Raw genomic sequence first — 228,940 nt, forward strand, 5'->3', positions numbered from 1 at the left:
CTACAACGGAGGCTTAAACATAGATGACACTTTTCAAAACGGAAGAGAAAATCTATGCTCGATTGCGCTTTAAGCACGTCAACGAGAATACGTTCGGCAAAGGAGCCGTACAAGGGAGGGGATTAGGAAGACAGACGGTACTACAAGGTGTGAAACCTCACGGGCGGGTTTGAATATTCCCACAGAGAGAGAGAGAACGAGACGTAAAATCGATCATCTCATTTCTTTTCCTCGTATGAAAATTACAAATAGGGTTAAGCCTCAAATCTCAAATGTCATTTCTCCTTCAGACACCTTGAAAATAATCCCATCTCTGATCTGTAAGTCCTCGACACAGAAACGCCGCCTTCTGGGAGGGACCGCTAAAGGAGTGAGAATGCAAGGCGCAACAAACAGAATGCACGAGAGTCTTGGGGAAAATAATGATCACTTTCCCTCGCAATGGAACGAAAGGGATTACAAATTGAATATTCTAGCTCATATTGAAGAAAAATCAAGTATGGACCTTATTGATGTCGACAGCGTTTTAACATTGCGCCTAACCATGACCACCCCATCCATTCAATTCTGTCCATCTGTTCGGGACAGCGGTTGAATCAAGGATGCCCAGACTTGAGCTTCCGTCCTGTGATTGGGAGAGGCGACCTCGGCCTCCTCTGAAATAGATGCCCGAGCCACCTCAGTTTGCTAACGTTCAACCTGACAACCAAGTTTGGTAACTCCAGACAGGGCCCGCTGCCCACCTTCCTGCAGGTGATGTGTCATTTGTGAGCCCCTGCCCTTCGAAAGCTGAAGCTCTGGTGTCCCACATACAAAAAGGATCTATTTTCTTTCCGTCCTGATTTCAATGGGAGTCTCACTCACTCTACTTTGCCTACACACATCCAGTAAATTATACTAAAAATTAAAAGATATGAGCAGGAAAAAATGGCAAAATGGACTCCTACCAGTTGTGTTTATTGAAAACGAAAAAATGAGTTACCTGCCCTCACAAATGTGTCACACTTTTATATTTATTATTACAAGGTGAAAAGTTGCTGAATGTTGATACTTTTATTTTGGTGAAGCCCTGGCCGAATGTTGATACCTTTATTTTGGTGAAGCCCCAAAAATGATGCGCTATCTGAGAGTCCTGACTTCGGGCTTTGGAGCCATAAAAAAAAAATAGTATGATGTCACTTGAGCTATATTCTGGAGTTACTGAACAAAATAAGCCTCGCAGCTCAAGAATAGCAAGCACGTTCAACCCAAAACACAAAGCAGACATACAGCAACCTTACGAGTCGACCTTTAAGAGCTTTACAACACTCGAGGCTACCGAGCAATCCGGGCTTCTTACCTCACGCGCCTCGTGATGTCGAAGGAAGAAGATGTGGCAGCAGACGTTGTTCTCCCATCTTTCGACAAGTTTTGTGTCTTGGCAGCAGTGCAGTGCAGTGCAGTTCTTGGCGGTCATTCATGCGTGGTTGCGTCCGCTCACTCGGCTGCGTCCTCACCGATAATACATCCAAATAAGGGGTGTGAGTTCATCGTAGTTTTTTTTTTTTTAATTGTGCGTTTAAGCATTGGCCGGGTAACTGCGGTCCTTGAGAGTCGCTTTCCTTCCAATTTTAGAGGTTTTTTTTTACTCCAAGACATTTGACCGAACTTGTCAGCTCATAACAAGTTCCGTCGAAGCCAGACACCCATACTGCTCATTTGCATCAGGTGTGTTGGAGGAGGGACCCCCCCACCCCCCAAAAAAAAAAAAAAAACAGGCAGGACCAGCAGCACCTGAGAATTGGGGCGTCGTTTCCCGAAAATGCTTAGAATATGTTTTAAATTCGTTCCCACGACTGAAATTTAGAGTATGCATGAGCACACCAAAAACAAAAATCCGTATTTTATGATATTTTATAATCGCACCTGTTCGAAACGACCACGCCTGCGCACGTCTGGCCTCATTTACCTGGGGAAATACCACTTGTTGACCACAAAGAGGGCGGAGGGAATCTCCGAAACCGACAATGACGTATTTGGTTTACGCTGCATTTGAAAACAACAACAAACACTGTTATGTAACAATTAAGGCACGTATGCAAATAAAAGAATGGGGGGAAAGACATGCCACCCCCCCCCCCCCCACACACACACACACACACACACATACAAACATTCCCCAGAATAGGACGAGCAAGTTATTTGTATCCAGGTATTGCAAACTGGGCACACGTGACACACTACTTTAAATACGCAGCAAGCACGTCTCGTGTTATTAATCTGAAGCGACGAGCGCATATCCACAGAGCTTTTCTGTAGAACGAATGAATCGTGATTGGATTCCCTCAGGTCATGTAGATTGCAGATTATTTGTGCCTTCATTGAATTGAACCATTTCCTGTTCATGTAGTGGAATTCGTTGTGCGATGATGCTTTCAACAAATGTGAATGTGTCACGGTCAGAGTTGTGTGTAAATTGACACGCGTCCTCACTCACAAGTCCAAGGCTCTGTCCAAATGTGCACACCATTCCCCATATAGCACACTGTTAAGGGGTTCCTGTACTCCCTTTCTAAAGTCCGGGCATTCAAAATTACGTACAATGCACTTGAAAAAAGTGCGTGCATCAAAGTTCACGCAAGTGGTTAATATAGGCCACAATGCATTTACGAGCAGGAAATTGACATGGTGCGTCATGCAAGCACGAATATCAGAGATACAGTGACGAGACACAACGCAAACAATTCAAATGTATTTAATTTTATTTCATTGAAAATGTGTAAAACAACGGAAATAAATTAGTTTTAAAAGAAATAGTTCTCATTCACAAGAAACAGAGGTCTCAACCTGCTGGTGCGTCACGTAATATGCGACGAGGAGTCGCTCCATTTCACGAAGACGTCAACTGAAGATGACGTCACACCATTGACGCGCGTCACAAAAGTAATTTATAATCGTCGGAATAATTACGATCAACACAAATGTCTATTCTATGCTTTGTGTTTCAACTAAGATTAAAATAAAGACAAATATCCACACAGTTACAATTCACAACTTTGTAGATGCAAAGATGACCCTATTTCCCACTCCGTCCACCCTCATCTTTGGATCAGTGTAAACATATTCCACATTGTCACTCCCTGTATTGAGAATAAGTATGTAAGGTACAATAATTGCCCAAACATTCCTCAGTGTGCGTGTCTGTCGCTATTTTGGATGTGAATCAAACCTTCTAGTTCTTACCAGCCTTGCATTTTCCCACAGCCTTGTGGATAACTGTGTTCAGAGGGAGGTTGTAAAGCCCTGCTGATCAAGCTTGCCATTAGATTGTAATCAGTCCACGTCAACCAGCCTATTATTCGTTCAAGCTCCGTCGCCAGGAGGGTTTTATTGTACTGTTCTCTCAAACTATGCCGGTTTACGGGGGGGGGGGGGGGGGGGGGGGGCGGGGGGGGGGGGTGTTGCAGTTGCGCTTGGAGCACCTCGAGCGCACAGTTTAACATACACACACTGCAAGCTTACTGATTTACAGCAGCGATAGCAGCATATTTCCCTCCTTCCCTCCCCAATGTGTGTCTGAGTATAAATGAATTGATGAGGGCATATACGGACCCTCATTCATCTGGCTCATCTAGCCAACGTGAAAAAAAAAACACCTCAAAGTTCTCCAACAGCAGCGACTCTGATCAATGACCTTCAATTTCTTGAAATAATTGCACAAAAACACACAGCCCGCGTTATTAAACTCGAAAACGATTTTGACAACAAACATAATCATGACTCACAAAGGAAACAAAGCATGGCCTCTGTAAATTGAATGATTCCACAAATATTGTGATTTTTAACATGCATAATAAAAAGTGCGACATGGAATTTTATGAGACACAATACGGTAGCGTCTGTAATACAACGACGTGGTCACAAATGTTCAGAATGTGCCAGAATAAACTTTTTTTTAACTACACTTGCAGCCAACCACCACCAGTCATTATTTTGCTGACATATTAAAAATAATGGTTGATTTTTCCATATCACCCCAGCTCCACTAATGGACACGGTTGTTTTCAACGTTAGCTTTTTTTGTGTTTGGTTTGAGGCCATGTGACAGCTCATTTTATATGAACCGGTAAATATCCATACGGTTTTTATTCACACTAATGAGCAGCAGCTCATCAGATCTCGACCATGTTCTGTCTTCACATTTCAGGTAATTAGCCCTCTCTTTCCCATAACTATGAGACAGAGCTGCTTGCAGCAGAGAGGGACCCTCGGATGTTATTAATCCATGAAAAAATGAATAGAGTAAATAATTACTGAAATGGAAGAAGGTACAATTTGGCAGGAGTTTTCTTCACCATTTATCAACGGTCAGGTTTTGTTTTTCAAAGCACATGGGAAAAAAATGTAGAGATGTTTTCTTAATTAAAAGCAAAATCCTAAACATAGAAATGGGGTGTACATTTATTGAAGGGAGTTTTGGGAATAAATCATCCTCTAGCCTCTCACAAAATCTGCTCTAGTTTTTAAATTCAGTGCATCCAACGCATCATTTACAACAAATGTGACTACTAATATTAATGGGCTGTTTTGGGCCCATCTCGGTACTTTTCCAATGCAAAGATGATGAATGGGAAGAAACTCGCGCTTGTGAGGAAGAACGTTGTCTGTAGTAATTCCATCGGTAGCGTTGGTACTGCGTGTGGATGGGCGGGTGGTTTAGTGTGTGTGCACATACCCACGCGTGTGCATAGACGTGCACGCGTCCCGGTAGGGAGATGTAGATGAGTTTTCTCCGTGCTGAAGTTGGGGGAATGGGCTGCGGTTGGCTGACCCGCCTGCAGACCAGTCTGTGGGAAAGAACAACTTTTTAAATTACCCATACATCACTGTCAACGGCAGCACAGACGAGGGTGACAGTTCTGTGATCACAAGCGCGCTCACACATAGCTCGACTCGCTTAACGAACTCAATCGCGGCTTTGTGTGTGCGCGCGGGCGCGCTTCTCCGGGTGACACAAATCTAAACAATTAGAATTTGAAGACTCCTTTTGAAGCTGTGGTGTTGACTGCAAAGCCTTCACCAGCTGGCAAGACTGTTTTTTTTTTCCTCTTGCTCTTTTTCCTGTCATTTTCCTCCACGTCTTCTCCCCCACCCCCACCCCCTCCCCTGTTTCTGCTCATCTAACAAGATGAATCTTGATTGCGGGTAATTAAACTGCTCATGGATTACAAAGTGGGGAGAAGTACTAGTAGCATATGTTTCGGTTTGTGTTAAAACCCCGAGCCGTTGGAGGGCTCGACGCGATCAAGGGTGAAGATTCTCGGCATGTCACTTCATTACTTCTCTGGTTTGTCTTCTCACTCAAATTAGAATCTGTGGAATTTTTTTGGGGGGTGAGGGCATGTCAAACACACGTCGCATATACAGTACGCGCTCTCTGTAACAAGCAGCATATGCATCTTATCAGAGCAGATTGTCCGCTTCGGTGTTTGAGAGGTTATTACAATAGATGTGCAGCAAAGGATGCATGATGTAATGAGGCAGACTCACACATTCAGCCGGGATAGGCTCCACCAAACCCTAATGAGGACCAGCGCGATGGAAAATGGATGGGTGGAAGGACGCACAATCTCATGAAATCCAATTCAAGATCTTGACACATAATGATCTTTTAATTTCTTGAGATACCTTTGAGCAGGTGATCCATAATGAGTGTTGTTCCGAATATTTTATTTGGAGCTAAATTAGGGAAGCAACCTATCAGAAACCGCTCTCAGTGTAATGCTGCATAGTAACAAGCGACTAGCCATCCATCCATTTTGTACCGATTATCTTCAGTGTCACAGGTGAGCTGGAGCCTTTCCCAGCTGAGGCTTCAATATGTAACTTACCTCGCATGTTTTTTGGAATCAAATCCAGAACGAACCACATGTCACACTGAAAACTTCAACGACATTATTAAGCATTGTTAAATGAATACATTTCTAGTCCTGACACGGAAATGAAGCTTCATGAAGCACTTGTGATATTTTTTACTCCTCTTGATGGTTTTCTTGCTGGAGCCTATCCCAGCTGTCTTTGGGCAGTAGGAGGGGTTGGGGGGGGCACCCTGAACCGCTTGTCTGCCAATCACAGGGCACACAGAGACGAACAACCATCCGCGTTCACACTCACACCTATGGACAATTTAGAGTGTCCAATCAGCCTGTCATGTATGTTTTTGGAATGTGGGAGGTAACCAGAGTACCTGGAGAAAACCCACGCAGGCACGGGGACAACATGCAAACTCCACATAGGAAGGCCAGAGCCCGATTCAAACCCACGACCTCTGCACTGTGAAGTCAACGCGCTAACCACTTGACCACCGGACCGCCCACCACACATCAAAAAGACCTAAAAAAAAATACAGTAAATCAAAATGCTGCATGGAACAAGGATATACTGTATGTGTTTTTTCTTTTACGAAAATGACTCTAAACTGGCAATCATTTGCCGTTATCATGTTATTGTACTGAAATAGAAAGTAAATCCATAATCACTGAGGCCAAATCTGAGGTTAGCCTCAGTGGAGTATTGGTGCTACCTGCTGGTAATGCATAGTAGTGTCATTCCAATTTGCTTCAGTTCTTTCATTTTCATTCGTTTTCATCTGTCCGTGTTGTTCAATTATTCATATTGAAGATTTTGCTTTGGGCAAAGAGAGAATTTGATCATGCCAGCGTGAACCCTTGATTCATTGCTTTCACTCCTCTGCCAGGAACTGAAATCCTGGACCTTCAACACATGGGGTCATATGTATAACTCTCTTTATGAGTTGATAAGATAAGATGGTTCATCTTCGAGGTGTCATAAAAGCAGATTCAGAAAGATGGTAATCTGCCTCTTCTTTTAACATACTTGTGTGAGCATTACTTTTGTGGAAGGTGTCATACAATTAATTTGTACACTTAAAGCCAAAGGCCGGATGAGTGATCGGCCACTCTGAGCCTTCCACTTTTGAAGGTTTCATCATACGCTTGTGCAGGTCAGGCATCATCATGCATTTGTTCTGCGTGGTTATCTCGGGACTGATTGTCAGCACTCCTTCTGCTGCAGCCCCGTTAGGAGTTTTTGTTTCTGGGCTGCAGTATGTCCTCGGTGGAGGAACTAGGAACAAGTTACTACTCATCTCTTTTGATGGTTTTCGCTGGGATTACGACCGAGATGTGGACACCCCTAATCTGGATCAAATGGCCCAAAATGGCATAAAAGCGGAATATGTCACGCCACCTTTCCTCACCATCACCAGCCCCACACACTTTACCTTGCTTACAGGTATGTAGAAAACGCATTTTCATAAACCATTTATGAAGAAAAGTCAGACTGCTGGACAATCAAAAATACAAATCGAATGATCATAAAGAATAATTTTAATTGATTAAATTATTCTGAGGACCAACCTATAAAGACAAAACATATTTTGCAGTAAATATAACTTTGCAAATCCAGTTAAATATGATTTTAAAATTAGGTTCCTGCATTTTATTTTGAAATTAGTTGGTAGTTTGTATTACATGAAAACGCAAGTGTATAGAAGGGTTCTGATAGTTGGGGATTTTTTTTTATTAGCTAGTTTTAATTTCATTTTGGCTTGTGTTTTGTTCAATTTAGTAAGTTTGAATTTGGGGGTTTTTTTGGGCAGGTTCGTGAGGATTTAGTTGTTTCTAAAAGCCTCATTTTAGATTACGGTAGGTTGAATTAGTTTTAGCTTGAGATTTAGTTTCTTGTAATATTTGGTTAAAAAAAAACGGGACAGTGAGTATTCTATACTACAATTCTCAAATGACCGTTTGACTCAAAACGTATGTACGATATTCATTGAAAAGATGAAAACGAAGAACACCATCAGGATCATTTTAGTTAGCTTTGTAAACATAAGATGTAGTTCGGTTAATTTTTATTGGTTGGATGTCTGTAATGAAAACATTTTTTTCCAGTTGTAATTGACGTTATTGTGTTAGTTTTCCGTAACTGTATTAACTTTGGTGCATCGTGCGGTATAAATATAAAAAGTATCAAATGAACAACTATCTATAATGCACCACTGTGGGGCAAATTTGAAGCAGCAGCAGTGCATGCAGACCCTCTGGGCTCCAATTTACTGTACAGTATGGCAGCCGCAGTCAATATTGACAAGCAGGGAAGCTACATTTGTATGCAAGTACTGTCTGAGTTGACACAATGTGGATGTATTTTCTCTTGCCAGGGCGCTATATAGAAAACCATGGAGTCATCCACAACATGTGGTTCAACACGACGACTCAGGAGAAGAAGCAGTACTACATGACACAGTTTGTTGATTCCTATTGGGACAACGGCAGCTTGCCCATCTGGATAACAGCACAGAGACAGGTGCGTTGGCGAACTGAATCGGATCCCACAAACGTAGACGCAAATAAAATCCGTACCAAAATATGAATTTAATAGGAAAACGCACCGACAAAGTACTGTATAAACAGAAATCACTGGTTAAAAGAACCAGGAGAATGATACTTTTGACAAAATGCGCTTGCAAAAGGTAAGGTAACACCGAGAATACAAATGACGAATGCCCAATTTCACGAAAACAAAAACATGAGCAAGATCAAAGATGAAAAAAATCAATATTTACAAAGCGGGAGACTACAGCGCAAAAACAATGACGTTGAGATCGAGAAGTCTTGAAAACAACACTTGAGCAACAGCAGCAACAAGGTCAATAAACCGACAAGAGACGTGGGATATTGGCAGTCCTTAAATACATTGGCAGCAGGTGTGCACGCTGGAGGAAAGGCCCTCCACTACCTAATTTTCATACTTTGATCCTCATTTAGGGACTAAAAGCTGGCTCACTCCATTTTCCTGGGACCGCTGCAACCTACAAAGGAGAAACTGTCAGGGTGAGAGAAGTGGAACCTCGTTTCTATGACTATTCAAACGAGACCGAATGGAGACATAAAATCGACAAGGTGATTGGAGAATGGTTCCACCAGCAGGACCTGGACTTTGTCTCCTTGTACTTTGGGGAACCAGACAAAGTTGGCCACAAATATGGACCCGATTCTCCAGAACGGCGAGAGATGGTCCAGCAAGTGGATCGAACTGTAGGGTACATCCGGGACAAGATCCACTACCACGGTCTAACTGACCGACTCAACATCATCATCACTGCTGACCACGGAATGACAAATGTCTTTCGGGGTGAACACGTTCAAGAGATCATCCTGTCTAAGATCCCAGGCTTTAGCTTTCGAGACGTCAAATTTCATCTTGTGGATTACGGCCCGGCTGGAATGTTGCTTCCTAAAGAAGGAAAGCTGGAGAAGGTCTACCAGGCTCTAAAGAGAGGTCACCCTCGTCTTCACGTGTATAAGAAGGAGGAGATGCCAGAAAGGCTTCATTACGGAAATCACCCTCGACTACTTCCCATCATCCTCTTTGCCGATCCTGGATATGTAATCAATGGGGTGAGATTATATTGCTGATGATAATACCATGCACATATTCGTGTTAATAGTTATGTATTTTTTTCCTTCCCACCCAAATATAGCTATTTCCTGTGCAGTTTCACAAAGGAGAGCACGGCTTTGACAATCAAGTGTTGGACATGAAACCTTTCTTTCGGGCAGTGGGGCCTGACTTCAAGCAAAACCTGGTGGTCGGACCCTTTGAAACAGTCAACGTGTACCCACTGATGTGTCATCTGCTTGGGATAGATCCAGAGGTCAATGACGGGCACCTAACTAATACCAAGCACATGCTGAAAAAAACAAGAGAGCACAATTACGGTAAGTGATCTGACAAACAGAATCCATTGCATTCTGCCTGCCGTTTTCAAAGTGTGAGGTGTGCTTCCCCTGCCGTCCACTCTCCAAGTGACCCCTTGGCAGATCTGTTATCTCCCTAGCAAACTTGGCATCATTCACCGTGTCAAAGACTGTGCCTCTTTTAACGGGAAAGAGAGAAGCATCTTCAATTGACAGTGACTCAAGCCGACTGTGTTCACGCCCACAGCAGCGCCGCATAACCGTTTTTAACTGTTATAAAATGCACGTATCTGCAAATATAGCAAAACCTGGTCTAGCCTGCTTCTGCGCAGATTAAAACCATGCTGGACATAAAAATACTGCGCTCCTGCTTTTTATGCGATTGCATGGTTAAAACAAATGGAAGCAAAATAAATTGAGAAATATTTGAGGCGTAGAATATTGCGAATGCTTCAATCTGCACAGCGACACAATTACGGTGACACGAAAGCTGAAATGTTGCCAGCTTGACTCTTATCAAGAATCCTGTGTGCCGAGATAAAAGGGTTACCGTGTGCTAATCTGGATCTTTCAAGTGATTCATAAGATCCTCCATTTTTTTTTTTGTTGTTTTGTTTTCTGCCCGCAGGTCAAAAACGCAGTATTTGGTCACAAATTGTCACTGGCTTATCAGCAGTGACAGGGTTTCTGGCATTGGTGTTTGTCGCAGTTATCTCGCACACCCTGAATAAAAGGAACTCAGCAAGCAAGAGGTGAGTGCAATTGGAATAATCTGAAATCCAACATTTTTTAAAAATGTGCATAGGGCATTCTTGAAATCCATGTTTCCAATGTTATTTTTCTGGTTCATGAAACACCATTTTGTAGGCCTCAGCATGCCCCAAAAACTCATCCTATTTTGCAAGTCAGTGGAAACTGTTAAATATATATTTTTTCATTTGTAGGGCTCACAAGCACCCCAATTCCTTTAATAGCAGCCCCCAGAAAGTTTGAAAAGTTACACTGATCGGCACAAAATTTGGCATTTGCAATTCCCACACTCATGCTCCCGACTGTGTTTGCGCTTCTTTCAGGTCAAAACAGAGGAAAACTGCCGATGCAGAGGAAACCAAGAAGCAAACCAGTTTTTGAGCAATCACATGGACATTTGTGTTTAATTTTACTTTTTTGCATTGCATGAATTAACTTTTGCGCAGTTTCATATCATAGGAGTAAAGTGCATCATAATCAATTCTAACCATAGAATCAATTACTTTTTCAAGGAGTGACTTATTAATTACAAGTGGACGATAAAGTACGTCGTTCATGTTTTTGCTTTGTTTTTTTTGCATGCATAGCAGATGTAGAGTATTTGCTGACATTCCAGAACATCACAGCAAAATGATAGTTGTTTAGTGACTCCAATGACTTCTTGGCAGGACTTATTGACCACTTATCTCGTTATGTCTTACCTCGATAAAGCTTATCAAGAACATAAAAACTGGCCTCTCCTATAGCTTCATCGAGATTGCAAAGTCCAGGTCTTCATTGAATCCACGTGTGAAAGGTCTTAATTTATTTTACATTTTCATAACACGATGACATCGCAGACACGCCCACCGCATGCACTTACCGACAACTCTCCCTTGCTCCCGTGTGTATGTGTGGATTGGATCTGTATGTTTCTGCAGACCTCCCCCAAGGCCAAACTGTATCATGCCGATAGATAGATAGATAGACAGACAGACAGACAGACAGACAGACAGACAGACAGACAGACAGACAGACAGACAGGCAGGCAGGCAGGCAGGCAGGCAGGCAGGCAGGCAGGCAGACAGACAGACAGACAGACAGACAGACAGACAGACAGACAGACAGATAGACAGATAGATAGATAGATAGATAGATAGATAGATAGATAGATAGATAGATAGATAGATAGATAGATAGATAGATAGATAGATAAGCAGATGCACTGGTTTGCGCACGCCTGCGAAATTACCAGCACTCGGTCTAACCTGCCTCTGAGCACAGTTAGACAGTTTACCGCATTAGAATGGCACTGGGCACGATAATAGAGCCCCGACAGTTTCAGTAGTGTGACATCAGTGAGTATTATGCCAACACCTCAAATGGATAGACCAAGCCAGCCTGAAGAAGAAAGGCCTAAGAACGCACAGCGTGTGCAAAACCCTGACGAAACACGTCAGTTATTGTGTGATAACCCGATACCAGATCATTTTGACATTTTCTGAAAACTTTCTCTAAGTAGGGCACACCTTGGTGAATTTGCCATCTGGCCACTCACCAATTCCTTGAGTGAACGTGTAAGAGTGTCAGATCCTGAAAGAAGATGATCTGCTAAACCAGAGAGAGACCTACTTTTTGCAAGGCCAATACCATTGCTCTTTAGTACAGCCATAATTTCATCTCTCTCTCTCACACACACACACACACACTTCTCACGGGTTGAAGGTCTATCATTATCTCCAATTATCCGTCACCTAGCCCGTAAAGTAATATAAACCCGTTTGGTTTTTCTGCAGACCAATATTCTCAAACAAAGTCATCCAGCAATAAGGAGTGTGCCTTTTATGGTGCACTTCTAGGGAGAGACGAAATATTGAGCAACCAGAGGATTTCTGGTGTTAAAATGTCAAACTTACTGTCGCTCTGTGTTGTATTATGCGGCCTTTTTTTCCCCCTTTGCACTCCTGCCCCAGCGTGGGACTCGGGGGAGACTTCAGGGCAACATTCTGTCTTCAGCGGGTCTCCCAGGAAGAAACTGCTGCTCATCTCCTTCGATGGTTTCCGCTGGGATTATGACCGGGATATTGAAACTCCCAACCTGGATCAAATGGCGAGGGATGGCGTTAAGGCGCTGTATGTCACGCCGCCTTTCCTCACTATAACGAGCCCTGCTCATTTCTCGCTTCTTACAGGTAATTGTTTTGAACTACACAGAGGTATGAATACAATGCATCTTTATATCAACGATTTGCCTTGTGCAGTTGTTCTTTCTTTACGTTCGGAAATAGAATAAGAAAATATTGCAGATCATTTGCTGTGCGGGTTGAATACTTTTTACTGCAGCAAAAGAAAATAAAAAGACTGATGGCTCAAAGGATTATGATGCTTGTTGTGTATTTTTCCTCCCCTTTCCTACTCAGGAAATTACGTGGAGAATCACGGAGTGATTCACAACATTTGGTTCAACACAACCACTCAGGAGAAGAAGCAATACCATGCAGCTCAGTTTGTTGATTCTTACTGGGACAATGGCAGCTTGCCCATCTGGATAACAGCACAGAGACAGGTTTATTCCGATCGTTTTCTCTTTGTTTGCATGGCGGAAGATTTGCATGTTTCTCTTATTAATCTCACTCTTTGTTTTCTTGGGACACAATGGAAATACTTTTGGGGCAAATTTCAGCCTTGTAAGGCTTCCTACTGTTCTTGCAAATGAGCAGTTTGCATATTATGGTGCAGCCTCTGTATTTTCTTTTTCTTTTTTTTTTTTGGGTTGTCATGTTGATGACACTGTAAAATTTAGATTGTGCAGGTAAAACCCAATTCTAAAACATAGTGCAGACCTTGGGAGCTATTTCTCCATCCATACTGCGTATCTTCATGAAGTGCTTGAGCGGAAGAAAACGGGAGAAAATCCACAACTTCTGACTTGTGAGGCGGATATGCTAAGGATTCTGATACCGACACATCAAGGCAACATTACACACGTCTTCTTTCACAACAAATAAAGATTGTCTCTCATTCTCTTACTTAATCTCCAAAAAATGGGGGTGTTAGGTTCCTCCATGCCTTGGTTGTTCCAACATCCATGCATGTAGGATCCTGTATATATTTTTTTCCTGCGTCCATGTGTTTTATTTTCTTTTAGGGACTAAAAACAGGCTCCCTGCATTTCCCTGGCACAGCTGCAACGTACAAAGGAGAAACAGTGAACGTGAGGCAGGTGGAGCCTGCTATCTATAACCACGGAAATGAGACAGAGTGGCGACTGAACATCGACAAAGTGATTGGAGAGTGGTTCCACCAACAGGATCTGGACTTTGTCTCCTTGTATTTTGGGGAACCAGATTTGGTCGGACACAAATTTGGACCGGATTCGCGAGAACTCCGGGAGATGGTGCAGCAAGTGGATCGTACCGTGGGCTACATTCGGGACAAGATCCATGACCACGCTCTAACTGACCGACTCAACATCATCATCACCGCTGACCACGGGATGGCTAAAATACTACCAGATAAACAAATTCAGAGGATCATCTTGTCAAAGATCCCAGGCTTTAGCTTCAAGGATATTCAGTTTCAACTTCTGGATTACGGCCCCGGTGGCATGTTACTTCCCAAAAAAGGAAAATTAGAATCAGTCTATCAGGCTCTAAAGGGAGGCCACCCTCACCTTCATGTGTATAAAAAAGAGGACGTGCCGGCTCGACTGCATTACAGCTCACATCCACGACTCCTTCCCATCATCCTCATGGCCGACCCTGGATATGTAATAAGTGGGGTAAGAAACAACACAGTGCACATGCTTTGGAATTTATAAGCCTCGTGCATTTGACCGAGCAACTGTCTCAATGTGTTGGATGTGAGGATCCTCTCCTCTGAGCCAATCATAACTTGCTAATTTGTACCACAAGCTAAATATCAAGCAATCACCACAGACATCCTGCATAATGTCAGAGAATGTAATCATTACTGGCTCGAAAACAAAAAGAAATTGACACAATAGCATTAGAGGGGATGATTGCTTCTCAACATCCTCGCAATGACCACAGATTTTTTTTTTTCTCGAATCAGCTTTACTGAATCAAGTCAAGGTGCGACGTGATCATGTTTCTCACCAGACATCTCATTTCCCTCTAGTTTTTTCCGTTGCAGTTCAACAAAGGCGATCACGGCTTTGACAATGAAGCCATGGATATGAAAGCCTTCTTCAGGGCCGTGGGGCCTGATTTTCAGAAAAACCTCATGGTTGATCCCTTTGACCTGGTTAACGTGTACCCACTCATGTGTCATCTGCTTGGAATCAAACCAGAGCGCAACGACGGACACTTGGACAAAACCAAACACATGTTGGTCCACGAAGGGAACGCAGGAAGTGATCATGATGGTAGGTACTGCTGCTTTTCGAACACCAGTTCGTTTGAAACTTGCAAATTGATATACGATAAAACTATTAGGACACTGTAAGACTAAACTAAAATGCATCAGATATACTTTTTCAAGAAGTGCGATGTTAAAACGTTATGTTCAATCACATCAGAATTTTTATTTTTGTCTGTGGAATTGGTTCAATTGTTGCAGGAATCCAACTAAATACTTTTCCCCCATTGCAACTGCAGCAGTATAAATTAAACGGCACTCTAACTTTCATTACAAACGTGAGTTTACATGACCGATGTCATAATGAGTGATCTAGTATGATTTGGCATCATGCTTGGAAAATGAGATGACACCGTGTGGTGTTTCTAAACAGAACAGTCGTCATCAGTCTCATATCATATGACTTCAAAGAGCAGCTGTAAAGCCACATCTTAGCACCGTGGCGAAAGGTTGTGTTCTCTCTACATTTCTGCCATTGCACTTACGTCACTATTTGCTGTCCTTCCAGCTGACAAGAACAACACTCAAATGGAGGTCCTGATCGGCTTGGCGACGGTGATTGGGCTGCTCGCCCTTGCGTTCATCGTCATGGTTTCCTACAACAAGTGCAAAAGGTCAAAAGCCTGAAGTGGTCTGCAAGTTTCCACATCCCATTTTTTTGACAGAGGAACTCATGCGGTTGCCTGAACACTCGCGGGCACGGTGTAGTCTCCCAAGCTTCAACAAAAGGATCACGTCAGGATTCCGTGTGAAAGAAGTTTCTCTTCTCTTCTTTCCACATCAATGAAAAAAAACACTGCAGTATTTACTATTTACTGACTTACTGCATATCGACTTGAACCAAATAAAAACATAATAATTCTGCTACATGTATTGAACACTGGGAGGTTGTTGTTGTTGTTTTTTTTAAATGTTAACTGAAGCTAAAGCTTTGTATTTAGCTGCTGTATATTGGTGACAGAAATGTCCCCAACACATTATTTGCATCCAAGTCAGTGTTCTAGTCCATGTACTTGAGTCACCTAATTTTGAGTAACTTCCAGGATAAAAAAATTGATACCTCAGAAATGCATTAAAAAAAAGAGCCCATCCATGGCTCAGTTGTCTCCATTTTTGTTGACTTGAATAAAATACCAACATTATTGTATTGCCTTTTCTTTTTCCACAACGCAATAATGGGGGAAGAGATTGATCAGTGGCTTATTTAACAGATGCGAGAACTTACTTTTGAAACTTGCTGTCATTGGAATGTACACTGAAAATGATTTTTAGATATCGATAGATGACAATGTTGGCTAGTGATGACCTACTGGGGGGGGTCCAGTTCGGGTATGTGATTCAAAACACCTGTAAGTATCGTTTTGACCACTAGGGGGCATGGATATGTTAGGAAAATGCGCCCCCTTGACAACTTAGCTCTTAGGATCATTGGAACACAGTCTCCTCCACCATGGTAAGTTGAAAGCTCGGGGGAGGTGGTCATATTGTTCAAGGAAATTAGAAATGACTGCGCAACACTTGCATTACAAGAAGGCCTGTTTTGCATCACAGCATCAGTCGGTCCTCTTTCCAGGAGAGTTCACAATCTGAAAGGATCATTGTTCTTTTGTTCTTCCTTTGTTGAACAGGATCTCACAAATATGAAAATAACTGAAAAAAACCTCTCCAGTTGATGATGCTAAATATATATGGGTATCAGCTGCCAGCAAACCAGATGGGTGTAAAAACATATACCAACCCGTGCTCGTTTTGGAAGGCGCCTCGTCTCCACAGTGACTGAAGACAAAAAAAGAGGCCCTCACACAGCTGGTCTCTGGCAACCAAGAGGGAGGTGTGTGTGTGTGTGTGTGTGTGTGTGTGTGTGTGTGTGTGTGTGTGTGTGTGTGTGTGTGTGTGTGTGACTGAGCACTCAGATGTACACAGAGGACAGAGGGTGAGGGGGAGTGAGAGCAGCAGTGAAAGAGTCACTTTGGGATGAAGTGTGGGAGCAAAAGGGGGGAGAGGCTTGAGGGAAAAAAGGAGGAGAGAAGAGACGGAAAAAAAGTGCAAGGAAGCACACACAACACACACACAGAACGAAAAGTTCATGCAATCCTACAGCAAAAGACTGGTGACCTTTTAAAAGGCTCAAATAACTTGCAGACACCCGGCAATAGTCTTGAGCTAAATTCAGGAAAGCTAATTTGATCAACGGCTGGAAAGACGAAGACGAGGGGGAGGTGAAGAAGAGGTCTGCAAAACATTGAGGGTCAAATTTATGTGCCACATTTAGGAGGACTGGAACAAGCTACTGAGGTAAACATGTGCTTCTTAATTTGCCATTTAGCAACATAGAAAAGTGCAATGTAAGTGACAGCCCATTTACCATGTACAATAACTGTCTTCGCTTCGATCAGCATAAGTGACAACTGACTTTGTTTACATGTCAAGATGCATGGAAAAATACGTTTTTTTCTTAATGAACCCTAAATGGCACACATATCATATGCAGCACCTTAACCCTTTCAGGTTACTACAGTGGACAGCTTATCATGTCATCAGGTTACAGTGTGCATGAAAGGGTTATGAAGAACAGTCTTGTCAATAAATATATATTTATAATTTATATTTATTCTAAATTATGATACATTTATAAATTTTACATATACATATATATATATATATATATATATATACACACACACACACACATACACACACACATATATTCATTTCTGTAATATAATTTTAATGTCGAAAATAGACGAGTATGTCCGAGTCTGTGCCGGAGACAGTATATTACGTTTGATTGACACTTTGAGCAGCCAATGGAATTCCGTTTATGTACGCACGGCGATTTTTTTTTAAACCCATTTCTCATTGGTTGTTTGAACTTGTTGTGCTCATTATGTGTCCGACTTTAAAATGACGTCAGTGCACGTAAATAGTCGGTTGGTGGACGAGAAGCATTTGTAACACGTACTACACTAGCGCACAGTTTTTGGCCCACGTCACAGACATCACTCAAGCAAGTACCGTTCTACGTGAAGTTAACGTTAACGTTAGCAAGTTAACTAACTAAGTACAGTATACTACATGCTAAATGTCTGTTTTAGACATGCCCGTGTTTTGGTCCAAAATACAGAGTGCAAAGCGTGGGGGTTGTCCATGAAGTACTTCCGAGGGTGCCAGGATAGCACAGTGAGTTTGTTTAATGTAATTACTGCTGCTATTTGATTTCATCTTACAGCCTGTTGAGTTAAGAAGTGACACAGAAGTCTTCATTTCTTTCGCTCATTAGGGTATGATCAACTTTGGCTCATATTTTTAAATGTATTATTATTATTGTTGCGGTTTTTGCTTATCGCCTCCTTGTAACTTCCTCAAGGGAAAATTTAATTCACACCACATGCAAGTTTACATGTCAGCATGAAAAGGGCATGCAAACAGTGTGGCATCTCTTGAGCCAGGTGCGTGGGACTGGTGCCTTGCTCTAGGGCACCTCTACAGCAGTCAGGAAGCACATAAAAATCTTCCCAATATCTCGGTGCAGACGACGGTGCATGCATTCTCCAGATATTTTTGGAGTCTGTTGGGTTACTCGGTTCTTGCACTGTTTTCTTTGGTGCAGCTGGACACATATCAATCTATGGGCACACACACATACGCACGCACACACCCACGCACAGAGCTGCTCCATAGATAATGGCAGACGTTCATCTCTAAATACCAGGCTTGAAATAGGCTGCCCTGTTTATAGCTGGTCAACGATCACCCAGACTGAGGACTTTTCTCTGTGGTGTGAATAAGTGAGCAGTAAAACATGTCTCTATATCAGAAGGGTAAAAAGCAGAAGTTCTCGGGCTTTGAGGATAATTTCAGGGATGGAGAATGAAATTATAGAGTCGACAGTGAGTGGTTCAGGGTGGAGCCTTCGATGAAAATAATGTTTTACATTTCGAGCCAGTTACTCTTACCGCTGTCTTTTTTTTTTACTTTAGCCACGAAGGTGAAATCTACCCCATTTCCAAAAGGACATTTTGAAAAGATCCCCTTTGCCAAGGATCAAGATGGACTTAAAAGACCTCAAGGAGTTCGGTCTCATGAAGGTTATGCAAAAGCTGCAGGGGCTGCCACAAGCCAATCCACTAGAAATTGGGGCCTTTTGCGTGATCGTCCTCTTTGTCAGTAAGTCCTTTTTTTTTTTTTTAAAGCGTGACTGCATGAATTCTATGACTTCTCCATCTTCTTAAAAATTGCCTTTCTCTCTTTCTTTTTTTTTTTTTGCAGCCACATTCTTTACCATGATGATCGTTTCTTGCCTCCACTGCTACTGTTGTGTGGACACAAAGTATCAGGCCTCCAGAGTGGAACCGCTGCAGCCCATTTAACGATGTAAAAAAAAAAAAAAGAGGAGCTTTAAATGAAGCATTATGCTCCATATTAACATGGGGAGGGGGGATATTGAAGATTGTTTTTTTTTTATAGGATTACCATCAGAGTGTGTTTCAGTCACTTAGGGGAGTGAATCTGAATCAAAAAATTGGAAGTGTGTCACAACTCCTTGGTCAAAAATAAGGAAGCAGACGAGCCCTCCCCAAATTCTTACTGTTATTGTTCATCAAGAAAGGAGACCACACCATAGAATTATTGCTTGCTTCACGTATGTTGTACGTTCATATTTTCATGTAAAGTTCAATTTACACTTTTCCGGTAATTGTGTACAAAACTTATGTTGTTGAACAATGTCTTTTGGATAATGCCACAGTTTATGTTCGTAGATACGGCTTGAGGGAATTGATTTAAATTTTTATGGGAGTTTTAATAATTGGCTGAATTGGGGAGATGTGTAAGCTGCAGTAGGATCCATACAATATTTAAGTACTCCTACTCAGGTACATTTTTTGAACTACAATTAGCCTTTTTGTTATTCTGTGTTATGCAGCATATTGCACATGACATCCCGATGCGAGAAATGTCACCAACGCGAAACTTATTCTTGTATTTCACAAGAGCATATCAGTATATAAAGATGAATGAGTGTGAGTGAATTATTTTCTATAATTAAAGGATGTTGAAAATCATACGAGTATTGCACTACTGCATGCATAATTCTCCTAATCTTGACCGTGGCTGGCCTCTAGAATGTGAAAACAATACAGACACAAACATATATACAGTACACAGAAGATTACATTTTCCATATCACCTGAAAGCGAAATATCCCAAACTCTTTATGAGCAGTGTATTTGTCTACATTTTGTAAGAGTGCTAAATGCGGAATGCTTAACTGTAAGGCGTTCCTGGTAGCAAAATCTATTAAAACACGTTTTGTTTTAAAAGTGTAAAGCGAGGAAAAGTGGTGCGTAGCATATAGCAACAGTGCCCTCTCGTGGTCAAGTACTGAGACTGCGCGAGGTTGCTCGTTGTGTACTCAATTGAATTGTCCAGCCAGGTTTTAGGGTTACATTTAAATGTGCAATTTTCAATATTAAAAAACATTTTAATTGACTGAATATAGTCAACGTGGATTCAGTAAGACATGGCCATGGCATAGGCGGAGTTTATCAGCTTCCTCTTTAAAGAGTTCACCGGTCAATATTTTGTGTAAACATTAACCCGTGTTGCTTTTGCGTCACACAAGAGCGTACGTTGGAAAGGCTTGAGGCCTAGATTTGCTCTCTGCGTAGGCTACACGCTTATTTAGGAAACCGTCACATTTTGTCGACATTCAGATAGTTTTAGGGCTTCTGCTGCTGCTGCTGTTGGATGAAGAGGCATCCCTGTCTAAACTCCCCATTGACATAAGCTATGGTCACACTTTGTTCAAACTCACTGAGCTGTGAGAGAACCATTTAGTAGGACATGGCTGTGGAGAGGTGAGTTTTTGAAGTGGAATGTTTTTGCTGACAATAGTTTTTGGCATCAGCAGCTTTAAAAGTATTTCAATGTCTAATTCCTAGGGTAGAAGGTTACCATTTATAAGTGGCAACTCACGTTCAGTATATACAGTACAGTATGCGCTTATCTCAACCGACACAGACTCTTGTTCAACTGATGCTTTATCACTTTGTGCAGCGTACCAGGACAGCAGCAACCCGACGACTGGATAGGATGGTTCCTCTTTCGTTTGCATCAAGAGCCATGGGTGCTGGGGGGTTTCGTGGTCATGGTGGTGTTTGTACTGGGAGTACTATCGCTGATTGTCTTTGCTCTGCTGTACGGATGCTGCTGTAACCCAGCGGCAGGAGAGGGGACTCTGAAGAAGAAGAAGCACCTGCAGAAGCAGAGAAAGCTGAAGTATGGCGTTATCTAGACATCAAAGAGCTATTTGGAGGAATGCAGTGAAATTTGGACTAAGGCATTTTTAATGGCAATTCTGCAAGACATTTGTAATTTGAAAAATTCTACAGAATAAATTTGAATTCTGTTCATTGTAGTATTAATTTTAAAGTAAATATGCATCATATGGCATGGTCCAACCCTGCCCTCTTTCCAAAGTCAGCAGATACGCTGCAGCCCAACAATGATCTTATAAGTGATATAGAAAAAGGATGGATGGATGTGCATTTTATTTAGCATCTAAAATTGCATTGATGCGCAGACAGCGCACAAAGCAAGTTTGGGGTTTTTTTTCTTCTCATGGAAATGTAATCTGCTGGATCAGGTGGTTCACTGGCCAACTCGGCTCTGTTGCAATTGATTGTACTGATTCTCTTTGGGCTGTAAAACAGATGACTCATGACCATTTATTTTGTTGTTCTGGTTATTGGTTGGCAAAATGCAGATGCACTGTTTAACTTGCAATAAAATGTATACCTAAATCAATTGTCATAACACTAAAACTGTAAAATGGCAATTAATTCAGTAGGCTACAGAATAAACATGCAGTTTGCTGAGTTTTCATCAATTTATAATGATAAAATGGGCACTCGGCGTTGAAATGAAATTTAGTCACTGTTTAACTACATTTCCCAGAGTTCACCGATCCTTATGCTGCAGCATCGTAATGACGTATTTTGTCTGCGCCCAACGGCGAGGCGACATTCACGAAACGATGGCGAGTGGTAAAAAGAGTGCTCTTCTTTCTTCTCTGGCGGATTATGGAGACGATTCGGAGCCCGACGACTCTGACCCCGAACCAGAAGAGATGGGTAGATCGAGATATATTGTTGTGTTTGTTTATGATAATGGGCTACAACATTGTCTCCTGTTAGCAGATCGTACGCTTGAGCTTCATGTGATCGCTAAATTAGCACCCAGCTAGCCGCCAATGCATTTCAGAATATGCGGCGGTGCATGTGTGTGTTCACCAATCACTTGGTCCTTGCTGCATTATTATAACGTTGAGGGGGGTTTCCCCCTTTTTGCAATGTGGACAGTATCGATCACTGATTAAATGAATGAAAATATGAACAAACCCCATTCAGGCGCGCCGCTGATTACGTCATTCCTGTTGCATGAGTACAGTGTGTCGTATCAACGCCAAGCCCTGGACCTTCTGCAATAAATATTGAACAAATAATAATAATAATAATAATAGATTTTATTTATAAGCGCCTTTCAAGACACCCAAGGACACTTTACAATAACAAAAAACACAAAATAATACGGGTTGAGCAGCGGCAGCCAAAACGCGCCAGCGTTCACTCAACCCAAAAGTCAGAAACAAGGGAGGGACAGGGGGAGAAAAAAAACCCCACGCTCGAACAATAAGAACAACAACACAGCACAGTAGTGGTTGAAAGTTACTATTGGACTCATAACAATCAAATTTAAACTCGAGGTGCATCGTAGTAGAATGCAGTTTTCAAATTGCAAAAGCTGCAATTGGGAAAGTTGGGAGGTTTTATTTTGATATATAACTAGGTTTGCGGGTTAGCAATTATTTTTCGTCATCGTTCAGCCCTAAACTATATCCTCCACTATATTTAGAAATATCCCTACTGTATAGTGATTAGGGAGTGCGGCTCAAGTAAATTATTCTGAACACAGCCCATGTTTTTATAGCCATAGTACATTAGTGCTGTTTTAAAGGCTAAATACATATTTATATAGCAATAGTTATTCATTTTTACATCCAGTGCAGACTTAAAGTCTAGTTTACTGTCTGTTAACCTCAAGTACTGGAGCGTGACTTTGTTGCTGCTTATATTTGCGTTGGACAGCTCTGCTTTATGTCAGCTTCCCTCCTTTGACCGATTGTTGTTGTTCTTATGTTGTCCGTTCCTGTCCAGCAGAAGAGGAGCATGATGCCGCAGGAACAGGCGGGCTTGTGTTCGGCTACGGCGAGGAGGACCTCAATCGAACGGAGGATGTTGTTGAGAAGGAATCTGAAAATGAAGACAGCAGAGAGAGTAACTCGGTAAATATATGAATTCTGAATTCACTGTCTGGCTTGTCTGTTATGTCGAGCACCAGTGCTTGCAGCATGCTGACGAAATGAGAGCAAAAATCTCAGATTACGAGCAGTGAACTAGGATTCTTTAGGGTTAAACCTCATGTCGTCGATTATCTCCACGGGTTTGCTGTGCCTGCACGTTTCTATTTGCCACCCCTCCTGTCAGGCCGTGCGAGTTGGCCACGGTCAGGACAATGCTTTGATGTGCCGGTGCAGTTGCTAAGTGATAACGCGATGCCTGTGAATAACAGCGCTGTTCCTTTTGTGCTCAACATGTTATGCAGTCAATGCTGGCACAACAAGCAGCATACTTTAGAGGTTGGGAAAGACTCCACCTTTTGCCAAACCAAGGATTTCATTTACAGAATAAAAGCATGGATGCTTCTATTCTGTGTTAAATTAGCAGAGCTGTTTGGTTTATCTCAACTAGGGCTGTCGCTACTGAATAGTGTTTGGATCAATTGTTGTATCGATTATTCTATCTAATAACTGGATACAAATGTACTTTGTATTAAAGTGGCTTACAAAACAAATTTCCCCGATTACTTTTGACACCTCTAATCTCAAGGCAACCTTGGTAGTTTTCTCGGGTGTTGTCCTTCCGTCCATCTGCCATTTTATCGCCAGTGCAGAGGAGAGCGAATAAAGTAAAACGTTTCTTATTTTGCTCGTTCCACAGGTATCAGAAGTCGAAACCAAGGATCCAAATGAACTCGTCGGTAAGTGTAAAACACACACCGCAACGTTTCAGTGGGAAATGGAAATTTGGTTTCTGTGTACAACAAAATGAAAAGGAAAAAAAACACATGTGCATGAATGTCCAAACTGTTTTCAAAACTCTACCCTTAGACTTAATAATTTGCTTTATTTTGTTTAGTAACGGAAAATTTAAAAATAAATAAATAAATACACACAAGTTGTATTTTTCGGGGGGGGGGGGGGGGGGTAGGCAGAATAGCCAGTTCATCGTTTCAGTGACATTCGGGTGCAGTCAATGTGTGAAACACTTAACTGGACTCGCATTGAGTTCTAAAAGGCTCTTTGTCTGCCGTTTGAAAGACGGGGCATGAAGGTCGAACACAGGAGTTGGCTACGCTTGTTGAGTAATCACTGACCCGTGCAGGTGTATGTGTGTGTGTGTGTGTGTGTCTATGATATCAGGCAGGAAATGAGTGATGCAGGGAGTGGTGTTTTATTCGCCCCTGCGTTGAGCACACGGCGTTCCCACCCAGCTATTTGTTGATTCTGGCCTAGAGCTTGAGGCTATCATTAACTGCACCTCTCATTTAACTGCAGACCAAAAGACTCGAGAGCTGACTAATCTAATCCGAGAAGAAAAAAAAAAAAGGATAAGCAGTTCAATGTTTCCGCTTGTGCAATGAATCAAAAAGCCCATCCACTTAACTGATTTATCAGCCTCATCGGGTTGATCAACAAGGGGGGGGGGGGGGGGGGGGCACGTTTTTGTTTTCAAGATGACTCCACTGGCAGGGGTCTGAGCGTGACTCATAACTGGACACTTGGCATTCCCGCAGCAGCGCTTGGCTCCTTCTGTGCTGTCTGACAGTAAATGTCACAGTGCGCCTCCTGTCAGCGGGCTGAAGACAGCTCTTTGTCCCTCTCGGTGAAGGGACACGCATTGTGCCGCCCTCCAAAGAGACCCAGCGGGGGCACAGATTTTGACTTTTGTCTGTTTCCAAGCCGAACAGATGGCGGTTGAGAAACGGATGATGATTTCCCGTCGGTATGCTTCTCTATGCGGTCGTAAACTCGTCCCGATTGTGCGACTATTCTCTGCGGGTGTGTGATCGGTGGTTGACTCTCACGTCCTCAAGTTTTATCTTTTCAATTTTGCCTCATAGATTTGAAAAATTTGACTCCCGCAATTCCACAGCCAAGCTGTGAAATTGTCTGTTCCTGTCATGGAATGCGTGCACGCTTGTGCATACCTTGCATTGCATTAGTTCTGCATCCAGAAAACGCAGGCGATGCCCTGCCCCACCTCTTTTTGTCAACGTGGGCAAGCTTTTACAGCAGCGACGGTGCACCGTTGAGGGGAGGTGTTGCGCCGCCTCGAACGCGCGCCGAGGCCTTAGTGGCAAGTACTGATACGTGGAAGACTGAAGTCACGCTTGAGCAGTCGACCGCGCTAAACCGCGTGGGGGCTCGGGGGCCGTCATCAGTATGCGAAAGCCATCCCTCCTGTGTGAAGTTCGACTTTGGCACTGGGTTAAAAGAAAAAAAGAAAATAACGGTTTACGATATTGTGGTCAGTCTTTGAATGCCACTCGATTGTTTCATCGATGGTATTTTGTCATTGCAAATTAGAGACACCGCAGAACCTGTTCTCTCCGCAAAGGCGAATCCTTCGGTCCATTCGTCCTGAAGTGTACCATACTCGTCATCTTTTCGCCCTCTTATTCGTCAAAGGATTAGCTTTGAGCTAATGACGTTGCTGGGTAAACTCCAATCAGCCCGCTCGCTGTTTGGAGTTTACCGAGCAACGGCCAACGTAATCCGGTATCATCCAATTAAAATTGCCCCTGTTGCCAACTGCAACCCTGAACAGGACACCAGCAGTGAAAAATCAATGGACAAGAATATTTTGCGAGCCATAGGCCCGACCCGTTTTGGCCAATGCCATCTCAGAAATACTCTGTTCACAAATGCCATATTTAGGCCTGAGCTAGTAACATTTCCTAATAGAAGCGTCATAAGCAAAAAAAAAGTTTCAAAATAAATCGCATCACAGTCGTCGTCGCGCTAGGTTGGTGAAGAACATTCCCCAAGTGTGCTTGGAAAAATAAAATGTGTTCAGCTCGCTGAGCTAAAAGTCTGGTACTTGTGTCAATGATTCTCCAATGTTCAGTCGAGTTCGAACTTGTCTCGCGTGTGGGGGAACCACCTCCCGCTTTTGCACTCATCCACCAAACACCGTTCGCAACACTCATTCGGATTGTGACAGACGCCTGAATAAGCGTTAAAAAGCCACGCGTCTGGTTTTGAGACGATGTGACAGTGGAACGTCTGGCATCAACTCAGGGAAGCCCCCACGCAAAAGGCAAAACACATCATGGTTCCAAAGGGCACCACGGAGCTCGAAAAGGAGTCTCCCTCGTCTCGAAGCTCTAACAGCCGCCACTCCCTAACAGGGAGTGCACTTTAAACTCCCGTCGTGTTTTCTCCAATAAAACTGGCCTGTTCTACAGGGCTAAAGGGCTACAGGGTTTGAATGAGTCATTAACTCATTCAATCCCAAAGACGTTTTTAAACGTCTTTTCAGACTTGGTACGGAATTGGCTGGTACTGAATGAGTTAAATTCAAAATGTCACACACATTCTGACCCTTCATGATTAAAACCGATCAACTTAAACTATGAGTGGCATTCTTTCTTAGTTCATCCTTATTTTAAGTGGAATGTGTGCAGCACGACTGCTGAAGTGGAGAAATGGGCTCATTTTATTTTTTTCTCCACAGCTCTCTTCTCAGAGAAGGTGAGAAACATGTCACCTGATGAGATCAGAATCCCACCCGAGCCCCCGGGACGCTGCTCCAGCCAACTACAGGTAGCCACTCCTGCGGAATGAATTCATCACAGAATTTATAAGCTCTTATTATTTTCCTGCTCTTTTTATTCAAACATGAGCCGGCTATTGTTTAGACCTAAATATGACGATGTCAAGGACATAATATAGTCTTCGGTCAGAGCAGAGCAGACGCTGTTGTTGATACCATGCATTGTGTAATTCTGAGATCATCATCGGGCTGAAATCGGTTTTATATGCGCACACCTCACAGGTTGCAGGTCATAAAACTGTCCTGCTCAAAGCTGAATACTTGGCGCTTGGCTGCTTTGGCAGCAGTCAACACATGCCTTTTACGCAAGGTAGCCTTTGGAGTTCAAAATCAAAACAAAGGTCTTACGAATCGACAAATGAAGAATAATAACTTTCCACGCGCTGGCCAAATTTGACTTTTGCTTTGGTTTGACCTGATCACATCCAGCCTGACATCTGCGTCGACATCTCTGAAGTTGGAAAGGGCAAGAGTGCTAATTCGAGCGGCCGCGACAATCGAGATGTAAAGAATTCCAAATTGGCGCATGTCATGAAAGGTTAGTCGCTAAATGACGAACATTCGTGCAAATTGACCACCACTTGAAAAATGTCGATGAACCTCAAAGAGGGTTTTTTTGCATTCTACAGCCTTGATTTATAGCTCTGTGCCTCTTCCACTGCTACTCTGCAGCAGGGTTTTGCCCATCTGTTTCTTCTTCGGTCATTGCTTCAGATCTTTCCTGTGCGCTGCTGTTGATAGAGCGCCTCCATAGTGGCGCAACGCTGCAACTGCAGTTAAAATACTGTACGTCGCTGCAGCAGAGGGACCATGAATTGCGCAATTGGCAAAGCTGGAGCTTTACGCTGTGTTGAGCGATATCGATCGGTCTGGTTGGGGGGGGGGGGGGGGGGAACGTAATTTTGAACGCAGGAAAAACCCTGTGTAGGATCAATCATAGCAATACAAACGTTCGCGTAAGCAACTTACTGAACAGTGCCGTCGCCCAGGAAGCGTTGTTACAGCCTAATTGTTGCCTTTTAAATTGCAGCCCTAAATGAAGTATTATTCAAGCTTGCAGTTTAGCTCGTCATTAGTAGAATTAGCACCAGCGGCTTCCAAGTCAGGTAAATTAACTTTGCATCTTCATTTGCCCCCGGGGTGAAAATCTGGTGTCTGCATAAATTCAGAGACCGAGCTAAGATTTGTTCTGGAAGGCGCAGAGGCAGGTCGGGACACAAGGCGGATTTTGTAAATGAACAGCTCAACTTTATCCCTGCAAGGCTTCCACTCCCACACCGAACCGGTAAACGAATGATTCACTTTCACCAGTATTGCCCGGGTATCCGTGGCCTTGGCGAAACACATACGCAAAAAAAAAAATGCTTCAGTGTTACTAGCATGTTCTCTCAGTGCTATTGTTTTCATTTTTTGGGCATTTCGCAATTGCAAGAATGTATCTGTTCTGAACACTACAAACCAGATATCTTTTCCAATCGTGCCGTGAACTTGCAAGGAAAACAATTCTGGGTTGTTGGCGAGCTTGATTTTTCGCTGGATAGCAGATGTTCACTGTATGAGATGAGAAAAACGAACAGACTCATCCAGTTTTGACATGTGAAAGAATTATCATCATCACCCTTCAAAATTGTTTTGTCTGACAGTTCTCAAATTTAACGCTGAGCTTCTTATCTGTGAGGACATTATTTCCTGGCTTCTTCATAGATAATTCCGTCAATGTTACTGCAAGGTTTTTTTTTTTTCTTCTTTCTGTCTTCGCCACCAGTGAAGATGGTTGGAGAAGCTTTGGTCTTCTTTTTACTTGCCACACCTTCTTTCCCAAAAGAATGACAGAAGACCTCAAATGAGAAAGCTTGATTTCTGAACTCATAATTGCGTTCTTTATTGAATTCCATATTTCAAGTTTTCTACCACGTGCCCTGTTTAGGGTCATGTGTGTTCTGGGGCCTATCCCAGCTGATTCTGGGCAAGAGGCTTGGTGCACCCTGGATTGGTGTCCAGGAATCCATTTTTAATTTTAAAATTGGTCAGTTGCCGACCTATCGTGTCAAGTGATGTCATCTCGATGTTCTCGTCGCGACAGGAGAAGATCCACAAGCTGTATGAAAGGAAGCTCCACGGAGATTTTGACACCAACAGCCACATTCAGAAGAACAAAGAATTCAGAAATCCAAGGTAGACATACACCAGTGCAGTTTATTATCAATGCCTATCTTGACTCATCGGGTTCATTTTTCATCATTTTGTCTTTCTAGCATTTATGAGAAGCTCATTCAGTTCTGTGGTATCGATGAACTCGGCACTAACTACCCCAAAGATATGTTTGATCCTCACGGCTGGTCAGAGGAGTCCTACTACGAAGCTCTCGGTAGGTTTGCTCTCACTCGGCTTCTCAAATTGTGACGACCACTCGCTCATTCACACCTCATTCTTAGCGAAAGCACAGAAAGTGGAAATGGACAAGCTGGAAAAAGCCAAAAAGGAGCGGACCAAGGTGAGGCTTCAAAGCAGGCTAACATAGACTTAGAAACCAGCGGCGCGCCAAGGTATGCACTCGTAACTGTTGTGTTTGTGTGAAATTGTTGCATTGCGTCAAGTATGCGCAGGGAGAGCCATCATTGACACATGTAGCTGTCATCAGTCCCAACATCATCATTCCAGCAGCCGCATATTAGTCAGGAAGGGGACTAGAAAGAACATGTAGCGCATGAGCTACTCTGTTCTTCTGTCTGTCATGTACTCAGTGGTATGCGGGTTCAATTAAGAGTGTGTGAAGAATGGAAACTTTGTTATATGCTGCTCGTACCTTTAAGCGAGATCCCTTTAAATTGCATATAGTCAGCGGCTCCAGATTCTCATCAAATATCACCAACGGAATTCAAATGTATTAATACTGGATGTGCTTTTGTCCAGATCGAGTTTGTCACAGGTACAAAGAAAGGCACCAATCCATCCAACACATCAGCATCAACCACAAATAGCAGCAGCACAACCAGTACATCCACAGGTAAACATACACAGGGGAGGGGGGGCATCGCTCATCAATCTAGTGAACCTGTGGTTGTGTTGTTACTTTTTCGACAGATGCTCAGAAGAGGAAGAGCAAGTGGGACTCCGCCATCCCCGTGACCCTGGCCCAATCCACGCTCATCACCACCACCACGGCCACCTTGCCGGCCGTCGTGTCCGTGACGACCACAGCCAGCGGCACCAAAACCACCGTCATATCGGCGGTGGGCACCATCGGAAAGAAAACCAAACAGTGAGCCGGTGATGGGAAGCCGGCGTGGCCGAGTGGTCCCGCGCTCGTTACACACATCATGGCAAATCGTAAACGAGGGTAGGGGGGACACGTGGACTGTTTAATAGACTTGACTACCTTCTTTCTCTGGGATTGTGAGTTGCAGTTTATCGTGAGGACGGACGAAACGACTCAGCGCAACTCGTCATTGTTTTGCTGCAAGTTATTTTGGTTTTCGCTTGTTGGCAGCAGTGAGATTTAAAAAAAAAAAGTGGAATAAGTGGCTTAACTTTAAATGAGAAATGAGGCATCGTGCCTCTCGTTGCAAAAAAGCATTTTTGCTGACATGACTATTTTTTTTATAATATTATATGTAAATATGTTTCTGGTAAATAAATGGATCAGATCTTGCCTTTTCAACTGATTTCCTGTTGTGATGTCATTCAAGCCAACTGGATAACCACTCTTGCTCCGTCCAATCAGAAACTATCGTTAAGAATTAGAGATAATGTAGATAGCTATATTCAAGTACATGTACAACATTATGACCGTACATGATAATGAATACAAGATCTGAGTAATAAGAATGTGCTTCTGCAGAGATGATTGATCTCATTGATAACCTGAACAAGGTGCAAAATATTGTGGTAGTTTGCTCGTGTTGTAGGGTAGTACTTCAGAAGGGGCCGCTCGGGTGTGAGTTACCTTAAATATCATTCTATACTTTATGAGCAGCAAATAATTTCCTAACGTTTCTTTTCTTCCAGTCGGATGCAATTTTTTTATGGTGGCATTAAATGTGACTAAAGCTTACCCCGATAGTTACGGTAATGTTCTTTGTGAACATGCGCGGTTATATAACTATGAAATTGTTAAACTGATAAGATTCAGACTTCACGCGAGTGGTTCCTGGTTAGCAGACAAGACACGTGCAGGTGGAGGTTTAGTCACGTGGGCACACCAAGGCCAGCATATGGTGGGAAGTCAATCCAATTCAACACTTGTGGTAATTAGGTGCGTTTACCTCAATGTCCAATTGGCTGTTGCCGATGAGTAGGTCCATGAGGGCCGGCCTGAAATACTGACGGACTGACGATGCCCACCTCTGGAAATAAGCAACATACTTGTGTAAGATTTTGATGTTTGTGTCATTTTGTTGAATGTATGAAAAAAAAAAAAAGTTTCATGCTTTTTGTTGGCCTCAAGCAGCATATTCTTTGTTTTTTGCACACACGAAAAAAAAAGCTGACAATGTCACCGACAAGGCCCTCCGCAGCTAATTTAATCATTTGGGGGTGGACGCGTTGATGGATGTATTCATTTCTGAATGAGCTCAGTGATCCAAGAGCAGGCACAGTTTTTTTGTCATGTAAATTGGTGAGGAGCTCTCAGAGCAGGCTCACACTGAGTTTGCAAGCGAAGAGATAACTGGCTCCTGTAAAACTAAAGGCAATTTTTAGTTGAGTAATTTTCCAGTAGCTTGTTTGAAGGGAGCAGCCCATGGACCTTAATGCCTCCACTTCATCAGGATAACATCTTGTTAATTGTGAGTATTAAAGGCACATTCAACATACTTTCAGATTATGCATAATTGCAACTGTGGCTGGTAGTGCATTTGAATAGTTTGCAGTTCAATCTACTTTTTGTTTGTTTAGGACAATGACTCATGGTTAAGTCTACCTTGTCGTTTCATTGTCACCTGCTATATGATATGTGAGACTTTTTCGTGAATTTAACGAAAGAGTCAACCAAACTATCATCACATTTTTGTAAAAATCTGGAAAGTGGTTAGCATGTCTGCCTCATGGTCAAGAGGTTCTGGGTTTGAATCTTGCCTCAGTTTATGATGCTCAAATTGGCTTTATTCAGGGGCTTCCGGTTACCTGTATGATTGATTACTATAAATTGCTCCAGAGTCCAACCATTCAAAAAGATGCATCATGAAGAAGAAAAAAATGGCTTACCCTCACTTGAATCTCGCATCACTTTGAGGCCAAAGGTTATATCGTGGTTGTTCGTTGCACCCTTTGGTGCTATAACTTCTTGTTGTGATGTAACGAATCAGCATGCTAAACTAGCGTCACGCCTTCGTTGGCATCACAACAACTACTTCTACGACTTTTTTTTGTGACAGTCGGCAAATACCTTTGCTGCATTACTGCCATCTTTTCCCCATGCTAACGGTGGCCACCCGTAGTAATACACGACTGTCGTCTATTTATTTTTTTATTATTATTATTGTTGGATTTCTTTTCGCCTTTTTATTTTATTTTTATTATTTCTTGTTTCTTTGCTACTCCCTATTCTTTCTTGTTTCTTTTCCTGTTCGTGTTATTTTCTTCCATATTCCCTCCTTTGGTCCATTTCTTCTTCTACTGTGTTTTAGCAGTTGCCAAATACTTTTGCGCTTTACTGCCCCCTTTTGCCCACCAGCAGTAATGCAACAAAAGCCACCAACAAAATAAACACAATTAGGGAAATAGAATTTCGGGTGCTAATACGAGCTCTAATACTGTATACACTATACAAGTTGCACCTGAGTGGAGTAAATTGCAGATGGGAGCAAATTGTTGTCTTTTTATATCAGCCTTGCTATTGACTGGTAACCAGTCGAGGGTGTACCATGTCACACATACTTTTATTTACACTATAACATTTTATTTCGTCCTGAACGACCACCACCAAGGACAAAGTGTCAGCTGTAAGAAAACAAAGAAGGGGAGGTAGTGTAGCTCCCTTCCTGCAGAATGTTACTCCCCCTGAAGAAGAAATTCACTTATGTAGTAAACCCGATTTGGTTGCTAGGGGCAGGACTTTGTATGCCACTGTTCACACTGGCCATTGTGTTATGTACAGTGTGAGAAGAAAAGGCCACTCTCCCACCACGGCTGGGTTAAGCCACTGCTTCCCACACGTGTGTCAGAAAACCGTACTTTCTTTTGAATGTCAGTTCATCATGCGTCGCATTGCAGAAACTCAAAAAGTTCAGGGGCAGCATATATTCAATATTTGTTGTTGATATTGGAATGCACCACCCGTTGCTGGTTTGCAGCTCAACGGGCACAAAGGCTTATTCAAACTTGTTGGATGTACAGTATATATTATGACAAATTAGCGATTTAATGAAAAAAAATATTGGGATTAGTGCATGTTTTTTTCTTACCAAACCTCATTTGCATTGAACAGATAATTGGACATGACCGGACATGGTTTCGCAATCGTAGTTGTTTATTGCCAGAGGGAGACGGAAAATGATTCACATCATATCGCTACATTCTCCAGATAACTCTAAAGCTTTGTTTCAACAAATATGATGAAGAGGACACATTGCTCTAAAAGTGAATTACTGCATGCTGTGTCATTTCTGGGTGTTTGTTCAAACATATACTGCCCCGGTGCGTCACACTGCCTGATATGCCTGTCATGGCAATAAAGAGATGCAAGAACCCACTTTTATTGTTTTTTGGTTTTTTTTTGGTCTGACGGCTTCTGATGACAATCGGATCAAAAATCATTTTCTTCATGGAACTGTTGGTATACTGTTGATGCAAAGGGTCTGTGACAGCCTGACGCAAAACGCCTGCTGATATTGCTAAAATGAATTAAAATGAACTCATTTTGTCTGTTATTATAAAATGTTTAAACTCCTACTTCTGGTTGCCACAGTCTTATCCGGATTGTTCTCCCCATTACAAAACAAGTCCACAGAGCTTTGTTAAGCGTCTTTGTAAATGTGGAGCGCTTGAGGGTTGAGTATCACGTTCTGCGCCACGCGGGCACCTTTTATTTTTTTGTTGCGCACGTGCAGCAAGTCCAGTTATGAAACTGTGTTTATATCAAAATATGTGGAGGAACGGCCATCAAGATGAGGGCACGTTTGTGTGGACACAACATTCGCACACACAATGTTTCCCGTAGCCTGAAGGCAGAGTTTTAGCTTCATGCGCCACTCCCAAGAGTTTGGGAAAAGGCCACGGAAGGAGGGGCCTGGCCCCCACGCTCAAGCCCACACAGGTAACGGCTGTCGGAGTGGAATGTGGCAGAGGTGTGGAGCGTTTTTAACTTTTAACAGGGTGTGGAAGAGATAGAGGTTCGGGAAGGGAGTTAACCCTCCATGTGTTTGCTACTCACCTGGATAGGGTGTGTGAGTGTGTGCGTGCGCGCGCTCAACTTAAAGGAGGGATCAAGTCACTGCAGACATAGTCGCATTCCGTCAGTCGCTCTGAATCTCTCGATCTCACACACACATACACATTTGCCTCTCCATTTTATGGGCAATTCAGTCAATATTTGACCGGACCCGACTGCACAAGAGGAACGAAGTAAAGTCAGAAACAGGACTCAGTTTTTACTTTTTGGGGTTGCAGTTTTTTGTTCTCTTTTGTGCGTGTGTACTCGGATTTGTAGATTTTACTTCTCACTGCAGGTGGATACGCACTTTCCCCAAACTGTTGGATCACACATGCCAAAGAGGATTTAGTGGGGATTTTTTTTTTCTCTCCATTTTATTATTGTTGGACTTTTTTTTTTTTTAAACTCGAACTGGTGTGTGATCATCAGGAACAGGTTTGTTTGTTTTGACTTTATTTTTAATTCATGGTCACAAATGATCCTGCAGTTTCCATTGTTTTCACTGCAATTCGCCTGCTGACTCCTTGTTCATATTCGCTTGTGGCCAAAGGGCCAAGTGACTTGCGGTTGAGTGTGTGTTATGCAACTCTATGTCATACGCGGTATCGCTGATATATGATCCTCACACCTCCGAGTATCGAATATCTTTTGTCATTTCTGTCATCTCCAGCTCAGCGGTTCTGAAACTTTTCACATCAAGTATCAGTGACATCGAGTTAAACATAATTCAACTGTATTTAGCACATGTCCTGTACTGGTTTCGAAACAAAACAAAAGTTGCAAGTGTGACATTATGCATATTTTAAACATTTAATTCAGTGATTCTTTCGCACACCACTAGAGGGCGTTCTCATGCCACTGTGGGTATTTCAACATGCATACTCTTAAATGAAAGAATGCCAACTGCTTATATTGTGGGTCACATATATCTGCGTGCAGTGTCAAAATGTATTTTTTTTTCAGGTCACCCACAGCAATAGCTTCAGGCTCTTCTTTTGTTTTTAAGTGCTTCTAGATTATTTGACTCAGCGTTGAATGTGGTATGTCCAACCAAACTTGACCCAAAACGCTAGTGACGTGTCACCGTTGGGGTGAGACCACTCCCAAAGTTTACCGCCAGTGGGCTGATCACCTGCATACTTGAACAAAAAGGCTTTTTTCAGCACACATCTCTGTGATTGATGGTTATGTTTTGGAAGAAAGAAGCTGGTTTGTCTGCCCAGACCTAGCGTGCTCAGTGATTTATGCGATAGATACTCACTCAGGCACACATCGGTGTGGTCAGCTCACACTCACAAGGAGGTGTTAAGGTGTCTTTCCCATGTGTTTTCAGGCTGTATTTATTTTTTTTTAACTTGGATTGGTCATCCTCGCACCCTCAGGAGAAATTCTTTCTTGAAATTGTAAATCATCCCTGAACAAACAGGCTTTCTTTTATGTATTAGTTTATTTTCAATGTTGTTATTTGTGACGTGGACTGTCTGCCCACCAAAGTTGTTATAGGTGGCCAAAACTATTAAAATAACAACAACAAAACAATTCCAAAAAAAAATTGTTAGCAAAGTAAAATAAAGAGTGTTTAAAAAAAACATGAGACATTTATGTCACAAATCACAAAAAAAAAAATTTAATTAGTGCAAAAATGTCCTTTGTTTTCAGTTCATTTCATGCATGACTTTTGGGGTTTATTTTACATGTTTTAATTTCAGTAGGCCAATTTCAGAGTTGAACAGTTGTCTTGGAAATTGTAGCTTGCTTTATCACAAAATATTTATTGAAACCTTTTTTTTTTTTTAATCACTAAAACCTTTTTATCACTAAAACTAATACTCACTAAAGGAAAATGAAGCTAATTAACTATTTTTTAAGTAAAAAGTAAATATCAATAAATTATCATGAAAAACCCTAAACTATTGTATCTCTGCTGTCGACACACAGTAGATGACTATGGCGCTATTTCCATTTTCAGGCCACACTCTGTCCTTTGTTCATTTTTCCAAGCATGATTCCCGCATAAGTTTAAACCATGTTGACGAAATAAGGACTCAACAAGGCATGCGGCGGGTACTTCCACACCCCGCCCTGCATTTTCCCCTACCCGTCGCATATATCACACTAACTGGAACTGCGCGAAACATATCATTACTTAACTGCCTCCATTCAGGTATGAAGAGCAATGTTGCAAAAGTTACCCGCATTGCTTCTGAAGATTAGTGAGAAATACGCTTGACGTCTTGACAACTGCATATTTTTAATGGGATCCTGTGTAAATGTCACTCTTCATATCTTGCTCTATTTACTTTTGCTCAGCCTTGACCAAGGGAAAGTGCAGGTGGTGAGAGTGATATCTTTCTCGTTTTTCTTGCTCAGTTTTTTTTTTTTAGCCTTTTAGCTATTTGTTTGTTTTTCAGGTGCAGGAAGGCGATGGGGAGATGGACGCTACATCTCTCTGTGGGCCTTGGGCTTTTGCTCATTCTCATGAGCTGCTCTTACACTGAAGGTACAGATGGCCACCTCCATTATGTCTGTTCGGGTTGTATTTTTTTTTTTGTAACTTTTACTCGTCTTAACAGACTCTGCGTGATTTAAGAAATTCCATGAGCCTGTGCATATTTTCTCATTTTCATTGTGTGCAAGCGTCTGTCGTGTTCAGGCTGTAAGTGCTCTTTGTTGTATGATGAATGATAAGAAACGCTTTCAGAAGAAGCCAGATTTTGTGCGCTGCGTGTGTGTGGGTGTAACCATTCAATGTTTGGTCTGTTCTTACTTTCTTTGATATGTGGTCCATCACCCGCCTCCTAAATTCCCCTCTGTCCTCCACAGCCAACTACTGCTTTGCCACCAGGTCCAAAACATGCTCAGATTGCCTGCAAGTGGGAAAAGGCTGCGCCTACTGTCCTGATGAGGTCAGAGCTTAACTCATTCAGTACCAGCCAATTGTGGACCAAGTCTGAAAAGACGTTTAAAAACGTCTTTGGGAGTGAATGAGTTAAAATGGGAACAGGCTTCACATCCAGCCAACATTTTAGTGCTTTGGCATTCCAACAAATATATTTTTTTTCCTTGTGGGTGATCATGATTCTGAGTCATCGTGACTTAAATGAGTTGTCTTTCTTTCCAAGACCTTTAATGGACCACGCTGCGACCTGTATGAAAACATTCTGGCTCATGGCTGCAGCGCCGCGGCCGTGATCACAGCCCAAAGTAGCATGAAGATCGAACGGGTTCGTCTTAACGTCGCTTCAAAATCATTTCATCAGTGATGGTACGCAAAAACGAATAGTGGAAACTTCAAATTTTTTCCTCCCACTTGGTTGTTCGTCGCCGTGCAGAAACAACTGATCGACGTCCGAATGGCGCAGTCGCAGGTGTCCCCGCAGCAGATGAGTATGTCTTTTCTGCCGGGGGAGGAGAAGATGGTCGACGTGGAAGTCTTTGCTCCGACCAAAGGCCCTCTTGATCTGTACATCCTTATGGACTTCTCCAACTCCATGGAAGACGATTTGGACAACTTGAAGAAGATGGGTCAGGAGCTGGGTGAGCGGCTCAAATCTATCGCTTTGCTATTTTATTTTATTTTCTCTCATTCCGTGATGTGCTCTTTGTCTCTTACAGCGTCACTTGTGAAGAAACTATCCGATGACTACACCATCGGATTTGGAAAGTTTGTGGACAAAGTCATTGAGCCCCAAACCGACATGAGGCCTGCAAAGTAAGCAATACTGCGCTCTTAACACATTCAGCAGTGCCTAGCGTACTCTTTCTCAATGTCATTGTTATCCCTCCCTTGTCATTTCCTTCAGACTAGCAAAACCATGGCCCAACAGTGACCCTCCCTTCTCTTTCGAAAACGTCATCAAGCTGACCAAAGACTTGAACTTCTTTACCAGCGAGCTTCAAAAAGAAAGAATCTCCGGCAATCTGGACGCCCCCGAGGGAGGTTTTGATGCCATACTGCAGGCCGCAGTTTGCGGGGTCAGAGAACACACATCCGGATGGACAATTTCGTCCGCGATCCAAAAGCACCAAACCGAAATCAACTTCTTCACGGTTTGCCTTTTCATTTCCCCAGGATAAGATCGGTTGGCGCGAACACAGCACGCATCTGCTGGTTTTCTCCACCGAGTCCGCCTTCCACTACGAGGCCGACGGCGCCAACGTGCTGTCGGGCATCCTGCGCCGCAACGACGAGCTCTGTCACCTGGACGGCGAAGGGAAATACACGGAGGCTACCAAGCAGGATTACCCCTCTATACCCACGCTGGTCCGTCTGCTTGGTAAACACAACATTATTCCCGTATTCGCCGTCACCAACCACTCCTACTCATACTACAAGGTAGGGTTTTTTTTTTTTTACTTGACATATTTCTTATCTTATCTTAGACACGATCACTCAATAGCGTGCACTTGTTTGTTCAGAAACTCCAAAGGTATTTCCCCATTGCTGAGGTGGGCTTGCTGCAGGAAGACTCTTCCAACATCCTGCAAGTCATGGAAATGGCTTTTAAGGTAAAAAAAAAAAAAAATAATAATAATAATAAATCCTCCAGGTGCTCCCATGAGACCTCAAAACAGACAACCGCGGACAAAACGAGTCACTTGTGCCGCTGCGTATTCTTTCAGAGTATCCGTTCGAAGATGGATATTCGTGCGGAGGACAGACCCAAAGCATTTGAGGCTCAGTTCCTATCCGCCAGTGGGAAGATTGCAGAAGAAGGAGCCTTTGATTTCAAGCCCGGTGCAATTGTAAGTGACTAAACAACCTGTTAGTAACCTATAAACCTTTTTTTTTTAAACACCCTGTATCTTGTCTTAGTATGGAGATGTCACTTTCCATTACTTGTCTGTCAGTAAATCACATTCGGAACAAAGTACACAATCGCTTTAACACTTGGATCGGTGTTGTTCAAGGGCAAATTCAAGATGCGACTCAAAGCCCAAAGGATGATCGACGACTATCCGGTCTGTAAAATGCCTTTGGATGAAAAAGAGGGCATTATGAGAGTCAAACCGACGACCTTTAACTCTGCTGTGAACGTTAACGCCAGAGTGCTGTGTCCAACTTGTGACTGCGAGAAGGTAGATGCACGTTTAACCTCTGGGAATTCTCAAAATGGCTGGGGGGGGGTTGGCCCTTTTATCCTAATTCTTACTCCGCTTTTGTCCTCCAGACTGCCATCCCGAATGCACCCAGATGCCATGGCAACGGAGACCTTGTGTGTGGGAAGTGCCAGTGCCACGATGGCTGGTGAGATTGACTTAAAAAAAGAAAAAAGAAAAAAAAGAAAAGGAATAATCACATATTTGGGGTCGATTAAGAACAATTTCTTACTCAATGTTTCTTTGTTCTTTCTTGGTGTTTGGTTCAGGCTGAGTACGTTCTGTAACTGTTCAGCTAGCGCTTCGGCACTCGATACCCGCCTGTGTATCGGCCCGGGATCAGCGGAACCTTGTTCAGGTCGTGGCGATTGCTTGGAGTGTGGAACCTGTGTGTGCTACAACCCTGACCAGTTCGAAGGGCCTTACTGCCAGTACGATAGAACCCAGTGTCCGCGATTCGGAGGCTTCCTGTGTAACGGTACGGCAATCGTTGACACACGTGTTTTCGGGTTTGGTGCTCATTAGCACGTTTGATTATTTTTCCCTTAAATCAAATCAGATCGTGGCTCCTGCATTATGGGCCGTTGTGTATGTTCCGACGGCTGGGAGGGAAATGCCTGTCAGTGTCCCAGGAGCAACCAGACCTGTCTGGACAGCAGGGGGGTCAGTAGACCAGTTTTTTTGATTTTTGGTCTGTTCATTTCATTCATCAACGTCAGTGTTTTCATTGGATGTCTTACTGTTGTTACCCGTTTCAGGGTGTGTGCAATGGACGTGGGAAATGCGTTTGCGGTCTGTGTGAGTGTGCAACAACCGGTCTTGAAATGACGTCAACCTGTGAGCCAAATTTCCAGGTACCTCGACGTCATGTGTCGGTTTCGTTCATCTACCGTATGTGTGTGGTTTTAATGCAAAGCAAATTCAATGACGTATTACGGATTCATGTGATTATGAATGTGTATTTGTGATGCTCACTTCACATCCCAAAAAATTGTGAATGAGCAATCATTTTGGTGAACTTTATCCTCACAAGCGTCGCCGGGCATTGCGGAGCCTATCCCAGCCGGTGGTTCTCAAAAATATTCACGCCTCAAAAAATACTTAGCTATCCAAATACCACCATCATGAACAACATTAAAATACTGTAGTTGTATAGTAGCGTTTACATAAATAATGAGACATATTTTAAAACTGAAGAGTGTATTTAATATTATTGTAACCCACTGGAACATCGGCTGTCTACTACAGTAAACGCTGTCCCTGAAAAGGTTTCAACATAGGAAAAAAAAAACCCTCAAAACTTACTCCTTAAAACCAATTCATTCACTGGAAATAACATTAAATCCATAACTTTACCTAAATAATGATCTCAAAACAAAGAGTCCATCAAGATTAAATGCAACTGTATTGAAGTCCAAAGTTAAATACAACTGAACTGTACCTGGGTGGTTCCTCTTCTTCTGTTGCCTACAACTCGTCTGACCCAATGTACTGCAAGCTACAACCACTAAAATAAACATTGTTCATATCTTACAGTATATCTCTAATACTCTAAACAAAGCATGTTTATTGTTGTGGGTCGTAATTTATGGTCATATATTGGTTTGGCATTTGTGAGATGATGTAATCATAGTCTTTTTTTGAGGTTAAAGGAAGAACGCACAAGAAATTTGTCTCCGGTGCATAAGTATCATCATAAACAAGGACATGACAAATTCCAATCTGTTATTCAACATTCGTTTTGTCCCAATGACGGATTTATAGATTCGTAATTTTTGTTTTTCCAGTTTTTAAACTCATATTTTGCTCTGCGCAGGCTCAGTTGGGTGTGTGTGAGGCCACAAGGAGTTGTGCTCAGTGTCAGGCTTGGAAGACGGGAGAGAAGAAGGACAAGAAGGAATGTGACAAGTGTCCTTTCAGAATCATCATGGTGGACGAACTCAAAGAAGGTGCTGGAAATGATTGTTTTGCAACCATAGGGTCACCTTTCATAAACTCATCGTTACTCCTACTTAGTTTGAAGTGATCCGTATGTGATTTCAGCGGACAAGGTCCTTGAAAAGTGCAGTTTCCGCGACGAGGATGACGACTGCACATACCACTACACGGTGGAAAACCCCAAAGACCAGACATCGAAAGACTTGGAGGTCCAAATGCTCAAGAAGAAAGGTCATCTCAAATTTTATTCCCCCCGCCCCCCAAAAAAAAAGTGAAACGGCCTTTGCTGAAGTGATGATTCTTTCGCTGACGTGAAAAATTCCTGCTCCCTTATTATTCTGTTTTTTAGATGTATGTGTATAATTGTCATTTTAACAGATTTTTTTTTTCTGATTTTCTCCAGATTGTCCGGCTGCCAGCCTCCTATGGCTCCTCCCACTCCTCTTGTTCCTCTTGTTACTGCTGGCACTTTTGTTGCTCTGCTGCTGGAAATACTGTGCCTGCTGTAAAACGTGCTGCCAGGTAAGAAAATAGGAAAGACGGGTTTGCCTGTATATTGTTAAAAAAATAAATAAAAATCTGACAACAGGGGAAAAAAATATTTCTAAGTCAGAACAGATCAGAAAGCCTTTATGGTCACTTTGCGGTGACGCTGAAACAGTTTTTTTTTTTCATTGTGTCTCTCCAAAGAGCTGCCTTGCCCTGCTGCCTTGCTGTCGGAAAGGTAGGGCGTCAATTTTGTAAATCCTCTTTATTTCCAACGTAGATGACTATTCATGCGGCTTTTTCATGTTGCCGTTAGGTCGCATGGTTGGATTCAAGGAGGATGAGTATCTTCTCCGACAGTCTCTGCTCACCTCAGACCACCTGGACACACCTATGGTGAGAACAGGACCTCCCAAAGGGACCGATGTGGTCCGCTGGAAGGTGACAGATAATGTGCACCGAAGTCCCAACCATCCCCAGGTTCTAGTCAAGCCTAACCCTAAAGAAACCAGTAAGTGCACATTGCATCTTTACAGATGTTCGAATCCTGAAGAGGATTTCAAATTTTGGTTCTTCTTCCTTTTTTATAGTTCAGTATCCAATCTCCCTGCGTCTTAACCGGCGCTTTTCGGAGAATTTGTCTCGTCCCGATTCGAGGGATTCAGAACAACTTCGTAAAGAAGTCTCAGAGAACGTGAGTTGAAATCTTGAGTGCGTTTGTAACCACGCGAATGATTGTACGTACATCTCACTGGAGGTCTGTATATCCTTTAATTCAGCTTTATGAGGTCTACAAGCAAATTCCCGGGGCCCAGAAAATGCAGAAGACCTCATTTAGGTAAGGTCTGACTTCTCACAGTGTACACGAGTATATCTGCACCCTCGTGTAATCACCTGTCCTTTTTGTTGCAGAACGCAGAGAAATGCAGGGAAAAGGTAAACATCCTTCCGTGTACAGTGTATATTTCTGGGATCGCCGAAAACCCAATGTTGAAATCTTTCTCCCCTTGTGATCTCCAGGCAAGACTACACCATCGTGGACACCATCCTGTCCGCCCCTCGCAGCAGCTACCCTGAAATCGTCAAGCTGACTGAGAGAAATGTCCAGTCCGGACATTTCAGCGACCTTAAAGTGTTGCCCGGCTACTACACCGTTGCCACAGACAGAGGTATGTTGGAAATGTATATACTGTATTTCAAGCTACAATTTTGACGACTCCTGCATTAAAATATCAACTCTAAAAATAGCCTGCTGGTTTGTAATATGGACGTTTGCATGTACAGCTTTTTGCAAATGCGCTTCAGGAAATTACACAGTACTTAACATGGCGATTTTTTTTTCTTTTATCTCCACAGAGGCTGCAGGAGCGATCGAGTTCCAAGAAGGTGTCGAATCGATAGATGTTCACGTGCCGCTCTTTGCCAAGGAGGAAGATGACGACAAGAAGCAGCTACTGGTGGAGGCCATGGACGTGCCGCTTGGAATTGCCAAGATTGGAAAACGCTTGGTGAACATCACCATCATCAAAGAACATGGTCAGAAAAAAAAAACCCCAGCGAAAATAACGACGATGATGTCATGATACAGCGTGATCTCCTGATTGCAATAACGGAGTCTCTTATTTCCTCTCCCAAGCCTCCAGCGTGTTTTCATTCCTCCAGCCGGCCTACACATACAGTCGACAGGACGGCGTGGCCAATATTCCGATTAGTCGAGAGATCATTGAGGACGGACGCTCACAAGTCTCCTACCGTACGCGAGATCTCACAGCTAAGGATAAAAAGGTCACCAAAGTGGATTGATGCAGTATCTATTTGCACTGGTCTCATACACATTCTACCGACGAGACTAACATAAAACTCCCCGTCTGTATTTCAGGACTACGTGACTGTGGATGGAGATCTCACTTACGGTCCTGGTGAGACCCAGAAAACGGTTCCGGTTCGTTTGCTTGAACTGGGTGAGAAAGATGCCCTCCTGGATGAGAAACAAGTCAAACAGTTCGTCATGGACCTCAGTAACCCGCGACAGGGCGCTAAACTCGGACGCTACCCGAGAACTACTGTCACGATCGCCGATCCACCAGGTGGGAAGATTTCGATTTTCCAGTTTCACTTGATTGTTCTAAAAATTTTGTTCTTCTGTATGTGCCAGCAACGTATCGTGATATTTTTGTCATGTTAAATATGTGCCTTGGCTCAGTCAAAGTTGGAGAAACATTGTCCGGACACATTGATTCGCTCCAACCTTGTTTGATTTATAATCAGAGCCCAGTGTGATAATGTTCAAGAGGGCCACCCAGAACTTCACTACATCTGATCCAAATTACACCATCCCTGTGGTACGCACTCGCAACCAGGACAGCGCCGCTCTGGTGAAATGGCGCACAAAGAAGGGCCAACGCTTGGACCTCTCCGGCCTTCTGAAGTTTAAGCCTGGAGAGACAGAGAAGAATATAGTGTTTGACCCAAGAACCCACTCTGCCCTGGGTCAGCCCGACTCCTTCCAGTTGGAGCTGTTGGAGCCTAGTAGCAATGTCACAATTGGAGAAAGGAAGAATACCGTTGTCAATGTTGTAGAAGGAGGTAGAGTGTAGTCCAGGAGGAGTTGGAGTTTTTGCAGTCATTTGTTGAAATCACTTCTTTTACTTCCCGTAGGCCCAAGATCTCCCGAATTGGCCCAGACGCAGCAGAAAGGTTTTGTATCTCCCAAAAATACCTCGTTTGGTGGTCGCCTTCATGCTCCCGGAAACCCGAGGGCCAAAGCAACCGGACCCCGAAGCATCCGCCTCAACTGGGACCCACCACCCGGTAACCCCATGGGGTACAAGGTACACCAATTGAACAGGAATTGAATTCTTACCCTCTTTGTCTCTGTAACACCACAGTTCTCGTCAACTATACCTTTTTGTTTGTCTTTTAGGTGAAGTATTGGATCTACGGCGACCCAGAGAAAGATGCTCAGGTCTTGGATGTCAAGACTCCTCAAGCTGAGCTGACCAATCTGTATCCCTACTGTGACTACGAGATGCGAGTGTCGGCCTACAATTCGTTCGGAGATGGCAACGAGACAGACGTCGTTTCCTGTCAGACTCTGGAGGATGGTAATCGTTTCTTTGGCGTTCGGAGTTATTGGCTAACAACGCTCATTGGAAGCAGCTGAGCGCTAACGCTATATATCCGTTTTCCTGCAGTACCTGGCGAACCGGGCCGGCTTGCGTTTAATGTCATCAGCCCAACAGTCACTCAGCTGAGTTGGGCCGAGCCCGCAGAGACGAATGGCAACATCACGGCTTACGAGGTCATCTACACACCCATCGACGACGATCTGAGTAAGAGAACTACCGTATCTTTCGAAGGACGTACTTTTGGTACACGACATCGATGAAAGCTCAAGTGGACCGAAACACTCTTGAATCCCAATCCTTGAATCCAAAACGTTTCTTCGCAAACTGTACTCTGGCATCTTCGTATTTGGTGTTTGTCATCATATTGTTTCTATGTGATCACATCCGCAGAGCAAATTGGTGCCGCAAAGAAGGTGAAAATCGACAACCCAAAGAAGCGAATGCTCTTGATTGAGAATCTTGTGAGTGCCCAGACCTATCAGTACAAGGTGCGCGCCAAGAACGGAGTCGGTTGGGGCCCCTACAGAGACGCTACCATAAACTTGGCGTCACAGCCTGCGAGGCCTCTGTCCAGTAAGTCACCGTTCCATCCCGCTCCTACTGAGCCTTTATTTTTTCCGCTCCCCGAACATACACTCCTTATCTGTCTTTTCTTTAGTTCCCATCATTCCGGATGTTCCCATTGTGGATGCCGAAGCGGGAGACGAGTATGACAGCTATCTGATGTACAGTAACGAGGTGCTGAAGTCTCCCGCAGGGTCCAAGACACCCAGCGTTTCTGGTGACGGTGCGTATGGTGGAAGAATGCAAACGGTTGACGTTCCGTGAATCAGTCTGCTGACAATTCCGACTCCTGTCTCGGCTGTTTCACAGATTACATGATGAATGGAAAATGGGACCAGAACTTCCTCTTCCCGGGCGGTTCCGCCACACGCAACTTGTCGTCATCCTCCTCCCCGATGTCCTCTTCCAATTCGAACTACAGGGGCGGCTCCTTCACCACGGAAACAACCACCAACTACATTCCGGGTAAGACACCTGTGATTAAAGCACGCAAGATCTCGTGGGTATTCATCCATTCGTAACGTTCCTCCGTTCCAACAGGGAGCCCCCGCAGACCTGATATGATGGGTGGGATCGGCGGACTAGGAATGCTCACACCGGACGTCATCATGAGGAAGCGCTCAGAGAGGGGTTACACGGAAGAAAATATCCGGGACTCGATCGTCATGGGATACATGTCGAGCAACTTTCCAGAGCTCGGTAAGATTAGCAGCGGTTGAATTGACAGGTGTGATGATACTGTAAGTCCTTAAATGCATCGTCTGATGAAAGAAAAAGCAAGTGGTCCGTGTAAGTGCATGAGCCAATGCGTTGGAAGAGGATGCATGTGAACAGGCTTGGTGCTGTTGGTTGCCTAGCAGGGTTATAAACGGTCTTTGCAGGAGCTATGCTGACTATCGCTCTGCTTTTTTCTGTCCCCCTGGCCTTAACGCGCCACTCTTGACGTGTACACTCCAACCCTTTCTCTGAACCTCTCTTGTCCACCCTTTGCATCCTCCTCTTTTCCGGCTCCTCCGCTCAATGTGCCATCAGGTGTGTACGGCTTCACTGGGTCGCAGAGCGCCTCTCAGAGCCAATTCGGCTACAGCCTGTCTCAGAATCCGAGGGCCAGGACTCAGTCCGCCGAGGTCAACGAAGCTCTGTATAATTTGGACAGGGTGCTCCAGGGTAAGTGCGGTGCATGGAAAGCATGAAGGCTGCCGTTTATTCCCGACGCTCTTCTTCAAAGCTCAACACAAAACTCTTGTTGTACGTGCTGGCAACTAAAAGAGTATTATTTTCTTATTTGTACTTTTTATTATATACAGTATATATATATATATATATATATATAAAGGTTTTCTTATCTTATATTATCTTAATATTTTATTTTTATTTATATTTATTACTATAGTTCCCCTTTCCTGAATGAAATAATTTTTTAAAAAAATGCTTTTCAAAAGAAAAGAAAATTGCAACTACATCTTAAGTTGATAAAGCGAATTATAATTATGCTTCTGCGTTTTCGCCCTTGTCAATGAATATCATACATGATTTCCGAGTTGAATTTAGATGTATTTTTTTTTCTATATTGCTGTACATCGGTACGGAAGAAAAAAAGTTGTTTGAGAATCGTAGTTTAATTATTATACAAAACTGTGAGTTTTTTTTTAAAAATCTGGCTTTTAACAAATAAATCATATCTTAAAATAAATAAAATTAAAACCAATGAACATATTTAGTCACTGCTCTGTGTTAAACATAAAATACAGGACATAAAGGAAGATTAAAATGCTGGTAGTGGGTCACCGTACTTCTATCTCGGGTGCAAACTGAACCAACAACCGACCAAATTCTTAGAACCACCACAATAATGAGAGTAGACAAATTTTTTTGCCTAATGAAATGTCCTGTTAGTGTACCATATTTTCCGCACTATCAGGCGCTTCGGAGTATAAGGTGCACCTTCAATGAATGGCCTATTTCAAAACTGTTTTCATATTTAGGGTGCACCGCATTATAAGGCGCACAGAATAGAAGCTACGATAGTAGGCTGCGGTTGCATTCTGCAACCACTTGATGGAGCTGCGCTAAAAGGAATACAATACAACACAGCTTTCTTTATCGAAGGCTTTCACAACCGGCTACAGCTACAACAAAGCGCTTCATAGAACATGTAAAATACTACGTCCAAGAAATCAGAATATTGATCCATACATAAGGCGCATCAAATTATAAGGCATGCTGTCGGCTTTTGAGATAATGTGAATGCTTTTAGGTGCGGAAAATACGGTACTTATGCTTACAAATGCTACCTATCTCAGTGTCCCACGCGACTGTCTCTCATCAGATGCAAGACTCACCCCGGGGGTCCCTGACACCCCGAGTCGACTGGTGTTTTCAGCGCTGGGTCCAACTGCCCTGAAAGTCAGCTGGCAGGAGCCACATTGCGAGAAGGACATCCTGGGTTACTGTGTGCTCTACCAGCCGCTCAATGGAGGTGAGGGTGGGCTTCCGTTGTTGGCTTTCCGGAAGCCATTTTGGAAACTCTGTTATGTATTATTTTCACTCCAGTAAATGATTCCGTTTTTTTTTCGCTTAACTGTGTCGTCTCTCTCTCAGGTGAAGTGAAACGCATCAATGTGACCAACCCGGCGGACAACTCTGTGATCATCCAGGATCTTCTGCCCAACCATTCGTACCTGTTTAAGGTGAAGGCTCAAAGCCAAGAAGGCTGGGGCCAGGAAAGAGAAGGCGTCATCACCATCGAGTCCGCCGTCGACCCCAAGAGTCCTCTCAATCCCATGCCAGGTTCCTGTCATCACCTTTTGGGAATGACCATTGATTTGAACTCACCATTCACAGTCTGCTTTGTATTCTCTATTCTTCCCTGGCAGGCTCCCCGTTCACTCTGAGTACCCCGAGTGCGCCGGGTCCCCTCGTCTTTACGGCTCTCAGCCCTGATTCCTTGCAGCTCAGTTGGGAGAAACCCAGGAAGCCAAACGGAGACATTCTAGGCTACGTGGTTACCTGCGAGCAGCTTCACGGAGGAGGTGACGCTATCTCCGCTCTCCCCACAGTGTTGATTTTTTTTCTTAAAGCTGCAGCCATGTTTTTTTTTTTGTTGTTGTTGTTGTTGGCTCCCTCTTCACTTGTTATTGGAGACTTCTGGATATTGTTCTTCCAGTAGACTCTTTTTGTTCATGTCCAGATTTAGAATGAACGTTGTGTGTGCAAAGCTATCACTGGTACATTCAACTAAAAAATGCACGGGGGTGGGGGGGGTTAACTTTTTTTTTTCTTCATTTAATTTCACGCAGACGTTGTCCTGTCCACCCAATTCTAAAGGCACAAAAGACATTTAAAAAAACAAAAAAAAACCCATGAGCCCCAGTTCAACCCTACACGAGAGCCGAACAGCCAGTGTTGATATTTTATGATCATTATCCTTTCTCTCACTCTTCTGTCGTGCAGGTGACACACGTTCCTTCCAGGTCAGCGGGAACATCGCAGAGACCCGGTTGACAGTCCCGAACCTGACTGAGAACATCCCCTACAAGTTCAAAGTTCAGGCTCAGACCACACAGGGCTTCGGCCCCGAGAGGGAGGGCATCATCACCATCGAGTCTCAGGATGGAGGTAAACTTTTTTTTTTTTTGTGCCAGCCTTTCACTGTCGCATTTTCCAGTGGATAACACCGCATCCCGCTTTTCTTTTCTCACAGGCGCTTTGTCTCAGTTCAATAATCAATCCATGACAAGGAGGGACATTTTCAACATGCCAACCGACGTCAGCGCCCTGAGCAACATCTCGCGCACCATGGTCAACGACTTCTCAGGTAGAAATCCAATCCAGATTTGAGCATTTTTAACCCTTTCGTGCACCTACAGTATAATGACAACCTGTTGCCTGAAAACATGAAAAGCTGTCCACTTGTAGTCACCGCTGGCTGTCCCTGAAAGGGTCAATTGATGACTAAACATCCTCTTAAAAATCAGAATATCACATCGAAATGTATTCTAATTTGAGATCTGTGCTCTTCCCTCGACCAGATGGAATGATGATGACCACCCAACACACAGAAAGCAGCGGCATGATGACCCGCCAAATCACCAAGGAAGTGGTCCAGAGGAGCGTCATGGGAGGGACCACCGTCACAAAGAAAATGTTTTACGACTCCTAAAATAAGGTGTTTCATTTCCTTTTTGTTTTTCTTTCTCGTTCGTTTGTTTTTGCCTCAATTTGCATTCTCATTGTCCAAACGTTTGAGATTCTCTTTTAAAAAGAGTCACAGAGCTCATCCAGGCTTGATGTACAGTATATATTCATAATTATGCAAGTGTGAGATTGTGATAAAAGAAAATTCTAGCCTGTTGTATGGTTAAAAAAAAAACACAAAAGATGGCGAGGATGCCATTTCGTTGCGTCTGTTACAAATTTTAACCACTCGTCTCTTCCGATTCATCTTTCGCTCTGTCATGAATTTCGTTTCTCTCTAGTAAACAACTTCACTGCCGGTAACTAACACACACGCAGTGTATCTAAACCGGGTAGGTTAATCTAACCGTGGTTAATCCCGAACGACACCACGCCCTTGCAAACCTAGTCCGGTAAATCTGTTTTGTCGGGATTAACATTACGTGACAGTGTCACATTAACATATTTCGAAAACCACAATATTATAATACACATTCAGTTCTTTGCGGATGCTTTTATTCCCGGAGGTTCATTATTTGCTTCGCCCGGTTGAATTTTTGAGTGACATGTTGATTGATGCGCGTGAAGGGAGTGCTGTGCAAAGAACACAATGGCATCAAATTATGTCGAACAGTCACATATAAACCGATTGCTGTATTTACACTTCTCATTTCGACAAATGATTTGATACAATGTATGTGGTTTCTCGTTTTATATGATGTTTTTATACTCAATGTGTGATATATAGGCCTTTAACTTGATACTACTTTTGCCTTTTTGGTCGTTGGAACGCATTAAGAGCGGTTCATTTGGAAATTACGGATAAAGACAAGGATTGTATTTGCTTTAGTGCACAGAGTCAAATTGGGCTGCATCTTCATTTGAGATTTTTTCTGCTTTTACAAAAACATTTGATATGTTGGGCCTCATGTGGGAAATGGATGAATTTGAAAAAAAAAATTCTAGATATCACTTTTACACAGATGCGCTTGCCTATGTATTTTCTCTCTGTCGGATTTGTAGCACTTAATAAAGATCAAAAATAATCTTGGATTTGGGGTTATTTATTGATGTAGAAGGAGGGAGGGGAAAAAAAAGCTTTGGCAGAGTTGCAAACAACTCGGCTAAGAAGCAAGCAATGCAGAATTCAAGTTATGACATGAATTTCTGCGTACATGCAAGTCAGCAGCTCTAGCTCGCGCTTGTTCTTCCAAAGCAGCTTTGGGAAATGTACAATTCATCTTTTGTGTTGTGCCTTTAGTCAGCATGTTTATCAAGCTCCGTGTACAAAAAAAACCCAAACAAACATTAATCCACGCTGCAAATACCCAGCATTAAAAGATTTCAACACAAGACAGTAGAATATAAATATTAAATAAATATTTTACGGAAAATCCATCAAGTTGCAGAAACCTTGTTGAGCGACCCCCTGTTCCTGCCCCCCTAAATGCTCAAATCTGTTCCATGAAATGGTATATTTCCAAATGTTGGATGTTTTTCGTCATAACTATTGATCCTCAATTACTCCAGATGATGCCCATGGCACGTTCGTCTCAACTCATCTTTATTTATATTGCGCGTGCACAGTAAAGTCACCTAGTAGCTAAATTTTTTCCCCCCTTGGTATTTATCCTCTGCTATTTGCTGACAAACTCAACTATTTACAAAATTTAAAAAATATATATATATACTGTATATATATATATACACTTTGGCACATCTCGTGGCAACTCGGTGCCAAGGAACTATGTTGAAGTGAATTATTTAGACCAAAGTCGTGATTTGCCACCATCTTGTAGCATTTGTAGGTAATTACAAATCTGTTTGAGAAGGAGGAGGGGGGGATTCACCAATTTATTTAAGTGGTCTTTTAACCGAGCCACTGTTATTGGTGTAAAAACTCACCGATTTGCCGTTTTGTGCTCAGGCAGAGGAAACAAAAGTATTACTTTGGTGCCATACTGAGGCATCTTGGTGCCAAGGAAATACGATATGATAGAGTGAGTCAATGCGCTTCATTTGGAAAAAATAGTGCTTTGCCTCCATCTCATAACATCTTACTGCTCAGGAACTACATTGAAGTCAGTTGGGGAGTTTCTTTTACACAAAATAAGTAGTTTGCCGCCATCTTTTGGCATCTCTACGGCAAATTTAATTCTCTTAATTGGGCGTCAATTACTCGTGGATTATTGCTATTCTTGGCAGAGCTCTGTCTTTCGACTCGATTGCGCTTTTGATAGTTTCTATAATTGGAATAGGAGTTGTATTAAGTAGATTAGGGTTGACGAAGTCCCTATTCAAGGCCCAGGTAGCAAATCGACAGCCAGCCACATTCTCATACTTTAAACAAAAGCGCTGTTTGATGTGGTATAGTTTAGTTCCAGAGGCAAGGTCCGGGACAGAGGCATCGCTGTTTGACCCCGGGTGACCTGATCAGCAGGTCCTGAAGCACCTCCACCGTCCCGAATATGGGGACAAGCTCCTCTGTGAACTTGTCATTGAAAGTGTACACGTGAGACCGCTTGTCGACGTTATAGAAGGACAACTGGCCCTGCTCGTAGTCCAGATACACGCCCACTTTCCTGGGCGCCAACGTCAGAGGCAGCGATGTGGCGGGCACCGTCAAGGCCTTCAGATCCTTGCCCCTCTCCAGACGGAGGGTCAGGTACCCCGTGTCTGTGTTGAGAGAGCGGAAACCCCGCCTCACGGCGGACGCCTTGGCCACACCCAAGCGCCAGTCCCGATGGCCCACCTCCACCTCCCAGTAGTGGCGTCCTGAGGCGTAGCCCTCCTGAGCCGCAGCGCACCACCAACCGTCGAAGCGACCGTTGCAACGTGGGACGTCACGGCGCTCCAGGCCGCACCGCATGCTCTTTTCATTCGTGGAGATCAGCAGCTCTGGGTTGGCCGAGTCTGGATCCAGAATCACGTCATCTGCGGTGTCACAGGACCACAACTCGATATTGGAGAACTTCAGCTCTGATATGATCCTTTTTTTTATTCAACAAGATTTACACACCTGAGGCTTCACAGATCCAATTCCACACTGTAAAAAACAAAGACAAATATTGCGTTATGATCTCTGAAAAATATTTATTTTATTTTATTCACTTTGTATATAAGGCAGCTTAAGACCTTTGACACGCCCTGAAATTATTTTCAAGACAATTAACTCATTCGGTACCAGCCAATTCTAGACTAAGTCTGAAAAGACGTTTAAAAACGTCTTTGGGAGTGAATTAGTTAATTATTCAAATATAGATTTATTTTAATTCTTTTTTTTTTTAATTACTAAATATTTTATTTGCTAATTGGCTGGGACGAATCACATTACACCACAGTTAGATATGGAATATTGAAAAGAAATTGTCTTTTATCCTTTCAAAGACAGCGTTCACTACAATGGACAGCTCCTCAAAGGTTTCTTCTATTTGAATGAATCGGTTTTAAAAAAGAATCCTTCATAATCCTCATGTAAGGTATGATAATTCATGCATGAAAGGGTAACTCTTTATGTCCAAAATTTAGTTTCAGTTTGTTTTTCAAGTTAATCGATCACTTCCGCTTACCACCATGGGGAATGTATTGGACAGCATCTGAAAAATGGAAGGAAAAAACAATTGTTTCATCAATCTTCCTAAAAGGCAAGTTAAGTCAAATGTATTAATACTGTACAGCTCGTAATCACAAAAAAATCAAATAAATTCCCACAGTTGACAAATATTAACAACATCCCCGGATCTTAACAGTAAACAATTTTTCCCTGTTAATCTGGCTCCTTCACTGACTATTGTGCTCACGCATGCACCAATGGTAAATATAATCACGTTTATACTTTCTTAGATAAGAAGACATCTCACCCATGTTCTGATTCCTCTGCCTTCTGACCAGCCATTCCTTTGTCACATCCTCCTAAACACACGCAATCGGAAAGGACAATCATCAAAGCGAAACATTTGAACACAATGCGGAGCGCACAACAAAGTCGTCTATTCCGTATTGGAGTACATTAAATGATTTTAAAATTTCCTCGCAATTAAAAAAAAAGCTATTAGTTGTTTTCATTTAAAAAATGTCATTGTTATACTTGATTGACTGACGAGAACTTTATCATTTTAAAACTTTCATGCACAAAAAAATGACGAACGCGATAAGCTGTCCACTGAAGTAGACACATTGAACCTGCTTATGCATCCAGTCTGCACCAAATTATCAGGTTCTCCGCCCTCCTCCCCAAAAAAGGGCACAAACCTTAACAGGCCTGTCTGCGTTCAGCACGACCAGCATGACAAGCTCCAGAGCTGGGAGCAAGTTGGACAGACGGCCTTTCTTCCACTGGAACTCCAAGTCGTCCAGCATCATGAGCACCGGCTCGCCGGGCCACACGCTGGGCTGCAAGAGGAGATTAGAAAATGAATATTTACGACAGGCTCTCTGGGGACGGGCCTAAGTATGACGAAGACGACCGTCAAGGTCAGACTTTACCGTAATCACCTTGCTCGGACCGGCGGGGCATTTGAAACACCACTCTCACCTGTGGCCTACTTTTAATTTCCCGTGTCCACTCCATGATGACCCTCTTATGAGGCCCCATATCACATTCCCCTCCAGCTTCCAGGATGCAAAGGAGGTGACCCCTCCAGTCCTTCTTTTCCGGTCTGTGGTAGTGGCAGTCTGACAAGCTGACTCTTGACTAGCGCAAGACATAAAATGCAGTTTATTCGACCACCAACCGATTCAAATTTATGACATCATATTTTCTTTCCGTCCATAATGTGTGGGGTTTGAAAACCAACGAGATGTTTTAAAATCATTTTGCGTGTATTGTACAGTATATATTGTTGCTCAACTCATTCAATCCCAGCCAATTCTGGGCCAAGTCTGAAAAGACGTTTAAAAACGTCTTTGGGAGTGAATGAGTTAAGAAACACATTAAATTGAATGTATAAAGTCAGAAAAGACATATAAAGATGCCGGAAAGTCGTTTTTCCACTTTTTGTTGTTTTGTCGTTTGAGTCATACTCCTTTCAAATTCAATTTTAACACTGACTATAGCTTGGTAGTAGTTTAGTGTCGTTGTACCTGCACTTTCCTCTCCAGCACAGCGGCCCATTCCACAATAAAGTCCCGACACCGGCAGGCTGGCCAGACATCATCACCGGACCATATATGTTGAAGAACATTGGATCTCTAAATGAGCAGCACAAATCAGAGACTCATGATGAAGAAAAGAATTTAGCGATACTGTTAGTGCAAATTTGGAAGTCTGGGAAAGGCACGAGGGGGTTACCTGGCAAATTTTGCTGAGTTCTCGGGCCAGCTCCATGATAAATAATTGACTTTCGACCAGCTGCTCTTTTTTTTCCAGCTTCACTCGTTTGCTGGATTCCTGGAGCCAATAAAAAGCAGATTAAAGCGCATTTTAGAGAGGACTGTCGCTCCATTTCAGCACAAATGTCATACCTTTAGTCGGCTCTTGAGTTTTTTAGCTGGTTCAATGAGGAACCGCAGGCATTCTTTCATCATGCTGGCGGCTTTTGATTGGAGAACCAAATCCTGTGGAGTGATCATAAAAAGCTTGGGGGGACTGGCACTCAACCTGCAAGGAGGCTGACTCGGCTCACATCGCCCTCACAAATCAATGCAATGGAATTTCGAAGAGGAAAGAGAGTGCAAATGGAGGACTGCAGGACTTTTAGCACATCTCTGCATCCACTCGACAGTGAGCACATCATCAGGTATATGAGGCGAGGAGGAGGAGAGGACACAAGATGACTCCCGCTATCCTACGCATGTTCAGCCCAAAGCACAAAATACGCATGGTTTTATAACACGTGGGTGGCGCTAAAGAAAAAAATAAAATAAAAATACCAGGAGGCTGCCAATAGTATCACTACCGTTGCAGGAGCTGTCAAATCAGCAGTCTCCGCTCAGACGGTTTCATTTTCTTCCAATACTGTATATAGATCTAAAAGTGGAGCCCGATAGTATTGATTCGTCAAGATTATGAGTTTGAATATGTAGATTTAAAAGAAAATATTATAAAGGAGTAGATGGATAGCTATCTAGCTAGATGGATGGATGGATGGATGGATAGATAATTTATCACAATCTATCATAAAATATGGATTAAATTATAAACAAAAGCAAATTTGACTCTGAGCACGTTGCGAATCCATTGAAAATGAATACAAATTGCGTAAATAAATCCCAGCAACCCCCTCAAAAAAAAACAGCCACAAAAAAATGTGAAAAAGTGTTTGGGATAAGACAATAATAAAAGGAAAATTTTAGATGTGGTATTTGTGGTGCTTTCACACCTCGCACTGAAGCCCCATCTTTGTTTATTTGTGCTGAGCAAGTGTTAGGGGAAACATGTGCAGGCAAAGATCTGAAAGATTAGAGGAAATCCGGGATTACCACTCGTGGGTTGTTGCTGGACAACCCCAGGTGCTGTACAAATTACTCAAACCACCTCTGCAAATCAGTGATAGCGACGTCATAACATACAGAATTGATAATATATGCAAAAAGATTCATGTGCGCCATTAACGTTGCGGCGTCAATATGTAAACGTGCATATTGAGGACAAGGTAAATAACAACAAAACGTGTACGCACACGTGCAGAGCCAGCAGCTGTACTTTCAACAATTAACGACGATGGAAATGGTTGCAGAATATCTACATTGATGAGATACCAACCTTTGAGAGAGAAATGTCCGTTAGTAGTCACTTGTCAATGTGCCTGCGGTGTTTTCTCCGAAAAATTAGCGCATCCTACCGAGACCCGATGTGCACTTAGACTGCGAGGACTGCTGAGCGCTTTCACGTCATCCGTTTTGGCCCACACTAAACTGCAGGTTGATGTTATAGCCGCTAGAGGGCGCCATATATGTACAAATCGCTGACTGTGTGTTTTTAGGGTCTTCGTATTTTTTGCCTCTTCCTTTCTGTTTTCTTAGCATGTGTAATAAAAGAATAAACGGGGTGCCGCGTTTAGTATCGCATTTCATGGGAAGCTCTGAAATGCATACAACTGAAAATAGTCTTTGAACGCACCATGCTATGGTTGTCGCCACTGAAAATAGTCTTTGAACGCACCATGCTATGGTTGTCACCACTGAAAATAGTCTTTGAACGCACCATGCCGTCGTTGTCACCTTCGACGTGTGCAAGATACCACCACATTGCACAAAACGTTTCGAATTCAAACTGCGAGAATTTTGAGGTCCTTCGCGATTCTTAAATAGTCATCGAACATCAAACGGCGTTGGAGCGCGCGTCAATGAAGTCTGAGGAAGGTTCGTTGGACGCACGACGCGGAAGTGGAGCTTCGATCCCAGCTGATCCGAATATGGCACCCAGAGATCCACTTCTCAGCGCCCTCAAAGGTAACGACCACTTTTCACAACACGGGATCATCCTAAAGGTGGTGCTATCATTGTTATTTTTTCTACTCGCTCCCAGTGTGCTTGTTAAACCTGCAATCTGATGATGGGCAGACGGTGACGGACAGCAGCCCTCACCTCACCTCTTGCTGCCAGCTTCTCGAGCTGGTCCTCAGGAAAGGACTACAACGTTAGTGCCTCTATTTTCGTACTGCTAAAATGTTCCTCCGGTATCTTAATGGGGTCGTTTATGCACTTATATTGGTCCGAATTGTGTTTTGTTTTTGTTTTTTTTTTAATTGCAGCCTTTGTGCGTGCATGCGTGTGTCTGAGTATGAGACGAAAGTTCAGAATTCCAGGTTTCATTTCACTACTAAACTACTGACGTTCTGTTCTAAATTCCAATACTTTTTGCTCACTTGAAAAGTGGGCGGCTTCAAACAAAAGGTGCAACACGACCTGAAATTCTGAACTTTTGTCTCATGTTGGTCTTTTCGTCTTATTTATAACGGCAGAATTTCCATAATGTATGTGCACTTTTTCGCCCCCCAGAGCCAGTCCTCAGTCTGGTTCATAGAGACTACTGGCAATGTTTTGAGCAGCTCCCCCGCAAAGATACATGTGGCAGGTATAAACATTCTTATCGAAGAGGTGGAATGTGAAGGCACTTCCAAAAAAAAAAAAAAAAAAAAAATCCTTGATGATTTGGTTTTGTTGTTGTAGGCTGTGTAGTGTGGCGTGGGCTGTGGAACAAACTAAAACTTGCAGGAAGCTTATCTCAGCTCAGGGCCGAGGCCGTTACCTGCTCAGATTGGCTCTCAGCCGCAAGACCCTGCCACAGTTGGTCACTCACCTCCTGCACACCCCCAGAATCTTGGAGGTCAGATGCAATTTTTTGTTTGAAGAGTCGCCCGAGAAATCCCATTCGGAAAAAAAATCTCATTGTTTCTGTTGTCCATCAAATCGTGATAGCTGTGGTCTCCATTTCTCAAAAAACACATGTTAGGTTAAATGCAGACTCTGAACGCGGTGAGATGAGTTTGCTCGAATAGTCATGGACTACAAAAATATTTTCTCAGAACGCCTGCAAAATAATCTATTCACAAACAAAACAAATATTAGTTTAACTTGATCGTCAGCCATGTTTGTTTGGTTTTTTTTGTTTTGTTTTTTTACTCTTGACTTGAATGCTGCAAGGTCTGACCTTTTTAATTTCTCGTGAGAAGTCCCATCGGTCTCAAATTTAGCATTTGAACTTGTGATTATCATACAATGTGGTTATCGAATATTGTTGTCCACAATTTTTGTTGGTCGGTCAAACAACTGGTAAAATTAACATCATTTTGTCTCCCTTCAGTGGTACAGCGAAACCTTCTCGATCCTCAGGAATGAAGAATTTTTAGGTAAGTGTTTGTACTTCCTCATACAGATGCCTAATCAAAGCTGTAGAAAATAAATTGGGTTATACCGTCGTCAAATGTGAATGACACGTCACGCGTTCACCTCTTGCAGAACCTTTCATGTCCCTGCTCTTGGTTCTCTCGCAAATGGAGTTCAAACTGGACATGGAGGTCAGCTGTTTTCTTTCTTGACCAGTTCGATTGTACAGCAAAGCGGCGGAATGAATACGATTCCTTACATAAATGTCTCTTTGTACAGAATTGTAGTTTCTTGGATGAAAGCTGGCTTTTACCGGTAACCTTCCAGTCACTTTATTATTTTTGAAACCGTATGCACAAAACAGTCTTATGTTCTTTTTTTTTTTTTTTTTTGCCAGGTGTGTGAGATATATGAAGTGGTGCCGTGTCGACAGGTGGGAATGGTCTTGAGGTTTGTATTGTCTATTTTGAATTCCATCTGTCTATTTTTCCTCTTTGATTGCATTATTTTTTTTTTTTTAATAGGTGCGAGAAACATAAATTTGTCATCTCACGATCTGTTTGTTAAGCTACCTCAACGGGCGCGTCTTCCTCCTGGACATGATATCTGGCGGCCAGGCGCATGTTGACCAGTTTATCAGCCGCGGCGACGTCATTGACGAGATCAATGGCATCTGTTTGAGGAATTCCAGAAACGGACAGGTTGGAAAAGTCCTCACTCATGCTTCTTGTGCATTTCTAGATTTCGAAGGGCACTTTATTGCCACCTTTCGGCACCACATGACAGTGTGAGCCGCACACTAATACATTTAATAATCACCATCTCTGGGGGGTTTTAATCCCCACTGAAGGCCCGTGGATATTTCAAAAACCCCAAACCAGTTCTTGTCACTCGTCTCGCTGGAAGGCAAAGAAGCAAGGTTCCATTCATTAACCCCGACGTGGCTCCAAACAGTCTCATGAACAATAATTGCAAACCACCAGAACTTGTTCCTTTTTTGTGGTAGGCAGGTGTGGTTCTGTCACGTCTGAAATGCTGCTTCCTGTCCATCCGTGTTGTGCGTTGGCGAGCCCGGGACGGAACGGTGTACCGTCCTCTGGTCAAACTGCTGCGCGCTTTGAGGATAGAGAATCCGTGGCTGCAACTTGGTCCTGCTCCCTGTCAACAGCCTGCTGCTAATGACCAGAGAACCCCACCTCCAACACAATGTCTCGTGGAGGGAAGGCAAGTCAGTGCAGCAACTAGATTTTATACAAAAGAAAAAAAATGTACATGAGATAAAACTGCCGTATTGATCGTCCTTGTCTCTCCTTGGCAGGATTGTGTACATTGTCCAGTTCTTGGGGGACAAAAACATTGGAGTGGTAAATCATTGTTGTTTTTTTTTTCATGAGTGAGGCGTTTTGAGTGTGACAAATATTTTTATATGTTCTATTTTTAGTTTGGAACCAAAAAGGTGTTGCCGCATGCAATTTCACACGTGTTGCAGCAAAACCAGCCAAGCAAGGTGAAGACGCCGCTCCTTTGCCCGGGGCCCTTAAAGGCCATACGTCACATCCACTGAAATATAAACACAGTGTCCTTTGTTTTCCAGGAAGTGCTTTTAGATTTGCAGGAAACGCACGTAACGTGTACAGAGAGCAGCAGTAATCTGGTGGGTCTCCACACTGCATTTATTGCAAAGATTCAGCTTTTTTTTTTCTCAAAATGAATCATGAACATCTGTAGATGGTGTGTCAACATCACTATCCAGATATATCGTGTGTTGGGAGGTACCCTCAGCCAGATTACACGATATTGGGCTTCTGTGTTGTGTAAGTATGACATGGTTTATAAATGTTTGAATGCCGGTGTGAAAGTTTCCCAAACTGAGTTGATTTATGCCACATAGGTCTGCTGAGCAGCAACAGGTGGATAGATTTAGTGCTGAAAGATGTACCGAGACTAATTTGACAATCGCTTGCACTGATATCAAACAGAGGGGAAAAAAAAAAAACATGCTTGATATCATTCTCAGAAACAGACCAGCAGAAATTCCATCCAGGTCCCCGACCAACTACAACTGTGTGGTGCTCAAAGCTGCCAGCAGTAAGGAATGCGACGACATCATTTGCCGCATAGGTAAGACAATAGGTGCCTACTTCACAGAAATCAGAATTAAACTTAAGATGCGTTACGTTTCTCTTGCAGCCACCGGTTTCAGACATACAGAGTGGTTTGTATGATGTGTAAATAAACAGTCAAAAGTCGAAAAGTGCATCATCAATATATTACACGCACACGAATGTCTACTCATAAAGAACTTTAATAGAAAGACGTGACAATTCTCAATTATTAAAATGTAGCTGCCAGGGTTTTGTTCAATGTTGGAAAACATGTAAAAAGCAGTCCAGAAAAATAAGGGCTGCTCCTTGCACCAAGAGTTGTGTAACAGTAGTCAAAGACAGATGATCTGCTGGGCAAGCTGCATTTTGTGCCAGAAACGGTCAACGGTGCCAACATGGTTTTTTGTGACACTATCATGGATGGAGGACATGATCCACAAAAACTAAAGGGAGGGGCAGTGATGTATTACATGTAGTAACAATCCACATAACAGGTAAATATTCCTACACAACTACCCATTAGGTTGTGGAATGGTTGATGGCTAAAATACGATACAAAAGTCGTAAACTCAATACCCAAGAAATAATACAAAATAAAAGTCCACAAAAATTGTTAGGTATGATAAATATGATTATTTGTCTTGACACGCCACTGTCAAGAGGTTTAGGCCCTTTCTCCCCTTATCCTACGGGCCAGCTGGATGTCTTTGGGCATGATGGTGACACGCTTGGCGTGGATGGCGCACAGATTGGTGTCCTCAAACAAACCCACCAGGTAAGCTTCACTGGCCTCCTATTGGGAATCAACAGCATAATATTAGCTCCAAATAAATAAACCGCATACAATCCAGGTCGAGTTTTGTTTATATTTACCTGAAGAGCACCGATGGCAGCACTTTGGAAGCGGAGATCAGTCTTGAAGTCCTGGGCAATCTCTCTCACCAGGCGCTGGAACGGCAGCTTGCGGATGAGCAACTCTGTGGACTTCTGGTAGCGACGAATTTCCCTCAGAGCCACAGTGCCCGGCCTGAGGAGAAGCAAGCATGTGGTTTTTTTCCCCTCCCATCACTTTTATAGCAAGTGTCGTGGTGACGTCATGCGTCAACGTTGAAACCCACCTGTAGCGATGGGGCTTCTTCACTCCTCCTGTAGAGGGCGCACTCTTCCTGGCTGCCTTGGTGGCGAGCTGCTTCCTTGGCGCCTTTCCTCCGGTGGATTTACGGGCAGTTTGCTTGGTACGAGCCATCGCGTATTACCTAGAAGAAAATATTGCAGGCGAATTAAGGAGGACTCCAATGTACACGCACCCGGGAACTAAAATAAAACACGCGAAGCGGTTAGCGAGCCGCGTCAACATGTTAGCTTAGCTTAGCCGACAACAACGCGCCCATCCCCCTACCGCCGAACAACTAGGAGGTGTCTCCTTTAGCGTCCGCACACTAAACAGCAGACACAACTAAAATAAAACTTAGCATGTTAGCAGAGCCTTCTCAAGTCGACGAAACTCATTCTACAGTCGCCAAAAGTCATCACGTAACAGATCATTTCAGACATAGGCACGTTACTAAAGAAAGAGCCGGCTGTAGTCTGGCTCACAAGAGGCCGCCCGCCATCAGCCTCGGTTTGTCGTCTTCGCCATTTTCGCTCTCATTTCACCCCCACTCGACATTGGGAATACATTTTATAGCACGTTAGTTCACCGGTAATTAACGGCACACAAATTGTATTTTCATAACAGATGAATGGTTAGTAACTACATCCATCTTACCAACGAGACAGAACGGACGATCGATAGGTAACAGTTTTAGTTTCGAAACGGAATATAAACGAGCCCATTGTCCTTGTCGGGGATAACAAGACACCCCCTACGTCAATCTAACAACACTGTGATACCAATCGTCTACATCACGTGAAAGAAATGAAATCATTTTCGCAGAATAAACGAATAAAAACCAAGTACAAATTATTTACCTTTGTGACGTTGCTGTTGTTGTGAGGCGAGTGAACTGCGGAGACAGCAGGTCTCGGTCACCTGAAAACGATCAATGCTGGTTGGAAGCTTGAGGCCAAGTATTAATAGTGTGACATGACGTCATATTGCACAGACACTTTCATGTCCGTTGGTACGTGTGGATCACGGCCACACGATCGACCCAATGAGATGCGCCAAACAAAATCGATACGGTGCGCTACCGCACGATATTATTTCTTGTATTCATAAGTTCCTCGTTTTCTCAAAATGGTGTGTGATATTAATCACGGGCTTGTACATAAATAATTGCATTACCCACTGCCCTGCTTCCCGACATCAAAGACATGAGAAATACAATTCCTTCACTCAAGACATATCACCGTGTCATTTGATGCAAGTAAATTACCACTAGCGTTACTTTTCTCATCTAAAATATCATCTTGCTTAATTTTCAATATGATTTAGGGATGAGTCTCAGAATTCCAACAATTCCAATATGTATTGAATGCAGCATTTGTACTACTTCCTCCATTCTCGCGCAAACTCACATCGTAGTAGAATGCGGATTTCTATGCTAACCTAATGAGCTAGCTCCTTTTGCTAAAAACAAGCTCATTGTTGGGACTTTTCCGAGCGTTAAAATGTCTAAAACGCACCCGCTGTCCCCGTTATCTTCAGCGGGGACGACTACCGGGGGTCATTCGTCGTCCTCGTCGTCTTCATCCGCCGGGGGCTCGACATCTCCCGCAACCGTGTTAAACGTTCAGCCCGAAAAACCTCAACACTACACGTACGTAATGGTAGTCTATTAGCCGATAAGCTAGCTAAATGTACACAAACTCACGTGCAATCGGGTTCGCAGACTGAACAATCGATAAAGTCAATTTGGAAGAGGCTTCGTAAGTACGGGATTCTTTTGACTATAAACCAGATCTTTCAGTCATGATAAAATTGTAATTAATTCAATTTGTTGGTAAATGAGTGATGAGTCTTTTATGCAACATGAAATTGTAAAGATGTAGTCTCCAGAAAACACAGGTAGGGAATAGAGAATAAATCTGTATTGTTAGTCTCCAGAGAAAACAGAAAACACAGGTAGGGAATAGAGAATACATCTGTATTGTTGGATAATGATTGATCGCTTTATAAACATGAATTTCTGTCGTGTTTAATTCTGCTTTTTGCAGCTACCTAAAAGAGTTCAGAACGGAGCAGTGTCCCCTGTTTGTCCAGCATAAATGTACACAACACCGGCCTTTTTCCTGTTTCCACTGGCACTTCTTGAACCAGCGGCGCCGCAGGCCCATGCGCAAACGGGACGGGACATTCAACTACAGCCCAGATGTTTATTGTACCAAATATGATGAGGGAACTGGAACCTGTCCTGATGGAGATGAGTAAGAGAAAAACAAGAACACGTTGTAACAGTTTGGAGTTCCGTTTTTAAGAGTGGAACTTGATTATTTTGTTCATTTACTATTATGCAACATCGAACACGATGCAAAATGCCAGGCAGGTTGGTTACTGGAGGTTGCGACATAGGACGTTTCGAGGTTATTAACCCCCCCCCCCCCCCCGCCACCCTCCCAAAAAAAAAAGCATTGTTGCATGCTTGCGTACAGCGGTGTAGTAATGCCTTCGTCCAGTGGCACAAGATTGCATGCCCTGAAACTGCCATACTTAATGGTTTTCATTTGATTATTTGACATTGATGTCTTAGAAGTGTTTTTAATCCTAGTATTCACAGTACTGTCATTATAATTTGTGCATTTATGTACGTTAGTGATAGACTCCAGTGCATCCTGACTTACGGGCTGAGAGGCACCTGAACAGTTTGGGCATGTGCTTTTTAGATGCAAAATGCCAGCTCTCATCAAAATAACAAGGCTTCTGTTTTTCTTGTTTCACTCCTAACTCTGAAAAGAACCTTTTTGTCTCGCACAACGACCTAAGCTATCTGCTAATGCATCCGTGAGCTATTCAGGATAGGAAATGCTGTTGTAAATGAGGACAATTGTGAAAGAAATAGCAGCTGACGAGTCGTCATCTGGGCATTACCATCTGAACATCGCCCGTCACTCTCGTGTATTTATTTTTTTTTTTTTTACAAAGCAATCAACAGGTGGTGATTACGGGACAAAAAGAATGTAAATGCCTTTGAAAGCACATTATACTGCCGTGCTAATTGCCCTCATGTTTTTAGACCTCGTGTGGGATCAACTTTTCGATTCATCCCCCATCTCACCCTAAAAATATAAAAATTTGAAACTTTTCTTTTTTGCGCCCACCAGATGTGCATTTCTACATCGGACAGCTGGCGACACGGAACGGAGGTATCACCTACGCTACTATAAGACGGGGTCTTGCATTCACGAAACGGATACGAGAGGCCACTGCAGCAAGAACGGCTGTCATTGTGCCTTTGCGCATGGGTCACATGACCTGCGCAGCCCTGTGTATGATGTGAGGTGTGGAACATTAACGTTTAAATGATCGTCTTAAATGCGATACTGGAGTTCACACGGTATACTTTTCACAGGGAAGTGCAGGTCATCGAGTGTCAAGGTGGCGCCGGGCCGTCAGAAGGAGCTGGAGGAGACGGACAGTCGGGCCAGGCGGCGAGCACGGCCCTCATAGAGAAGATTCTGAGTGAGGAACCACGCTGGCAAGGTATATCGAACAGAAATATCGGTATCAATTCATATCGCCTCATTTGACCAATTTCTTGTGTCCTCAGATAACAACTATGTGTTGTCCCACTACAAGACCGAGCTGTGCAAGAAGCCGCCTCGCCTGTGTCGTCAGGGTTACGCCTGCCCGTATTATCATAACAGCAAAGACAGGCGGCGCAGCCCGCATAAGCACAAATACAGGTGCGCTTCAGTCCCGATACCACAAGATGACTTTTCTCAGCCGCTTGAAAATGACGGCACCCGCCGGTTACGCCCGCAGAGCTTTGCCTTGTCCGGCGGTGAAACTGAGCGAGGAGTGGGGTGATCCGAGCAAATGTGAGTGCGCGGAGGGATGCCAGTATTGCCACACGAGAACGGAACAGCAGTTCCATCCCGAGGTCTGTCTCCAAATCAAAGCTTACCTCGAGCGAAAACCGCAAACTCAATAACAGTGGCGTCGAACGTATCCGCAGATCTACAAGTCCACAAAGTGCAATGACATGCAGCAGTGCGGCAGCTGTCCCAGAGGACCCTTTTGTGCTTTTGCTCACGTTGAAAGTAAGTCGCCGCCACACATCACCCAGGGGTTTCTTAAAAATATACTAATCTACTTTCAAATTTTAAATGCATTCCAGAAGCATTTGTCTTCGAGGAGTCCTTCTCCTCACCCAGATCCCCCCCAGCTCTCCGTCCGCCAGATCCCGGCTCCGCAGAGGAGTTTGAGTCAAGAAGACACAATAAGGGGCTCGGTCAGGTGGCTGACCCCTTCTCGCCCTCTGCCGGGTCACATGTTGCGGAGCAAGGCCTCCTGGGTAATGTGCTGAGTCTTTGCGAGGACATGAGGGGAGCAGCTGAGCCGTTGTCCTCTTGGGTGGGAGAGGGAGGCTATGGCAGGGCGCCTGGATTTGAGAGGGAGGATCAGGTGAGATGAATGAAAAGGGGGCGGGGCAAAGTGGGTGTTTTGTGTGTGCAATGGTGGCATATTTTTTGTTGTGCTTTCAGGCGAAACAGAGGAGTTTTGCCCTCGAGCAGCGCAGCAGAGAAGCGGCATCGGCGCAAAGCAGTAAACAGGTAGAATTTCCGGCACGTGTTTTTGCAATAGCACACACACAGTTGAACCTCAAAGGCTGACCACAATCCATTGTGTGACGTTATTTGACCTACAATGTTTGTATTTGAAAGACAACGAAAAGTAAATTGTCTCCAGGTTCCATTTAAGGTTCCAACACATTTTGTAAAGACACGATTGATATTCTTTTTCTTCCAAAATATGACATTATATCTCCTTCAGGATCTGCTGGTGTTTCTGCCAGTAGGCAGTCCTTTAAGTCTGTCATCCAGCATCCCCTCCAGTCTGGCCGCGACCCCACCCAGCCCTGCGCCCCTCGGACCCCCGGGGGCCGGCATCGCATCAGGCATGAATGCCAACGCCTTGCCCTTCTACCCCACCAGTGAGACAGTGGAGTCTGTTGTTGGTAAGTCAACATGTGCAGATTTTTTTTTTGGGGGGGGGGGGGTCTGTGTGTGGTTGACAGTTGTTGTGCTGCTCTGGTGCCGTCTTTGTCGCAGAGTCGGCGCTGGATGATCTCGACCTGAATGATTTTGGTACTTCAGCGTTGGAAAGGGGCTTGGAGAGTAGTTCAAGTCTGCCGCGGGTGGGAGTGAGGCTCGGTAATTGCGTGACATCTGCGACAAGAAATGATTGTTGCCAAGCAGCAGCACGTGGCTCAGCGCAATATGCTCAACCCTCTTTTTTTTTTGGTTTTTATAGGAGGTAACCGACTTCAGAGCTCAGCCCCAGTCAACATCCCGGGATCCTTCAGCACACCTGCTCCTTTTAGCTCTCCCTCGCCGTCCCCCCCAATCAGACCACGCGCTTCCCCATTCTTCTCCACTCAGCTGTCCCAACCTGGACAGCAAGAGAGCCCCTTCCTGGGCCCATCCCATAGCTCCTTAGGTGTGTGTGGAACTTCACCCGACTGCTCACGTGATCTCCACTCCCTGCATTTCATCTGTGCTTTGTAGGTCTTAATGGTATGAGCAGTCACATCTGGGAGCACTTCCCGTCAGGCCAGGGCTCCCCTGGCACACCCCCAGCCCTGATGCCCTCCGGCCCATGTGCGGAGACGTCCAGGCTCAAACAGGAGCTCGAGGAGGCTCACAGGGCGCTGAAGCAGTGGGGACACAGCTGGAGACACACAGCTCAGGTAGGTAACGGGGCTTCTAAAGCTGGATTTGTTTTGGAAAAATATACAGTATATTGTCAATATATGTACCTTTGATCGACACTCTCCTGCAGTCGTGGGCCACGCTGAAAGCAGACGCTGAGGACTCACGCGCCCACGCGGGGCGGTTGGCTATGGAGGCCGAGAGAATCAGGCAGGCTGAGGAGGAGGCACAGAGACAATCTTCTCTCCTGGAGGAGGCGCTGGAGACCCTGAGGAGCGGAGACAATCCCCATCTATCGTTGCACCAGCTGCAGATGCTACACAGACTTCCCTTGGAATCCATCCTCAGTCTGCAAGCGCAACTCTGCAGCTGTTTACACACTGTGGAGCAGGTAATAAATACCTCACCTATGACACACCCAACAGCCATACTGAAGCTTTTTTGTGCGGCTTGCGAAATGTATCAATCATCATTCACAGGTCATTATTTGTTTTCGAAATAAGGTTCGGCATCATGCGATGTGTTTTTGTTTTGAGTGGATGTCATATTCCTTGACTTAAGAGTCTCTTTGTGTTGTCCCAAGGTGGTGTACAAGAAGCAGAGGCAGTGCTGTGTGTCGTGTGGAGAGCAGGGCGCCGTCTCGCTGCCATGCGGCCATGGACTACGTTGCGAGAGCTGCTCCACCTCTACAGAGTGCCCTCGCTGTCCTGAACAAACACTGGAGCAGAAGCAGCAGCAGCTCTCCTGACACTTCGGACCAGTCAGAACACCGCACACATCGGCGATTCCACATTAGTCAGTCTTGATTCCACGACCACCAGCCATGGATCTTTGACACCATTCCAGACTTTGTCGGGGTTCTTTTTAACTCTTTATTGCAACGCGAATACACGACGATTCCCGACAGACGATCATTTCATGGGGTACAGTGAACAGGCGCTGCCTCAAATAGCAAAAATCCATGCGTGTTGACATCCACCCAAAAAGATTTGTAGTTGCCTCGAGCAACTTTTTTTCTATTGGACAAGGCTATGGCCTGATTAAATGAAGCTTGTCCCCTCATGTCAACAGTTAGTTCCTTGGCCCCAAAGCAATATTTCTGCATTAGACATGGCTATGGCCTGAGCACAATATTTTTCAATGAATAACGGATGACCAGTTCCCAAATTTCAAATACAAGGCTTCATTGTGCTTGTGGTTAATCAGCCATTCGTGTGAGTAATTCAGAGAATAATTTTCAGTTTTACCAATGGGAACAACAGCATATTTTCATCCGATCGCTCATGACCAGCACGGCTGTTTTTTACACCTACTGTAATCTTGATGTGATAATTAACATCAATTAGCATATTTGACTTCTTTTTTTAAGACTCTGCTTCAGAACGAAATGTGGCCGCTTCAGGTACACGACACGTGCTTGTAATGAGAAATAACCGGCACTGCCCAAATCGAAAACAATCCTTACTCGGTTGTGACTGACAAAAGGAATTGATTGTGAAAGTTGAAGTCGCCAGAAGTGCAGAATTGCTCGGCCCCATGCAAATAATGTAATATATAAAGTAACACTGCCGGATTGCACTGTATGATACAAGTGTACCTAATCAAGTGACTATTTTTGCAGCGCCGTCAATCATCAGAGTTGCCGGCGGGGATTTCAAAATGCATTGCCGTGGCATGTCACAAAAAAAAAAAAAGCATTTAGCATTAAAAATTTTTTTTGTAATGGCTAACAAATTTCATAAATGCTAACTTATGAATCATGTGCAGATTTTTATACGTTTTTGACATCATTTCTGTCCACATCAATGTGAGACTGTCTCAATGTATGGATGACAAGGCAAAACGGCAACATTTTGAGATGTTAACCAAATCATGAGTCTTAGTAAGGTGATGTGATATAAACCCTAAAGGGCATATTTCGTCTCATCCATATAAATTGTACAATATATCTAGCTATAGCCAAAGGAGGCCGACAGGAATTAGTGCAGGTGTTGTTTATATACTGAATTTGTTGTTTTCATTATTTTTAGCAAAATAAATAATAAATAATTCAAACATGCAAATAGGAACAAAGTATTTAGTGAATACATTTAGAATGAACTATACAACAGGCAGCCTCTGTTAAAGCACTCAGGTTTCTCAAAGAGAAATGCATATGAACACAATCAAGCGAAATATACTCAGTCAACTTGTGTAGTCTTTTAAATTACTTTTTTTTTTTTAATTTCATAACTTTTCACATCGTCTCAATTACTCACGTTTATTCATACCTGCCGTATTTTCCCAAAGGCAGATTCTCATTGTTGACATTTCATTGTAGTCTTAACATGTTCTGTGTATTGACGAACTTTACTGCACTGATTAGAAAATGCATCAGGAAGTGGACTGTCTTATATCAGTGTTTCATTATGAATGGATTTAGTTCATTAAAACAAATTGTATATTTTTGGATGGAAAAAAAAAACGTGCATGTGTCATTGTTGACTTCGCTCCTTGGATTGTTTCTCTCTTTGTCTTCTTTTCTTCACAAAGGCTTGTATTTCTCGCTCACCTTTTCTGGACTCCAGCAATTTAAGGATGTTGTTTTCTGGGAATACAGAGAGAGAGAGTGAGGAAAAGTTGCATTTAAGTCAGGAAAGATGAACCCTGTGCAAAAATAGGAAGCTAAGGGTAAACGCGACTGGCTGTGATTGCTGTGGGTGGTCAGCGTGATTTTTTTTGCAGCGACTGTCACATTGATGACAATAAAAGTGAGGCGTACACACGAAAACTACCGTGTTCAACACTTGAGATTCATGAATGAACATGTAATTTTGCTATTAGATTTTTATTCAAATAGTGACACCAACCAAAAAGAGCAAAATCATACCATTAGGTTTTGGATGCATCAGCGGGAGACGAATTTGAGCAGGAAATGGATCGGGATGAAAGCCCGGTCCGTGTTTTTCTGCCTCTGTATTTGCTACTCCGGGTATGTCTTTGAGACACAGGAAGGCTTCACCTTCAAAGTCGTCAGTTCTCAAGGTGTCATGGTCCAGAACCGTCACAACCAGGCAAGCACCTGGAGCATGGCACTGATCCAACCCAACCAGGCTGTCATGTGATGGAGACAATTTGTTAATTCAAGATCGTGTTTGAGAGCAGCAAAGCAGACTTACAACTCAAAGCCCTCATCGAAGAGAGGATTTAGATCGCAGCTTTTTATCTGAGTGCGGCAAGGTTCTACAAGAGGGAAGGTGTGGAAAGGCTCCAGACACAACTGCACGTAGGGATCACTTAAACCTGTGGAACGCAGGAGATACAGTATAAGACAAATGTCATTGGGATGCACGACAGAAAAGTAAATAAAAGGACATACTCTGGCAATTACGAAAAATGTTATTCATTTTTATGAACTTATGAAGTATTAAAGGTCAGTGACCAAAGTTTGAAAAGTTGTTCCTGAGACCTCTAAAACCCTTTACAATGCATAAAAGTCATTAGAAAGTGATTAAATCGTAGGTAGATAACAGTTTAATCACTTAATATAATAATGAGTCGTCTGCGGTTTGTATCTCGGGTATTTCCGGATCTGTGACGTCACCAGGCAAACAATGAAGTGGGAGACTGTGGCGTCCTGTTGCTTTTGCACTTAAACAATGGTTCATTCATTGTATGGCAGTTAGTTGCACTAATGGTGAGGGGAATGGCACGTTTCCTCGGGTTTCCGAAGGATAACAAAAAGAGAAGTGGATCGGAAAGTCAATCGGCAGCGTGATCAGCTTGCAAGCAGGAAGAATCCCGGTCGTCGTGCATTCGAAAAGCGGCGCAGGCAAGAGGTGAGGAGTTATTTGCATGCATCTACGACACCTCAGAAATGGTGATGATACATTTCTATGCATTGAAAAAATGCAGCTCAAGATTGTCCACCACGTTGTAACGTTTCATGTACGGCCGACGCAATGTTATCGATACTATATTATTTCCAATCCACTCTGCGCGGTATTGTGTCGACTCTCAACCAGGCCCCTCGGTGGCGTCGTCAGGGTCATCACTTTCACTTTGACTTTCACTTTCCCTTCCACTGATCGGCTCAACAACGTCAGATTTGACAGCGCCCGCTTCTGTGTGTAAAAATCCTCAAAAATGTATGGAATCTGAGCTTTAATATCAATAATATTGGCAGTAATTATAGAAAGCTGCCTTTTATATCTCGACTTTGCTTTTAAATACCTTTCAGTCTTCTGTTTGTAAATGCGTCCGATTGCTGTCGATGTCCCTTCTTTTATTTTTTACAAAGCTATTTTTGTTCCCTATACTTTTTAAAATGTTTTTTAGGTGTTGTGATTTGGTTGTGTGAAGCCCCTTGAATTGCCTTGTGTTATGAAATGTAAGATTTTTGCATGTGTGTTCTGACTTTTCTGTTAAGTTTCACCGTTGGAGTCCATTGGTAGAAGGTTAGCTGCGTTCAACACTTCAACTCTGAGTCTTTGGTCCGATCTCCTGTAGTTGGTGCGAAGTGTAACCGCGCCGTATTTCTCACCGGCAGTCACTCTCTGTGACAAAGATGTGTCATAGTTTGAAAGAAAACACATGCACAATATCCGCTTAACCCTGGAGAACCCAAGAACCATTTTCTTCTTTGGAAAATGATGAATTTTACATTAAATGACTGCTATATGTTCACTGAACACCAAAATATACAGTATGTTTTTTGAAATATTTCATGCTTTAATCCTAATTTAGGATTAGGGCCAAATTTGACCCTTTGGGATTCAAGGGTAGCGTTTGAGTAGCAGAATTTATAGGGGCCAAATTTGATCCCGTGGGTTCTCCGGGGTTAAAAGAGAAATAGGAAAGCATCACACCTGCTCCAATATTTTCCCTTCGAGGTACTTGTCCACAAGATGGCGACTGCTCAGAGAGTGATGAGTCAGGTAGGCCTTGAGAGTCTACGACCGTAAACGGCGAGATTTTAGTCAGAACTTTTTTCATCATACGGTCTACAGTTCCATCCGCTCACCTTGTAATCATCAGAGTGGAGTGTTTCCAATGGAAGACCGTTACCCTCGCCGTGGAAGCACTGTTCCAGGCACTGAAATGAATATCACAGCGAGCTAAATCATCAGTCATGTTTTTTTTTTTTTAAACCCTTTCAAGGACATTTGTGAATTGGTGGTGAATTTACTCCCAGTTTTGGGAGGGTCTGAATCAAAGTATGCGATCATTGCAATTGAGTCCACGATGTGCTTCTACGCACTTTACCTGCAGTGTGTACAGCAGCCTGTGACAGAACACCATGAGCCCCCCGTGGTGCGAATGCGCAGCAGCCATCTGATAGAGGATTTTCACCGAGTTATTCCACAAGGGAGTCAGCAGACTGAGCGTGAGAGAGGAATTTGCGTCATGTTGGATTCACAAACAACGTTCTCACGGAGGGCGGGGGTGGGGCTCTCCCGTCACCTGTTGAAGTTCTCTTGAACCAAATTTTCATTCATGTAATGCAGCTCTTTTTCCAGATAGCGCATGAGAGGGGTTGCGGCCTAAATTCGATGAGGTTAAGGTCACAAGACAAATGATATTATTTCATTGCGCTAAGCAAAGTACTGTACTTACATCTTCTGTGGATTTGGAGGGATTTTGCGTTGTGGTTGACATTCCTCTGACGTACGTCTCAATGTCTGCATTCAACTGAAAAGACAGAAGAAAAGACGTTGGCCCCCCCCCCGCGCTCCCCCTCAGAATACGACTAAGGTCTTGTTGCACATCCCACGCACCTTTTTGCTCAACGTGTCCAAAGCGGAGCGGATCTCTCGTCCGAGGGCGCCCTGAGTTTGCTGCACTTGCGCCGGCAGCGTGTTGTGGAACTGACTTTCCCCGATGGCGTGTCGGGTACGCTCCCAAAGCGCCGCCCATTTTAGCTTCGCGGGAAGCTGCGACACGACGGACCGCAGGTATTCCAGGTCGTTCACCACAACGCACAGCTATGGAAGAAGAAAGAACTAGAGCTGACATTTCTTTTCGATGTGGAGCACCTGTTTTTATTTTTTTTTTTTTTTTTTCTTGAAGCAAGACAACCCTCCACCATTTTAATTGCGCTTCCATGGTCTGACTTCTCAGAGAGCATCCTGACTCTGGCTTTGAGACGATGACAGTAGGTCACCACAATCTTACAAACATCCTGCACACACACACAGAAAAAACCCCACACACTAGTCAACATTAGCATGTAGCATGTAGCATGAATTATAGCCATAACCATATCACCGTGTTAAAATAACTCAATAAATCAGTACTCGCTATTAGCCCAGCAGTGTATGAGGTGAGGCCTGAAGGTTCACTAAAAACGGGCTAATTTCAACAAAACAAGCAACTGGTTGCTTAGAGTATACTATAATTATACTATACTATAATTTTTTTTAAATTTTCATGAGATTTCCTTTTAAAAATATATATGTTAACATACCTGTCAACTCATACGGTTTAGCCATAGTTCATACGGATTTTGTGGTGAATCTTACGTATATGGCCGTATCGCACTAATCATACGGATTCTGAAAATTTCCGTTTTTTTTGTTTTTTTCCCCCCCCCTAACAGGTAGTTCCGTTTGCTTTTGCCCAGAATGGTGCTAGTCGACTCGAATGCTTTCATTTACATTTCCAAAGTAAATATGAATGGATGCTGTAACTTCGAGCCGATGGGTCAGCATTTGGAGTTGGTGAAAAAAGTAACGCAGGAATACAACTCTGAACACAGTAATGCCACTAAGTGGAATGATGATTAGACATTAACCAGACATTGTATTATGGAGATCTACAATAAATATCATTGAAAATTTTGTGGGGGGGTTTTCTGCCGTTAATTTGACATTTGACAATGCTTTGGTATGTTATAAGGATTTTTTGCTCTTTTATAAGGATTTTTTTGGTAGTTTATACAGGTTGGCGCTCCGAAAAGTTGACAGGTATGTGTTAATGGTGTGGTGTGTTTCAATTTTTTGTAAAAAAAAAAGGCCAAACAAGGACTCAAGTTCAAATTTTTTTTAAATCTTTAAACCGCAGCATGTTCATAACTTTTATTACATGGTCGCAATGTCAAATCAGAACTATGTGGAAAAAGTATACAACACCTCAGTGATTTTGACCATGAGCATGAATGACTCCTCGGGGTCCGGCCAGGACATCTGCTCCCACATGTCGCACACAGGCTGGATGCAAGCAACCAGGTCCACGGCCGAGGAGCTGTGTTTTATGGGCGCTGCACTGGAGTGCATGGGCTGTAGCTGAGAGCCATATTCAAAACGTATCTTCACGACGCGTAAACACAAACGCAATGCGGCGCACGGAAACACCAAGCGGTATACCTTGTCGACCTTCACGGCCCTCTTCACTCTGTCCATCGTGGTGTTGAATATCTGATGGAGCCAGAAAGGTTGAGCCTCTCTGAAGCTCACATGAAAGTTTGTCAGCTTCAGTAAACCCCTGAAATGAAACAATAGCTCGTATGCTAATTACACGCCACGTTATCTATTTGCGCATTTTAAATCAACTAATCAGGAAAAGTTATTTTGACAGACACTAAATGCGACTTTTGTCCAATTTGTGACTTCCGCTGATGTGGGTGTGTGTGGAAAGTCATCCTGCTAAATTGATGCATGATAAAAAAAATTGCATTTATTTATTTATTTTTTTAACCAAAATGACCTAAACGAGAGCAATTCTGCAGTCCGACTGACCTTTTCTGTAAGAAGGCCTTGTCCTTGCGGATGGCTTGCAGGTTCAGGTAAACGGGAAACAGACTGTTGGCTAGACTCTGATCAATGTGACCCTCCATTTGAGATAAGGTTTCTCTCACTTCTGTAGCAAGCTGCGCACATTAAAAAAAATCAAATAAAAAGTCGGTGAGGTGATAAAAATGACATCAAGTACAAACTACCAGTCTCACTTACCAGAGAATCGAACTTCTCGTAGACTGCGGTGAACACGTCCAGTTGTACCGCACTGCACGATGACCAAAGAACCACGTTTTATTCCAAAAGTCATCGACGAGTAACTACATTACAATGTCCGTATTTATACAATTGTTTTATTTTTTTGGATTTACCTGACAAATGTTCTGTTCCAGACATCCCTGTTGAGTTTTATGTCATCCCGTACTTCGACAATCAACCTGGACAAGGCGCTAATGATCTCTGATAGCTCCTGATTGAAGGGCAAGTGCACCCAAAAGAAAACATTTCAATAGACACCGCGACACAATCTATGAATTTCCACAAAAACTGGATGAAAGTATGTCTTTGAAAATAATGATATTGGTATGAAAAATCATACCAAATTATGATGATTTTAGTATGATTTTTTTTTTTACAATATAATAAGAATGGCGACTGTACTTTTGCTCACTTTTGCGTTTTACTGAATGACTCATTTCGAAATTGAAGGTGACGGTGGCAAACGACAACCACAATTAGCCCACTTTGAAAAAGTGACGGCTTAGGGACGGGGAAACTAAATTCGATTCAATCGGTTTGAGCTTTTATTCGATGCCATGTTTGAATAAACCATTTCATGCACCCTGTAACCTGATAACGTGATAAGCTGTCCACTCGACATATTAATTTAAATACCGTACTCGGTAAAGGCAACGTGATGTGTTTTACCTTGGTCATTGGCTGGTGCAAACCTTTTTTGTTGCTAAACCACGCCTGCGTACCCGTCTGTCAGCGAGAAGAAAATTCTCATCGTGATCAATGATTTTCAACATATGACTGACATCACCGTGACTGCTACAGGACCTGGACCGCGTCGGCCACCTCGTCGTGCAGTTCAAAATCAGCCGGGTTCATTTTCTGGAATGCTTTTGTCTTGCAGATTTGGACTAAGATCCTGGAAGGACAAATGTTCATTTATTGAACGGATAGCATCTGTGGTTCATGGAAAGAGCTCGTAGCGATTTTGTACCTGAGCAGTGTGTGTAATTTTGGAGTGGCACTCGGCGTCGGGGGGAAGATGTCTCGGTATTTTGACACGAGATGGAGACCGTAATGCAGGAAACCATGAAGAGAGTCGCCCAGTTCTTGCTTCTGATTGACATGATGCAACAATTGTGTTCAAGTTTAATTTTGTGTTTATTTAAAAAAAAAAAGAGCGAAATTAATTGTACCGACTTAGCGGTTTTCCCACCTGTTGGTATGGCAGCTCCTGTTGATGCCAGTGGTACTCCACACACGTGAGTTGTTGTAACAGCAAAGAGGAATCCACCTCGATGCTTTGGTACAGTTTACTGTAAGCCACCCATTTCCTGTCATGGGAACACAAAACTATCAACTAAATGGTCCAAATAATGAAATCTTGCTCCAGAAACCCCTTCTTGAAATTCATGTTTCATCATTTTAGTGCAGTGGTGCTTCAACCGAGACTTTTTTATTTTTATTTTTAATTTCAAGCCCAAAACAACAATAAATTGCTTCTGTGATACAATGAGTGAAAACATTCCTGTTTTAATGTTACAGTGCGGCTTACGCCAAGTCTTGAAGAAAAGGTGAAAGGTCATTCTGTGTGGCGTAATGCTCCAGGAGAGTCTGCGCCTCGCCGCACAATTCCCCTTTCCATGGAGCGGAACTCTAGAAGCGATGAAAGAAAATGTAGCTGGACGTCTACATCAATGCTTGGCATGTTTATTTATTATTATTATTATTATTTTTTTTTTAATGAGATCTGAGAGACCCCCCCCTTACCTTTTGCTTGGAAATGTAAGACAGGACAAACTGTTGCAGGATTCCACAGTAGTTGGTGTAAGCGTTTCGACCTGGGCTTAGTGTGTCATCTCTCTGCCAGTAACACGACACAGCACGTTTTGTCTCTTGAAACAGTTCATCACAGGACACGGATAGATACATAGACAAATAACCATTTTGGCTAAGTAGGAATTATGCCAAGTGAACCACTACGGGCCAATTACTGGACTAACGAGAACTCCAAAGGGAGTGATTTCCAGTATCCGAAAAGCTACACAAATGTTCCCGGGTTGTAAAATGCAAGAGCGAATGGGTACGAAGGCAGTACGCTGGATACCAAGATGCATTGTTACCGCTTTATGGATAAACTTGAGGTCCAGGTGACATTGGCCTCGGTCCGGGTACGTCTCTGTTCTCGGCTGCAGAACGTACCAGTTGTCCTCAGTGCAGTGGAGATCCTGAAATGATATTACGGGACGTTGATTTTAAAGTCAGAAGATGGTGTTTAAAAAATTTTTTAAAAAACGGGTAAGAAAATATTCACAACCTGTAGCTTGATAACAACTTTCCCCAAAAAGTCATCGGTCCCTTTCTCCTTTGTGACCTCCTTAAGAATTCTGAAAAAGTAAAAAAAAAAAAATATAGCGTCACTTTTCCCGCTTCATTCAAATGCTCGAGTGTGATGAGTAAACCTAGCATGCCACCTGCTTAAACTCGAAAAACTGGTGGTGATCTCCTCCAGTTTTTGAGCGAGCGACACCTCCTCATCTTTATCCCTGCAACAGCGACCAGGTGAGGATTTAAGCTTTGTGAGCTGAAAAATGACCACCGAGAGATGTTTTTTTTTTTTTCTTTCTCTCATACCACATTTCAAGGTGGAAGCTGGCACCCGCAATGTCTTCAAACTCCCTGAGGAAGAAAAACACAATGACACAAAAGCAAGCCGATCATCTGAAAAAAATGCACGTCAATCTCACAGTGTAAATGTTTCGTTCCAAATTGGGTTGAGAGTCTGCTTCTTGATGTCGGTCTGATAGATCTTATCGTCAGACACGGCGTCCTTGACCACGTATTTAATGGCCTTGGCTCTGGAACGACGTGTGCGCCTCTCTTCTTCGTCTTCCAGTATGGTCAGCAAGCAGTAGGGGTCACTTAAACCTGGCCAACAAAGACATTGGAAATTCTGGAAGAAATTTCTTAACTCGAAAATTTTGTAAGTGGAGACGCGTTTTCCATGTAAATGCCCTAATCCGTTCCAAGCCGCCCCAAAATTCAGACGTAAATGTTTTCTAAAGTATAAAAATTCATCAAAATATGTAAGAAATACACATTATAATTATAACCTCTTCGTCCACAAAAGAAAATGAGACGTGTCAACTCACCGCTCACATCTTTTCCCAGAATTCCCCTGGCTTCCTTTACAGTGGCCATCAGGCAGTACACAGGTGGCTGTAAGTTTCAAATCGTTTCAAGAAATGACTCGTGGATAGAAAAGTTGAAATGAATAAGTTGTATTTCAGGGTAACGAAAAATGACATAATGGGAGGAAAACTCCGCCGATTTATTTTGACGGATAAAGGATTTTGAAATTTGTCACCTCGGAGTTTTGTACTACTTCCATCAGAGAGTTGTGCTCAGCTTCTGTCATTGTGAGAGCCTAGTAAAAACAAACCAAAAAAAAAAATTGGGATTGTCTAAATCTTTTTTAACTCCCCTTGCAACATAACATCACTCGCAATTCGGGATAAAACTACAACACGCTTCAGCTGAAAGACGGGTTGTACGTAAGAGACTGGGAGTAGGGTGATAAATAACGAGAAGGCGATCACCTCTTTGATATACCGGTGAAGTTGACTGTCGGCGAAGACCTCCGTTGATGCCGATTTTCCCATCTTATGTGCAATGGTGTACAACAACTCCTTGTACAGCGGGTTGAGCTTGAAATAGAAGCAAAGTAAGATGTTCTTGTCAGTATCGACCGTTATGATGTGCATTTACGTGACGGGTGACGTACGGTACCTGTAGCTCTTTGAGGTGACGGGCTTTCTCTTCTGGGTTTTCCTCATCTTTAAAATCCTAAAATTAAAACAAATGAAAATGAAAATATTTTCTCACGTTCCATTTAGGGGTTTTGAGCCTGCTCACCCTCCTGTATCGGAACTTTCTTGTCTGACCCAGTTTACGCCCATGGCCGGGAGAATACTAGCAAGGAAGAGATAATAAAACATGGCCGAATGAATATTGCGCAGCGCCAGTACGACAAATCTGCAGTATTTTGTAACCCGGATTACCTGCTTCATTCTTGACATGCCAAGGTTCTGGAAAATAGAATATAAAGAGGACTATTCATAGATAGGAAGCAAAAATGTTGGTTTTAACATATTCTGATGGCTACGTTGAAATATGATGTTCAACAAGGATGCCTTTTGATCATTTAATTACGGCGTCTGTTACAAACTTCCTCTTTTTCCAGATTATGAAATTTAAACTGAGGCAACAATGAGGTAACGATATTCACCGCCGGGAAAGAAAGTCATGTCAAATTTATGAACAAGCAGTTGTCTATACAAGAAAGTAAAACAACTGAAAATAAACTCGTTAGATTTTATCCCATCTCGGAAAATAAAAATGAATCAAACTACAACCACAAAAAAAACCCCATTAAAATATATGAGTTAAAACTTAATATTTATGATTATTATTTTGTTTTAAATTATTTTCAATTATTTTGTATATGGCTGTCATAGGTGTGTGAGAGGCCCGCCCCATATGAAACATTTGCATGTGGAAATATACTCAATGTAACAGCAATTAACTGAAGCTTGTGGATTATTTTTGTGCAGCGCGGTGAGCTAGTGGTTAGCATGTCTGCCTCACAATTCTGAGCTTCGAGGTTTCACTCCGAGGCTTCTCTTGTGGACTTTTTATGTTGCTGCCGCGCTTGTGTGGGTGCTGTCCAGCTTCCTGCCACATTCTGAAGAAAATGGGAGTCTAATTTGTCAATGGATGTGAATGGGCGGGCGATGGTTGTTTGTTTTGTATGTGTGCAGTCTAAGGCCTTTTCCCCAAAAGCCTTGATGACGACTAGCAGAAAATTAATTCCCTTTTTTTGGGGCTGAAATAGACTGTTTAGGTTCATTCTGCATCACCTGATCCAAACTCACATCCTAAAATAATCGTGATTCATGGCACCAGCGTTTAAAATAACCATTTGGCCTTTGTCACTCCATCGCGAGCTTCTGCATTTGACTTTTGAAATTGTTCTAACAACGAGATCGATTGCACATGCTGGACTATGACAAATATGACAGGGTGTTCCAAACAATCATAGATCCTAACAAGATGTATAAAAACTAAGCGTGATGTTAAAATCAAGTTTTATGTTGTATTTGTTCTTTGGGTGAAAAAAGCAGCGAAGAGACATTTTGTATGTTCAAAACAACTTTCGAAAAAAGTTCAAACACGGCCGTTTTCAAGGAAATTTAATAAAAATACACCAACTGGATAATCGACTTGGAGATGGCACAACATTTGTTTTTAAAAATCCAAAAGCAAGGCCAAAAAGGAAAATATTATGTCACAGACTTTTGTTGAGTGTTTCGAGATTGGTTCTAAAATGTGTGTTTTGCAGAAATGCTGACTAATTTTTTAATAATTTTTTTTTCATTAGTAACTCGGATTTTCATATTTTAAATGATGTCCACTTTTTAGGAACGTCATCCATTTTTAAACTTTTTTTATTTTTTATTTTACATTGATACATTTTCTTTTACACTAGACATATGGTAGATGTCTTTGTAGATATTTTCTACCATGGTGCATTCAAGTACAGTATCAAAATAGCGTCTCCTGGTTAGTGAATGCTAATGGGTGTAAGCGCCTTGCAAAACCTTAACCATAATCTTTAGAAGAAAATGAGAAGTGATCATCACTATGCCTTTGTAACGCATTTGTGACCAACCACAGTGTAGAATTATAGCCCTTACTTGTTCAGGTGTTTTGAGTAGTTCCACTGCGCTGGTGGTCTCCCTTTGAGCCGACATAATGTTGCTCTCTGATGAGCCGCCAGCGTGTCCCGCATGTATGAGTGACAATGCATGAGCGGAGTTTTTTTTGACAAAACTGTCACACAGGAAGTCATCACTTCCGGTAAGAAATGAGGTAGCGCGGATGACTGTGGCTACACATACACTTCCCTACATTGTACCTGTTTTTAAAAAAAAAAAAAACTCTCCAGGGCACATTTGAAATCACTTGTGTCACACACCAGAAACAAAATCATCAAGCAGTGATCGAAATGTCTTTGAGATTGTCTTGAGGTTGTCTGCAAGACTAACTCACAATGATGGGACGAGCCATCAATCCAGCAAATAGTCTACGATAGTTTTATTGAAGTAAAGACATGTATCACACTTTCCATCCTTTAGTTTTATATCGCGCTTGTTCCAAACATAGGACCTCATCACACTGCTTTTCTGTCAGCTGGCCCAGGTGCTCCATCAGGGCCTTGACCTCCTGGTGAACATCTGTAAGGTCACGCAACAGAGCAGAGATGGGATCATTCGTAAACACCGAATATAGGTCAAATTTAAAAACAAAGAATGAAAATGAAAGACATTTCTTAAAATAAACGTCAAAAATATATGTCGATGTCTTTATTCATTATTAAAATGTGCAGTTGGCGAGTTCAATTTACTCAAGAAGTTTATGTTTTTATCTATTTTAAGGGCGCTTTTGAAACAAGTGATGGCGGTGACGTCATTGCGACGTAGCATGTGGGCGTTTTCCTCGACTGTGACGCGCAGGTGCGGTACTGAAGTTAGCGGCGTAAACATCTTTCACAAATCGTGATTTTTCTGTCATTTTTAAGCGAACCGGTGTTGTAGACAGGCTTGTAGTTGCGGATAAATTGTGAGAGAGGACGCACGCGATCATCGCTTTGCTGTGTGGGAGTTGCGGAGGCCCGTCGACATGACTCTTAACCAGAACCATTCGGAGTCCGGTGGAGTCATTATCAACAACAGTGAAAGGTAGCGACGGCGCTTCACGGGCTAGCAAGCTGACGCCGCTAACAAAATCCAGTCGACTCCATAAACGTGTTAGATAATGATATATTCGTGTCGTTTTACGCACGCAGATCGCATTCAAAGGCACCACTTGGAATGACGCATTTCAGCGGCTAGCTTGTTTTTCCAGTTTCCTCACTAGTTCCAAGCGACATAATTGAGGTCTTGGTGTCAACGGCGTGTTGTCACATATCAATCGAAATGAAGTATTGAGTGATACAGGTTGCAACGAAAACGGACGGAGTCAGAATGTGATAGCAGGCTTCACTAACATAAAATAAAGTCAATGTAGATTGTTCTCGAATCCACCAGAATAACCCCCGAACAGATGACTAAACATCAGATTAGTATGATCTGTCGGGAGATCGCATGTACAGTCAGCCTAATCCTTTTACAGAACTCAAAAGTAATTGACGCGCAGTGTTTGGTCACCTGACAATCCTTATGACATAATACTGGTACCATTTCAGTCTGAGCGACTTGTGTCTGTCAGAATGATACAATAATAATGATATTGTTGTGTCCACGGGTGTTAATGTTAGCGTTTTGATGAACCATGACAATGTGGAGCTGGTCTTCGGCGACACGGACAGCCTACCCGAGGCCTTCAGAAAGAGCAAGAAGGGCAGCATCTACCTGACTCCCTACAGGGTGAGATGAAATGCACACGTTCAGTGTTTCTCCTCATTATATTTACAAAGTATGATGAAGCCTGAAAATTATATTTTGGTCCGTATTGACGATTGATTGTGGAAAGCTGCAATTTATAGGGATTGTTGTTTTTATGGGGTGTTACTGCATCCTCACTTGCTGTTATGCCCTCACATGTGGCAAAGGAGAGCCATAGCGGTTGACGCACTTTTTAGACACGCTGTGAAAAATGTAAACACAATCAGCATACCGGCGCAGTAGTTGCTGTTGTCCACAGCTCACGCCAAACATTCACACGCAGACTTACTGAGGTCACGCGCCATCCCTACCTTGCCCCTGCTTTTAAAGGCTCTCGAACACAGTACAATATGTGATCGATTTTATGCGTACAAAACTTATTTACTATATGTTTGTGTATTTTGGACTGATATTCCGATGATTACAATCATCACTCAGCAACCATACAAACTAAAGCAAATGCACAAATTCAGCATCCGAAATGTTTTCTCTCATCCATTTCAGGTGATCTTTGTGGCCAAAGGTCGAGATGCACTCAGGTCCTTTATGATGCCTTTCTATTTGATGAAAGGCTGTGGGGTCAAGCAACCTGTACTGGGAGCAAATTACATCAAGGGGACCATCGGTGCAGAGCCCGGAGGTTCGTTTTGTAGCCAATTGCAAAATGTTGAGATTTAATTTTCTTCATTCTGTGTGGTGGTCTTTTGTATTTCAGGTGGTTGGGAGGGCAGCACAAGCTTCAAGCTCATCTTTGCTGCAGGTGGCGCCATTGAGTTTGGACAATACATGCTGCAGGTTGCCACTTACGGTGAGGCCACTATTTTGAGCAAATGCAGACTTTATGACGCCACCCTGACGAAATGAAAAACACGAACCATCGCATGGACGTTTTTATTTCTGTACGCAAACCAGACTAAAAGACATGATATAGGCTCTGCCCTCCCATCATGCTTTGTGTCCTTCAGCTTCTCGAGGTCAGCCGGTCACTCCAGCGTTTGGTGGATGTCCTTTTATGGCTAACGGGGCCTATGCTTATCCGCCTCCTCCTTCTAACGGGGCGTATCCCGCCGGACCCCCGCCAGGCTACGCCTACACCGACGTACCTCCTCCAGGTATCATCGAGAAAAAAAAAAAATTCCAAAAACCCTGAGCGAGTCGCTCTAATCTGCTATTTCTGCACCACACAGATGGTTTCTACCCCAACCCTCCGGCATTTGATAGCGCCGCAGCCTACATGTCGCCGCCTCCTTATTCATCCGCTCCGGTTCAGCAGCCCCCGCGTGACCCTGAAGTCCCCTCTACGGCTGCCGGTAAGCAAAACCGCGCTCTTGTCAAGCGCCATTCACTTTTTCGCCAATGCCGTCTTTGCTTTCCAGCTGAGGCGAAAGCAGCCGAAGCCGCAGCCAGCGCCGCTTGTTGTTCCACGCTGCCGGCCACGCACGTGTACCTGCCAGAGGTAAGTCTTGACTCATCGCGGATGTTTGTGACACTCACTAGCTCTCGGAATAGATAAGCAACTCTCCCGCCATTTGAGCAACTGTAGTATAACTGTGGTGAATTATGTTTTTATTTTGTGTGTGTGTGTGTGTGTAGGATAAGCCTCCCCCTTACTCTCCTCCCGAAGACAAAAAGAACCAGTAGACCTGCTTGACTTACATCCACTCGCCACGCCGACTCCATCGACCGCCATAATATCCGGTTCGCTTTAATTTATTAGGATCATTCCCCTCTTGACTTCCGTCCTTCCTGTCTTCCGAGCCACATTCTCAACCACTCATTCCAACCCTTTGGATGACATTTGAAGTGATCAAATACTGGATAGAAACCGCAATTGACGAGAGAGGGTTGTTATTTCTTATTTGTGTCTTGAGAGTGTTGCAAGATTCCCCCCTACACTTTGTTTAGCTTTGCTATGATTTATGTAAGGTCGTACTGGACTAACAATCGGGTATGACTGAATCTTACGGTACACTTTGCTCCGCGAATGTCTCCAGTGAGCTAGCTAAATGTAGGAATTTATTTTTTTACCATTTAACTGTATATATTTCAAAGGTAATATATAGCGTGTCACAATTATCAGGACGTACAAGGCGTCGGCACGTGGCGGTGGGTGAGAGGACTGCGTAAGAGTCCAGCAAAGAGTCTGTGATCCAGGATTAAGATCAGACGGTGGAAGGTGGGTCAGGGCGATGTACAGACAGGATGGATTATGCTTTATGTTGTCCAAAAGCAAATGTTTAGTTTTTTTTTTGACGGTTAACGAAACGCGGGACTGCAGACCAGCTGCATTTTTTAAAAAAAATCGGTATGATAGAAAATAGTCTCAATTCCGATTTGAAGTCTTTTGTTGGAGATTGCCTGTACTTCCTACTACAGTAGATTAAATTATCTGTATACTGTATGTTAAACATTTGCTGAGACCGCGTGTTTGGGGCTCTTGTTTGCTCAGGCATGGCTGAAAGTATGATGAAGCTTTAAAATTATTAAATGACAGCTAATGTAACCAATAGGTATTTATTAAATGGATCCTGTTTCACATGAACGTGGTTTAGTGTGTGTGTGTGTGTGTGTGTGTGTGTGTGTGTGTGTGTGTGCTGTTTCCTTCTATCACACACTTGAGCATGTTCCCGAAATACTGATTGAAAGTCAAAGATGCGAGTCTCAAAGAACACTACAAGTCACATTACACTTTAAAAAAAAAAAAAAAGTAATCCACATACAAAATAACCAACATACGGAATGAGTCGTAAAATGGGTTCGTATAACTCTCAACATCGGATGGCTTAAAGGTTTTTTTTTTTAAATACATAAATAATTTTTAAAAAAAAATATCAAATGAGCATGTGCAATAGGTTTACTGTCCATATTTGAAAAAGGCTAAAAGGCGAGGCTTAAATGAAAAAATAATTTAAAAAGGGAGTTGAGGCTAAAATTGAAGTGGGCAACACAACCGTGGGAAATTTCATGCAGCAATGTCACAGACAATACGGCGTGTCACTTTGTAACGTAATATAAGCAAAAATCTCCATGTGTAAACAAAACACTCCGTAGTGGACGGGATCAGACGACTATTTGACATAATGGGGGAATTTGGTAGCGTAGTGGTTCGCAGAGCTGACAATTCCCACTGAATGCCAAAACTGGGATACGCTTCAGCTTCCGCCAACCTTAAATGGATGGACATAAAATGAGGGAAATCATGATTTGATTTAACGCTCACTAACAGTGTATTTATGCATTTTTGACTGATGCCGCAGAGCTCAAATTACCCCCCCCCCCCCATTGTTTTTCCATTTAACTCATTCACTCCCAAAGACGTTTTTAAACTTCTTTTCAGACTTGATCTAGAATTGGCTGGTACTGAATGAGTTAATTGAGACAAATTTCTCATTTTTAAATAAAAAGCAAAACAAGTTTGGAACACTCATGTTGAGCACAGCGTAATGCTGACGCCTTCTCCTATCCAGCAAGCAGGGAAGAGCTCCTGGGTGAAGGCACAATGGAAGGCGTGCAGCTTGACGTGTCCATCCCCGTAAAAGCTGAGCGTCCCCGCATCGTAGTCCAACAGCATGCCGATACGGCCGTGTCGAGAAGAACCAGCCAGGGTCTCCTTCCGGTTGTTGTGCCAAGCGTTGAGCTGCTTCTCGTCCAGCTGCAGGCTCCACGACATTTCGTTCATACCCAGCATGCACCTCCGACCTTTCTCTTTTCTGGGGATGGTGCTATACGTGACCTGCGAACGGGAGTGAGAATGTTGTTGTACTTCTCATCACCGCGCTTGCCCACATTCCAAATCATAGGCGAAAATGTATGTCTCATGTCAGCATGTACCCCCAGGTAGGCCCACGGTTTGGACACCTCCAGCTCCCAGTAGTGCTGGCCTTGTTTGAGGCCCTGGCTGCAGAGCACCTGCCAGGTGGAATCAAAACGAGATGCGTGCTCCGCCACGTGACGCAGACCTGAAGTCAGGTGCTCGGCTCTCCGGTTCTCTTGTGACAAGACCAGATGGCCGTTGGCTGTGCTGGGGTCAAACGTCAGAGCGCATCTGTCTGGTGTGAGGGAAGACGGGAAATTCGTGCACGGTTTTTAACTCATTCAGTACCAGCCAATTCTAGACCAAGTCTGAAAAGACGTTTAAAAACGTCTTTGGGAGTGAATTCCTCTACAAAACCAAGGAAGTGCTAAATAAGAGATCTTTGTACACATTATACACTTCATTATTATTACCATATATGACCTACTGTGTGGAAATATGGGGTAATGCCTGCAAAACAAACACACTCCCTATTCTCAACCTACAAAAAAAAGCAATTCGAATTATTAATAGATCAAAATATACGGAACCCACAAATCCACTATTTATCAAATTAAATACGATGAAATTTTATGACCTGGTTGACTTTAAAATCACCCAATTAATGTACAAAGCACACAATAACCTGCTCTGCCAAAACATTCAGAGGTTTTTCGAAATTCGAGAAAGCAGCTATGATTTAAGAGGTACCAACTTATTCAAAAAACTCAAAACAAGAACAAACATCAAGCAAAGAAGTGTATCTATCAAAGGTGTTAATCTGTGGAATAATCTCGAAACGGACCTGAAAATGAGTAAATCGCTTTCTGAGTTCAAAAACAAATTCAAAAAAATAGTACAAACAACCTACATCAATCAGAGTTAAAATGATAAATTCAAAACATTAAATATAATGATAAATCAGAACTAAGTTGATAAATAGAGAAAGGTATATAAATATCCGTTATGAATACAAGAGAAAATTGACACAAGAGTGTCAGGGTGTGGAAGTATATAATCCCGATACAAACCAAAAGTTGTAAAAATATCACGGTTAAGGGTAAAGTATGAGCCTTAATGGAGACTTCTTTCTTTCTTACTTTTTTCTTTTCTGATTGATATAAAAATGATTTATTAGATACAATCACATAACGGGGTAGGACTAGATACGTTTTTTACTTCTTCCTACTCCCTTGAACATAATAACTGTGTTGTATGAAGATTGATTTCTTTCTTTTTACTTTTTTTATCTACCTTATTTTCTGTCAAATTATTACTGTATATGTTTTATGTTCAATAAACAAACAAACAAACAAACAAACAAAATGAGTGAATTGTATACAAATAGAATCTGGAATGCCTCCCCGCCCAAGTGAAATTCCGACATGCACGTGCTCTATGACAGTCATCGCAAAAGTGTGATTGGGCTTTGTGAAGAAGTGCTGCGTCCCTCAGTGAAAATACAATCACATTTCTATCGCCGTTCATAATTTTCACCGCACTTGAGAAATTTATTATTTCATTCATTCCAAGTTCAAATTCAAAAGAAGGAACTTACAAGCACTCAGGTCCTCCTTGCCACCAGGGTGGCTCGGGACAGCCGGATTGGGAACCACAGCCAGAATGCGCCTCTTCTCCTGCGGGGAACCTGGTGGAGAGCCGTGAGAATGCAAAGACGAGGAGAGAAGAAGGGCGGTTGAATGTTTAGGTTTTACCTTCTATGTCATGACCCACAACGGTGCAGACAGCTCTTTCGAGGTCCTCAACAACCAGCTTGGAGATTCGGGTCAGGATCTCCGTGATGCCACTTAATCGATCCTGCAGCTGGGGCGTTAAGTCGGAGGGGATATTCTTGAGGTGTGGAACTTCTATGAGCATTGATTCCTATTGGAAGAGATCAGAAATTTCCAGTTGTCATTATAGCGAATTTAGCAGGTGCCAGTGTGGTGACACATTTTACTCATAGCTACGAGAGACAACCGATAATGCTTTCTGACAGGTCCGGTAAATGGGAGCAAAGAGTAAAAATCATTCCAAACCTTGATGAGCTCTGTATCGGAGAGGTTGTGGAGAGCTGCGATTTTCACCTGGCTCGCGCTCAGCTTCTGGACGCTCTCCTCCAGGTCAGAGAGACGCGCCGTTGCCTCAGAGACGGCCGCCTCTTTCTGCTGCTCCATGAAGCGCTCGGTGACCTCCTGCCGCTCGGCCAGTATTTTTATCATGGTGGAAAACTTGGCTGTGACCCGATTGGATGTCTGCTCCATCGTCTCCTGAATATTGATCAAATAACACAAGCTTAGGGAGACCACTTTGACGTAAAGGATGATGAAAGCATTACCTTAGCTTGGTTGATATTTTCAGTTAGGTTTTTAATACTTTGCTTGGTTTCTTCAATGAGTTTTGCCACCTCCGCATTTTTCTCCTCCAATAATAGCTAAATTAAAAAAAAAAAGGCAACAAACGAAGATACCAAAGTAAGTTACGGAAGCCAGAGTAAGCGCAAACTACAACCACACATAGGTGGAAAATGTCAAGTGTATACCTTTTGTTTTTTCTTTTCCGTCTCCAACAAATCCATATCATGGTTCTTGCACTCTCTGATGGCACACTCGCAGCACACAGACATTTGATCACGCTTGCAGTAATAAACTAGAGGCTTCAGATGGAGTTCACAAAGCTCGGGTCCTTCCTCCTTCCCAGGGTCTTTGCGGGATTGCCCGGTGTTGCTGTTCGCAGCTTCAGTCAGGAAAGACAAGGACACATTACGGTTGACAGGGGGCCTGGTGGCAAACTTCTCATTGCAGATGGGGCAGTCCGGTTTAAGACCAGACATGGTTTTCGTGTCCCAATGGGTAGTGATGCACTTCTCACAGAACGAGTGCCCACACCGGATGGTAACAGGGACGCGAAAAATGTCGAGACATATGGCACAGGTCAGGTTTTGGCTCTGAGAATCCATCTCTGGAAAAACAACATCAATCGTATGTGTGTGTGCGTGACAATGTAACAAACGAGGTTGGTCAGGAAGTCATTGCTGTTACCTTACCTGTAGTGCATGTGGTAGGAAATGATCACAACGGTTCACAGCAGCAGGAATACCCGATAGCACTTTCTAAATTGCTCATGCAAGTTATCTGGTGGTCTCGACAACAAAGCAGTTCATAACGAGACAAGCGCAGGTGGCAAAGAGAAGCTAACCTTAGCCGGGGCGCTAGGGAACAAAATACCCAGACTGAAATATAGCAAAAAGATATTATAATTTGTTGCTCATGGGTTTAACAAAAACGACCGATAATAATTCTGATCACCTCTCGGCGAAATTCACAGCGCATCAAGACAGATGACAACGTCAACTGACTATTTCCTCGTGACGACATCATGATACCTTAAAGTGCTATCAGGAAAATTGACAATTATATCTATAAACATGAGAGATGATTAAATACTGTTCACTATTTACACAGCATTTATGTGATGTAAATTGCATGCGTCCATGTAGATGTGTATGTATATTGTTATTATTAGTTAGAGTATTTGAAGTATTAGGAATACGGCGGAATGCGTTGTCCATCCAATGTCCATCCAGTGAATTTGACATTTTATGCTCTCGGCCACCGTAGATTCATTCTCTGTCAAGATGGCGCTGCGCACAACAGTATCTGCTGGTGTGTTCAGAAATTGGTTTGAGTTCAGAGTCAACAATGCGATGACTTTTGTCACAACAGGTACAGATAATGGCATTTAGCTAATACTGTATGGGTTTTGTTTGGATGCCTTTTGGTGTTTGTGCTTTATTTTACATGCTTCGTGGGGTCAAACCCTGCGGACACATTGGCTCATCCTGTGTTTTCAAGGGACCTTAGTCAAATGAAATCAAAACAATTGCATATACAGTATATGTATAATCGATGACTACTTGTTAAAGCTAAAGTGACGAATCATCCAAACAAGAATGAGCTTTGTTTTAGTCTCAACATTTGGCTTGATTAAATGGTGCTATGATGTCATTGTAGTGTAGAAATGTGCAAGGCAAATTGATTTACATGACATGGAGCGCACTCAAAGAGTCGAAGGAACAATTTAATTAATTTTACCCAACAAAATCTTACAGCGCAGCACTAACAGTATTCGTGTGTTTCCACATAACAGCGTTCCTCTGTCGACGGCGTCCTCCTCTGGGTCCGATGCCGAATGAAGACATTGATGTTCAAAACATTGACACCATAGAGAAATACCGTAGCTACAACCGTTACTTCACTCGGGCTGAAGAGGCGAAGAACAAGCCGGCCTGGTGGAAGACCTACCAAGGATGGATGGAGAAAGAGGATCCTGAACACGGTGAGAAATAATGAAGTATCCTTCCATAAGATGGGGCACGGTACACACATATCCATTTTAAGAGGTAAAGTTACTCTTTCCTCGCACAGCATCGCATGGTAATTAGTCAGAAGAAGGATGTAGAGAGATCTGACAATCACTTTTGCTGATTTTGGTTGCAAGGAGAGAAAATGCTCAAATATAGCCCAGTTATCGATATGGGTATACCCTGCCCAAGATGTTAAAAATCACACATACCGATTTGTGTACCCTGCTTTCATCCTCATGATTGTGTGATCCGTGTTTTTTGTCAGGTGCCGCGCGAGTGAACATCGGACTACCTCGTTCTCGACCTTCTAGAACCAATGAGCTGAGGGCGAGGAGGCAGACGATGAAGGAGAACAAGCTCAATGTCGAACTGGAGAGGGACTGTCGTTTACGCACGTGTAGGTTCAGTCAAGATGATTTCCATTTGTGTCAGTGGGGATGGATGTTCATCTGAATGCGCCCTGCGATTAGCTGGCAATCAACCTGACTTCGATATTCTGGGGAATATAAAAGATGAATCGATGGGCTGCTCTGAAACCTTGGTTGTAATTCCATTGTCTCTTTTTCTGCCCCAGTCAAGATATCTTTGGATCGAGTGCAGGAAACGTGGGAGAAGAGCAGTGGTCCTTTTCATATAAGAAGACTGGCAGACCACTATGGGGTCTTCAGGGATCTTTTCCCGAAGGCGTATTTCCAGCCTCAAATCCCTCTGCGGATCTGCTATAGCCAAGGAACGAGTGGTGACGTCCATTATGGGAATCAACTAACGCCGACAGAAGTATGACCAGTAGAAAAGTTTATTTTTGCAATTTTTTTTTTCTTTATGTCTACTTTATTCTCTCATCCAGACAGCATCTGCCCCAATGGTCAGCTTTAACGCAGATGAGGGCTCCCTTTGGACCCTCCTGCTCACCTCACCAGGTCAGGCTGCCCGTTTTCAATTCAATACAGCTACTGTCGTCCTAATCAATACACGTACTCCACTATTAGTGAATATCAAATATATCGTTGTGTATTTCAGATGAACATCTTCTCGATAATGAAGCCGAATACCTGCACTGGCTTGTGTAAGGAAGGATTTGATCACAGTTTAAAACATGACTTTTAATAACATAACGGGGGTCTTTGATAGGCTGAAAGCCAAAATACTGCAACGATCAATAATTCAGTTGGACTGGGGAAAAAAAACAACCAACACGTTTTTGACTTGACAGTTACATAAATGCATTTCAACTTTTTTAGAATGCTGCAACTATAGCGCAGCTTTCCAAAGAGTGGTGAAAGTGTGCTGGCGCCTACTGTCAAGACCCATTAAAAAAAATAAAAAAAAGAACGCTTAAAAATCTATATATCGTGCCATAACCTTGTACGTTCTGGTGGCTGACGTTGACTGACGCCTTTTTCACCAGTGGGAACATCCCTGGCGAGGCGGTGCAGGCTGGAGAAGAACTATGTCACTATCTAGCTCCTTTCCCCGCAAAAGGAACTGGCTGCCACCGCTACATTTACATCCTTTTCAAGCAGGAGGGGCGCATCAACTTCCAGGAAGACTTGAGGCCGCCGCCGTGGTGAGCGACACGCACGACCTTTTGCCCCGCATCGCCCGCAGGCCGGACGATGACGTCACACGGTTGTTGCTGTACATGCCAAATACAGTCGAGCTTTTTTGCCTCCCATTATTTTTTTTGTAGTCATTCGCTGGCAGACCGTACGTTCAAAACAGTGGATTTCTACAGAAAGCACCAGGAGAGCATAACACCTGCAGGTCTGGCGTTTTTCCAGTGCGAATGGGATGAATCTGTCACCGGCACCTTTCACAACACCCTCAGTGAGTAACACTCGACCCCAGTATGCAAAACACGTCTTGGCAGTTCGTTTGATTTCATAATAAAATATCTCTGATGTCTTTATTTACAGACATGAGGGAGCCAGTGTTTGAATTCATCCGTCCTCCGGTGTACCATCCACCACAAGTGAAATACCCCCACGGACAACCGCTACGTTACCTGGACAGATATAGAGATGGAAAGGAGCACACCTATGGCATCTACTGATGTTGCTGCGATATGAATAAAACAAAGCACATATGTTCAAATGTCTGTTCGTCTCACCACCTTTTTCTGTGACTTTGGGGAAGTGAGGAATACATGAATAAAAGTGCTTGATCATGATTAATATGATATAGCCCTAAGTTTCTGAGGTACAACTCCTAATTTTGTGTCACAGTTGAAAAGAGTGTGTTTCTGTGGGCTGGTGGCAAATTTTTTTTCGCCCCATTATATTTTGTTTAAAAAAAAAAAAAGATACTTTTTGATGTATTCATCCCGTGAAAGGAATTAGAAGAATATTAATTTGTCTCCATGCGGAGTGAATACATAAATATGGTTTATATTAACCTCAAAATAAATGAATACAGATTTGCGAGGGGCTTCTTTTCAGCGCCATACTGTATCAAATAGTCCCACTTGGTGGTCTAGATTACAAAATAGATATTTTAATGTACAAACACACACTCACTTGTGTGGAATTGATCATCCATCTATTTTCTGCAGAGCTTGTCCTCATTAGTTGTACGGGAAAGCTGTAGCCTGTCTCAGGGTGGCGTTGGGCGAGAGGTGAGTTTCACCCAGGACTGGTCGCCAGCTAATCGCAGGCTACATACAGAAGAGACAAACAACCATTCACTCCGACAATCACAGAGATGGACAAACTGGCAACCAGCGAATCCAATTCCATGTTATCGGAATGTGGGAAAATTAGCAGTACCAAATGTATTCGTGGTCTGTACTTAAATCTGCAGATACACAGATAAAGTTGGTGCAAAAATACAGATGAATTTACGCAATACCCATTTGGATCACAATTCTCAGAAATAAAGCAAAAGATGGGGAATATCCGGTGTCTCCAAATTGGTTGCGTCATCGTTCCTCGATGGTTCTTGATTATGTTTGTGTTGATTACGTTGTGTCTCTTATATGTCCTATTGTCATCCATAGAGGTTGAAAAAAACTAATGACCCTATTTTGATAAAGAAAGGAGTGTAATATATAGTTTTCTAGTGGACACTGAAAAAATGTGCTGCATTTATTCAAATGTATTTCATCAAGTGGTTGCATGAAATAAAATTTGAATCCAGATACGGATTTTGAAGTCGAATATTTATTTTTTAAAAAATGATCTGGATACAGATGATGTTATTTTGCGCAACCACTTGACGAAATAAAATGGAGTCAATTCAACCACCATTTTTATTTTCAATGTAGGGAGTAAAACTACAAAGATGTAAAACAAAAATGCTCAGGAAAAGAATACCTGAACAATTTTGACATTTTCTTCAATTGAAAGGCTTCTAAATGAAATGTTATATCAATCAAATGTACAAAAAAACCAAAATGCTTAACATGGATTTGAATCTATAAAAATGGAGGTTGACATGCTTTGTTTATTTAATTTTTTTAATTTATTTTTTATTTTTCTATTTTTTTTTTGTAGAACTCTGCTGCACAGGTGGTACCGGCAATGCAAAATGAGCACCAGCTGTGGACACTAATTTCACATCCTATAAAAGCTCATATGGCTTGTCTTCCTTTAGCTATCACTGAAGCGATGGATCCAGTGTGGTTCTTTGTTCTTCTGGCACAAGCTGTCCTCATGGACACAGGTAAGCAACATTTTTTTTGTTTTGAGTTGATTCTTTTGAACAGAGTTTGTGTTTGTGTCCTGAAATGAGTTGCTTTCATTTCTGCAGGCCTATGTTTTCCAGCTGGACAGACTGAATCTAATGCGGACCTTAAAAAAGGTGCTGAGTGAGTACATTATGAATGGAATAAGTCTGATGTTAAAACTTGTTTTGTTACAAACAGGTGTGTCTCCCACTGACGTTAGTCTTAGGAGTGTTTTTGAGCTCCTCAAGTCTTTGGATTCTGCGCTGGCCCAAGAAGGTGACTTCTCTAGTTTTTTTTTTTTTTACACCATATTTGAGCCACAGCATGTTTTAGGATGGGGGGGGAAATATTCTGACTGCTTTGTACTAAACCAGTTACCGGTACTTTGGAAGTGCCATTGGAAAAAAAAACTTGCCTTGTTTCCTTAAAGATAATTTTAATGCTTGCCATGTAGATGTACTGGAAAACGAAGTGGAACTTGATGCTGCGCTTAGCTTGGGAAAAGCTTTGCACCTGGACATGGCCAGAGGGCTCAAAACGAAGGCAGACGGTCACGACCGGATGAGTGAGGGCCGCAATAAGAGTCAACAGGAAACTATGAGCTACAATCAAAAGGGTGACTCAAGCTATGAGATGGATGACTCGTCCAGCCCCAACATGAGCAAGGAACGCCAGAATGATGCCTTCAGCCATGACCACCACAAGATGAGCAAGGACCACACCATGAGCCAGAAGAACCAGAACCACACCATGAGCAAGGACAACCCCCAGAACCACACCTACGCCATGAGCCAGGACCACCCCCACAATCACACAATGAGCCAGAACCACACCATGAGCCAGGACCACCCCCAGAACCACACCGTGAGCCAGAAGAACCAGAACCACACCATGATCCACACCCACACCTACACCATGAGCCAGGACTACCCCCAGAACCACACCATGAGCCAGGAGAATCTCACCATGATCCAGGACCACCCCCAGAACCACACCGTGAGCCAGAAGAACCAGAACCACACCATGATCCAGACCCACACCTACACCATGAGCCAGGACTACCCCCAGAACCACACCATGAGCCAGGAGAATCACACCATGATCCAGGACCACCCCCAGAACCACACCGTGAGCCAGAAGAACCAGAACCACACCATGATCCAGACCCACACCTACACCATGAGCCAGGACTACCCCCAGAACCACACCATGAGCCAGGAGAATCACACCATGATCCAGAACCACACCTACACCATGAGCCAGGACCACCCCCAGAACCACACCTACGTCATGAGCCAGACGAACCACACCATGAGCCAGGACCACCCCCAGAACCACACCTACGTCATGAGCCAGACGAACCACACCATGAGCCAGGATCACCCCCAGAACCACAACATGAGCCAGGAAAACCACGCCATCATCCAGAACAACAGCATGAGCCAGGACCACCCCCAGAACGACACCATGAGCCAGTACTACCCCCAGAACCACACCATGAGCCAGAAGAACCACACCATGAGCCAGGACTACCCCCAGAACCACACCTATGCCATGAGCCAGGACTACCCCCAGAACCACAACATGAGCCAGAAGAACCACACCTACACTCTGAGCCAGGACCACCCCCAAAACCAGACCATGAGACAGGACCACCCCCAGAACCACACCATGAGCCAGTACTACCCCCAGAACCACACCATGAGCCAGAACTACCCGAAGAACCACACCATGAGCCAGAACCACATCATGAACCGGAACCACACCATGAGCCAGGAGAACCACACCATGATCCAGGTTCACCCCCAGAACCACACCATGAGCCAGGATCATCCCCAGAACCGGAACCACACCATGAGCCAGGACTACCCCCAGAACCACACCTATGCCATGAGCCAGGACTACCCGAAGAACCACACCATGAGCCAGGACCACACCTACACTCTGAGCCTGAACCACACCATGAGCCAGAAGAACCACACCATGAGCCAGAACCACACCTACACTCTGAGCCAGAAGAACCACGCCATGAGCCAGGACTACCCCCAGTACCAGGAACAAACAGATGTTTGAAGTATGGAAGAGCTCAAATATTTATGAAACTACTTTTGTCACAATAAATTCTTTCCCGTGATACTTGTACTGTTTATTTATTTTGGGATAAACTACAGTGCTGTCCAGGCTAAACTTAAATTTTAACTTTTTAAACTTTATTTGTCCCACACTGGGGAACCTAAGGTTATCTAAAAAAAAAAAATCAGACGGGTGCATCAGAATTTCTGCGTGGAAGGAAAAAAAAGCCCTGCAGTATGGGAAGAAGCTGTATCTCAGGGATTCACTTTGCATTCCTGGTGCCAAAGTCTTTGTATCCAATTACATTTGAGGTTGTTCCTTCGTGGTAACTATTTTACTGCTAATGAAGTGAATTTTGTTTGTTCCAAGCATATCTGGGCTTCCTTTGTCCCGTGGTGGTGTTTGCAGACCAGGAGAGGTGGTCAACAACCATGCCCAGGAATGTGGGTACTGGTTTTGGGGACCACTGGTTAAGATGGTTATGGAGCCTATGCACAGTGACGGAACACTGAATTATTGCAATCGTGACTTCAGTTGGACTAAAAATGCCCAAATTATCACACACTAAACTGCAGATTCTCAATGGGTAAATTTGGCATTAAAAATGAGTCATTCAGCAAATTATTCTTGCATTCTGAGGGGAGAAAAAAGGTTCTCGAGTCTCAACCATCCAGTATGTCTGATCCTGTATACATATTGAAATAAGAGGAAAAAAAATGGTGGGTGTGTAAAATTGATGCAAAGACGATCATCCTCAAACGTAATGGGGTAACCATGGAAAAAGACACATTCACCTTATGGACACCTGATGGACACTCTGGTCTGTCATGAACTGATTTGAATTCAAGTAGTCAAAATTAAATGATTAAAAAAAAAAATACTCCAGTATAGATAGCTGAAAAATACACTGAAGTACAGTAATAGTGTTTGTTACTTGCAGAAGTTCAAATTAGAGGGATCGCAACATGGACTTAAATCCAAACCATTGATGGTTAAATGTTTTTTGCTAGCTTTTTTTATTTTTTGTGTGTTTTACTGAATAGCGAGGTTGCAGTGGCACACCTGGTGCTAAGTAGAGCCAATCGGGCCCAGCTTGTGATCGCTTGCGAACTGCTATAAGAACTCGCGTGGTGCGCTGTCCTCACACCTGATCACTGAAGTCATGGCTGCCGTTTTGCTCTTGGTTGTGTTAGCGCAAGCGTCAATGCTGGATACGGGTAATTGTTAATGCATCTTTAAATCAAACTTGTGTTAATGTCAGAATGTTTGCGTCCCTGGAATGCTGAAATGAGTTTGTCTGCAGGCCTTTGTGTCCCCAGACTAGAGGAAGCCAATTCCAGACTGAAAAACGTCGGACAAGGTGAACACGGTACTGATGAGTTCAACTTATGTGATAATAAATTCTTATTTCATTTGCTACAGAGCCTCCCAATGATGTTTCAGCTTTTGGGGTTTTTGAACTTCTTCAGGTTGTGAGTTTGGTGGTGAAGCTACAAACTGAGGAAGGTGAGTTTGTTGTCAAGCTTTTTAGCCTCGTTGCCCCTAACTTTGTGTATATTCACATATAACTGACACCAGGGTAAAAATTCCTCAATCACAACATGGTTTATAAAAAAAAAAAAACTATACTGTTAACTTTTTTTGTGTGTGTCAAATTTGTTAATTTTAAATGGCTTACGTTTCTGTGCAATGTTAATGCTTGAACAATCATGCTGTTTTTGGGAAACAGTTGGATGGTTTTTGCCCAACACGACAATGTAATGCATATATTGAATGCAAAACTAAAATAATTGAATCTTAAATTAACAATTTACGGAATTCAACCCAATTTTAATGAAAAAAAAGTGCTGTTCTTGAAGGATAAAATGTGTTTTGTTTTTTTTTAATTAAATAAAAAGGCCAACAAGCAACCAAAGACATGAAAATGGCCAACGCCAGCGCGGACTGGAGTCACGACCAGCCGGGGGCCAACGCCAGTGCGGACTGGAGTCACGACCAGCCAGGGACCAACGCGAGCGTGGACTGGAGACTCGATGACATGAGTGATGACAGAATGGATGATGGTGACATGGCAGACGACGTGTCTGTCATGGTTCCAAGTCTGTAGCTGCAATATGAACTGTATAGTTTAATCACTCCTGTCTGGGGGGGGATAATAAATGATGGAATTCACCACTTTTGGTTTTTAACTCTATTGACAGATTTGTAATACAGGTGCAACATAATTGAATAGTGTGAGCGGGACATCATAATCGGGAGGGTCCCCCATCTGACTTCAGCGCAATGCTTTTTAATTTGAATTTTACTTTCAATAATTTAGTCGAGCAGTAGGACTGACAATGTATTAAAGAAATATTGCAATGCGTGAGCATTGTGCAGCATATGCAATGTAGAAACTATGTACCGCACAAAAACTACAAGTATTGCTTCTTTGAGAATTCAAATTACTGCAAACATGGTTACATCAAATCTTTGAAAAAAAATATGTACATGCCATACAAGAATGTGAACAGTCAAAAGAATTGTAACGTCAGTGTTATGCACGGCCAATCTCTGCTTAAGTATGGAGAAAGATCTTATGATCCAGAACTTATGAGAAGCATTGTGGATCAACTTGTTTTGGATCAAAAGATCCTCCATATTTGAGATTGGTCCATAAAATTAGTATCCAATTCTTTACCTTTGTATGGCTTATATATACATTTTTTTCAAAAGATTTGATATAACCACATTTGTAATATTCAAGTCTAAACCAACCAATAACTGCAGTTGGGTACAACTCCTTTTCTACAATACACATCCCCCCCCCCCCTTTTATTTGGTGTACGCTGCATAATGCAGTATTGTCAATATTTGAGTAAAACCTCAACTGGCTATTCTGGCCAACTACACTACCAAAAACAAAATTGTAATTAATGACCGATACTTTGAAGGCTAGGTATTTATGGAGGTGTCGATACTTTGTCAAGTCCGCGATCTATAGTTTCACTTTTGACCAACTACCTGTACAGAAAGGATGGAGAAAAAAAAAAAAGGGATTGCTTCCATGCTTTTAATAATTCCGCAGCCATCCGACAGCTCACGTCATACATTGACAAGAAGCACATCTGTTGAGTCACCCAGATTGGAGCCCTGAGCAGCACCTCTCAGGTTGGAATCGATGGTCTTCTGGTTCTGTCGGGGGCCGTTCATGTAGCTCGGCTGTCGGGTGCCGCTCATGTTGTGGCTCTGCTGGTGGGGGTTGAAGACTTTCTGCTGCTGGCCACCGCTCATGTTGTAGCTCACATTGCGACTTGCTTGTTCATAATGTTGACCTCCACACGAGATCTCACGTTAGTTACCATTCAAATTAAAAAGTAATACAATACTACAAAGGCGTACTCACGCAGCCATTGTAAAGTCTTATAAACCAAATGGATTTCATTTGCTCACCATTCTCCCCCTGACCACGTACCTTTTTTAGCCCCAGCCTTGAACGAATCTTGTTTAACACCAGCAGGAGCACAAAAGCCTGCAAGCACACAAATTGATTTCCGCTTTTGGGGACCCAAACGTTACATTCGGAAAATATAATTTGGTTTTCAAAACACTTCTCAAAGAAAAAAAAAAAAATCCCATCTACCTCCATCCATCAAGACAGCGTACGCCATAACAAACAAGAGCCAAAGAGCAGCCATTGCTTCATGAAACAGTTGTGACGGGGAAAAAAAACAGACAATGCAAGCTTTTATAAGCAATGACCACAGCTGCCGCGAATTGGCTCCAATGACCACAGTTGTACTACTGCAACATACATGAAATCAGTCATCCTCAATTGATATGAATTCAAATCAAATTTGGTGGATAGCGAGGTTGCGGTGGCACACCTGCTGCTAACTAGAGCCAATCGGGCCCAGCTTGCGACCGTTTGCGACCTGCTATAATAACTCACGTGGGGTGGTGGCCTCACGCCTGATCAAGGAAGTCATGGCTACTGTTTTGCTCTTGGTTGTGTTAGCGCAAGCGTCAATGCTGGATACGGGTAATTGTTAATGCATCTTTAAACCAAACTTGTGTTAATGTCAGAATGTTTGCATCCCTCGAATGCTGAAATGAGTTTGTCTGCAGGCCTTTGTGGTCCTCCTGGCCCCAGACTACAAGAAGCCAATTCTGGGCTGAAAAATGTTGGACTAGGTGAGCGCATTATAGATGAGTTAAACCTATTTGATGATAACGCTTGTTTCATTTGCAACAGATCCTCGCAAAGATGTTTCATTGGAGGGGGTTTTGGAACTTCTCAAGACTTTGGATTTGGTGGTGAAGCTCCACACTAAAGAAGGTGAGGAAGTTGAGGTGACATCTTAAGCATTTAGGTTCTATTTCCCAACTTTTTACTTGAGTTATGATCGTGTGCATAGGAGTGTGATGCTACTTTTAAGTTGAATGCCAAGTAACATGTGATCTTGTAATCAAGCAAGCTACAATAGAAGCGACACCCAGCAGCAGGAAAATGTGACCAGTCACCAGCCGGGCCGCAACATGAGCAAGGGCCACCGGAACGATGCCTTCAGCCACGACCAGCCGAGCCACAACATGAGCAAGGGCCACCAGAACTACACCCCGAACTACAACATGAGCAAGGACTACCAGAATGACGCCTTCAGCCACGACCAGCCAAGCTACAACATGAGCAAGGGCCACCAGAATGACTCCTTCAGTCCTGACGAGCTGAGCCTCAATATGAACGAGGACCTCTACGACTACATGAGTGATGATAATCTTGTCCTGAGCAGCCGCTTCCAGAATGATGGCGACTTGGCAGATGATGCATTTCATGTCATGGTTTGAAGTGTGCAGTTTGTCCCTGAAACATTATGGAAGAACGGTCGTTTATCTGTCTGCAAAATAAATAATGAAATTCATTACCTTGTGGGGGGGTTTTTTTTCATTACAATTTAATACTGTGGAAAACTTGAGTTAAAAAAAATCTAGAACAAAATACTTTTCCTACAACCTCTTAATGAATTTCTTCAAAGGTGTTTTAGTTACATCAGTAGGACATATTAACAAAAAGCTACATTATGTCATAAGGGTGGAACAAAAAAACTCGTGCGAATTAAAATCATTAATTAAAATCTTAAAAGTGGAAACCTAAGTGTCAATAGCTTAAAATGAACAGTGACCTGATCAGAATGGGATCCTGTAGCTCCGTCTGTTGCTGATGTTGTTTTGGACATCACTTAAAAAGCTTGCGCTTTTACATATCAAAAAGCTACAAATCCATCTTGGATGTATCAAATTTTGTTTTATTAGACAGATACAGTATGTCTCCTGTATGCTATACTTGTTTCAAATTGCATCATGCCATTCAATCCATCCAACCAAACACATGAAACTATTGGACACTGATCAAACCATCAAATTAGGAAGGTGATTTTCATGTTCATTTATTGATTAGTGTATACTTAATTTTAACCGTTTAATTTTCCAATTAAGCAGGAAAAAAACTTTACATGAAAAATTGCTCATCTACGTTCTATCACGCTTGTCATTCGGTTTGTGGGTGAGCTTGAGCCCGTCCAAGATCACTTTGGGGAGGAACACTCCTGACTGGTCGCCAGCCAATCGCAAAATATTTACAAAAAATAATGGCGACACGGTGCAAAAGGTGATGGGTTCGATTCCCGTGTGGAGTTTGCATGTTCTCCAGTTTCCTCGCCACATTGCAAAAATAGGCATGGCATGTTGATGGCACACTCTAAATTGTCCCAGTTTCATGAGCCATTTGATAATTCTCTCAAATATAAAATAAAGTACATACAATAACCAAAAGGGTCTATCTTGGGTTTGAATTGATACCAAGCAAGGATGATGTCATAGATGTTGCGGTGGTGCAGCTGTGGTGATTCGAGCTAATGAGCGGCAGTTGTCGTGACAGCTATAAAAGCTTGCGATGTCCATTCTTTCCACAACTGTTACTTGAAGCAATGGCTGCTGGTTGGCCCTTGGTTGTTGTGGCGTATGCTGTCTTGATGGATGGAGGTAGCTGGCATTTTTTTTTTGATGTCTTATTTTATTTTTTTTAATAGGAAAGCAAATTTCTTTTCAAAGATAAACTATTTGAGTCCCAAGAAGCTGAAATGAATGTGTGTGCTTGCAGGCCTTTGTGCTCCTCCTGGTGTTAAGCAAGATGAATTCAAGGCTGGGCTTAAAAAAGGTATGTCAGGTGAGAAGAGTGAGAAATTAAATCGCTTTGTGATTTACAAGATTTGATTCATTTGCTTTAGCCGTCTACCCTGATGATGATTCACTGAGGAAGGCTTTTGAAGTGCTCCAGTCTTTGAATTCTCTGTTGAAGCTGCAAAATAAAGGTGAGTAGATGAAGAGTAATTGTTGCCAACGTGATGCCTGCAAAGGAGAGAAAATCCAGCCACTAGTCTTTTAAACTGCATTTTTTTTTTTTACCCAAAATGGCAAAAAGTAGATATATTGAGCGAAGGATGCCTATGTTTGGGGCGGTGATGGGTATCTTTGAATTTTTTTTTTAATCCATAGTTGAGCAAATATGACATAAGCTATATCACTGTGAATTGGGGGGGGGGGGGGTATGCCAAACTTTAACATTTTACCATTAACTCATTCAGTACCAGCCAATTCTGGACCAAGTCTGAAAAGACGTTTAAAAACGTCTTTGGGAGTGAATGAGTTAAGTGGAAATGCTTAAAACCAGAAGATTTATTTTTATTGTCGCCTTGTTTTGTCTTGCTAGCACAGAGTTAACAAAGATGCCTTCACTGGTACCCTTTAGTAATTTTCAGTGTTACTTTTCAATTTGAACGTTAACTAATGTGAGATCTTGTGTGAAGGTCAACGTTATCACCAAGCAAACTACAATGCGAGCAATACCCAGCAGCAGGAAAATGCGACCGCCCAACAGCAAAGCTACAACATGAGCGGCATCCAACTGCATAGTGACATGAGCAGCGGCCATGAGCACCATGTCTTCGGTCCCAAACACCATCGCTACAACATGAGCAGCCACCAACAGGTTGTCTTCAGGCCCCACCAGCAGAGCCATAACATGAGCAATGACCAGCAGAGCTACAACATGAGCACAGGACAACACGTCTTCAGCCCCCAACAGCAGAGTTACAACATGAGCACTGGCCACCAGCATGTCTTCAGCCACCAAAAGCAGAACTACAACGTGAGCAGCCACCAACAAAATGTCTTGAGTCCCCACCAGCAGAGCTACAACATGAGCACAGGACAACAAGTCTTCAGCCCCCAACAGCAGAGCTACAACATGAGCAGCGACATGAGCAGTGGCCACCAGCATGTCTTCAGCCACCAAAAGCAGAGCTACAACATGAGCAGCCACCAACAGCAGAGCTACAACATGAGCAATGACCAGCAGAGCAACTACATGAGCACAGGACAACACGTCTTCAGCCCCCAACAGCAGAGCTACAACATGAGCAGTGGCCAGCAGCATGTCTTCAAGCACCAAAAGCAGAGCCACAACATTAGCGACGTCCAACTGCAGAGTAACATGAGCAGTGGCCAGGAGCACAATGTCTCCAGTCCCAAACAGCAGAGCTACAACATGAGCAGAGGACAACAGAAGGTCACCAGCGCCCAAAAGCCAAGCCACAACATGAGTAGCAGCAGCAGCCAACGGACCACTACCTTCAGCACCCAACAGCCGAGCTACATGAGCAGCAACCAACGGAACGAGAACACAATCAGTCACAACCCGAGTGGTGACGTGAGCGGCACCTATTTGGGTGACTCCACAGATGTTCTTCTTGTGAATGTATGATGTGAGCTGTCAGATGGCTGGGGAATGATTAAAAGCACGGAAACAAACAGATTTGTGGGGGGTTTTTTTTCCTTTTCTGTAGTTTGTCAAAAATGAAACTGCTATAGTTCGCCGACTTGACAAAGTCTCAACGCCTGGCTGTCAAAGGATCAGTCATTGTGGAAACTATTTTTCCTTCAGTGTTTGGAGAGAAATTATTTTACTTGTCATGAATTTTATATCTTTGCATATCAAAAACCCCATAAACCAATAGGGCTCTGCAGGTTTAGGTCAATGGAGTCTAGGCTACACAGCAAACATGGTGAAGGGGCATTTAGGTGTAATGCTGCACGCAAATAAAATAAGCTGCCATCGGAAAAGAAGTCGGTCCCAAGTATAAATGCTTCAAAATCCAGATTTAAAACTATGCCCCCCACCACCCCATCCCTTTGATTCGGATCTTTTAGGCATTTTTAAACTCAATTTCACTGTACAGTCTTTGAGTAATTTCTGAAAGCTATTTATATTTGATTTAAAATGTTTTTAGATGTTTTGGTTGCAAATTTGCTGAAACCATCAATATGTATTTTAAGGAGCTACTTTTGTTCTCTTTGCTCTGCAAATGTCTTTGGTTGTTCTGTGGCTTTTGGTTATAGGAGCTATGGGAAAGTAGACAATTTTTGAGCAATAGTTCGTTTTTCTATGCAGCAGGGGAGTTTTAATTTGCCACTGCTATTTATTGGAAAAATCATCCCTCTGTGTGATTATGAGCGCGGATGGTTGTTTGTCTCTGTGTGCCCTGCGATTGGCTGGCAACCAGTTCAGGGTATTCCCCGCCTCCTGCCCAAAGACTGCTGGGATAGACTCCAGCAGCTGTGGTTGTTGCTATAAAAGCTTGCAGCATCGCGGGCCGCAACCGGCCCACGTGCCATAGTTTGGGCACCACTGGAAAGAGCCTGTGTACGGCAAAAACTGAACTCTTGCATTAAAGTGATTAAATTATTTGAATGTCAACCAAATAAAAACATATCAGATGAAATATGAAATTAAGTTCATGAATTAATCGGGCGGCGCGGTGATAGAGTGGTTGGCACGTTGGCCTCAAAGTGCAGAGGTGCAGGGTTCAAATCCAACTCCGGCCTTCCTGTGTGGAGTTTGCATGGTCTCCCCGTGCCTGCATGGGTTTTCTCCGGGTACTCCGGTTTCCTCCCACATTCCAAAAACATGCACGGCAGTTTAATGGAACACTCGAAATTGTCCTGAGGTGTGATTGTGAGCGTGAACGGTTATTCGTCTATGTGTGTGCCCTGTGATTGGCTGGCAACCAGTTCAGGGTGTTGCCCTTTGTTATTTTTTATTTTTTTTGGGGGGGTTCATGAATAGCGAGGGTTGCAGAGGTACACCTGGTGCTAATTAGAGCCAATCAGGCCCAGCTTGTGATCGCTTGCGTCCTGCTATAATAACTCACGTGGTGTGCTGTCATCACACCTGATCAAGGAAGTCATGGCTGCTGTTTTGCTCTTGGTTGTGTTAGCGCAAGCGTCAATGCTGGATACGGGTAATTGTTCATGCTTCTTTCAAACAATCTTGTGTTTATGTCAGAATGTTTGCATCCCTCGAATGCTGAAATGAGTTTGTCTGCAGGCCTTTGTGGTCCTCTTGGCTCCAGACTTGAGGAAGGCAATTCCGGTCTGAAAAAAGTTGGACATGGTGAGCACATTATTAATGAGTTAAACCTATTTGTGATAATGCTTGTTTCATTTATTGCTACAGCTCCTCACAAAAATGTTTCATTAGAGGGGGTTTTGGAACTTCTCCAAGCTTTGGATTTAGTGGTAAAGCTCCACACGAAAGAAGGTGAGAAAGTTGAGATGACAGCCAAAGTATTTAGGTTCTATTTCCCAACTTTTTACTTGAGTTATGATCGTGTGCATAGGAGTGTGATGCTACTTTTAAGTTGAATGCCAAGTAACATGTGATCTTGTAATCAATAAAGCAAGCTACAATGGAAGCAACACCCAGCAGCAGGAAAATGTGACCAGCCACCAGTCGGGCCGCAACATGAGCAAGGGCCACCAGAATGATGCCGTCCACCTCGACCAGGCGGGGCGCAGCATGAGCCTCGACCAGGCGGGGCGCAGCATGAGCCTCGACCAGGCGGGGCGCAGCATGAGCCTCGACCAGGCGGGGCGCAGCATGAGCAAGGGCTACCAGAATGATGCCTTCCACCCCGACCAGCCGGACCGCAGCATGAGCCTTGACCTGAATGACCGTGACGATGATGCATTTAATGTCATGGTTTGAAGTGTACAATTTGTCCCTGAAACATGATTGAAGAGCAGAAACTTGTCTGAAAAATAAATGGTGAAATTCATTACCTTGTGTTTTTTTGGTGCGGGGGGGGGGGGGGGGGGTTGCATTACAATTAATCGAGCAAAACTAAATATAAAATGAACAAAGATTGACTTCCCCTTCCAACTCCTTTGAATAGTTCTGGTGTTTGTCCTCCATCAGTCAAACTCCTATCACTGAAGTGCATATTAAAAAGCATGTCACACTGTGAGGGATGGAACAAAGACACTGGAATGGGGAAGTTTCATTGAAGTGCAAAGTGTGATCCAAAAATGGGTAAATGGCTTAAAATGAACAGAGTGCATCTGTCTTGTGCAGGTTGTCTGACTGGTAGTGACGTGTTAACCCCCTCGATCACTACATCTTAAGTCTCAAATAGTTCTGTCTTTAAATGTATGCTGCATGTGCAGAGTCATTTTCTCAGGCTCAAAAATCATTTCTTCCCCTCTTCCCTACTGTTTTTCATTTCACAGCTAAGATCTTGTAGCACTTAACAGCCAGGGTTCCCATTCCGTCTCCCAATGTTGGTTGTCTTATGTTCATCTGAATGGGTTCTAAGTGGGACAATAAATTCCTTGTGTTGTATACTTGGCCAATAAATCAGATTCATATTCTGATCGAGAAACTGTTGGCATCATAGCCGTACCATATGACGTATTGCATCAGGAAACAACCACGTTACGAATGAATTTTGACGTTCAAAACAGAATAATTCCAATTCAAAGCAACTTTGAGGCTGGCGCGCTAACTTAGTCACCCACCGTGCCGCCGCACCTATGTGCTGTTTATATAAAAATAGATACACATTGAACACACATCACGTATATTTGAATTTTTTTATTTTATTTTAGTATCGATATTTTTCTTTTTTTTAAGGAAAGTCATGTCGTGGCCTATGCTTGATCAGCATCCACGGACCCTCTATTGACCAGCTGCCACGATAAAGTAAAGTGTAGACACCTGAAAAATCAGTTCCAAAGATTTGTATGTTGCTACTTTTCACCCCCCCCCCCCCCCCCCCCCGCCCCTTCAGATGCAGCTGTGTGCACCTGGTGCTAATAAGAGCCAATTAGCACCAGCTGTCAGCTGCTATAAGAGCTCTTGCGTCCTGTCCTTGTCACAACTGTCACTGCAGAGATGGCTGCTCTTTGGCTCCTGCTTCTTCTGGTGCATGCGGTCTGGATCGACAGAGGTAATTTTTTTTTTCTTCTTTAAGTGGTCAACATTTAAGAAAAAAAAAATGCACACAAGTTTGTATTTAAAATGTTAATGTTTGAGTCTCCAAATGTGAAAGTGAGTGCTTTGTTTTCCAGCTACACAAGATGTATACGATGTTGGGCTTGGACAGAGACGTGTGTCGGGTAAGAACATTGATTATGTCATCAATTATTTTATTTTTGTGAGAATAAGACTTGTTTTGTTTGCTCCAGATGTGTCTTCCAATGATGTTTCGCTGGATGAGGCTTTTGAACTTCTCCAGGCTTGGAATTCTGTGCTGAAGCTAAAAAGTAAAGGTGAGGAAAAATGGGAGTCTTTTTGTGAAAGCTGGACCAAATTACTTCAATCTTTATGCGGGGGCACTTGTCTTGCGTCTTTGAGACTCTTAATCCGAAAAGGGATCATGGTGTAAAATAACCACTGATAAGCGGAGTGTTTAGTGAAAACCAATTGGAAGTTGTCATTGACAAAGCAAGATGGCTGTCCTATGACTTCATCCATGAGGGGCCACTGTGAGTCCACCGCAGATTTTTAGACATCTGTAAGGTAATATGGATGTGCATCCAGGAGCCTCTGCTCTGTTTTTAAGAGATAACTTGCGATCTAGCTAAATTTCTGCCGCGGAAGGAGTCAGTGGTGGAAGATAATCTGTGTTGAGGATATTGGAAGTCAATATTCGCAACATGACAAATTACGATAGGTTTGGCTTTTGTGTGGGGCTTGAGCAATATTTGGACTGACTGGGACCTTATGATTGAGGTGAAATGTCCTGAAACGCACGTGAATGCCTCAGGCAAAAGTCTGAATCAAAAGATTTGTACAAGTAATAATGACAAAACTTTGAAGGGAGCATTTTCTCAACTGCATTAAAATTGGTTCATAACTTGAATAAATTAACAGCCTAAATACCAGTCTTCATTTGCCAACGTGGATGGACACAGATTTTTGTTCCTTTTGCCATCTAGTGGAAGCATATTTTAATAGTTCTAAATGTGGTTGGAGATCCATATAGTCCCTTAATTTGGCTGAATGGCCATCGTTTTGTAAATTTGAAGTGGCAGCCAGAGATGACTCGATGAGCGCAGACCACCCAAGCCACAGCATGAGCGCCGACCACCACAGCATGAGCGCTGACCGCCACAACATGACCAGCCACATGAGTGCCGACCACCAGCCCAGCCACATGAGTGCCGACCACCACCCCAGCCACAGCATGAGCGCCGACCACCACCCCAGCCACAACATGAGCGCCGACCACCCCAGCCACAGCATGAGCGCCGACCACCCCAGCCACAGCATGAGCGCCGACCGCCACAACAATAGTGCCAACCACAGCATGAGCGCCGACGACCCCAGCCACAACATGAGTGCCGACCGCCACAGCATGAGTGCCGACCACCCCAGCCACAGCATGAGTGCCGACCACCCCAGCCACAGCATGAGTGCCGACCACAACAATAGTGCCGACTACCCCAGCCACAACATGAGCGCCGACCGCCACAGCATGAGTGCCGACCACAACAATGGTGCCAACCATAGCATGAGTGCCGACTACCCCAGCCACAGCATGAGCGCCGACCACGGCATGAGCGCTGACTACCCCAGCCACAGCATGAGTGCCGACCACCACCCCAGCCACAACAATAGTGCCAACCACAGCATGAGCGCCGACTACTCCAGCCACAACATGAGCGCCGACCGCCACAGCATGAGCGCCGACCGCCACAGCATGAGCGCTGACTACCCCAGCCACAACAATAGTGCCAACCACAGCATGAGTGGCGACTACCCCAGTCACGGCATGAGCGCCGACCGCCACAGCATGAGCGCAGACTACCCCAGCCACAGCATGAGCGCCGACCACCACCCCAGCCACAACAATAGTGTCAACCACAGCATGAGCGCCGACCACCACCCCAGCCACAACAATAGTGCCAACCACAGCATGAGTGCCGACTACCCCAGTCACGGCATGAGCACCGACCGCCACAGCATGAGCGCAGACTACCCCAGCCACAGCATGAGCGCCGACCACCACCCCAGCCACAATAATAGTGCCAACCACAGCATGAGCGCAGACTACCCCAGCCACAGCATGAGCGCCGACCACCACCCCAGCCACAACAATAGTGCCAACCACAGCATGAGTGCCGACTACCCCAGTCACGGCATGAGCGCAGACCACCACCCCAGCCACAACAATAGTGCCAACCACAGCATGAGCGCCGACTACCCCAGTCACGGCATGAGCGCAGACTACCCCAGCCACAGCATGAGCGCCGACCACAACAATAGTGCCAACCACAGCATGAGCGCAGACTACTCCAGCCACAGCATGAGCGCCGACCACAACAATAGTGTCAGCCACAGCATGAGCGCCGACCACCACCCCAGCCACAACAATAGTGTCAACCACAGCATGAGTGCCGACTACCCCAGTCACGGCATGAGCGCCGACCACCACAGCATGAGCGCAGACTACCCCAGCCACAGCATGAGCGCCGACCACAACAATAGTGCCAACCACAGCATGAGCGCAGACTACCCCAGCCACAGCATGAGCGCCGACCACCACCCCAGCCACAACAATAGTGTCAACCACAGCATGAGTGCCGACTACCCCAGTCACGGCATGAGCGCCGACCGCCACAGCATGAGCGCAGACTACCCCAGCCACAGCATGAGCGCCGACCACCACCCCAGCCACAATAGTGTCAACCACAGCATGAGCGCAGACTACCCCAGCCACAGCATGAGTGCCGACCACATGACCAGCCACAGCATGAGCGCCAACCACCCCAACCACAGCATGAGCACAGACTACCCCAGCCACAGCATGAGTGCCGACCACCACCCCAGCCACAATATGAGCGCCGACTACCCCAGCCACAGCATGAGTGCCGACCACAACATGACCAGCCACAACAATAGTGCCAACCACAGCATGAGTGCCGACCACCACCCCAACCACAACATGAGTGCTGACCACAACATGAGTGCCGACCACCCCAACCACAGCATGAGCGCCCTGAGCCAGCAGTTGAACCACTTGAGTGATAGTCTCAACCTGGGCTACCAGAATGACGGCATGGACGATGACTTTGTGGTAGTCGACATCTGAAGTGCACAGTTGTTTCAATGGCCGCAGCATGATTTGAAAAAGGCATGCAAGTGCCCAAATGTAATGACTGTCTGAGGGAATAAAGAATTTAACTTGGAATTATCTGCATTAATTTTTTTTTAAATAGCAATGTGTACACTAAAAATATACAGGTGTGTGGAAAACATTTCCGAAAATCTGTTAGTCGTTTCAAAGCGGAGTGCTGTGCGCATCACCCACTAAAAATATTCTAATCTGCTGGGTACACAACCTTAAATTGTATCTGATAAAATTGGGCATTTAAGAGTTTGTTTTATTCTGCATGGGGTGCTCGGATAACACTGCCCCCACCCCCACAAGATTGTATTCCACCACTGGTCAAGAATCCAGTCCTCCAAGGGACTCGCTTGACTTGACAAATGCAGAGAAGTGTTCAAGATACAGTACGTATTCCAATATTTATTTGGATTGTGGTTTCAACGTCGATATACCAAAGGAATTTTACTATGATGGACTCTTGTTTTATTAAAACGCTAATTCTGGGCTCCCTATTTTGATTTGAGAGTAGTACTACTATATTTGGCAACCTGTGGGGGGGAAAAAAATATCCATTTGGACCTGATCTCTTCAGCGCTCCCAATTGAACATATTTTCTTGGGCCACTGTGAATCATGGGCCTTGAAAATCATTACTCACGCCACCTCTCGGTGTGCCTGGACACAATTATTCTTACTGTGTCTTAAAAACGATTCTGCTGTGACGATATTCAGTGTGTAAAATGGTCGGATGAATTTCCTTTGCTCATTTTGGCATGTTGTCCAAATAGAGATCATGTAAAAGCCATCATGATTTTGTGCTGGCTTTATGGTTCATACAATTTATTGCATGGCAGAAGGTAAAGTAAAATAAATCCAGCTGTGCAGCTTTTTTAAACACTGCACAAAACGTCACGGCTTTCTGCAAATGTATCAAATTTATGTTCAACTAAAATACAGCCGGAGTTCACAAATTTGTGATTAAATTAATCTGTGATCATTATTTCAATACTCATATTTTATATTTTTATTTGCTGTGATATAATGTAAGACAGGTGCTTTGGCTCAACAAAAGTTGGGGAAAAAAAACTGAATTCAACTAAACAAAAGACGGATTTATTCTTTTTAAATTGCAATAGCTGTTTTTGATGAATTATGATTTTGTGTATTACCTACAGATGACAATCACATGAATGAGCTCAGCTCACGATATAAACCTGTTAGCGTCCACAACCAGATCTTCCCAATATGTCTCAAACTAGCTAGCTAAGGAGTGGTGTACTGTCTAAAAGAACCACAGTCATTATTGTTAGTTTTTATTTCATCTATGCAAAGAACCAGCAATGTCCTCGTACAAAAAAAAAAAAAAAAAATCTACAAACAATACTGAAGCAAGAAAGAAAATTTCTAACTAATCCAATTTCAAGATTCCACAAAAAATATTCAATTGATTTCCCCAAAAAGTTCTGGATGTGGAGTCCCTCGTTCCTCAAACGATGCGGCGGGAGAGATCAATCTGTGGTGGTGCGCCGGTACCAGAAACGGGCCCTGAAGTCATCGCTGCAAGTCATGAAACCGGGATTGGTGGGCGAGTGGACAATGCAGCGGACGATGTTGTTGTGACCCAGAGACAGCAGGTTTTTCCTTTCCGCTGTACGCGAATCCCAGCAGCACAGGCTGATGGTTCGCTCATCAGGTAGGAGAACATAGTCCTCTGTGTGGTTGAACACACCCTGCGTACGATGCATTTGACGGCCGCTCAGACCCGCGCCTGCAACGGCAAGCACATTAGAGATGTTTCGCCTCCCCAAAATGCAATAGAAAAAAAGGGGTGGGGGGGGGGATGTGATTAATGCACCTTCTCCCCTGAGGCAGGATTTTTGCATTTCCAAAATTTGAATTGCGATCAACACATGCAAGGAAAGAAAGGAAGACCAAGTGTCAACTTCACCTGTGTATTTCACCAGCATTCGGCCTGTTGATATTTCCCACAATTTTACCACTGAATCTTTCCCGCTGGAAAGGATGTACTTGGAATTTTTGGTAAAGATGGCTGAGCAGACCTCCGCTCCATCGTGAGCTTTGTCAAAGGTAGTCACGCAGCGATTGGAGACACCATCCCACAGTTTAATGCTGCCGTCCTTGCTGCAGCTGACGTAGCTGTTGGCCGTCGGGTTGTAACTCACGCCGCTGATCGTGTCTGTGTGCTGGTCCACAGGGTTGCAGGACACAAAACACTGAAAGGTGTTGACGTCATAAAGACGCAGGGTTGGGTGCTGTGTCCCAACTATAAGGAAATCTCCAGATGGATGAAAAGAGATGGAACGCAGCATTTCTGCCTCCTAAAGGGGAGAATGATTTCGATTCACCAAATTGGAGGCATGCAAAAATAACAAAAGAAATCCTTGTGTGCAATATCTGACCTGTACATATTTAAATGCTCGTTTTGCAGATGGCTTTGAGTAGTCAAAAAGTTTGAGGGTGTAATCCCTTGAGCCGGACGCAAGGATCTGTTCAGTTGGGTGGAAGGCCAGACAGGTGACTTCATCGACGTGGTCGTACAGTGTTCGAATCACTGGGTGATTTTCCATGTTTTGCTGAGCTGTCTCGTTCATCATAATCTGTCCAAAATATACATATGAATAATAATTGTTTAGACTTTCTTAACACAGACCAACTTGTGCGACCTGTCTTACCTCAATTGGCATCGCACTCTTGGCCAGCATACGCTCAGTGTCCAGGATCTTAATCGAAGCATCAGCGGAGCCTGTGGCGATGAGCTGGCCATCCCGACTATATGTCGCAACGCGACAGGGTCCCTTATGAGAGGTAACATAGCACGTCTCATACTCGGATGCCTCTGGAGACATTGTCTGGACATCAGCGTCAAATTCTAGATCAATTCCCACACCAGGCGCTACTGTATCAGAGCGCCCAATAGCATACTGCACAGCACTGTCATCGTTCTCCATACCTGTGACACAAACGGGATAGTTGGTAATTAGCTCACATGCATACAAATGATTTATTACTTCCTACAAAAAACACATATCTCAAGCTTACCAATTTTTACCAGCTGGACAAGCTGTTCAGATGGTGACACCACATTTGGAGGTTTGACTTCATTGACTAAACTGTTGGCAATGTTGGTGTATCCATCGTAGAGCAGCTGGCTTATGATGAGTTTATACAGATGCTGCCGATCTTTCAATGTTGGTTTGGGACGATACATCTTCTGCCACAGACGAATTCAGGGGCCGAAAACGGACGTGACGAAAAGCGGACTTAAAACAAACACTGTTTAGAAAACGATCAACTGTTTAGTGGAATTAGTGCGTTTTTTTTCATGCACAAAAACAATTCTAAAATGAACGAATACCTGAACGTTGTGTTAACTGTGCAGCTTGGTGAATTCAGACAGTGCGAAACACTTTCTATTTGCGACCGATACTTGTAAAATGAAATCGCCAAAGTCACTGAATGCGTGGTAACCTCTAATTACTTTTTACTTCGAAGCGGAAATAATTTTTTGTCACTAAAACATAAAAATGCATCACACCTTTGCATTACTCTTTATAGCACACTAGCGTAGTTGGCGACACTGTAATTTCTTCTTCTTTGGTTATTTCCGGCATCTTGATGTATTACTGCCATCTACTGGTGTACGACGTTACAGAATTCTATTTTTGACTATATTCCTGACTTGAAACCACAACAATCGGGTGTATGTTGAAAATACGTTGTTTGTAGAACATCATAATCAGTAGTTGACATTTTAAAAAGTATACTGAGACAGTAATAAAATGAAAATATTTTATTGTGGTGCCATGTGCATTAAACTTTGATTATTTTCATGTAGTTTTTTTAAAGATCAAATTGTTTACAGATATACACTAGCCACAATGAAGACAATGTAATTGTAATATTTTATATAGATAAACACTGTAGCTCGTGGGATCATATTCAAATTCATTTAATGCATGATATTGTCAAAATACACATTTCCTGTATCTGATGTGGTTGGCTTCTTCAAAATGTACCCCCCCCCCCACACCCACATTTTTATTGAGAAATTGTCCATGATGATCAAGCCCATGCCACCTGAAGCATATTCTCCACAGTCAGCAGTTTTTCTCTGGGTTTTCCAGTTGATTCACCCCTCTTCACCTCCACACTGTCAATCTTTTCCCAATCCGAGAAGGTCACAGGCTTCACTCCTTGGAGACGATAAAACAATGCACTTTGAGCAATTAATTAGTAGGGAAAGGCAGATTTAAAAAAAATCTGTTTTCATCTTGTATCACAACTATGAAATCAATGCAGGTACCTCTTTGCTCAAGTAGAGTTCTAATACTTTGTGCCCCAGACTTAGCAGCAGACATGTCCAAGTTCCCCGAGTCCAAGTCTTCCATTAGGGATCGTGCAGTGTCAAAGCTATTATTCATAGTGGTGGCGATCACACCTGTTGGGCCTGTCTTAAGCCACCCGCTACAATAAAGACCTAGAATGAAGGAACAGTGCAGATAAATATTTCCTTATATTGGATTCTGGTTTGATTGGTGCTGCTTTTTTTTTTTTCTTTTGTAGGTACCTGGAGCTTGTTGAACACGGCCCATTTGGTTCGGGACTATCGCTTTACCAGAGTCAAACGGCACCGATGCGTCAATGAGGAGGCTCTTGTAGCCAATGCTGCTAATGACAAGGCCACAGGTCACATCCTCTACCTCGTCAGTGAGCACCGCACGAGCAGCCTCACCTGAACCCTGTTGACATGCAGGCAGACAAAATCAAATTCAACATGTTCATTTAGCACCTAATGTGTCAAAATCGACCTCCAGTTTGTTGACTGCCAATCGGATGGCGGCTGCCTTGGTGCCGTCGGGATTGGGAAGAACCATGGCAGGGCTTCGGAAGAATCGAAGTCCCCAACTACGCGAGGCTTTGCTTCTTCTTTCCTGTTCGTCCTTTGCTGGAGGCTCGACGGCTGCCTTGAACATCAACTCCGTGAGACGTTTTCTCGGTCTGGGTAAGTCTGAAACAGCAAAGGCACATGTGCTGACACTTCTTTTGGACATCATCACTTTGTCGTACAAAATATCAGAAAATGGCCTTTGAAATGTAAATGTTTATGTGGGGATACATCCCAGAAGCACGCATGACAGGTGATATATAGAGACTAAATTGAAAAAAGAAAAAGTAAATAGCAGACTAAGGGGTACAAAATGAGTGGTTCATGTCATTTGCACATTTGGATTGTGCATTAAATAAAAAACAATGTTGCACATCCTTAATACAAGCCATAGCAGGAAAACAAATGCAACGTATTTACACGTGTTAAAGTTGAGACAGGGAGGGGTGCGAATCACACCAACAGATCTTCATTTCCTGCCGTGGTGTGTGCAAGTTGCGCAAATGATCAGACCAACCCACACGCCATCCTTCAGCCCTGTTGTTATTTCTCTGGCAAGGTCAGTGGAACGAGGACACCGGTGGTAAACGACTTCTCTTTCTTATATAAACAAGAAAGAAACGCAGAATACGAGACTGGTTGCCTTTATTGCTGAAGGTTTAGAGGAAAGTCTTTAAACAATGTGTAAACAAATATACCCACCGGGAGAAAAAACATGGTGAAATTAATATGGCATTGACATCGCCAATCAAATTTATTGACTTAGCAAGTATCAAAAAAAAAAGCCTGAAATAGAGCATAATGAAAGGAACGAGCGAAACTGTATAATAAAAATAAGTAAAAATTAAGCAGAAATTGAGCCCATGAAATTATTTCAATGTCTTCTCACCTGGAAGAGCCTGAGCGACGCCCTCAAAATCGGCTTGCACCAGCTCGGGTCTGGTGCCTGGTAGCTTCACCATTTCTCGAAGCTCCTGTATTCATGATCATAAAATACGCAGGATGATTTGAATCGAGCTTCTTATATTTCTTTGACTATGATGATTTTTTTTTCTTCTTATTTCTATTTTCTGGCAGTCAAGATGTCTTCTGGCGACATGCTGCCCCTCACAGGTCAAAGTTGGCACTGCGACAGACTATGAGCATGAATCAGGTATTTATTTTTCTTCCCCAGCTGCCGGGGCTCTCATATTCTAAAAAAAATAATAAATCGGTTAAGATGTTGAAAATCGGTATGTGTTTAACCTATTTTCCTATAAGTATGACTTGTGACGGACATTTAAAGAGACCTGAACCTTGGTTAATTGTTAAAAAGAAACAAAGTGCCATGTATGGTGATACTGGAGTTCATTTTTCGCAACGGTGCTTTCGCCCAAAAAAAAAAAAAAAAAAAAACATCGGAAGCCTTTTTACCAACAGCTTGTGAAGTATGCTGAAATCTTGCATGATATCATAGAGGGAAATTATGACAGTTCCAACTCCTGACATTTAAGGTTACATCTTTCTCGATGGTGACCTTACAGCATACACGGGTAGTGACTTGATTCATATTATTTCAGTACCAGCCAATTCTGGACCAAGTCTGAAAAGACGTTTAAAAACGTCTTTGGGAGTGAATGAGTTAAAAAAAAAAAAGTCATCCTCTGTTGTTGCCATCGTGATATGATCCTCACACACCTTGATAGTGCACGCAACCTGCATGGGTCCTCTCCTGCCGACGATAAGCACCCTGCGGACCTTGCTCTCCGTCAAAGCTTCGAGGGCAGGCTGAGTGATGTCGGTCTTCTGCAAATGAACAGTTTTGAGATTTTTGTCAACAACAAGAAAACTGGGGGACAAACTATTGTTGGTAACTTAATCGGGTGCTTATCATGGAGCAGTACAATTTGTGGCCAAATAAGTGCCTTCACATCTCATCATACGGTCAACACGAATGCAATCCGAGCCATCCACGTACCTTTAAAATGTCAGTAGGTGACAATAATATTCGCGCTATGTCCAAAGCCACGTTTCCCTGTCCCAAAATGACTGCTGTGTCACAATTCAGGTCGGGGCTGAGCTGCATGGGAGAAGAAAATGGCTTACGAATTGATACCTGAGGATACAGAAGGAGAGGAAAGGAGCTTCATGAAGAGACGTACCTCTCGACAGCTTGGGACGCCATTGTACCAGCCCACAAAATCTTTGGCGGAGTACACACCGGCCAAATCTTCTCCAGGTATCCCCATCCTCCTGTTTCCCTCTGCGCCGTAACTCTTATGATAACATACACGAGACGTTGAGGAAAAGCACACTTGCTCAAAGCTAGTTTGGAACGTAAGCTCCTTACTAGTATTACTGCATGGTACGCTTCTTGAAGCTCTTGAACGCTCACATCCTTCCCGACGTTCACGTTTCCGTAGAAATTACAGCGTGCATGTTTGGCTGTCTGTGTGAATGTTTTGATGACGTTCTGAAGAAAAATAGAAAGCGATAAATCAGCGTTCATGTTTCCCGTACACATAACTTGCTTCATTGTAACTAATGTAGCAGACTTTTGGGATAGCCATTTTAAACTCAACGAGCCCTGCTATCGTGTCAAAGCCAAAAGTTAAGCGGAGCTGCAATGATTTTGTCGGACGCACAGATTAGCATCAGCTAACATTTTAGCTTCTGATAACTGTCGAAGCTGCCCCGGGTCGTCACGGCAACAAAATCCAGACTTGCCATTGGCCCGGCCCAGAAATATGTCGGGCTATCCTTGAGGTGCGTTTTGACCAAATCGTGTCACAGACAATAATCTGCAATGTATCATTTTCTTTACCTTCACTTCTGGATGATCAGGAGCAACACCGAATCTGACAAGGCCAAAAGGAACGGGTAGTTGCTCGTAAATGTCCACCTCAACATCTTGACGGCCCTGGCAGGAAAATGAAATATCTAATCATACAATAACTTTAAAAAAAAAGTATTGGGCCATACTTGCCATCAGATTTTTTTCTTGACATATTTGTGATGCTTAAATGTTTCATTTGATCAACTGAAAACAGTCACAAAAAGTGTGCCCCACCGACTGACACTTAACACATTCATACTGGGTGGTAGACATGGGCTAAAATCACAAGTCAAGACATTTACCTTGCTGCTTTCTCAAATGACATGTCTGGTAAATTTATTCTGAGAGCGTTTGAGATTTTGCACGTCTGACGTCAAGTGCACTACTGTATTTACTTTGATCAAGTGCTGTGCTGTGTAGAATCCTGCTGGGCCACTGCCAACAACACACACCTTTGGCCTGCATGAGGAAAATGTTGCATCTCCTATCGGCAATAAAAAATAAATGCCTTGTCACACTTTATAGTTCACAAAAATGCTCAGAAATGGACAGCAGTCGAGCTTGAAAGCTAATAATCAACTTTGACGTTTCATGCGCTTACTTTACAGAGCGAAATATTTTTGATCATATGCAGTTCTAGAATAAAAGTGACTCACCGCGTCGATTTATCCATCTACTTCTTCTCCACGTCCACAATGTGACACCGCTAAACAGCTTTCTAAAGGCAGGCATCTTGGATGTTCTTATCGAGAGCTAAATGATGTGACTGTAGAACAAGTGTTCCAAGTCGGCAGCTCCTCATAGCAGTCCCAAAATGATTGGGACCGAGAGCAAAAGCCAAGGGCCCCCCCCAAAAAGAAAAAATATTGCTCGGTTTCCTCAACTAGACCTGGTTACCGATGAAGACACAGTGCAGTGACACGTTTTAATGAAACATTTATTAACTTGGTCGCATTATGGAAGCAGCATCTTATTTCATCGGTCTTCACGGTGTACCACCAAAAGCAGTCCGACAGAAAAACAAATACAAGGGCAAATGTTCCCCCAGGATGATTTTAATGAAATATTATAATGAAAATTACAAATTACAATGAAAACAAAAACATTTGAGGAAAAAGATTTTAAACTCTTCTGGAGTTAGCGGTCCCGCGTGTACGTTGATTGTACAACGTAATAAATACGATGTAATACATTTTTAAAAAACTCTCAATTAAAATTGTAAATATTCATTTAAATGCAAAATATTTATATTTACGGTAGAATGTTGATTAATTAAATTACGATTTTTTAAATCGTACTTATCAGTTTTCTTTTGAATGATCATACTGCTCATTTTAAGCGTGAAATAAAATTTTAGATTAATGCACACATAAAATTAATTTCGGAAATTGTATATTTTTGTTATATATATCTATATATATGTGTGTGTGTGTGTGTGTGTACTGTCAGATACACAACCTTTTAACATTGATAACACACTTTCATGATTAAATAATCATTGTGATATGTATGTCAGGATGCTTCTTTCTTTTCTAGTTTAATTTATAAATATCTTCCAATAAATTTGGGGTTCACCAGCAAGATCTCAACATTTTTCATTAAACGTGGTCTGCTGTTACACTTGTTTGAGTAGAATAAGAAAAGAATACTTGCCCTGGTAAATCACATGTTAAAATATCACATGTATCACACGTATCAGTCAGGATGTGGTAGCTTAAACATATTCAGGACTGCAAAACAGAAGGAAGACAAAGAAATGTGTTGACACATTTGCAGAGCATGCTTCTTTGTGCAAGATGCAGAACGACCTACTGGTAACCTCAAGTGCCTGTTCCCCTAAGGCTTCCAAAATAATTTATGTATCTGATGTCTACAGCATTTTCAATGTATGGATAATTTTGCTGCCTGTGTTGCGGTTGATGATGTATCCTGTTAGTTGCGGTTACTCTTGAACTTCTCCTCAGTCTCAAGTGCTTTTTAAACTGCAGGAACATAAAGAAAACGCATCCAGTTGAAACTGCATTATCATAATGCAAACAACCAAAACATACGATCATAATTCTACTTACTTTGTATCTGCGTCTCATCATCACTGCTCCTGCTCCCACTGTGACAGTTAATACTGCTACAGTTAAAACAATCAAGGTGGTATCCAAGTCATTGCTGCATTGTTTGACGTCTGTAAAGGGAAAAGTGTTGGATTTGTTCACTTCAATCAACGAACTAATGATTGTTTTTCAAACTGGTCGTACCTCTGAAAATGAGAAGGGTCTCATTGCTGACAAGGTTTTGCTCTGTGAAATCATCCAATCTGAAGAAGACCCATTTGCAGTAATACAAGCCAGTGTCTTCTAGCTGCAGTGGAGAAATCTTGATTGTGAAGCCAAGGCCTTTTATCATGTGGCGGAAAGGGGTTATATGAATTCGACCCTCGAATTCTGCAGCTGTGGTGTTCTTGGTTAAAGAACCTTTGTGCAAGGACAGGTACAGCACATTTTTTTGGCCGTGGAAAGGTCTGTTGAGATACACTCCCACTGGATCGGATAACGTGGTGGAACATGTTATCTCAGAGGAGTCGAGACTTGCGACTGACGTGTGTGAAGGATCCTGTAAAACTGCTAGAGAGAGATTCATTTTTAAATGTATTTATTGATTTTTCAACTTCAAGTTTAGGCAACAATGAGACAATTCCCAGCATCCCTGTTATGAGGCCACCGTGGGCAAAATCGGATGGGAGGGGCCAACGTGACAGGCCGTGGTTGCCATGGAATGACGGGGTATGATTTTCTGTCCAAATATTTGCCACAGCCGTGACATCAAGGAAAACCTAAAACTAACAGAACATAACAGGGTGCGTCAAAACTTGGCAGGTGGTCTATAGTGAGACGGGGAAGCATTCCATGGCACCTCACACTCGTGGCCTACATCTCTTCTTACGGCTAAACCAAAGTGTTTAATTTACCTACAGCGCCAATCGTGGCGTGCTCATTTATAAATGTTGAATGTCGCGTGAGAACGAGACTAAAAGTTCATTTCAAGAACTGTTTTCCCAAAATGAGATAAAAGCCAAATTTCATCATGATCAATGTTGCCCCTGCTTTTATCGAACCTGTTTCGAGACTCTGCCAATGAATTTCTAAAACTGGTTGAATGATATTTTCCCTCAGAGAATCACAATGTATTTACTGCATTTTGGAAAAGAGGTCATCATTTATTCAAGCATCCGGTGTAGACATCAATTCATCTTATTTGTGCTTGACTAAGAAAAGAATGACCCAAAACCACAATACAACACAACCCATCTGAAGTCAAATACAGTCCGCAATGAATGAAGAAAAATTTAAGAGATAATGTTATTTAAATTCATGCTCTATGAAAATAAATCTATAACTTGCTGGAAAATTAATATCAATTTTTTGGGCTAAACATATTTGCTTTTCCTCACCTGACCAGGTGTTCACCTCAGAGGCAAGACAGAGCAATCCAAGCACAAAGCTCCACCAGTGAGCTTTCATCTTTGCGACGACGGCTGCGTGTCGACTTGGACCAAGCAACCAGAAAGACAAACCGACTCGACTTTCACACCAACGCTTAAATGGAGGTATGAGGTTTACAAAGGAAATGCGTATCGCACACATCTCCTATCTTTCAACTCCTCGGCGCATATGCTGCAATTTTTTTCATTTTCTTGAATGATTTCCAGATCAAATATACACATTCATCGCATTTAAAAAAAACAACACTAACAAATAATTTGGCAAAGGTATGACTAACTCGGGGTTTAACCAAACTGCATTTAGGGAATGCCAGTGTAGAGTTGATAATTAATTGAAAATGACAAAAACGCTCACCTATGTGACTTTTTTTTTTTAAGTGCTCAAAAAAAAAAGATACTTGTCATAGTACTGGCATAATGGGGTCATGAAACTGTTGCATAGTTCTCCTTCTAACACTGCTGCTGTATGTTTTCTGCAAAGACAACAAATATACATGTAAGCGTCATTTTGGACTGACTGAGTTGGTTAAAAAGTTTTGGTGTGCCATCAGTATCCACAACATCAGCTCATTGGTTTCCATCGTGCTTAATGTTGTTTTAGTCGTCTTATTGTTTGGCAACAATTAGACCACATTCGCTACCTCACTTTCCAGATCCTTATGTGGACTAAAGTCTTTTTGTTTTGAACTTGTCCCTTGTTTCCAAAGCCTATACATTCGCCCTCCAGCGGACAATGGGGAAGAACTGCATCTGCTGAGTCCGGCTTTTGACTTGCTCAAAGGTATTGGATGGTCCCTAACTCATTCACTCCCAAAGACGTTTTTAAACGTCTTTTCAGACTTGGTCTAGAATTGGCTGGTACTGAATGAGTTAATTTATCCAAACAAGAACTGGGTCCCAAACATGTTTTCATGTTCCCTCATTCTCACCACTGCATGTGTGGTGTCTGTAAAGGGCTCTGACTCTGATTCTTGTACTGGGTGTGTAGTAACTTGCAGGTCGGCTGGGAATCCTGGCCCTGAAGCCAGTCTTGATAAAGCGTCTGCAGAGTCGGGTTGACCTCCGGGAGAGCGACAGGCAGGCTGCTGTAGACCTCCTCCATCTGCTGGAGCAGTTGTTTATCGACGCGGCCCGCTGTCTCATTCTCGGCTTGACCGCGGCCACTCAAGCACCCTGAAGGAGAAACATTAAGGGAGTGTTTCCTGATCTTTGTTTCCTTCCGTTTTCCAGTGGCAAGAAAGAAAAAAAAAAAAGGTGATTGATTATTTTGTGGTTTATTTTTTTAATCCAATACAAAAATGATGACAAGGAAAAAGAGAGCTGGGTTTAAATTTAGTTTATTACTTCGACATGCCGCGTCTCAGTGTTTCTTTTGTGTGTATTTGTGTTAATTTTGTATTTTGTCAGCCAAATTTAAGTATACCTCACACATTCATTGAAGCATGTTAACATTTGCTTTTTTTATTGAGTGTGACTGCTCAAGAAGCCACCGTTGGTAGTTAGTCCCTTTCAAAAAATTTTGGGGTGTTTGGGAAAGATTATTTGGATTGACATTATTTCCAAGGGGAAATAATGCTTTGGTTTTTGAACGAAAATGGAGTTTGAGGATAATTGGCATTCTATCCCAGTTGCATTGTTACCTCCTGGACAGGACAGCACCTCCACCAGTTGGTAAGGCACTCTTCCCTTCCTCATGCGGTGCACCAAAGTCTGGATGTTCCTGAAACCGTAAACGGCCGCAAACTGCAGCAACGTTTCGCCGTCTCGCTCTAGTGTCACCTCCTGAAAGTCACGGTTCCTACAAAACAAACGGAATAACCTTTTTTTGTGTTTTTTTGCGTGGAATGATAGCGGAGACCTCACTTGTGGCGTCGCAGCTCACCTGAGGGTCTTGTACGTGATCTCGTGGACGTCCAGGCCAAATAGCTCCTTGGCAGCATACTTGAACACATGTTCGAGAAAACCGTCGGAACCGCGCCCTTCGTGGCGAACCAGGGCCGTGTCTCCAGCTTCTCCAAGGCTGCAAAAGCAATTTTAAAAGTGACATTTTCTTTCTTCCTCCATTCATTTTCTATAACGCTTATTGTCATTCGGGTGGCGGATGAGGACTCTTCAATGGGACACTTTCTGTTTGTGTTGCAGGATAACAGACTCAACTTGACTTCTTGACCTGATGAATACACGGCACGTCCCTGCTGCTGGTCTCCAACAAGTTCATATTTCTTTTCAAAAATCAACACGATTGATCAGTTCCCACGTGAGTAATGTGGTATATCTTGCAAATTATTGACCTACCATAAAGTGTTGAAAACGGCTCGCTCTCTTTGACGATGCAATGTTAATGGCACAACAATCATGCTGTTTTCTTTGGTTTGCAGGAAACTGATTGTTTTGGAGATGAAAGGATTCTGCCACCCCCCACACACCAAAAACAAAACTAAAAAAGGAGCGGCCAATGACTCACACATGGTCCAACGGAAAAGAGTCCATATCCTCCGCGGACACCTTCTTCTGTTGCATCAGGTAGTAAATTTCCCCTGGAACATGACGCAAAATATCCTATGACTGAATTTGAATGCACGGACGAATCTCTCAAAATTAGATATAATAGTAGATTTACAAAAATGTTCCCAACTCTACTATCTTTGACAAAAATAAAATGATGAAACATCCCACTGAGTATCAAGGGATGGAAAGGACGGTAGGGGGTGATTTGTGGTATTTGCGGGACAATAAACAACAGTCCATGTGTCTTGGTTGTTGTGTGACTACCCAAACGCAATGGTCAACGTGACCTCTGGAACAAAAAGAATACTGTAACAGCAACTGGTGTTTTATTTGGCTCGCGCCGGCCCGCGTAACAGATAAGGAGGTATTGAAACCTGAGGTGAGGACACAGTCCACATCCCTGCTCTCCAGCAGACTGTTGTAAAACTCTTCTCGGACAGCCTCCAGTTTTTTGTCAAAGCAGGGAGCCACCACCATATGGTACACTTTATCCGCATTTAGCTTCTGTTGGCACATAGGGAGCGATTCGGCAGATTCAATTATTTTGTCCTCATTATATTATTATCATTGCACTCATTCACCTGCTGTTTAGAGAAGTAGTCTTTGACGAGACAGCCCATAATTTGCTGCGGAGACCTTGCTGTGCAGATGTGAGGTGTGACCAAACTCCCGAGGATACGCTCCGAATAGCGAATCCAGCCTGTAGTTCAGTGCAAAAGGGCACAACGCCAAAGTCATGAAGATTTTATTTGTTATTTTTTAAGGTGTTTTCAGTACAAGCGCAGCTCCATTCCAAATGCTCTGACTTAACCTGTCTAAAGTTAAACAAGGGAATGAATGCTCAAAAGCTCTTCTTCTCCCTGATGCTGAAGAAGGGAGTGGTGAAAGACAGGCTCTCTATCTATCCCCACCAGCACTGCACTCTTATCTGTCTCACTAAAAAAAGAGTTACATCGCAATTAATTTGAATCCCGTAGTAATGTTGGCGTCAATAGTTGAATTGGAGAAGTGACATTTGTATATTACACAGATTCATTTTAAACACAGGAACATACTTTTTTTTGTTAAATTAAAATCATTTTGATAGTTTCTTGTATAATATCAAATTGTTTTTGACCGGGTATTTCATTTTTCCCCCAACTTGTTGTAAGCCATAAATATGAAACATTTTTAAAAAAGCAATATTTTCGCCTGTATCACCGTTTTAATTGAATCGCCATAGCAGTAAAAAATAAGAAATAATTTTCCCCATGACGTTCAAGTTAGTTTTGGTGCGGCTGTCTATTGCAGATGCATAAGAACTCGCAGCCGGAGAGAGAAAAAGCAAATAAAAATCAAATTATTTTAATAGTCAGGGTTCACCGTAGATCATGAATGGAGGTGGAGAAGAGTTTTACCAGGGCAGGAAGAGGTGAACATGGGCAGTGCGTGGGAGTCGTGGTGCTTCCTCCGATACCTCTGAATAAACTCCTTTTGACTCTCTATGATGCTAAAGCCTGCTGCCAGAGTGGTATCAAACACAAACTGCACTCCTGCATGGAGAAGAGAATAATTGAGGAAGAAGGGGATACAAGGGAGAGACGAGTTAGCTAAAATGAACGACCTTTTTAAAAACTGTGTTCATAGATAGAGCGCACCGCATTATAAGGCGCATAGAATAGAAGCTTCAATAGTGGCTGCGGTTGCCTTATGCATCCACTAGATGGAGCTATGCTAAAGGGAATACTATACAAAAACAAGGTTAAGTGACATCTATTTCTCCATAAAATGTGAATATATTCATCATGTACGTGCCCTTGCAAATGTCTAGTTGGTAGTTAGCTCACCCAGGCTTTTGAGAAAACCGCAAAGTTTACCGGCGGCCTCAACGATATCCACGCCAAACTTGACGGCGAAAAACGGCAGCGATTGTGGACAAACTGATGCCACCAGAACCCTGTGCTTTGTCACATCACACTTCTGACAAGGAAAGAGAAATTTATTTCAAAAAGTGCACAAAAAATGCAAACGCTGATATAGGTACGAATATTTGGAGTGTACCTTGTTAAGAGCCAAAACCCGCTCCATCTCCTCCAAGTTCTGTTGAGATATTTTCAGGCTCTCCTCCTCAGACAGACAGCCATCGCAGGATAGACAAGCACTCAGCAACAACTGTGATCCCTCATTCTCCTGATGGAACAAAGGAAAAAAATATTTGAAGTCATCATCAGCAACCCAGGGTGGTTTCCAATTGAACTACTTAGAAATAAGACTTTACCTGTCCGTTGACTTGCTCTCCCTCTTGGTGTGAGCTAATTTCACCATCACTCTGTTTCTTGCTACACTGTGTGTCAAGCAATCAATCAAGATTTAGAATTGCATGATAAAAACTTGTAAACGTAGAAGAAAAAATCCGAGAGAAATCACCTGCTTGGTGCAGTTTTCACACTTTTCCTTGCGCCTCCCGATGCTGACCTCAGACATTTTGTTAATCAGTTATCTGTCAGTAGAGAGTGATGAATTCAGACGGCAGCATTTTCTAATCATTCCCACGTGGAATACTCCGTGAAAAAAAATGCATGTTTATTATGAGGAATGACCACAGTGTCTGTTTTTGTTTAACTTGACTCCACCCTCCTCAGACCGGGCCAACGTTCTATCACAAGCAGCCTGCTTATCACACGCACTGCAGAAGTATGCCGAAATTAATTTGTTAAATGAATTAGAGTTGCATACGCGCTACAAAGAAAGCCCTCAAAACCAAATACTGCACGGTAGTTTCAGTCTCGCATAACCTTCAAATACAACGCAGACTTATCACTGTGTGTGTAATTTAAGAGAACGACTGGAGGAGAGTAAAGTGAGATTTAAGAAACTCACCTGGGAGTGTATATATGGCAAAGCTCGGGTTCAGACTCTGTTAAAAGCAAAAGCGCCAGAAAAAAAACGAAGAGACGCATAGCACCATTGCACAAGGTCCAGCTGCAGCAATAGCAAAGGAGGGGAGCTCAACAAATCCTCAAGCACTGTGACTGAATGCTGCTACTACTAGAATTTGAGGGGAAAAGTCCGTATATGAGCGATCGCCGAGACTCCCCACGTAGTTCGAGGACGTTATTTCATAACTGTTTTAAAGGAATCGGCGTTTGTCAATCCCAATCCATTCATATCTATGTACAGTACACAACAGTAGCGCATGCGCACAACGCATAGCCCGGCCCGGAAGTGTGAAAACGAGATACAGTACAACATAAAAATATATATACTTTGTTCATAAAATATTATCCTTCCACCATTACAATATTGAAATAATGATCCCAAGAAACCATGATGTTTTTTTTAAGTGACAAAACACAAGTACAACGAACAACAAAATGTGCAGTCAAAAAGTAGGCATTTTATTTCACATATTACATATATACAGTACAATTTTCTATTTTTTTCTTTTTCTCTATTTATGAAGTTGTGTGCAATTTACTTCGGATTTGCTTTTATTTTTAATTCCAGCGGAAGCGAATCCATCCAATCAACCCACACCCCCATCCAGGAAGAAAGTGTCGGCCACAAAAACACGAGTCGAACTTCCTTATATGTTCAAAATCACACAACTTCTCTTTCCAAAATATTTGTAGAAAGGCCACCGATATCAATTTATATAAGGTAAGCTATCCGGCATTTTTGAGGCCGCAGCATCTTGTTGACTTACTAAAAACCTGTCTGCATGGATGTGATAATACTGTAGTCTGCTTTTTTTTGCACTATGCTTACTGCATTTATGTACACGTATTGTCAAAATTACTAGTATGTATATTGTACAATAATGTAAAATCGGTCTTATGAATTTTAGCAACAATATACTGTATCATTTATGTACACGTATTGTCAGAATAACAAAGTATGTATATTGTAAAATAATGTATAAATCTGTCTTATGAATTTTAGCAACAATATACTGTATCGTGGTGAAACTCTCGTGCTCTATGTTTAGATGGGATACATGGTAGTAGAGGAGCACAGCTCTACAATGCTGCACCTGAAGAGAAGCCCTGGCATCCGTTCCTGGTCTCTTTGTATCGGTACATATTTTTCATATTTGTATAGTGAAGTGAAATAAATGTTTTGTCAGTAAAAAAATTGCATAATTCTAATCATGCCTCCTTTTTCTTCAGGTATGGCATCCATTGGGTTGGCGGCTGCCTACTACAGCTCTGGTTTGCAATCTCAGTTTTACAGCATTGCCTGACAGATACAGTATATAAATATTTGACTTATGCTTTATTTTACATGTTTTCTACACAGATAGCATCTTGTGGAAGCTTTTCTATGTCACCGGCTGTCTATTTGTGGCCATTCAGAACATGGAAGAATGGGAGGAGGCGATGTTTGACAAAACTAACAATGTGATTCAACTCAAGACCATTAGCTTGTACGCTTTAATTCTGACGCTATGCAAAAGGGGGCAAGAGAAAGGTTAGTAACAGCAGAGAGGTTTAGCTATCCACTTGGGAGTGCACAAATCCAAAGTAAATATTCTTCCTTTCTCTATTCTCAAGTTGTTTTGGACTTGAGGCACCTGCATGATGTCTGCGTCCAAGAAGAAAAGGTCCGATATTTGGGAAAAGGCTACCTCGTGATGTTGCGTCTGGCTACGGGTTTCTCCTACCCACTGACTCAGAGTGCCACAATTGGGGGGCGAAGGTAGGTCCTTACTTGAAACACTCTCATACATTATACCTCTTACATTGAACACCCGTCAGGTCATACATATTGGGTAAGAGGCGGAGTACACCCAAGAGCGGCTACTCGTCAATGACAAACAATAGACAAGTAACCTCTAAGATCAAGGTTGAGGATCTTGAATTAACACAATCAACGCAAGTATGTTGTCGTTATGATAAACAATTGTGTAAAGTTGCATCAAAGCACGAGGAGATCTAATTTAATGCTCTACTCTTTTCCCTATGTGATACTCGTCAGCGACGTGGAGGCTATCGCTGCATTGCTCAAGCGCTTTTTGGGATTGGAGGAGCGGCGAGAGCAGAGAGAAATGACCGCACACGCAGAAGAGGTATCTGATTTTTTAGATGACAGCAGTGATTCCGAGGGTGAAGAAGAAAAACGTTGATTTCTACATGACATCATTTTTTTTTTAGATTACATTTTGGGATGGGGCCACTGCTAAAGCGCAATAGTGGCTGGGATTAGTATGATTCTTTCATTGCATGGTATGCCCAGTTACAAATTTTACGGACATGCATGTTTTTTTTTAATAGGCAGAATTTCAGTAGGGGGCTTTTCGGAAAAAAATATTTTACCGTATTGTAGTTTGGAAATATGCTGACTTTTTTCCCCTTTTCATTCAGAAACGGTGTAATGATCCAATTACGATAAGAAAGTACCCCAGATTACCGATTTACTGTGCCTTCCTACTGAACACTGGTATGCATCATGAAACTGAAAGGGCTCTTTGCAGTTGATTGGACCACACACATTTTGGTTGTTCGCACACACAGACACACACCTCTCAATCAGGATGACTTCTTATACGAGCAGTAGTCGCCAAAAGTAATTTGTTTGAATTTTGCCTGACTGCGGCTGGTCTTTAGTGAACCAAAGATGTTGTGTATTTTTGTCCATCAGTTTATTCTGAATCAGGATGGGATTGAAATCCAAACAAGTTACTTACGACCACTTGAAAATCTTTTTTATTTTTTTTCTACTGTTGGATTAGATTTGTGTTACCATTTTTTATATTTACGCTTTGTGGACTTGCGTTTTGTATTTAAAAAAAAAAACAAAAAAAACAACTGTGCTTGTATATTGTCTTTATTAAAATGTACATCATGTCCAAAAAAAAAACAGCCCTTGGACAGAAAATGATTTTATGGAACTATCTCCGTTGCACATGCGGCGATTTCATCTAAAATCCTCCAAAGCGGGGCCGTCACTGGGCTGACGTGTTCATCTATCCATTCTTGAGCTGTTGAATCTGGATAAAGATGACACATCTCCTCTCTTACAACATCCGCCTTCTGTTGCAACAGAGCCAAATACCTTTAGGAGTCAAAATCAAACACGATTAGTGATCGGAACACATTTCAAAAGTGTCTTTGGTGTAACGTGACACGTTTGCTCACATGGATGCTTGACTCTGAATCTGCCCGGTGATGAAAGGGTTTGCCATCCTTCTTGATCTGTGGTAGGGACTGAACCAGCCGCGTACGTATCTGGGGTTACATACAGACTTCAGTTGTCTCTTGATTCAAGTAAAGATTTGTTAAATTACGACATTGATGGTTTCTAGAAAAGCACACAGGAAAAGAAAATGTTAAGTTGATAAGAGTCCTTGTGCATGGCGGCTTCCTTTTGACTGGGAAGACTTTTAAACCGGATTTGGTGGCGACGTACCTACGATTCAAAAAGTTAAACCGTGTAAAGAGAAAAATATTTCACAAAGAATCGGGTGGGAGATTGAATACCGCCTTGCAGTCTTTTTGACGTTAACACTTTGAAGGCACAGAAAGTCTCGGACTTCAGAACTGCGAGGCAGACGTGTCAATCGCTCGGCTACTGCGCCGCCCACGTCCCTTCCCAATCAACTCACATGTTTTTTTCGAAAGACCTTATATCCTCATTGCATAGAATCGAATCCAGTTCCACAATCGACTCCGCTAGTCTCCTTCCCGGGAACAGGGTGGCATTATCCAATGCACTAAAAACACAACATGAGACCAAAAGTGAAATCGCAATCAACATAAATGCATTTGATTAAAACAAAAGTTTAAGGCCTCACCTTCCCATGGACTCTACCTCCACGGAGGAGACACCCAACATTTCAGACACTTTGTTTTTAGCCTCGGGACTAAACTGGCCATGGATGAGTGTTTGGAGACATGCCGCGAGTGACGGAAGACCCACAGGCAAGAGCTCACACAACACCGAGAAGTGGTCATACCTAAATTTCAGAAAACATGAGTGCATTTTTGTGCTGTGAGGTCCTATTGCCATAAATGTCATGTGTGTCTCACCTTTGCCAGCCTGTGATGGCAATACCCCTAATGTTTAAGCCGGGGGACACAGATCCAACCACTTTTAACCATTGCAAATGGTTATCGACATGTCTCTGTGTGCTGGGTACGTTGGTGTAAACACTGGTGGAACCTTTGAAGGAACTGGCTGCCCACATGTCTTGCATACCGGCACTGTAGTACTTCTCCAGTAACGATACTACTCAAGAAAATTGTAAATCCGTCATTGAGAAAGAAACATCATGTTCTGAAGGACTAAAAAATAGTCACAATAGCAATATTGTTGGGATCTAAAATAGCAAGATTACAATTCATACCCGTTTTGTCCACATCCAGATTTGGGGTGTAATCCCACAGCATTGGTTGGACTAGTCCGACAATACCACTAGCTGTGTCGAGGATAGCAAAAAAAAAAACAGATTGAGATGTGTGAAACATTCATTTTTTTTCTACTTTAAGATTTGATACAATAAATATATACTGGAGGTGATTTTTTTTTCTTCTCTCAAGTAGTGAGATGGAAAAATCATGCACTGTAAACATATTTAATAATATTCCGGCATTACGATTTTTTTTTTTTAAGTAAAAGAATGTCAACATGCAGGTGCACATTCCTACTAACCTTTCAACGTGTCCTGACTGATACCCCTCATCATATCATCCCACATGATGATGCTCATATGAGGCCATTCTTTCTTGATGTATTTTACAACGGATGCAACGTGATTTAAGAAAAGTTGTTCCACGGTGCGTCCAGATGAAGCCAACCACAGTTTTGACAGCTCCCCCTCACCCAACATGTATACCTTAAATTAAAGGTATGACCATGAGATCATTGCCAAAAACGAAGAACAAATGATGTGTTGTTTACATTACCTCGTCCGCACCGATATGTAGTGCGTTTAGACCTGGATGCAGCTCCACCACCTGCCTCAGCATCTCCATCACAAGCTTAAATCCTTCTTCCTTATGGGGATTGAGGGTGCCCACGCAATTTGATACTTCTCTCAGGCTCCACATGGGCCGATGCTTCAACACAAACTACCGCATGGAGAAAAACATGGACTCTGAAGCAAATGATGTACAATCCGTATTACAACAATACAATGTCAGCCATACCTCCAAATGGCCAAAGGTCTGCACAAGTGGTATGACCTCCATGCCCTTAGATTTTGCAACTTTCTGTATGGCTAATATCTGATCACGGCTAAAAAGACAGCGAGTCACCCACAGTAATACTAAGGAAAAATTCAAGTAAAATACATTCAGATCAAAACATTTGCTTCATCCGGTCGAACCTGTATGCGGGTTGTGATGTGGCCTGCAGTAGCTTCAGCTCTCCCTCATATGGAAACATATCCTCATATTCCACGAGCAGGCCATCGGCACCCACCCGAGAGAAGCATTCTATCAACTGCAGGATGTGATGAAAGGGCAAATCTAATAACGGTGTTACACAGAGCACATTATCGCATGGGGTATATTAAGGAACCTTACCTGGTAAATGTATTCTACTTTTGGAGGGGCACCTTTCAAATCCAAGTGAATAACTTTCTTCCCGTTCGGCCATGGTGGATTATTCATGCTGATTCGTGCAGCGATGTTGGTACTCCTGTATCTATTTGAAAACAACAACAACAACTGAAGGTTTGGTGTTTTTTCGCGTTTGTGAATGATCACTTACCAGAGCGATTACTAAAGTATGCTAGTCTGGACAAATCACCTTGAAGATCCGTAGTACTCACGTAAGCAGGGATAAGTATGTCAAGTTTTACTGTTAGACACAGCATATCTGATAAAGAACTATAAACTGTATTGAGTTGCAACATATCCGCATGAATCTGTGACGTCCATTTCATCCGGGCCACGCGTTGTCCAATGAAACAGTCGCTTTCTCTTTATTCTGGCCAATCATGATGTCGAACACGTGCTAACCCGGAAATAAATTTAAAATAAAGATTTGGTTGCTCGTGGCGCGGTCTGTTGTGTGTAATATAGTTTAGCAGACAACGACTATAAGCGTGCATGACTGCGTTTTGAGAAAGCTGCACGGCAGGCGAGGGTTTTAATGGCGCCGGTACGACAGCGAAATGCGAAAGGCTTGAATTCAACAGAGATCGGGAGGAAAATCAAAAGGTGAGCCAGTCAACTGATTTCGGCTTGAGTAAACGTTGAAAGAGACTTCTTTCCAGACGAAGTCTCAAACATAAACACATAGTTGAATGATGACCTCGTAATGCCCAGTGTAACATTTTCTTTTATTTAAAAAAAAGTCAATTACGCACAAGAGACGTTTTAACACACCTTGTCATGCTGACCGATGAACGATACACGGCTCTGATATTTTAAAACTTATTCTTGTTGCTTTTTTTAGGTAGCAAATACAGTATTAAAATCTAAAATGTTGTTTTCCCCCCCTCATAAAATGCCTCGTTCGACTACTTAAAAGAGTACAATGTAACCATTTTACAATAAATACAAAATATGACGGTATTTTGTATCAACATTGATACAAAATATCACACACAAAAGGTGAATTCCGAATTGGACATTAAATGTTTAAAGTTTAAAAACCGTTACTTCAATGGCTTTTATGTCTGATTTCTGATTCCCCCCTTCATCAGGGGTAATGCACTGCGGCAGGGCACAGCCTGGTGGACTTCCAGAGGGTTAACCACTTTGTTGCTGGTTATCCTATGTATGTGTGGGTCAGCTACTTGGCTATATGTCACTTTGGATCGTGACATAACAGAAACATTGGTCAGCCAGCGTGAAAACGTGTCTCCCGAGCCCAGAGTCTACTTCATTCAGTGCTCAGAAGATTATGAGAACTACAAACGCTACCCAGGTGAGGCTTTCGCTTTGACACCACTGGAGCACTGTGAGCCAGGACTGGAATGGAATGAAGTTAAACTGATTACGACTCTGAAATTTGGATTGCCATTTGTAAAAATATGTGGTTGTCCAATGCCTTACCCATCCACACACAAACCAAATAACACAACAGACAGTGACGTGTCGCTGCAAACACGAATCGAATAGCCATTTGCCAAGATGATATGTGCCAAAATGGCCTGTGTTTTCTGACAACAGCCTAAGAATAAAATAAAACAAGATTATTTTGCGAATGCTGTTGAATCATTTGTCCGCTAGAGGGCAGCAGCTTTCTTAAAGTGACAACCATTGACTTTCCACGCAGTACTGATGTCGCCCGACCTTGGTTCGATGGTCTATGCCCGAAGTGTGATTAACAAGTGTTAAAAAAAAAAAAAAAAAGCCACCAACTGTCTTTCACACTCTGTCTAATTTTGCAGCTGTTTCACTTGGACACCTGCTCTGGTGTTGTCATTGACTTACCAGGAGATGTCTTCTCACCTTGGCTTCGCCCCGTTCCAAAATCAACCTTGAATAACTGGAACACAAAACTCCCACTTGTCCCTCCTCCGCCTCCCTCATGTTCAGCATTGGTATTATAATTTTATGAATGACATGTTTTCCTGCACCTCATGCGTCTGCTGGCCATTCTAAGAGGAGTCAACACTCAGTGATATCAACTATGGAACTTAAGATGCCTTTTGGTGCAATATGCAGAAATATTGCGCCAATACAGTAATGTATTGCCATTTTGGCTGACGCAAACAAAAAGATAGATTTTCCCCAAAATTATCTCCCCATCACCCCCCAAAAAATATCTTGAAGGTCATCTTCACTCTACGACTCAAGAGCGTTTCAACACAAAATATTTGACTTTCTGAAGTATTTGTTGGTGCCTGCTGCACTTTTGTATCCATAGCAAGCCAAGGTTTTCTTTTCTGTCCATCAGTTTTTGTGGGAGATTTATAGCACGTCATTAAACTCCAATTATTTTCCACTTCCTCTTTGTGTTTTTCTCCTCGATCAGGATGCACCCCTCAGAAGTGCGGGCGTGCTGTCGCGGACGGCGTGGTGACCCGGGAGGAAGCTCAGGTCCTCAAGAGGTGAATACCGTCAGAGAAAACAATCTGTCTGACTTCTTTTTCTCAAGTTGTTTTAATTTTTCTTTCTATTTACTTTCACTTCCTTGATGGGGCAAGTGAATCACTTTTATGACTGTCTTTGACTCAGGCTGGCTGAGAGGGGTCTTCAGCTGGCTGGATCCGAGGGCGGCGTGAGTATATTGCCCAATAAAGCTCGGACAAACTTTAATTATTGCGCAGTCAACACTCTATTAATTTTTTTTTTTATGTTTCTCTCATCCCCTTGAATGATTTTCTTGGAAGAGATTTTGAAATTGCACATAACCCGCTTGCACAATACGATTTGACCCAATTATGTCCATAGAAGTTTTTCTTCGCCGTTTTCTCGACATTCAGCATTTCTGGATTATTTCCAAAGTCCACCAAAGTCCTAATGGAGTTGACATGAAGTGGTAAAGGGCAGAGGAGACCATTTTTGACTGTGCCATGCATCTGCTGAAAATTTCCAGTGCTCACTGTTGTTTGGTTTTGACTTTTCAGGCGTCTATCTTGGACCTGCACTCGGGAGCGTTGTCAATGGGGCCACAGTTTGTCAACATTTACAGGTGGGACACTCTTGCTGTCGTAAGATTCTGCTCCGAGTGGTTTTTTTTTTTTTTCCCCCTTGTATTACACTGCTGGAACGTCTTGCGTAATATGTAACATTTACCAAGGGTGCGTTTTTTTTTTCTCCATGTATTTATCAATTTTGCTCATATGCTGTTTCCTACGAGCTTTTGTCTCCAGGTCTTCAGCCATACGGTTGACACGAACCGCATGTTTCGATGTTACGTTAACAGATCCCATTAATGTGATCTCTTCCTGGACTTGTGTGTGTGTGTGTGTGTGTGTGTGTGATTCCAGATATTTTGGGGAACAGATCCAAGACGTGTTCACACAAGAGGATTTCCAACTTTACAGGTTGAAACATTTAGCCGCCATTTGAAAGAAAGCGGGCTTTTATTTGACAGCGACACTGGCTAATTTCTTCTAGTTTAATCAGTTCATCAAGTCGACATGAATAATTCCTTTGACAAAGGCGAGCACAACGAATGTCGGCAAGCAGAAAGAAACAAACTCATTGATCGTCTTACAGGTTGAATTTCCAGTGTTCACGCTGTGAGCAACATTAGAACACAGCCTCACTTCACCACTCCCCCCCCCACCTCCCACCCCCCTTTCATCCCCTTATTCACGCTGGAAAGTTGCAAACACTAATTGTAACGAGTTTGATGTATTTTTGGGGAATGTATAATCCCAGTTTAAATTACAGGAGAGGTGATAAACATATCAGACGAAGCGTTATTACTTCTCATGAAGCCTTACATGCTAAACTGTAGACACCAAGCTTTGCCCGCGCCGCCTTAACATCTGTCATCTTTATTTTCATCCTCAGAGATGTTCGCAAGCGAATCCAAACAGTTATTGCAGAGACGTTTGGGTTAGACCAAACCCTGATGTACCTCACCAAGCCCACCTTCTTCTCCAGGATCAACTCGACAATAGCCAAGACCCAACATGACGAGTACTGGCACCCGCACATTGATAAGGTATTTCGCGATCGATCATTTAGACATTCCTTATGACCCGCAAGCACACTTGCTGGAGGAGTTGCCCCCCCCCCCCACCCCCTCTGCTATCATAAAACGGACTGTGCCCTGCTATTTTTAGATTTTATGCTCTGTACCTGAATCTAATTTGTCAAATTTATTTCCCAGAACCAATACCTTTGCAATTACTTCTCAAAGCTGCGCAGGTTCACTTATTTTATGTCTAAAAAACAAAACAAAACAATAAAGCCATTGTTAATGTTGACAGTGTACCATACTGTAGAGAACATTTTTGAACCAGACAGTTCTGAATCATGTTTTAAAACGATACATTTGGAAGCAAATTGTATGTCCTGGCATCACACCTCATAATAATACTGCACGTCCGAGAAAACTGAAACACGGCGAGATGAGCGTGAATTGTGTCGCTGCTACATCTGCTGTCATGCTTTTTCTAAAAAAAAAAAAAATGGAGGCATTTCATTTTGCATTGTCCTTTAGCGTATTATCGGTGTCATATTGGTTTTGTGCAGCCAGATAAATATTTGCCATCTCATTAACTCCCGCTGGATGTCAGCGGCTGAAAGAATTGAACAGGGAATGATTTGTCTCCCTGCGCTGTGTCTCTCTGCAGGCGTTTTGTGGTAGGCTGGGGGGGAGTAGTATTGGCGCCCCCCACCCTCGTGAAAATGTTAATGGCCTTTGACATTTTCGATAGCAAATTTCCTTCCCGTCGATCCTGCGGCAATTACTGTGTCACCGCACAAATTGTATTTTGACAGAATTCAAATCTGCAATTGGTACATAGCAAGCAAAAGATAAACAGTAACACGAAACTCGATTAATCGTGCCTGTCCAGGGCTCCAGACTGTCCCTATGGTGGTATTTTGCTCCTAATCATTCAGATTGTGTAACTAATTTGTTTCCACCCCCTTTCCAGGTCACCTATGGCTCATTTGACTACACATCCCTCCTGTACCTTTCTGACTACGGCTCAGACTTCACTGGAGGACGATTTGTCTTCATGGACCAAAATGGCAATAAGACGGTGGAACCAAAGGCGGGTAAATACCACGTCTGCACGACATTATTTACTTATACAGAATTAACGGGGGGGGGGGGGGGAAGAATCCATTGCGCACCCAAACCCTAACCACTTCTTTTGAGTTTCTGGAGTCCACTTCGACCCCCTTGAAATATATCCGGTTTACTTTCATCATGAATGAATTAGTGATAAATGACTGTTTTTCACACAGTTTGGGTAACGTCGGAGTCCATTTCCAAACGAGAGCCTGCCTAGCGCCCCCTTTGAAAAAGTTTTCCAAAAACGCCACCTTGCCACGGGTATGGCCCCATCAATTGTACCAATAGCTATGAGTTAATTTCAACCCGGTCTATTTATTTCTTCTCCCCTCCTTTGTCATTTGAAAGCTTTACTGCTCATTCCCTCGGGAAGGATAATGTGTCTGAAGGTAGCTTTTTGTATCAAGCAACACTTGAGACATCAGCGCTACCCGGAGGAATAGTCTCTTTCCCGGTCCATCATTTGATCCCCTTGAAGCGGTCTTCATTGGCTATAAAACCAAACTGCGGTTCACCAGGTTTTACGTTTGAATCGCTTGATTGAGTGCATAAAGTTGAAAAGGTACCCTTCATGCTTCGAAGATTAGAAACGGGAGCCGTGTGCATCTTTGGGCAGCAGGTCAAGAGTGAAAAGCATCTATGAGTAAGGATGAATGGCGCACGCAAGTGGTGCTTGACAAACGTACATGAAAGTTTTACTCGCTCAAATTGTTATTTAAGACGGTTGCCTCTGTGGTGGAAAGTGTTACAAATTCCTCATTTTGAGTCTTACAAATGTTTCATGGTACCTCTACGTCATGAATTCTTTTCTTTTTTTTTTTTTTCTTTGCCAAAATATTTCCCGGACCTCCTCGGTTTCAGAATATGTGGCCCGAAAGTGTTCCCCCAAAAAAACCCCCCAAAAGGGATTATTTGGAGAGAACGAGACATTTTTTGAGCATGCTAAAGGAGACATTTTGTTGCTCGTTTCCAAAAATTGAAGAATGATGATGACATGACACTGTCATAGCTTTCATCAATGAGGTGAGAATACTAAAAAAGAACTAGGACACGCCGATCCCAAACCTTGCGACGCATGCTTGATGTAGAACAGAAGAGATGGTTCGTACAAACAAACAAAAAAAGACACCTGTCTCTTTAAAAATCCTCTTGCCTGCTTTTGATTTCTACGCAGAATTAAACAAACCCATTTGGAATCACACCAAAGAAGCTGTCAAATAATCCAGTGCCTTTTGTCTGACGCTTTTATTTTGAGACATCACAAAACGCCTCGCGCACATTATGCATCGGTAGCCTAGCTATTTATTTATCACCCCAACCCCCCTACCCCCCCGCCCCTAAATCACAACTTCACCTCATTGATGATGCGTCGCGGTCGACTGTCATGTTGCTTTGACTTTGCAGGAGGTTGATTCGAACGGGTGATTAGTTTCCCCCGGGATAATCATGTCTCTTTGCTATGACTAAGATTTAATCAAAACTCCAAGGCAACAATCAGGCTTGCGGGAGAAGGCAAAAGAAAAAAAAAAAAAAAAGTAAGATTAAGACTAATAATGACATGTCAGCCCCATGGGGGAAAGAAGTGCTTCGTGTTCAAGCTATCGAGTGTTGGGGGGGGCATGAGTTGGGTTTTTTTCAAGAAAGTTTCCCAAATGGAGAGGAAATTATCCGAATGACTCAGCGTCCAACTTTGGTATGTGGGAAAATTACAGAGCCCCTGATGGGACATAGAAGGAAAAAAAACAACAACTTTGCATTCCCTCGCAAAGATTACGAGATAATGATTTCAATGCCACATTTATTGGAATTACTTTGGTTCTTGGGTTCTCCAGGGTGAAACAGACCATTACTTTTGGTTGTGTGTCAAATAATGACATTCAGGCAAATTTCTGACGAAGCATGATTCCAAAACCTTGCAAACATCTACATGCTTCCAGAAATGGCATCTTAACTCATTCAGTACCAGCCAATTCTGGACCAAGTCTGAAAAGACGTTTAAAAACGTCTTTGGGAGTGAATGAGTTAATAGGCATGCGAGGGGATTGCGATGGGTCCATACATTGATTTGAAAATACTGAACAGCCACTCAGTCGCTCCTGATGCTACATCATCAGATGATCAATAAAGAATCGGAGTGAAAAGCGCTCAGAGGACCTTGAAAGTAGAAAAGCCCATTTCCCCACTTTGCTTCAATCAAATGTACACACACGGCGGCTGCTGTGTTGCGGCACGCCAGATAACAACTATAAAGATTCCAGTGTGAAAGACCCCCCGAGAAAAATATCTCTCCATAGAACATCTGGGCCACCCTCACGCTGGGCCATTTCTGTCTCAAACTGCTGGGAGGAGCGATTGCATTGATTGCTTCATGTTTGTACATCGTCTCCCGTCTGCCGAGAGACGTCAACCAAAAGGCACCAATCACGGCAAAATAGCTTATCGATTGTTTCAATCGCCCACCATGTCAATTGGACTGCTCAGAGGCCAAACGCAAAGTACGGGTCAAGTGGAATAGCTTGAAGTCACTTTTTTTTTTTTTTCTTCCTGGCAAGTGCTTAGCTCTGTAGTATTGAGGTTTTTTTTGTTTTTTTTATGAAGAAGTTAATTTTCGCATATCATTAAGTGTGAATATGCTTGCAAATGTCTCTGGTCATATATCCTGTCCTGCATCTCCCGTTAGGGATAATACCAGAGGCTGGAAACTATTCTGGCTGATTCAAGGTGAAAGGTACACCACATCCTCCATCAAAATGACTGTGAATGGGATGCCGAGGCTAAATTGATCCCACGTGAACTGATTGAAGGTCATCTTTGTGAACCACTACACTTCCAATGGCCCCGAACTAATATCCTTACCCAAATATTGTGGGACACTGAAGCAGCAAAGCCATTGAAGCCAAGCTAAGCCATTAAAAATTAAAAACCTCCGTGAATTAATTTCTTCTTGCTGAGTCAACTCTCAACGCTTAAGTGCAGGCACACCTGATATCTGGGATGGGAACGTGTGATTTGAATGGATAGATTGTTATCTCTAAAACACTGTATGGGGTCCTAATTTCATTCTGGGCGCCAAAAAAAAAAAGAATTGTTTCTTTCGTTTGAATTCAAGGCACATCCGACCGAGAGAGCTGTGCGTTGGATTTGGGCTTCGCGTGCAGATCACGCAATTATTCCGGATTTTCTATAGAGTGTGCTGAAAGACTTTGGAACGTGACATTCCAATAAATGAAGTTTGGACAGAGTGTTGATATGTCCCCCCCCCCCCCCTTGGCAATTGCTCGCCATTGTCAGCACTAATCTTCGGAGCGGAATACGCTGTATCTGCCAATTGTTTGAGCGAGCAGCGTGACAGCGGAAGTCGCACATATTTTTTTTCCCACAGAGATTATTCTATTGTGGTGCTCTTTGCAGCTAATTGAGCCTCCTTTTCATCAGCATTAAACTAATTGGCTCTCAGCGCACATTAGGCAAAATCGATATTTTTGTCACTGATTTTACACGACGCTTTCATTCATTTCGGAGAAAGTTATCTTCACTACGAATAGAATTAGGAAAATATTAATAAGCCCGTACCTCGGAGTGTGTGTGCAAACAAGACAAGGACTCCAATAACTGCAATTGCCACAAACGGGTTTATTAGTTCAGATTCACCCAAAAAAGTTGCAATTCAAATCAAGCGGATGTTGTTTTAAATCTCCAAGTCATTCGTCGCTGCACACAGCAGACAACTGCAACACTGGAGGATTTTCCTTGTCGGGGGGGGGGGGGGGAATTAGATTCACAGATAAATGGCAATAGGTCATTGACACGTTCGCTCAAGCAAAGACGTCTCCCATAAAGGATGCAAACCTGACCATTCTCACCAAAATAAAATAAAAAAACAGGTAGCCACAGCAAATGAATAGCCAGCCAAGTTTACTTTTTTTTTTTTTTTTTTTTAGCTGTTTGTTGCTGCCTTTTGTGTAGCTCCAGTGAAAATATGCATGGCCTTCTTTGGAACAATAGTTACAAGGGTTGCACAGGAAATTCAGGCATATTCCTGGATTTTTTATTTTTTTTTCCCCCCCGCCGAAGTCAAGTTCAAGGATTTTTACAAATATATATTTTTAATGATAAATAATAATGAATTGGATGAAAAAGTCAAAATGAAGTCATGCCAGATTTGTGCAGACTGACGAGTCGACTTCAGAATCATTCAAATGTGTTTTATCCAATCTACCTTTGTCATACATTGTGATTCATGACTGATTTTTTTTTTTTTTTTTTTTTTTTTTTTTTTTTGGTGTGTGTTAAAAGCGTCAATCTCATCTGTTTCCATCCACTTTTGATATCACTCGCCATTGTAGTTGTGAACCCGAGATTGGTCATAATTCAAACGGCGGCGTAAAAACCAACACATTTTTACACTGCCATCCACACCCATGGGCAGTTTGAAAGTCTTCAAAAAGGCTCACATTCATATTTCAGGGATTCATTACAGATGGGATTCATGTTTCCCTTGTGAAACTTGCGGAGGAAACTGTCACTTTAACCGAATGGCCTAAGGCATCTCGAAAGCCCTCAAGGCCCGTTTCCTACAGCACACTCATGATCAAGCTGCACAGATGGTGGAGATTGTAGCCTCTGTTTCGATTTTGAATATGGTTACGAATATCCCCGCTGCATCCATTAAAAAAAAAAATAATAATAATAAAGCTATTAACTTTCCATCCTAAACTGTCAAATTTAAAAATATTTTTACCCCATTGTATTTTTTTTCTTTCTCTCTCCCCTCCCACCCGCCCATCATTCTCCTTGCCCCAGGTCGAGTGTCTTATTTTTCCTCCGGCTCTGAGAACCTCCACCGTGTGGAGAAGGTGACTTGGGGTACCCGATATGCCATCACGGTGTCCTTTACGTGCGACCCGACACAAGCCATCGCCGACCCTGCTTTCCCTTGAGGCAGCCATGGGCGATGGGGTGGGGGTTGGGGGGTGGGGGGGCATCACGGTCATCCGTCTCAGTCAAGCCCTGGAGAATGCAAGCGGTGTGGAGGTAAAAGGGTGAAGAAGGATGAGAGGAAAGAAGGATGAATTTGTTGCAGGGTTCCTTTGATCTTATTGTACAGTCTGTCTTGTTAACAGGCTTTTTGAGTGTGCCACTGCAAAAAAAAAAAAAAAAATCCATTTCCACCATTTCTACGGAGGTATTTAAATTGCTTTCATTGGACATTTTTTTGTTTTTTAAAAAAAAATCCAATTCAGATTCGTTCAGGGTGTTTTGATTCTGCACACGTTTCCATATCAGTCCTTGATCAGTCGAGGTAGACTTCATCAAGATGCCAATCAATTGCCTCGCTATCAACAGTGTGTGTGTGAGAGACAATGTGTGATTTTAATATTTAATGAAGAGCTGACAAGCAGCTACAACAAGCAACATGGGAAAACAGTACTCAGGAGAGGAGCTCCTCTTGGCCAGGAGCGCTTACGCTTTCTAGCCACGTTCCTGTCTATCATAGGTCCCTTATTGGCTCAGCTCCTGCATTAAAGCTCATTGAACTGCATCCGCACCTCGCCCTGGGATCAGTCGACGGATTTACGGGCCGAATCACGATTCGCGCTACTATGTATATTAAAATTGTAACTGTCGGATAAGCACTTGCCGCGGCATATTTAAAAATGTGACGGACGAAGTGTTTTCCGATGCAGATTGTATCCAACGCCGGAAAAGTGAAGATGCCACTGAGCAAAGTCAAGTGTTTTTGTTCAAGCCAAACTTAACTGTTTATTTTTTTTTAAATTACTTTTTTTTTTAATTCCATGTAATTGTTTGGATTGTAATGTTTTCCTTTTGTTTTTGCTGCAAGACATCAATGGGTTTTAAAATATTTTTACATTTTTTTTGTGGGGGGGGTTGTCTTTGTTAATCAACCATGATAGTTGGCATTCATTCATTTTTGCACACTATGAAATAAAGGTGATTAAATTTTGAGTTATGGAAATAAGGACTGCACATTTTCTTTCTCATGTCTATTCCTTTGGAATAGTGAATGGCTCTCTTGTCCCTGTGATTTATTCCTTTTAACTCATTCAGTACCAGCCAATTCTAGACCAAGTCTGAAAAGACGTTTAAAAACGTCTTTGGGAGTGAATGAGTTAAAAAGTGTTCCCTGTACGGCATCTCCTCCCTAAAGAATTCCACGACGTTGCTTTAATTGGTATGCCGTGAGTGCTTATCTGTGCACTTGAAGATCCTTGAAGATTCACATTTTTAAGCGGCACATCTTTTAAGATTCAGTGTGTGTCTCTCACCCCAAGATGTTTTATTTTGTGAACCGATTCTGACTGGCAAAACAGCTTTTGCTGTGATATGAAATTGCAACGTGATACTCCTTCCAAAGTGTGAAGCGACACAATAGTCGCGAAGAAAAGGATGTTTTTTTTTTGTTTCCACCTCTATGCTCCTTCATTGTACACAAAGCACTCAAGGATAGGTTGCAATGAATTAATTCATGAGTTTGTGGCACTTGACGTGCGCGCACTCGAAAAAAGTTCAAGTGTAACCGGGACGTTGGCTTTTGAAAATGTCATTTATCTAATATTCGTATACAAGACATGAAAGGGTCAAGCAGATACATTGTTGCCTTGGTAACTTCCAACATCCAATTGTGTGCAAATAATCAGCAAATGCCGCTCGAACTTTTTTTTTTTCCCCATCAACAGACCCTCGCAGAAAAGCCCAAAGCCATATTACCGAGTTCATTAGGTGCGACCGTCCATTTTGCGATCAAATTTGATGGGAAAATTAGTCGAGTACACACCTCTCTGCCCAGGCATTTCCTCTATTTCAATCTTATTCAAATTGAAATAGTGGCCTCATGTGCTCCTGTTTTTTCATTTAGATTCATTTCATGAGAAATTAAGGAACACGTTTTTTAAATTAAATAGCCGCAATAATAGCTACTTCCTGTTTCTATGCATGACCAGCAAATATGCTGGCGTGCAACATTCACAGGTCTAAAGTGAAGTGATAAGATTCCTCTTGAATTTATGGAAATAACGAACCCACAAAATACTTCACCGTACCTCGCATGATGCGCTGCCCCCCCCCCCCAAAAAACGGTTCAAATTCTGGCTTTTTTCCCCGAGGTGTAAAATTTGAAGTTCGATGACTCCCGCGCGAAAACTGTCTGTTTTGTGTCCTAGCATTGTGGCGCCCGAAAGAACAGATGTATTTTTGAGCCGATAACACGTTAATGAAGTCAACAAGGTTCTTTCATTAAAAATCAGATCAGCCCTCCATAAAACATGAGGCGCGTTGGAGCATTAGTTGATCTTTCAAAAAGAACATCTCAAATAGGTACGGGTTATTCGCTGCCGAAATAGGATGTTACATCAGCATAGCGCAGGGGTGGGCAAACTTTTTGGCTCGGGGGCCGCATTGACTTTTAAAATTTGACAGAAGGGCCAGGTCAGCACGAGCTATGGTACATTAAAAAAAAAATGCATTTGTTGACAGTCCATATCAAACATCAACAGAACAAAAGCATGAAAGTACGGTATTAATATACTTTTTTTAAATGACAAAAGTGTTGTTGATGACCTATTTTAGCCTGTGCATCGCTGCAGATGGGTTGTGATCAGACCAGTAGAAGTAGAGCGATACAGAGGTACTAGGTGGTCGAAAAGATTGCCCCGCCCCCCCGTGTTCTGCAACTTCAAGTCAATGCGCCCCCTGGCGGTGAAATACCTGTCATTACAAGTCCAATTGAAATGAATGCAATCATTCACATCGAACCTTAATTGTGGACCAACCTTTGGCGGGCCGGATTAAAAAGACCAACGGGCCGGATTCGGCCCACGGGCCGTAGTTTGCCCACCCCTGGCATAGTGCCATGAAAGAACAAAAAAAGGGCTCAGAAAGGACAACAAAGCATTTTTGAACCCTAACAAAGTGTTGTTCTTGTTTGTTGATCACTGAGGTATAAATAGAATAGTTGCGGAAAAAAAAGTGTGTACGTTTCTTGAGCATATTTCCCCACAGACCAATGACGATTCGATTGTTTTAGTGTTGTCGGCCTCAATATTTGGTAATATGATCATAATTGAACGTCACATTGAAACTCTGTCTTCTGACCTACTAAATCTTTAGGTTGCTTATTCAAAAATGGATGCTGCCATCTTGCTTGCCTGTAGGTGTGGGCTGCTAAAATATTCCACAGCAATATTGTGTGTGTGGACCCGAATTTAGGGGGTTGTCACCTACCTCTTTGCGCTTCCTGAAAAGCCTCCACTTCATTTCCAAGCGGCCCCCGCCCCCCTCCACATCACTTGAACGTTCCCATGACGAGCGTCTCAGACGTGAACTCGAACTGGTTGCTGGAGGACGCGGCCTTGCCGCACGAATACAAGCTGGGTGGCCGCCGCTTAAACGATGACGTGTACCTGTAGAAGCTCCTGTTTTTGTTGTTGATGATGTTAATCGTGAAACAACAACAACAGGGTGAGACGGGGAAAAAAACAACAACTTTGTGAATGAAGGTGTCCGGGAATGACGTGCACACAAAACCACAGATCATTTCAGAATGTATTCGTTGCTTCTTGAACAACAATACAGAATACGGACTGCGGGCACCCGCAGCGGCTCCTCTTGTTGTGTGTCGTCTGTTTAAGAGGGAGGACATTTCATCTGTGCTGTATGTTACACATGCAGCACATTTGACAATAAAAGTCGTACTTGACTTGATATATAATGAATCATCAATATTTCAGAGAAAAAAATAATTCACTGGTACTTTTTCAAATTTGACACAAACTGTGGAAAAGGACGACATTTTAAAAATATATATTTTCAGGAGAAAGTTATTCTTTTCCAATTTATTTCTAATTTACCAATTTCATTAACGGTAACAAAGTTGGTCTGACAACCGTAACTGCACGTGGGGGGGGGGGGGGGGGGGTCGGGGGGGCTGGAATGGATTCATGGAATGTCATTTCAATGACTAGTAAACACGTCCGCCTCACAGTGCAGAGGGTCCGGGGTTCAACTCCAGGCTTACTGTGTGGAGTTAGCATGTTCTCCCCATGCCTGCGTGGGTTTTCTCCGGGTACTCCGGTTTCCTCTCACATTCCAAAAACATGCACGGTAGGTTAATTGGATACTCTTATATTGTCTCAAGGTGTTTTGAGTGTAAAAGGCTGGTTGTCTGCGATTGCCCTGCAATTGGCCGGCAACAACGACAGCCTGCATAAGCTCCAGCGCACCCGCAATCCGGGTAAGGATAAGCGCTTTGGATAATGGATGGATGAACGGATCGGCCGATATGGAATTCGAATGAATGAGTCTTGCCGTACGTACTTGTGTCTGTTCTTCAGGTACTCCCTGTAGTTCTTGGTGAGGAGCGTGTAGAGGAACGGGTTAATGCAGCTGTTGCTGTAGGTGAGACTGGCCACCAGGTAGTTGATGCAGGTGTGCGTCCTGGAGGCCAGGCTCAGCGGCTTGCTGTGGTACAACGGCAGCAGCTGCCAGATCCAAAAGGGCAGGAAACACGCCCAGAACACCAAGACGATCGTGAAGATCATGAGGAGAACCTTTTGTTTCGGCGAGCGCTTCCCGCTTTTGCTGATGACCGAGTTGCGCTGGGACTCTAAGTAGGTGCGCGCGAGCTTGACATACAGGTAACCGATAATGAGACCCGGTGCCATGATGCTGGTACCGAACAGAACCGTCACGTAGATTTTGTAGGCGAGGGGCGCCCATGTGGGCGCGCACATCCTCTTCACGCTCCCGTCCGGTGATTTGACGCTGGTCTGGGCCACCATGACCATCATGGGTACGGTGAGGAGCGAGGAGAGGAGCCACACGCCCCACGCCAAAGCCTTGCGATAACTCTTGGAGCGGCGCGCCGTGTCCAGCGGTTTAGTGACGGCCAGGTAGCGCTCGGAGCACATGACGGTGAGGGTGAAGATGCTGGCGTGCATGGTGAGGAGGTCGAGGCTGAGCAGGACGCGGCAGCCCACGTCGCCGAAGTACCAGTCCTTCAAAAAGTAGGTGGACACCACGAACGGGATCGTGGACAGGTAGAGCAAGTCCGCCAGAGCCAGGTTGATGATGGAGATGTACATGGACGTTGCGAAGCGGATGGAGTGACACATCACCACTAACGTGTAGACGTTGCCGGACACCCCGACAACGTACACGACGGACAGGAGGGTCCCAAAAGTAGAGGTGATGACGAGTTCCTCGTCGGCTGTCGGCGGAGCTGAATTGAAAATAGACTTATTAGTCATCCTCTCGTTTTTCTCCACCCACCCTACTTTGAATTTCCTTTTCATAAATAAACGCTCCCTTCCCGCGCGCCTCGCTCTCGATCGCAGAAGTTTTGGGAAGGGGGGGGGGGGGGTGCTCCCGTTGATACAGACTGTGTCGGCGATCAGCCCTGCGAGATCGCGAGCAGCTTTGGCACACTGCAGTTTTGCTCTCGACGTCATCGCCGTAACAATCTCCACTCGTCGGCCACAACATTAGGTACACGTGCACAATCAAATGGGATCCTGGATCAAACCATTTAACCTTGAGAGGTTCGACTCAAAATAAAAGTGAATTTCAAAATCATTTAAATTTTTGTACATATCATCGATATCATTCTATATTTTTCCACAACAAATGTAATTTGAAATCCATGTTCACAGAAAAATAATATTTCATCGTAGGTGCAACTAGTGTTCAATTCAGAATAAGAAGGTTAAAAATACACTTGTAATTGGGGATGAGTACCTTTCTTTTCCTGCAGTGCATGTTGCGTGAAAAAAAAAATCTGACATACAAGCTAAATGTAGCAGGTAAGAACAAATGCCGTTCATTTTTGTCTTTCTTTGTCCATACGCAATCTGTAGTTATTATCTAGTTCAGGCAAAAAATAAAATCTTGATGAGTAAACATTTTATAGCGTGGTAAGGTTAAAGCGCACCGTGACGGTGCATTCAAGTATGTGTCGGAATTTAGAATCTTAACACTAAAATGTCAAAGTTGCGTGCTCGCAGTGTTTGTCGTCCCTTTAAATGCAAAGCAAAATATGCATCTATGGTGTTTACATGATTAAAAGATCATCAATTCTATGTTTGGCTTGTGAGAAATGGTAAGGTAAAATAACGACTTTTTTTGTGGGACGTAAACGCATCATCATTTGGAGCACCACAAGGCATGACCCCGGGCGGCGTACATGTCTGTCCCAATGGAAGACAAACATTTCTCCTCTGTTTTATCAGAGGTTTATGTCGCCTTACGTGACGAAAGTCGAGAGAACGAATCGTGGTCTTGATGAAACTGAGGGGGACGCACCCCCACCACCCCACCCCTGTGCAACTGGTGAGTTTGAAATCCAACCCCCCTGAAATTGTTTGTTTTGTGCTATTTGTTGCAATTGCAGCTTGACGAACTCATAAGAGGGAAAAACAGCACCACTACTATAACATTACATAGGAGTCACACTCATCTATGCAAAGGAAAGGCTCAGTCTTTGAGGAACAATTAAGACAATACTGAAGACGACAGGACAGGGTTAATGAGCCAGGCACGGTTTGTGGTCAAACCCCTGTTAAAAATAAGTCAGTAAACAACATTGAAAGTGCATCTTTTTTTTTTTTTTAAATCCCCAAATAAAGTTTAGATGTTTGAAGTTGCTCATGGTATTTCTAGCTTGCCAGCAGACACCGTCTTGCCCCAAGTTCCAGCTGAAGATAAACTGCACTAAACAACAACATCATGCTTCACTGTAGTTTTGGTGTTTGCGCCCTCCAAAAATATGACCAAAAAGTTTAGCCGTGGTTTCATCGGTCCTGTTTTCCCTCACGTGCATTCTGGACATTTCAAGTGTTGTTTTTGCAAAATGCAGCCGTTCTCGGTTGTCTTTGGTGTTAAGATCATTTTCATCTTCATTTGGATGATTTTGAGCCACATAACACATCTTCCCACTGGTCTGCTGTAAATTTAGGACACTATGGTTGTAAAAATGCAACATTTGCAAACACATGCCGCAGCTCAGCAACATTTTTTTTTTTTATCCATTCATCATTGTTAATCATTTTCTGCCAGGCATCAATAATTAATTTTCCTGCATTGTACACGAGTGCATAAACAACTCATTTCAAGTTGATCATGTATTGCTTTAACTGTTTTTAAAAAAAAATCATGTTTTTTGTGTATTTAAAGATTTAGGGTGATACCAAAAGAAAGCTAAGGAGATATTTTTACAGATTTCGGCTACATGCAATCTTCTGATAATGCCGACCTGCATCCGCTTCATCTTTCTTATATGGCCAGCATACTGAGTTTTCAGCATTCTATGCTCAATAATATGCGTAAATATTTGCGATCTCTTCGTCCTAGAGGCAGATATTTATATTTATACTTTTTTTTTTTTTTTTGCTCTGAAAATAATTTATTAGGCTCTTTAATCAATTTCTAAAGTGAAAGCAGAAAAAAAAAAGCTCATCTTGGGAGTGTGTTTCATTTTAAGCACTTCTGCCCCCCCCCCCCCCCCCTCCCGGGATAATGGTAACTTTGACATTGTATTTAAATCATACTGCACGGTCTTTTAATAATTTGGTGCTATTCAAGTGCGAAACGTTGTCACTTGGAAATGTGACATTAATACAGAAATATTGCATACCTCCTGCCTTCTATACAATAGGGAGTAGAGTTCAAATGATGGTGTTATATTATTTTTATGGAGATGGCCGGATACATGGACCAGTCGATCTTTTATCCAGAAAGCCTGCCAAAGTCTCCGATAAATTTAAGCAAGTGGTGCACAGAGCGTGCAGGTCTAGACAATGTCAATAAAATATCACACGCATAAACGTTTGCTTTAAAAATCACGATTGTGTCTAATTCCTGGACGTCTGTCTTTTAATGTCTGTAATCTTTAGTCACAGTGTTGAAAAACTAAAATTGTATCCACCAACTTAACAAGCATAGGCATGCGCCTTTCTGGAACATTTTCAAACATCAGACCTCTAAGTTGGTGTTTTGAACTTAAATTTGATGACATTGATGGCGGAAAAGGCTGACTCACACGGATATTTTATGGTCCTGGAATAATGATTCCGCCACTGCGGTCAGAGCTCTTTAATGATCTGTGAAGGGCGTGATGTGCTGTACGGAGACACGTACTTGTTCCCGCTGAAGTTCTGGGAGACTTTGCTATGAATTTTTGGTGAAATGGTGCGAGAGAGCCGCACGGTCTACATGGTTGTGGTCAACGCAGGAGATCGGCATGCGCAAAATGACCTTGTGGTTTATGCAAAGTTGCTCAGGGTGATCTCAGATCAGCGCTATGAAGTGGGCACTTGGAGACCACCTTCCTCCTCGTTCGTAGGTGTCCGTGTATCCAGAATTTGAATTAACAATGAGGTGCACTTTTTTTTTTTTTTTTTTTTTAAATATACATGATTTTAAAATATACATTTGCAACCAAGCTCAATTGTGACAACTGACTCATTTAATTTAAAGCTTATCATAAATTGCACTGGCAATTCCGATACTGTACAGCGTTTCCGACTGCATGATGGTCCTCACTTGGGGGAATTACTTTGACAGTGACTTTTTTATATTTTAAGACTTGTCGCCTTTCATTTGACGAGACAATTAGTTTTCCCCCCGTAGTGATGACAGGAAAAAAAAAATCTCAGATAATACTCCCTCTGTAATTTTCCCTGCTTTTGAAAATTATAATGAGTTCAACAAAATCTTGATCTGTCTGCAGTTCATACTTGCACATATGAATATGACGAATAGTAAATGGAGAGTTTAATAAAGCAGGGGACCACTTTTTGCCGATACATTCATTCCAACTATATTTAGTGAAATAGCTTTAACAAATAACTATGTATGTAGAGCAGGGGTGTCAAACTCATTTGTGGGCCACATACGGCCTCGGTAGATATCAAGTGGGCCGGACCATTAAAATGATCCCATACTCTGCTATAAATAACCAAAATATCATGTATTTCCTTTGTTGGCAAAAGCTTGTCACTTGTCAGGACATACAAGTTCAGCCGCCTTCATCATGCATCGTTTAACAAAGTCACCGTCGGAATACGGCTTTGATGCTAATGCTATTTCGCTAGCAATTAAGTAGCTGGCTTTTACTGCTGTGTTGGGACAGACTGAGACTGCTGTTGTCTTCTTTGATCAAAACAATGTTGTCTTCTACTCTGACTCAAAACAGTGTTCCCCTAGAGGCTGATCCATGAATTGCAGCTTATTAAAAATATTCATTCCATGTCTTTTAAGTATTTTTTCACTTTTAAATTATCCTGTGGGCCTGATCGAACCTCCTTGGGGGCCGGTTCCGGCCCGCTGGCTTTATGTTTGACACTGCTGATGTAGCGTACCCTGAATTTCATATCAACACAACCTCGGGCTGAACACGCTCAAGACTGTAGAGATGATCGTGGACTTCAGGAAACATTCTTCTCCACAGTTGCCCCTCACACTATCCAACTGCCCTGTGTCAACCGTCGAGACCTTCAAGTTCCTGGGAATCACAGTCTCCCAGGACATGAAGTGGGAAGTCAACACCATCTCCATCCTGAAAAGGGCCCGGCAGAGGATGTACTTCCTGAGGCTGCTGAGGAAGCATGGCCTGCCACAGGAGGTGCTACGACAGTTCTACACGGCAGTCATCGAATCAATCCTGTGTTCTTCCATCACGGTTTGGTTTGGGGCCGCCACAAAAAAGGACAAAATCCGACTTCAACGGACAGTTAGGACGGCGGAAAAAATCGTTGGCACCGCCCTACCCACTCTTGAGGACTTGCACACTGCAAGAATCAAGACAAGGGCACGGAAAATCCTCCTGGATCCCCCGCACCCTGCCCACCACCTTTTCCAGCTACTCCCCTCAGGCAGACGCTACAGATCCATGCGCACCAAATCCAGTAGACACTTAAACAGCTTCTTCCCTCTAGCCATTAACTCCTTAAACAGTCACTGACGTAGTCACTCTTCTTGTACTACAAATACTGCTACTGGTTACTCTAAAATGGTTCAATGATTTGTTGTTTACGATGATACTAATGCAGCGTGTTATACCGGAGACAAATTCCTTGTGTGTTCTACATACTTGGCCAATAAAGATGATTCTGATTCTGATTCTGATTGTTTTAGTTACAATACTTGACTAAGCAATAAAACCTCTACAATACATGAATCACATCGCTTGGGAGTAAAGCCTGTAAGACCGTAATTCACTTCAACATTACATCTGAAATCTCCTTTTGATAATTCTGCCTATATTTGTAAAAAGTTCATACGATTTGCAGTCTGAATATTTTTTTTTTTTTAAAAACAGTAGACAGACTTGGACCTGTGCGAAGATCAACTAGAACTGCAGGCAGTAAACCGAACAAAACATTGTGACCGTGAAAATTTTAACAGAGAAAAATGTGTTTTATTCGGGTCGAATGCATTGAATAAAAACGAAATGCTCCCAAAGGGAGGAAAAACAAACATTTTGTTTGGAAAGATGAGAAAATGCAAACTCCAGACCTCATTAGCTGAGATATCAACATGGGACTTCTCGACGACGAGGCAGACATGATACGACTCGCAGACATAGATTTAGACCGATTTGAGAGCAAAGTGTCGCGTCAATCAAAACATGACAGCACCAGTGTTAGAAAGCACTGCGATTGGCTGGCAAACCAGTTCAGGGTGTAACCCCGCTTACTGCCTGAAGACAGCCGGGATAGGCCCCAGCACACCCCGCGACCCTAATGAGGACAAATGATATAGTCAGGAATGGACGGACGGACGGATGGATGGATGGATAGAAATAACCCAAATTCCCAACGGCGGCCGTGATGCAACAACACAATTAATTGCAGTGCCGACTTAGAGGCGCGCAGCGCGGCCGTCACATCGACGGGCTTGACCGACTTGTGTAATTATGGGGAAGGGTAGCAAAAATATTTTTGACGAATGACAGCAGCCAATTATGGAAATATATTTCGCTGTCGTTGGTTAGAGGGCACAAATGACCTTGCTGCAGCCTCATGTTGAAAGTACTGGTTCGCGACTTCGAGTGATATTGATCTTTTCAAACAATAGTGGCCTTCCACTATCATATACAGTATATTCTTATCGAAGACTGTTTTCTCGCTGTCATTCTTCTGGAAGGTGAAGACAAAAACGATTGTGTTCTTTCCTGCAATTCTATCGGAACCTTTTAAATATTGCATTTGTATTGTATGAGTTTACAAGGCAAAGGCTCTCGCTCACAAGTGGGTCTTCATGAGAGCGAGCGATACAGAAAATGGATGGCTGAAACGTTGAGGTCTCACTTGTGCAGTTTAGAGTCCCAAGTCTCGGTTGAAAGGAGCCGGCGATTCATTTTGACACAAATAGTATAAATGTTATTGTCACGGTAACTTGAGAAGTTATTACCACTGAGGGCGATGGGAATACATGGATCAATAGAGCAATAACTCTGTGTCAGCCCGCTTTATATCGCAGGAAAGAACCTCTGCGTTTTTTTTTTTATGAGTTTTCTCATTTACAGGAAAGTAATAGTTTGCCTTGGTGTGCTATTTCAATCTCTGTTATTTTAGGGACTGAACGCCAAGCTTTCCTCGCAGCAGATTGCGCCCATATCAACAGTTGGAAAACGGTCGGAGATATTTCTTGTGTGTTCAACAGTAAAGGAATGATGAATGGGTGTTGTTGTTTTTTTAACCAACAGATCGCAATGAAAACATGATGTCATCGCTATCATAGTGTCCAGGAACCAAAAATCGGTGGAGTAAAAATGACTCATCCAAGTTACATTATCCTTTAACAGAAGCATTAGTAAGGCTAAAAATATTCAACCATTAGCATCATCATTAGCATCATCATTCTGTCTGACGTGATTGGTCTTAATTGATGTGTTTACCTATGGTGGACTCCGCGCGTACCAATTTGACAAGTGCAGAGGTGGGCATTTCGTATGCCCGTTTTATTGACGAATGACAAATGGCGACGAGCCCCACAAAAAAAAATAAAAAAAAATAGACTGACTTTTTGGCGTTAAAAATAGCGGCAAGCAGCCACCAGTGTGCTCCCGCTGTAATTAACCGTTCAATAGATTGGCAAAATCGCGTGTGTGTCTGTTTGTGTCTGTCTGTGTATATATAAAGTTCTTTGATTAGCCAACGTATGATGTTGGTGCAAATTCGTCAAAATTTTCAGGGCCGCTGTTCTGCATGTTTTATATGTCACCCTACCGATCATTTTCATCAGATTTGTTGAAGCAGGGATACATAAAAAGCACCCAGGACAGCGGCGGTCATGTTAATGAAGGAACTCAGGCAGCTTGCAGGTGTGGAATAATTCATGCACTCTCTGGATACATTTTTTTTTTAGCTACACCAGCTCAATCTAATCTTTCATCTTGTATGTTCTAGCGGGGCACTGTTCATACTTTTCTGATTAAGAATTCTGCAAAGAGATCTTAAATACGCAGAACTAGGACTGTCGATACAGTGTTGATCCCTAAAGCATGTTTGGGATGACATTTTATTTACTTTTTATTTGTCTTCTTTATCTATCTTCCTTTGGGTTCATTCGGAAGCTGTTACCTACATGGGTTTTTTTTAGAAAACTGACAGAGAAATGGTTTCTTTTGTAATCGGAATCCAGGCTTGCAACTGCTAGAGTATCTCAGGTTTGACCCTCACGCACACACACACACACTTTACATCCACACATGGACACACACGTGCATCCGTGCACGAAGCCCATGAAATTGAACTGAAATGAAACGAAGCGCTATCTACTGGAGAGAAAACTCTTTTTTTTTTTCAACAGACACAAACCCCAGCAGTCATCTGTTGCTAAAGACACGATTTGGATTTATCTTTGCATTTAACCTTCAGTTTATTCAGTAAAATACCAAACGGCATCACTTTGAGATGATGTGGTGTCTACATCCTGTCCTGTCCTGTCCTGTCTACGTCCTGTCTTGTCCTGTCCTGTCCTGTCCTGTCCTGTCCCGTCCTGTCCTGTCTACATCCTGTCCTGTCCTGTCCTGTCCTGTCTACATCCTGTCCTGTCTTGTCCTGTCCTGTCCATTGTGTTTAAGTGAGGAAGTAGAAGTGCTCGTAATGCATCCAATCAGTCATTGAAGAAGGCGTGCAGGCAGTAACTTAATGTAATGGTGGCGCTGAAGGATTGGAGGGAGGGGAGGGGAGGGGTTGTTCTAAAATCTGACACCGAAAAACCTGCTGCGACAGGATCGAATATTGATCATCCCGACGGGATGATGAAATAACCTGTGAACTGGAAAAAAAAAAAAGCGAGACATTGAACTGACCTTGACACATTCCGTTGTTGCTTCGGAGAACTGAGAAGAAGTCAGGTTCTTTCATACTGCCCATGGCCACGCGAGACCACGACGATATAAATTATTGATCGGCGTTAGCTTTGAGTATGTTTTCCCAGCACAGATGAAAGGGATCTTATAAAAGTTGTATGGTTTGGGATTCAGTTGTTACTTTTTTTTTTAAATGTGTGCGGTTTAAATCAGCATGCTGCTTGGATTTCCAAGATAATCTGAGGAAACACTGGAAAGTTTTACCCTGGTTGATGTGGTTTTATCTATTTTTTTTTTCTTCCATTGATTTTTTTTGGGGGGGGGGAGTTCATATCTGTACAGCACTTTTTGTTGCATTTTTAAAGTTTGCAAAGTGCTGTACGAATATGATTTGTGTGTGTGTGTGTGTTACATTCAATTCCATTCAGCCTCAAGGTATTGAGGCCTATCCCAGCTGACTTTGGGCGAAAGGCAGAATGCACCCTGGACTGGTCACAAGCCAATCAGGGTGTATCAGTACCTCAAGGGAACCTTTTTTTTTTTTTTTGCCTACCACATGCACAGGAGAAGGTTGATTGAATGCCTTGTCGATTGAAAATTGAAATGAGTTGAAATCTGCCAAATGGAAATTCAAATAATTTATTTATTTTTTTTAATGACAGTGGGTGTGTTTTGGGGATTTATCATAATATTTGTGTGGCCGAGTCTCAAATCTGCTTGCACCATGGCGGTGTTTACTTTAAACCCATTCAGCGACTTGCGTGTGTGCGCGCGCGCGCGCGCACACACAAAACAAGCGTAATGCACAGCATGACAGTGACAAAGTAGCGGCTTCGACATACAGTGCTCACAACAATATTTTTTCTTTCTTCCTGGAATTTGCACTTTTACCTTTTTAGAGCAAATAACACGGATGGTAAAATATTTGAGCGTTGTCTTTCTTATCAGCTATTTATTGTAAGTGTTGAGCGCTGTCAAATCAAAAACACTGTTTGTCGACAGGGCTCGTCTGTTTGAAGCATTTTCCCCGCGTGTGCATGTGTATGTCTTTGCCTTCTGGCAGCACTGCTGTACAAGAGAATGCCATCTGGCTGTTGAGCAAGTAAACAAAGCAGACAGGAACAGTTTAACCTCACAACAAAAAAACAAAACAAAAACAAACAAAAAAAAACACCATCATACTTTTCTTTTGTATTGTCTGGAGAAATTGCAAACGGACAACTGCTCGGTGTGCTCGGTCCTCTCCTGGAGCAAAATCGTCAGCATCGGAAGAAAAGAGGTACAGATGCAGGGTTAGCTGGTGGATATATGGCACGCGTCAAGTGGAACTAAAGTGATTATTGCAGTGTCCAAACCCTGCTCATCCGCTTTTATTTGTTCAAAGGAAGAGTAAAGAAGGCGATAAAGCCACCGAAAACAGCCTCACACCACTAAGCCTCCTTTTCCATAATTTATGATGTATATAATGACGGAGATTAAAAAACAAAAAAAATCCTTTTAGCTGAGCTCCTCTCGCATTTGCACCCATAAGGAGGAAAGAAGACGGTACACCGTAATTATCGTGCATTCACCTCGCCCCACAAAGCTTTTCATTTTCAGTGACTTTCATTTGAAACTTGAGCAGAACTTTTATAAATGTTCTCCTTACGCGACTCAAAGTTTTATCGCCTTTTTTTATATCGATTTGCTGGAGGCGAAATATTGATTGCCCGTAAGGTATTTTCCCAAAAGTTCAGACCGCCTTGAAGCCATTTTTGATTAGGCCCTGGAACCAACTCGTGGCGAAAATATTCAATAGAACATTTACTGCACATGGAGACGTTAGCAAACTTTCGTTAGCAAACTGCTAAAAAGTTGGCCCGGTGATCGACTGCTGAGCACGTCGGCGTCACAGCGCAGAGGTCCAGGGTTCGATTCCGGCTCCGGCCTTCCTGTGTGGAATTTGCATGTTCTCCCCGTGCCTGCGTGGGTTTTCTCCGGGTACTCCAGTTTCTTCCCACATTCCAAAGGCATGCGTGGCAGGTTAATTGAACACTCAAAATTGTCCCGAGGTGTGATTGTGATGGTTGTTCATCTCTGTGTGCCCTGCGATTGTCTGGCAACCGGTTCAGGGTGTCCCCCGCCTACTGCCCAAAGACAGCTGGGATAGGCTCCAGCATACCCCGTGAGGATAAAGCGGGGTACGATCAGAAAATGAATGGATGGATTGATGGAACTCCAAAAAAAAAAAAAAGCTAAATCTTTGCTTAATTCGAACATGTACATTTAACTGTTATGTTTTTGGAATGTGGCAGGAAGCTGGAGTACCCGCAGAAAATCCATAGCTGAGAGTCAAACCTCAGAAACCCTCATGTGTGAGGCCAACGTGACCACATAAAAAAAATCACAAACTCTCATATATTTTGATGGACAATGGACCAATCTTATTTTCCAAAATATGAGCCATGCCGATATCATTTTGAATGCAATTGACTGTGCGTTACTCACATAAGAGACTCAATTCTCATGATTTCTCATCATCGGGCCCCACCGGTCGCGCATTGAAAAAGCGTGTATTTCATTGACTCGGCTTGGTTGACTCATTGGCTTTTTAATCCTCCTTGATTGCAGATTAGTCCTTGTCAAAGAAGATGTCAACAGTCATTTCTTGAAGCCCAAATCAGGCTTCAACCAATTACTGACCCAATCCCATTGCCCTGACTGAACCAATAAGGACAATTAAGATGAAGTGGCAGGGGAACGCGGCGGCTGTGTTGGCTCGCAACAGTCTTATTTCCAGTTTTGGTCTTTGAGCAAATTAACCTGTCAGATTTTAAACTGCTAAACAGCTTTCTTGGCGGGGGGGGGGGGGGGGGGGTGCATTTACAAAAGGAGGGACAGAATAAAAGAAGTCTAATAAAAATAATTTAAACAGAATCAAAAGTTATGATCTTTTGGCATGTCGATACTATGTTCTCGAGTGTTGAGTGAGTTAGTTTGGTGGTCCCCGAATCTTTTTGGGGCCATGGAAGGGTTTCAAATAGTGATGACAGACTAGCATAGAAATGAAACCAAATGATGAAATAAATTCACCAGGTGGCGTGTCCAATCTTCCTCCATCACTGCGGAGTCTTCATGTCTTGAACCCGCCACTTCTTTTTCCACTTTTTCTTTGCGAACGCGGAATGTCATTATCGTGCAGGACCATCATTTGCACTTTATGCCCACGTACGCGAAGTAGCTACGTGTTCATTACGATTAGATTGATTCAGTCAGTTTTGAGTAAATGTCATGATGGTGATCGATGGCTGGAAGGAGCCAATAAGAGGACAATTAGCATGTGACATCCATCTTCTGTCCTGAAGCAAATTAACCTGTCAAATTGAAAACTGTTATAGGGATGTATCGCGACCAAGTCAAGCTACGTCCGACTTGAATTACGCAAAAAAAAATATATACAGTATATATATGTGAAAATATATGGACCAAAAAAATACTATATGTATATATATATATATATATATATATATATATATATATATATACATATAGTATTTTGTATATATATATATATATATATATATATATATACTGGGCGGCCCGGTAGTCCAGTGGTTAGCACGTCGGCTTCACAGTGCGGAGGTGCCGGTTCAATTCCAGCTCCGGCCTCCCTGTGTGGAGTTTGCATGTTCTCCCCGGGCCTGCGCGGGTTTTCTCCGGGTGCTCCGGTTTCCTCCCACATTCCAAAAACATGCATGGCAGGCTGATTGGACGCTCTAAATTGTCCCTAGGTGTGAGTGTGGGTGTGAATGGTTGTTCGTCTCTGTGTGCCCTGCGATTGGCTGGCAACTGATTCAGGGTGTCCCCGCCTACTACCCGAAGACGGCTGGGATAGGCTCCAGCACCCCCCGCGACCCTAGTGAGGATCAAGCGGTTCGGAAAATGGATGGATGGATATATACTGTATATATAATATATTTTTTGTGGAAAATGTGCAAGTGTTAACTTTTTTTTTTTGGGTGCACACATCAGAATGCTAATTACAGCGAGTCCATTGAAGAATGATTTGTGCCTTGTGATCCGTGACCGTGGCTAACATGAGAAAAATGTACATCACTGCTCAGGGATCATGTCGGAGAGATGCGCTCACAATGTTTGAGCTCAGTAATTCCCTCCACGGTCACACTGATCAAAAGCGGCGACCGTGTGAGCTCTGGTGCCCTCACGCCATTTACTTTTTAATGAGTTTCACAGTTACATCGGCATCATTACCACTGGTCTGTTTCGTAAACAGCATGTTGTTTGGTGTAATAAATACTTCAAAGGGCTGACTCATGGAGAAAATTAAAGGCCTTTTATATCTGGAAGAGGCCAATTGGTTCCACCTGTTCTTTTTTTGTTTTTTTTCTTCTGGGAGGCTTTTTTTCGGACCAAATAAAAAACCGAAACAAACCCAATCTTCCCTCGAACAGTAATACGTGGAGCTGTTGAAAAGCATTCCTGGAACATTTCTTCAAGGGCCAACATGTTAAAGTCAGGATTTTAAATGAGCTTTTTTGAACAGCAGCCAATGGAGTAACTCAAAATGTCCACTTTTTTTTTTTTTTTTTAACCTTCGCTAAAAATCATAAAACGTTTGGGTCTCGCACTGGTTACATTCTGAACCAAGGGTCTAATTTTTGTCACGGGCCACAATATAGTTACTGTTGACTGAAACCATATAAAGAAGTCAAGAATAGCTGTTGATTCAAATATTGTTTAAGTTACTTTCACGAGGGGTTTGGTAACAAGAAAATGCTTCCAACATATAGGAATTAAATTTTTTGGTCGATTTTAGAACACATCATGGAAGTTGTCATGTTTGATCTGCTTTTGCGGGCCAAATAAAATGACGTGGCGGGCCAGATCTGGCCCCCGGGCCTTGAGTTTGACACCTGTACTCCAGACTGCAGTGTGAAATAGTCTATTGTTCTCTGTCTCGGTTTTTGTAAAAGAAATTTCCTTCAAAAATATGATTTATACTCCGGAGCGACTTTCTTCAGTATTCCAACAAAAATGTGCTTTTTAATTTTTAACAGATATAAAATCCTTTGAGTTTAAGTGTGTTTAAATAAAATTGCTAAACAAAAAAAATTAATTCTGACACAATGTGACGGCAGCACAGATGCCTGCTTCACAGTTCTGCAGTTGTGTGTTTGAACCTTGGCGCCGCCCTTCCTGAATGCAGTTTCCATGTCCCCCTCTTGCTAAATAATCCATTGATGTGAAAATGAGTGTGAATAGTCTTGTTTGTACACTATGTGCCCCGTAGTTGGCCGGCGACCAAAAGAAATGTGAACTCCTAACTGCGCGGCAAAGATTCTTACCTCTTTCGCAATGTGCCGCCCCCCCCCCCCCCCCGCCCACTCGCAAAGTTGCTCTGAATAATTGATTTGTGGTCAACCGAAGTACAATTTGCCACTTAGTAAACCCCCTTAATCTGCTATTCTTCTCAACTTGTGTCGTCTCGCTTACCCTGCCTGCGTCGCAGCGATCGATCGCGAGCTCTCGACAATCGGCAGGATCAAGCAGCCGTTGCCAGGAAGATCGAGGGGGTTTTACGGGTCCTCTGTGTTAAAGCCAATTGCCTCTTGTTCATCACTTTGTCAACAGGGAGACTTAACCAGTTTATGGACTGTGCAAGGATTTTACTGCTTCAGATCCAATTATTGGTCGACTCGAGCAATATTGTAATCTTGGGACGGCAATGAAATCTGCGAGACCGGAAAGAGGAACAAGAGAAGCTTGCCCCCCCCCCCCCCCTCCCCACCCCCCAAAATAAAATACTACCATCTCTGCCTTTAAGTTGCACAGTTTTGAAATGCGTCGTGACGGTACAATTTGGATATCATCCGATGTGGATGAAAATCCGATCATGCGTCGGATGATCAACATGATCCAAAAATATTTGGAGGCCTTTGTATTTTACCCCCAAGGTTTTCGAGAATTACGACGTGTTGCTTCCAGATACCCTCAGAGGAATGTTCTGCATGTCTTGTGGTAAATTCCAGAAAGCAGCGATGCTGGTCGAGTGTTACAGTCTATCAATTTCAACATGAAATGTAACAACTCAAAGAGCAATTCCGCGTTTTTGGACGTGCCAGTGGATGTCTGCGGTTGTAATACATCACCATTCCAACAGCGCTGTGGATTGGAGACATACGGTGCAAATCCATTAATCTACTGCCCATATGGCAGCGGTTATCGTATCAAGCAGTGAGTTGTTCACCCCTTGACACGTTTCCAAAGTCATGAGCCGGCCAGTTTCATCTCCTTGAAAATACAATTCAACTTTTTCATGTTTTAATGGCCCCGAAGTGAAATCGGAACGATTACTATAATATCACCCATCAATATTTCATAGCCTAGTCTGATAGATTAATCAAAGTGACTTGGATAGGGAAAAAAAAAAAACATTTGATCAATGGGGATATTATGGTTGCATGTAGAGTTGCAAAATGTTCTCAGCATTTTCTTCATCAATGTCTGGCCACACTGGAAAGTGAAGGTAGAGGTCTCAGTTTGTCACACAGAGGACGTGTTGTAAATGGGCTGCTTTTCTAGAACAGTCTTCCTTCAAAGTATTCAACGTACTTGGACAACAATTCACACAATAGGGGACTTGGATATACGGTGAAGGCTTCACAGACTCGTATATCATTCTGACTGTCTGTATTGATTGTAATTTTTCATCGTACATACGGCCTCAGTTTGCCTTGTCGTGCCTGCATTCGTTTGTTTTTTTTTTTTTTTAAGTCATGTTGGTTCAGGGTTGAAAGTCAAGTAGGAGACATTTGAGATTTGTTTTCAGCCATCCCGAAAAAAAAAGTGAGGTGGACAAAAGGAGTTATGTAAGACGTAGAACAAATGTAGAAAACAAAAATCCACATTCCACACACGTCATCATCACATACATCCTCTCCTGGACTACCCTGTACATACACAGCGTAATTATGACCCGGGCTGACATTTATAGGAGATCAGTGAGAAGTTGTGAGGACGCATGCAAGAGCCCAGAGCTTATAGCCATAATTGAACTGACCGTATTTATATTGCAGTTCTTGTTAGGAAGAGAGATAATTACCTCATGTGTGCCGGGAATCGCCGATCTGACATTTCACGGTCATGCGAAGGGTGGGGGAGGGGCGGAGGGCTAACCTGGGGTTTTAATTTCAGGTCTATACTTGTCCATTGTGACTTTCACGGAGTCCAATTTTGAATGACTAATGCATGATTTTTAAATTTGGCAGGAGATTGATTCCGCTGATGAAACGATTGCACTCACCATTGCAAGTGCAAGGGTATTAAAAACGGAATTGATATACAGCTCTGAAAAATAAATAAAATAAATAGAGACCCCCCCCCCCCCCCCCCCCCCCCAAAAAGTAACTTTTTGGGTAGCAGGACCATTTTTTCAACAAATACATCATGGAAATGTAAAATATTAAATATTGTATAGAAGGGAGAAGTGGAAGTTGACATAACGAGGTGACTTGTACAATGGGAGCCTGCATGTTTGGCTTGACTGCAGTCGATCTGTGTATGTATAAATGATACACATATACATTTTCTTTTAGGGCCATCAAATTCCATGCTTCCAACCATGTGATTCCCCAGTGAAGGCGCACATACAGTCGCCGCTCAAGTTAAATGAAGTCTCTGGATTCCCGTGGGATGGATTCAGGAGCTACAGTGAGTATTGTCGTAGTATTTTATCAGTAATATTCCACAAAATGTTGGATGCAACATTTATATTGTCACTTCCTTTTGTTAAATAAGAGTGATGTAAATGTATGAAATCGCAATTTCCCCCAATATGGACGCTGAATCGAAAAATGTTTTTTTATGAGCTGGGATCAATGGTACAGTGGTCCATCTACTTAGGAAATTAATTGGTTCTTAACTAGAAAATTTTGGAGGTTGAGACGCGTTTTTCATGTAAATGCTCTAATCCGTTCCAAGCCCCTCCAATATTCAGACATAAATGTTTTCTAAAGCATAAAAATGCATCATAGTACGTAACAAATACACGTTACAATTAGATTATTGCGCAATAAATGAGAGTTGTGCATCATGTAAAAAGAAATTGTGCCTGCATGCTTTGGCTAATACTTTGAATAATGAAGAAACACCGAGCAAATGCTTAGTCAACAGCATTTTATTCAACACAATTTGACATCATTTATTTTTTTGTATGTTTTTCCAACAAAATACAAATGCATGGAACTGAATGTAATTTCATATAATAGTTTTCAGGCAATTTTAGTTTCTTTTTATGATAGCTCCACATACAAAAAAAAACCCATGTAATGCTTGATTAGCTCAATATTTAAGCAAGAAATCTGTGGAACCTCTTCACATGAAATTATTACATTGTGCTATTTTATAAGAACACGTGTGCTGATTGTGGTTTATTAGTTTTTATGCACGTTTTTTTTTTCTTTGGTACAGAGGGCTTCATTGAAAAGAAAACAATCCAAATAAATTATTAACTTACTCATTGTCATCATATTTCAAGCAAAGAATTATTTTGTGTGATGGTATTAATAGTAAAAAAAAAAAATCTGAATTTTTCTGATTACCATTATTCTTCGAATATTATACCTTACTTTTTTCTCGTGAATACTTCTGCTAAGTTTTTTTTTTGTTTGTGTCTTTTTATTGTGACCAAATCTTTTGTTTTTTGAACACCCAATTCACGAGGAGCCCAAGCCAACTATACTCGACAACATATAGCATCTAAAATTGGAGGATACACGACAGCATTTGTTTCCCAGATGGGCGTTGATCATTTTTTAGCAGCTTTAACATCAGCAGGGCTTAACGCAGCTTGTTACGGATTTCGAAACTGAATTTTCCCAAGTCGCAATCTCGTTGAAATGAAGTATATACAGCACCGTCTAGATAGTGTCTTTTTTTTTTTCAACACTTCAGCATTAACGAAGGCATACTATGGACATTTTTACTTTTCGTTACACAAATATCACTGCAGTGCCTGCACACCCGACAAGTGTTAAAAGCAAACAATCAAGTAAATCTATTTATTTATTTAAATCTTGATCCTTTGGGTATTTTGATGAATGCAGTCCACAAAGATATATATATATATATATATATATATATATATATATTATTTTTTTTTAAGACGCTAGTGGGAACTCATTTCAACTTTAATAAATGCATAATATGTCTCCTTTAAGTCAGTGATGCTCAAGTGATGTTGGCATGATGTCATGGTGACTTATGCCATTTTTTTTTTTGGATACACCGTATACGAGAGCCACAATGCAGTTGGAATTTTACAAGAAAGAAAAAAAAATATCAACTAAAGAATAATAACAAAAACAATAATACAGTATGCTCCCCAAAATTTGACATCATTTCATAATTAATAACTAAGGAGAGATGTCAGAATTAACCTTTACTTCTGATATTCACTAGTAATGAAAATTGTTGTTGTTTTTGTTGTTGTTTTTTTTAAACAACATTCACTTGCATTTTCTTTTAGGGAATAAAATTAAGAACTGGAATGCCATGTTTAGACACCGAGAAGAAATTTCAAAGGGAACCGCAAAAAGCAAATGTGCCTCGTGACATTTGTGAATGCGTGCAAAATTGATTGTAAAATCTGTATTCATTAGAATGTTTTTTAAAGTTTTGGGAAATAAATAATTCACTTTACAAGAGTTACTTTGATATTCAAATTTCAAATGATGCCAATTTTGGGGGGAACACACTGCATTACAGATGCATTCTCTGACAGTTTTCTTGGAATTGTATCACTTTTTCCATTTCACTGTGGCTCAAAAGCACTTTCGTTTTGATCAGAGCATGTTTTTTTTTTTTCAACGCCGCCGGTGGACCCGCAAAGCATGCGCTCCCGTTAATCACTAGAAATGAAGTGCACGTGTTTTATTGTCCAGTAAAGATGAATTCAAATGAAGATAAATCAAACCAGGTCGGAATACTCAATTATGCATGACGTTTAGGGGGCTGCTTCCTGAACCCGACTGCACTTGTATAGTAAGTAATCATGCTTTATTATTATTTTTTTAAATCCAGAAAATCCACACAAGCGTGGCTTGCTTCTGTTGCAATTTTTTTTTTGCACATATTCATGCAGACTCACATACAGTATTGCATAACAAAGAGCACAGATGGTAGACTTATTCATCATGAAGGTCATTCCTATGTTCATTCATGGAAAAAAAAAAATGAGCACACGTGTGAATTTTACAACATCTAAGTGGCACGCACATTTGTCATGTTTTCACTTCTTTTGCCAGTTTCGTAGAGATGCCCACTTCATTCGAATACCATTTCCGCGTGGTTCTTTGGTCCCTTTTCTTCACTCGGCACAATTCAGTCACATCTGTCAAGGACAGGGAACAGGATTGTATGTTCAGGTAGAACTCGTACAACATTTCAAGGGGCATTGTCATTCGTTTTATTTCCAAAGAGAAATAGATGTCATTCTAAGCAACATATGTCACGATTCATTTTCTTGACTTATGTTTTGTTTTCAAGATCATTTTTTATTATTATTTTTTTTTTTAACTGACGCATATGTCTTAATTCAGGAACGTGGGTAATGTTCTAATTTCTAATTGCAAATGTACCGCACGCTTGACATTGGGTGTAAATTTCAGATCCTAGGCTCGCTCCTCGACGAGACGGATTGTAAATTTGGAAAAATATTATCCTGTAATGCAGTACTAAAAATAGATTACACCGGAGCTGGTTCAGAATGACGAATTAGAGCTCGGAACATTAAGGCTGACACTGCTCCAGGTGCATTAATATAACCCCTAAAATAGTTTCGTCGTGTCTTGTGCTTCACTCGTCACTTTATTCTGTTTCGTTTGTGTCATATCATTGAAATCCAAAATCTGGGTAAGCAAACAAGCACACTTGAATGCCAGTCCTACTTTGTACGCCGTCGGGAGATGTTGTTTTTGTCCATGAAGTTTGAATCATCCATGGTAACCAAACACGCTGTGCATAACTTTGCCCATGTGACCCCCCCAAAAAAAACCAATTTACCGTTCCAACCACCCATTCTGTAATTGTTTGGTTCATAATAATAGCTTAGTGCTGGGAGACGTCTGCACTTACAAGTGTGTTGGCTTTTACTCAGCGGGGTTTGGTAATTGGCCGGCTTATGATTTGCTATTTGACAATCAATTTGAGTTGATCATAGTTTTTTTTGTTGTTGTTGTTTGAACAGAAACGTAGCAATCCGTAGGTTAGGGCTTGTCCTCCTTGCCCCCCCCCCCCCTTCGTCCTGCACTCAAAATGATCGAGTTGGACTTAAATAGCAGAGGGGCAGAAAATAGAAAGAGCGACTCGCAACCACTGGCTGTGTTCTTGTTCATTGGACACCTGTTAACTTGAGATTGCAATGCCGTTGGCCGCGTGCCCTTTCCGCCGATGTCCCCCCCCCCTCCCCCTTTCATTACCACGCAACCGCCGCCACTCCCACTTCTCATTTGCGCCGCTCTCCTGTCTCAACGGCGACAACAGAGTGTCCTAGTTATCAGCCACATGGCAGCATTAGCCAACGAGGTGCATATTTTTCTCCGCCCCCCCCCCAGGTTGCAAATGCATCATAATCAAGGACTCAAGGGAGGTTCGGAACAGTTCTCGGTGTGCCGACGAAGGGAGGGTTGTTTATGTCTCCACGATGAACAGTTGAGGTCATGTGTTGACATACTCTCAAAGGCAGACGTGAAAGTCATGAAGACGTTGGGCCTTACGAGAGAAAAAAAAAGTTCCAAGTCTGGCGCGAGTCATATAACCGCTGTTATTGGCTTTCGATTGCATGATTTCTCTAAACTCCCATTTTTAACTGGAGGAAGATTGGCAAGACTATTCTCCCCCAAATGTAAACATTTAATTGTTTGTGTCAAGGTGGTCGTGTCTCTGGCCTGTCTGCCTTTCCATGAAGTGTAAAATAAAAATTTTAAAAAGTCCATATTTTGACATCTACTCGTCTCTGAAAATATTCCTGTAAGCGAGTCTGTCTGTATTTCGGCTCCATTGTTCCATAAGGTGGCGCTAACTTCCATAACTGGCCCGGCACCAAATGACACTGGTCAACAAATTTGACTAAATCACTCCCCGCATGGTCAAATCCAGATTGCGCAATCTTTTATAGGTCAAACTATGAAAAAAAAAGAAAATATCTCAACAATCCGATCTGCCAAAATAAAGACACATTTTATTTTTCAAGCGCCATTTCTTTACCGTCCCGTCGTCATGGTGGCAAATGCCGTCAACGATATTTGCACGAGACACAATGCCACGCCCAAGGGCACCTCAACAGACATCTCTCTGACAACCAGTCGCCTTTATTTTCTTTGTTTATTGATTGATTTTACTGTGACGGCACTTTAGCCCGTGTCTCTCGACTCCCAACGCTCACGTCCTTGCGGCCTATGCGACCGCCGCCCCGTTGTGTTCCATTTGGACCGACTTCTAACAGTATTGATATTGTGAGACTCTTAACCATGCACTACAAAAGGCAGCCGAGATCAGACGGAGGTCTCTCTCCTCGTGCGGTACGATGTGGCTCGGGGCTTTTTTCAGAAAGAGAACAAAAAGAAGAGGGATGCGGTGCTCATCCAAAAAAAAAAAAAAAAAAAAAAAAAATTTTTTTAATGCTCTCGTGCGTCACAGGGAAGAGTCGCGTGACCTCAGAGGTACGTCAAAGTGGAGGGTGGGGGGATGGGGTCGTCCTTGATGCGTCGAGCGTTCGCATTTCTTATTCATACTTTGGTTCATCCATCATATATGTGAACACACTGCATATGCGCAGATACATATTTGTATTTTGGTTCTTCTCATGTTCTTATTTCTTATGTATCACTTTTCCTACAGTATCTTAGGGAAAACATACAGTCTTATATAATTGGATTTTTTTTTCTTTTCACAGGAGGGGGGGGGGGTAGGTGAAATCGTTCTAGCAGTTGAATTTTTGGTTTAATTACAAACTGTGGCTCTTAATTAACCCTTTGAGGGGCAGCGGCGGTCACTACAGTGGACAGCTCATCATGTTGCAGGTTGTCATTGTTGGTGCATGAAAGGGTTAAAAACTTTTTGTTTGAGTGAGTGAAGGAAAAAAAAAAAGCTAAAATTATTTATTATTTAAAAAGGTTCAATGGACACCAAAGTGTCATTTTTGCAGTCCTTGTCTTACAGGGCATCAATGTATTGACGTTTTCATATTTCCATCAATCTATCCATCGATCCATTTTCTATACTGTGTGATCCTCTTCAGGATCACAGGGAGCCAAAGTCTCCTCCAATTGACTTTTGGCCAAAGTCAGACTATAACGTCGACCTTTCACTCACATTCCCAGCGTCACCGAGTGGAAACTGAATCCACTCTGCCGGCATGGAGGTCATGCGGGTCAACCACTACACAAGGGTTTGGAAAATAGAAACCCGTATGCCCCTCTCCTGTTCTCTCAGAACAAATTGTTGGCAGGCAATATAAAAATAAAATTCAACATTTCCCCACCCCCCCCAAATGCTGAAAAGCGTGGCCTCCAACCTCCGGTCATGGCCTATTGTGGATTTCTTTTCGGCCGTGAAAGGGTTAAAAAGAGAGATGACCTCCATCGCATGTCTGAAATCGAATATCCAACAGCAGCGCTCGACCTTTTCAAAACCTTCTTTGAACATGCTAAGAGATTGCTAGCTTACGAGTCGGCGCGCCATGACCGACCTTTTCCAACAAACGACAGGAAACGCGCGACATTTTCTGTAAGCTAATGCTTGTATTTTTGTCAAAAGCTAAGCATGTTGCAGCGCCCCCTAGCGTTTTCGATCTTCGCTTTCCATCTTTTATCTTTCGACCACTTTTTAGTCCTCTGCAGGCAATGCGCGACGATGGCTTTTACCCCCCTCGGCTATTTTGTGTCGAGGTGGAGGCCGACGGCGCGGGCATGTCAAATTTCACTTTGACTAAAAGCAATCAAGAGCGGATGCGATTTGCGAGATGGCTGCGATTGACTCGAGGGAACGTATCGATCGTCAAACAAAAGAGCCCTAATTTCTCGGATTAAGTGTGATAAAACCGCAGACTCAATTCAACGCTGCACCATTCATGCTTTGTAAAGCTTATTGATCCTCCGCGGCTGAAGGTTAGTGGTTTTTACCCGCTCTCTTTTCACACTCGATGAAGTATGCAATCGGCGACGTCAGATGCAGGAGATAAGCGGCGCAAGGAAGTGTTTGGGTTTCTTGAAACACCGATCCCATAAATTTTATCAGCCGTGGTTGTCCCGCGCAAGGGAAACGTTCCAATTTCCTTATAAACTGATTGTATTCCTCATTTGTTTTTCTACATTCTGTTGGAGCAATTTCAGTTCTTGCTCGTAATAGATTGTGAGATATGAGAATAAAGTCCGTAAAAGGATAACACGTAAAAAAAAAAGCAGAACTTTTTATTTTGTTAGTCTATAGTGAATGCCTCGCCCTTATCGGCGATGCAATAGCCGCTGTAACATCTCGCGGTGAACCGCTATGTTGCTTCGGCTACTTCCACGCAGGCAGCGTTGGTTCAAATTACCGCTCGGTAGAGATTTTTTTGTCTTGTCTCTTTATGTCCACTACGATTGACTGGAAACCAGCCCGGATTATCGTCTGCTTTTTGGATAAAGTCGGTCCTGTTTTGACGGCAATGTTTTATTGGAGGGAGGGAGAGAGAGAATTTAATGCAAGGGTCCATGCCAAAATATTCTATCATCCAGAGTATTATATCAGGGTGCTAATAAAACTACCAAAGTAACAGTAAAGCGTATCAACCCTATATTCACTTTGCGGCTCAGAAAAGTCACTGTAATTAACCGTCATGTCCATTTGTGACACGGATTGAGTTTATTTAATTGAACATTTTCATCTGCCAAGACACCATGAGTTGCTTTTTTTTCCCTTTTCTATTCAGCCAGATGTTGAGGCACAGCATGACTGGAAGAGACGGACGGCGGCTTTCTTTTTCTGAGCGATGAGTTCTGAGAGTGTGTGAATTGTCTCGCAAAAGGGTACAGCGTTGGCAGGTCTTGAAAGATATTTGCAGGCGAAGCGTGCGCGTTCAGGGGATGCGTCCTATCTTGGTGACGGCCGCTCAGCCATGTGATTCTGATTCATAGCGGTCCGGCGTAATTTCAAATTTCCTGTCTTGCCTCATCTCGTGCGTCGGAATCAGAAGTCGCAAGGAAGAAGATGAGCACCTTGCCGCTCTTTGATGATACGCTTTTTCTTGTTTCAGGTGACTGACCCTGTGCCTTTCTTTCGTCTCTCGCAGATTAATCGAAATAGATTAATAACTTTTGCCAATTTGAAACCCGAAGAAGTGACTTGTTATTTTTTTTTGTTCATGTGCAGTTTGCTGCCAATGCAACTCATTGTCTGGAAATTCTGCCAACGTGCCTCCGGTGCACTCTCGCTTCACTTATATTCAAAGCAAAACACTTCTAACTCCCTGCCATCGATAAAATGAGCCACAACACCAAAATATGGCATCTTTACAGATGTTTGGATGTGCAATATTGACAGTTCACAGAAATTTGCAGAATTATTCTCTTCAGGGTCACGGATGAGATGGAACCTATCCCAGCCAACATAAGTAAAACATTTCCAATTAAAGGCTCGGCTCAATGTTATGTAAGACGTGTTATTGACTTCATAAAGTTACTTCATGAAGTTTTAAAGTAGTCCAAGGCTGAAGATCTTTTTTTTTTTCTTCCGTCTGTTCTATTAAACTTATTAAGGTCACCATTTTGAAAGCAGAAGCAACCAAGCGGGCAGAATTTGTGAATATGAACAGCCCAAATTCTCTCCATTCGTGAAAAAAAGAACAAATTAATAATTTAGTATGATAAATGTTATTCATGCCATGATTCATTTTGAGTTTTTTAGTCTTAAGCTTCAAGATTTTTCAAAAAAAATCAACTACATGTACTGCGTCATTAATTAACCCTTTCATGCACCCTGTCATCTGATAACATGATAAACTGTCCACTGTAGTGACCGCTGTCGCTGAAAGGGTTAAATGTTTCCTGTAAAATACAAACCACCTAACTGTGGATGCATTAGCTTGATTCCTCATTGACCAACGAAGATCATAAAGACATGCGACACGCTGCCCGTCCGGAAGCCCAAGAACCAGCCAGAAAGTGAGCTAACTCACGACCTTGCCCTTCCCTTCCGCTAGTGAGCGGCGTGGCCGTGGTTTATTTTTTCCAGAATTTGGCAGACCGTGCTCTGCCTCATTTGGCGTTCTGGCGAACTGAGGGCATTTTCTATCACACGCACCATTTACACCTGACAGTTTGGTGACAGAAAGTAGACGAGAACTTAGACCAATTAAAGGTCGGTCTAAGTTGTGGCGCAATGCCATTTAAGTGCATATGACCAAAGGGCAGGTCGGCAAATTCTGTGCTTCGCTGGTATGTGTGAAGGATGTCATCAAATTTCATTCCGAAATATAAAAGCAGCGTACATTGAACCCTCTGAATCATTGTCGAAATCATTGGATTGAATACATTACTATCATCTTTAATATATTTTGGAACGCACCCGGCTGACCGCGGCACAACTCGGGCATGCGTGTCAGACCATGAGATCCTCTAAGAGTGCTAACCTGGATTCGGATTACAAAATAAATCTTTTTTTTTTTTCTGTAGGACCACCCTTTGCACATGTTCCCATCATGCCTTGCTTCTTTCTAACTTGATTTACCTGAGCAAAGATGAAAACTGTCAACATGTTTATGGAATGTCACGACGCCTGGGGGGGTTACAAGAACGACACATTCCATGTGGTATTTGCATGCTCAATAAATGATTGCCGGAGGTCTTAACGGATTCATCCGGCGGTGAAACGCGGGTGTTGATATCAGGATTTACATGAATCGACATTGGGTCTGGGCATTGAAAAGGCTGTGCAGCCACAGCAGGTCCAGAGACCCGCTGTGCTTTCAATTACGAATTAAGAAAAGAAAATTGCTTCTTTAAAGGTAAAAGCATTTTGGGAGCCGCTTTGTGTTCTGACACATGGCTGGCTGCCCTTTGGAATGGTTTTTTTTTCCATTATCTTTGCCAAAAACAACAACTTACGCTTGTCTTCATTGAGCTAGCTTTATTTTTATTAGTTATCACATGACATATTATATTAATTACACGTTGGTTTAATTTTGGCTCATGTATGTTAAAAATAAATACATTAAAAAAAATCATAGTTTATAATGGGGAGCCAGTGGGATTTTATATTAGCCTAAATACATTTGGGATTTTTGATTCACGTGAGGGTGGATGAGTTGGAATGGATACAAATGAATAACTTGTCCCGTGAGGGCTTTCTGTTTGTATTAGTAGATTTCGCACGCTAATTAATTATGTGGTCAGACTGGTCACCCAATACAAAATGATCTGTGAGAACCGTAGTAAAGGATTTGTTTCAAGAATGCCAAATTGGCCGCTCTTCTTGTTTTACAGTCCTCACCACTTCAATGTCAAATGTCTTCGCTTTCAGACTCCATGCCTTATGTCGCGGTCGGTTGGAGTAAGTGTTTTGCGAGGTCGAAAAGTTCTACACTCTGTGCCGTACGGCCTCGAGTTGCGCTCAGGCTCCATCGATCACTCGTGGCCTTTTGAAATCACTTCATGTCAAAGAGGGGAAAGACAGAATGAGAGTGGCTCATTGTTCACATCGGCTTTTCGCATCCATCCAGCGTCAAACATATCCCCGGAGGTGGAAAAAAAATAAAGCACTTTCTCTATTTTTTTTAACTAAGAGATGCAATAATTTACTTCACCTGATTTTGTCAACATGACGACAATGCCGTGATCATGATTGCCAACCGAAGCCGATTTAAACTCAACCTTTCAAGTGGCTCGAAAGTACTCGTAACTTTTTAATGCATATTTTAATATGTTCCACTCCACAGGCTGTATCTGCTATTGTGATTGTAGTTTGCAGTGGTGATGAATAACTCGACGCCCATACGGCACAGTATGTTACACACGGCGACAAGTTCATTTGCAAATAGATTCACGTGAGGGAAAACACATTTCTTGGCAGTATTTTGATTTCCTTCTCTTTTTCATGCGTGACCCTATTTACCCATTTTCGAAACAACTTGTCCTCATTCGGAAAAAAATATAATTTATTGACATTTCTGGTTGTTACATTGTGAGCATGTTTGAGAAAAGACTCAGAGGGTAGGTGGGCTCTATTGTTGAGAGAAGCTTTTTATTGATGGCGCTGGTAGTTGACTTTGATTTACCGGCTCGGAGATTAGGTCAGAGAGTCAGCATCTCTCCGCAAACAGACGCAAACACAAATGTGTCTTTTGTGGTTGGTTTCCTGTGAAGGTATCGCACGTGGTAGTTAGTTAAAAACGGCTTCAGAATATTGGGGGCGATCATTATGATATTTTCGGAATATGAAATGGGCAAAAATAAGATAATAATCACTGTACTTTATATTGTTGGCTGTATGTATCCATATTTTAAAAGTGTGAATATATGTCGCGCTGTCAAGCAATTCGATTTTTTAAAAACCAAGTTAATTGCACAATTTTGCACAATTAATCGCAATTTTCTCCTGGGCGATCATTATGATATTTTCGGAATATAAAATGGGCAAAAAATAAGATAAAAATCACTGTACTGTATATTGTTGTCTGTATGTATCCATATTTTAAAATGTGAATATACTGTATGTGGCGCTGTCAAGCAATTCGATTTTTTAAAAACCAAGTTAATCGCACAATTTTGCACAATTAATCGCAATTTTTTTCCTTCTATTGTCTTCACATCCTGTCACATAATATTTACTTACGTATAAAATATTGCAAATAATGTAAAAAAAAAATCAAATAGAAGATTACATTTAGTTTCAAAGACTATTCGAATAGCTTTCCATGATCCTTGAGTACGAGTCTGTCAAATGGAGTGAGGAAGAGTGAGAATGGAAAATGCTGCCTCTCATGGGGGAAACGTTTCTTTAAAAGCGATATTATTCATTTTTAAAGGTCACTATTCATCCCCGGTAACCTCAATGCGAGGAAAATATCTAATAAAATGATGCCTCTGCAATTGCACATATCAATCAGCATGAGTGACAGACAGCACCGCTCGGACAATCTTCACAGCTCATCTCACATGTTCCGCCGGCAGGTGATGACTCGTGATGGAGGAGGTCAGAAATTCAGTTAAAGGGTTCGCTGACGACTATTCACACCGAAACATTCCAGAATACCCTTCCATTGAAATGTGTTGTCCTCCAGAAAGCATTTCCACGATTAAACTATTATGTATGCTGGATTCTGCCGATCAAGGATGCCGCCATCGTCATTCAAGTGCAGCATAAAAATGACTCCTTTTTTTTTTTTTGACACTGATATCTAATGGCACCACCACCATTTTTTGCAACCCCCGTTCTTTTTACATCATTCTCTTTCCCGGCATTGCTACCAAGCAGTTTTGCACCATTTTCTTAGTCCCCCCGTGGGAGTTTCAAAATCTGTCCGAGGCACCCAGAAACACCAGCTACTTTGCCTTAAGCCATTTATATTCTCGGCAGAATAGTTAAAAAAAAGTTCTGAAGAGATTTGCACCGTCATTTTATCTTGTAAAGCCAAGAGTTCAAAACCCTTTTTCCCCCCCATTGGATGTATTATGAGATATTTACGAGATACTTGGTCCATGCTGGAAATCGAATTTAATATTCCACGTTAGATTTGTGGTGATACCATTTTGTGAATTTGAAAAAGTGGAGCAATATATCGCCTTTTGTGCAACCGGTTTTCATGTCTAATTGCTCACTGTGTGGAGGTCGTTCCCCCCAGCCCCACACCCCCCGACACTGCCCCTCATTAAATATGGATGGAGTTGCTATTGTTGCTGAGACAGCATTTTCGATCGTGTTCTAAACCATTGTCTCAATTATTGTAGTCCCGTTCATATTAACATTGCCTCTTCATGCTAATCTTGCTCATTTCAGAGGGACCGTTCATCCTTTGTACGTATACGGAGCATGAAATAATTGAGCGAGTGCAAAAAGAAAAAGGGGCATTACTCTTAAGCTGCAGTGAATATTAAACAGTCAATGTGAAGTCCAAACTATCAAGCAGGCTGCCCGCACAAGCTTTATTTCCTGCCATTTCCTGCGTCCACTGGCCCTTTTCCTGCCTTTTGTTTCTGTAATCATGATCCTATCAAGCGCCATTATGAGTTAGGGCCACTTCGCAATTGGCAGCCAGGGATCTGTCACCATGTGGATTCATGTGTTTAACCCGCGCTACTTTATCGAGGAGCTTTTATGGCCCGCCTGCGAATTGAGCATAAAAAATTGCCGCACTCTTGATACCCGCAATAAAACCATGAAAGGAAACCCATGCAGAGTCACAAAATGCCTGAGGTCCTAATCATTTTGACAAAAAGGGACCGATGACTAATTATAATTTACCGACTCTCGAACAAGCAATTGATTGCCCAATGTATTTTTTTTTTTCAAAAGGGTGCCGGTGTTACCCGAGAGACCGTTTCTTCTTGTTGATAAGAACATGAATGATGAATAATGAATAAAACGTCAGTGCGACACTCTGCTTTTATAGGAGATAGTTTATGAGTCAGCTATGAATTTATGGATCATGCATTGATAATGAGTCAATGTTTTCATTGCGGGGCTTGAAATTTCACACAAGGAAATCCATTTCTGCCTTTGACGCATTTTCCCTTTATCATTGTATCATTTCACAGTGTCTACTTTCCTTTGAAAGAAGAACTGATGCCATCCCCAAATCTTTGTTCGCAGTATGCATTCCACGATAGTTTCTCGATCCGTAATTGCTCCTCCATCTTTTCGCGTTCCCGCTTGTCGCTCAGTCCGCGTGCTTAGCTACTCGTCCGCCTTTAGTGGACGACACCGCTCGTCAGGTGTCGATCTTATTTACCGCCACGAGCTGCTCGGGATGGGCGGATTGACTCGTAGCTGCTGCCCGTCATGTTCAAGCGCAAGTTAGCTTAGCAGCGGAAACTCTGACATGGCTGCCACGCTTTGTTTTCTAACCGACTCTTAGTTGACTGATTAGTGTGACCCGTCCACATGTAACATGGCACTTCGGATTGGTGAGCTGCAGATAAACGCGCTCTAGAAAAACCATTCACTTACAACCAGACCGTTCACTTACAACATAGAATGATGGATATATATTCTAGAACCAGAACCAAATGGTTTTATTTAGCAAACAATATACATTTCAAACCTCACCCCCGGCATATCCCTTGCGTGTATTTTTCTCCAGGTATTCTCCAGCTTTCATGTTATGTTGAGTGCAGATTCTAAATCGTCCATCGGCGTAAATGTGAGCTCGAAAGTACGTATGTTTGCGCGTCCTGCTTTTGGCTGCTGACCACTTCCAGGATGTAACCGTGCCACTCGCTCAAAGCGAGCTGGGATAAACTCAAAGTCTCCCCTTGAAGTTAATGAGCACAATCGCTGTAGGAAATGGATGCCTACGTCCGTGCGCATTCCCCTCCGTTAAAAACTACAATACCTTTCTCCGGTTTCCTCTGCAGGAAACATTGGCGACGGACATCTAAAATTAGCATGAAAGTGTCTCAGTTGTTTACGTGAGTGGTAATCCTGAATTATGCCTCTGACGGGCCCTCATAAAATACCCACAGTGATGCATGCATAAATTCAGGCAAATCAAAAAAACAACCCCCCCGCCCCAAAATAAAGTCTTTGAATAAATGGAGACACATTCACTCGATTACCAAAACGTTAGACTCTTATAATAAGTTAAATTACTGTCACAGTGATTTAGAAATTATACATTCCAATCGCTGAAGGAGCAAACGATTTGTATGTCATGGGGGGGGGGGGGGGGGAAACAGCACATGCCTACCTCACAAGCTGCTGTTGTGGGTACGCAAGGACGCTGTGTGCGTGAGCATGAAACTCTCGGTACACTGCTGACTGCTCGCGGAGGGCGACCTGCGTGGCGAGCGCTGCACACGGCCCCTCCTGTCAAAAAAACTTCCAGCTGACCAGGAGCGGTTGTGCTTCCTCAAATACTCTTTGTAGTTCTTGGTGAGCAGTGTGTATAGGAATGGGTTAATGCAGCTGTTGGAGTACGTCAGACATGTCGTCAGGTAATTGATGTTGCGCTTGGCTGTGGAGGACAGGGGCAGTGTCGGATGGTACTGACCCAGGAGTTGCCATATCCAAAAAGGCAAGAAACATGCCCAAAAGAGGAGCACAATGGTGAAAATCAGGTAGAGAACCTTAAGGGAGATAAGAAGAGAAAAAAAGGAATACATCACTGATAGCAAGGGAAGGACAGCAGCTTGTTTTTTTTTCCCCTATGGGAAGCAACACAAATATGAATTATTCACGTATTATAATAACGCACGCTCAAATATTCTCGATTGAACGTCACCCTCTTTGTCACTGCACTGGTCAATCTCCTCCACCTGCATGCTTTCCCGTTTTGACGAGAGAGTGCCAGATGGGCACCGTAACATTTTGGCAGAATAAAGCGTGAGCCAGGGCCATTGCCTGGCCATTTGGATCACGCGTTGAAAGAATAATTTTATTGATTTTTAATTTGAGCGGCTGCATCATGGCTGAAAGGATTTTTGGAGGCATCGCTAATCGTCTAAATTACATTTGTCAATGAGTCAAGTCAGAAGTTTTCTTGACAATATGTTCCATGCGCCCCCATTTGTCAAAACAGTGCTGCATTCTGATGAATATTGCGCTGGTGGAAAAATTACTTAACTCATTCAGTACCAGCCAATTCTAGACCAAGTCTGAAAAGACGTTTAAAAACGTCTTTGGGCGTGAATGAGTGAAGCAGAAAAATCCATCCATTTTTATACATCTCTAGAAGTGAGCGTTTTGCTTTGTACGACCACTTGTTGTCGACTGAAAATGACATCACAGTTCCTAAGGGCTCAGGTCATGCCCATCGTGGATCACCTGTTTTGTGGGCGTGGTCATGGGAGGCAGGCAATGCCCCACGCCGCCCACAGCCCCCAAAATTTAGTTGTGCGGTGCAGTCAAGCTCCCCTGACGAATAGAATATTTTAAGATGATAATGTTAATAGGACTTATGAAGAACCACTTACGGGAGGTGAGCCTTGCCACAAGCACCGGCGGCGTCTAACCAAATACGCCAGTTAGGTTATTGCAGCGTAGTGCAGCCTACCAAATTCGCAAACATGCCAAGCTAGACTTGCCCCGACACAAAACTAAAAATGCAACACTTCTTAAACCGAGCACAGTCTACTTTTTGTCACCGAATTGTCAGACGCACGACAGGTCCGTGCACCAGAACGCCCGGTGTGGTGCAAGGCGATCTGCCAAATTACCGAACGTAAAACTAGACTCGCCTCGGCCTGAAAATGGGGCTCCTGTCTAGGAAATTAGGGCCCACGTGTGTCTTTCTTTTCATTCTGAGGTAACGACAACCTGCGCAAGATGAAATATGAACATATGTCCGGTGAACCATTACAATAATAAGGTTATACAATGCTATCTACGCATTCCTTTTTTGTAGTTACAGTGCCTTGGAAATCCAGTTGTTTGTTTTTATAGGCCAAAGTAGTGATGGGTGTGCCATCTTAATTATTCTAGCGTGGATGTTTACAGCAGCTCCGCAATTTGTCCAATGCCGTGACTGTTTTCCTATTTCTGGATTGTGATTATGAAGCCGAATGCCTCGTCATGGCCACTCAGATGGCTTCCTGCTACGTGCCATATGGGCTCTTTTTGTGTGCTCTTTATCACGCGTGCGCTTGATAGCAGTCCATTGACGGTGACGCCTGTTGCCAGTGTGTTTGTGAGAAAGAGCAAAGGTGGGGAGCAAACGGATCATTTCACGTTCAATCTTCAGTCATGTGATGAAGAATGGAAATGGGGAAAACGGGCGCTTCTTGTACCTGTGAATGAATCACTGCTCGTATAACAGGTGGGAAATATTTTGAAAAGTGACCTAGTTGTACATTAGACGAATTTGACAATAGTCCTTTGTGTTATCGTAACCGTAGCCAACGTCGACTTGTTTTGCAGTGCACGAGACGTACACGTTGGCGAGGGGTGTAGCTTTGGTCAGAGATTCTAGCTGGCACTATTGAGGTGAGCTACGTTCAAATCATTTTTGTAGTTTTAACACTGCAAACTCTTGCCTTTTATACAAAGCAAACCTAATAAAACGTTGATTTGCCCAAGAGCCTTTACCAAAAAATTGGTAAAAGGATGCCGTGAATTTCGATCTCTGTTTTATTTTAAATGCCTGAGTCGCTGTGGCCTAAATTCTGATTCATAAAACCAAACCAAACAGTGTGTAAGATTTAAAAATAACTAAAAACTGTAAGAAAGAGAGAGAGAGATCCACTGACCTTCAGATTCGGAAGCTTATTGGTCGTTTTGAAGGTCACCGTCTGTGAAACCCAGTAAGTCCGAGCAAGCTGGATGTAGAGGTAGCCAATGATCAATCCCGGGGCTACGATGCTCGTGCAAAAAAGGAAGGTGATGTAAATCTTATAGGACAGCGATGACAAGGTGGGAAGACACATAGCCTTGTTGCCCACCTTCATGAGCTGAATGCTCACGATCATCGGTAACGTGAGGATCAGAGAAGCGGCCCAAACCAGCATCGCGATGGCTTTTCGATACTTTTTGGAGCGTTTCACCGTATCCAATGGCTTGAGCACCGCAAAGTAGCGCTCTGTGCTCATGATGGTCAGCGTGAAGATACTGGCGTGCATGGTCAGAAAGTCCATGCTAATAAGAATCCGACAGCCGACGTCCCCGAAGTACCACCGCTTGAGGAAGTGAGTGCACACCACGAACGGGATGGTGAGCAGATAAAGAAGATCTGCCAACGCCAGGTTGATGATATAAATGTACATTGAGGCCGCGTTGCGCATGGAATGGCACATCACCACGAGGGTGTAGATGTTTCCCAAGACTCCCACAAGAAACATGATGGAGAGAATCGTGCCAATGGTGAAAGTGGCGGCCGGGTCCTCGTGAGAGCTCTGGGGCGGCTCGGTGGCATTGGTGCTCCTTTCCACCAGGACTCCGACGGGCTCCATGGACGCGGTGGTCATCTCCGTCGAAACTAGAACCGAAAGCAAAGGAGTCGATGAGAAGATTCAAGGTCCTATTTCTCACGAAATGTGTTTGGGCCTCAGTAGTAGATGGAGAATTGAAAAGCATCCTCGATTGGGTTGAAATCAGGCCACTGAATATTCGCTATTTCTTTAGCTTAAAACGTCTCGAGCAACTTTTCGCAACACATTGAAGCACTGCATGCACTTCCATCGTTGCCTTTCAGCCATTTAGTCATTCTTTTGAATAAATAGCCATGATGGGGGGAAAAAAAGCATACACTCATGAGGCTTCCAAAACCAGCTCTGAAAATAGCTTCGAGCTTGCGCCAGGGCTGCTTTTAAACGGTACTCTGACACCACGAGTTGTTGCGTTCAATTGGAGATTAAGGATTCAGCGATTGATTCACATTGCAAGAATAATGACCTGATAGTCCCAATTAAAGCGGCCAATTAAGATATTTGTTCTGATATCCTGACTGACAGTGATTGATTAGAGTCGTCGAGGGTCATATGAAAATGTTTCCTTATCTCTCAGACAGTGCTGACTGCACCGTCAATATATTTTATCTGTGCTAATTGCTCCAAAGTCTTCAAGACGTCACTTACAATGTGTAATCCTATTAAAAAAGCCCCACGGACTAATTTTACAAGTCACCCCCCGTCTGCCCTTCGCAGCTGTAATTAAATGGCCATGCAAGTCGGTACCTGTGTTATCTTTTTTGGAAAGAAGCCTTCAGCACGTCGCGGCGGTTCCATCAGCCATGCTGTCGTCTGACTTTTTCCGTCCGAACTTGGCACGTGCGTCCGAAATTTCACACTCCATAAAACAGCTTCTACAGGATGTCCGTCAGGCAAAACAAAAGGTGAATGGGAAAAAAAAAAATTAAAAATCCAGTTGTCTAGAGGACCATAAAGCAAACAAAACAAAATCCCAAATCCCTTAATGGTCAGCCTAAGATGTCTCGGAGTGAAAGGTGCTGATTTTTATGTCAGTCTCACAAGTTCTCTTCCTTTACGTCCACAAAGTTGCAACTGTCAAAAGGGCGGGGGGTTCAATTTTATATATCGGAAAAAAAAAAAGACAGATCTTCAATGCACCAAAAGTGACGGAAAAATGACGATCACATTGAAGCTTCCACCCGTCTCGGAGAATCCCCCTCAGCGAGTGTGCGTGTGTGTATGTGACTGCGTGTGTGTGAGTGAGCGAGACTGAAGTCGAGAAGCAGTGAGGGAGGGGAGATGAGGGGAGAGGGCGAGCAAGTGAGGCTCTCTTACAATAAAAAAAAAAAAAAAATGGGAGGGAGAAGACAGAGGTCTGGCAACGATGAGGTATGCAGGAAATGCGCTCTCTCGTCTAAGTATTGTGACCCGAGACCCACACTGGCAGGGATAAAAACAAATGCAACCACGATGAAGGCAGTTTGAGACTCTTTTATTCAACAAGGACATCCAGTCACACTTTCTATGAATGGAGAATATTGGGCTGTTACCGAGCACTGCGGCAATGCACTTCTGCATTGTCTCTGTTGCATGGAGGTGACCAAACCTTTTACTTTTTTTTTTTTTGTCCTGAGCACATCAGGTTTTTCCAGATATATATTTTTTATGAGCAAATCAGGTTTTTCCAGATATTTTCTTTTTTTTTTTCCGATTTAAGTTTGAGCTATAAAAACTTGCTCCATACGGATCGGATTTTACCATGCATATGGAGTTAAGACGTTTCAGAATGATATTCCACCTGTTGCTGAATTTAACCCTTAATTCATGAAATGATGATGATTATTATTACTATTATTATTAAAAATGGATGTATATAAGGAAAAAAAACGGGAGCAGATAAATAATGAGCTTTAAAAAAGTTACCTAGAAAAGTTTACTTGCATGTCAGATTTTTAAAAATTGGTCAATAAAAAAAAAAAAAGAAAAGTTGGCCGGTGTTATTATCCGTATATTTATCCATTCCATCCATCCATTTTCCGATACGCTTTATCCTCACAAGGGTTCTGGAGTCCATCCAAGCCCAATTGGTTGACTGGTTGTCAACCAATTGCAGGGCACACATAGACAAACAACCATCCACGCTCACACTCATACCTAGGGACAAATTAGAGTGTTCAATCAGCCTGCTAGGCATGTTTTTGGAATGTGGGAGGAAACCGGAGTACCCCGAGAAAACCCACGCAGGCCCGTGGAGAACATGCAAAGTGATCACAATTTTAAAGTGACCCTTAGCAATTAAAGGGGAAAAATCCGTATTTTGAAAACATGTAGTTGTAATTTTTTGATTTGATTTTTTTTGCCTCTCACGTCAGGAACATTTTGCGTCGCTCGCGAGGGTCTGAGCGGCGCGTGCTTGGCGACGCCATTTGTTGTCCTAAAGAGCGCGCGACATGTAAAATGCATCCTCGCTTCAAAGCAGGGAACATTGGCAAGGCAGAGCGGTCGTCTGCCGTTTCATTTGTTCTGCTGGAGAGAGGAGGACGTTTGTCAGCTCGGTCGTGTAGAGGGACCGAGTTCCATTGTTAAAAATGAATAGGCATCACATCAAATCGGAAACGTAGCAAGAGAGAGTGGAGGCGACATATCAAAGATATAAAAGGTCAGACGAAAACAAAAGTTCGGAGTAAACACTTAATCACTTGTTTATGCAGCTAGTGACGGAGATGTATCACAGACTTACATAAAAAAAAAAAAAAAAAAAAAAGAAGGGAACTCAATGTTCAAACACTGCAGTGGTGAAGGTGGAAGGGAGCCAAAACATGTCAGTCTGTGCGTGCAATAATTAATGTGTGGCATCTGTCTGTCGGAGTAAATACCCGATGCAAATGTCACCCAAGTCTGCCGTTTTGACAAGCAGTTAATTTTGCGCATTCGTGTGAGGAGTACAACTATTCCATTTTCTTTTTTTTCTTTTTTTTATTGAAAGTCGAGCAGTTCAAGTCAAATGAATAACTTGAAATGGTATGTACCAAGTTAAATGATCAACTGACAGACGGGTTAGAAAAAAAAACGAAACCAGGTCAAGTTACCCAAGAGTGAAAAAAAATACATGTAGGATTATACGAAATAACAGTCTCCAGACTAAAATCCCATCCAAGTAATTTGATATAAAGTAGACAGAAGAGTAAAAGCCAAGCAACCTTCAAGTGCCATATTTCCTGAAGAATATTTCCATTTCAGAAAGCGTGTGTTCAGCTCTGCCTAAGGTGGCCACTTTAATGATTTAAAGGTACATTATGTTTTTGGGGGTGTGGCTTCAATTGTTTATTTGTTGTTTTCATTTTCATGCGATCAGACATTGAACTGCATGAATTTTAGTTTTAAAAAAACAACTTATGCTTCATGAGTTATCATTTTATTCTGCCGAATCAAAATGTTTTCCCAGACCATGACATCATACCCGTGTTTTTAAATCAGTATGTTAGCAAGCTGCATTATCTATCTTTGTTTTTGCTTGATCCCAAGTGACAAACTGTTGAATCAAAGGCGAATCGATATAATACGCTTGGATTAAGATCTTTAGAGAAGTAATTTTGACACCGCTCATTCTCATTGTGATAGCGGGTGCGCTGGAGCCAGCTGACTGAAGACGTGAGGCGCGATAAATCCTAGACTGATCATCGGTCAATCCTAGGACAGGTATTAATGACACAATATAATTGCTCTGGTTGTTTGCAGAGAGGTGAAAATGCACTTGATCCCTTCTGACAAGTGTTTGTATTTTTTTTTTTAACTCCTCTCACATATGTCTGCATGGTAACCAAAAGCATGATGCGCCAAAGGGGGAAAGTGGGGAGGGGGGAAGAAAAAAGCTGCTTACAGTCCACTATAGGAAATACATTCTTTTAAAATTAAGAAATAAATCGAGACAGAGATCATTCAAGGCATAGCAACGAGTGAACCAAAGACTGTTCGGCAGTCAGTCGTCGAGCTGAGGCGGAATAGGCGAGGGGATGATGAGGATGACGACATTGAGACCAGACCAAAAAGACCTGGACTGCACAGTATGTTTATGGTAAGTCCAGCCAAACCACAGCAAGCAATGAACATTTGGTTGATTTTTTTTCATGGGGGTGAAAAATAAAAAATAAAAATGAGGTGCTGTCTGGGAACACGGTGTCCCCTGGTACATTTGTGGTTTTAATGGAATATATCCCACAGGAGCCCTGACAACATGTGCGGTAAATATGAGTCTGCAGTACATTTGGCTGGCAAAGACGAGACAAACGTCATCCTCTCAGGTAATTAGTTGGTCCTCTAAAGAAAGACTCTTACAATACTATATAATAGATATAGTATATAATACCATCCATCCATTTTCCGAACCGCTTGATCCTCACTAGGGTGGCGGGGGGTGCTGGAGCCTATCCCAGCCATCTCCGGGCAGTAGGCGGGGGACACCCTGAATCAGTTGCCAGCCAATCGCAAGGCACACAGAGACGAACAACCATCCACGCCCACACCCACACCTAGGGACAATTTAGAGCGTCCAATCAACCTGCTATGCATGTTTTTGGAATGTGGAAGGAAACCGGAGCACCCGGAGAAAACCCACGCAGGCCCGGGGAGAACATGCAAACTCCACACAGGGAGGCCGGAGCTGGAATCGAACCCGGTACCTCTGCACTGTGAAGCCAACGTGCTAACCACTGGACTACCGGGCCGCCCAGTATATAATACGATCATGGTAAAAAAATAAATGTTTGCATTATGCCATATCTCAGTGTTGTTAAAAGTGAAAACAATTTGCAAGAAATAGGAAGTCCACACCCATGATTTACTTTCGCGCGGCACATAAAATGATGTCGCAAGGCCCCATCTGGCCCTTCGGCCTCGAGTTTGACGGCGGTGGTTTACAGTGTAATGTGTGGCTCCGGGCTAATGCGCAAGACGGTTACACTTGCTGTTCTCAATAAAATATGTTCTGTGACCACTCGGTAGACCTCTGGACCATCCAGCATCCAACACTAATTTACTTTACAGCGTGGATACAATTAATGGTGGCATTTAAAAGCAAACTAAAGCACAACGAATGAGTTTGCTTTATGTTTACCGCAGTGGGCTTATAACACAACTTTATAACAACCCTGAAGAAAAAGAGATAAACCAAATTAATAGCCAGTAAGAATTTACAGCAGCCCAGTGCGATCGAGCATTTGTCCTTGATTTGAAATATGTCACCCTTATCTGCTTTTCATTGCGTTGTAATTAGCTATTGATGATATGAGCAAATCTGGTGTGGGATGCAACCATATTTGGATGCGGGGGAGGGAGGAGAGGAATCATTTTTATCATTTTGACAACCTTATTGAAACATCAGAGAATCCCAATGCACAAACAGTTCTTCTTATTGAGTTTATTCCTCAGAGCGGGCATGTTGCCGATACCTTCATCAAGCATTTGTGCGCGTGTGTGTTTTAGAGATGGTCTAATACTAGCTCTCGCTGCACCACCGCATAGAGGCTTGGAGTAAACAAAAGTAAAACCCACATATAGAGCATGTTTGGCCTCCCTGTGCTGACAAATTCCAATGTTACTTTTAACCGTCAGTTGAAACAGAAGTTCAATTTAGTGCGAGTGTAAAAATGATTCTGCATGAGTCATGACATTATTCATTATGACACGCTCTTAAACGGTATACCCGGTATCTGATGATACCAGGTATTGGTATCAAGACGATACCGGCCTTCTTTTAAAATATGTTTGTGAAAGAGGCCGATACCAGCCACTGATACTTAAATCAAATCAAATCTAAATTTAGCATTTCCTAAAATAGACGGCATATTCCACTGGACTTCCTGACCTTGATTCGCCATGGCCGTGATCCGTGCGTGGTCAATGATTTTATTGTGCTGAGAGGGCACAAGCACGCACCCAATTGGAAGCTTGATATCGCAATTCGAGGCTCTCACTGCACACCATGTTCAGCTTCTATTGCCTCAAACTCAAAGCCGCTCATGGTCCCTAACGTGTGAGGCGATATGCAAGGCACCCAAATGGATGGAATGAATCAAGGAGTTCTGTTTCGACAAGGCAATTTCATCCACATTAATAGTCAAGAGAATTGAAGTCCTCAGCCAAGTCTTTCAATCTTCAGTTTAGAACCATCGCCCTCTTCAGAACGTGCAGCAAGTTAATAGAATATAAGATTGCGATGCAGATGGTTTTGGAACACCCTTTCCGTCAGGTTATAATTTACTCCGTGAATGGGGAGGGAAATTACGTGAAGTCAGACTCACTGCTCAACCGTATTCTCTGACTTAGAGTACAATGAATTGCTTCCGGGGATCAGACATTTGCCATTGTATGACTTTGAAACCTTAACAATGCCGAATGAGTCTGCAAATGTACTTGAACATACTACCTCTACTTCTACTACCATGGTTTTAAACAGAGATTACAAGCAAAGTACTCAGAAGCCCCTTTTAATAAGAAGATGGTGACAGTTCTTATTTTTCCCCCCATAATTTTGTACCGATAGCAGTTCCATTTTTTTCATGGAGATGACAATAAGCCTCCTACTTTGAATCTATTACAGATGTCCTCTAAATTTAGCTGTCCCGGCACCATTACGGCTTATTAAAATGTTGCCTAAGTGATTGCGCACAGTAAATATAGCAGAGGAACATTGTGTTGAGTGCTTTTTATGCCAGGGAGATTATTATATAAAATTTAATAAGACACCAGCAGCAAGTTAAGTATATCATCAATTGTAATTTGTTCAGCATTTTCTACACTCGTCTAAGTAGGGGACATCTGCGTTAATATGTGACATTGCAGAGTGCATTCTTTTCACCATCTGTTTAGTTTTGGTGGAACATAAACATGACATTGTGACATTCATTTTTTGTTTTTAGATGTTGGCAAAATCTACTGTGGTTTTAAGTGAGTCGGTGTGTTTTCACTTGACGTACGTGCTAGAATTTTGGATTTAGTCACCTCTTAGTGAGTGTAAAAGGTTCTCTATCTTTGCGTACGCCCAACTGGGATAGGCTTCAGCTCCCCAAACCCCGGAAACAGAATAAGCGACATAGACAATGGCATCATGCTTGGTTTTCAGATAGCTGCAAATGTCATTGGGTAAGGTTTGACGGTAAGCGAATTAGCTAGCAAGCTAGCTAGCTAGCTAGGTCCGTAGAGAGCTTGTCACATCAGTTGTTGAATTGTATGCCCCTATGCTAGGATAGATTTATTATTCAGTCCAACAGCTGAGAAGCTCCTTGACAAGTCAGTGCCAAGAGACAGAGAGACTATAATTAGTTGGATGTCAAGTGTCACAGCCGTTGAAATGCACTGCGAATACACTTATGAAAGTTTACTTTGAAAGGTGGAAGGTTTCCATCCATCCATCCATTTTGTACCGCTTTTCCGGGGAGGAGTAAGGTTTTATCCAACAAAATAAAAAAAGGAATGCATAACTCTGTAAAGTGGAGAACAGGTATATATATATTTTTTACCTGCATATGTTTATTGGTCGCTACTTTGCGGATTTTCGTTTATCGCGGGTGGTTTTGGTCCCCATTAACCGCGATAAACGAGGTATTACTGTATACTATAGCTGAACAAGGAGGAATGAATGTCCCTAGTCTAAAAAACGGTTTTATCATTTCTAGAGCAAGTTTTTTTATTTAATCCAGGCATCATCAGATGGCTCATCGCAATACTCAATTTCAGAAGGGAAGATTGATTACATAAAAGCCCATAATGGTGAAGATGGCGCCCGACAGAAAGCTGAGCTGCGTGTTTTATTTTTTCAGCAATTGTGGAGAAGAGGATTTTAAAAAAAGTTATAGGTTGTTCAATTTTTTGCAGTTAGACAGCTTTTGCCATAGTAAGGCCTCAAGCACATCGACAAACTGTTCACGCTCATATCCACACCTACAGCCAATTAGAATTCAATTCACTGCATCGAAAAAGCATAGTTTAAATTGCTGAGCGATATTGGTTTGTTTTCAAGCTTACTTTGGTGTCCACTTTTCAGCAAATCTTAATCTTATTTTTTTTCATTCCGAACTTGCTTGTGTATGAAGTCTGACAAGCTTCCAACCTGCTGTAGTGAATTTCAAATAGGCAGCCTGTAGCAACAACACAGTGAGATGGTGGAATTATCCAGAAGGCAAGGTGCCTCCGATCTCCCTTCTTTAATCATCAAGAGGACATGATTCACTGAAGCAAAATATGAAGAGAAAGCTGATAATGCTTACAAATGATTCTCTGCAGCTGGCGGAGTTGCACGGCGCATATACACTTGCAACATTTTCGCTATAACTTCACAATCCAGTGAGATCTCCTTCCAAAGCCGATTTTTATTTTGTTTTTAAACGGATAATAATCATACATAGTACCTGTAGTGCAGTTCTACCAAGGTTTGGAGAATATACTGGATATGAAGCCTTTTTATTTAGCTAATTAAAGCAATCTCCCAGGTATATTAATAGAATTCTATAATCCATTAAAAATATATATGTTGTTTTGCTGCCCTTTGAAAGGGTGGCTCTGTCTCATTCAAGAGAGCCAGCCTTATGTACTGGCTGGCTCAGAAAAAAAAGGGCAAATGTATGGTATGTTTCGCTTCTCCTCCCGGTTTATGACGGTACGTAAAATTCTTCCAAAAGTGCTGATTTTCCAACAGTGAAGTGCTAAGAAAGAAAAGCCAACAGCATCATAAACCGATCATTACGGCGAAACACGCAGCACTCAAATCGTCATTGGAATGTTCCAATATTTGTACATTTAAAGCAAACTATAAATTCAAATACTGTCGTAAAAAAACACCCGCTCACAATGTGCCATGGTTATACCAAAGTATCAAAAAGTCGTTTCAAAAATGATTGTGTGAGAGTGTGACGGAAGAAGAAAGCAAACAGTTTTATCATTTTACGTCTTACTGTGTAGAGTCATTAGTTACTTCAAGTCATGTCCTCCTCCTGGTTTTTGTTACTTTGAATCCTGCTTTTTGGACTGCAGTCAATTTAGTGTTCTTGGTATTTCCATGCTCCTTGTTTTCCTTCTTGGGGTTTTGGGAAAATACTTCGGGAACTCGGATCCTCAACCACTCAAAACCGTGACAACGATGAAGCCGATGTGCTCAATACTACACCGCCATGCAGCTGTTTATTACTTTTTTTGGCGGGGCCGGGACATGATATTATTTGTAACTTTGCGAACTGTGATCAGTCTAATTCAGGGGTGTCAAACTCATTTTTGTCGTGCACCACATTTTATTTACCGTTTCCCTTGGAGGGCCGTTATGACTGAAACCAAATTGAAAAAGTCGAGAATAATAGTTTATTCAACTATTGCTTAAGTTACTGTAATGAGGGGTTTGGTTACAAGAAAATGTCTCTTATTTATTACATATGAGAATTTTAAATTATGGTAGAGATTTTAGCAAGCATCATGGAAGTTGACATGTTTGATTTGCTTTCGGGGCCACATAAAATGATGCGGCGGGCCAGATCTGGCCCCCGGGCCTTGACTTTGACACCTGTGGTCTAATTGGAAAACATCCACTGTTGGTCTCTTGTTTGTGTCCGTCTGTGGGAGCAAAAGTGCTTTTCAAAGTTTTAATTGTTTTGATCCTTCACTGCTTTGGCAGACTTCGAAACAAACAAACAAAACCCCCCAAGAAAAACCCAAATGCTTTGCCGGCCGTTTTGGGATCTCCTGCTGTGCTTCAAAGTAGCTGCAGATGGAACCGCAGCTGCGAGGGACAGCGGAGAAGTTGACAAGGTTCGATTTGAAACATCGGCGTCAACAGACAGGCGAGACATTGGGATGCACTTTGTTGGCCACAACGTTTATCGGCTAATTAACCAAACAGGCTGTTGCTTCTCAAAGTGAACTGAAACTTTCAGTGGCATTTCAAACATGTTGCCTCTCTTGAAATTCAAGAAATCAAGTCGAAACCAAATGAGCAATTTGTGCCGTCGAAAGCGGTTTGCTGTCTTTGCCAACCGGTTGCCGTGATCTTATTTCACTCATCACTTTGATCCGTAATCCTTTTGCGCAACAGCCCGCGGCTCTTTAAAATCGCCAACCCACACTGTCACCGTTTGTCAGAGTGGTCCTTGAGAAATCAGACGGGTACAGTGAATCCTCAAAAGCCTCGTAAGCACTCACCCCCTTAGTAAATAAGCCTCACAATAAGGAATTCATTTGTCATCATATGAGACTTTCGCATAGATCCTGATACTTTAAACCGGGCAGTATCTTAGGGAGGATTTTCTCCACGAGTGTGTTTTGTTTTTCATTTAGCTTAAAAAAAAAATGCTATTATGTAATGCCGCTGTAGAAGAGGGAAAGGATGATGATAACCATAGATCCGGAACTTGAACCCGTGATGCAGAGGCAGCATCCCGGTGTCAAAGTCATCTTCCCTCTGCACATTTATCATTCGTCATTCAAAAGTTTTGATGTAAAATGGTGCAGCAGGGTGTTTTATTTTGTATTCATGTCATTTCAGAAGACAAAAAAGGATGCGAAACCTGTCCTGACTTGTGCGTTTTTTGAAGCAACCCAATGCTGCATCAGTGAGTGACATTTGAATGAAGACTACACAGCACCTAGACAATGAGACGCCATCATCCATAAGAGGAAAATTGGTATGTTCATAATTGGCCTCCTGTTTTGACAGCAATTTCTCAACATTGCTGCAGGAGAAATGCTCTTTTGCTAAAAAAAAAAAAAAAAAAAAAAAAATCCCCCAAAACAAACAAACAAAAAACCCAAACCGCTGTTCTCTTCTGGAAAATTATGTTCCGTTGCGCTCCCGGGGATGATTCTTGTTAAGTCCAAAATGCAACTCATGGTGGGAACTGTCAAGAAAGATGATTAGGATCCCTGTCTGAGTTATTCCATAAGGGACAAAAGAAAAACATGTCGGCTCTTTGCAGTATGTTTGCATGAGAGATTAGTCAGAAATGAAAAGTATGAGAAACGAGACTGCATTCCAGTAATAAGTGCACAAACAACAAAAAAAAAAAACCTCTTTGGTAATTTCTGCTAAAACCAGACGCACTTTTCCATCCAAATGACTTGTGTTACTAAAGTCCAGTGGCTCATTTCGGTTTTGCATTCCCACTGCATGAAAAAAAAAAAAAAAGTCACGCTAATGACACAGCAACGTCGACCACAAACAAAAAAAAAATTAACACGCTCAGTCCGGCAACTTTTCACTTCCTGGCCATAAAAATCAAATCTCTGCTCGCGGATCTTTACTGGTGCATTCTGCTCATGGAGCGGCCATTTTTATTGACTGAAACGAGCATGTGTAACAATCGATCAAACAAATATGTCACTTGACAATGATCATCTGACATGTAAATTCCCGCGTTAATGGAAAATTGCATCAAACTTAAAGCCCAAGTGTGGGCTGTAGCATAAATGGCGCATACTTTTTGACTTAACCACGTAAACAAACTAGCACACTGGTGAACAAACCACAATACCCTTACTGGAAAGTGGGAGGAAACCGGAGTACCCAAAGAAAACCCATGCAGACACAGTAAGAATTTATTGTTTAAGAGACGTCAAATACTTTGTAGGCTGAATTAAAATTACCCGGACTATCGCCGGCATTAGTAGGTAGGTCCTAGCAAATCGCTCAAGGGCTGAAAGTGACCAATTAGAAACACAAAATTCATTCGAGTTTCAGTAGCGAGACAAATAGATCGGTTTGATTGAGAGCGAAGGTACAGACATCAAATGAAAAGTAGAATTTGCGTGATTTGCAATCTGTTGCTTTGACGTCTCGATGAAAGGCGGACAAATTAGAATTCACTAAACCTCCCCCATAGCTCGAAAGCTTGATGCATCTCCAACGGGTCTTAGGGAGCTTTTAATCAATACACGTCAGCCACGCTTTCCTTTTAAGAGGAAATTGGATTGAAATTCAAAGCAGAATATTTGTCGCCAGATGGACTTTTTCCTCACTTTCAAAATGAACGTGTGCCGAAACTTAGCGTGCAGTCGCCAATCTGGGACTTTCTGATCCTCTCAAGTGCCCCAAAGGTCAGCTTCGGTGGCTTAGCCACTGGCGAGCTTTCTCTGCAGGAATTGTTAACGTTTCCTTGCGCTCCCGCTGGTGTCTTGCCCTTTTGATTTCCCTTCTGGTATGCCCGAGTCACTTCCCTCCGACCTCCCTGCAGCACGTTTTAGCGCAATTTCTATGGATATCCAATGTTTTCATTGCAACTGACTCGAAAGGGCCCATTGAGAACTCGGCGATGCCACCAAACACCCCAATGAAGAATTGGAACGTGGCTATAATCGAAAATGGAGAGTGCCTTCATGTCAGATGTGAAAACTACTCGCATCTCGTTCTCAACTGACTTTTCGTGTTGTCAGAGCCTTAGCGTGTGTGTACCTTTAAATCACAATGTTGTAAAAACCTGATCGGTTCTCTTTTGGAAAGGTTCATCCGGTGCCAAAATACCGCTCCTCTATAAAGGACTAAAAACATTGCTTGCCAGATTACTTGTGGGTATCTCGTTTAAAAAAAAAAAAAAAAAAAAAAAAACATTGGAAGTGGCGAAACAATTTATTGACTAGCCTTTGTCTTCTTCCATTTTCCTCAGTACTTGTCCTCGTTACGATGGCGGTAAAGCTGGAGCTTCTCCCAGCTGACTTTAGAGAGAGTGAGTATCCAACCTTGAATGGCCGCCAGGCGACGGCATGTCTCACATTGCCTTTTTATTTCTTTCTTTGCAAAGTACAGGTAAAAGTTGCGGCGTTGGAGAAGCCCAGATGCAACATTCTATTTGTTCGAGGCTACGACCACACTTGGAGATGCCAAGTCTGAAAACTTGAAAACACAGGCGCGTTTTCCATTTTCATCATTGACCTTTTTTTTTTTTTTTTAAAGTGTTTTTCAGCATGTGCCCTCTCCTAGCTGGTGAAGTTGCTTTGTTGCAGAAAAAAACGGTTTAAAGTGATTCCATTTAAAAAAAAATAGATTAAGTAGGAATAGGAAAAGTAAACCAGTAGAAGGAATGATTCATTTTAGACTACACAGTAAAGTACATTTGCGGGAGAGGGGATGAAAGGGGCGCTCAGACGCATGTGAGGACCATCGAAGTGAACCGTAAAGGAAAAATGGAGGGGAACTATGTTGATAAGCCAGTTAACAAAAAAAAAAAGTTAATGGAAACACGAGTGAGCTTAGTTGAGCCTTCAAAATCCTTCTTGCGCTCAGTGGAAGCAAACCTCAGCACTGCGACTATTTCTATGGTTTCGCCTCACAGAGATCACTATGTGAGTGTGTGTGTGTGTGTGTGTGTGCGCGTTCTTATGCTGAAAACTATCCATCATTTTGATGTCTTGTCCTCAATGTAACCTTGTAAAATACAACCGGATCCTAAATCTTGTTTTGTATCTTACATGGAAAACATCACCCAAAAAAAAAAAAAAAATCTTGGAGTGTTTTCAGATTTATTGATGAGACGGCCCTCCATCCTTAGAGAGAACTCTTTAAGAGACTGGCAGCTGATCCCAGGTCACTCATTAACTTACAGCTTCAAGAGGACTCACTTGTATCCGGCAACTCAGGGCGCTGAGGTCAAGTCAGAAATGGAAAAAATGTCGAGGGAGGCAAGTTTCATTTTTTGCCATTTCCCCGAACCGAACTCACTCGTCCCCTTTTAAAGCTTTTCTTATCTTATTTTCCCGCAGACCTCCTCCGAAATACATCCTGTAATTTGTGACATTGCAGAGTGCATTCAAACAATTAAATGTAGCCACGAAAACAAAATTTTTACATACATTGGCCACGTTGAATTAATAGCTGTGGGATTTTCTGTCGAGCTTCACCACTCAGCAGTGCAACCATTGGAAACCAGTTTATTACATCTTGAGGGGGGGACGCAAGGGAAGCACAGATTTATATATAGGGCCCTTTCGTAATTTTTTTTTTATTCTGACGCCCGTGCACAGCTCTGAGAGTGGGCGGGTTCGTAGAGGGAAATTGCACTTTGCTCCCGATATTTTCTGAACGTAGCCAGTACTGCCTCCCCAATTGGAGCACCGAGTGGGTGCACTGGCACTCCATGTTTGGTGCACTCTGAATAACCGAACGCGTGCACGAGTCAATGATGTCACTCCATTGCTGTCCTGTCGTCAGTTGCGAGAGATGGTGAGAGTCAGTCATCAAATAATTAACAGAGAGACGGAGGACGCACTGTAGAGATGGCTGTATTTATGGCTCTCGCTCCCAAAGCTCATTAAACTCAACTCCAAATTCTTCTTTTCGATTCGCTTTTTAAACAGCTGCTGACTTTTCACACAGGCCGCTGGGGAAAAAGAAAGTTTGGCCCACCCCCCTCCGCACTTGGACTGCTGCCCGTGTGACTCGACCTGAGATAACTGAAAGGACTGTTTTGGCGGTGAGTATATTTGTGCAAAAACATTGCCAGTCTGATCAAAATGAAAGCACGCATTGTGATGTTAGATGCGAAACGGCTACTCATAAGTCACGCTCAGTCGAAAGAGAATGTTTTGTTTTTTGTTTGTTTGTTTTTTTGCGGCGAGGCAGACGCAGGCAAATAATAAAAAATAAAAAAATCCTAAAATATTTGTGCTCCTACTGCCCGGCCAGAGGCATTTGTGTTCCTGTTGCTTCATTCATTTATTCATTCTCTTCCCGGACTATGTCGTTAATTGGCATGCCGAGGGCATCATCGAGCAAAGACTGCATCGTTCCTTGTGAAATTATTAATAATGAACTGACATTTGGCCGACAGCTGAGAATTGTGGCCAGCAAAAAAAAAAAAAAAAAAAATTATAAGTCAAAACAAACAAATCCAGAGAATTTGAATATTTAATAACAATTGATGACTTGGACAGGACCTTGTTTTCCGGACAAGTTTTACAGTAGAGCCTTGAATGTGAAAAGACAATTACTCATACTCAAAGTATTTAATTAGGGTCCACAATGCGATTATAACTCTCATTCTATCATTTTGTATGCACAAAGATACGTCACCTTGTACATCTCGAGCACTGTGTTCTCATTTTTGAGATTGTCTCAAGGACTGCATGGCCTTTGACCCTGTTCTCAATTGTTTCAGGGCAGTTCGTCTTCTCTTGTACTCGATGAGACGACACCCGTTTTATAGAGGGCAGTAGACCGAATAACATTTAATGCCAATGTGGCCTTTTTGTGTCTTCACAGAGAAAGTCACATAGAAGGAAAGGATTTGCAGAAAATAGGACTTCAGTCTCTTTGTTTTCACCTTGAGCATCGCCCTCAGTCATTCTACCTCCGAAAAAATGATCAAGGCTGCAGAGAAGGAGCAGCCTTCATTCTGTTCATCAGTCAGGATGTGAATTCCTCAAGGAAGGAAAAGCGACATGCAACGCCATCATTGTGTAACTACGCAGTTTAAATTCACTGCTCATCATGTGAAAGTGATTCGAAGAACACATGTGCTGTTGGCATTATTTTAACCCTTTACGGGACAGCGGTTACGACAGTGGAAAGCTTGTCATGTTATCGGGTTACGCCTTAGTATACATGGTCGTCTTTAAAAAAAAAAAATCATAATAAAATAAACGCCTTACTATACATGGTCTTTTTTTTTTCCAGCAAAAAACGCCTTACTGTACTATTCTTTCAAAACACAGAACTGTAAATGGTTGTTGAAAAAAAAGGCCTTACCATCCATGGTCATTAGAAAAATATAAATAAGCAAACTCTTCAGACGAAGGCCAAAACTTAGATTCGAACCCTACATTTCCCTGCCTTTAAGCCGACGCCCTACCCAGTGCACCACAGTGGCGCCGCTATCCCAAGCACACAAGTAACAACCCAAAAAGACCTTTACATACCTGGTTGTTAAAAAAAAAGCTTGACATGCAAACTCTCCAGACGAGGGGCCAAGACCTGGATTTGAACCCTGCAGCTCTGCGCTGGCACACCAACACACTAACCAGTGGACTACAGTGGCACTGCTCTAGTGACCTTCTAAGTAACAACCCAAAAAGGTCTTCAGATACATGGTCGCTCAAAAAAAAAAGCTTTACATGCAAACTTCACAGAGAAAGGCCAAAACCTGGATTTGAACCCTGCACCTCTGCACTGGTAAGCCAGCACACAAACCAGTGCACTAGAGTGGCGCTGCTGTACTGATCTTGTATGTAACAACCCACAAAGGTCTTCATATAAATGGTCGTTCAAAAAAGGCTTTAAGTGAAAACTTCAGAGAGGAAGGGCAAGACCTGGTTTCAAAGCCTGCACCCCTGCACTGGTAAGCCAGCGCACTAACCCGTGGACCACGGTGGCGCTACAATACCAAGCTCACAAGTAACCACCCAAAAAGACCTTTATATACCTGGTCGCTAAAAAGCTTGCCATGCAATGGCCAAGACCTGGCTTTGAACCGTGCACCTCTGCGCTGCTAAGCTGACACGCAAACGAGTCGATCACGGGAGTGCTGCTCAAACTGTGCAGCGGAAAACCAAGGCCTGGATTTGAACCTCGACCCGCCAGTATTTCCGACCGCTGCCTGCCTTCAGAATGCCATCCTGAGATCAGGAGAGAGAGTTTGCAAAGCCAACTTCGTTTCAGATTGAAGACGAGTAGCAAAGATTGTGTCGTTTTGCTTTGTTAGCAATCGTGAATAAAGTGCAAATAAAACATCCAAACGTGCAAGCAAATTTTAGTCAGTTTCAAGATGCTTTGTTGATAAGGGCAACTCCGTTGGAATAGTTGAGATGCAAGTCTCGTCTGAATGGTTGTGGGGTGGTCTCTGAACAACCCAAAGGATCACGGTGACGACCAAGATGCATTGTATAAAATTACAGCGTTCTATTTTTTTCTGTATATGCTCAAAATTTATTTGTGGTGTTGAGCTGCGCGAGGGGTGGTAGCGTGAAGTCAGAGAACCAGGCCGCCTTGTTCCGAGTCCACGTGCATGAATTCCAGCAGAATGTGGTCTCTTTCCAGCCTCTTCGCCACCAAGAGCAGCCCGTCACAGCTGAATAAGCTCAGAAACATTTCGGTCTCAAACTCCAGCAGAGGGCCCGCAAATGGCATGGGGAAACAATAAACCTGATTTCGCTTTCCAATGTCAGAGAACAGCAGTAAGAATCATTGTAAAATTCGACCGCAAGGCTCGCGCCTGTCATCGACGGTGCTGATGCTTCAAAGCAGGGGTCCCCAACCGCCAGTCCGCGGACCGGTACCGGTCCGCACAGAAAGAATTTAATTCCGTTTTATTTTGAAAAATTACCGGATTCTCCGTTACATCCGTCTGTGTCACGCTTGACTCACGCCTAACCACGCTTCTCCGTCACGTGTGCGATTACGCTGAAAACAAAACGTTGGAGGTCGCAAAATGAGTTTAAAAAACTGCTGGAGATCGCAAATGACTGCGGCTTTAAGAGTACGTTCGAGACAACTGGATTAAAGTTATGTCTGAATACTCTGAGATCGCCACAAAAGCACTGTTGCTATTTCCGACACCCTACCTGTATGAGGTGGGGGGTTTCTGCAGCAACGGCGACTAAAACAAAATTACTAAATAGACTGGACATAAACCACACACTTGAGGTGTCATTGTCTCCTATTACCCCGAGATGGGACCATCTAGTTGCAGAAAATCAAGCTCAGAGCTGTGGTGAGTCGTCATTTTCATGCACTTTGAATTTGCGTTGTATCGTATTTTGAAGGCATTAAACGTTACCATAGCGATCAGTGTTGCGGCCAGATTAGACGCTCCTTGTGTTTATTATTATATTTCGAAAACACCACAGTTTTCATGGAGCTCATGCCATATTATTTAGTTGTATTAATCCGCCACATCTTAAATGCCGATCCCTGGAAATATTGTCTGACATAAACCCGTCCGTGGGGCAAAAAAGGTTGGGGACCCCCGCTTCAAAACAATCAACCCAACACAACAAAAGGTCTGAACGAAACGTAAGGGCGCCGTCTACTGGTGCCCAATAGGAATGACAAACCTTCGACTGAAGTGGCTCTCAACTGAACAAGTACTGGACAGTCCCGCCGAAAAAATACAACTCTCTGGGTATCTTCATCAGGTGCTGTCTCACCATGTTGGTCTTGGTTATTGTGTTTCTGATTCTGTGGACGAGTTGCAACTGGGAAAGTCAATTCCTTTTGTATTTTTGCACACTTGGCTAATACTGTCAATTAGATTCAGATTGCTTGCCAACGCCTTTGTGGTTTCCCAGACAGTAGGGGGCGATATGAACTCAGGAGATCCAAGCCAGCAAGAAGAAGAACAAGAACACTCACAAGAACGGTACCACATCCGGTTCAATGTGCAAGTTTTTCCGCTGTCTACAATACCTGTTCTCGGTGAGTAATTTTAATATTATAAACTGACTTCGTCATTTAACTGTGAGTGTGTTGATGTAGACGTTTGGGGAGCGTTATTACGACACGTTGCTCCACTAATTTGGTTGTTGTGACTCACTAAGTCACTGGAAGTTATCGTAAAAAAAAAAAAACAACGTCAGCAAAGGGGGCAGTGAGCGAGCACGCCGCCGACAAGTAGACATCATATGTCAATCAATCAAAAGGCAATCGAGAAGAGTGTTTGACTTGAAAGCTATTGTGTATGTTTTCCAGACCACAGCTGCTGTCGAACAGTGGAAGTGTGATGGCTTCACATCAGGGGACAGATTTGTTTCAAAACTATTACTATAAACTATATACTAATTTTCACACGTGTTTTCGGGTCCTCAAATCCATTCAAGATTTTCAAGTGGGTTTTTTTCGATGTGCCGTGTTCATTTCTCATGATTTTGAGATCTCATCTTCGTCCGCTAGGCGGCAGTGTTGCTGTCTCCAATTCACGGGAACGACCTCGACCTCCGATTTCGAAAACGAACTTTTAATAATTTGTTGATTTAATACAACTCTGGAAACGAAAAACGACCGTAAGTTGTTTCCCTCAAGCTTGTTTTGCTTTGACACGAAGATGTACTTTTTCTCTCATTGGTCCGCTGCTGCGACGCCGTCGAAGATGATGAGGTAGCAGCACAATGCGGAGGTTCTCCGTGTCAAGGCTAAACAAGCTCGAGGGAAACAAACTACAGCCGAATTGTGTTGCCCGACTTTGATGCAACAAATTTGTCGATAGTTTTTCTTTTGTGGATGGTTGAACGATATTGAGTATTTTCAAGAGATTAGCAGTTCATTGAAAAGAGGTTGCTCCTTGTACATGAGGTGTGGAGAGAGAGCCGCGAGCGGATCGCTCAGGCAGATGCATTGCGAGTGTGGGCACGTTTGGAAATGGACGGGTTGAAAGTAAAAGTCTGCCACTTTCCAAAGAATGACTCAAAAAGAAACCACTTTTTTTTATAGGCGAAAGAGTGTGCATTACAACTTTTGTTTGTTTTTTTTTTTCCCTGACCAGATTGAAGAGGCGACTGGGCCAAAGGTGCAGCCGCCAGACTATGAGGACATGCGGAAGGGATGCCAACCTGCATTTGGACACGTGTGAGTACTGAGCTGTGTGGTGTGCTCGAAGAGCTGATGCCTGATGTCACGTTGCACCACAAGGTGGAGGTGAGTGCGCCCGCCTGTCTGTCTGTCTCTCACTCAACTTAAACTTGTGCTTCATGTACTGCACAACAGTGTTAACTCCACATCGACAACCCAAGCATCATCAAGCACTTCTGGAATATGTTTTTAACATTGAGGTGGACCAAGTTAGTTTCAAAATGTGTCTATGTATGCATATATATAATATCTTCATACATATGCCTAACTTGGCCCACTTCAATGTCATTTAAAAACTTGACCAGAAGAGTGCGATCATGTTGTTGTGGAGTACACGGCACTTAGTTTTTGTCTGAGTGAGAGAAGTCGGATGTGCTCATGTCCCCCTTGGTGTGTCATGAGATGTCGGTGACCTCAGGCATGAGCTGGTCAAGCACATGCTCCCATCTCGGGCCTGTCGTCAGTGTTTGTGTGCGTGCAACTTGAACTGGCCAACACAAACATTGACTGGCGAAATGCTTTCACATTGTCATGTTTGCTTTTCTATCCAATAAATTGTTCATTTGAATCTGAGTCTTTGCCTTTCATGACCAAATCCAACCTCAACTCACTCGAAGCCTTTTCAAAGACTGAAGTCTTGAGCTCGGACTTGCGCTTCAGTCACATCAGACAGTCTTTTCACTGTTCCCGTTGGTCTCCACATGACTCGAAACTCCAGGAATCGAGCTTTTGGGTCCTGTGAAACCCACGGGAACAGTGAAGAGACTGTCTGGTGTGACCCAAGTGGAACTCTCACCTCAAAACTCAAGTGGGACTTACAAAATTTTCTGCAAAGCTTGCCCAAACCACGCCCAAACCACACCCAAATTGGCATCCACCAATCACGGGGAGGTCCTCATTTGCATAAATTTGCATAGCCAATTGGAATGCATAGATTTGCATAACCACGCCCACTTTTCAGGTCCCGACCAATCAGATTGCTCCAAATTTGCATATCCACACTCCAAAAATAACCCGCCAATCAGAGAATGCCTGATTTGCATACCCACGCCCCACTTTCCACCAATCACAGCATGTTATTGTCATGCTCCACCCACTTCCACAGCCATCAGCCAATCATGAGCCGCCATTCCAGCTCTGCCACACCCACTTTCCTGGATTTTTCGGCCTGGAAAAAAAATCCAGGAAAAAATTTTGAAAAAAAATTTTTTTGAAAAATAAAATTTGAAAAAAATTTTAGAAAAGAAATTTGTTTTTAAAATGTTTTTTTTTTTTAGTTAGATTGGGGAGTTGTTTAAAAATGAAATTGAGAGTGTAAGTGTTCTTTGTAATCAAGCTTTATTTATTTTGCAGAGGACACAATCACAAAGCAGAGGAAAAAGTTGCAAGTTGGATGGCAGTCTGCTTGTTGCTTGGCGGCGAAGTGGTCGGCTCTTGAGGAACATGGGACAGGCGTGTTGACCTGAGAGGAAAGGCAACCGTGAGTCACCCGCAAGTCAATTTGTTGTGCAGACAAAGATGTGTTGGGCATGAAAGTTACCAGAAAGAGAGTCAGTGTTGGGTCTTTGGAGAGCAGGAAGCTGATCATGTTTACTGCTGCCTAGAGAAAGGAAGGGGGGGGTCAAAAAAGGAGTCATGATGGTGCATTGAACGAGTGTAAATATCTTACTTTTCAGGCTGGTCCAAAGTTTGACTTCAGCACCTTGCGAATAACAGGAAGAAGAGCAAAGAGTGTTGCTCGTAGGTGGACTCTGGCGGTGAGCAGGTTACTCCCTCTTGTGGCACGGAGGACCCAAGAACAATCTTCCTTCAACTCTGAAAAATGAAAATAGGCTTGTTGAAATGAGACTTCTTACCAGCAGATGGCTCAGAGTCACGTTTCACCTCATCACACTCCAACAGCTCCATCTTAGCTGTTGCTTAAAGACAAAGCACAGGTCAGTAGACACCAATTACAAACAAGAAACGCAGTTCCGTTGTACTCTGCTCCTCATTTTTCAACTTTCCTCCCAAGTGTTGATTCACTGGAGACTGGAACCTTTTACTGCGACCAACACCAACAGGCCAAGCTGCAACTGGTCCAGTGACTCATCCAAGGTGGTCAAACGAGAGACCCGTCACTCTTATTTCGTACCTTTCAACGGCAACGTTGCAAATGGAGGCAGCAGTGAGGACCTTCTGCAACCTTATCGCATTTGTCTCTTTGCCCAGCAGGTGGAGGGTCACCGACTCTGCATGCAGTGCAGCTTCCAAAGAAAAAGCAGGTGAGTGTGCTTAACAAAATATGCAGTGCTTTTTGGGTGGAGCTTCAGTCACCAGTCTGCGTGCGTGTGTGACGGCAGGTGGATCGTGACGCCACGTATCCTGAGGGCCTGCCGACAAGGAACAGGTCCAAACGTTGAGGGACGGCTCCGCCTCACAACGTCTATCTGGTCCTTGAGCACTATCTGGTGGACAAAAACGCACATGTTGAGCAGGTGCCACTCCGCTGACGGTTTCCTCCCTCGTGCAACGAACCTGATTGGATAAGTGTGAGGACCAGAATTAAGAGCCCCGCCACAGGTGCACCGACTCAACCAGGTCAACGAGCTTCCCGGGAGTTGGTTGAGGCCAAACTTTTACACTTCTGATTTTGACACCTGTGCCCAATCTTTAGTCAATCACGAGTCGTCACGTGTATAAAAAGGGTTTGCTTCACTTGTGAGGAGAGCAGAGCTGGACGCCTCTTCGACAGCGCGGTGGCCTGAAAGACAAGGTAACGTAAGCTCTTGACTTTTAAATATTTTAATCTTCCAAGTGCCTGGCTCAGCACCCAGATAGTTGGTTGACATGTCAAAAACCTGGGCCCAAAACTCCACAGGATGGCAGCCATTTTATGGGTCAGTCTGTCGATGTGAGCCTGTGGAGACAGAAATGACAATCGACACATTTGGGATTTGGTCTGGCGTACAGCGGTATTTTAAAATGTGGCGGTTGTACCGTGTTGCAGTCAATTCGGCCATTCTGTAGCAGATGCAAAGCCTGTGGATAGAAAAAGACAAATTAGATGGGCTTGCTGCAAACGGTTCAGGACTTAAATGCCACATTAAAACGCACAGCGAGTGGCCCGTGTGAGAGTCCATTTGAAGATTTGTACCTGTGAACAGAAATGACACAATTAACATGCATGCACATTAGTTCGGTTTAATTGTGAATTTAGAAATGAGTTTTGTCTACTTACCCTCTCGGCGAACGTCGCTTTTGTCCTAGAACAAAAAAAAGGTCTGTTGCAAAGTAAGGTCGCAGGAGACGTTGATTGCCAACGCTCGAGCAAACATTTTTGCTTAAGCATGTTAGCCAGGTGCAAGCATGTCTAAGGTGCTGCTTTCCATGCAAAGGGAGCGAAAGCGGTGTGTTTTAAGAGGCTATTAAAGAGTTAAAACTAACCTTGTTGGACTTCTTTTTGGTCGGCCATGCAGAGCGGGAGGACGTGCGGAGTCTGTCGAAGGTGAGAAAGAATGGGTGCCTCGTTGGCCCGGCTTAAATAGGGTTGTCGTTGTGACGTCACTTCCGGAAATAAAAATAAAAATTTTAATTTGAAACAGGAAGTAAATGTGAAGATGTTTGGAAAAGAAATCCGAGCGAAATTATAAGGCTTTGTCAAAGGGCGGCACCGGGGCTCGAACTTGGGTTCACCAGTGGAGAATCACTGTCATATACCACTGGACTGTTCTACCACGGTGACGTCGACCACTATTATACACATCTATTGTCATCAGTTCCGTTAAATGTATAGGTCTATAAATATAACTACTCGAAAAAATTTTTCAGTGACCGAGCGTGGTCGAATGGATAACGACAATACTTGGTACCCGGGATAACCGGGTTCGATTCTTGCTTGATTTATAAAGGGAGCACAAGGTGGGTCTCGAACTCGTTTCGCCTGACTACCACGCGATGTCTTTTACCATTCGGCCATTTTGGTCCGAAAATTTCGAAATTTTTATATGTAATCATAGGGCATCAGTCTTATGATTTCAGGTTCAAAAAGTATATGTTTGGAGAGACGCTTGTGATGTCTCGTGGAGTGTTCGCTTCTGGCTCAAAGTTCTAACTTTGCACCTGGTCGAGGTGACGAAAAATCCGGGTCTGACTCTTGCTGAATTTTTAAATAGAAAGTACATGGGGGTTCGAACTGGTTGCGCCTGTCTAGCCAGCGATGTCTGTTACCATCAGGCCATTCCGGCACGGAAATTTCCCACATTTTATATGTAGTCGAAAGCGGCCCACCACACGAGTCCGATGAAAAAAGAACATAATTGGTGAGACGGTTGGCGTCTCTCGTGGGCGACGTGACGGCATTCCAACCTCACCCATAACCCCTCGACCACGCCAGTATTTCCTACCGCGGCCTGTCCTCAGAATGCCATCCTGAGATCAGGAGAGAGTGCAAAGCCAACTTCGTTTTCGATTGAAAACGAGTTGCACAATGAGATCGTGTCGTTTGTCATTTTTCTTTATTGGCGATCGTGAATAAAGTGCAAATAAAACACCCATAAAGCACACTTCCAAAACGTGCAAGCGAACTTTATTCATTGTTTCAAGATGCTTTGTTGATCAGGGCAACTCCGCTGGAATAGTTGAGACGCAAGTCTCGTCTGGATGCTTGCCGGGTGCTCTCTGCTGGTCCCAACGGACCGGGGGCTGAAAAACCTGCAAAACCCAAAGGATCGCGGTGAAATCAAACTCCGTTTCAGATTGGGGAGGAAACATCGGATGACTTTCTGAGGGCCCCGATAACTTCCCCCTCAAAGTATTCACCGTACCTCGGTCAACATACACCCCCCCCCCCCCCACACACACACTTCCAAAATAAAGTATACCCAACTACGACAATGCGTCAATGGGAGGCTTGTGTGTTGGCGGTTGGGGGGGCGATGTCCCGACCGACCGGCACAGGATAATTTGCCAAAATTCTGGTAAGCGCTTTATGACAGCTGTCGTGTAAACGCTGGAGAAATCAAGATGAATTATATAAAATTACCGCATGCTATTTTTTTGAAGATGGTCAAAATGTCTTTGTGGTGTTGAGCTGCGTGGGGTGCTGAGTTGTTCAAGGGGTGGTAGCATGAAATCGTAGAACCAGGCCGCCTTGCTCCGAGTCCACCCGCATGAACTCCAGCAGAATGCGGTCTCTTCCCAGCCCCTCCGCCACCAAGAGCAACCCGTCACAACTGGACGGGGTCAGAAACATTTCCGTCTCAAACTCCAGCAGATGGCCCGCTTTTGGAAAGGGGAAACAATAAACTCGCTTTCCAGTCTCAGCTAACAGCAGTAAGAATCATTGTCAAATTCGACCGCAAACTCGCAAGAGGCTGGCACCCGTCGCCGACGGTGTTCACGCTTAAAAACAAACAAAACAGCACAACCGAAGGGCCGAACGAAGGGCGCTCTCTACTGGTGCCCAATAGGAATGACAAACCTTCGACTGAAGTGGCTCTCAATTTACAAGTACATTCCCAACAAAAAAAATTCAACTCTCTTGATCAGGTGCTGTCTCACCACGTTGGTCTTTGTCGTTGTGTTTATGATCCTCTGGACGAGTTGAGTTGGAACTGGGAAAGTCAATTCCTTTTGTGTTTTTGCACGCTTGGCTAATACTGTCAATTATTTGCAGAATGCTTGCCAACGCCTTTGTGGTTTCCCGGACAGTAGGGGACGGTATGAACGACGGAGATCCAATCCAGCAAGAAGAAGAAGAACACGCAAAAGAACGGTAGCACATCCGGTTCAATGTGCAAGTTTTTCCGCTGTCCACAAGCCCCGTTCTCGGTAAGTAATTTTAATATTATAAACTGACTTCGTCATTTAACTGTGAGTGTATTGATGCAGACGTTTGGGGAGCGTTATTACGACACGTTGCTCCTCTAATTTGGTTGTTGTGACTCACTAAGTCACTGGAAGTTATCGTAAAAAACAACGTCAGCAAAGGGGGCAGTGGGCTAGCCGACAGGTACTCCTCGGCTGTCAATCAATCAAGAAGAGCGTTTGACTTGAATTCTATTTTGTATGTTTTCCAGACCACAGCTGCTGTCGAACAGTGGAAGTGTGATGGCTTCACATCACTACAGCCGAATTGTGTTTCCCGACTTCGATGCAACAAAGTCGGCATATCTCAATCGTTTTTGTTTTGTGGACGGTTGAACGATTTTGACTATTTTCAAGAGTTGAGCAGTTGATTGAAAGGAGGTTTCTCATTGTACATGAGGTGTGGAGAGAGAGCCGCGAGCGGATCGCTCAGACAGATGCATTGCGAGTGTGCGCACGTTTGGAAATGGACGGGTTGAAAGTAAAAGTCTGCCACTTTCCAAAGAATGACTCAAAAAGAAACCACTTTTTTTTATAGGCGAAAGAGTGTGCATTACAACTTTTGTTTTTTTTTCCTCCCTGACCAGATTGAAGAGGCGACTGGGCCAAAGGTGCAGCCGCCAGACTATGAGGACATGCGGAAGGGATGCCAACCTGCATTTGGACACGTGTGAGTACTGAGCTGTGTGGTGTGCTTGAAGAGCTGATGCCTGATGTCACGTTGCACCACAAGGTGGAGGTGAGTGCGCCCGCCTGTCTCTCGGTCTCTCACTCAACTTAAACTCGTGCTTCGTGTACTGCACAACAGTGTTAACTCCACATCGACAACCCAAGCATCATCAAGCACTTTTGGAATATGTTTTTAAACCTTGAGGTGGACCAAGTTAGTTTCAAAACGTGTCTGTGTGAATATATATAATATCTACATACATATGCCTAACTTGGCCCACTTCAATGTCATTTAAAAACTTGACCAGAAGAGTGCGATCATGTTGTTGTGGAGTCCACGGCACTTAGTTTTTGTCTGAGTGAGAGAAGTCGGACGTGCTCATGTCCCCCTTGGTGTGTCATGAGATGTCGGTGACCTCAGGCATGAGCTGGTCAAGCACATGCTCCCATCTCGGGCCTGTCGTCAGTGTTTGTGTGCGTGCAACTTGAACTGGCCCACACAAACATTGACTGGCGAAATGCTTTCACATTGTCATGTTTGCTTTTCTATCCAATAAATTGTTCATTTGAATCTGAGTCTTTGCCTTTCATGACCAAATCCAACCTCAACTCACTCGAAGCCTTTTCAAAGACTGAAGTCTTGAGCTCGGACTTGCGCTTCAGTCACATCAGACAGTCTTTTCACTGTTCCCGTTGGTCTCCACATGACTCGAAACTCCAGGAATCGAGCTTTTGGGTCCTGTGAAACCCACGGGAACAGTGAAGAGACTGTCTGGTGTGACCCAAGTGGAACTCTCACCTCAAAACTCAAGTGGGACTTAGAAAATTTTCTGCAAAGCTTGCCCAAACCACGCCCAAACCACACCCAATTTGGCATCCACCAATCACGGGGAGGTCCTCATTTGCATAAATTTGCATAGCCAATTAGAATGCAGGGATTTGCATAGCCTCGCCCACTTTTCAGGTCCCGACCAATCGGATTGCTCCATATTTGCATATCCACACCCCAAAAATAACCTGCCAATCGGAGAATGCCTGATTTGCATACCCACGCCCCACTTTCCACCAATCACAGCATGTTATCATCATGCTCCACCCACTTCCACAGCCATCAGCCAATCATGAGCCGCCATTCCAGCTCTGCCACACCCACTTTCCTGGATTTTTCGGCCTGGAAAAAAAATCCAGGAAAAAATTTTGAAAAAAAATTTTTTGAAAAAAAATTTAGAAAAGAAATTTGTTTTTAAAATGATTTTTTATTTTTTTTAGTTAGATTGGGGAGTTGTTTAAAAATGAAATTGAGAGTGTAAGTGTTCTTTGTAATCAAGCTTTATTTATTTTGCAGAGGACACAATCACAAAGCAGAGGAAAAAGTTGCAAGTTGGATGGCAGTCTGCTTGTTGCTTGGCGGCGAAGTGGTCGGCTCTTGAGGAACATGGGACAGGCGTGTTGACCTGAGAGGAAAGGCGACCGTGAGTTACTCGCAAGTCAATTTGTTGTGCAGACAAAGATGTGTTGGGCATGAAAGTTACCAGAAAGAGAGAGTCAGTGTTGGGTCTTTGGAGAGCAGGAAGCTGATCATGTTTACTGCTGCCTAGAGAAAGGAAGGGGGGGTCAAAAAAGGAGTCATGATGGTGCATTGAACGAGTGTAAATATCTCTTGTGGCACGGTGGACCCAAGAACAATCTTCCTTCAACTCTGAAAAATGAAATCCAGCTTATTGAAATGAGACCTCTGACCAGCAGATTGCTCTGGCGGTGAGCAGGTTACTCCCTCTTGTGGCACGGAGGACCCAAGAACAATCTTCCTTCAACTCTGAAAAATGAAAACAGGCTTGTTGAAATGAGACTTCTTACCAGCAGATGGCTCAGAGTCACGTTTCACCTCATCACACTCCAACAGCTCCATCTTAAAGACAAAGCACAGGTCAGTAGACACCAATTACAAACAAGAAACGCAGTTCCGTTGTACTCTGCTCCTCATTTTCAACTTTCCTCCCAAGTGTTGATTCACTGGAGACTGGAACCTTTTACTGCGACCAACACCAACAGGCCAAGCTGCAACTGGTCCAGTGACTCATCCAAGGTGGTCAAACCTGCCAACACCCCAAACGAGAGACCCGTCACTCTTATTTCGTACCTTTCAACGGCAACGTTGCAAATGGAGGCAGCAGTGAGGACCTTCTGCAACCTTGTCGCATTTGTCTCTTTGCCCAGCAGGTGGAGGGTCACCGACTCTGCATGCAGTGCAGCTTCCAAAGAAAAAGCAGGTGAGTGTGCTTGATAACAAAATATGCAGTGCTTTTTGGGTGGAGCTTCAGTCACCAGTCTGCGTGCGTGTGTGACGGCAGGTGGATCGTGACACCACGTATCCTGAGGGCCTGCCGACAAGAAACAGGTCCAAACGTTGAGGAGGGACGGCTCCGCTTCACAACGTCTATCTGGTGGACAAAAACGCACATGTTGAGCAGGTGCCACTCCGCTGACAATTTCCTCCCTCGTGCAACGAACCTGATTGGATAAGTGTGAGGACCAGAATTAAGAGCCCCGCCACAGGTGCACCGACTCAACCAGGTCAACGAGCTTCCCGGATTTGGTTGAGGCCAAACATTTTTTACACTTCCGATTTTGACACCTGTGCCCAATCTTTAGTCAATCACGAGTCGTCACACGTGCATAAAAACGGTTTGCTTCACTTGTGAGGAGAGCAGAACTGGACGCCTCTTCGACAGCGCGGTGGCCTGAAAGACAAGGTAACGTAAGCTCTTGACTTAAATATTTTAATCTTCCAAGTGCCTGGCTCAGCACCCAGATAGTTGGTTGACATGTCAAAAACCTGGGCCCAAAACTCCACAGGATGGCAGCCATTTTATGGGTCATTCTGTCGATGTGAGCCTGTGGAGACAGAAATGACAATCGACACATTTGGGATTTGGTCTGGCGTACAGCGGTATTTTAAAATGTGGCGGTTGTACCGTGTTGCAGTCAATTCGGCCATTCTGTAGCAGATGCAAAGCCTGTGGATAGAAAAAGACAAATTAGATGGGCTTGCTCCAAACGGTTCAGGACTTAAATGCCACATTAAAACGCACAGCGAGTGGCCCGTGTGAGAGTCCATTTGAAGATTTGTACCTGTGAACAGAAATGACACAATTAACATGCATGCACATTAGTTCGGTTTAATTGTGAATTTAGAAATGAGTTTTGTCTACTTACCCTCTCGGCGAACGTCGCTTTTGTCCTAGAACAAAAAAAAGGTCTGTTGCAAAGTAAGGTCGCAGGAGACGTTGATTGCCAACGCTCAAGCAAACATTTTTGCTTAAGCATGTTAGCCAGGTGCAAGCATGTCTAAGGTGCTGCTTTCCATGCAAAGGGAGCGAAAGCGGTGTGTTTTAAGAGGCTATTAAAGAGTTAAAACTAACCTTGTTGGACTTCTTTTTGGTCGGCCATGCAGAGCGGGAGGACGTGCGGAGTCTGTCGAAGGTGAGAAAGAATGGGTGCCTCGTTGGCCCGGCTTAAATAGGGTTGTCGTTGTGACGTCACTTCCGGAAATAAAAATAAAAATTTTAATTTGAAACAGGAAGTAAATGTGAAGATGTTTGGAAAAGAAATCCGAGCGAAATGATGAAGGCTTTGTCAAAGGACGGCACCGGGGCTCGAACTTGGGTTCACCAGTGGAGAATCACTGTCATATACCACTGGACTGTTCTACCACGGTGACGTCGACCACTATTATACACATCTATTGTCATCAGTTCCGTTAAATGTATAGGTCTATAAATATAACTACTCGAAAAAATTTTTCAGTGACCGAGCGTGGTCGAATGGATAACGACAATACTTGGTACCCGGGATAACCGGGTTCGATTCTTGCTTGATTTATAAAGGGAGCACAAGGTGGGTCTCGAACTCGTTTCGCCTGACTACCACGCGATGTCTTTTACCATTCGGCCATTTTGGTCCGAAAATTTCGAAATGTTTATATGTAATCATAGGGCATCAGTCTTATGATTTCAGGTTCAAAAAGAATATATTTGGAGAGACGCTTGTGATGTCTCGTGGAGTGTTCGCTTCTGGCTCAAAGTTCTAACTTTGCACCTGGTCGAGGTGACGAAAAATCCGGGTCTGACTCTTGCTGAGTTTTTAAATAGAAAGTACATGGGGGTTCGAACTCGTTGCGCCTGCCTACTCAGCGATGTCTGTTACCATCAGGCCATCCCGGCAAGAAAATTTCCCACATTTTATATGTAGTCAAAAGCGGCCCACCACACGAGTCCGCTGCTGAAGGTAAAAGAAGAACATCATTGATGAGACGCTTGGGATCTCTCGTGGAGTGTTCGCTTCTGGTTCAAACTTCTAACTGGTCATGGTCACTACGACTCTAAATATATATATGTATATAATTTGAGAGCAGACGGAGATTTGAACTCATTCCACCTGCCTATCCAGCGATGTCTTTTACAACCAGGCCATCCCAGCACTGAAAAATCGAACTTTTTTGTGTGTTCCACACGAGTACGGTTTTGAAGGTGAACATGGTGAGACGGTTGGCGTCTCTCGTGGGCGATGTGACAGCACTCCAACCTCACCCATAACCCATCGACCACGCCAGTATTTCCTACTGCCTGCCTTCAGAATGCCATCCTGAGATCCGGAGATAGTTTGCAAAGCCAACTTCGTTTTCGATTAAAGACGAGTTGCACAAAGAGATCGTGTCATTTTTCTTTATTGGCGATCGTGAATAAAGTGCAAATAAAACACCCATAAAGCACACTTCCAAAACGTGCAAGCGAACTTTATTCATTGTTTCAAGATGCTTTGTTGATCAGGGCAACTCCGCTGGAATAGTTGAGACGCAAGTCTCGTCTGGAGGCCTGTGGGGTGCTCTCTGCTGGTCCCAACGGGGCCGGGGGCTGAAGAACCTGCAAAACCCAAAGGATCGCGGTGAAATCAAACTTCGTTTTATATTGTGCAAAAGTTAAAATGCAGATCGTCTTTTTAATTATGTACTGTTGTGATAACCTTTGTAAATAAATTTTCGATTGAAAGACCAACCAGGTATGTAAAGGCCTTTTGGCTTATAACTTGTGAATTTAGGCATAGCTGGTCCGCTGGTTCGGGCATCAGCTTGACAGCAAAAGATGCAAGGTCGAATCCAGATCTCGGCCTTTGTCTGGTGTTTGCATCGATAGTATGAATTTTTCTAACGACCATGTGTGGTATGGTTTTTTTGGACGACCATGTACAGTCGGGCGTTTTGAAAGATAATAATGCAAATGAGGACTTTAATAGACCATGTATAGTAAGGCGTTTTTAGCCACCCAAAAAACGACCATGTATAGTAAGGCGTTTTAGCCCGAAAAAAACGACCATGTATAGTAAGGCGTTTTTAGCAGAAAAAAACGACCATGTATAGTAAGGCGTTTTTAGCAGAAAAAAACGAGCATGTATACTAAGGCGTTTTTAGCCCGAAAAAAACGACCATGTATATAGGAAGGCATTTTTAGACGAAAAAAACGACCATGTATAGTAAGGCGTTTTTAGCCTGAAAAAAACGACCATGTATAGTAAGGTGTTTTTAGCCCGAAAAACCCCCCACCATGTATAGTAAGGCCTTTTTAGCAGAAAACAACGTCCATGTATAGAAAGGCGATTTAGCCCGAAAAAAAACGACCATGTATAGTAAGGCGTTTTTAGCCCCCAAAAACGACCATGTATAGTAAGGTGTTTTTAGCCTGAAAAAAACCACCATGTAAAGTAAGGCGTTTTTAGCCCGAAAAAAATCGACCAATTATTTGTAAGGCATTTTTAGCCCCAAAAAACCCGACCATGTATAGTAAGGCGTTTTTAGATGAAAAAAACCCGACCGTGTATAGAAAGGTGTTTTTAGCCCCCCAAAACGACCATGTATAGTAAGGTGTTTTTAACCTGAAAAAAAAACGACCATGTATAGTAAGGCGTTTTTAGCCCCCAAAAAATGACCATGTACTGTATTGTAAGGCGTTTTTAGCCCCCCCCCCCCCCAAAAAAAAACGGCCCTGGATTCATCATACTTTTGCCGGTCTTTTATGGGTCTACCAAATATCGGGTTGCTCAGCTATGAGCTTGGAAGGCTGAAGATTTAAAAGTCAAGAGCTTACAAAGAAGCTTCCATCTCTGCTCACCTCATGAGTGAAAAAACTCTTTCATACATGGGCACATTTGTGACTACTCATACTTATTTCAGCATGTGATTGAATCAAGAACAGGTAGAGGTTTCAAAACCCGGTCCAGAAATAAAAAAAAAAAACCGTTTGGCTTCAACCACAGGAGCTTCTACTCAACCAGCAGGTCAAGGAGCCCCCCAGGAGCTGGTCGAGTCGACGCCCCTGCACACGCGCGTGTTTGTCCTCCTCTTGTCCACCAGGTGGTGCTAAAGAACTTGATTCATGTTGCATGGATCAACTTGTGGAGTCAAGCCGTCCCCCTCAAGGTTTGGACCTGTTGCACAATTCAAAACCAAGTACTTGACTGTTGGTTGTAGGCCTGCTGGGCAAAGAGACAAATGTGGCAAGCTTGTAGCAGGTCCTCACTGCCGCCTCCATTTTCAACGTTACCGTTCAAAGACACGAAATAAGAGCTTGATGGCTCCCTCGTTTGCGGTGTTGGCAGGTTTGATCACCTCGTGTTTGTCACTGGACCAGTCACAGTTTGGCCTGTTGGCGTTGATCACGCTCGACCAACTGTTGCAGCAAAAGGTTCCAGTCTCCAGTTAGCACTTTTTATTTATTTTTTTAAGAAAGTTGAAAAATGAGGCGCTGCAGCAGCAGCGTACTGTAAAATGGAACTACGCTTTTGGTGCATCATAAATTGGCGTCTCCTCACCTGTGCTTTGTCATCCAGATGGAACCACCGGAGTGCCATGAGGTGACGAGATGAGCCATCTGCTGGTAACAAGTCACATTTCATTTCAGGTGCTGAAGCCAAACTTTGGGCCAGTCTGAAAAGTGGAAGACATTTACACTCTTTCAATACACCATTAAGACAACTTTTTTTTTTTTTTTTATACACGAAAAACCCAGCAACGACTTGTCTCTCTCACTGGGAGGTTCCATGCCAAAAACATCTTTGTCTGCACAATAAATTGACTCGACGTGTAACTCGCGGACGTCTCTTTGCTCTCAGCTCAACATGCGTGTCCACGTTTTTCTTTGCTATGTGATTGTGTACTCTGCAAAAGAAATAAAGCTTGATTACAAAGAACACTTGAACTCTCAACTTCATTCTTAAATACATCACAAAATTCTAACTTATTACTAATCAAAAAAAACCTAAAGTACTGAAGAAAAAAAATTGTAAATTATTACCCTCCCAATTTTTTTTCCAGATCCCCCCACACCCCGGATTTTTTTCACCCTGGAACCCCCCCACCAAAAATATTGGGGGGTGGGGCTATGGAAATCACTATATTTTCATTGGGTATGTAAATCTGGGCTGTGTCGTGATTGGTAGATGTGAAATTGGGTGGAGCTGGGGGCGGGCATAGCAGCAGGTTTCCAAAGGCTCCAGTCAGGTCAGACTCGCACTTCAGTCAACTCAGACAGTCTTTTCATTGCTCACGTCAGTTTCACATGACCCAAAATCTCGATTCCTGTCCTTACGACTCATGAGGAGACCATCGGGACCAGCAATGTTCCACTTGCGTCCATACGAATGACTGTTGCGCAACTCTCTCCTCAAGACTTCAGTCTTCCAAAAGTCTTCCGCTGCAGTGATCATGACGCATGAAAGGCTTCAGAGTGAGTTGAGGTTGGATTTAGTCATAAAAGGCAAAGACTCGAACTCAAGTTGAGCAATTTATTGGACAGAAAAGCCAACATGACAATGTGAAAGCATTTGACCAGTCAATGTTTGTGTGGGCTAGTTCAAGTTGCACACACTGGCGACAGGCTCTAAGATGTGAGCAGCTTCAGTCTTGTGTGTGCTTGACCAGCTCATGTGTGATGTCACATCAAGGGGCAAATAAGCACATCCGACTTCTCTCACTGGGACAAAAACTAAATGCCGTCCGTGTACTCCACAACATCAATGGCATTGAAAAACTTGACCAGAAGAGTGTGATAATGAAGTGTGTCAAGTTAGTTATACACGTACACACTTTTTTTTTTTTAAGCTAACTTGGCCCACCTCAATGTTAAAAATATTCCAGAAGTGCTTGATGATGCTCGGGTTGTCTATGTGTAATTCACAGTGTCGTGCAGTGCACGAAGCAGACGTTTAAGTTGAGTGAGAGGCAGGCGGGCCGCACTCACCTCCACCTTGTGGTGCAACGTGACATCACATCAGCTTTTCAAGCACACCGCAGCGCTCAATATGTGTCCAAATGCAGGTTGGCGTCCCTTTCGCATGTCCTAAGAGTTTGTCGGCTGCGCCTTTGGCCCAGCAGCCTCTTCAATCTGGTCAGGCAGAAGAAAAAAAAAGTTGTGATGACTCAAATAACTTCTTTCATTTAAATTATATTAACTTTCATTTTTCATCCAATGTATTCTGATTTTTAGATGATTTGAAAAACTTTTTGGGGAGAGCTATTCTCTTACGGGACCTTCACAATCCTCTTAACGTGTGTGTGTGTGTGTTAACTAAGACCACATGCTTTATTCTTCACAAAAACAAAACAAAAAAAACAAAACTGCAAGATGATCATGACAACTTTTCTTCATAAAAGTTAAGGCTTCTGATTGAACTCAAAACGAAATAGGTAATGGTGACGTTCCAAAGGGTGAAAAAAGTCCACGTTCACGCTACCACCACCATCATCATCATCATCATCATCGTCGTCGTCGTCACAAAAATTGCTCCACCTTTCCCTTTTTCCTCCCTCTTTTGTGGTCTTCCTTTTTTTTTTTTTTTTTTTTTCCTCCTCATCCCTGCACACTCCCTTTGTGGATGTGGCAGGCCTGGGAAACGCAACGCTAATGAGAGGCAGAGCACCTCCTCTTGTACTTGCAGACGTGGACACGGGAGGAGCAAAAAAAAAAAAAAAAAAAAAAAAAGACAATAATTTAGGGTGGGGGGGGCGTGGAGGAGGGAAGAAGGCATTCAGTCTTTCACAGTGCAAATTCTCGGTGTTTAGTTCATGTTCAGAGAATCAGAAGAAGCTCCATGCAATCACAAGTATGGATTGTGGAGCTAATAGCTGCTTTATAAGAAGGTTCATGACTTTTTTTGTTTTTTAAACTTTTTTTTTTTTTGTTCAAGTGTTCATTTGTGAGCCGGCGAACAAACATTCACTGGCTGGCTAACGCAGCCAGTAGACATCCTTCAAGCGCCACGTGACAGTTGTCTATCTTTGGGCAACGGGCTGCAGCCAATGAGAAGCTGGTATCACCAAGCCCAAGCCCCTCCCCTCCTTTCTCCTAAAAAACAATGTGACGTGGACGCCTTCGAGCCGCTTTAATGCTCGGCAGCCGCCAGGAGACGTTCGGCTCCTCGTGTCACTTCTCTCCCTCTGAATGTGGCGTTTCCTTAGTGTGATCCAGATAAAACCCTGAGGAACACCTTCATATCTGCACACACTTCCTGACGCATGCATGACGGGCCTCTCCGTGAAGCATTCCAAAAGAAAAAGATTTTCTGCGACTTATCTTGTGGTTTTTTTCAGATTATTTCTTCCTGACTTCTGAACTGCTTCATTGTGGCCACATCCAGAAGTGAAGTTATGCTAGCAGGCCTTCAAACGGTTTCTATCCCTTTCGTTTTCTCAAGCTGCTGCAAGTCATCTGACCCCCACCGGGGAAGCCCGACCTTTGATCACCTACTTCCATTGGCTTATAAAATCATCGCGAGTTGCGATGCGATAATACACGCTGATGATTTTTTTGTGCAAACTACGCAGTTCCAATTCCCTAGCAGTGCCCCAACACCCTGCCACTGGGGCGTTATAATGCCAAACTTGGATTCATGGGAGTGTCAGGAACTTTTGAAATAAAAATATTAAATCTAAACGATTTTCAGTGGCTTACACTGAATGTTAGCACTTTCATTGCCGCATTCAGAATCTAATTTAGATCCAAGCCTAATTTAACTCATTCACTCCCAAAGACGTTTTTAAACGTCCTTTCAGACTTGGTCTAGATTGGCTGGTACTGAATGAGTTAAGCGTTAAAACCGAATGGTAAAGTTGTCATGGTGCCAAAAGGGGAAATTGACTCGAAAACCAACATGATGAAATGCATCATTTTACTCAAACAACAAGGTCATTTTTCTTTTTCATACGATACGTTTCATCAATTCTGAAAACTGTAAACAGACTTGTCAAAACACCAAATCAGTTCAAAGCAAGTCTAGCGCAGTTCAGGTCTGGTGACAATCCGATCCCTTCACGGCAGAAATACGGAAAGCCCAAAAGCTGATGAGACTGAATAAATACACTTGGCGTGCTGTCTGAAGACTCAATCGATCATGATTTCCTCAAAAAGTGACCAAATCTATGGACTATGTTTACAAAACCAGGTTTTCGACCACACAAAGGACTCATAAGTCTCCTTAAGGGGATCTGGCTATAATTCTGCCTTTGCATCACCAACTTGCGATCTGTACGTCTTCTACACCGTCGAGTACGCTCGTTAGCAGGAAGTCATGTCAGCATCCAATAAAGACAAGTAATGTGTTTCTACATGCAATGCTCGCCCAAACGGCAGCCCACAGACCGGCAGGGGGGTCAAGGTTTACGTGGCTACGTCTTTTTCTGTGTCAATCCGTGGGAAAAAAAACATACAATTTTGGCTCCCGGGCAGCTTACCCATGAGCAAGTGGGCCTCTTTATGAAGCGCCGTTGCATATCCCCCAGGGGGAAAGTGATCTTAGCTCAGTTTGAATCAGAAGCTATGACACAAGAAACGACCAAAGAGTCAATTTTTTTGCAATTAAGACCATGATGCTAATAAAAGCTGCAATGCCAGTCAGAAGACATTGTCCTAGTCTGGTACAGTGCGGGAGGCATGTGGACCAAATGTCGACACGGAAAACCAAGAACAGAACAACGACAAGAATCACCACTGAGGATAAAGAATCCCAGCATGGATGGTAGGTACTCCCTGATAAATACGGAATGAGGGAGGCTTGAATGAGGAGACATAAGGTTAGGGACTGATTGACTGGATACCTGAGGAAGTAGACGTGGGGGGGAGGGGGGGAATCATCCGACCGGGTGAAATCAAACAAACAAACAAAAAAAAAAGCCCAGTCACCAAAGATGACATCACGACCATAAAAATTGCTGAACAATGTTGCCGAAAGGCGGCCACACTTTTCCATATTAAACTTGTGCGACCATAAAATGCTATCTTGCAATTCAATTTAGTTATCGGGCCTGCCTGCCTGCCTCCACTCCCACCTCCATGTACAATTTGTCAAGGGCCCCAAGCAAGACCCAGGGATGCAGAAACCACCCAAAATACAAAAAAAAAATTTTTTTTTTTTAATCTCTTGATCTTAACGGCAGAAAAAAAATGAATGCAGCCCACTGACAAGAACTCACAACACTGACAACCTGCACAAATCGTTTAAGCTACAACATCCAATAATGCAACTGAGGAACATGTCCAGCCGGTTAAGAGAGTATCGATCTCAGGCTGTAGGCCGCAGCCGGGATCATGTTTTGCTGGGTTCGTAGCATCCACCAAACATCTGGTTTTGTCACCACTGGACACTTTTTCATGGCTTTGTCTTTGCAGACCACTGATGGGACTGGAATAGTTGTTAGGCAGAGGACAGTTGTTAGCTCAGTGAACAGTGTTTGGAAGACATTTCTGCGCTCGGGGATCCAAACGGTGACAGTTTCTCACAGAGAGGGGGAGGGTTCTGATTTTGTATCCTGAATTAAGTATTACAGCACAGGTGTCAAAAGTCAAGGCCCGGGGGCCAGATCTGGGCCGCCACATCATTTTATGTGGCTCGCGATCATTTTATGTGCTACTGAATGGAAACCAGGACCAGATGACTTGGTAATTGTTGCTTAGGTGGCAGCCTGATTGAATTTTTTTTTGGGAGAACCCATTTGTAACCTTTTAGTCCAGATCAAATAGTTACCGTGAAGAAACTCAAGTACCTTCAGTGACAGAAATTGGCCTTGACAATTAATGTCGGACTATGGCCGAGATGGAAATTTGTACTTGATGACTTGTCGCTGGGGGGGTATTTGGTTTTGTGGGAACATACCAGTATCTTTTTTTTTTTTTTTGTCCAGAAAAGATATCTTCAAAATGTTATTGAAAACTCGAGCGATCGTTGACATCGAGAGAGACTTTGGAGAAATTTAAGTGTCTTCAGGTACAGAAATGGGCCAATTCCAGTCCTAAAAGGATTGGCTTTTGTCCTGTATTGGCTAGATGGGGATAGGGAGGGGTAGGGGGGTGTAGTCAGACAGATCCCAACCAAACGTTAACTTGTTGGATATGATCCCAACCTATTTTAAAATTGAAACTCAAAGGAGAAGCCTTCACCATCTTGTCTGCAGACGTTTTCGTTCTTCGCTGCTCTTGTAGGAAACTCATCCCAGCACAGGAGGAGGAACACAAGAGCATTGCAGCGGTTCTGTGTGTGAAGCCAAGAGCCAAACCCAGTGGCCTTTTTTTTTTCTTCTCCCCCTCCAGTGAACGCTGCAACCCTCTAATTTGACTTTTATTTTTGGAGTGAGTTTGTTGAACTCTCCCTTTTGGTGCAAAATGGACAGAACTCAGACATACACATTCGCTGGCACACTGCTGTGACCATTCACGAATAAGAATGTGGACATTTTAGCAGCATTATTCAAAGCTTCTCTCTTTTTTTTTAGCTACTTATGACACTGTGACATAAAATCATTCCTAATATTTCATAATCTAACAGTGCTCAGGGGGGGAAAAAAAGTGTGCTTATTTTTGGGCTATTTTCAGAATAATTTAACAGATGCGTGATTTCGCCCACCTCAGTTAAAATTTCTGCAGCTCCAACAGATCCAGGTGCACAGATGCCGTCCACACCCTGAAAGAGGAATACATTTCAGCTTTTTTGTTTTAATGACAGCATGCACGTGCTAAAGGTGGCTCATGGTAGCAAGTCAGGCCAGTGACAAGAACTTCTGATGACTGGCTATTATTTAAGGGAAGGGTTCTTTCAATCAGCAATTCTATGTAACATTACAAAGCCACCATCAATGTTAGCTGACACTCTGCTGCTAGCTTTTGCTAGTAGGAATTAAATTGCAGTTGCATTTTTTGCAAAATGCAATAGATTTGTCAATGCATTTACATCATTCAACAATTGGTTAATTGATTCAAAATATTTATGATAACAGTGAATTAAAACCAATTTACAGTCATACCTCGTTTTTCGACCATAATCCGTTCCAGAAGGCTGTTCGAAAGGCGATTCGTTCGAAATGCAAAACTATTTTATTAGCCCATGATTAGGGGCTAATGCACAATGCAGAAATAACTCTAAAAAACAGTCAGAGCTGCGTAAATCACAACAAACAGGTCTGCTGACAATTAACGCTACGTCACTTCTAAGTGTAAGGAAGCCGAGAAGAGTCAAGTAGCGTATTCAGTTTGCTCAGTATGGTCGAAAACCTGGTTTTCGGTCGCAATCTGAGGCGCAAAAGTTCTCAAATTTACGGTCGAATACCAATTTGGTCGAGAGCAGAGACGTTGTGGATTTTGCAACTACTCCTATTGTATTTTTGGAAAGAAATCAATTATTATTTGATGAGATGAATGGAAAAAAATAGAAATGATTAGCCATGAAAATATTTAGTAAAATGCTTTAAAATGGAGTATATATAGTATGTAATTTTAATTATTAAAATAAAATAAATTATTCTTAAAATATATATATACTGTATATACATTTTTTTAACCTCATCTATGGATGGCCCACCCCTAAATACAGAGTGCATTATACTGTCAAATTAAAAGGTGATTGACACTGTATTGTTTGTTGCCCGTCCGCCAATGATGGGTGACACACTTCCTGATGGTGCTGGGGTTGGGCTTGACCCTGGGAAGGGAAGTAAACACGGGCCTACAGATCGGGAAGAGAGATGGCGAAACGTCGTCAGCGGCCCAGCCCGCACCGCCAGCAACATGTGAAACGCGTTAAGCGCTGCTTATGCAGGGTGACCCAGGAGGAGAGCATAAATTTCAGCTCCTCCTCCTCCTCCTCGAGTTGCTTTTCCAACATGTGGCGGGCACCGGGATTCTTCATCATGCGTGGAAAAGGAAAAAAGTAGAGAGATTTGTGCAAATGCATGGCAATTAAAGCCAAACTACCAACCCCCCCCCCCCCAAAAAAAAAAGGAAAAAAGAAAAGGGAGCAATAGGAAGTGCTATCGCCATGTTGATCTCTTGAGTGTTTACTTGGAGAGAAGTGACATTCTCTACAGGAACTCCCAACAAAAAGTGAAAGACTTTGATGGTCTGCGCTTACAGAAAAAGGGGAAAAGTCATTTTTGTTGCTTGGATGTTTCGGGGAGGGAGAGAAGACCACATTGCATTCTTCTTCATTGAGGTCACCTTTTTTTTTTCTCTTCTCCTCCTCCTCCTCCTCCTCGACTGCTCAACAAAGTGGAGCTGCAGCAGCTCAGCTTTCTTCTCCGTCGTCGTCTTCTATGTCTTCTACTGCACATGCTCACAAGTTGTTGCTGCTCACTGGGAAGAGGGGGAAAAAAAAATGAAGAATTCACCCAATACGGTCATCTCACCATTTGACAGAGTACACTGAGAAGGAGCGATTCATGTTTCACTTCACGTTCATTCGTAATAACGACACAGGCAATGTTTTGGTGAACATTTTTAACTGCCGTTCAAGTGTAAAAAGAAGTCAACCGCTGGGGGGAATTGAAAAACGCTACATTTTATTTTATTTCATTCCATTCTATTATATTCTATTAGATCATGAATATGTATCCATATTATAAATGATTCCAAAATATGTCAAATTCCTCTCGCTTGCATACAATATATATGACCAATATGGATATTTTGAGGCTGACTCTGATATTTGTCAAAAAAAATATTCTGATGATAACCAGCTGATTTGATGTTCAGGCCCTAGAATACATTTCTTTTTTAAAAAATGGATGGATGAATAAATAAATGTTTTTGATTTAAAAATTTTTTGGGAGATGTCTATTTTAACGAGTGGTTGAAAAAAAAAACACTCATATTTTGCATACCTGACCTCAGTGATCAACTATAAAACCAGACGGTGCACACACGTCGCTCAAGATTCCCTGTCTTGCCCTGGAGGGAGTCTCCTAGGTCCAAAAAACATGGCGGCATTGGATTGTCATGTGACCCCTCCCGCCCCCTCTGCAAAAAACAACCACACTTGCAAACAGGTTAAGATGGCGAAAAGTGAACGATAACGTCGCGCCGAGGCTGCCGTGCAGAGCATTTCGCATCACATGTGGCGCGCAGATGATCAGCTCTCACTCTGGACTCGGACCCACAAAATAGTTTCAAGTCAAGGGAACACAAAGCTTTTATTTCGTGGCAACTTCCATTGACAATGTTTCTAATATTTAAAGTGTACGTATGAGGAAATGTCCAATCGGGGTGAAACTCCTCAACATTCACATTTTTGAAGGCTCAAAAGCTCATGAAAATGTGACACGAATCAGACAAAAAAAAAAAACGTGGATTCCTTCACTCAAAATTGCAGTGAATGCATCAGTAAAACCTTTTTTTGTTGTTGTTGTTGTCGTTTTTAAAACTGAAAATATGAATGACGCCCGCTGAGAGAGACTTAAGGTTTCATCCTCTGGAAAGTTCCTGGGAATGCACCACGCATTTTTGTTAAAAAAAAAAAATAATTGACAGTTCTTGAAGTTGCAATATCAGGGCCAATTTGAAGGGAAACGCCACAAGTTTACCATTTCCCTTTTTAAGGTTCTAAAAATCATGCTAAGATGAGGCGAATTTGAAGGACACCAAGGATTCCTCCTTGAGCAACCACCCGTAACCTCCCCATAAGATGACATTTCACGTTTCCTCTAAATATGAGGCCATTTTGGTGGAAAAATGAACGGATTGGACCCCAAGGAAGCGCAAGTGAATGCCACGCATGCAGGTGTGTTGTACTTATAATGCCCTGAATGTTTCAGACATTGTCTCTTGTTTTATTTCTTTTTTCTTGCTCTAGTTAAAGCTTAACATGTTATCAGGTGACAGTTTTGCATGAAAGGGTTAATAATAGTCACGAAAAACAAACAAACTTTCTGCCAGATGAAACGCAACGCCGTCACGTCAATTCTCCCTTTTCACGTCGCATTCCTTGAATCTCTCGAGATATTTGAGACGAAAGAACTTTTTTTTTTTTTTAACTGTTCCACGACATCAACCTCATCCACGAATGCCTCGCGAAGCAAAAGGGAAGAAGGCAGACATGATTGTCGCCCCATTACAATCGATAGGGAAGTTATTGACAAAGGGCTATGTCCCAATACTTTTGTCCACGCAAAAGTCGCAGCATTTTTGTCCCTGAAGCTGGACGGAGGGGATGACTCATCGACTTTTTTTTTCCATTTTCTGTCTCTCTCTCTCTCTCTTTTACTTCACAGAAACAAAACTATTTTTGCTTTTGCTTTTTTTTTTTTAACTTCTAGCTGCTCCATAAGACAGACACACACACACACTTTCTTCATTTCAGTTGTCTTTCTCTGCCACCTCCTACTTCCAGCCTCACATTCGAAGACAGTAACGACAATTCCAGCAGGGATCTCAAAGCTTCCACCCCCTTTCATCACCACTTTTAGCAGCTAAACTCTTGGACTTGTATTATTATTCTTTTTTTGGGGGGGGGGGGGGGTGTTGACAGATCCCAACTAATGCTCAAAACACAAATGCTTGGATATTTGCAAGACAAGTACACGAACACAATGTACAAGTACGTTTTAAGTAAGAGAACTGTAAAGGGTTAAAAACATGAGGCACAAGGCAGCAGCTCGGTTGAGCGCAGCTCACAAACTTTACCAGATGTTGGGAATGATGAACCATCCCGAAAGAGAAGACGAGAGTGCATGAGAGTCAAATGGAAATACCAAAAAAAAAAAAAACCCTGAGGATTCCTCTCTTGGAATGCATCAGTGAACGCACCAGTAAAAGTGTGTCGTTTCACTTTTAATATTCTAAAAGTCATTATGAGAACAGTCTAGAGAGACCTCCAAATTCCTGCACCAGAAAGAGTCAGTAAATGCAACTTGTGTCTTTTTTTTTTTTTTGGAAAGTTGTCGAAAAGAAGCATCAGTGAATGCCGAAGTTAAAACCTGCCATGTCACTTTTGGAAGGATTCGAAAAAGTCATGAGAGGAGAGATCAGTTTGGAAAAAAATGATAGATTTTGCATCGATAAAGCGCCAGTGTCTGCACCGTGGCACTGTTTGTAAAAGTCCTAAAAATATGAGGCAAGCGTGGAAAAAACACATCGAAAGGCATGCCATGTCACTTTTTTTTCATAAAGCTTCACATCGAAAATAGACAGCATAAAAATTCAACATTTGTCCCTTAGACCATACCATCGAACACACCACGTCACTTTTTGTTCAAGTTCCGAAAGTCATGAACACATGAAACCAATTTGAAGACAGCTGAGGAGTCTTCCAATAGAAGGCGTCACTGAACGCATCAGTACGAGTGTGCAATGGGATTTCTTTTTTTTTCTTCAAGGTTCCAAAATCCTTGAAAATATGAGACCCGAACTGACAATTTGTGAACACACCACTTAACCTTTTTGGGAAGGTTCTAAAAATCATGACATGAGATGACGTGTAGAAAAATGGAGAATTCCTCCTTTTTTTAATCGCCTGTGAAGGCACCAGCAGAAGCTTTCCGTGTCACTTTTTTTTGAAAGGGTTTAAAAGGTTGGGAGAAAATGTGCAACGTTCTCAATGCAGGGAAATCTGACACCTTCCATCCCACCCACCCCTTTCGCTCCACAGCGCTTGATCACAACCCACTTTCAAGATAAAACGATCGATAAGTTGCGTTGTGGAGGGCGTTATCAAACACTCACTGAACGATACTTTTTCATCACTTTTAACCACGCCGTGCGGCTGCTTTCGAGCACCTTCACTGGCGACTTGCATATCATCTAAAAGTCCAGGGAAGGATTCGGTCAGATTTTCCATCTGGTCTGTCTGACTGGATGTCTGCGGCACTGGTGGAGGTGGGGAAGTAGGGAGGGAGGGAGGGAAGGAAGGATGGGAGAGCACGAGAGAGAGAGAGAGAGAGAGAGAGAGGGAGGGAACGATGGATGCGATGGGGGCTGGGATGGAGGATGCAGCCAGACAGTAAAAGAAAACCAGACCGAGGCGTCGTGAGAGAAAAAAAAAAAAAAAAAGGCTCAAAAGTTATCGGGGTAATCGACAACCATGAAGGTGCATTCGGATGAGTTTGGTGTGGAAGAAACTCATTCAAAAAGCTTTGTGGTAGAAAGGGTTCAAGTTGCAAATGTTGACAATTAAATTCCTGTTGGTGGAATGCGACCCGATACTTTTGTTCGTCCACTCCCGTGTCCTGCAAAGGCACAAAATGAACAGCCCGAGTGCAAAATGATGACTTCGAGTGTACACGCAGGCTCTGACAAGGCGAAGGATAACATGGCGAGCCCTTTTTTTTTTTTTTTTTTTGCGTTAGGCCACGCTGGTGTTTCGAGAATTTTTTTTTTGAGGATTCCTTCTCTGGAAAGCATCAGTGAATGCTCCGGTCACATCTCGCATGATGAAGGCAGGAAAAGTCAGGAAAAATGTCAAAGCCGTTTGGAGAAAACTGAGCATTCCTCCTCCAGAAAGCCTCAGTGAATGCAACACAGGATTTTGTGGGCGAGCATTTGGGTTTCCAGTCAAAAGATGAAAATCCGACAATGTTTTTCTGCAATTATGAAGTCTCCCAAACCATTTTGCCTGGACATTTACAGAAAAAAAAATGGCCTAAACTAGCCCGGAGAAGCTTCCTCTCGGAACAAGATAATGACCCCAAACGCGCTGTCAACTTGGGGATTTCTCACCTGCGAGGGTTAGTTGAACCAACCGCTAAATTGGCCTTGATGTCAACATTTACGAAGGTTCAAAAAGGGTTTTGAAAAGATGAAGTCAAATATTGAGAAAAGCTAGCATAATGTGTGATCTGCGATACCGTACAATTTCCCCAGTCGCGCCCTGTAATTTGTCTGAGGCAGGTGAGTCGACAAAATAAATCAAGAGCAAAAAAAACAAACAAAAAAAACAGACAGATTTGAATGAAGGAGCAGTCTCTGAAAGGTGATAATAAATGCCGATTTTTAAAGTGTTCACAGTAACAATAAATGACACCCCCCCCCTCCCTCCCCCGTGAGTGTAAATAATGCATATGAAGGGTAGTGAGGCACTGTGGAGGAGGCTTAAGCGCAAAAAGCTACAAGTAGGAACACGTACGCGCTGCAGCTCACGGGCTTGCTGGGAATGTAAAGTTTGCTCCGGCGACGGCTGTAGAAAGGCTTTAAAAGTCTTCCTCAAAGTCTGCAGTCGAGTCTGTGACGAAGTCGCTGCGGATAGCGGTGAAAATCATCGAGACCCTCCATATAAGACGCACTGGCTGACCTGAGCCCGACTCCTCAAGCTAACCTCAAACCCGGAGGTTTTCGATCTTGTTCCTCGAAGGCTCGATGTCCTGCCTTGTTTTCCCGTCTCTCCCTTGCGGCAACACAATTTGAATCAGAAGATCCGATAATCATCGAAACTGATCCTGATCATTTGAATCGTGTGCGTGGCGGTAAGGTGGGATGGAAAACAGGCAAGATCAGGATCGAGGACCCCTGATCTATGAACTGGACTTAGTTTAAGTGTCTGAAGTCCATTTACTTGACGAGTCCTAATCTTAAATATTATGATTGTAAATCAACAGGGGTGTCAATAACTGTGCACCGTTGACATGTTCTCTCAAAAGTGGACGAGGGCAAATATCTGTGGCCCAAGGTGACATATTTTTGTCCGACATCTGCTTTCTTGTCACGGTGAGATCTGTTCGCTTTCGGAATCGACCCATCCCCATCGCCTGGGATCTGCTGGCCTATTCTACAGGTCTGAATGAGTTTGAAGCGCTTCCGCCCCGAAAGGCGGGGGGAGCCCACAAAACGATCTGTTAGAGAGAGGCAACGAGACTCCATTCTGTGGCGCGGAGCAGAAAATTACAAGTTCTATTTAAACACAGAGCTCCGCTTCACTCGTGGAACTTTTGCACCAATGCTCCCAACGTCTGACTCCACCTAACTAGTCCTCCAACTAGCACAACTATGCCCAGAACTACCACTCCTCCTGCTCCTACTCATGATACTCTATGGATTCCTTTCACAACTGCAACTCCCCATGCACTACTACGACTGCTCCTACAATTATTACTCCTGTCGCCATTCCTACTACCCTTCCTCCTGATTCATTCGTCATCAATAGTACGACCCACAGCTACGAGCGCCCACTCCTACAAGTATGAACTCTACCAAATCTAATCTACGATTCCAAGATACTGCCGTCATCACACCTCTGACAACCGCCATTATCATTACGACTACTAATTCAGACAATACTATGAGTACTACTGCTCCGACTACCATTACCACTATCATCAGTCCCACTAGAATGACTTGTACTATTTCCACCGCTACGACTAAAACTACCAGTCGAGCGCTACCGCGACTGCTAGCACAACTGTGACAACCCCGACGCGAACGATGACCCCTGCTACCATTTCGTTTCGTACTACTTCTGCCACAATGACCACTCCTGCTACTTCTATCCATATCATACCATTATTAGCCATGACGACAACTCCAATGACGCCGAATGCCACTTGCTCTACTTCTACCACTATGACACCTACTGTTCTACTCACTGCGCAAACAGTACCACTCAGATTACGACTACTTTCACTACTATTACTACTACTCTTATGAGGACCACTACAACTCCGAAAGCTAGTTACCACTACTATTATTGAGATGAA

The 228,940-nt window shown here is 42.9% G+C and overlaps 25 protein-coding genes and 8 long non-coding RNA genes across 80 annotated transcripts; 18 read left to right on the forward strand and 15 right to left on the reverse strand.

Annotated features, from left to right (window-relative positions):
- Nucleotides 1-7,016: 7,016 nt before the first annotated feature.
- On the forward strand, nucleotides 7,017-10,895 carry LOC147189602 (ectonucleotide pyrophosphatase/phosphodiesterase family member 7-like). The gene is made up of 6 exons (XM_086138896.1): nucleotides 7,017-7,293; nucleotides 8,225-8,370; nucleotides 8,832-9,464; nucleotides 9,548-9,785; nucleotides 10,393-10,516; nucleotides 10,838-10,895. The coding sequence occupies exons 1-6, from the start codon at nucleotides 7,017-7,019 to the stop codon at nucleotides 10,893-10,895; spliced, it is 1,476 nt and encodes a 491-aa protein (XP_085995022.1).
- A 1,501-nt stretch (nucleotides 10,896-12,396) lies between these two features.
- On the forward strand, nucleotides 12,397-15,520 carry LOC147189603 (ectonucleotide pyrophosphatase/phosphodiesterase family member 7-like). Its single transcript, XM_086138887.1, has 5 exons — nucleotides 12,397-12,685; nucleotides 12,914-13,059; nucleotides 13,642-14,274; nucleotides 14,634-14,880; nucleotides 15,382-15,520. The coding sequence occupies exons 1-5, from the start codon at nucleotides 12,397-12,399 to the stop codon at nucleotides 15,498-15,500; spliced, it is 1,434 nt and encodes a 477-aa protein (XP_085995013.1). The 3' UTR covers nucleotides 15,501-15,520.
- A 2,173-nt stretch (nucleotides 15,521-17,693) lies between these two features.
- Nucleotides 17,694-19,930, forward strand: LOC147189604 (uncharacterized). Its single transcript, XR_015103857.1, has 3 exons — nucleotides 17,694-18,053; nucleotides 18,854-19,040; nucleotides 19,143-19,930. It is a non-coding gene; the product is annotated as an uncharacterized LOC147189604 (long non-coding RNA).
- A 544-nt stretch (nucleotides 19,931-20,474) lies between these two features.
- LOC147189605 (uncharacterized) lies at nucleotides 20,475-21,758 on the forward strand. The gene is made up of 2 exons (XR_015103856.1): nucleotides 20,475-20,731; nucleotides 20,931-21,758. It is a non-coding gene; the product is annotated as an uncharacterized LOC147189605 (long non-coding RNA).
- An 88-nt stretch (nucleotides 21,759-21,846) lies between these two features.
- On the forward strand, nucleotides 21,847-30,495 carry sap30bp (SAP30 binding protein). Of its 2 annotated transcripts, none has more exons than XM_086137683.1 (9): nucleotides 21,847-22,006; nucleotides 23,090-23,217; nucleotides 23,933-23,972; nucleotides 26,732-26,820; nucleotides 28,914-29,005; nucleotides 29,086-29,198; nucleotides 29,266-29,324; nucleotides 29,744-29,837; nucleotides 29,915-30,495. In XM_086137683.1, exons 1-9 carry the CDS (start codon nucleotides 21,862-21,864, stop codon nucleotides 30,094-30,096), a joined length of 942 nt encoding a protein of 313 aa, XP_085993809.1. In that variant the 5' UTR covers nucleotides 21,847-21,861; the 3' UTR covers nucleotides 30,097-30,495. The 2 variants fall into 2 exon arrangements, with proteins under 2 accessions (XP_085993809.1, XP_085993810.1); XM_086137684.1 differs by having other exon boundaries at nucleotides 23,093-23,217.
- Nucleotides 22,381-32,422, reverse strand: LOC147189607 (uncharacterized). Its single transcript, XR_015103859.1, has 3 exons — nucleotides 32,036-32,422; nucleotides 31,096-31,176; nucleotides 22,381-23,185 (listed from the first exon to the last, which is right to left on the reverse strand). It is a non-coding gene; the product is annotated as an uncharacterized LOC147189607 (long non-coding RNA).
- A 1,644-nt stretch (nucleotides 32,423-34,066) lies between these two features.
- itgb4 (integrin, beta 4) lies at nucleotides 34,067-50,647 on the forward strand. Of its 3 annotated transcripts, XM_086137680.1 has the most exons (42): nucleotides 34,067-34,085; nucleotides 36,614-36,702; nucleotides 37,026-37,108; nucleotides 37,325-37,426; nucleotides 37,535-37,739; nucleotides 37,818-37,914; nucleotides 38,006-38,177; nucleotides 38,275-38,538; nucleotides 38,622-38,711; nucleotides 38,826-38,948; nucleotides 39,114-39,281; nucleotides 39,374-39,450; nucleotides 39,572-39,780; nucleotides 39,862-39,965; nucleotides 40,061-40,156; nucleotides 41,119-41,251; nucleotides 41,346-41,471; nucleotides 41,644-41,762; nucleotides 41,931-41,964; nucleotides 42,043-42,237; nucleotides 42,317-42,420; nucleotides 42,506-42,564; nucleotides 42,639-42,662; nucleotides 42,747-42,895; nucleotides 43,083-43,262; nucleotides 43,363-43,511; nucleotides 43,606-43,813; nucleotides 43,995-44,312; nucleotides 44,385-44,557; nucleotides 44,650-44,830; nucleotides 44,921-45,058; nucleotides 45,245-45,427; nucleotides 45,513-45,641; nucleotides 45,728-45,883; nucleotides 45,959-46,117; nucleotides 46,451-46,585; nucleotides 47,748-47,897; nucleotides 48,020-48,208; nucleotides 48,295-48,450; nucleotides 48,872-49,036; nucleotides 49,122-49,235; nucleotides 49,450-50,647. In XM_086137680.1, exons 2-42 carry the CDS (start codon nucleotides 36,627-36,629, stop codon nucleotides 49,578-49,580), a joined length of 5,823 nt encoding a protein of 1,940 aa, XP_085993806.1. In that variant the 5' UTR covers nucleotides 34,067-34,085; nucleotides 36,614-36,626; the 3' UTR covers nucleotides 49,581-50,647. The 3 variants fall into 3 exon arrangements, with proteins under 3 accessions (XP_085993806.1, XP_085993804.1, XP_085993805.1); XM_086137678.1 differs by lacking the exons at nucleotides 34,067-34,085; nucleotides 43,995-44,312 and adding an exon at nucleotides 34,130-34,637; XM_086137679.1 differs by lacking the exons at nucleotides 34,067-34,085; nucleotides 43,995-44,312; nucleotides 46,451-46,585 and adding an exon at nucleotides 34,130-34,637.
- On the reverse strand, nucleotides 50,643-56,462 carry LOC147189609 (E3 ubiquitin-protein ligase TRIM69). Of its 2 annotated transcripts, XM_086137682.1 has the most exons (10): nucleotides 56,298-56,462; nucleotides 55,058-55,150; nucleotides 54,885-54,983; nucleotides 54,677-54,784; nucleotides 54,129-54,287; nucleotides 53,846-53,986; nucleotides 53,455-53,506; nucleotides 53,164-53,190; nucleotides 52,614-52,640; nucleotides 50,643-52,528 (listed from the first exon to the last, which is right to left on the reverse strand). In XM_086137682.1, the coding sequence occupies exons 2-10, from the start codon at nucleotides 55,118-55,120 to the stop codon at nucleotides 51,969-51,971; spliced, it is 1,236 nt and encodes a 411-aa protein (XP_085993808.1). In that variant the 5' UTR covers nucleotides 55,121-55,150; nucleotides 56,298-56,462; the 3' UTR covers nucleotides 50,643-51,968. The 2 variants fall into 2 exon arrangements, with proteins under 2 accessions (XP_085993808.1, XP_085993807.1); XM_086137681.1 differs by having other exon boundaries at nucleotides 55,058-56,438.
- Nucleotides 56,463-56,694: 232 nt separating this feature from the next.
- On the forward strand, nucleotides 56,695-60,617 carry LOC147189610 (uncharacterized). 6 transcript variants are annotated; one of them, XR_015104130.1, is made up of 16 exons: nucleotides 56,696-56,986; nucleotides 57,063-57,173; nucleotides 57,536-57,611; nucleotides 57,707-57,863; nucleotides 58,341-58,386; nucleotides 58,496-58,554; nucleotides 58,643-58,678; nucleotides 58,761-58,813; nucleotides 58,932-59,064; nucleotides 59,214-59,282; nucleotides 59,370-59,591; nucleotides 59,682-59,727; nucleotides 59,805-59,870; nucleotides 59,958-60,017; nucleotides 60,092-60,177; nucleotides 60,381-60,440. XR_015104130.1 is itself a non-coding variant. In XM_086138962.1 (16 exons), the coding sequence occupies exons 1-16, from the start codon at nucleotides 56,881-56,883 to the stop codon at nucleotides 60,586-60,588; spliced, it is 1,530 nt and encodes a 509-aa protein (XP_085995088.1). In that variant the 5' UTR covers nucleotides 56,700-56,880; the 3' UTR covers nucleotides 60,589-60,617. The 6 variants fall into 6 exon arrangements, 4 of the variants coding, with proteins under 4 accessions (XP_085995092.1, XP_085995088.1, XP_085995090.1 ...); XR_015104129.1 differs by adding an exon at nucleotides 60,554-60,617 and having other exon boundaries at nucleotides 56,699-56,986; nucleotides 59,370-59,587; nucleotides 60,092-60,484; XM_086138962.1 differs by having other exon boundaries at nucleotides 56,700-56,986; nucleotides 59,370-59,587; nucleotides 60,381-60,617.
- A 33-nt stretch (nucleotides 60,618-60,650) lies between these two features.
- LOC147189611 (histone H3.3A) lies at nucleotides 60,651-62,601 on the reverse strand. Its single transcript, XM_086138969.1, has 4 exons — nucleotides 62,440-62,601; nucleotides 61,587-61,724; nucleotides 61,342-61,495; nucleotides 60,651-61,261 (listed from the first exon to the last, which is right to left on the reverse strand). Exons 2-4 carry the CDS (start codon nucleotides 61,712-61,714, stop codon nucleotides 61,133-61,135), a joined length of 411 nt encoding a protein of 136 aa, XP_085995095.1. The 5' UTR covers nucleotides 61,715-61,724; nucleotides 62,440-62,601; the 3' UTR covers nucleotides 60,651-61,132.
- Nucleotides 62,602-62,982: 381 nt separating this feature from the next.
- On the forward strand, nucleotides 62,983-69,038 carry unk (unk zinc finger). Its single transcript, XM_086138961.1, has 15 exons — nucleotides 62,983-63,230; nucleotides 63,628-63,837; nucleotides 64,732-64,908; nucleotides 64,980-65,110; nucleotides 65,178-65,313; nucleotides 65,393-65,510; nucleotides 65,586-65,670; nucleotides 65,748-66,034; nucleotides 66,115-66,183; nucleotides 66,404-66,587; nucleotides 66,682-66,783; nucleotides 66,884-67,069; nucleotides 67,138-67,319; nucleotides 67,412-67,672; nucleotides 67,865-69,038. Exons 1-15 carry the CDS (start codon nucleotides 63,082-63,084, stop codon nucleotides 68,027-68,029), a joined length of 2,442 nt encoding a protein of 813 aa, XP_085995087.1. The 5' UTR covers nucleotides 62,983-63,081; the 3' UTR covers nucleotides 68,030-69,038.
- Nucleotides 69,039-69,344: 306 nt separating this feature from the next.
- On the reverse strand, nucleotides 69,345-81,084 carry unc13d (unc-13 homolog D (C. elegans)). Of its 2 annotated transcripts, XM_086138960.1 has the most exons (34): nucleotides 80,984-81,084; nucleotides 79,289-79,315; nucleotides 79,143-79,199; nucleotides 79,017-79,073; nucleotides 78,827-78,934; nucleotides 78,595-78,654; nucleotides 78,380-78,446; nucleotides 77,975-78,155; nucleotides 77,862-77,906; nucleotides 77,702-77,773; nucleotides 77,545-77,614; nucleotides 77,351-77,455; nucleotides 76,998-77,090; nucleotides 76,783-76,883; nucleotides 76,444-76,561; nucleotides 76,222-76,343; nucleotides 76,056-76,146; nucleotides 75,921-75,977; nucleotides 75,365-75,462; nucleotides 75,210-75,261; nucleotides 74,997-75,127; nucleotides 74,625-74,742; nucleotides 74,391-74,543; nucleotides 73,346-73,441; nucleotides 73,038-73,244; nucleotides 72,877-72,951; nucleotides 72,724-72,803; nucleotides 72,526-72,640; nucleotides 72,284-72,355; nucleotides 72,129-72,212; nucleotides 71,696-71,816; nucleotides 70,440-70,563; nucleotides 70,151-70,374; nucleotides 69,345-69,868 (listed from the first exon to the last, which is right to left on the reverse strand). In XM_086138960.1, the coding sequence occupies exons 1-34, from the start codon at nucleotides 81,038-81,040 to the stop codon at nucleotides 69,756-69,758; spliced, it is 3,351 nt and encodes a 1,116-aa protein (XP_085995086.1). In that variant the 5' UTR covers nucleotides 81,041-81,084; the 3' UTR covers nucleotides 69,345-69,755. The 2 variants fall into 2 exon arrangements, 1 of the variants encoding a protein (XP_085995086.1); XR_015104128.1 differs by lacking the exon at nucleotides 69,345-69,868 and having other exon boundaries at nucleotides 70,350-70,374; nucleotides 71,678-71,816.
- Nucleotides 81,085-81,757: 673 nt separating this feature from the next.
- wbp2 (WW domain binding protein 2) lies at nucleotides 81,758-85,274 on the forward strand. The gene is made up of 8 exons (XM_086138968.1): nucleotides 81,758-82,027; nucleotides 82,606-82,714; nucleotides 83,237-83,372; nucleotides 83,448-83,540; nucleotides 83,698-83,844; nucleotides 83,920-84,042; nucleotides 84,109-84,188; nucleotides 84,326-85,274. Exons 1-8 carry the CDS (start codon nucleotides 81,969-81,971, stop codon nucleotides 84,371-84,373), a joined length of 795 nt encoding a protein of 264 aa, XP_085995094.1. The 5' UTR covers nucleotides 81,758-81,968; the 3' UTR covers nucleotides 84,374-85,274.
- Nucleotides 85,275-85,623: 349 nt separating this feature from the next.
- On the reverse strand, nucleotides 85,624-89,892 carry trim65 (tripartite motif containing 65). Its single transcript, XM_086138967.1, has 8 exons — nucleotides 89,572-89,892; nucleotides 89,068-89,486; nucleotides 88,864-88,959; nucleotides 88,565-88,795; nucleotides 88,241-88,409; nucleotides 88,084-88,173; nucleotides 86,564-86,781; nucleotides 85,624-86,465 (listed from the first exon to the last, which is right to left on the reverse strand). The coding sequence occupies exons 2-8, from the start codon at nucleotides 89,482-89,484 to the stop codon at nucleotides 86,157-86,159; spliced, it is 1,530 nt and encodes a 509-aa protein (XP_085995093.1). The 5' UTR covers nucleotides 89,485-89,486; nucleotides 89,572-89,892; the 3' UTR covers nucleotides 85,624-86,156.
- A 222-nt stretch (nucleotides 89,893-90,114) lies between these two features.
- On the forward strand, nucleotides 90,115-93,061 carry mrpl38 (mitochondrial ribosomal protein L38). Its single transcript, XM_086138742.1, has 9 exons — nucleotides 90,115-90,250; nucleotides 90,675-90,863; nucleotides 91,157-91,288; nucleotides 91,466-91,668; nucleotides 91,739-91,811; nucleotides 91,912-91,957; nucleotides 92,300-92,458; nucleotides 92,582-92,718; nucleotides 92,808-93,061. The coding sequence occupies exons 1-9, from the start codon at nucleotides 90,127-90,129 to the stop codon at nucleotides 92,942-92,944; spliced, it is 1,200 nt and encodes a 399-aa protein (XP_085994868.1). The 5' UTR covers nucleotides 90,115-90,126; the 3' UTR covers nucleotides 92,945-93,061.
- Nucleotides 93,062-98,552: 5,491 nt separating this feature from the next.
- On the forward strand, nucleotides 98,553-101,455 carry LOC147189617 (uncharacterized). Its single transcript, XM_086099245.1, has 3 exons — nucleotides 98,553-98,727; nucleotides 100,863-100,946; nucleotides 101,082-101,455. Exons 1-3 carry the CDS (start codon nucleotides 98,553-98,555, stop codon nucleotides 101,453-101,455), a joined length of 633 nt encoding a protein of 210 aa, XP_085955371.1.
- A 1,139-nt stretch (nucleotides 101,456-102,594) lies between these two features.
- On the forward strand, nucleotides 102,595-104,429 carry LOC147189618 (uncharacterized). Its single transcript, XM_086099220.1, has 5 exons — nucleotides 102,595-102,649; nucleotides 102,768-102,824; nucleotides 102,895-102,978; nucleotides 103,474-103,883; nucleotides 104,232-104,429. The coding sequence occupies exons 1-5, from the start codon at nucleotides 102,595-102,597 to the stop codon at nucleotides 104,427-104,429; spliced, it is 804 nt and encodes a 267-aa protein (XP_085955346.1).
- Nucleotides 104,430-109,053: 4,624 nt separating this feature from the next.
- Nucleotides 109,054-111,099, forward strand: LOC147189619 (uncharacterized). The gene has a single exon (XM_086099246.1). The coding sequence runs from the start codon at nucleotides 109,054-109,056 to the stop codon at nucleotides 111,097-111,099; it is 2,046 nt and encodes a 681-aa protein (XP_085955372.1).
- A 1,298-nt stretch (nucleotides 111,100-112,397) lies between these two features.
- cstf1 (cleavage stimulation factor, 3' pre-RNA, subunit 1) lies at nucleotides 112,398-114,717 on the reverse strand. 2 transcript variants are annotated; one of them, XM_086099535.1, is made up of 6 exons: nucleotides 114,493-114,717; nucleotides 114,177-114,348; nucleotides 113,810-114,087; nucleotides 113,537-113,734; nucleotides 113,065-113,455; nucleotides 112,398-112,884 (listed from the first exon to the last, which is right to left on the reverse strand). In XM_086099535.1, exons 2-6 carry the CDS (start codon nucleotides 114,343-114,345, stop codon nucleotides 112,625-112,627), a joined length of 1,296 nt encoding a protein of 431 aa, XP_085955661.1. In that variant the 5' UTR covers nucleotides 114,346-114,348; nucleotides 114,493-114,717; the 3' UTR covers nucleotides 112,398-112,624. The 2 variants fall into 2 exon arrangements, with proteins under 2 accessions (XP_085955661.1, XP_085955660.1); XM_086099534.1 differs by having other exon boundaries at nucleotides 112,400-112,884; nucleotides 114,177-114,410.
- A 195-nt stretch (nucleotides 114,718-114,912) lies between these two features.
- Nucleotides 114,913-123,256, reverse strand: fdxr (ferredoxin reductase). 3 transcript variants are annotated; one of them, XM_086137737.1, is made up of 15 exons: nucleotides 122,283-123,256; nucleotides 121,090-121,452; nucleotides 120,907-121,016; nucleotides 119,494-120,819; nucleotides 119,233-119,321; nucleotides 118,826-118,921; nucleotides 118,352-118,474; nucleotides 118,164-118,277; nucleotides 117,980-118,081; nucleotides 117,700-117,807; nucleotides 116,912-116,996; nucleotides 115,946-116,145; nucleotides 115,705-115,876; nucleotides 115,441-115,614; nucleotides 114,913-115,330 (listed from the first exon to the last, which is right to left on the reverse strand). In XM_086137737.1, exons 4-15 carry the CDS (start codon nucleotides 119,567-119,569, stop codon nucleotides 115,200-115,202), a joined length of 1,470 nt encoding a protein of 489 aa, XP_085993863.1. In that variant the 5' UTR covers nucleotides 119,570-120,819; nucleotides 120,907-121,016; nucleotides 121,090-121,452; nucleotides 122,283-123,256; the 3' UTR covers nucleotides 114,913-115,199. The 3 variants fall into 3 exon arrangements, with proteins under 3 accessions (XP_085993863.1, XP_085993864.1, XP_085993862.1); XM_086137738.1 differs by having other exon boundaries at nucleotides 119,290-119,321; nucleotides 121,090-121,455; XM_086137736.1 differs by having other exon boundaries at nucleotides 121,090-121,455.
- A 69-nt stretch (nucleotides 123,257-123,325) lies between these two features.
- cybc1 (cytochrome b-245 chaperone 1) lies at nucleotides 123,326-130,627 on the forward strand. 2 transcript variants are annotated; one of them, XM_086137743.1, is made up of 10 exons: nucleotides 123,326-123,587; nucleotides 124,185-124,373; nucleotides 124,476-124,590; nucleotides 124,712-124,856; nucleotides 128,328-128,480; nucleotides 128,809-128,896; nucleotides 128,990-129,031; nucleotides 129,120-129,290; nucleotides 129,374-129,518; nucleotides 129,798-130,627. In XM_086137743.1, the coding sequence occupies exons 4-10, from the start codon at nucleotides 124,731-124,733 to the stop codon at nucleotides 129,943-129,945; spliced, it is 873 nt and encodes a 290-aa protein (XP_085993869.1). In that variant the 5' UTR covers nucleotides 123,326-123,587; nucleotides 124,185-124,373; nucleotides 124,476-124,590; nucleotides 124,712-124,730; the 3' UTR covers nucleotides 129,946-130,627. The 2 variants fall into 2 exon arrangements, with proteins under 2 accessions (XP_085993869.1, XP_085993870.1); XM_086137744.1 differs by lacking the exons at nucleotides 123,326-123,587; nucleotides 124,185-124,373 and having other exon boundaries at nucleotides 124,468-124,590.
- Nucleotides 124,878-128,026, reverse strand: LOC147189623 (nuclear prelamin A recognition factor-like). The gene is made up of 8 exons (XM_086137740.1): nucleotides 127,701-128,026; nucleotides 127,248-127,320; nucleotides 127,099-127,164; nucleotides 126,882-127,010; nucleotides 126,668-126,800; nucleotides 126,239-126,373; nucleotides 125,423-125,541; nucleotides 124,878-125,345 (listed from the first exon to the last, which is right to left on the reverse strand). Exons 2-8 carry the CDS (start codon nucleotides 127,302-127,304, stop codon nucleotides 125,016-125,018), a joined length of 969 nt encoding a protein of 322 aa, XP_085993866.1. The 5' UTR covers nucleotides 127,305-127,320; nucleotides 127,701-128,026; the 3' UTR covers nucleotides 124,878-125,015.
- Nucleotide 130,628: 1 nt separating the features above from the next.
- Nucleotides 130,629-133,708, reverse strand: hexd (hexosaminidase d). The gene is made up of 12 exons (XM_086137739.1): nucleotides 133,533-133,708; nucleotides 133,346-133,466; nucleotides 133,147-133,262; nucleotides 132,968-133,055; nucleotides 132,725-132,889; nucleotides 132,471-132,654; nucleotides 132,166-132,237; nucleotides 131,849-132,047; nucleotides 131,614-131,775; nucleotides 131,425-131,532; nucleotides 130,958-131,047; nucleotides 130,629-130,874 (listed from the first exon to the last, which is right to left on the reverse strand). Exons 2-12 carry the CDS (start codon nucleotides 133,430-133,432, stop codon nucleotides 130,703-130,705), a joined length of 1,443 nt encoding a protein of 480 aa, XP_085993865.1. The 5' UTR covers nucleotides 133,433-133,466; nucleotides 133,533-133,708; the 3' UTR covers nucleotides 130,629-130,702.
- A 102-nt stretch (nucleotides 133,709-133,810) lies between these two features.
- ogfod3 (2-oxoglutarate and iron dependent oxygenase domain containing 3) lies at nucleotides 133,811-144,462 on the forward strand. The gene is made up of 9 exons (XM_086137742.1): nucleotides 133,811-133,984; nucleotides 134,473-134,696; nucleotides 135,750-135,825; nucleotides 135,953-135,995; nucleotides 136,345-136,409; nucleotides 136,708-136,764; nucleotides 137,240-137,393; nucleotides 138,334-138,457; nucleotides 143,280-144,462. The coding sequence occupies exons 1-9, from the start codon at nucleotides 133,917-133,919 to the stop codon at nucleotides 143,414-143,416; spliced, it is 948 nt and encodes a 315-aa protein (XP_085993868.1). The 5' UTR covers nucleotides 133,811-133,916; the 3' UTR covers nucleotides 143,417-144,462.
- A 2,266-nt stretch (nucleotides 144,463-146,728) lies between these two features.
- Nucleotides 146,729-148,789, reverse strand: LOC147189626 (urotensin-2 receptor). The gene is made up of 2 exons (XM_086138806.1): nucleotides 147,813-148,789; nucleotides 146,729-146,911 (listed from the first exon to the last, which is right to left on the reverse strand). The coding sequence occupies exons 1-2, from the start codon at nucleotides 148,787-148,789 to the stop codon at nucleotides 146,782-146,784; spliced, it is 1,107 nt and encodes a 368-aa protein (XP_085994932.1). The 3' UTR covers nucleotides 146,729-146,781.
- A 16,181-nt stretch (nucleotides 148,790-164,970) lies between these two features.
- uts2r1 (urotensin 2 receptor 1) lies at nucleotides 164,971-183,242 on the reverse strand. The gene is made up of 4 exons (XM_086099411.1): nucleotides 182,670-183,242; nucleotides 181,248-181,972; nucleotides 178,751-179,129; nucleotides 164,971-167,200 (listed from the first exon to the last, which is right to left on the reverse strand). Exons 2-3 carry the CDS (start codon nucleotides 181,959-181,961, stop codon nucleotides 178,752-178,754), a joined length of 1,092 nt encoding a protein of 363 aa, XP_085955537.1. The 5' UTR covers nucleotides 181,962-181,972; nucleotides 182,670-183,242; the 3' UTR covers nucleotides 164,971-167,200; nucleotide 178,751.
- LOC147189628 (uncharacterized) lies at nucleotides 180,704-186,195 on the forward strand. Its single transcript, XR_015097513.1, has 5 exons — nucleotides 180,704-180,817; nucleotides 180,919-180,984; nucleotides 185,526-185,603; nucleotides 185,884-185,979; nucleotides 186,126-186,195. It is a non-coding gene; the product is annotated as an uncharacterized LOC147189628 (long non-coding RNA).
- Nucleotides 186,196-186,310: 115 nt separating this feature from the next.
- Nucleotides 186,311-194,630, forward strand: LOC147189629 (uncharacterized). The gene is made up of 3 exons (XR_015097466.1): nucleotides 186,311-186,651; nucleotides 192,430-192,568; nucleotides 194,543-194,630. It is a non-coding gene; the product is annotated as an uncharacterized LOC147189629 (long non-coding RNA).
- A 4,621-nt stretch (nucleotides 194,631-199,251) lies between these two features.
- LOC147189630 (uncharacterized) lies at nucleotides 199,252-212,835 on the forward strand. 20 transcript variants are annotated; one of them, XR_015103967.1, is made up of 17 exons: nucleotides 199,252-199,579; nucleotides 200,157-200,283; nucleotides 201,347-201,429; nucleotides 202,786-202,912; nucleotides 203,109-203,369; nucleotides 203,447-203,529; nucleotides 203,644-203,696; nucleotides 203,775-203,994; nucleotides 204,089-206,390; nucleotides 207,089-207,243; nucleotides 207,492-207,575; nucleotides 207,867-207,949; nucleotides 209,294-209,420; nucleotides 209,695-209,875; nucleotides 209,952-210,034; nucleotides 210,169-210,218; nucleotides 210,300-211,369. It is a non-coding gene; the product is annotated as an uncharacterized LOC147189630 (long non-coding RNA). The 20 variants fall into 20 exon arrangements; XR_015103957.1 differs by having other exon boundaries at nucleotides 204,089-204,187; nucleotides 204,891-206,390; nucleotides 207,492-207,949; XR_015103960.1 differs by adding an exon at nucleotides 200,557-200,692 and having other exon boundaries at nucleotides 199,253-199,579; nucleotides 207,492-207,949.
- Nucleotides 202,752-204,954, reverse strand: LOC147189631 (uncharacterized). Of its 6 annotated transcripts, none has more exons than XM_086138141.1 (11): nucleotides 204,859-204,954; nucleotides 204,653-204,677; nucleotides 204,529-204,568; nucleotides 204,412-204,453; nucleotides 204,273-204,331; nucleotides 203,950-204,175; nucleotides 203,749-203,879; nucleotides 203,317-203,678; nucleotides 203,102-203,247; nucleotides 202,973-203,032; nucleotides 202,752-202,894 (listed from the first exon to the last, which is right to left on the reverse strand). In XM_086138141.1, exons 1-6 carry the CDS (start codon nucleotides 204,884-204,886, stop codon nucleotides 204,127-204,129), a joined length of 243 nt encoding a protein of 80 aa, XP_085994267.1. In that variant the 5' UTR covers nucleotides 204,887-204,954; the 3' UTR covers nucleotides 202,752-202,894; nucleotides 202,973-203,032; nucleotides 203,102-203,247; nucleotides 203,317-203,678; nucleotides 203,749-203,879; nucleotides 203,950-204,126. The 6 variants fall into 6 exon arrangements, with proteins under 6 accessions (XP_085994267.1, XP_085994266.1, XP_085994264.1 ...); XM_086138140.1 differs by having other exon boundaries at nucleotides 204,245-204,331; XM_086138138.1 differs by having other exon boundaries at nucleotides 203,317-203,351; nucleotides 203,567-203,678; nucleotides 203,950-204,331.
- On the reverse strand, nucleotides 205,978-207,093 carry LOC147189632 (uncharacterized). The gene is made up of 2 exons (XR_015103968.1): nucleotides 206,456-207,093; nucleotides 205,978-206,124 (listed from the first exon to the last, which is right to left on the reverse strand). It is a non-coding gene; the product is annotated as an uncharacterized LOC147189632 (long non-coding RNA).
- LOC147189633 (uncharacterized) lies at nucleotides 209,260-211,466 on the reverse strand. 8 transcript variants are annotated; one of them, XM_086138135.1, is made up of 11 exons: nucleotides 211,371-211,466; nucleotides 211,165-211,189; nucleotides 211,041-211,080; nucleotides 210,924-210,965; nucleotides 210,785-210,843; nucleotides 210,460-210,689; nucleotides 210,274-210,389; nucleotides 210,130-210,200; nucleotides 209,689-210,044; nucleotides 209,481-209,542; nucleotides 209,260-209,402 (listed from the first exon to the last, which is right to left on the reverse strand). In XM_086138135.1, the coding sequence occupies exons 1-6, from the start codon at nucleotides 211,396-211,398 to the stop codon at nucleotides 210,641-210,643; spliced, it is 243 nt and encodes an 80-aa protein (XP_085994261.1). In that variant the 5' UTR covers nucleotides 211,399-211,466; the 3' UTR covers nucleotides 209,260-209,402; nucleotides 209,481-209,542; nucleotides 209,689-210,044; nucleotides 210,130-210,200; nucleotides 210,274-210,389; nucleotides 210,460-210,640. The 8 variants fall into 8 exon arrangements, with proteins under 8 accessions (XP_085994261.1, XP_085994260.1, XP_085994257.1 ...); XM_086138134.1 differs by having other exon boundaries at nucleotides 210,757-210,843; XM_086138131.1 differs by having other exon boundaries at nucleotides 209,689-209,764; nucleotides 209,834-210,044; nucleotides 210,460-210,843.
- Nucleotides 212,836-213,991: 1,156 nt separating the features above from the next.
- Nucleotides 213,992-221,473, reverse strand: LOC147189634 (uncharacterized). 3 transcript variants are annotated; one of them, XR_015103869.1, is made up of 5 exons: nucleotides 221,291-221,473; nucleotides 220,894-220,950; nucleotides 216,240-216,383; nucleotides 214,813-214,927; nucleotides 213,992-214,670 (listed from the first exon to the last, which is right to left on the reverse strand). It is a non-coding gene; the product is annotated as an uncharacterized LOC147189634 (long non-coding RNA). The 3 variants fall into 3 exon arrangements; XR_015103868.1 differs by having other exon boundaries at nucleotides 213,992-214,428; nucleotides 214,545-214,670; nucleotides 214,813-216,383; XR_015103867.1 differs by having other exon boundaries at nucleotides 214,813-216,383.
- Between the last annotated feature and the right edge of the window lie 7,467 nt (nucleotides 221,474-228,940).

Source organism: Hippocampus guttulatus, chromosome 19 (assembly GCF_054856545.1).
Source record: "Hippocampus guttulatus isolate MCC_2025c chromosome 19, RoL_Hgut_1.0, whole genome shotgun sequence".
Classification (NCBI taxonomy): Eukaryota; Metazoa; Chordata; class Actinopteri; order Syngnathiformes; family Syngnathidae; genus Hippocampus; species Hippocampus guttulatus.

Bases quoted from the DNA above. Each gene is read 5' to 3' on its own strand.
- LOC147189623 (XM_086137740.1), bottom strand. From the start codon at position 127,304: ATGTCTGAGGTCAGCATCGGGAGGCGCAAGGAAAAGTGTGAAAACTGC. The intron at 127,011-127,098 runs GTAAAGTCTTAT...TTGTTCCATCAG, and splicing joins GAGAGCAAGTCAACGGACAG to GAGAATGAGGGATCACAGTT. The intron at 126,374-126,667 runs GTGAGCTAACTA...TTCTCCATGCAG, and splicing joins CGGTTTTCTCAAAAGCCTGG to GAGTGCAGTTTGTGTTTGAT.
- itgb4 (XM_086137680.1), top strand. From the start codon at position 36,627: ATGGGGAGATGGACGCTACATCTCTCTGTGGGCCTTGGGCTTTTGCTC. The intron at 38,949-39,113 runs GTAAGTGACTAA...GTGTTGTTCAAG, and splicing joins ATTTCAAGCCCGGTGCAATT to GGCAAATTCAAGATGCGACT. The intron at 42,238-42,316 runs GTAAGTGCACAT...CCTTTTTTATAG, and splicing joins GCCTAACCCTAAAGAAACCA to TTCAGTATCCAATCTCCCTG.
- LOC147189619 (XM_086099246.1), top strand. From the start codon at position 109,054: ATGAGCGCAGACCACCCAAGCCACAGCATGAGCGCCGACCACCACAGC.
- LOC147189633 (XM_086138132.1), bottom strand. From the start codon at position 211,398: ATGGCCGACCAAAAAGAAGTCCAACAAG. The intron at 211,081-211,164 runs GTAAGTAGACAA...TTCTGTTCACAG, and splicing joins AAGCGACGTTCGCCGAGAGG to GTACAAATCTTCAAATGGAC. The intron at 210,844-210,923 runs GTACAACCGCCA...CTGTCTCCACAG, and splicing joins GCCGAATTGACTGCAACACG to GCTCACATCGACAGAATGAC.
- mrpl38 (XM_086138742.1), top strand. From the start codon at position 90,127: ATGCTCTCGGCCACCGTAGATTCATTCTCTGTCAAGATGGCGCTGCGC. The intron at 91,669-91,738 runs GTATGACCAGTA...TCTCTCATCCAG, and splicing joins ATCAACTAACGCCGACAGAA to ACAGCATCTGCCCCAATGGT. The intron at 91,812-91,911 runs GTCAGGCTGCCC...TGTGTATTTCAG, and splicing joins CCTCCTGCTCACCTCACCAG to ATGAACATCTTCTCGATAAT.
- LOC147189610 (XM_086138962.1), top strand. From the start codon at position 56,881: ATGAAGTCTGAGGAAGGTTCGTTGGACGCACGACGCGGAAGTGGAGCT. The intron at 56,987-57,062 runs GTAACGACCACT...ACTCGCTCCCAG, and splicing joins ACTTCTCAGCGCCCTCAAAG to TGTGCTTGTTAAACCTGCAA. The intron at 59,283-59,369 runs GTTCCATTCATT...TTTTTGTGGTAG, and splicing joins CTGGAAGGCAAAGAAGCAAG to GCAGGTGTGGTTCTGTCACG.
- hexd (XM_086137739.1), bottom strand. From the start codon at position 133,432: ATGAATAATCCACCATGGCCGAACGGGAAGAAAGTTATTCACTTGGAT. The intron at 132,238-132,470 runs GTTAGTAGGAAT...TCCTCGACACAG, and splicing joins CAGTCAGGACACGTTGAAAG to CTAGTGGTATTGTCGGACTA. The intron at 131,776-131,848 runs GTGAGACACACA...TCTGAAATTTAG, and splicing joins GCCATCACAGGCTGGCAAAG to GTATGACCACTTCTCGGTGT.
- unk (XM_086138961.1), top strand. From the start codon at position 63,082: ATGTCTAAAACGCACCCGCTGTCCCCGTTATCTTCAGCGGGGACGACT. The intron at 65,314-65,392 runs GTGCGCTTCAGT...TTACGCCCGCAG, and splicing joins CCGCATAAGCACAAATACAG to AGCTTTGCCTTGTCCGGCGG. The intron at 66,035-66,114 runs GTGAGATGAATG...TTGTGCTTTCAG, and splicing joins GATTTGAGAGGGAGGATCAG to GCGAAACAGAGGAGTTTTGC.
- LOC147189609 (XM_086137681.1), bottom strand. From the start codon at position 55,165: ATGATCACTCCACAGGATTTGGTTCTCCAATCAAAAGCCGCCAGCATG. The intron at 54,288-54,676 runs GTACAACGACAC...GTCTTGCGCTAG, and splicing joins TGCTGGAGAGGAAAGTGCAG to TCAAGAGTCAGCTTGTCAGA. The intron at 53,191-53,454 runs GTGAGATGTCTT...TCCATTTTTCAG, and splicing joins GCAGAGGAATCAGAACATGG to ATGCTGTCCAATACATTCCC.
- cstf1 (XM_086099535.1), bottom strand. From the start codon at position 114,345: ATGTATCGTCCCAAACCAACATTGAAAGATCGGCAGCATCTGTATAAA. The intron at 114,088-114,176 runs GTAAGCTTGAGA...TTTGTGTCACAG, and splicing joins TGTCCAGCTGGTAAAAATTG to GTATGGAGAACGATGACAGT. The intron at 113,456-113,536 runs GTCAGATATTGC...TCTCCCCTTTAG, and splicing joins GAGCATTTAAATATGTACAG to GAGGCAGAAATGCTGCGTTC.
- LOC147189617 (XM_086099245.1), top strand. From the start codon at position 98,553: ATGGCCAACGCCAGCGCGGACTGGAGTCACGACCAGCCGGGGGCCAAC. The intron at 98,728-100,862 runs GTCTGTAGCTGC...CATTTGCAACAG, and splicing joins CGTGTCTGTCATGGTTCCAA to ATCCTCGCAAAGATGTTTCA. The intron at 100,947-101,081 runs GTGAGGAAGTTG...CTTGTAATCAAG, and splicing joins GAAGCTCCACACTAAAGAAG to CAAGCTACAATAGAAGCGAC.
- fdxr (XM_086137737.1), bottom strand. From the start codon at position 119,569: ATGCCTGCCTTTAGAAAGCTGTTTAGCGGTGTCACATTGTGGACGTGG. The intron at 118,475-118,825 runs GTAAAGAAAATG...ATTTTTCTTCAG, and splicing joins CTGATCATCCAGAAGTGAAG to AACGTCATCAAAACATTCAC. The intron at 116,146-116,911 runs GTGAGAAGACAT...TTGCTGTTTCAG, and splicing joins CGTCGCTCAGGCTCTTCCAG to ACTTACCCAGACCGAGAAAA.
- LOC147189602 (XM_086138896.1), top strand. From the start codon at position 7,017: ATGCATTTGTTCTGCGTGGTTATCTCGGGACTGATTGTCAGCACTCCT. The intron at 7,294-8,224 runs GTATGTAGAAAA...TTCTCTTGCCAG, and splicing joins ACACTTTACCTTGCTTACAG to GGCGCTATATAGAAAACCAT. The intron at 10,517-10,837 runs GTGAGTGCAATT...CGCTTCTTTCAG, and splicing joins AGGAACTCAGCAAGCAAGAG to GTCAAAACAGAGGAAAACTG.
- sap30bp (XM_086137683.1), top strand. From the start codon at position 21,862: ATGACGTATTTTGTCTGCGCCCAACGGCGAGGCGACATTCACGAAACG. The intron at 23,218-23,932 runs GTAAATATATGA...CTCGTTCCACAG, and splicing joins ACAGCAGAGAGAGTAACTCG to GTATCAGAAGTCGAAACCAA. The intron at 29,006-29,085 runs GTAGACATACAC...TTGTCTTTCTAG, and splicing joins AAAGAATTCAGAAATCCAAG to CATTTATGAGAAGCTCATTC.
- unc13d (XM_086138960.1), bottom strand. From the start codon at position 81,040: ATGTCGGCTCAAAGGGAGACCACCAGCGCAGTGGAACTACTCAAAACA. The intron at 79,074-79,142 runs GTGAGCAGGCTC...TTTTAATTTTAG, and splicing joins GAAAGTTCCGATACAGGAGG to GATTTTAAAGATGAGGAAAA. The intron at 76,562-76,782 runs GTAAGCCGCACT...TTCCCATGACAG, and splicing joins CCTTTTCTTCAAGACTTGGC to GAAATGGGTGGCTTACAGTA.
- cybc1 (XM_086137743.1), top strand. From the start codon at position 124,731: ATGAAAGGATTCTGCCACCCCCCACACACCAAAAACAAAACTAAAAAA. The intron at 124,857-128,327 runs GTAGTAAATTTC...TTTTAATTCCAG, and splicing joins ACCTTCTTCTGTTGCATCAG to CGGAAGCGAATCCATCCAAT. The intron at 128,897-128,989 runs GTACATATTTTT...CTTTTTCTTCAG, and splicing joins TTCCTGGTCTCTTTGTATCG to GTATGGCATCCATTGGGTTG.
- LOC147189631 (XM_086138138.1), bottom strand. From the start codon at position 204,886: ATGGCCGACCAAAAAGAAGTCCAACAAG. The intron at 204,454-204,528 runs GTGCGTTTTAAT...TTCTATCCACAG, and splicing joins TCTCACACGGGCCACTCGCT to GCTTTGCATCTGCTACAGAA. The intron at 204,332-204,411 runs GTACAACCGCCA...CTGTCTCCACAG, and splicing joins GCCGAATTGACTGCAACACG to GCTCACATCGACAGACTGAC.
- LOC147189626 (XM_086138806.1), bottom strand. From the start codon at position 148,789: ATGAAAAGGAAATTCAAAGTAGGGTGGGTGGAGAAAAACGAGAGGATG. The intron at 146,912-147,812 runs GTACGTACGGCA...CAACAAAAACAG, and splicing joins TACCTGAAGAACAGACACAA to GAGCTTCTACAGGTACACGT.
- wbp2 (XM_086138968.1), top strand. From the start codon at position 81,969: ATGACTCTTAACCAGAACCATTCGGAGTCCGGTGGAGTCATTATCAAC. The intron at 82,028-82,605 runs GTAGCGACGGCG...TGTTAATGTTAG, and splicing joins ATTATCAACAACAGTGAAAG to CGTTTTGATGAACCATGACA. The intron at 83,845-83,919 runs GTATCATCGAGA...TGCACCACACAG, and splicing joins CACCGACGTACCTCCTCCAG to ATGGTTTCTACCCCAACCCT.
- uts2r1 (XM_086099411.1), bottom strand. From the start codon at position 181,961: ATGACCACCGCGTCCATGGAGCCCGTCGGAGTCCTGGTGGAAAGGAGC. The intron at 179,130-181,247 runs GTCAGTGGATCT...ATCTCCCTTAAG, and splicing joins ATAAGCTTCCGAATCTGAAG to GTTCTCTACCTGATTTTCAC.
- LOC147189611 (XM_086138969.1), bottom strand. From the start codon at position 61,714: ATGGCTCGTACCAAGCAAACTGCCCGTAAATCCACCGGAGGAAAGGCG. The intron at 61,496-61,586 runs GTGGGTTTCAAC...GCTTCTCCTCAG, and splicing joins AAGAAGCCCCATCGCTACAG to GCCGGGCACTGTGGCTCTGA. The intron at 61,262-61,341 runs GTAAATATAAAC...GATTCCCAATAG, and splicing joins CTGCCATCGGTGCTCTTCAG to GAGGCCAGTGAAGCTTACCT.
- LOC147189603 (XM_086138887.1), top strand. From the start codon at position 12,397: ATGTCAAACTTACTGTCGCTCTGTGTTGTATTATGCGGCCTTTTTTTC. The intron at 13,060-13,641 runs GTTTATTCCGAT...ATTTTCTTTTAG, and splicing joins GGATAACAGCACAGAGACAG to GGACTAAAAACAGGCTCCCT. The intron at 14,275-14,633 runs GTAAGAAACAAC...ATTTCCCTCTAG, and splicing joins CTGGATATGTAATAAGTGGG to TTTTTTCCGTTGCAGTTCAA.
- trim65 (XM_086138967.1), bottom strand. From the start codon at position 89,484: ATGGATTCTCAGAGCCAAAACCTGACCTGTGCCATATGTCTCGACATT. The intron at 88,796-88,863 runs GTAATGCTTTCA...ATCAATATTCAG, and splicing joins AAAATATCAACCAAGCTAAG to GAGACGATGGAGCAGACATC. The intron at 86,466-86,563 runs GTACATGCTGAC...TCCCGTTCGCAG, and splicing joins AACCGTGGGCCTACCTGGGG to GTCACGTATAGCACCATCCC.
- ogfod3 (XM_086137742.1), top strand. From the start codon at position 133,917: ATGGCGCCGGTACGACAGCGAAATGCGAAAGGCTTGAATTCAACAGAG. The intron at 136,410-136,707 runs GTGGGACACTCT...GTGTGATTCCAG, and splicing joins CAGTTTGTCAACATTTACAG to ATATTTTGGGGAACAGATCC. The intron at 136,765-137,239 runs GTTGAAACATTT...TTTCATCCTCAG, and splicing joins GAGGATTTCCAACTTTACAG to AGATGTTCGCAAGCGAATCC.
- LOC147189618 (XM_086099220.1), top strand. From the start codon at position 102,595: ATGGCTGCTGGTTGGCCCTTGGTTGTTGTGGCGTATGCTGTCTTGATG. The intron at 102,650-102,767 runs GTAGCTGGCATT...GTGTGCTTGCAG, and splicing joins TGCTGTCTTGATGGATGGAG to GCCTTTGTGCTCCTCCTGGT. The intron at 103,884-104,231 runs GTCTTCAGCCCC...AGAGGACAACAG, and splicing joins ACATGAGCACAGGACAACAA to AAGGTCACCAGCGCCCAAAA.